Below are 229,463 nucleotides of genomic sequence, written 5' to 3' on the forward strand. Positions count from 1 at the left end.
TGTGACATGAAAAGATTTTGTGTGTAAGCAGTTGGAAAAAACTGTAATTTACTATATCCCCTGGACAGTGTTTGTCAGTCCAAATCTCTAAAATTCAGTATTTTGGATGATGCAAAGGGTTAGCACAATAGGCAGATAATGAGGTAAGTCTCACAGATACGAATTACACACATGCTGTGAACAAATAGGGTTAGGAAAATATTTTCCCAAAGGCAAATCTAAACCAGGATCTTAATTAGGAATCTTACAAATTGAAGAACAGCAATAAACAAAAACTACAATCTATTGTCAGTATCTAAATGTATGTGCAATCAATGTTTCTTCTATAAGTAGAGCCTGTATTGTGGTCAGCATTTCCCTGGCCTACACAACCTGAGGAACCCTCAAGTGAGGCCAGAGGAAGTTCATGGAGAGGCTAGTTATAATTGCACTGCAAGGGGTAATTTAAAGCTAGAATCATGAATTTAAACAATAACAAAAGGTCCTCCCCGGCTCTGTTTTTTTATTTTTTACTGAAAGGATGGGCCTGGAGAATTGTAACCACTCTCACATTCATAGACAGAGATATGGATGCAAGGACTGACCATCCATAACACCAAAAGGTATAGTTGTAATCATGTTTTGAGGTGATACAGTGTTATTTACAAACATTGGAGTAAAACAAGGTTATATTTTAGGTTCTGATGGGGTACGACAGTTGAACTAAGCTCAAGAGGCTTATATTAAGTTATATTCTTTAAGAATCAATGGGTATATATCATTAATTTATAAGTCCAAAAATGGATGTAGCAACTAAGGATTCCCGCATTAAGCCTTTTTCTAGATTAAAGAATGCATTTTCTTCGCTCATTATACTATTTTTGCTCACTTATGATTGAGTGCTAGTGGTACAAAGAATGCTCTGAATTTTAAGCAGTTCTGTAAATTAAGCATAGAGGTCATGATTATCATCCTAATTGAGGATATGGTAATACAAATTGCTGTATTGATAACGTTCTGTCCACTAAAAACGATTAGGCCTTTGCATCAACCATCATACATCAAGACTAATCAAAAGACAAATCATACACCACATCACTAAATGCCATACCACTATCTACAATAAAAAATAGACAGCTCATGCATCAGAATTAAGATAAAAATTGGGAAGTGGACAAGACCGCATATATGTAAAAAAAATTAGGGTTGGATATGCCTTCAAGCAGAGCTTTTATCTGAGTAAATATTTATTTCCAAGCTTGGCTCTGGCTGGGAGAAAGCCATGATAATGAGGCCTGGTTTAGTTGCAGTCCAGGCATTCATTACACAATGTGTGCGGGGGGATTTTATAAAGTAAACATTTGTCGAAATACTGTACTTTCAATATTATTAACTTCCATGTCGGCTCTATGCCTGGAAATGTCCTTGTCTGGAGGAAATGATCCCAATTTCAAACTTTCGAAAAAAGTTTTAAAATTCTAACATATAATAATAATAATAATAGATAACAAATATTAACTGAAAAAAACGTATATAGTTTCTTGTAACAGCCCTCTGTGACTTCAAATAATATTTCTCTCAAAACTGATTCCTAAAAGATTTGTCCAGAGATTTGGCCAACTCTCTCAGATTTGCTCACAATCCTATATTATAATCAGGAATGAGCAGGGTCAGCTATACCATCAGGACCCCTTACTCGTGTCCTCACTACATGTAGTGCAACAAGACCACTCAAGGTCTGTAAAGTTCTCTACTTTTGACAGTTTTAACCAACAATATTGAAATCACCATGGTCACAACCATACACTGTCAGCTCCATCTGCCTGATAGAATATGAACTTTGGTTCAAATATGTTGCATTTTATTAGGTTTTAGAATCATAAAGCAACTGACAAAAAAACTAAAATTGCTACTGTGTATACTTAAAAATAAACTTTAAGTATACACAATAAACTTTATCTAACATGGAAACACATTCTGATTTACAATGATGGCCTATCCCCCCGGCCAAACCCTCCCCTATCCTGGACAACGCTGCACCGCCCTATGGGACTCCCGATCACAGCCGGCTGTAACACAGCCTGGGAACGAACCAGGGTCTGTAGTGACACCTATAGCACTGACAATGCAGTGCCTTAGACTGCTGCGCCACTCAGGAGGCCTATACTACTTCATTATTTTTTTAAATGCTATTTTTGTCAACTCCGCAAAACATCAGCTTCGTCAGAGTACTGAAATATCTGATAGAATGGTTATGTTCTTATTGGGGATTTGGAAATAAATCACTTTCCATATTTTACAAATGTTTGTATTGAACTTTTATTTTTAGAGGCAAATGTCTGTTTTCAGTATCTGTCATCAACTCCGTCACTGGATTGTGCATTCCATAAGCATTATAGTGAGACGGTAAGACAAGTATTCTCTCTCTCCTCTAACCTGTGACAACGGTGCTAACATTACCCTTCCTGGTTCTCAGTGTACCTGTATACACTATGACCCCATAGTGACATAACCCCATGTCAGCCTGCCCCTAGTAAAGTAAGTTGAAACATACCTAGACAGATAAAATATACACACTTTAATCAAAGCTTGATGATGAGTTGGTTATTTGAATCAGCTGTGTAGTGCTATGGCCCCCCAAAAAACATCCACCCAGGTGGGGCCCCGGGACAGTCTGGGAAACTCTGGAATAGAGTAACACGAGATGGCAGCAGGCTGACAAATAAGGCTATCTGTTTATTGTCACGATATCATTACTTTGCCAGAGGTAGGGAGAGAGCTCCGATAAAATAAAATATCCACGTTACAAAAGCCTAAGTAAATGTTGACAATTAATGAGTGCAATAGCGTTTAATTAGCAACAGATTTTCTCAATAATAACAAATAGCCCACAATTTCATGATGCAGAATATAGCAACAGCATGAAGACACAACACTATACAAAAAATAATTTTCAAGGAAACATACGGTAAAATGTTAAAGAACATACTATTTAGACAAATATTTGTTCATTTCCCAGTGGTTTTAAGTAACATGTTCTTGCTACATTGTAACTACATTGTAACACATTGCAGACAGGTCTCATAGACTACACATAACAAATTAAATGTAAATATGGCACACTCAAATTAGTATGGTTTCATTATATAGAAGGTTAATTAAGGCCAAAATGAAAGGGGGTTGGTTGGGGTGAGTGGGTGCATAATGGTCTAGCAACCAAAAGGTTGCGTGTTCAAATCTCATCATATCTTTAGCATTTTAGCTCATTTGCAACTACGTACTACTTTTGAACTGTTTTGCAACCCTTCCCCTAACCCGTCATAACCATTTTAGCTAACCCTTTCCTTAAAATTAACCCATAAAGCTAACATTAGCCAGCTAGCTAGCGTTAGCATTAGACACCTAACCACCTAGCTAACGTTAGCCACAACAAATTGGATTTCGTAACATATCATATGTTTTGCGAATTTTGAACATATTGTACATTTAGAAAATTTGGAACATATCATACAAATTGTAATCCTAATTCATAACATAGTGTAACGACCCTGGGTTTATAAGCGCGGATATCAACTCTGCCGCTTGAGCATGCTTGACGCTGGACGGGCTAGAAGGTCGAGGGTTCGAGACCTGCTCCCTGCTGTTTCGTTACAATACCATACAAAATGGATGATGGACATCCACAATTTAACATATACCATATGAAATGTAACATATTATGTTAATTGGAGTATAACGGAGTGCCACAGCGGTCTAAGGCACTGCATCTCAGTGCAAGAGGCTTCACTATGGAACCTGGTTCGAATCCAGGCTGTATCACATCTGGCCGTGATTGGGAGTCCCATAGGGCAGTGCACAATTGGCCCAGGTCGTCGGGTTTGTTCGGAGTAGGCCGTCATTGTAAATAAGAATTTGTTCTTAACCGACTTGCTAGTTAAAATTTTTTTAACCCATTTACTTACAGAATAATACGAAATTATCCGAGACCACGTTGAAAGTTGTGAACGTCACACTGTGTCAACTACTGTATCCAATGAGGAGCATTTAGAGGCTTTACCAATTCTTCACACGACGCGGAATCATGACGCAGATGACTGGAGGAGAGAAGCAATATCAACGTCTATTTTCAGATACGAAATGTGAACAACTTTTAAGCGTTTAAAACTATAACCCATTCGTTGACTAGAATACGTTACATTTGGTAAGTATATTTACTTAATTATTGACCTGTTTTATGTCTGCGAAGATTTTTCGTCGGTGGAAAGGATATATACAGTTGTGATTGGACAGTATGCATGTCTGATATAAAATAATAACTGAGTTATGCATGTTATTCTCTTTGTTTCTACCAGATATTTCTGCTCGTGTTTCTACTTAGACACACCCGCCAATAGATAATATTTTTCCTCGTTGATGATTAACAGTCTAAATAAGAATAGACCTACTGTACCGACCGACAACAACAAAAAAGATTAATGGTATTTACGATCATGTGGACTTTTTTCATTATCATAAATTCAAACGATTACAGTGCTAATGGGCACAACTATGTTTTACAGTGGATTTGGGTTGGTGGACTAGAACGTAAACAGTATGTATGTTTGTTGAAGGTACATACAGTTAGTTGTAGATATATGTCCCTAACTATGGACGTTGTTCTTATCAATCGGTGTTATGGAAAAGTACATTCAAGTTATACGTTGGTGTGAGCAAAGACAATGTGCCCTTCTGTCAGCATACCAGGCTTTGTCCTCCACCTCCAACGGTGTTACTCTTATCTAAGTAGCCCCACATGCAGGGATCAAACTGTCCCTCTTCTCTCCAGATGGAATGTGACCAGGGGTTGACTAGCCTGCCTTTTTATGGCCAAACCAGGCTGCATGGGATCAGCTATGGAGAACCGAGAGCTTTAGCTCACTCCACTCAGTTGGTTCTCAGGGCCCCTGGTATGCAGGCCCTGTAGCAGCTGTGTTGTCATGGACATTTATTTGCCTACCAGGTGCAGTATTAGCCTGGTCCCAGATTTGTGATGTCTTGCCTAATATTTTTTATTTATTTTTTCCTTATTTAACTAGGCAAGTCAGTTAAGAACAGATTCTTATTTTCAATGACAGCCTAGGAACAGTGGGTTAACTGCCTTGGGGCAAGGGATTCTTGTCAGCTCAGGGATTTGATCTTGCAACCTTTCAGTTACAAGTCCAATGCTCTAATCACCAGGCTACCTGCCGACCATAAGAGTTGGCAAAAGAGATAGTGATGCACCGATATGACCTTTTTGGCAGATACCGATATCCAATATTTTCCTTGCAAAAAAACCTGATACTGATAACCGATATTTAACATTTTAGTGGCCTTTTAAGCATTATAGTACAGTTAAATAGTTAACACACACACATGGATGCAGCTGTCTAAGGCACTGCATCTCAGTGCAAGAGGTGTCACTAGTCCCTGGTTCGAATCCAGGCTGTATCACACCAGGCCGTGATTGGGAGTCCCATAGGGCGGCGCACAATTGGCCCAGCGTCGTTCGGGTTTGGCCGGGGTAGAACGTCATTGTAAATAAGAATTTGTTCTTAACTGACTTGCCTAGTTAAATAAAGGTTACACACACGCACCACACTGACCAGAAAGTTATTTTGTTGCCATTTACCAGAGGTGGGACCAAGTCATTGTTTTACAAGTCACAATTCTTGGCTCTCAAGTCAAGACAGGCAAGTCCGAGTCAAATCTCAAGTCAAGTCTCAAGTTCTAAACTTTGAGTTTTGAGTCCTAAACAAGTCATAATCTGCTCTTCACCAAATGTAATACCATTTCATATTTTTAACAAGAGTAATAGTTAGTATATTACATTTACGCAAATCATGAATGCTTTTAAAAATATCTATATATTTACTACTTTCCAAATAAACATATTTCCATATTCCCCCCCACCCCCCATAGTGATCAACGATCGCTATGGGGCACAATCAGGCGATGTGCCAGTTGCAATCCATTTTGTGTTGATACAGCGTCGTCTTTATATCCGAAAATAATAATTTGGGGTATTATCTTTCCATGGGCTCCATCTGAATTCACCTGCCGACGTTCCTCTGCACTGTCACTGCCAACTTTTTCTCAGCTGGCACAATTTGATTGGCTGCTGTCTGATTCAAACTGTAATCTGTTAAATGAAGAGTTGATGTGCTGCACACTTTTTTTAATAGCATCATTTTTAATATTTGGACTTGGTATCACGTCAGGTCGAGTCATTAGGCTCAAGTCCAAGTCAAGTCACGAGTCATTGGTGTTAAAGTCAAAGTCGAGTTGAAAGTCATCATAATTGTGACTCGAGTCCAAGTCATGTGACTCGAGTCCACACCTCTGGCATTTAGTATATCCCCATTACCAGTAAAACATAATAAAAACCTATTTCTTTCACTTACTTGCTGCGCTGTGCTGTTTCGTTGTTCATTTGTTCAGTCGTTTCATCGTCAACCAGGATTTCTATGGAACGCTGTTTGGGTCTTTGCGTGTCGAAAAAGATACAGTGTCAAATAACACTATTTGACGTGTCAAATAAGCTTGTTGACCAATCAGGACCTGAATATGACTGCACGTCACATAATAATTTAAGGCGTTCATACATTTTTTAATGCAGTTATTACACATTGATTACACAATCACTCGTATTTCATATGTCACAACGATTCATCGATACGTATGCTATGGTGCTGGTAAAGTTGTCTAGCGCATCTACAGTGCTGGTCATAAAAAAAGCTATAGTTAACTCATGGATGCAAACAATGTTCTTCTCCAAAAACATAGCAAAACAACATAATCTGTTTCAGTAGCTATAGTTAGCGAGCTAACTATATAGCTAGTCGTCATCATCTAAAATCAAATCAAATTTATTTATATAGCCCTTCGTACATCAGCTGATATCTCAAAGTGCTGTACAGAAACCCAGCCTAAAACACCAAACAGCAAGCGATGCAGGTGTAGAAGCACGGTAGCTAGGAAAAACTCCCTAGAAAGGCCAAAACCTAGGAAGAAACCTAGAGAGGAACCAGGGGTTCCAGGGGTATGTGGGGTGGCCAGTCCTCTTCTGGCTGTGCCGGGTGGAGATTATAACAGAACATGGCCAAGATGTTCAAATGTTCATAAATGACCAGCATGGTTGAATAATAATAAGGCAGAACAGTTGAAACTGGAGCAGCAGCACGGCCAGGTGGACTGGGGACAGCAAGGAGTCATCATGTCAGGTAGTCCTGGGGCATGGTCCTAGGGCTCAGGTCCTCCGAGAGAGAGAAAGAAAGAGAGAAGGGGAGAATTAGAGAACGCACACTTAAAATAACCTTTATTTATAAGACAGGACCCATCTATGTGAAGCTAGCCACAATAAGGATTAGCTACAATAGTGGACTTTGCGGTTAGCCTTCAAAAGAAAAGTATGTAATTGACAGTGATGCAAATTAATACAAATAGTAGAATTATACCATAATTGAATAGACCATGCTAAACAAGGTTGGAATGTTGTTATATAAAATTAACAAAAGACCATTTGTTAATTGACAAAAATCTGTTGAAATCCCACTGGATATACTTTAGAATTGCATCGGGGGCATACTTATTTCACTGTACAGCCTTACCTATGGATTGTGGATCAATGACATGGGGTATCAGTCTATTCAGTGACACCCAGAGAACATTAGCGTCGTAGCTCTTATTGCAGGAATCTGAAACAACTGTGAATTGAGACACATTTATTGTCAACCTATGTGTATTGAACACTATTCCAGAGGAAAAACAATGCTGCGTGGATGTTTTGGAGTCTTGATAGCTCTGAGGGGGACATTGGGAAAAACTATTTTGGGTATTGAGTAGACTGATACCACATTTCATTGATCCCCAATCCTTAGGTAAAGTTGTACAGTGCAATATGAATGTCAGTACACACAATAGGCTGACTGGGGAGATGATTTCACAGTCACAATCCCGCGATAAGAGCTACAGCGCTAATATTTTCATAAACTCTTCACACTTGTGTTCTGTGGGTGTCACCGAGTAGACTGATACCCCATTTCATTGCTTCACATTCCAACCTTGTCTAACATTATCTAGTCTAAATATGGCACGATTCCACCAAATGTAACCTTCTGCATCGCTTTCAAATAGGTACTTTTCTTTAGCAAATTCCACTATTGTGCCTAATCCTTATTGTGGCTAGCTTCACAGCACAAAACTCGGTCACGTCGAGCCTCACTAACCAGATGAAGCTAGCTGGCTGCTTACAACGTTAGCTTTGGGCAACAGGGTTAAGTAGTTGGCTAGCTATTTATTTTCATGAACTGAAGTTCAATTTCAATAGGCGAACAACACGTGGTTACCTAGCTAATACCTACTCACAAGGATTCCTAAATCATTGCTAAGAATAATGAAAATAACTGCAGTTTATGCTGGTCATTGTTTTCAGACTGGTTGTATTGGTGCTAGCTAGGTACCCAGAAGTTGAGGATTAACAAATAATGTTTTATTACCAACGCGGTATTGTAAACACATCGTTCCTGGCCGGTGTTTGCTTGTGTGCAGACTTTTTTGTACAACCTTGACAGTGCTACTGATAGTAGTGGTGGCGCTTGGCTTGCACGTGCAAATTCAGAACATACGACATTCTATAACAGAACTGTAATTGACGTGTGAAATGAAAAACGTATTTAACGGGTTAAATTGTGTTATTTGATGCGTTAAATTGACATGCAAAGACCCAAATGGCGTTCCATAGTATGTATGTCGTGAAGCTAATAGCAGTGACGCTATTACTGTGTTACTGTGTAACTCCAGTAAGGCAACATCTGACAAATAGTACACTTGGTAATGTATACCGTGCTCGACCAGTCGGTGAAAGCCAACATCACCCACTACAGAGAACGGTTGATTGTCAAGGGCAATGACTTCCATTATCTTGGCATTAATGTATTTCGACCTTTGAGTTGTCTCACTAAAATGTTCTTACTCTTTCAAATGACTGCTCGACTTGTTGACTGCTCGATCCACACAGCAGACATTATGGGCTAGGTTAGGAATGCTGTGTTGCACGTGTAGCGCAACATTTGACATGGCGTCATTACATCATGTACCTACGTTATATAGGTATGCACGTCAGCTTAGACATCGGTTTTGCACATCGTCATTAGACATCAGGCTTTTTAGAATGCATCCTGGGTTTTTAATCACTGTTCTTTCTTTGTAATGGGTCTTTGTGTCTGTGGAAGCTCATTTTGAGTGATGACTTGGCACTTTATGGAGCCATGGTTTTGGTTTTGAACCGAGAGTAATTAGATAAATGGTGTTGCTAAGTTGGTGTTTACCATGTCCTATCAGCAGGGGTCAACAGATGTTGTTGTTTTGGCTGAATAGTCTAGTAGAAGGACCTGCTCTAAGCAAAACGGTTCCATCTGGTTTTGATTTTCTCCATTCATGTACACAGAATAGGTTTAGCTTCCAAATAAACATTCCATAGCTGGATTTGAGAACTTTCTGAAACCACACTTAATAGCATAATTCATATTTTGGCTGTAGGCTACACGTTCATGAAGAACAATCTAGCCTTCTTCTCTGGGAGCTTTTCATATCATTTGAGGACTAAAAACGTTTTGTTTACATTTACATCTGTAGCTTCAGCCGTATTATAAAAATAACCTAAAGAAGACTTTCAGGCTGAAAGTGAGGCCTTGTTCTTTTATCCTCTTGAGAAACCAAGTGCGGATATTTTCCTCTACTGTCAACCCTACATTAATTTATGTCAAATCGTGTATTTAGAAGGAAATTATACCTAGCAACTCATATATTACCATTATTACCAAGTTTAGCTCATCATCAGCCATTCCTCATTTCCACCCAAGACTGCTGTAAATAGTCCAGAAACTTGTTAGATGATGACTGGCTGTTTATTAAGATTTATGACTGACCATGTTAGCCCTATCTTAAGGGGTTTCTCCAAGGAGGCCATACTCCCTAACTATAGGGCATGAGTCAAGTTCCTAGTTCCTGGGCCAGTCACACAGGCAACTACTGTAATGAAATGTGGTGAGGGTAGTGGCATGCATCAGTCTGCATTCTAATATACATAATATGCTTTCTGTTGGTGGGTAAGTTTTTAGGTATTTTAGGTTGGTAAACACACAACCCATAAGTTGCTCAGTACCCCTCTCGGGTCTTTGGGAATCACTTACCTACTCTTTATGTTGTGACCCACTGATCTAGTTCTAACAAATATGTTAGTTTTTTGACAGTTGTTGTCATCTACAGTTACAGAGTAGGGTATCATACTGACTTGCACACAAGACGTGGGCAAGAAGGACTAGTAGTGTGTATTGATATTATCCAATTTAATTTACAACCAGAAAGGCACTACAGTAGTTAGTTTGTATAATAATACTGTACCATATGAATTAACACATAAACTTATGTAGAATTGATCAACCAGAACATTCTGCAAGGAAATGCAATAATGGCTTTTAACCTGACAATCACTTACCCAGGAGTATAGAACAGCTGAAGTTAAACTCCAGAGCAGGTTTCAGGCCTGCTTCTGTAGAGTAACCTTTAGGGCAGGGTTTCCCAACTGGCGGCCTGCGGACAAATTTGCCCCGCAGGTAGTTTATTTGGCCCCCCAAGTTACAGTGCATTTGGAAAGTATTCAGACCCCTTGACTATTTCAACATTTTGTTACGTTACAGCCTTATTCTAAAATTGCTGAAATTGTTTTATCAATCTACACACAATACCCCATAATGACAAAGCAAAAAAACATTTTTTTAGAAATGTTTGGAAATGTATAATTGAAAAAAGAACAGCAAATATCACATTTACATAAGTATTCAGACCTTTTATTCAGTACTTTGTTGAAGTACCTTAGGAAGCAATTACAGCCTCTAATCTTCTTGGGTATGACCCCTACCTGCCCTAAGCTCTCTGAATTTGTCCTGCTAGGTGACCTAAACCGGGACATGCTCAAACCACCTGACAGGTCCTAAAGCAATGTGACTCCCTAAAGCTTTCTCAGATTATTACCAGTCCCACAAGGTATGACTCCAAACATCCAGAAAAGGCTCCTCTCCTCAATGTTATCCTCACAAATAATCCTGATAGGTATCAGTCTGGTGTTTTCTGTAATGACCTTAGTGATCACTGTTTTACAGCCTGTGTTTGTAATGGCTGCTCAGTGAAACGAACTGTCCTGATTTGTCATTAACGCTTGCTAAAAAAACTTTAATGAGCAAGCCTTCCTTCATGAACTGGCCTCTGCAAAATGGTATAGAATCAGCTTGATCCCCTCTGTCGAAGATGCTTGGACCTTCTTTTTTTATATCTTCAGTGGTATTGTTAACAAACACACCCCCGTAAAGAAATGAGAAATAAAAACAGGTTCAGCCCCTGGTTCGACCGTGATCTTGCAGAGTTACTCCAGCTCAAGAATTGCATTTGGCGAAATGCTTGGCACACGCATACTCAGGCTGACTGGCTCATGTTCAGGGAAATGAGAAAGAAGTGCACTCAGGCTATCCAGAAGGCCAAAGTTAGTTACTTTAAGGAGAAGTTCTCTGTGGGTCTAATCCCAAGAAGTTCTGGAAAACGGTTAAAGACCTGGAGAATAAACCCTCCTCTTCACAGCTGCCCATGTCCCTTAATGTTGAGGATGTGGTTGTTACTGACAAGAAGCACATGGCTGAGCTCTTTAACCTCTCTAGGGTAGGTGAGACGCGAACGTCCCACCAGGCCAACATCTGGTGAAACTGCAGAGAGCTAGTGCGGGTTTGGATGCGGGTTGGATGCGCGCTGTGTTAAGAAGCAGTGCGGCTTGGTTGGGTTGTGTATCGGAGGACGCATGACTTTCAACCTTCGTCTCTCCCGAGCCCGTACGGGAGTTGTAGCGATGAGAGAAGATAGTAGCTACTAAAAACAATTGGATACCACAAAATGGGGGAGAAAACGGGGTAAAATAAAAAATATATTAAAAATATATATATATATACAGTGCCTTGCAAAAGTATTCGGCCCCCTGGAACTTTGCGACCTTTTGCCACATTTCAGGCTTCAAACATAAAGATATAAAACTGTATTTTTTTGTGAAGAATCAACAACAAGTGGGACACAATCATGAAGTGGAACGACATTTATTGGATATTTCAAACTTTTTTAACAAATCAAAAACTGAAAAATTGGGCGTGCAAAATTATTCAGCCCCCTTAAGTTAATACTTTGTAGCGCCACCTTTTGCTGCGATTACAGCTGTAAGTCGCTTGGGGTATGTCTCTATCAGTTTTGCACATCGGGAGACTGACATTTTTTCCCATTCCTCCTTGCAAAACAGCTCGAGCTCAGTGAGGTTGGATGGAGAGCATTTGTGAACAGCAGTTTTCAGTCCTTTCCACAGATTCTCGATTGGATTCAGGTCTGGACTTTGACTTGGCCATTCTAACACCTGGATATGTTTATTATTGAACCATTCCATTGTAGATTTTGCTTTATGTTTTGGATCATTGTCTTGTTGGAAGACAAATCTCTGTCCCAGTCTCAGGTCTTTTGCAGACTCCATCAGGTTTTCTTCCAGAATGGTCCTGTATTTGGCTCCATCCATCTTCCCATCAATTTTAACCATCTTCCCTGTCCCTGCTGAAGACAAGCAGGCCCAAACCATGATGCTGCCACCACCATGTTTGACAGTGGGGATGGTGTGTTCAGCTGTGTTGCTTTTACGCCAAACATAACGTTTTGCATTGTTGCCAAAAAGTTCAATTTTGGTTTCATCTGACCAGAGCACCTTCTTCCACATGTTTGGTGTGTCTCCCAGGTGGCTTGTGGCAAACTTTAAACAACACTTTTTATGGATATCTTTAAGAAATGGCTTTCTTCTTGCCACTCTTCCATAAAGGCCAGATTTGTGCAATATACGACTGATTGTTGTCCTATGGACAGAGTCTCCCACCTCAGCTGTAGATCTCTGCAGTTCATCCAGAGTGATCATGGGCCTCTTGGCTGCATCTCTGATCAGTCTTCTCCTTGTATGAGCTGAAAGTTTAGAGGGACGGCCAGGTCTTGGTAGATTTGCAGTGGTCTGATACTCCTTCCATTTCAATATTATCACTTGCACAGTGCTCCTTGGGATGTTTAAAGCTTTGGAAATCTTTTTGTATCCAAATCCGGCTTTAAACTTCTTCACAACAGTATCTCGGACCTGCCTGGTGTGTTCCTTGTTCTTCATGATGCTCTCTGTGCTTTTAACGGACCTCTGAGACTATCACAGTGCAGGTGCATTTATACGGAGACTTGATTACACACAGGTGGATTGGATTCATCATCATTAGTCATTTAGGTCAACATTGGATCATTCAGAGATCCTCACTGAACTTCTGGAGAGAGTTTGCTGCACTGAAAGTGAAGGGGCTGAATAATTTTGCACGCCCAAATTTTCAGTTTTTGATTTGTTAAAAAAGTTTGAAATATCCAATAAATATCGTTCCACTTCATGATTGTGTCCCACTTGTTGTTGATTCTTCACAAAAAAATACAGTTTTATATCTTTATGTTTGAAGCCTGAAATGTGGCAAAAGGTCGCAAACTTCAAGGGGGCCGAATACTTTCGCAACGCACTGTATATATATATATATATATATATTTATATTTTAAAAAATTAAGAAAATTCTGGGTCAAATGGTTTAGACCCTTTTTTCTTTAAGGTTGCTGGCCCTATCATCGCCAAGCTCTCCAACCTTTTCATCCTGTCTCTCCTTTCATGTGGAGGTTCCCATTGCTTTGAAGGCAGCCACGGTTCGTCCTCTATTTAAAAGGGGGAGGTCAAGCTGATCTTAACTGTTGCCCATATGCCCATTTCTATTTTGGCCTGTGTATCAAAAATGTTGGGAAAAACTTGTCAATAATCAACTGACTGGCTTTCTTGATAGTATAGTATTCTCTCGGGTATGCAACCTGGTTTCCGCTCAGGTTATGGATGTGTCACTGCAACAAAGGTCCTCAATGATGCCACCATTGCCCTTGATACTAAGCAATATTGTGCTGTTATCTTTATTGACTTGGCCCGAAGCTTTTGATACGGTAGACCATTCCATTCTTGTGGGTCGGCTAAGTTTTGGTGTCTCTGAGGGGTATTTGGCCTGGTTTGCTAAGTACCTCTCTCAAAGAGTGCAGTGCATAAAGCCAGAAAATCTGCTGTCTCAGGCACTGCCTGCCACCAAGGGAGTACCCCAAGGCTCGATCCTAGGCCCCAAGCTCTTCTCAATTTACATCAACGACATAGCTCAGGCAGTAGGAAGCTCTCTCATCCATTTATATGCAGATGATAGTCTTATACTCAGCTGGCCCCTCCCCGGTGTAACGGTTTTCTTGATGAGAAGGAGAGTCGGACCAAAATGCAGCGTGTAGATTTCGATCCATGTTTTAATAAACAAACGTAAAACACGAATCAATACAAACACTACAAAATAAAGAACGTAACGAAAACCTAAACAGCCCTATCTGGTGAAAACACATAGACAGGAACAATCACCCACAAACACACAGTGAAACCCAGGCTACCTAAATATGGTTCCCAATCAGAGACAATGACGAACACCTGCCTCTGATTGAGAACCATATCAGGCCGAACATAGAACTAGACAAACTAGACATGTAACATAGAATGCCCACTCAGATCACACCCTGACCAACCAAAACATAGAGACATACAAAGTAAACTATGGTCAGGGTGTGACAGTCGGATTTGGTGTTAAATGCTCTATAACAAAGCTTTCTTAGTGTCCAACAAGCTTTCTCTACCCTTAACCTTGTTCTGAACATCTCCAAAACAAAGGTCATGTGGTTTGGTAAGAAGAATTCCCCTCTCCCTACAGGTGTGATTACTACTTCTGAGGGTTTAAAGCTTGAGGTAGTCACCTCATACAAGTACTTAGGAGTATGGCTAGACGGTACATTGTCCTTCTCTCAACACATATCAAAGCTGAAGGCTAAAGTTAAATCTAGACTTGGTTTCCTCTATCGTAATCACTCCTCTTTTACCCCAGCTGCCAAACTAACCCTGATTCAGATGACCATACTACCCATGCTAGATTATGGAGACGTTATTTATAGATCGGCAGGTAAGGGTACTCTCGAGCGGCTATCAGATTTGCCACCAATGCTCCTTATAGGTCACATCACTGCACTCTATACTCCTCTGTAAACTGGTCATCTCTGTATATACCCGTCGCAAGACCCACTGGTTAATGCTTATTTATAAATCCCTCTTAGGCTTCACTCCCCCCTATCTGAGATATCTACTGCAGCCCTCATCCTCCACATACAACACCCGTTCTGCCAGTCACATTCTGTTAAAGGTCCCCAAAGCACATACATCCCTGGGTCGCTCCTCTTTTCAGTGCACTGCAGCTAGCGACTGGAACGAGCTGGAACAACACACTCAAACTGGATTTTTTTTCTCAATCTCTTCATTCAAAGACTCAATCATGGACACTCTTACTGACAGTTGTGGTTGCTTTGTGTGATGTATTGTTGTCTCTACCTTCTTGCCTTTTGTGCTGTTGTCTGTGCACAATAATGTTTGTACCATGTTTTGTGTTTCTACCATGTTGTGTTGCTACCATGTTGTTTATTTTAGTTATTTTTATTTCACCTTTATTTAACCAGGTAGGCCAGTTGAGAACAAGTTCTCATTTACAATTACGACCTGGCCAAGAAAAAAAAAGCAAAGCAGTGCGACAAAAACAACAACAGAGTTACACATAAACAAACGTACAGTCAATAGCACAATTTCTTTTTTTTATCTACAGTGCATTGCGAAAGTATTCGGCCCCCTTGAACTTTGCGACCTTTTGCCACATTTCAGGCTTCAAACATAAAGATATAAAACTGTATTTTTTTGTGAAGAATCAACAACAAGTGGGACACAATCATGAAGTGGAACGATATTTATTGGATATTTCAAACTTTTTTAACAAATCAAAAACTGAAAAATTGGGCGTGCAAAATTATTCAGCCCCTTTACTTTCAGTGCAGCAAACTCTCTCCAGAAGTTCAGTGAGGATCTCTGAATGATCCAATGTTGACCTAAATGACTAATGATGATAAATACAATCCACCTGTGTGTAATCAAGTCTCCGTATAAATGCACCTGCACTGTGATAGTCTCAGAGGTCCGTTAAAAGCGCAGAGAGCATCATGAAGAACAAGGAACACACCAGGCAGGTCCGAGATACTGTTGTGAAGAAGTTTAAAGCCGGATTTGGATACAAAAAGATTTCCCAAGCTTTAAACATCCCAAGGAGCACTGTGCAAGCGATAATATTGAAATGGAAGGAGTATCAGACCACTGCAAATCTACCAAGACCTGGCCGTCCCTCTAAACTTTCAGCTCATACAAGGAGAAGACTGATCAGAGATGCAGCCAAGAGGCCCATGATCACTCTGGATGAACTGCAGAGATCTACAGCTGAGATGGGAGACTCTGTCCATAGGACAACAATCAGTCGTATATTTCACAAATCTGGCCTTTATGGAAGAGTGGCAAGAAGAAAGCCATTTCTTAAAGATATCCATAAAAAGTGTAGTTTAGGGCCTCCCGGGTGGCGCAGTGGTTAAGGGCGCTGTACTGCAGCGCCAGCTGTGCCATCAGAGTCCTGGGTTCGCGCCCAGGCTCTGTCGTAACCGGCTGCGACCGGGAGGTCCGTGGGCCGACGCACAATTGGCCTAGCGTCGCCCGGGTTAGGGAGGGCTTGGTCGGTAGGGGTGTCCTTGTCTCATCGCGCACCAGCAACTCCTGTGGCGGGCTGGGCGCAGTGTACGCTAGCCAAGGTGGCCAGGTGCACGGTGTTTCCTCCGGCGCATTGGTGCGGCTGGCTTCCGGGTTGGATGTGCGCTGTGTTAAAGAAGCAGCGGCTTGGTTGGTTGTGTATCGGAGGACGCATGACTTTCAACCTTCGTCTCTCCCGAGCCCGTACGGGAGTTGTAGCGATGAGACAAGATAGTAGCTACTACAACAATTGGATACTACGAAAATTGGGGAGAAAAAGGGGTAATAAAATTTTTTTAAAAGTGTAGTTTAAAGTTTGCCACAAGCCACCTGGGAGACACACCAAACATCTGGTCAGATGAAACCAAAATTGAACTTTTTGGCAACAATGTTATGTTTGGCGTAAAAGCAACACAGCTGAACACACCATCCCCACTGTCAAACATGGTGGTGGCAGCATCATGGTTTGGGCCTGCTTTTCTTCAGCAGGGACAGAGAAGATGGTTAAAATTGATGGGAAGATGGATGGAGCCAAATGCAGGACCATTCTGGAAGAAAACCTGATGGAGTCTGCAAAAGACCTGAGACTGGGACGGAGATTTGTCTTCCAACAGGACAATGATCCAAAACATAAAGCAAAATCTAAAATGGAATAGTTCAAAAATAAACATATCCAGGTGTTAGAATGGCCAAGTCAAAGTCCAGACCTGAATCCAATCGAGAATCTGTGGAAAGAACTGAAACTGCTGTTCACAAATGCTCTCCATCCAACTTCACTGAGCTCGAGCTGTTTTGCAAGGAGGAATGGGAAAAAATGTCAGTCTCTCGGTGTGCAAAACTGATAGAGACATACCCCAAGCGACTTACAGCTGTAATCGCAGCAAAAGGTGGCGCTACAAAGTATTAACTTAAGGGGGCTGAATAATTTTGCACGCCCAATTTTTAAGTTTTTGATTTGTTAAAAAAGTTTGAAATATCCAATAAATGTCGTTCCACTTCATGATTGTGTCCCACTTGTTGTTGATTCTTCACAAACAAATACAGTTTTATATCTTTATGTTTGAAGCCTGAAATGTGGCAAAAGGTTGCAAAGTTCAAGGGGGCCGAATACTTTCGCAAGGCACTGTATGTACAGTGTGTGCAAATGTAGAAGAGTAGGGAGGTAGGCAATACATAGGCCCTAGAAGCGAAAATAATTACAATTTAGCATTAATACTGGAGTGATAGATGTGCAGATGATGAATGTGGAAGTAGAGATACTGGGGTGCAAAAGAGCAAGAGGGTAAGTGATAATATGGGGATGAGGTCGTTGGGTGTGCTATTTACAGATTGGCTGTGTGCAGGTACAATGATCGGTAAGCTGCACTGACAGCTGACGATTAAAGTTAGGGAGGGAGATATAAGACTCCAGCTTCAGTGATTTTTGCATTTCGTTCCAGTCATTGGCAGCATGGAAGAAAAGGCGGCCAAAGGAAGTGTTGGCTTTGGGGATGACCAGTACAATATACCTGCTGGAGTGCGTGCTACGGGTGGGTGTTGCTATGGTGACCAGTGAGCTGAGTTAAGGCGGGGCTTTACCAAGCAAAGACATAGTTGACCTGGAGCCAGTGGGTTTGGTGATGGATATGTAGTGAGGGCCAGCCAATGAGAGCATACAGGTCGCAGTGGTGGGTAGTATATGGGGCTTTGGTGATAAAACGGATGGCACTGTCATAGACTACATCCAGTTTGCTGAGTAGCGTGTTGGAGGCTATTTTGTAAATGACATCGCCGAAGTCAAGGATCGGTAGGATAGTCAGTTTTACGAGGGTATGTTTGGCGGCATGAGTGAAGTAGGCTTTGTTACGAAATAGGAGGCCGATTCTAGATTTAATTTTGGATTGGAGATGCTTAATGTGAGTCTGGAAGGAGAGTTTACAGTATAACCAGACACCTAGGTATTTGTAGTTGTCCAGAACCGTCCTGAGTAGTGATGCTATTCAGGCGGGAGGGTGCGGGCAGAAATTGGTTGAAGAGCATGCACTTAGTTATACTAGCATTTAAAAGCAGTTGGAGGCCACGGAAGGAGTGTTGTATGACGTTGAGGCTCGTTTGGAGGTTTGTTAGCACAGTGTCCAAGGAAGGGCTAGGGGGGGGGGGTTGCTGCAGGGGGTGCTGAGATGTTGGCCAGGTAGGGGTAGCCAGGTGGAAAGCATGACCAGCCGTGGAAAAATCCTTTTAGAAATGATTGATTATTGTAGATTTATCAGTGGTGATAGTGTTCCCTATCCTCAGTGCAGTGGGCAGCTGGGAGGAGGTGCTCTTATTCTCCATGTACTTTACAGTGTCCCAAAGTTTTTGGGAATTAGTGCTACAGGAAGCAAATTTCTGCTTGAAAAAGCTAGCCTTAGCTTTCCTAACTGTCTGAGTGTATTGTTCCTGACTTCCTTGAAAAGTTGCACATCGCGGGAGCTATTCAGTTGTAATGTTGTGTTGCTACCATGCTGTGTTGTCATGTTTTGCTGCCTTGCTATGTTGTTGTCTTAGGTCTTTTTTTATATAGTGTTGTGTTGTCTCTGTTGCGTGATGTGTTTGTGCTATATTTATATTTTATACATTTTTTTTTAACCCCCTGTCCCCGCAGGAGGCCTTTTGCCTTTTGGTAGGCCGTCATTGTAAATAAGAATTTGTTCTTAACTGACTTGCCTAGTTAAAGGTTACATTTAAAAACATTTTTTAAATAAAAGCTTGGCCCACTTGTATTTGGGGAGTTTCTCCCATTTTTCTCTGCAGATCCTCTCAAGCTCTGTCAGGTTGGATGGGGAGCGTTGCTGCACAGCTATTTTCAGGTCTCTCTAGGGATGTTCGATCGGGCTCAAGTCCGGGCTCTGGCTGGGCCACTCAAGGACATTCAGAGGCTTGTCCCGAAGCCACTACTGCGTTGTCTTGGCTGTGTGCTTAGGGTCGTTGTCCTGTTAGAAGGTGAACCTTCACCCTAGTTTGAGGTCCTGAGCGCTCTGGATGTTTTCATCATAGATCTCTCTGTACTTTGCTGCGTTCATCTTTTCCTTGACCCCGACTAGTCTCCCAGGTTCTGCTGCTGAAAAACATCCCCACAGTATGATGCTGCCACCACTGTGCTTTTCCGTAGGGAAGGTGCCAGGTTTGCTCTGTACACAATTCCTGGAAGCTGAAAATGTCCCAGTTCTTCCATGGCCTGCATACTCACCAGACATGTCACCCATTCAGCATGTTTCAAATCAAATAAAATGTTATTAGTCTCATGCGCCAAATACAACAGGTTGACCTTACAGTGAAACGCGTACTTACGAGCCCCTAACCAACAATGCAGTTAAAAAAATATATGAGTAAGAATAAGAAATAAAGGTAACAAGTAATTAAAGAGCAGCAGTAAAATAACAATAGCGATATGATACACAGGGGGGGGATACCGGTACAGAGTCAATGTGCGGGGGCACCGGTTAGTTGAGGTAATATGTACATGCAGGTAGAGTTATTAAAGTGACTATGCGTAGATGATAACAACAGAGTAGCAGCGGTGTAAAAGGGGGGGTGGACTCCAAGGAACCTGAAGCTCTCAACCTGCTCCACTACAGCCCCGTCAATGAGAATGGGGGAGTGCTCAGTCCTCTTTTTCCTGTAGTCCACAATCATCTCCTTTGTCTTGATCATGTTCAGGGAGAGGTTGTTGTCCTGGCACCACATGACCAGGTCTTTGACCTCCTCCCTATAGGCTGTCTCGTTGTTGATCAGGCCTACCACTATTGTGTCATCGGCAAACTTAATGATGGTGTTGGAGTCGTGCCTGGCCGTGCAATCATGAGTGAACAGGAAGTACAGGAGGGGACTGAGCACACACGCCTGAGGGGCACCTGTGTTGAGGATCAGCGAGGCGGATGTGTTGTTACCTACCCTTACCACCTAGGGGTGGCCCGTTAAGAAGTCCAGGATCCAGTTGCAGAGGGAGGTGTTTAGTCCCAGGGTCCTTTACTTATTGATGAGCCTTGAGGGCACTATGGTGTTGAACGCTGAGCTGTAGTCAATGAATAGCATTCTTACATAGGTGTTCCTTTTGTCCAGGTGGGAAAGGGCAGTGTGGAGTGCAATAGAGATTGCATCATCTGTGGATGCAAATTGGAAATTGGAGTGGGTCTAGGGTTTCTGGGATAATGGCGTTGATGTGACCCATGACCAGCCTTTCAAAGCACGTCATAGCTACAGACGTGAGTGCTGTTGGGGCATGTTACCTTAGTGTTCTTGGGCACAGGGACTATGGTGGTCTGCTTAAAACATGTTGATATTACAGACTTGGACATGGAGAGGTTGAAAATGTCAGTGAAGAAACTTGCCAGTTCGTCAGCGCATCCTAGCAGTACACGTCCTGGTAATCAGTCTGGCCCTGTGGCCTTGTGAATGTTGACCTGTTTAAAGGTCTAACTCACATTGGCTGCGGAAATCGTGATCACACAGTCTTCCGGAACAGCTGGTGCTCTCATGCATGTTTCAGTGTTATTTGCCTCGAAGCGAGCATAGAAGTAGTTTAGCTGGTTTGGTAGGCTCGTGTCACTGGGCAGCTCTCGGCTGTTCTTTCCTTTATAGTCTGTTGTGGTTTGCAAGCCCTGCCACATTCGACGAGCGTCAGAGCCGGAGTAGTACGATTCAATCTTAGTCCTGTATTGACACTTTGCCTATTTGATGGTTCATCGGAGGGCATAGCGGGATTTCTTATAAGCTTCTGGGTTAGAGTCCTGCCCCTTGAAAGCGGCAGCTCTAGCCTTTAACTCAGTGCGGATGTTGCCTGTAATCCATGGCTTCTGGATTGCGTATGTACGAACGGTCACAGTGGGGACGACGTCATCAATGCACTAATTGATGAAGCCAATGACTGATGTGGTGTAATCCCGGAACATATTCCAGTCTGTGCTAGCAAAACAGTCCTGTAGCTTACCATCTGTTTAGGATGCTCTGTCTGGATCAACGTGTACGATAGCGTGTTCCAGTTCCCGCAACTTCACACAGCCATTGAAGAGGAGTGGGACAACATTCCACAGGCCACAATCAATAGCCTGATCAACTCTATGGGAAGGAGATGTGCCGTTCTGCATGAGGCAAATTGTGGTCACAGTAAATACTGACCGGTTTTCTGATTCACGCCCCTAACCTTTTTTTTTTTTTTAAAGGTATCTGTGACAAACAGAAGCATATCTGTACTCCTGCTGATGTGAAATACATAGATTTGAGCCTAATCAATTGATTTCAATTGACTGATTTCCTTATATGAACTGTAACTAGGTAAAATCTTCGAAATTGTTGCATGTTGCGTTTATATTTTTGGTCAGTGTATGTTCTGGAGTCCTGACCATCCGCTCAAAAGCAAAAAATAAATTTAAAAAAACGTCCCGCGGCTGAATCTAGCCGATCCCTGCTTTCCCTGCGCTGTCATTGGTGGGAGTTGGCTCATCGCTCACAGGGCTCTGTTGACCTACCAACGGCTGACTCCATTGTTTAATCCTGGTGTGGAATGTGAGCTATGTACTAGGCTGAGGCTCAATGCTCGTCAGCTTGTTGTTTTTTCTGCCGTAGAAGGCCAGGAGATAGATGGCTGCCTTGCCCTTCATGAAACATACCTGTGTATTTTAAGAAGACATGAGTATTCCGTAATCCCACCTGGAATCATGTTGGGCTGGAGCTCACCGGAACACATATGTTCTACTGCTTAAGCTCCTGTTCCTCTTATAGAATATTAGCTCAAACATATTGTGGAACTCCTTTACCTAAATATAAACAGTACCGGCACCCAACACGAGTACCAGCACCTATTTCAGTCAAAGTCAAGCCCTGCATGTAGCAATCCCAAAGTTTTTACTTACCCTTCAGATGACTGGTTGTTGTTGAAGCGCCCCAATGTCATAACCTGTAGAATAACACTGATCAAAATCAGCTAATTGAAGTCTATGGCAGCCTTTGAAAATAAATGGCTTTTAGTGAGAAACCCAGGAATTCTCTTTAAATTAGCCTCGCAAGAGTCATGACACACGCTGACAGTTTTTAAATCAGCTCCTAACACATTGTAACATTGAGAAACTGTGAGACTCTGCTCGTCAAGATGGGGTAATTCTCTGTGTATGGCCTTATTACAGCAGCTGGTAATAACTCTTCAATTAGACACCAGGGAGCTCTCATTATATTGTGACATGACGCAGTGATTTATAGTGTTAAACCAGTTGTCAAATAACTAAGACTTTCTCTTCGTCAAGTAGAGGTATTTCTTGTGTGGCCTGATTAAAACAGATGGTTGATTTAGTTTGTCAGTTGTTTTTAGGAAGCTGATTTGTGGGTATTATGAGTGCAGTGTTTGAGTCTGAGAGTGACTGTGAGCAGGCTAGAGGCAGGCAGGCAGGCTCTAGTTTGACGACTACCTCATGGGGGCGGATAGGAGGATGTACGGTAGGCAGACAGGTATATGAGAAGAGAGGAAATGGAAATGGACACTGCCTGTCAAAGTATATTTAGACCCACAGCACAGGCAAGCTCTCTTTCTTAAACATGGACAGGGAGCTGCTCAGTCACTGGAGCTGTGCAATGTACAGTCTTACTTTCTAGAAGGCCTGTAAACTGTTTGTTTATTGTGTTGATATACCACCTATTACGCCCAGTAGGGCTCTTCAGTTAGGGGATCCTCACCATTGGCTATACTGTAATTCAGCTGGTTGTTATTTGTATTGAAAATACCAGAGGTTTCTGTAAGTAGCTGAACTTGCTAATTCTTATGCTAACTCTGTTGAATACCTACCTACACAGTGTTACTCATTTAGTTGTTATTTTGGTTTGTAGGCTTCATATTTAGATTGTGTGGTATAGTGTTTGTGAATCAGTGAACCTGAACCAATTTAGAAGTGATTTTAACATAAATTATAATGGTGTTTCTGTTTTCAGATGAACCCTGTCTTCTAAGTACAACCTCTTCGAGAGATCCAGACAAAAGCGATGGAGGGAGGAGTGATGGAGAGAGAAGTGATGTCGGAGAAGCCAGTCATGCAGACACAGCCATCCACACTGCCCTTCTTTGACACGGCCCACGCCTTTAACCTGCTCCGGGGGATCCACGAACTCCGTGCAGAGCGCAAGTTCTTTGACGTCACGCTCTGCGCCGAGGGCCGCGAGTTCCATTGCCACCGGACTGTGTTGGCCGCAGCCAGCACCTACTTCAGGGCCATGTTCGCCGGGACGCTGAGAGAGAGCGCCATGGACCGTGTGGTCCTGCACGAGGTGTCTGCTGAACTACTGGGCCTGCTGGTGGACTTCTGTTACACAGGCCGAGTCACAGTCACCCAGGACAATGTAGACCTGCTGCTGAAGACGGCCGACCTGTTCCAGTTCCCCTCCGTTAAAGAGGCCTGCTGTGCCTTCTTGGAGCAGAGATTAGACGTCTCCAACTGCCTGGAGATCCAGGACTTTGCAGAGGCCTACGCCTGCCATGACTTGGCCGTCAGCGCCCGCCGCTTCGTCCTCAAGAACATCGTGGACCTCGCCAAAGGCAAGGACTTTAAGCGGTTACCCTGGAAACGGCTGCTGGAGTTCGTGTCGGACGATGCGCTGTGTGTGGACAAGGAGGAGACGGTCTATCAGATCGCGGTGCGCTGGGTCAAAGCAGACTTACAGAGGCGGCTCCACTACTGGCCCACGCTGCTGGAGCAGGTCAGACTACCCTTTGTACGTCGGTTCTATCTACTCGCCCACGTGGAAAGCGACCCCCTGGTTTACCTCTCCCCCTCCTGCCTGAGGATGGTGAGCGAGGCCCGGAGCTTCCAGTCGTGTGAGTATGACCGGCATGACAGACCCTGCCAACGCATGCGGCCGCGGCCCTCCACCGGCCTGGCTGAGATCCTGGTGGTGGTGGGCGGCTGTGACCAGGACTGTGACGAGCTGGTCACTGTGGACTGTTATAACCCTCAGACTGGACAGTGGCGCTACCTGGCCGAGTTCCCCGATCACCTGGGAGGGGGCTACAGTATGGCCGCCCTGGGCAATGATATGTATGTCACAGGTAGGTTGACAATGCTTGTTTCGTTATACACTCTTGTACACACTATTTATGTTGTTTGGTAACACATAACTATCAAGGCATATTTTATATTGGATTAATGAAGGGTAATTGGTAGTTTATAAATGTGAAAAGGTATAAAATGTATTGAATTTCACTGGATATAGCAGCATAAAATCTTTCTTTATACTGCAGGTTAGGCTATATGTTTAAAACACAATCTACATCAGTGTGATGTGTTTATATACAACGGACAGCAGTTTACATAAGTGGTTACAGTTGCTGTGTGATGTCTTAGTCACTGTTACCAGAATGCTCTGCAGCTTTCAAGTCAGTGAATCTTATGAAATAGCAGGCAGTCAGTAAGAGTTTAAATAAACCACAGCCAGCCACTCTGGCTATATGAGAGGGAGGAGCGTTGAGGTGAGCTAGCTAGGTGGGAGGAACATGGTGTCCTGCCAAGACTGCAGCAGTAGTTGGTGGGCTCACTGAGACACAGACCTGGGTTCAAATACTATTTGAAATATTTTATATACTTTGAGTGTGTATTTGAATCCTCCTGGAGATGGTCAGTTTTGACCGTTTTAGGACGATCCTATTGTTCATTAATTAAGCCAGGCTAGCTCAATCAAGCAATGATCACCTCTTTTAAATAGTACTTTGAAACTAGGTTTCTCAAAGAGGCCATCATCATAAGCGAACGGCTTTCCGGATCAGGAAGAGTGTCTCCATTGAGAAAACATCTCAGGCCCTCACACGCTGCCTGTAATTCTGTCAGGACAGTGATGGGGGTCATAAATCATTAGCAGTGCTCTCATACCTTACAGCAGGGGGCTGCAGCACAGAGCACATGGTTGGGAAATGGGCTAGTGTTATGAAAGGTGACAGGTTGATTCAACATCCTTATATTCATTAAACCTACAAGGTGAAGCTACAGCTGCTACACAGACATAGAATGAGTACAACACATGTCGAGGAAACTGAAAGAAGTATTGAAATTAAGATACATTATTCAGTTGCCAAGTTATTCAGCATATAAAATGTGGCAAGTATTCTTCCACATAAAGCTTATACCCAGATCTCATGTCTGACCTATTGGTGATTTCCTCTGTGCTAGAACACCCAAGGGTGATGCATGGGTTTTCAATTAGCACCACTTAGCTGTAACCTGACCACATGTGAAGAACAGCATGTCTTTTGTGGATCTCTTCCATCTCAAACACACCTCTCTCCTGTCCTTTGCCCCATAGGAGGATCTGACGGTTCGCGTCTCTATGATGGCGTGTGGCGCTACAACTCCAGCGTTAACGAGTGGACCGAGGTGTCGCCAATGCTCAAAGCCCGGGAGTACCACAGTTCCTGTGTCCTCAGAGGTCAGCTGTATGTGGTGGCGCCAGACAGCACGGAGCGCTACGACCACGCGCTGGACTGCTGGGAGGCCCTGCCCGCCATGCTGCACTCTATGGACAACTGCTCCACCACCACCTGTAAGGGGCGTCTCTACGCCATCGGCTCCATGACCACAACAGGGGAGGACAACATGGCCATACAGTGTTACGATGTGGACACCAACCGCTGGACCCTGGTCAACTGTGGCGAGCTGCCACCGTGGTCTTTCGCTCCCAAGACGGTCACCCTCAATGGGCTCATCTACTTTGTCAGGTGAGGAGAATATGGACAGGAATGTGGGACACTGAAAAAGTATTTGAAAATAATTTTAAATCTAAATGGGATCAACTTTATAAAGGTTGGATGAGATAGAAACTTGCTAAATAATGTGGAAGTACATAGAGGTCAATCTTTCTGTCCTAATGTTAAGGACAGCTGTAGCTGTTAAACAGAAGGGGAGCATGAATGGTATATGGTTTTACATTTAGTCATGTAGCAGACACTCTTATCCGGAGCGACTTACAGTATTGAGTGCAATGTTGTGTTTGAGACCACATAGCGAGACCGAATCAAGACCAAGACAAATCGAGTCAGAGTCAAGACCAAGACAAAACAGAGTCAAGACCGGGACGGGGCGAGACACAGTCAGGGACCAGAACAATGCGATTCCATTTTAAGACCACAGTAATAAGAGCTCAAAATGTACAGTATTTCTGTGTCAATATTTCAGAAGATCTTATGGATTCTTTAGCCATTCAGAATGTTGAAAATTTTATTCTAAGGGAAAATAGAGAGCTACTACAAATTTTCACTAACCATAGTCTCTAAATAAGATAAAAATTCAAAATGTTACAATTTCCCCCGGCCTACCCTAGGCGAGTGCAAAACTCTCAAATAATTTCCCCGTCTCCTCTTCTAGGGGAGAAAAGAAATTCCAAAGAGTGTGACAAGGTTTTAGGATATGTTTCAACAAAAGTAAAGGACAGTAATGTTGCGAGTAAAGTAGAAAGCCCAGGTTTTAATAGTCTATAAGATATAAAAATGTGTAATGAAAGCAGACTCATGTGCTGACTGAACAGGGGCTGAGTTTTTTCCTCCACTGGTCTTGGCCGGTCTCAGGAATAAATTACAAGTCCTCATTGTCCGAGACCGAGTAAAAATGTATCAAGACCAAGACACTTAATATGTGGTCTCGAGAGTACGACAACACTGATTGAATGCATCAAATCAAATGTTATTTGTCACATGTGCCGAATACAACCGTGAAATGCTTACTTACAAGCCCATAAACAACAATGCAATTCAAGAAAGAGTTAAGAAAATATTTACTAAATAAAGTAACAAAGAAAAAGTAACAAAATTACATAACAATAATGAGGCTATATACAGGGGGTACCGGGAATGTGCGGGAGTACAGGTTAGTACAGGTTAGTTTGTACATGTAGGTTTGGGTAAAGTGACTATGCATAGATAATAAACAGCGAGTAGCAGCAGTGTAAAAACAAGGGAGGGTGGGGGTGTCAATGTAATTAGTCCAGGTGGTCATTTGAATACTTGTTAAGTGGTACCGAAGCCTTTTGGACTTAGACTTGGCGCTCCGGTACCGCTTGCCGTGCAGTAGGAGAGAATAGTCTGACTTGGGTGGCTGGAGTCTGACAATTTTTTGGGCCTTCCTCTGACACCGCCTAGTACAGTGAGGGAAAAAACTATTTAATCCCCAGATGATTTTGTACGTTTGCCCACTGACAAAGAAATTATCAGTCTATAGTTTTAATGGTAGGTTTATTTGAACAGTGAGAGATAGAATAACAACACAAAAATCCAGAAAAACGCATCAATTGATTTGCATTTTAATGAGGGAAATAAGTATTTGACCCCTCTGCAAAACATGACTTAGTACTTGGTGGCAAAACCCTTGTTGGCAATCACAGAGGTCAGACGTTTCTTGTAGTTGGCCACCAGGTTTGCACACATCTCAGGGGGGATTTTGCCCCACTCCTCTTTGCAGATCTTCTCCAAGTCATTTAGGTTTCGAGGCTGACGTTTGGCATCTCGAACCTTCAGCTCCATCCACAGATTATCTATGGGATTAAGGTCTGGAGACTGGCTAGGCCACTCCAGGACCTTAATGTGCTTCTTCTTGAGCCACTCCTTTGTTGCCTTGGCCGTGTGTTTTGGGTCATTGCCAGGCTGGAATACCTATCCACGACCCATGTTCAATGCCCTGGCTGAGGGAAGGAGGTTCTCACCCAGGATTTGACGGTACATGGCCCCGTCCATCGTCCCTTTGATGCAGTGAAGTTGTCCTGTCCCCTCAGCAGAAAAACACCCCCAAAGAATAATGTTTCCACCTCCATGTTTGACGATGGGGATGGTGTTCTTGGGGTCATAGGCAGCATTCCTCCTCCTCCAAACACGGCGAGTTGAGTTGATGCCAAAGAGCTCCATTTTGGTCTCATCTGACCACAACACTTTCACCTAGTTGTCCTCTAAATCAGAGGTGTTCATTGGCAAACTTCAGACGAGCATGCATATGTGCTTTCTTGAGCAGGGGGACCTTGCGGGCGCTGCAGGATTTCAGTCCTTCACGGCGTAGTGTGTTACCAATTGTTTTCTTGGTGACAATGGTCCCAGCTGCCTTGAGATCATTGACAAGACCATCCGTGTAGTTCTGGGCTGATTCCTCACCATTCTCATGACCATGTAACTCCACGAGGTGAGATCTTGCATGGAGCCCCGGGCCGAGGGAGATTGACAGTTCTTTTGTGTTTCTTCCATTTGCGAATAATCGCACCGACTGTTGTCACCTTCTCACCAAGCTGCTTGGCGATGGTCTCGTAGCCCATTACAGCCTTGTGTAGGTCTACAATCTTGTCCCTGACATCCTTGGAGAGCTCTTTGGTCTTGGCCATGGTGGAGAGTTTGGAATCTGACTGATTGATTGCTTCTGTGGACAGGTGTCTTTTATACAGGTAACCAACAGATTAGGAGCACTCCCTTTTTTTTTTTTTTTTTTTTACCTTTATTTAGCCAGGCAAGTCAGTTAAGAACAAATTCTTATTTTCAATGACGGCCTGGGAACAGTGGGTTAACTGCCTTTAAGAGTGTGCTCCTAATCTCAACTCGTTACCTGTATAAAAGACACCTGGGAGCCAGAAATCTTTCTGATTGAGGGGGTCAAAAACGTATTTCCCTCATTAAAATGCAAATAAATTTATAACATTTTTGACATGCGTTTTTCTGGATTTTTGTGTTGTTATTCTGTCTCTCACTGTTCAAATAAACCTATAATTAAAATTATTGACGGATCATTTCTTTGTTAGTGGGCAAATGTACAAAATCAGCAGGGGAACAAATACTTTTTTCCCTCACTGTATATAGGTCCTGGATGGCAGGAAGCTTGGCCCCAGTGATGTATTGGGCCGTACACACTACCCTCTGTAGCGCCTTACGGTCGGATGCCGAGCAGTTGCCATACCAGGCAGTGATGCAACCAGTCAGGATGCTCTCGATGGTGCAGCAGTATAACTTTGAGGATCTGGGGACCCATGCCAAATCTTTTCAGTCTGAGGGGGAAAAGGTGTTGTCGTGCTTTCTTCACAACTGTCTTGGTGTGTTTGGACCATGATAGTTTGTTGGTGATGTGGACACGAAGGAACTTGAAACTCTCGACACACTCTACTACAGCCCCGTTGATGATAATGGGGGCCTGTTGGGCCCTCCTTTTCCAATAGTCCACGGTCAGCTCCTTTGTCTTGCTCACATTGAGGGAGAGGTTGTTATCCTGGCACCACACTGCCAGGTCTCTGACATCCTCCATATAGGCTGTCTCAGTTTGTTTCATAATTGTCCCCTGTGGGAATCGATTCTACGACCCTGGCATTGCAAGCCCCATGCTCTACAAACTGAGCCACAGGGCAGCAGTGACATTTCTCACTCTGGATTCTTGCTTTCTAGGGATGACTCGGCAGAGGTCGACATCTACAACCCTCAGAAGAATGAATGGGACAAGATCAGCCCCATGACACAGGTATGTGACACACAGGAGGTGCTAATGTTATGGCCTGCCACATTTTTCCCTCTGCCTTTACAATAGTATTTATATCAACATTTGTACTGTTTCCTTCTTCAGGTCCATGTAGGAGGCAGTGTAGCAGTCCTGGGTGGTCGTCTCTTCGTGTCTGGTGGCTATGACAACACATTTGAGCTGTCTGACATGGTGGAGGCCTACGACCCCTCCACCCATACCTGGACACCCGCAGGCCGCCTTCCCCAGCCCACCTTCTGGCATGGCAGTGTCAGCATCTTCCGCCAGCTCATGCCCGCCGTATCCAACGCTTTCGAACCCATTGACCTGCCCGAGGCTAACTCCATCCACCTGCACCGACACCACCGCAATCAGGCCATGCACAACCACAACCTCAACCAGAACCACGACGTCAACCCAGTGTAACACACTCCAAAAACTAATGGGTCAGGGAATATCATACTGACCACTGTTTCAGCCATTTTAGGTTTACTGTGAAAACATACACCTCTTTATGATGCTACAGAAAAGGTGGAAAGACAGAGTGATCAAATGATCCTGCATGGATGTGATCACTATAGGACTGTAATTACATTACATTGTGCTTATGTGACTGAACATGTGTGCAATTTTGTGATCCCCATGTAATTCACTTGCCTACCACACTGTCATTGATCATGATCAATGGGCATATTATTGACTGGACTAATAGACTGGCTGGGTATGAAGGTCTCATGTTGGGGAAAGGAAAATCTATACATACATGGATAATCTACGGCAGGCAGTAGTGTATTATCTAGATTATGGTTATACAGTTGAAGTCGGAAGTTTACATACACCTTAGCCAACTACATTTAAACTCAGTTTTTCACAATTCCTGACATTTAATCCTAAAAATTCATAAAAACATAAAAATTCCATTTTAGGTCAGTTAGGATCACCACTTTATTTTAAGAATGTGAAATGTCAGAATAATAGGGAGGGGAGAATGATTTATTTAAGCTTTTCTTTCTTTCATCACATTCCCAGTGGGTCAGAAGTTTACATACACTAAATTAGTATTTGGTAGCATTGCCTTTAAATTGTTTAACTTGGGTCAAACGTTTCGGGTAGCTTTCCACAAGCTTCTTATAAGTTGGGTGAATTTTGGCCCATTCCGTCTGACAGAGCTGGAGTAACTGAGTCAGGTTTGTAGGCCTTCTTGCTCGCACACGCTTTTTCAGTTCTGCCCTAATTTTCTATGGGATTGAGGTCAGGGATTTGTGATGGCCACTCCAATACCTTGACTTTGTTGTCTTTAAGCCATTTTGCCACAACTTTGGAAGTATGCTTTGGGTCCATGTCCATTTGGAAGACCCATTTGCGACCAAGCTTTAACTTCCTGACTGATGTCTTGAGATGTTGCTTCAATATATCCACATAAATTTCCTTTCTCATGATGCCATCTATTTTGTGAAATGCACCAGTCCCTCCTGCATCAAAGCACCCCCACAACATGATGCTACCACCCTCGTGTTTCACGGTTCTTCGGCTTGCAAGCATCCCCCTTTTTCCTCCAAACATAACGATGGTCATTATGGCCAAACAGTTCCATTTTTGTTTCATCAGACCAGAGGACATTTCTCCAAAAGTACCCCATGTACAGTTGAAAACAGTAGTCTGGCTTTTTTATGGTGGGTTTGGAGCAGTGGCTTCTTTCTTGCTGACCGGCCTTTCAGGTTATGTCGATATAGGACTTGTTTTACTGTGGATATAGATACTTTTGTACCTGTTTCCTCCAGCATCTTCACAAGGTCCTTTGCTGGTGTGCTGGGATTGATTTGCACTTTTCGCACCAAAGCATGTTCATCTCTGAGACAGAACGCGTCTCCTTCCTGAGTGGTATAACGGCCGCACGGTCCCATGGTGTTTATGCTTGCGTACTATTGTTTGTACAGATGAACGTGGTACCTTCAGGCATTTGGAAATTGCTCCCAAGAATGAACCAGACTTGTGGAGGTCTACACATTTTTTCTGAGGTCTTGGCTGATTTCTTTTGATTTTCCCATGATGTCAAGCAAAGAGGCACTGAGTTTGAAGATAGGCCTTGAAATACATCCACAGGTTCACCTCCGATTGACTCAGGCTAATTGACATAATTTATCAGAAGCTTCTAAAGCCATGGCATTTTCTGGAATTTTCCAAGCTGTTTAAAGGCAGTCAACTTAAGTGTATGTAAACTTCTGACCCACTGGAATTGTGATATAGTGAATTATAAGTGAAATAATCTGTCTGTAAACAATTGTTGGAAAAATTACTTGTGTCATGCACGAAGTAGAGGTCCTAACAGACTTTTCAAAACTATAGTTTGTTAACAAGAAATGTGTGGAGTGGTTGAAAAACAAGTTTTAATGACTCCAACCTAAGTGTATGTAAACTTCTGACTTCAACTGTATATCTTTTTTTATTTTTTATCTTACATAATCAACTAACTACGGAGTTGTTTTCCACTTTCCGGTTGTGAGAGCCAACATTATCGCTCATAATCAGTGGCATGACCCCATACATTCCAAAAGCTAATACAACCACCATAATGTTTTCTAGCACTAACCAGCTTTGATAACGATTGCGAAATTAATCTGGAGACTTGTCCAGTGCTGTACAACTATGGAACCGTAGGATGGAATCAGAGCATGTGATGCAACTGGGACTGGGTTTCTAAAACCCCATCAAAGTGATAGATTAAATAGATGTGTCCCTGTTTTATTGATATGATAGACTATCAGATGCTGATCACCGTTTTGCTCTCCCTCATCTAGACTGACTGTTTACACCTAATTGGCACGACTACCAATCTAGCCTGCATGAAGTACTGGTCATATTTTCTTTCAAGGTGCATTTATTTTATTATAGATGCTTTAATATTTTATTAGAATGGTTTAGTTTTATTTATGAAAATGTATTTGTAGTGTTAGTTCATATAACGTTAGTGTGTTTTCCTAGTGCAAAAGGAGGCAGAGGTACATATGAAGATAGATACCGGTGACAACCGCTGTTATGGTAACTGGAGGTGGTAACACATTCTCAATTTATTTGTGCAACATGTGTTTGACTAAAGTTAATTTTAGTATTGTTTACTTACTGTAATGCCATTCAGTTGTGTGTTTTCATACAAGATGTTTGTGTTGTCCAAACACAGTTTTTCATATTTGCGTTGTTTGTATACTGTAGAGAGGTCATCCTTACAGTGTGATTACAATAAAACTGCAGGCAGGACTGCCACTTTATTCTGTTTACCGTTTGACTTGATGATGCAAGACAATCCCATTGATTTACATTCACTTCTCACAACCTGACCTATTGACTTATCTCATCAAATTGTGTAAAAACACAACAAACTTCATAAAACCTAAGCCAACTTATATTACATTGTCAGACCCAATGCACAGGCAAAATGAATAAGATGCACACAGAGTAGGGGAATGTCTTGAGGGGTTCATCATCTACTGGGCTGAGTGGGAACCAGTTCTTCTGTACAGTAATTTAGACAGAAAACATGGTTACAATAATGACTGGAATTAAATGAATGCTTCGACTGCAGAGCAGAGTGAGTAGCCACAGTGTGGGAGTTCTTGAAGTCTTGCAGTACTCAAGCTGCTCTAGGCTTCTCCAATGAGAATGTCTAGCGGTGTGAGATACCAGTCTGTCCTGTCCTCAGGCCTTGCTCTTAGTCCTCAGGCCTTGCTCTTAGCAGGAGGATCTTCCTGTATGTCCTCCAGCTCCACCGTGGTCTCAGGGATGGGGTAATCTGCGACCAGTAGAGTCTGCTCCATCACATCTGTCACATTGAAGCTATGCCCCGCCACACCCAAACCCTGGCTGATGGACATCACATCCACCTGGCCATGTCCCTGTGCCACCCCAACCTGAGTAATGCCCACTTGGTCCTGGTTAAAGCCCACATCCATCTGCCCTTGGCTGGACACCACCTCCTCCATAAGGGGCTGGATCACCACCCTGAGGATGTCACTGGCTCCTAATACAGTTCCAGGTCCAGGTATAGGTCCAGAGACAGGAACAGAGACTGGGACACTTGGTCCAGAGACAGGCGCTGTCTCCTTCTCAGTGGGTGGTATCTGTGAGGGGCTAGTCTCATCCTGCAACCCCACGTCCTTTACTATCAGATTCCGTAGCTTTCTCTCCCGTGGATTGTAGTTCTCTGTACGGGTGTGGACCTGAACATGACGCCGTAAGTGAGCCTGGAGAAAAAGAGGAGACTTCAGCGTTCATATCCATTGAATACAAATTTAATGATTCCCTCAGTGGCTGGGTGAGCAGTAGGCGTGCATGAAATTTGAAGAACCAAGCTAGCACACTGGAAATGCATGGCCTACCTGTCTGGTAAACTTGTAGCCACACTTTTCGCACTCAAACTTCCTCATGCCCTGATGGCGACGCACATGGACATGGAGCTGCTCGACGGCTGGCGGATAGCGGAGTAAACAAGACAATAAGAAAACATATGGCAAACTTGTCTTGTTCAACTGAAGTCGGGATGGAATCCCTTCTGGAAGCAATCTACTCATTAGGTGTGAGATTCCCAAACATTTTGTAGCGCTAATGATAATGGCTCCCGAGTGGCGCAACGGTCTAAGGCACTGCAACGGTCTAAGGCACTTAGTGTTAGAGGCGTCACTACAGACCCTGGTTCGATTCCAGGCTGTATCACAACCGGCCTTGATTGCGAGTCCCATAGGCGGCGCACAATTGGCCCAGCGTCGTCTGGGTTAGGGTTTGGCCGGGGTAGGCCATCATTGTAAATAAGAAGTTGTTCTTAACTGACTTGCCTAGTTAAATAAAGGCTAAATAAAATATAAAATAAATAATCTTAAGCCTGTTTTAGGCAAAGAACTTAGTACTACAAAGCTTTGTGTAAACTCAAACATGACAGGAAAGAAATATATTTTAACTGTGGTGCCACAATCTCATGTGGCCATTCTCACCCTTGAAGGTCTTGCCACATATCTTGCAACAGTGAGGGCGGTCCTCCTGGTGCTTGCTGGCAACATGGCGGAGCATTGGTCCCTTCTCTGTGAAGCGCTGGTTACAGAACTCACAGCTGTAAGGTCGCTCTCCTGTGTGGGTTCGGTGGTGCTTGTCAAGACTGGCTGAAATCACACAATGAACAGACATAAGCATTGGCACAAGCACAATGTTGAGCATTGGAATAGACCATGTGAAAGCACACTGGATGTTAACGTGAGAGTTTGTGTTAGTCTGTGAGACAGAACCGGTGTATCTAAATGATTACTATGAGACTAAATCATAACATATGATCTGAGCAGCTATGTTTGTTGTTAGAAATGGGTTTGTCCTGCTCTGCCTTCTACAGGGCCTAGTGAGAGGATGGCGGGCAGGAGGAAGTTGCTACCTTGTGTCCGGAAGGTCTTCCCACAGAGGTGGCACTGATGGGGCTTCTCTCCAGTGTGAACCCGCAAGTGCATGTTAAGGTTAGCCTTCTGGGTGAACGCACGGTTGCAGTACTCACACACAAATGGACGCTCGTTTCTGAGAAATTAAGACAAACAGGGACGTCACATTATTTAACCCGTCACACGACAGTAAGGCTGAGTCAAACAGTCTAGCTCCCCCATGGTAACAAACCCCTCTTCCACTACCATGGCCAGTCTCAGCCCCACCTGTGAATGGCTTTGATATGCATCTGCAGGCCGTGTCGGCTGGAGGCTCGATGGTCACACTCCTCACACACAAAGAGCTTCTCGCCGCGATGCTTGGACGCCTCATGCAGACGCAGCTCTGTTTTAGACAGGTATGCTTTGCTGCACAGAGAGCACTGTGGGAAAAAGTATTATCACAGGTTAGAAGGTGATCAGCAAGAAAGCAGTCATAAATCTTGACAATAATGCAGAAGGAATAAAGGATTGAATACATGAAAAAACAGACCAATTAACACAAAGGAGAGAGAGAGACTTACTGCATGTGGTTTGGGTGCACCGTGGATTTTGATTTCGTGACTTCTTAAATCTTTTTTATGCATGAACTGTTCCGAGCATGACGTACACTGAAATAGATACAAGATCAAGCGATGACTCAATATGAGTTTGATACAAAACACACCAGAGAGATAAGTCTTACAATGTCAATTAATGACATGTTCACAGTACTGTGTATCGGGCGGCGGGTAGCCTAGTGGTTAGAATGTTGGGCCAGTAACTGAAAGGTTGCTGGATCGAATCCCCGAGCTGACAAGGTAAAAGTCTGTTATTCTGCCCCTAAACAAGGCAGTTAACCCACTGTTCCCCGGTAGACTGTCATTGTAAATAACAATTTGTTCTTAACTGACTTGTCTAGTTAAATAAAAGGTTCAATTTAAAAAATAATAATAATAATAATAATTTGTGGTAGGTACTGGACCTTATTGGGCATTTCCCCTGTATGGGAGACCGTGTGCAGACGTAGATCCCCCAATCTGTCAAATGACATGTGGCATTGAAGGCAGTTGTGTACCTGTAGTAAAAACAAGAATACACACATACAGTACATGAGGGAAAACCTAAAGCATTGTATCATTTATGGTATTTCTTATTGGACAAGTCAGTGGCCTTGGGGTTAGAATGTCCATCCTGAGATTGGAAGGTTGGGAGTTCAATCCCTGGCCAAGTCATACCAAAGACTGTAAAAATGGGACCTGATGAGTCTCCGCTTGGCACTTAGCATTAAGGAGATTGGGGGTAAGGCCCTGCGATAGACTAGCGTCCGGTCCAGGAGGTGTACTTGTACATCAAGCTGCCTCACGCTACACAAACAGGAGATCGGCTCCTGCCACATAAGCCTTTCCAGCGTGCATTAGCCAAGGCTTTTGCAAGGCTACTTACTTATTGGACATGTCAAGGTAGTCCCTCCCATTTATGCTCAGTTTCCTTCCTATTGATGCCTAGTAAACAAGGCCTTGGTCCTGCTGGTCACTCACCACTTTTATTTTTTCACCACAGTTGCAGTTTCTGGCCTGGTGGTCCATCAGATTCTCCTTCCTGTAGTACCTCCTTCCACACTTAGAGCATGGAAAGGGCTTCTCACCTGTATGACACCTGAGGAACACAGGAAGAACAGAAACCACACACTATTCACACTAGTCATTCAATAATACCGGTATTTTTCATTATTCAGGTCTCTCTTGCTAAATATAAGTTATTTAAATAGGACACACCTGTAAAGACAACGGTGGTTTAATATAGACATGGTGATTGGCAAAGTCAATACAATATGATAGCAGTTATGTACCTGTTGTGTACTTTGAGGTAATACTTGCTGAGGAAGGTCTTATTGCAGGTGGGGCACTGAACAGAGCCCTTTGTAGACCCCTTGGCTGCCCGTTCACCGTTCTCTTTATTGACAGCTTTGGTTGGTCCTTTACGTCTGCCTTTGGGGCTGGAGGAGGTAGGCAGCAGGGCATAGGGCACATACTCTTCATCAGTGTCCTCAGCTACCCCCTCCACCAAATCACCACCACCGCCATCATCATCATCATCATCATAGTCTTCTTCATCAAGAGGCTGCAGATGAGAATTAGCTTTGTAGCTCAAATCTGGTACAAGGTTGCCGAACACATCTGTTACCTGTCAAATAATCAAATACAATGAATCATCATCATCATCTCTACGGTCATTCATCACATCTTCTGGCCATCCACCTGCAACTGTATAATTCTAGTATAAAACCTACAAATCTGTAGGCACATTGTGTGGAGGGCCACACTCAATCTTACATTAACACTTTAGGATAAGGTAACATATTGTAGCCTACCTCTGTTGTATCTGTAGGCTGAGGGAGGCGTTGTCCCTCCTCCTCAGCCCCATCACTCCTATCCTTTAGGCTAATAACTAGTGGTGGAGTCCCCCTGCTAGTGGTCCCCACATGGGGCAGGAGACGCACAAAGGGGCCCTCTCCAAGCGGTCTTCTGGAGGCCTTCACCCTACTCCCAGAGCGAGTTGTGATGGCAGTTGTGGTGGCGGTAGCTTCCAGACAATCCTTCTTACTTGAGCCACTACTAGGGGTTTGGGATTTTTTGGGCCTCCCTCTTTTTTTAGGGGGCCTCCCTCTTTTTAGGGTGGCCTTGGTTCCTACATAAGTTACAGCTGAGATTGGCTGAAAATGATTGCTCAGAAGACATGCAGAATGCAGTCCTTCTGGAGAAACGGTCCCTTCTGTGGCAAACTGCTGACAAAGTGCGAGGGCATCTGGTACACATAGGCTGTCTGCAGCCTGTCGCACATTCTCCAGATTCAGAGAGTCAAGGTTTAACTCCCCGGTATAGAAAAAGTCTAGAAGCAGTTCCAGGCCATCAGTGGGGAACTCCTCTGGGAGGGAGACCTCCTTAACCATGGTGGTGGTTGGCTCGGACTCCTGGAACCGCCCACTGAAACAGGCCAGGATATTGCGATGGGCATTGTACACCCTCCCACCACCTCCTACAGTCAGTTTGGCATCACAGAACGAGCTGAGACTCCTCTGCTCATTCAGAAAGGACAAAACCCGTTGGGCATGGTTGCTACTCACCTTTGTATGCATTTCTCACCCTTGACAATAGATTGCTGCTTGCAAGGGACACTGGATTCAGTGTCATGCAGCTGAAAGGGTCATAACACAGATGAAAATTCACAAAAACTGATAGAAAATAGGTTTATTTTATTTTAACTTATATTAATATCATTAGGTTATTAGCATTCTTGAAAATGCAATAGCATCATCAGCAATCCATAATGTATAAATTAGTCCAGACCTCAGATGAAGTGCATTATTAGCTAGATATTCACTTTGCACAAGGGGTTGAGCAGTTTCAAATATACCAACATATGAGATAATTGAATAGTAAAATAAATAGAATTTGTTGAATATTAGACACAGACAAATGCAATACTTAGACATTATTAGCTAACGTTAGGCCTATACCCCTAGCTAGCTACGCACCTCAACGTTTCAGACATTATACAGACGCTCCCTAAACTCATCTGTCCAGCAGAAATAGAGATGCGAGTCACCCTCACCTTTGCAGGATGCTGACATTCGTATCACTGCTATCAGTTGTCGGAATGGTGCAGTGAATATAATATAATTTATAAAAAGTTATTTTGACTAACGTCTCAGGAACATGAATTGCTTTCTTTTTAGTCCAGGCCAGGCGGTTGGGACCGGATGTGACGTTTAGGCTAGCGTCGTGCTGTGAAATTGAATTGAAATAGTGTGTAACTTAGCATGTAAACATCACGTTTAAATGATACGATCGTATAGCTATAGAATTGCATTCGAGTTTATGTTCAGTTTTGTGGATGCATGGTCAGCTGTCTGTCAACTCCACAAGCAGCTAGCTACGGGTGTGTTCGTAAATTCAATATGGAGTGCGCCCAGGACGTTCGTAAATTCAGACCGTTGTCAGATTTTCCTTTCGTAAATTCAGACCGTTGTCAGATTTTCCTTTCGTAAATTCAGAGCGTTTCGCTGGACGCTCTGGCTGAGTAGTGGAGTTGATTCAAGCGTTCTGACCACACAACAGCAGTCAAGCACCAAAGCTAGCTACTTCCAGACACAAATTAGAGAACAGAGGCTAGGGCTGTTTTCATGTTATCCAGAGCGCTGGTGTCTGTAACTGCTGCTGGCAACCATTTAATTGCGTTTTTTGCCGACGTTTACTGATACCGGCCATATTCTACGGGTGTTGAGCGTTCGTAAATGTATCATTTACTCTGAAATTGGAATAAATAGCCAGAGCGAATATACGAACGCACCCTACGTGAACAGCTGAGCATGCCTGAACTCCTTGAAGGTTAATTATGTTTTAGCAATATCCCTAGTTACCACAGGAACAAAGTCAAAATGGCCGTAAAAATGTATGAAAACTAAAAATAGCTTTTTGGTCTTACGGGTACGGTTAGGCATAATATTAGCAATGTGGTTAAGGTTATGATTATATTTCAATAAGAGAAATAGGCGGGGTTTAGTCATAAATGACTTTGTGGCTGTGGTAATGAGCGGAGACTCGACATCTTTTGTTTTGACGGTGTAGTATTCTGAGCTACAGTAAATATTTTGTCTCCAGATTGCGTTGCTGGTTATTGTCACAAATAATCCCTATTTTACGTATTTTAACTAATATGAGGTAGATAGCAAGCTCGTTTTGCAGTTAAATTGGAAGCGAACGCTGTAGCCGCCGGTGTTTATGGTGGGATGTCGGTTAGCCAAATAATGTAACTTTAATCAGATGGCGACTGGCTGCTTCACATGGTGGAACAGTTACGTTAGTTAACAATAAAGCAATGTGTCAACCTGATTTGCATTTGTTAGCTATAGTGGGCCGTCTAGCATCTTTCTGAGAAACAACGGAGAGGTACTGCTTGGTATCCAACTTTTGCTGATCAGGGTGTGAACGGGTATCCTAGTACTTCTTATGTCAGAGGATTTTGGAGTGAGTTAGAAGATTTTAAAATAAACTACTATTAATTTTAATCTGAGAGACTGATATTATGTTTTATTTTGATCCAAATGATATGGACCCTGATTTAACTTTCATTGTTAATTTGTTTATCTTTCATGGAAGATTCCTTATCCATAAAATAAGTGGGCAGAGAACAAACCCCTCTTCACATTATTTAGATATTATTTAAATATTATTTTGAAATTATCAGTCAATGTAAAAACAAAAAAGCAATACTTACCATAAAAGTATTTAACAAATTAAAATAAATATACATTGGGTAGCTTAGTGTTGGGTCATCAACCAGTGACCGAAAAGTATGTCATTCTTTCCATGATCAAGGCCGTTAACCCACTGTTCCTCGGTAGGCCGTCAATTGTAAATAAGAATTTGTTCTTAATGACTAGTTAAATAAAGGTTACATTTAAAAAAAAATATCCATCACAATAACATTTGCTGGCTAGGTAGCTAAGCTAACAGCTAGCTGCCTCAGATAACTGTGTTAGTTGGCTAGCTAGCCAGAGATTAATTCAACTGCAGTATTGGGCAGCATCTGTTCATTAAATTTAGCTAAGAAACTCAATTTATGTTACTGACAGTAGCTAGTGAGCTAAGTTAACTTATCCAGCTCACGTTTTATTTACAGTAACGTTAACTAGCTAACGCCTGCTAACAACAATCAATGTTACCTTGCTAACTATGTAGCCTAGTAGTGTGTACATATGCTGGCTCATTGCATTACTTGTTGTGTTCATTTTGTACTCTTCTCTTCAGAGTTCCCCCATATTCATCATACTTGCAAAAGGAAAGCCATAAGGATCCATGAAAGTGCACAAAGCTCAATCGAGGCCAAACAGATGTCCATGAGGCAACACTGTAAGGACAAGTGGCTCAAGCCCAACAGAATCCCCAACTTCAAACCTAAGCCCAAGCACTGCCATGGCCAAGCTGCAGCACCAGGCATCTAACCTCAAAAAGGACCAGCATAACCTGGAGAGAGTAAAGAAGAAAGCCAAGGCTGTGTGCTTCACAGGTCAAGGTTCTGGCAGACATAGGGAGGACCCCCAGTCACCCCCTGACCAACAGGGGAGCAGGTGGATCAGAGCAGGGCAGTAAGTCAGATGAGTCCCAAGACTGGAGCTCCTTTGCCAAGTCTGTTCTACATCAGAATGGTGGTGGAGAGAGTATGGAGGGCCAGGAAAGTTCTGTCTCAGCCAATGCAACTCCTGGCTGGATAGAGGAGCGGCTTTCGTTCACTGTGCAGAGCAAGACCACGTCCATAATCGTACAGTGCTGGTCATGCAACAGAGTCAGGTACGTGCGCAGGCTTTTAGGCTACACTTTTGACTTTTCAGTGGCAACTAAACTCCCAGCTATAAGCTGCCTGCTCTGACCCCCCCACCCCCCAGCTATAAGCTGGCCATGCTGTGGGATTAAAGTTCTATAAATCTTCTTGATGTCTTTCTCCTGCAAACCCTGTGTTTTAGGGGGAAGTGCCTTCTATCATGTTTGTACGGTCGGCTGGAGGTGTATGGTTTCACCATTGAGGAGGGTCAGCAGTCCTACCCACGGTTCTCCCCCTCCTCACATTGCCCCCTCACCATCACAACACTGGGGGACTCCCCTAACCCCAACAAGACCAAGAAAGCAGGCCGTCTAGTGGCCAAAGTCATCGTCCGCATGTACCTCTCAGGTAAGGAGAGAATTTCAATGACACCATCCACCCTTGAAATTATTTGCATAATACTTTACTCGGCTGACTTCTTTTAGTGATTGTTTACAGTTCTAGGCCTAGTTAGATCACTTTTGAAGCAGTAAATTGTTTTGTTTGGAGTTTAAATGCTACTCTTTATTTTTTGTGTTCTGTTTAGAGACACGTAAGAGGCTGTTTAGTGACTCCAGTGTGATCCTGCTGGTGCCCTTGGATACTCCTGATGCGGTTCCTCACTAGTTTCTCAGACCTCAACAAGCTGTTTGGACTCAGTTCGGTGGGTTGACACTGACAGTCACATCTACAGTGCCTTGCGAAAGTATTCGGCCCCCTTGAACTTTGCGACCCACATTTCAGGCTTCAAACATAAAGATATAAAACTGTATTTTTTTGTGAAGAATCAACAACAAGTGGGACACAATCATGAAGTGGAACAACATTTATTGGATATTTCAAACTTTTTTAACAAATCAAAAACTGAAAAATTGGGCGTGCAAAATTATTCAGCCCCTTTACTTTCAGTGCAGCAAACTCTCTCCAGACGTTCAGTGAGGATCTCTGAATGATCCAATGTTGACCTAAATGACTAATGATGATAAATACAATCCACCTGTGTGTAATCAAGTCTCCGTATAAATGCACCTGCACTGTGATAGTCTCAGAGGTTCGTTAAAAGCGCAGAGAGCATCATGAAGAACAAGGAACACACCAGGCAGGTCCGAGATACTGTTGTGAAGAAGTTTAAAGCCGGATTTGGATACAAAAAGATTTCCCAAGCTTTAAACATCCCAAGGAGCACTGCAAGCGATAATATTGAAATGGAAGAAGTATCAGACCACTGCAAATCTACCAAGACCTGGCCGTCCCTCTAAACTTTCAGCTCATACAAGGAGAAGACTGATCAGAGATGCAGCCAAAAGGCCCATGATCACTCTGGATGAACTGCAGAGATCTACAGCTGAGGTGGGAGACTCTGTCCATAGGACAACAATCAGTCGTATATTGCACAAATCTGGCCTTTATGGAAGAGTGGCAAGAAGAAAGCCATTTCTTAAAGATATCCATAAAAAGTGTTGTTTAAAGTTTGCCACAAGCCACCTGGGAGACACACCAAACATGTGGAAGAAGGTGCTCTGGTCAGATGAAACCAAAATTGAACTTTTTGGCAACAATGCAAAACTTTATGTTTGGCGTAAAAGCAACACAGCTGAACACACCATCCCCACTGTCAAACATGGCGGTGGCAGCATCATGGTTTGGGCCTGCTTTTCTTCAGCAGGGACAGGGAAGATGGTTAAAATTGATGGGAAGATGGATGGAGCCAAATACAGGACCATTCTGGAAGAAAACCTGATGGAGTCTGCAAAAGACCTGAGACTGGGACGGAGATTTGTCTTCCAACAAGACAATGATCCAAAACATAAAGCAAAATCTACAATGGAATGGTTCAAAAATAAACATATCCAGGTGTTAGAATGGCCAAGTCAAAGTCCAGACCTGAATCCAATCGAGAATCTGTGGAAATAACTGAAAACTGCTGTTCACAAATGCTCTCCATCCAACCTCACTGAGCTCGAGCTGTTTTGCAAGGAGGAATGGGAAAAAATGTCAGTCTCTCGATGTGCAAAACTGATAGAGACATACCCCAAGCGACTTACAGCTGTAATCGCAGCAAAAGGTGGCGCTACAAAGTATTAACTTAAGGGGGCTGAATAATTTTGCACGCCCAATTTTTCCGTTTTTGATTTGTTAAAAAAGTTTGAAATATCCAATAAATGTCGTTCCACTTCATGATTGTGTCCCACTTGTTGTTGATTCTTCACAAAAAAATACAGTTTTTATGTTTGAAGCCTGAAATGTGGCAAAAGGTCGCAAAGTTCAAGGGGGCCGAATACTTTCGCAAGGCACTGTATCTCTACAGCCTTTTCATGTAGACTTTTATTGTACAGGCCTCTTCTTTGTAGAGTTACTGTGACAAATGCTGATGTCAAAATGGCTTTATAAATACATTTCATTGATAGAGAGACATCTGAGACAGCTCAGACTTGCTGGACACACCGCTCTCTGGCATCATTTACAAAATAGTCTCTAACACTCTACTCAGCAAACTGTATGTAGTCTACACAAGGCCATCCGTTTTGTCACCAAAGCCCCATATACTACCCACCACTGCGACGTGTATGCTCTCATTGGCTGGCCCTCACTACATATTCGTTGTCAAACCCACTGGCTCCAGGTCATCTGTAAGTCTTTCCTAGGTAAATTTTCGCCTTATCTGAGCTCACTGGTCACCATAGCAACACCCACCCGATTTATCTTCTATTATGTTATTGACTATACGTTTGTTTATGTGTAACTCTGTGTTGTTGTTTTTGTCACACTGATTTGCTTTATCTTGGCCAGGTCGTGGTTGTAAATGAGAACTTGTTCTCAACTGGCCTACCTGGTTAAATAAAGGTGACATTTGTTTTTGCATGACCCTATTGAGGAAAACAGCCGGAGGCATGTTGATGTCACAGACCTGCAGGGAGGCTCTCTGCAACGTTGTTAACGCTTGTGCAGGTAAACACGCACACAGCCCTGCTATCTTAGCATGACACACAGGTCCCCTTCAGTCCTTTTCTATAGACAAGCATGTTCCGTTGTAGTGGTATTGTCAGATAGGGGTAAAGATAAAGATTTTTGAGAATACTGGTTGAGGGGTGGAGATGATGTAGTTAATTATTCCTTGCCCACGAACATTCGTGGAAAATAAACATTTATAGAAAATAAAGCATGTCTAGTTGGAGGGGTGTATGCTGGGAAGAGAATATTCAGAAATCTCTTCCAATACACACAGCCTGTGAGCATCAGAGGTGAACCAGCTGCATACACAGCTCAAGCCAGACATTCATCAGCATTTCTGACTACGTTCCTCCATTGAGTAAAAAAAACAACTTCTGATTCCATGAGGACCATGAGCTGTTGCTATCGATAAGGTGTCTGATTCATCATTTTCACCTGGAATAGAAGTAGAGGGACTTTTGTCAGAGGTTGCTTGTTGTGAGCGCTGAGGGAACTTGATGCACTTGGCCAGATGATTCTGCATCTTTGTGGCATTCTTCACATATGATTTGGCATAGTATTTGCAAATGTACACAGCTTTTCCTTCTACATTAGCTGCAGTGAAATGTCTCCACACATCAGATAGTGCCCATGGGCATTTTCCTGTAAAGATTAGAAAATAAATGATTAAAAAAACAGAGAAATAGTTAAGCAGTTACATTAAACAACTCATTTGTAAGAAATTTTTAAAATGAAATATGTATGGAAATAGGTGAATTAACACTCCTCAGTTAGCAGGCTCAAACAAGCTAAAACCCAAATTGTTAACAAGTTAGAAATGATTTAGCACACTTTGCTGTAGGCTACTATGTACTCATTAACAAAACATCATGTATGTCATATAAAATATATTTACCCCACCCAGTATTGTAATCAAAACTTACCAGAAAGCATGTAGTCCTTGGCTCAAACAGGGTAGTAGTGTGGAGTCAATAGCATCTTATTAGTGTGCAAGATCTTGAGAATTAGCTGTACGTGTAATGGAAGAGTGCACTGCACATGTGACTGAAGAATGAGTTGTGCATGCAGAGGGTTGCAATTCTATTGAATTGGGGGTAGTTTAACCAAAATAATATGCCACAAGACCTAGAATTGCCTTGTGTATCCCACAAAAAAAGTTTCACTGTTATAAGCTTTGATGATGAATTTAAGCAAAATTCCAGGGCTTAGCTTCCATGGAAAATTTCCAGAAAAATTCCTGAAATTTATCAGAAAGATTCCAAATCTTTGCAACCCTAGTTGCTACTTATCCATGCGATCAATGACAGGAGCGGCCCCAAAACATTCCAAACACGATCATGAGCAGTAACACCGGCAGTAAAAACTGTCGATTGACTTCAACACTTTACAAACTAAGCACACTGAAAACAAACACGACTTTCGCAAAGAGTTGCACACACTGTCAAGACTGCGCGCCAACCGAGAGCCCCACACAGAGCCGGAAGAGCTATCTTTAGTTCCTTCCTAGTCCTGACTGCTGATGCACTCTTAAAGTGGCAGTGCACGGTGAAGGCTCCGTACAAGATTTCGCCACAACGTTTTATTCCACATGAGGGATACTGAGATGTTTTAACTAGATTACTTATTGATTGTTATTTTCCATCTACAGAGGAGCTAGATGGCTTTCCAGTTATTCTATTATGTGGTGCTAAGAATATTTGGAAGTCCACCTTCAACCGTCACTTCTTCAGTACCTCACTAAACCAGTGAGTAGTGTTTGTTACTTTGTTTGTTTGGTTGAAAGGTTCTGCAGTGATACAATGCCCATAGCAATAACCGTGTGCACTTGCGCAGGACTGCAAGTGTAGAATACCTGGAGTGTGACCTGGGCCAGACAGAGTTCACTCCCTCAGGTTGTCTCTCCCTGTCTACTGTTAGAGAGCCACTGCTGGGTATGTACTGTACTGCCTTCCATCACAATCACATGTGCAATACATTTTAGTGCAGTAAATACAATTTCCAATGCATTCATTACTCAAATGGCAAGTACACTTGAACTACCTGCATTTCGGCAATATTTTCATCAATCCTATAAATGTTTGGGGTCTTAACTAACCCTAATGAACCCTTGTCTGTCTGTCTGCCTTGTGGTTTCTAGGTCCCCCCTTCACACACCAGTGGGCCCCAGAGCACATGATCTTCTAAGATGATGGCACCGAAGAACATGGCTGATGTTTTACATTCTCCCAACTAGAGGTCGACTGATTATGATTTTTCAACGCCGATACCGATTATTGGAGGACCAAAAAAGCCGATACCGATTAAACGGCCGATGTTAAAAAAAAATATATATAAAAAAATATATATATATTTTTCATTTGTAATAATGACAATTACAACAATACTGAATGAACACTTATTTTAACTTAATATAATACATCAATAAAATCAATTTAGCCTCAAGTAAATAATGAAACATGTTCAATTTGGTTTAAATAATGCAAAAACAAAGTGTTGGAGAAGAAAGTAAAAGTGCAATATGTGCTATGTAAGAAAGCTACCGTTTCAGTTCCTTGCTCAGAACATGAAAGCTGGTGGTTCCTTTAAACATGAGTCTTCAATATAGGTTGTAGTTTTTATAGGACTATTTCCCTCTATACCATTTGTATTTCATTAACCTTTGACTATTTAATGTTGGAAACGCTATTAGCGCGTGCTAACTAGCTAGCCATTTCACTTCGGTTACACCAGCCTCATCTCGGGAGTTGATAGGCTTGAAGTCATAAATAGCGCAATGCTTGACACATAACGAAGAGCTGCTGGCAAAATGCACGAAAGGTGCTGTTTGAATGAATGTTTACGCACCTGCTTCTGCCTAACCACCGCTCAGTCAGATACTTAGATACTTGTATGCCCAGTCAGATTATATGCAACGCAGGACACGCTAGATAATATAATCAACCATGTGTAGTTAACTAGTGATTATGATTGATTGTTTTTTATAAAATAAGTTTAATGCTAGCTAGCAACTTATCTTGTCTTACTGCATTCGCGTAACAGGCAGTCGTCTCCTTGTGGAGTGCAACGAGAGAGAGTCAGGTCGTTATTGCATTGGACTAGTTAACTGTAAGGTTGCAAGATTGAATCCCCGAGCTGACAAGGTGAAAACCTGTCGTTCTGCCCCTGAAGAAGGCAGTTAACCCACCGTTCCTAGGCCGTCATTGAAAATAAGAATGTGTTCTTAACTGACTTGCCTAGTTAAATGAAGGTAAAAAAATATATACAAATCGGCGCCCAAAAATACCGATTTCCGATTGTTATGAAAACTTGAAATCGGCTCTAATTAATCAGCCATTCCGATTAATTGGTCGACCTCTACTCCCAACCAATTGTGCTATTTTTTTGTGGGTTTTTTGCATTTTGTGGAAATACTTTTAAAACTTATTTTGTAAATAATGTTTCTGCTACTGTCTCTTATAACCGAAAATAACTTCTGGACATCAGAACCACAATTACTCATGGTGGACTGGAATAAACTTTTTCTTTTAACGAGTCCAACGAGAAGGATATACTGCTTTCACTGGAACAGGCACAGATCCCCGTAATTTGCTTGAAGAAAAGACACAGGAAAAGGGGCCGCGGATCGGGGTGCCCTCTGAGAATCCGTAGGCGAGCGAGTAAACTCCCACTGCCATCCATTCTTCTTGCTAATGTGCAATCATTGGAAAATAAAATTGATGACCTACGATTAAGATTATCCTGCTGTTCTAATGTTTCAGAGTAAATATCTCAGACACTAGAGACGCTTAACCAAGTTTCATTCTTCTCAAAGGTTTGACACAGCTGTATTCAGACAAAGACATGTTTCCACCACTACAAGTATACAGTGGGGCAAAAAAGTATTTAGTCAGCCACCAATTTTGCAAGTTCTCCCACTTAAAAAGATGAGAGAGGCCTGTAATTTTCATCATAGGTACACTTCAACTATGACAGACAAAATGAGGAAAAAAATCCAGAAAATCACATTGTAGGATTTTTAATGAATTTATTTGCAAATTATGGTGGAAAATAAGTATTTGGTCACCTACAAACAAGCAAGATTTCTGGCTCTCACAGACCTGTAACTTCTTCTTTAAGAGGCTCCTCTGTCCTCCACTCGTTACCTGTATTAATGGCACCCGTTTGAACGTGTTATCAGTATAAAAGACACCTGTCCACAACCTCAAACAGTCACACTCCAAACTCCACTATGGCCAAGACTAAAGAGCTGTCAAAGGACACCAGAAACAAAATTGTAGACCTGCACCAGGCTGCGAAGACTGAATCTGCAATAGGTAAGCAGCTTGGTTTGACGAAATCAACTGTGGGAGCAATTATTAGGAAATGGAAGACATACAAGACCACTGATAATCTCCCTCGATCTGGGGCTCCACGCAAGATCTCACCCCGTGGGGTCAAAATGATCACAAGAACGGTGAGCAAAAATCCCAGAACCACACGGGGGGACCTAGTGAATGACCTACAGAGAGCTGGGACCAAAGTAACAAAGCCTACCATCAGTAACACACTACGCCGAGGGACTCAAATCCTGCAGTGCCAGACGTGTCCCCCTGCTTAAGCCAGTACATGTCCAGGCCCGTCTGAAGTTTGCTAGAGAGCATTTGGATGATCCAGAAGAAGATTGGGAGAATGTCATATGGTCAGATGAAACCAAAATATAACTTTTTGGTAAAAACTCAACTCGTCGTGTTTGGAGGACAAAGAATGCTGAGTTGCATCCAAGGAACACCATACCTACTGTGAAGCATGGGGGTGGAAACATCATGCTTTGGGGCTGTTTTTCTGCAAAGGGACCAGGACGACTGATCCGTGTAAAGGAAAGAATGAATGGGGCCATGTATCGTGATATTTTGAGTGAAAACCTCCTTCCATCAGCAAGGGCATTGAAGATGAAACGTGGCTGGGTCTTTCAGCATGACAATGATCCCAAACACACTCTGGCAACAAAGGAGTGGCTTCGTAAGAAGAATTTCAAGGTCCTGGAGTGGCCTAGCCAGTCTCCAGATCTCAGCCCCATAGAAAATCTTTGGAGGGAGTTGAAAGTCTGTGTTGCCCAGCAACAGCCCCAAAACATCACTGCTCTAGAGGAGATCTGCATGGAAGAATGGGCCAAAATACCAGCAACAGTGTGTGAAAACTTTGTGAAGACTTACAGAAAACGTTTGACCTCTGTCATTGCCAACAAAGGGTATATAACAAAGTATTGAGATAAACTTTTGTTATTGACCAAATACTTATTTTCCACCATAATTTGCAAATAAATTCATTAAAAATGCTACAATGTGATTTTCAGGATTTTTTTCCCTCATTTTGTCTCATAGTTGAAGTGTACCTATTATGTCAATTACAGGCCTCTCTCATATTTTTAAGTGTGAGAACTTGCACAATTGGTGGCTGACTAAATACTTTTTTGCCCACTGTATATACTCCACTTTAGGCACTCCTCCTTCTCTCCAATCCTTACATCTTATGGTTCGACAGGAAGACGAAGTGATAAAGTAATAAACCGTTCTGTCTCCCTTAAGGTGACTTGACCACAACCCCCTTGAGGTCTAATCGCACTCCCGTGACTCCCTCCCATCCACCCAGCATATTCCACAGCCCCTCTGTCTTTCTACAGAGAACCATTAACTTCTGACATTAAAAACCAGTCTCTTCCTCTCCTTTATGTACTATGCTTATGCATATAACAATGTTCAAAGTTTACCTCGAATCCAACACTACCAACAGGACATTAAAAACTGTATTATCTTATGTTTTACCGAGACGTGGCTGAACGATGATAATGTAGACTTGGCGGGAATTTCCATGCACCGGCAGTAGAGAGATGCTACGTCTGTTAAGACTAGGGGGGGGGGGGGGGTCTATTTTGCAATAACAGCTGGTGCTCGATGTCTAATATTAAAGTAGTCTTGCTCGCCTGAGGTAGAGTTCCTTATGATAAGCTGTAGACCACACTATCTACCAAGAGAGTTCTCTATAGTATATGTAGCCGTCGATTTACCACTACAGAACGAAGCTGGCACTAACACCGCTCTCAACCAAATCTATAAGGCCATAAGCAAAGAAGAAAATTCTCACCCAGAAGCGGCGCTCCAAGTGGGTGGGGACTTTAATGCAGGCAAACTTAAATCAGTTTTACCACATTTTTACCTGTGCAACCAAAGGGAAAGAAATCCTAGACCACCTTTATTCCACAAACAGAGATGCATGCAAAGCCCCCCCCCCGCCCCTCTATTTAGCAAATCTGACCATAATTCTATCCTCCTGATTCCTGCTTAGAAGCAAAAACTAAAGCAGGAAGTACCAGTGACTCGCCCAATATGGAAGTGGTCAGATGACATGGACTGTTTTGCTAGCACAGACTGGAATATGTTCCGGTATTTATCCAATGGCATTGAGTACACCACCTCAGTCATTGGCTTCATCAATAAGTACATCGTCGACGTTGTCCCCACAGTTACCGTACGTACATATCCCAACCAGAAGTCATGGATTACAGGCAACGTCCGCATCGAGTTAAAGGCTAGAGCTGCCGCTTTCAACCAGTGGGAGACTAATCCGTATGTTTATAAGAAATCCCGCTATGCCCTCCGACGAACCATCAAACAAGCAAAGTGTCAGTACAGGTTTAAGATTGAATCGTACTACACTGGCTCTGACGCTTGTCGGATGTTGCAGGGCTTGAAAACTATTATGGACTACAAAGGGAAACCCAGACACGAGCTGCCCAGTGAAGCGAGCCTACCAGACGAGGTAAATGCCTTTTTATACTCGCTTCGAGGCAAACAACACTGACGCATGCACGAGAGCACCAGCTGTACTGGATGGCTGTGTGATAACACTCTCGGTAGCCGATGTGAACAAAACCTTTAAACAGGTCAAGATTCACAAAGCCGCTGGGCCAGATGGATTACCAAGACGTGTACTCAAAGCATGCGCGGACCAACTGTCAAGTGTCTTCACTGACATTTTCAACCTCTCCCTGACCAAGTCTGTAATACCAACATGTTTCAAGCAGACCACCATAGTTCCTGTGCCCAAGGAAGCGAAGGTAACCTGCCTCAATGATTACCGCCCGTAGCACTCAGTTCGGTAGCCATGAAGTGCTTTGAAAGGCTGGTCATGGCTCACATCAACAGCATCCTCCCGGACACCCTAAACCCACTCCAATTCGTATACCGCCCCAACAGATCCACAGACGATGCAATCTCAATCGCACTCCACACTTCCTTTTCCCACCTGGACAAAGGGAACACCGATGTGAGATTGCTGTTCATTGACTACAGCTCAGCGTTCAACACGCATAGTGCCCTCAAAGCTCATCACTAAGCTAAGGACTCTGGGACTGAACACCTCCCTCTGCAACAGGATCCTGGACGTCCTGACGGGCCGCCCCCAGGTGGTAAGGGTAGGCAACAACACGTCTGCAACGCTGATCCTTAACACTGGGGCCCTTCAGGGATGTGTACTTAGTCCCCTCCTGTACTTCCTGTTCACCCACGACTGGGTGGCCAAACACGATTCCAACACCATCATTAAGTTTTCAGACGACAACGATGAGCCAGCCAATAGGGAAGAGGTCAGAGAACTGGCAGTGTGGTGCCAGGACAACATCCTCTCCCTCAATGTGAGCAAGACAAAGTAGCTGATCGTGGACTTCAGGAAAAGGCATGCCGAATAGGCCCCCATTAACATGGGCTGTAGTGGAGCGGGTTGAGAGTCTCAAGTTCCTTCGTGTCCACATCACCAACGAACTATCATGGTCCAAACACACCAAGACAGTTGTGTAGAAGGCACGACAAAACCTTTTCCACTTCAGGAAACTGAAAAGATTTGGCATTGGTCCCCAGATCCTCAAAAGGTTCTACAGCTGCACCATCGAGAGCATGGTGCAGCTGGTTGCATCACCACCTGGTATGGAATCTGCTCGGCATCTGACCGTTAGGCGCTACAGAGGGTAGTGCGTACGGTCCAGTACATCACTGGAGCCAAACTTCCTGCCAACCAGGACCTATATTTTATTTTATTTCACCTTTATTTAACCAGGTAAGCTAGTTGAGAACAAGTTCTCATTTGCAACTGCGACCTGGCCAAGATAAAGCATAGCAGTTCGACAAATACACATATAATAGGCGGTGTCAGAGGAAAGTACATAAAAATGTCAGAGACTCCAGTCACCCAGGTTAGACTGTTTTCTCTGCTACCGCACGGCAAACGATACCGGAGCGCCAAGTCTTGGACCAAAAGGCTCCTCAACAGCTTTTACCCCCATGCCATAAGACTGCTAAACAATTAATACCCCCCCCCCCCCCCCCCGCCGGTACTCCCTGTATATAGCCTCATTATTCTTGTGTTACTTTTTTATTTTGTATTTTTTACTTGAGTCTATTTGGTAAATATTTTCTTAACTCTTGAACTGCACTGTTGGTTAAGGGTTTGTAAGTAAGCATTTCACGGTAAGGTCAACACTTGTTGTATTCGGCGCATGTGACATATAAAGTTTGATTTGATTCTATGGCCAGTTGTCCTGTGAAACAGACCTGGACCGCTATCTGGAGTCTCAACTCCCTGTGGCGCTTGTATAACAGAGAGATGCCCATAGTCATCAACACAATGGGCTGCGTCAAAGGTCAGTAACGCCGTATTCTTGGCAACCTGGGGAAAAAACAGCTACATTTGTCCCAAGCTGCCATGTTCATGTTTCACCCAATCCTCAAAAAGGAGGGAAAGCAAGCACACATGTCAACAAATAAATTATGCATAGTAATAATGCGTAGTAATTAATACTTTTTTGTTGTTGAATTCTTCATACTGACCTGTTGACATGTGTCTGCCTCTTCAGGTTTTGGCTTTCAGTTGCTGGTGGACATCATTTGCCTCTGCTCCGTCTCTCACGTGGTGCAGCTCAGTAGTGGGGATAAAGTAATGCGCCCCCAACTCACCCCTGAGTTCCTGAAGTCATCACATGGCTGGCAGACACCCTCCTGCCCAGTCAGCCCTGGGGGAGGACAACTCTGGATCCCATCCTCTCCAGTGGAGATACTCTATTCAGTTTGAAGGAGTGGGGCGCCCGGGCGAAATGTAAGAGTCCCAACAAGACAACAGCTTTCTTGGTTGCCATGGATATGGATATAAATTTTTCTGCTGAAGGAAGATACTTGCCATTTTATTTGGAGAAAAGACAAACCCACTCTGCACTTGCCAGAGTATCATATTAAGCTGATGTATGAGCCTTTGTCAGAGATTTTCTTGCTCTACTTCTCTGAGTTCACCCCCCCCCCCCCCCTCCTCTGGTGTGTGTTTTTCTTCCACAGGAGACACCAGTGTAGCAATGAGCAGCGTGACCTGGCTCTGCTGGGTTACTTCAGCCAGCTGCAGTCCCCTGAACCAGGCTCCGTCAGACCGCTGCACGGCTTCACCCCCTACCAGGTAAGAAATAATACAAACTTTTAGAGAAGAATGTAGCTTCACTCTAGTGCTGATGTCATTGATAAGTGCCGTGTTCTGCCGGCCTGCTCGTGTCAAATCAGTTTTTATTAATGTCTGTGTAAGCATAGGATTCAAGTCTGTAATATTTTTTACCTTTTAGAATATACTAATTCCACTACGTCCCTCCCTTGTCCTCTCTGTGCTGGTTCCCCATTCAGCAGTGGCGGTGGGTGTGATGCACTGTGAGGTAGCACCAGCTCATGCGCTCTACGCTGCCAATGCCAGTCTGGTGAGGCTGTGCTTTCTGAATGAGAAGGTATCAGGCAGGGGAGGCCCAGTTCTACTCTCTCAAACCCCTGTCTGTCCCTGCGTAGGATTTGGTAAGTATATATAGGTCTATAGCCATTACCCATACACATGTTAAAAAGGAAGCTGATGGGAGGAGCCATAGGACTGGCTCATTGTAATGGCTGGAATGTAATTGTTTTATTCCATTCCAGCCATTACAATGAGCCCATCCTCCTATAACTTCTCCCACCAGCCTCCTCTGACATGTTAGTCTGTCACTGTTCTGTGTGGACAACTGTCATCTATCTAGCCGAGAACAGTAATACAGTTCGGCATCTCCCCATCATGGATGAATAACTCTTAGAATGGATGAATGGATGGTGTGATGGATGGATGGAGGGATAACAAAGCTCTACGGTGTGGGTTTCTTTCTGGGAGAATCTTAATTGCATACTCCCCGTGTCCTCGCCTCCTTCTCAATACCCATTGGATGAGAAATCCAGAGGTCCTTCTCCTCCAATGGGTTTTGAGGAGGAGGTGAGGAGTATGCTGTTCTCAGCAGGTGTCCTTTGGGGTGTGGACATGGCATGTGGCCTGTACACCTGTTTTTCCCTCAGTCCTCCGTCAGGTCAACGGTCTTCTGCTGGGTGCTGTCACACTGACCAACATCCTCCTCACAGGACAGGTAAGACAAAAGGATAAATCCCAAACACTGCGTGCAGTGTCGTACTCTCCGCTCCTCAATCATCTGTAAGATGTCTTTGTTTGACTTTGACACTCAAATATAAATTATTATTAAACATATGCATGAAAAACTGAAAAATCACAACTGCCAAACCCAACCATTAAAATATTGCAGGACTGTCCTGTTCCTCTCCATGTCAGCTTTTAGCTATCAGGTTATTTTGGTTCAGTCACTCATTCTTGCTACATATCCTTGCTTTATCTTAGTCCACATCCTCTTTCTGTTACAGACAGGAATTGTGGGAGAGCCTCCCTACGTCACAATAGACTACAACTTTGAGCTAACCGGAGCTGGGAAGATTCACATCTTCAAGGGGCTTGCAAGACCTGACCAGATGAATAACGCAAAGTGATTGTTTTTGTGAGAAGAGACTATGGTTTCACAGCAAGAAATCTGAAATCTGAATATTTTTTACCTTTTTTACTGACTTCAAACACCAAGGCCAGAGTCTCTCTTTCTCTTGCTTTCTCTTATCGCTCCTGTTTCATCAGGAGTTGTTTGGCAGAAGTTGGAAATAGGCCTAAATAAAACAATTTCAGGTCTTTTATTTCCTAGGTGTAAGATCTGTTCTTGTCCTGAAGAGGGCATTTTAAGTAACCTCATAAATTCACACCAGAGTGGTTAATACAGTAAAATGAGTATATATGAGGTTTGTTGCCTTTTGGTGCCCTGAAGAGGGCAGTGTTGTTCAGGTTTATATTTCAAGTTTATCAAGCCTAGCTCGTACAGTTAGTTGTATAGTAAATGAGATTTTATAGGCTGCTGCACAAGACTATTATGTGTGTATGGATGGACACAGTTTCGGAGCATCATGACGAACGCACACATTTTGTTGTCTGTGCGGACATGTTTCAAGTTTTATTAGTCGTATGTACAGGACACATGGTATGCACCGTCCAAACGAAATGCATACTTGCAGGTTCCTTCTTGTCAATACAACAATAAGAAATAATAAACTAAGAATACGAACATAAACTAAATGGCTCAGTAGAATAGAATAAACATCTTAGCATAACTATAATACATTAAGGCACAATTTAAAGTCCAATATTTACAAGTGTTTTGGGAAGGGGGATTGGGGGCAAGTGTTTAAATTGTGCAGTATTTAGCAATCATTAGTCTGTTAGAAACAGTTGTGATTTGTGTGTAGCATGAATGTCTGCGTTTACACAAGCAGCCAAATGTTGATTTTTTTTCCCCCACTAATTGGTCTTTTGACCAATCACATGAGATCTTTTCACATCAGATTTTTTTCAGAGCTGATCTGATTGGTCGAAAGACCAATTATTAAAAATAAAATAAAAATTGGTCTGCCTGTGTAAACGCAGTGTGTGTGTGTGTATATACAGTGGGGAGAACAAGTATTTGATACACTGCCGATTTTGCAGGTTTTCCTACTTACAAAGCATGTAGAGGTCTGTAATTTTTATCATAGGTACACTTCAACTGCCAACAACCTCCTTCCCTCAGTAAGACCATTGAAGATGGGTCGTGGCTGGGTCTTCCAGCATGACAACGACCCGAAACACACAAGCCAGGGCAACTAAGGAGTGGCTCCGTAAGAAGCATCTCAAGGTCCTGGAGTGGCCTAGCCAGTCTCCAGACCTGAACCCAATAGAAAATCTTTGGAGGGAGCTGAATGTCCGTATTGCCCAGCGGCAGCCCCGAAACCTGAAGGATCTGGAGAAGGTCTGTATGGAGGAGTGGGCCAAAATCCCTGCTGCAGTGTGTGCAAACCTGGTCAAGAACTACAGGAAACGTACGATCTCTGTAATTGCAAACAAAGGTTTCTGTACCAAATATTAAGTTCTGCTTTTCTGATGTATCAAATACTTATGTCATGCAATAAAAATGCAAATGAATTACTTAAAAATCATACAATGTGATTTTCTGGATTTTTGTTTTAGATTCCGTCTCTCACAGTTGAAGTGTACCTATGATAAAATGACAGACCTCTACATACTTTAAGTAGGAAAACCTGCAAAATCGGCAGTGTATCAAATACTTGTTCTCCCCACTGTATATATAGGTATGTTTGTTTGCGTGACTGCATGCACTGCATTCAGAAAGTATTCAGACCCCTTGACTTTTTCCATATTTTGTTACATTACAGCCGTTTCCCCTCATCAATCTACACACAATATACCCCCCCCCCCCCCCCCCATTTTTGCAAATGTATAAAAATTAGAAAGCTGATATCACATTTACATAAGTATTCAGACCCTTTAGTCAATTCTGTGTTGAAGCACCTTGGCAGCAATTACAGCCTTGAGTTTTCTTGGGTATGACGCAACAAGCTTGGCACACCTGTGTTTGGGGAGTTTCTCCCATTATTCTCTGCAGATCCTCTCAAGCTCTGTCAGGTTGGATGGGGAGCGTCGCTGCACAGCTATTTTCAGGTCTCGCTATAGATGTTTGACCGGGCTCCGGCTGGCCTACTAAAGGACATTCAGAGACTTGTCTCGAAGCCAGTCCTGTGTTGTCTTGGTTTGTGTGCTTATGATCGTTGTGCTGTGAACCTTCGCCTCAAATCAAAGTTTATTGGTCACATACTAGCAGATAGCAGATGTTATTGTGAGTGTAGCGAAATGCTTGTGCTTCTAGTTCCGACAGTGCAGCAATATCTAACATGTCATCTAACAATTCCACAATAACTACCTAATACACACAAATCTAAGTAAAGGAATGGAATAAGAATATATACATATAAGTACAGTGGGGCAAAAAAGTATTTAGTCAGCCACCAATTGTGCAAGTTCTCACACTTAAAAGATGAGAGAGGCTTGTAATTTTCATCATAGGTACACTTCAACTATGACAGACAAAATGAGGGGAAAAAATCCTGAAAATCACATTGTAGGATTTTTAATGAATTTATTTGCAAATTATGGTGGAAAATAAGTATTTGGTCAATAACAAAAGTTTATCTCAATACTTTGTTATATACCCTTTGTTGGCAAAGTCTTCACAAGGTTTTCACACACTGTTGCTGGTATTTTGGCCAATTCCTCCATGCAGATCTCCTCTAGAGCAGTGATGTTTTGGGGCTGTTGCTGGGCAACATGGACTTTCAACACCCTCCAAAGATTTGTTATGGGGTTGAGATCTGGAGACTGGCTAGGCCACTCCAGGACCTTGAAATGCTTCTTACGAAGCCACTCCTTCGTTGCCCGAGCGGTGTGTTTGGGATCATTGTCATGCTGAAAGAGCCAGCCATGTTTCATCTTCAATGCCCTTGCTGATGGAAGGAGGTTTTCATTCAAAATCTCAAGATACATGGCCCCATTCATTCTTTCCTTTGGTGTTTCCACCCCCATGCTTCACAGTAGGTATGGTGTTCTTTGGATGCAACTCAGCATTCTTTGTCCTCCAAACACGACGAGTTGAGTTACCAAAAAGTTATATTTTGGTTTCATCTGACCATATGACATTCTCCCAATCTTCTTCTGGATCATCCAAATGTTCTCTAGCGAACTTCAGACGGCCTGGACATGTACTGGCTTAAGCAGGGGGACACGTCTGGCACTGCAGGATTTGAGTCCCTGGCGGCGTAGTGTGTTACAAATGGTAGGCTTTGTTACTTTGGTCCCAGCTCTCTGCAGGTCATTCACTAGGTCCCCCCGTGTGGTTCTGGGATTTTTGCTCACCGTTCTTGTGATCATTTTGACCCCACGGGGTGAGATCTTGCGTGGAGCCCCAGATCGAGGGAGATTATCAGTGGTCTTGTATGTCTTCCATTTCCTAATAATTGCTCCCACAGTTGATTTCTTCAAACCAAGCTGCTTACCTATTGCAGATTCAGTCTTCCCAGCCTGGTGCAGGTCTACAATTTTGTTTCTGGTGTCCTTTGACAGCTCTTTGGTCTTGGCCATCGTGGAGTTTGGAGTGTGACTGTTTGAGGTTGTGGACAGGTGTCTTTTATACTGATAACACGTTCAAACGGGTGCCATTAATACAGGTAACGAGTGGAGGACAGAGGAGCCTCTTAAAGAAGAAGTTACAGGTCTGTGAGAGCCAGAAATCTTGCTTGTTTGTAGGTGACCAAATACTTATTTTCCACCATAATTTGCAAATAAATTCATTAAAAATACTACAATGTGATTTTCTGGGTATTTTTTTCTAATTTTGTCTGTCATAGTTGAAGTTTACCTATGATGAAAATTATAGGCCTCTCTCATCTTTTTAAGTGGGAGAACTTGCACAATTGGTGTCTGACTAAATACTTTTTTGCCCCACTGTATGTGGCATAAACACAAGCAGTCATAATGTTTTAATCTGATTAGGCTACTTCAAATGTTTCCTTAAGGCATGCGCATGTTCATCCAAAATATAATTCCAGCATGGTTTGACAATGACACCCTAAAGACTCTGGCAAGTGCACTAATCCAGTGTCACTTTGATTATGCCTGCACATCATGGTCCCCCAGCAGCCCCAAACATCTCAAGAATCAGCTACAGACCAGCCAAAACAAGCTTGTAGGAATTGTAATTAAACAATTGAAGTATTAATTCAACTTGGTCTTGTCCACAGAATTATCACAGGCTCAGCCTCCAGGTACCTATCCAACAACAGTATTTTTCATTTGTTAAATATGTCCACCAGCATTATACCAGAGCCAGAGTCTAATATTCCCTGTTTTAAATAGGAATCTATCTGGTAAGAACACATTTTTATATACCGGAACTGTTGAGTGGAACAAACTACAACAGCAACTCAAAGCCATAACAACCATAACCACTTTTAAAAAATTATGCCAAAAGCTGGCTAATGTTTGAACAGTAGAAAATATTTTTGTCTGTATCTCAATAATGTGTCTGTATCTATGTAATTGTATACTGTATGTATTTATGTAGAAATAGGGACCACAATGGAAATGTGCAATTTTTTTTTATTTTACCTTTATTTAACCAGGCAAGTCAGTTAAGAACACATTCTTATTTTCAATGACGGCCTGGGAACAGTGGGTTAACTGCCTGTTCAGGGGCAGAACGACGATACAAAAATATTTGTATTGTGTGTCTATATAGGTATTTTTGACAAATAAAATCATTCAATCAATCCAAACTGTGCAGCGGCCATTTGATGAATGGAAATAGACATCTGTTACAAAACACCAAAAAGTTTAATGACATTCAGAGATTGTCAAGTCGAGCCTTCAATAATAGATATGCCTACAAGGTAGGGAGGGATATATAACCCGTCTATATAAGGCAGGGGTGGGCAATTACAGACCTCGAGGGCCAGATTGGTGTCACAGTTTGGCCCTAGCTCCAGCTAACACACCTGACTCCAATAATCACATCATCATGATCTTCAATCATGATCTTCAGAATGCAATTGGATTAAATCAGCTGTGTTTGCTAGGGATGGAGAAAAAGTGTGACCCCAATTAGGCCCTCCGGGACTGGAGTTGCCCACCCCTAATATAAGGTCTGAATACTTTCTGAATGCACTGTATGTCTATCTCTGATAAGCTACCCAGGAAAGGGTATAGGCCTAAGGCCGAGACAAAGAAGACACAGTGGCAGAATAAATTCAACCACACCGGTGTTTCATCACAAAACCGGAGAGTAAAATCTGTCGGGTGAAGTCCACAAATCATATTGCATGTAACAAACAGTTACATGATCTATAGCATGCTCAAGCAAGTTCATGTTTCCACCATTTTCAGACAACTAAACAACTATTGATTTAGAACCATGGAGAGTTAGGCTACGCCGCGTCACAAAGAAAACAGGAGCTGTCTCCAAGTTTTTTTTTGTTCTAGGCTACCTGGCTAAAATGCTTGCTCGCTAGCCTAACTTCCTTTCATGGAAACAATGAGCCAGCAAGTTAACATTAGCCTACATATTGAACTTCCATCCTCTCAGGCACAATATATGAATTTATGGTTGGATCAGAATCGCTGTTATAATCATTGGCCAGTGCGGAGAATTAAGTAAAACCAAATCCCTATCTCCATCCATGACTAATTTAGGAAATGGACAATTTCAGTTAGCTAGCTAGCTACCTGAGGAACAACCCAACGAGCTGCAACAATTCCATTTTTTTCTGTCAATGAGGTTTGGTTTTTGATGTGATGTGATTGGTGTGAAGCCAAATCCAAACTGGCTTCAATTTACACTATTTTGTGGTGCACCAGGACCATTCACATCCATGCTTTTGTCACTTCTAGGTTAGACTACTGCAATGCTCTACTTTCCGGCTACCCGGATAAAACACTAAATAAACTTCAGTTAGTGCTAAATACGTCTGCTAGAATCCTGACTAGAACCCAAAAATGTGATCATATTACTCCAGTGCTAGCCTCTCTACACTGGCTTCCTGTCAAAGCAAGGGCTGATTTCAAGGTTTTACTGCTAACCTACAAAGCATTACATGGGCTTGCTCCTACCTATCTCTCTGATTTGGTCCTGCCGTACATACCTACACGTACGCTACGGTCACAAGACGCAGGCCTCCTAATTGTCCCTCGAATTTCTAAGCAAACAGCTGGAGGCAGGGCTTTCTCCTATAGAGCTCCATTTTTATGGAACGGTCTGCCTACCCATGTCAGAGACGCAAACTCGGTCTCAACCTTTAAGTCTTTACTGAAGACTCATCTCTTCAGTGGGTCATATGATTGAGTGTAGTCTGGCCCAGGAGTGGGAAGGTGAACGGAAAGGCTCTGGAGCAACGAACCGCCCTTGCTGTCTCTGCCTGGCCGGTTCCCCTCTTTCCACTGGGATTCTCTGCCTCTAGCCCTATTACAGGGGCTGAGTCACTGGCTTACTGGGGCTCTCTCATGCCGTCCCTGGAAGGGGTGCATCACCTGAGTGGGTGGATTCACTGATGTGGTCGTCCTGTCTGGGTTGGCGCCCAACCTTGTGTTGTGCCATGGCGGAGATCTTTGTGGACTATACTCAGCCTTGTCTCAGGATGGTAAGTTGGTGGTTGAAGATATCCCTCCAGTGGTGTGGGGGCTGTGCTTTGGCAAAGTGGGTGGGGTTATATCCTTCCTGTTTGGCCCTGTCCGGGGGTGTCCTCGGATGGGGCCACAGTGTCTCCTGACCCCTCCTGTCTCAGCCTCCAGTATTTATGCTGCAGTAGTTTATGTGTCGGGGGGCTAGGGTCAGTTTGTTATATCTGGAGTACTTCTCCTGTCCTATTCGGTGTCCTGTGTGAATCTAAGTGTGCATTCTCTAATTCTCTCCTTCTCTCTTTCTTTCTCTCTCTCGGAGGACCTGAGCCCTAGGACCATGCCCCAGGACTACCTGACATGATGACTCCTTGCTGTCCCCAGTCCACCTGGCCGTGCTGCTGCTCCAGTTTCAACTGTTCTGCCTTATTATTATTCGACCATGCTGGTCATTTATGAACATTTGAACATCTTGGCCATGTTCTGTTATAATCTCCACCCGGCACAGCCAGAAGAGGACTGGCCACCCCACATAGCCTGGTTCCTCTCTAGGTTTCTTCCTAGGTTTTGGCCTTTCTAGGGAGTTTTTCCTAGCTACCGTGCTTCTACACCTGCATTGCTTGCTGTTTGGGGTTTTAGGCTGGGTTTCTGTACAGCACTTTGAGATATCAGCTGATGTACGAAGGGCTATATGAATAAATTTGATTTGATTTGATTACAAAAAAATTACAGACGGAGAACATGAAAAACTACAAGTAATCTAGTAAAAACCATTAAATTCACAAGAGTATAAAACAGCAAATTAAAAACATTGACAGGTCAGGGAATCAGCCTCAAAATCCTTCATCAGTGATTTAAAAACACCAATCGGAACACGTTCTTCCAGTTTAAAAGTATTTTGTAAGGTGTTCCAAGACGATGGCGCAGAGTACATAAAAGCCCTTTTACCAAATTCAGTTCGGACATTTGGAACAGTTAGCAGGATAAAGTCCAGCGAACAAAGAGAGTACCCACCACATTTCTGAACAATAAAAATGCACAAATAAAAAGGTAGTAAACCCAAAATGGCTTTGTATACCAGTGACTGACCCTACGAGTGACTAGAGAAGGCCAGCCAACCCTGGTATACAAAGTGCAGTGGTGCGTAAGGGTTTTACAGTTTAAAATAAATCTCATAGTGCCACGGTAAAGAGTGTCAATTGATCTCAGTCACTGAGTGTAAGCATTCATATTTAAAATATCCCCATAGTCTAGTAAAGGCTTAAATGAAGCTGACCTTATTCCTAAAATAATATCCCAATTTCAGCTTCAATTGTTTTGTAAGTTGTTGAAAATGCAATTTAAAAGAGAGGCCGTCATCAATTAAAATTCCAAGATATTTATATGAGGTTACAACCTCAATCTCCTTGCCCTGACAGGTAGTAGTAATAGGTGAAAGGTTCAGAGGTCTATTTCTTGCATTAGAAAACACCATTAGTTTAGTTTTGTCAGTATTGAGGATAAGCTTAAATTGACACAAGGTATGTTGAACAGTATAAAAAGCAGTTTGCATGTTCTGGAAAGCTTTTGTAAGAGACGAGGCACAACAGTAAATAACAGTATCATCAGCATAAAAAGGAAGTTGTGCATTTTGGACAATTTTGTCTAAATCATTTATATAAATAGTGAATAAGAGAGGACCAAGTACAGAGCCTTGGGGCACACCATTCAAGACAGACAATTTAACAGACATAAGCCCATCAAATTGAGTGCACTGAGTTCTATCAGACAGATAGTTAGCAAACCATGCAACTGCATACTCCGAAAGACCTACACTCAAAAATCTCTGCCTTGGTATAGCATGATTAACTGTATCAAAAACCTGTTTTTTGTCAATGGCTTCAGTGATATCATTTAAAACCTTCATGACTGCTGTAATTGTGCTATACTTCTTCCTGAAGCCCGATTGGTACATTGATAAAATAGAGTTAGTAAATTTAAAAAACTCTTTTAGCTGTTCACTTACAAGGGTTTCAAGTATTTTCACCAGGGGTGACAGATTTGAGATTGGCCTATAATTATTTAAAAGAGTTGGATCTCCCCCTTTTAAAAGTGTTAGGACAAATGCTGATTTCCAGATCTTTGGAATTTCATTACATTCCAGGGTTAGATTGAACAGAGATGTAAGTGGTTCAGCTATGAAATCAGCTGCCAGATTTAAAAAGCAGGGATCCAAAAGATCAAGACCTGCAGGCTTTCTCTGATCTAAGGATTTCAGGGCTTTATGTACCACCTGCACTGATAATGGCAAAAAGCTAAAGGTTTGACCAGCTCTCACTGGTTCATCCACAGAGGGTTGTACAGAGACAGAGGACACTGTATCAAACAGCCTACCAGATGATACAAAGTGCTCATTGAAACAATTCAGCATTTCAGTTTTGTCATATATACAGTGCCTTGCGAAAGTATTCGGCCCCCTTGAACTTTGCGACCTTTTGCCACATTTCAGGCTTCAAACATAAATATATAAAACTGTATTTTTTTGTGAAGAATCAACAACAAGTGGGACACAATCATGAAGTGGAACGACATATATTGGATATTTCAAACTTTTTAACAAATCAAAAACTGAAAAATTGGGCGTGCAAAATTATTCAGCCCCTTTTACTTTCAGTGCAGCAAACTCTCTCCAGAAGTTCAGTGAGGATCTCTGAATGATCCAATGTTGACCTAAATGACTAATGATGATAAATACAATCCACCTGTGTGTAATCAAGTCTCCGTATAAATGCACCTGCACTGTGATAGTCTCAGAGGTCCGTTAAAAGCGCAGAGAGCATCATGAAGAACAAGGAACACACCAGGCAGGTCCGAGATACTGTTGTGAAGAAGTTTAAAGCCGGATTTGGATACAAAAAGATTTCCCAAGCTTTAAACATCCCAAGGAGCACTGTGCAAGCGATAATATGGAAATGGAAGGAGTATCAGACCACTGCAAATCTACCAAGACCTGGCCGTCCCTCTAAACTTTCAGCTCATACAAGGAGAAGACTGATCAGAGATGCAGCCAAGAGGCCCATGATCACTCTGGATGAACTGCAGAGATCTACAGCTGAGGTTGGAGACTCTGTCCATAGGACAACAATCAGTCGTATATTGCACAAATCTGGCCTTTATGGAAGAGTGGCAAGAAGAAAGCCATTTCTTAAAGATATCCATAAAAAGTGTCGTTTAAAGTTTGCCACAAGCCACCTGGGAGACACACCAAACATGTGGAAGAAGGTGCTCTGGTCAGATGAAACCAAAATTGAACTTTTTGGCAACAATGCAAAACGTTATGTTTGGCGTAAAAGCAACACAGCTGAACACACCATCCCCACTGTCAAACATGGTGGTGGCAGCATCATGGTTTGGGCCTGCTTTTCTTCAGCAGGGACAGGGAAGATGGTTAAAATTGATGGGAAGATGGATGGAGCCAAATATAGGACCATTCTGGAAGAAAACCTGATGGAGTCTGCAAAAGACCTGAGACTGGGACGGAGATTTGTTTTCCAACAAGACAATGATCCAAAACATAAAGCAAAATCTACAATGGAATGGTTCAATAATAAACATATCCAGGTGTTAGAATGGCCAAGTCAAAGTCCAGACCTGAATCCAATCGAGAATCTGTGGAAAGAACTGAAAACTGCTGTTCACAAATGCTCTCCATCCAACCTCACTGAGCTCGAGCTGTTTTGCAAGGAGGAATGGGAAAAAATTTCAGTCTCTCGATGTGCAAAACTGATAGAGACATACCCCAAGCGACTTACAGCTGTAATCGCAGCAAAAGGTGGCGCTACAAAGTATTAACTTAAGGGGGCTGAATAATTTTGCACGCCCAATTTTTCAGTTTTTGATTTGTTAAAAAAGTTTGAAATATCCAATAAATGTCGTTCCACTTCATGATTGTGTCCCACTTGTTGTTGATTCTTCACAAAAAAAATACAGTTTTATATCTTTATGTTTGAAGCCTGAAATGTGGCAAAAGGTCGCAAAGTTCAAGGGGGCCGAATACTTTCGCAAGGCACTGTAGCAACGGAGTCCTTCAAAACACATGACGGTAATTAATTAACATTACTGTTACCAGACATAGACTTAATAGCCTTCCATGTGGTAGTAGAGAGAACAGTCTATGACTAAGGTGGGTGGGGTCTTTGACAATTTTTAGGGCCTTCCTCTGACATCGCCTGGTGTAGAGGTCCTGGATGGATGGCAGGCAGCTTAGTCCCAGTGATGTACCTGGGCCGCACGCAGTACCCTCTGTAGTGCCTTGTGGTAGGAAGCTGAGCAGTTGCCGTACCAGGCAGTGATGCAACCAGCTCTCGATGTTGCAGCTGTAGAACCTTTTGAGGATCTGAGGACCCATGCTAAATATTTATAGTTTCCTGAGGGGGAATAGGCTTTGTCATGCCCTCTTTATGACTGTCTTGGTGTGTTTGGACCATTCTAGTTTGTTGGTGATGTGGACACCAAGGAACTTGAAGCTCTCAACCTGCTCCACTATAACCCTGTTGATGAGAATGGGGGTGTGCTCGGTCCTCCTTTTCCTGTAATCCACAATCATCTCCTTAGTCTTGGTTACGTTGAGGGAGAGGTGGTTGTTCTGGCACCACCCAGCCAGGTTTCTGACCTCCTACCTATAGGCTGTCTCGTCATTGTCGGTGATCAGGCCTACCACTGTTGTGTAGTCTGAAAACTTAATGATGGTGTTGGAGTCGTTTCCTGTTTGCTTATTTCCTTATACAGTGGACTGAGTGAGGTCTTAGTGCCAGCGTCCATCTGTGGTGGTAAATAAACAGCCACGAAAAGTATAGATGAAAACTCTCTTGACAAATAGTGTGGTCTAAAGTTTATCAAAAGATACTCAAAATCTTCAGGTGAGCAAAATCTAGAGACTTCCTTAGATTTCGTGCACCAGCTGTTGTTTACAAATATGCACAGACCGCCCCCACTCGTCTTAATAGTGTGCTGTTCTATCTAGCCAGTGCATTTTATATCCTGCTAGCTGAATATCCATGTCATCATTCAGCCATGATTCCGTGAAACATAAGATGTTACAGTTTTTGATGTCCCGTTGGTAGGATATTCGTGATCTAATTTATTGTCCAATTATTATACGTTGGCGAGTAATATTGACGGTAAAGGCACCTTTCCCACTCTCCTTCTCCGGATCCTTAATATGGATCCCTTAAGCGCGAATCCCGCTCGAATCCCGTTAGCGGGATTGATTTGACAACATCCAGTGAAATTGTAGCGCGCCAAATTCAAACTACAAAAATATAAGTGTAATACATCAAAATAAAGCTTAACTTCTTGTTAATCCAGCCACTGTGTCAGATTTCCAAAAGGCAAACCATGTGATTATCTGAGGACAGTGTCCCACATACAAACACATGAAAAACATATTTCAACAAGGCAGGTGCGACACAAAAGTCTGAAATAGCCATACAATAAATGCCTTACCTTTGAAGATCTTCTTTTTGCAATCTCAAATGTCTCAGTGACACAATGAATGGTCGTTTTGTTTGATAAATTCCTTCTTTATATCCCCAAAATGTCCAATTATTTGGAGCGTTTGATTCAGAAATACACCGGTTCCAACATGACTAAAAAGTATCTAATAAATTACCTGTAAACTTGATCCAAACATTTCAAACAACGTTCCTAATCTGACCTCAGGTATCCTAAAATGTAAATGAATGATCAAATTTAAGACGGAATAAACTATTTCTAATTCAGGATAAAAACAACGTGAAGCGCGCTCCAGTTCACGCTCAACAAAAGTCTAAAGCCCTTCAGAGTGACACCTACAAAGAACAGCCCTACTTCTTAATTTCTCAAAAGAAAAACACCGAACAATTTCTAAAGACTGTTGACATCTAGTGGAAGCAACAGGAACTGCAATCTGGGCCCTATTAAATCAGGTCTCCCATAGAAAAACATTGGAAAACCCAGTGACCTAAAAAATGTTTTTCCCTGGATGGATTGTGCTCGGGGTTATGCCTGCCAAATCAGTTCTGTTGTACTCACAGGCATTATGCTAACAGTTTTCGAAACTTCAGAGTGTTTTCCATCCAAATCTACAAATGATATGCATATCCTAGCTTCCGGGCCTGAGTAGCAGGCAGTTTACTTTGTGCACACTTTTCATCCGGACGTACTGCCCCCTATCCCAGAGAGGATTTAATAGGCACCCTGCTCTGTGTCCTCTGTGCCTGTGTCTCTTTCTCTTGCCATTAACGGGAATATCAGCCTTGTCGGGTGTTCGCAGTATATTCTGTGCTTCCTGCTTGTTGAAGAAAAAAATAATTGTCTAATCCGAGGTGAGTGATCTCTGTCCTGATATCCAGAAGTTATTTTTTGCTGTAAGATATGGTGGCAGAAACATTATAGACAAAATCATTTACAAATAACATGAAAAAAAACACATAAAAGCACAATTGGTTCGACGTCCGTAAAACTGCTGTCATTTCTTTCGCCGCCATTTTATTGGTGCATATTTTGGGTTTTGCCCTAGTGTAACGGATGTGAAACGGCTAGCTTAGTTAGCGGTGCGCGCTAAATAGTGTTTCAATCGGTGACGTCACTTGCTCTGAGACCTTGAAGTAGTGGTTCCCCTTGCTCTGCAAGGGCCGTGGCTTTTGTGGAGCGATGGGTAACAATGCTTCGTGGGTGACTGTTGTTGATGCGTGCAGAGGGTCCCTGGTTTGCGCCCGGGTATGGGCGAGGGGACGGTCTAAAATTATACTGTTACACTAGCACTACACAGCTGATTCAAATAATCAAAGCTTGATGAGCTATAGGGCAAAAACCGAAACGTGCACCCATGGGTGGCCCCAGGACCGAGTTTGGGGAACCCTGTGACTAGACTAATCAAGTAAGGGCCAATCAATCAAGGCATAATTGCAGACATCAAAATGTATCCCTTGCTATAGAGACCATTAAAGCTAAAGGAATGTTTGATTCAATTTAACAATATCTGATTATTGAAACATGATTTATTGTTTAAAGGGAAACATTGTATGTTTTTCTCTACTGTCTTTGTTAACAATGCTACAATCAAATGACGTATGCTCTCTTTGGCGCCCCTAGCTGCAACATTCTACCAACTTTTAAAGGGAAAGAAGAGAAGGTGGCCTGAATGAATGGAATACTTTATTTTTTATGGTTGAAAATCGGAGGGACAGAGTGTGAGACTAGGCGTGGAATTACGTCGCCGACTTCAAGTTGCTTCACTTGCGCGAATGCAATGTAGAAGAAGTCAATGGACGAAAGTTGCAACAGAGTAGTCTGTGCTTCTTTCACCTATGGTATAATGGACGATTAAAATAAATAGTAGTATTATCGTGAGCTGGTGAGAGGGAGGGGTGAACGCTACGGTGGTTGCACAGTTCAAGCCTATTTCTGACGTGGATGTCGAAAATAATGATTTTCGTGCAGCAACAGGTTACTGCTGCATAGTGGAGTAAACCATAACAGCGTGTCCTTTTGTCATATTGCAGAATTTACCTTTAGGCGGTGTTTATTACTTGTGTGAGACCTATTCTGCACCAGTCAGCCATTAGCCTATTCCATTTTGGTGGAGACTGAGTCAGCCGTGTGACAGGTTAGTTTATTCACGAAAGGTTGGATTTATTTCAATGCATTGTTTTTTAACAGGTTGACTGCAGTGCTCTCAAACTAACTTATTTACAGAGAACGAATACACGAGCACGCACGGCGTTCCAAAAAAAGAAGACAGTGGTTTTAGGCGAAATGGAGAGTGATAAAATGGCACATTAATGTTAAATGCAAACTTCAAGACCAGAGCATCGGAAATCTACCATTCATTGAGAACAGACATGAAGACGACCAATCATAGGTGATCTTCTCCCCTGGGATGTGTTGTTGGTGAGTTTTCAGGCGAAGAACCAAAAACAGGACTTAAATGGTTCCAAACAAGTGGACCATGAATTCAGTTCTACAGCACAAGTCACCGCCAAAGAGTTGGCTTCGTCTCCGACTACGACTCCGTAAGTATCCTACACCAGCCACTGTTATATTTTCTCTCCTCTCTTCATCATTCATTATCATATACACAACGTGACCAAAAGTATGTGGACACATGCTTGTCGAACAATTCATTCCAAAAGCATGCACATTAATATGGAGTTGGTCCTCCCGTTTTGCTGCTATAACAGCCTCCACTGTTCTGGGAAGGCTTTCCACTAGATGTTGGAACATTGCTGCTGGGGCATTCTTCCATTCAGCCACAAGAGCATTAGTGATGTCAGGGTATTAGGCCCACAGTTGACGTTCCAATCTCAAATGTGTTCGATGGGGTTGAGGTCAGGGCTCTGTGCAGGTCAGTTCTTTCACACTGATCTCGACAAACCATTTCTGTATGGACCTCGCTTCGAGTACGGGGGGCATTGTCATGCTGAAACGGTGAAGGGACTTCCCCAACCTGTTGCCACAAAGTTAGAATCACAGAATTGTCTAGAATGGTCATTGTGTGCTGTAGCGTTTAGATTTCCCTTCACTGGAACTAAGGGGCCTAGCCCTAACCATGAAAAACAGCCCCAGACCATTATTCCTCCTCCACCAAACTTTACATTTGGCACTATGCATTGGGGCAGGTAGCATTTTCCTGGCATCCGCCAAACCCAGAATCATCCGTCGGACTTCCAGATGATGAAGCGTGATTCATCACACCAGACAAGGTGTTTCCACTGCTCCAGAGTCCAATGGCGTCAACCTTTCATCACCCCAGTCAACGCTTGGCATTGCGCATGGTGATCTTAGGCTTGTGTGTGCGGCTGCTCAGACATGGAAACCCATTTCATGAAGCTTCCGACGAACAGTTGTGCTCACCTTGCTCCCAGCGGCCGTTTGGAACTCGGTAGTGAGTATTGCAACTGAGGACAGAGGATTTTTACGCACTATGCGCTTCAACACTTGGCAGTCCTGGTGCCACATTGAAAGTCACCGAGGTCTTCAGTACGAGCCATTCAGCTGCCAATGTTTGTCTCTGGAGATTACATGGCTGTATGCTCGATTTATTATACCTGTCAGCAACTTGTGTGGCTGAAATAGCAGAATCCACAAATTTGAAGGGGTGTCAACATACTTTTTGTGTATTATATAGTGTATTATCCATCCTTTGGTCTCACACAGTGTCCTTGAACTCATATGGTATTTATGACAATCTTGGCCTCTATTCCCTTGTGGAATAATTTCCTTGGACTGATCTGGAGTCTTCCATTAGCCAATTTCATGTAAAGGATGATGTATTTAAGAGACTTGCACGTGAAGATAATTTTTTTCCAGGACTAGGCCTTACCTTTGTCTTGAAAACTGGCCCATAATGTCTGACTGTGTGTAGTGCTTACAGAGATTGCAATAAGTTGCTCGGAGAAGACATTATGTGGGCCGGACTCTGATGCAGAGCTTTGGCCAAGAGTTAAGGCAGGTAAACAAGAACATTGTCACCTTGACCTACAGCACCAAGTGTTTGCTTGACACAGTTCAGTCTGTGAGCTGACTAGATTACCAAGGCTGGCAAGCCAACACCTCCCCAAGTTGAAGACTGTCGTTGGCAAATGACCAGAGAACAAAATCATCACAGTTGGAGTCCTATGGGCAAATTATTTTGGTCTTGGACTTGAAAGCACCCAGATGATAAATCTGCTGAGAAACCACACTGTTGAAAGAGGAATCTGCATCTGGTTGTAGTAACCAGATTCAACAATGTTATTGATAGCATTTTTCAAACATTTTGCCTTGGCTTGCCAGCACACCTTCTCTCCAGCACACGTCAGAGGGAAGGGTAAACGTTGCACTGGACAGCATTCTTGACTTGAAATGTTTTTTTTTAGCTTTACTTAACTAGGCAAGTCAGTTAAGAACAAATTGTTATTTTCAATGACGGCTTAGGAACAGACAGTCTTGTCTACTAGATATTCTTTAATTAATTACAATTACAATTCTGCAACAAGCATTTTCACACAATACTGCAACGAGCAGTCCGCTAGTTATTCTGCAACAATGCCCTCTTTTACCCTTCATCTTATAGGATGTACAGCCAGTATATTATAGTCTCAGTAAGTGACTGGGTTTGAAGTTTTGTAGCCTAATTGGTTGAGTCTGGAAACCTTCAATGTTCCACGCCACCAGGTCTTAAGCCTCTGCTCTTAAACACACTGGTCTAATCTGGGAACAGATGTCTTGTCTGGGCTCTCTGTGCACAAGCACAACAAGAAGCCGCCTTCCTTATGGATAGAATTATGTACACATAGGCTACAGGATATTATGGACATAATTACAGCCATCATAATTCATGATACCTATGTGTGTAATTTACTGTAGTTTGTTTGACAAGTGAAGTCACCAGCAGTAGCTGGGTGTGGTTTTAGTGTATGATGTAGAGCCTGGAAGGTATGTTGGGAGGTTGTCAGAGTTCCATGCCATGGGTCTTTTCTTAGGTTATTTAAACTAGCGTGTCCCAAACTCAGTCCTGCTAACTCCAAGGGGTGCACATTTTGGTTTTTGCCCTAACACCAAATAGCTGATTCAATTAATCAAAACTTGAGGATGAGTTGATTATTTGAATCGGCTGTTAAGTGCTAGGGCAAAAACCTAAAAGTGCACCTGTTTGGGAAAGGCTGCTTTAAACACACAGCCTGGTTTAATCTTCTTTAGCCTGTTTTAATCTGGGTGCAGATTTCTGTCTGGTGTGTTTAGGGGTTCCTGGCTCCTGGCTCGTTTTGGTTTCAATATCCTCCTTTGGAGACATTCTACTTTTTCTTCTGTGATTTCCTTTTACTTTTCCTCCTTTTACTTTCCTGACACTTCCTGCCGCTGTGGTCTGCATCATCTTGTGGTGTTTGTTCAGTTTTTTTCTTTATCTCCTCTTCCATAGCAGGAAAGGATTGCCCCATGGGTAGGTGAGTGTGACTGTTTGAACTCATTGCTTTATCTTTGCATGATACCCATCTTTTCCAGAACGTGAAAAGTCTGTGACTACCATTGTGTCCATTTGTACTACTCAAGATCGGTCTGTGAAACTGCATGGAGAATGTTTTGACAGTTTAAAAAATATGTTTAGTTTGCCATCTAAGTACATGGACAGTTGCCCACTGTGGGAAAAACAATTTACAATTCGGTGTTGACTATTTCAGAACACAGATAAGATTGATACGACTGATGTAGCTTACCTACTATTGTGGCAAATGTGGCATGGTTTTACACTAGGGACCAACCAGCCCCTTACCTTGAGTCATGTGAACGTGTTCACATTCACAGCTGAATCGACAGATGAAGTCATGGCCATAAACCTGCTCTCACAGCTGGACGCTAACCCCCCCCCCCTCGATCGTTGCATATATTTTCCTATCATCCCTCATTCTTTTACAAAGTACTCTTTAAAACACATGGGAGGGAATGGCAACCAAAGCTGTTGTCCTGTCAGTGTTGTCAGGTCTCACCCTCACCCTGTCTTGCAGGTCTTATTAGCCTCGTTTTAGCTGGGCTGTTCTTCAGAGACCCAGACCTGTTGCTGGGGGATCTTGAGTTTGAGTTACAGGTGGCACAGAGACACTGCTTTTTACCCTCAGGGAGCTGGAGACACTCAACCTCTTTCAGTCAGCTGGGACATGTCATTTGCTAGCATCGACAAGACTATTGGGTTTTACGATGCAGTTATCAGACATTGCTCTAATCAGAGTGGACGGTATAGGCACATTTGAGGTCTATGAATTCAGTAATGGAATGATCTATCTCAATATAGAACAATATTGGAACGATTCAACTGAATGTGTGGATTGGATTCATGTAGGGCTTGTGCTGTCGTTCCAGCTAAACATTCTGTCTTCGTTTTGGTATTTTTTTTATTTCACCTTTTATTTAGTTGAGAACAAGTTATCATTTGCAACTGCGACCTGGTCAAGATGAAGCAAAGCAGTTTGACACATACAACAACAGTTACACATGGAATAAACAAACATACAATCAATAATACAGTAGCAAATCTATATACAACATGGGCAAATGAGGTAGGATAAGAGGGGTAGGCAATAAATAGGCCATGGTGGCAAAGTAATTACAATATAGCAATTAAACACTGGAATGGTAGAATGTGCAGAAGATGAATGTGCAAGTAGAGATTAGAGGTCGACCGATTATGATTTTTCAACGCCGATATCGATTATCGGAGGACCAAAAAAGCCGATATCGATTAATCGGCCAATTTTTTATTTATTTATTTGTAATAATGACAATTACAACAATACTGAATGAAGACTTATTTTAACTTAATATAATACATCAATAAAATAAATTTAGCTTTTCATTTAAATAATGAAACATGTTCAATTTGGTTTAAATAATGCAAAAACAAAGTGTTGGAGAAGAAAGTAAAAGTGCAATATGTGCCATGTAAGAAAGCTAACGTTTAAGTTCCTTGCTCAGAACATGAGGACATATGAAAGCTGGTGGTTCCTTTTAACATAAGTCTTCAATATTCCCAGGTAAGTTTTAGGTTGTAGTTATTATAGGACTATTTCCCTCTATACCATTTGTATTTCATTAACCTTTAACTATTGGATGTTCTTATAGGCACTTTAGTATTGCCAGGGGTCCAAAATGTTTATTATTATTTTTAATCTGAAAATCGGCGTCCAAAAATACAGATTTCCGATTGTTATGAAAACTTGAAATGTGCCTTAATTAATCGGCCATTCCGATTAGTCAGTCGACCTCTAGTAGAGATACTGGGGTGCAAAGGAGCAAGATAAATAAATACAGTATGGGGATGAGGTAGATTGGATGGGCTCTTTACAGATGAGCTATTTACAGGTGGAGTGATCTGTGAGCTGCTCTGACAGCTGGTGCTTAAAGCTAGTGTGGGAGGTAAGAGTCTCCAGCTTTAGTGATTTTGTAAAAATAAATTGCAGTTCGTTCTAATTCCAGGCAGCAGAGAACTGGAAGGCGAGGCGGCCAAAGGAAGAATTGGCTTTGGGGGTGACCAGTGAGATATACCTGCTGGAGTGCGTGCTACGGGTGGGTGCTGCTGTGGTGACCAGTGAGCTGAGGCGGGGCTGGGGCTTTACCTAGCAGAGACTTGTAGATGACATGGAGCCAGTGGGTTTGGCGACGAGTATGAAGTGAAGGCCAGCCAATGAGAGAGTACAGGTCGCAGTGGTGGGTTGTATATGGGGCTTTGGTGACAAAATGGATGGCACTGTGATAGACTGCATCCAATTTGTTGAGTATTGGAGTGTTGGAGGCTATTTTGTAAATGACATCGCCGAAGTCGAGGATCAGTTGGATAGTCAGTTTTACGAGGGTATGTTTGGCAGCATGAGTGAAGGATGCTTTGTTGTGAAATAGGAATGCCGATTCTAGATTTCATTTTGGATTGGAGATGTTTAATGTCAGTCTGGAAGGAGAGTTTACAGTCTAACCAGACACCTAGGTATTTGTAGTTGTCCACATATTCTAAGTCAGAACCGTCCAGAGTAGTGATGCTGGAAAGGCGGGCAGGTGCGGGCAGCGATCGGTTGAAGAGCATGCATTTAGTTTTACTTGCATTTCAGAGCAGTTGGAGGCCACGGAAGGGGAGTTGTATGGCATTGAAGCTCATCTGGAGGTTAGTTAACACGGTGTCCAAAGTAGGGCCAGAGGAATACAGAATGGTGTTGTCTGCGTAGAGGTGGATCAAAGAATCACCAGCAGCAAGAGCGACATCATTGATGTATACAGAGAAGCGAGTCGGCACGATAATTAAACCCTGTGGCACCCCCATAGAGACTGCCAGAGGTCCGGACAACAGGCCCTCAGATTTGCCATACTAAACTCTATCAGAGAAGTAGTTGGTGAACCAGGCGAGGTAGTCATTTGAGAAACCAAGGCAGTTGAGTCTGCTAATAAGAATGTTGTGATTGACTGTGTTGAAAGCCTTAGAAAGGCAGGGTAGAATTGATATATAGGTCTGTAGCAGTTTGGGCCTAGTGTCTCCCCCTTTGAAGAGGGGGATGACCACAGCAGCTTTCTAATCTATGGGAATCTCAGATGATACGAAAGAAAGGTTGAACAGGCTAGTAATAGGGATTGCAATCAATTCACATATGGTGTCCAGGAGAGGAACAGAGGATGAGGGTACGGCTAAAGGCTATCAGGACTGGTCGTTTAGTGCGTTCAGCAGGTTTCTGGGCGTGAGAGAATAGATTCAAGGTGTAATGTACAGACAGAGAAGTGGTAGGATGTGAGTACATTAGCGGTAAAACTAGGCATTGAGTAATGATAGAGATATTTAAACCAGGTGATCTCACCACATATGTGTGAGGTGAAACTAAATGTTAGGTTAAGGCATATTGAGCAGGGCTAGAGACTCTATAGTGAAATAAGACGATAATCACTAACCAGGACAGTAATGGACAGGGCATATTGATATTAGGGAGAGGCATGAGTAGCCGGGTGATCTGGCTGGAGATGCAGCGATTCAGACAGCTAGCAGGCCGGGGATAGCAAACTAGCAGAAGGGCCTTTGAGGGACGTCTCGACGCGTGCGGTGACGTCGACAGACAAGTCGTGATGGATAAGTTGGGTTCCGAGTAGAAGAGGGGTCCAAGTCCAATTGGCAAAATAGGTATAGTGGCCCAAGAAATTGGCGGAAGGATCTATACAGCTAACAGTCCAATATGCTCTAGACTAGAGGTCGACCGATTAATCGGAATGGCCGATTTAATTAGGGCCGATTTCAAGTTTTCATAATAATCGGAAATTGGTATGTTTGGGCGCCGATTTGCAGATAAAAAAATATAATAAATATATATATATATATATATATTTATAAATATACATACACACACACACCTTTTTATTTAACTAGGCAAGTCAGTTAAGAACACATTCTTATTTTCAATGATGGCCGTGGAACGGTGGGTTAACTGCCTTGTTCAGGGGCAGAACGACAGATTTTCACCTTGTCAGCTCGGGGGACCCGATCTTGCAACCTTACAGTTAACTAGTCCAATGCAATAACGACCTGCATCTCTCTCGTTGCACTCCACAAGGAGACTGCCTGTTACACGAATGCAGTAAGCCAAGGTAAGTTGCTAGCTAGCATTAAACTTATCTTATAAAAAACAATCAATCATAATCACTAGTTAACTACACATGGTTGATGATATTATCTAGCGTGTCCTGCGTTGCATATATTCTGACTGAGCATACAAGTATCTAAGTATCTGACTGAGCGGTGGTTGGGCAGAAGCAGGCGCGTTAACAGTCATTCAAACAGCACCTTCGTGCGTTTTGCCAGCAGCTCTTCGTTGTGCGTCAAGCATTGCGCTGTTTATGACTTCAAGCCTATCAACTCCCGAGATGAGGCTGGTGTAACCGAAGTGAAATGGCTAGCTAGTTAGCACGCGCTAATTGTTGTTGTGTTGCTGGTTCAAGCCCAGGGAGGAGCGAGGAGAGGGACGGAAGCTATACTGTTACACTGGCAATACTAAAGTGCCTATAAGAATATCCAATAGTCAAAGGTTAATGAAATACAAATGGTATAGAGGGAAATAGTCCTATAATAACTACAACCTAAAACTTCTTACCTGGGAATATTGAAGACTCATGTTAAAAGGAACCACCAGCTTTCATATTGTCTCATGTTCTGAGCAAGGAACTGAAACGTTAGCTTTCTTACATAGCACATATTGCACTTTTACTTTCTTCTCAATTACTTTGTTTTTGCATTATTTAAACCAAATTAAACATGTTTCATTATTTACTTGATGCTAAATTGATGTTATTGATGTATTATATTAAGTTAAAATAAGTCTTCATTCAGTATTGTTGTAATTGTCATTGTTACAAATAAATAAATAAAAATCGACCGATTAATCGATATCGGCTTTTTTGGTCCTCCAATAATCGGTATCGGTGTTGAAAAAAATCATAATCGGTGGACTTCTACTCTAGACAGCTAGCGAGCCTCGGCTATCAGATGGGCGTTCAGGGTGGGTCGCGATGTAGAGGCCAGTTGAGTACCCCCTCTTAGTCCAGTCGTGAAGGATCGGCGGGGTTCCGTGCCCCGTACCGGCAGTAGAAGGGGTCCGGGTATTGTAGCCCAGGAGTGGCTGATGGGCCTCTTTTAGCTAGCTGGGAGAAAGGGCCTAGCATGTGCTAGCTCCAGGCTAATTGTTGCTTGCTCCGGGACCGACGTTAGCCAGTACTTGGATAGCAGCTAGCTAGCTGCGAAGATCCAGGTAAAATTGTCCAGAGCTTGCAGTAGGAATCCGGGGATATGGAGAGAAAATAGGTCCGTTATGCTCTGGTTTGAGTCACGTTGTACAAACTGGCAAGAGCTTTCCGAGCTAAAGGTTAGCTGATGACTGCTAGCAGTGGTTAGCTGACTATTAGCTAGTGAGCTTGCTAGCTTCTGTTGGGGGATTCCAAATTCGAGGTGAATAATACTTTAGAAATAAACAGATCCGCATCACATTGGGGGAGGCGGGTTTCAGGAGAGTGTTTTAAAGTTGAGTTTTAGAGGAACAAAGACGTCTGACTGCTACGCCATCTTGGATTAATGGTGTATAGATTAGATGGTTTGATTTGGATTAAAGTTGTTTTAATTATGCAAAGTGGGTAATGGATTTCAAACTCGTCCAAGGTCATCGTGGTGACCTATTAATTGTAAACCACCGTTCTCCATGGTCTTGGAGGGAACCACACCCTGTTAAATTGGCCTTGTGGCTTCCCTGCTCTTCAGAACATAGTGGATAATTACAAGGGGATAACCTGAGCTCTGACACATGGTGCATCTTTAGGTTAGTAGACATTGGATGTAATGTTTATCTCAGTGTCCCTATATAAATAAAAACACACATACCACCCCATTCAAATGGCTGTTTATGAACATTAGAGCCCTAAGGCTGACAATAACCATATTTTGAGTAAGCGAATAAGTGTTTTGATTTCTGTGAGGATTTCAGAGAGTAGTCCCGCTGCACTTTCCGCTATGCCATTTAAATTAAAGGATTCTTTATATCAACAAGCTGAAGAAGGCAATACCAGTTGTTTGTCCCTCTTAACTGGTGGTTTAAGTATGGACTTTTAAATTGCATGTCTGATAGCAATTTTCTCCTCTGCGGGAAAGAACACACACAGTCAACCCCTTTTTTGCAGCACATGAGTAGCGGGTAGTTGATGTACTGTTGTTGGATTGGGATGAATGTGTCTTCAATAGATCTGTTTACAAATGGCTTGTCCTATAAATGTTTGAGAAGATGTAATAATTTTTGCCGATTTTGTTTGTGTAAGGGACATAGCCAACCCTTGCTCTCTATATTGTCTCTTGTGGAAAGGGCTTCCTTGCCAGCCTGTGCCAAGGCCTGTTGCATTGTTTCTGAACGGCACATGCTCATTTGACGTGAAAGCAGCACTAAGACCAGGGTGCAAAGTTTTCATCTGCATCACTATATCTGTGTTTGTAGTCAGTGGATGGGCTGCTGCGCTCTAAGCAGAGTCACTTGGCATGTTTGTGTTTGTATTTATTAGGGATCCCGGTTAGCTGCTGCCAAGGCAGTAGCTACTTTTCCTGGGGTCCAAACACATTAAGGCACTTACATTACATATAAAACGGTGCATCATATAACATTATTACACCACTACATATCTACAATGCAAAATGTGTAATACCACCTGACAGCGTCACAAAAACGATGCACACGCTTCAATGGGGAAGAAGTCTGTGTGTTGTGATTCTGACAGGTCAAATGGCTAGCACCAATGACAAGAAGCTGCCATGTGGGGAGTCGTAGGTGGCTAGTTTCAGCTAGTTTTATCTTATTCTTGATGCCATGTCTTGTTTTGACTAAAGTCAACGCTATGCTAAGATTCACTGAGAACTAGTGCTCATTGTAAAAATGTTGCATGAAATATAGTTTACGACATGTTGTCAACAAATATAGTTTACTACATGGTGTCAACAAATTTTGTTTACTACATGTTGTCAACAATCTAAGCCAACCCTGTCTATTTTGCCATATACAGTAGTTGCAAAAGTTTTGGTTTTGTTGCTAAACAACCAACCTGTCTATAGAAGGCAACACAGTCCTGTCTGCAAGTAGCAGTCTGAATACTTCCTCCTGAACGGACAGGATTCCCGTTTCTTACTGTGTGGTGGTTCAGCACCCTTTTTTTCTCTCTCAATCTGTCGGGAGTTTGGCTCATTTTTTGTCAGAACGTTAACTTAGGAGCGCATACAATTTTGTGTCAAACGAAAGCTGTCATATATTTTTTATTAGGGCATATACATTTTTCAACAATTGTGCATCTTAAAAGGTAGGAATAAGCTAAGGCTTTGATTTCTGATCAAATGGATAGAAAGGGGGTCTTAGAAAACATATAGCAGAACATGGCGTGGTAGAGGACCATGAGATAACATGTTAAACATGGTGTGGTAGAGGACCATGAGATAACATGTTAAACATGGTGTGGTAGAGGACCATGAGATAACATGTTAAACATGGTGTGGTAGAGGACCATGAGATAACATGTTAAACATGGTGTGGTAGAGGACCATGAGATAACATGTTAAACATGGCGTGGTAGAGGACCATGAGATAACATGTTAAACATGACGTGGTAGAGGACCATGAGATAACATGTTAAACATGACGTGGTAGAGGACCATGAGATAACATGTTAAACATGACGTGGTAGAGGACCATGAGAACATGTTAAACACACAGTTAATTAGAAATACATCAAAATTAGGGCTCGGTGATATGTCAAATTAATTAGATGAATTCAAATTTGTTTTTGTGCTATTCCAAATGCCTGTATTGTAAGAATCAAGTTAACAAAAATATATTCTCTCTCTCTCTCTCTCTCTCTCACTCTCTCTCACTCTCACTCTCACACTCACACTCACACTCACTCTCACTCTCACTCTCACACTCACTCTCACTCTCACTCTCACACTCACACTCACACTCACACTCACACTCACACTCACACTCACACTCACACTCACACTCACACTCACACTCACACTCACACTCACACTCACACTCACACTCACTCTCACTCTCACTCTCACTCTCACACTCTCACTCTCTCACTCTCTCACTCTCTCACTCACTCTCTCACTCACTCTCTCACTCTCTCACTCTCTCACTCTCTCACTCTCTCACTCACTCACTCACTCACTCACTCACTCACTCACTCACTCACTCACTCACTCACTCACTCACTCACTCACTCACTCACTCACTCACTCACTCACTCACTCACTCACTCACTCACTCACTCACACACACACACACACACACACAAAAAGCCCCTCACCCTGCCACTCACAACAACGAAGAGATCACTTCTTCCTCTCTGACAAGCGGTTTCAACTCGCTTTTTGCATTTGCCGTTTGGTCCAACAGAATCGGTCATATGGACACCGATACACATTGAGGCATTATTTTACTTTTAATAGAGAAGTTATCCGTAGAGCTCCGAGACAGAATTGTGTCGAGTCCTCGATCTGGGGAAGGGTACCAAAAAAATTCTGAAGCATTGAATGTCCCCAACAACACAGTGGCCTCGATCATTCTTAAATGGAAGAAGTTTGGAACCACAAGGACTCTTCCTAAAGCTGGCCGCCTGGCCAAACTGAACAATTGAGGGAGAAAGGCCTTAGTCAGGGAGGTGACCAAGAACCCAATGGTCACTCTGACAGAGTTCCTCTGTTGAGATGGGAGAACCTTCCAGAAGGACAACCATCTCTGCAGCACTCCACCAATCAGGCCTTTCTGGCAGAGTGGCCAGACGGAAGCCACTCCTCAGTAAAAAGGCACATGACAGCCCGCTTGGAGTTTGCCAAAAGGCACCTAAAGACTCTCAGACCATAAGAAACAAGATTCTCTGGTCTGATCAAAACAAGATTCAACTCTTTGGCCTGAATGCCAAGGGTCACATGTGGAGGAAACCTGGCACCATCCCTACGGTGAAGCATGGTGGTGGCAGCATCATGCTGTGGGGATGTTTTTCAGCAGCAGGGATTGTGAGACTAGTCAGGATCGAGGGAATGATGAACGGAGCAAAGTACAGAGGTCCTTAAACCTGCTCCAGAGCATTCAGGACTTCAGACTGGGACGAAGGTTCACCTTCCAACAGGACAACGACCCTAAGCACACAGCCAAGACAACGCAGGACTGGCTTTGAGATAAGTCTCTGAATGTCCTTGTAGTCCAGCCAGAGCCCAGTCGAACATCTCTGGAGAGATCTGAAAATATCTGTGCAGCAACGCTACCCATCCAACCTGAGAGCGTGAGAGGATCTGCAGAGAAGAATGGGAGAAACTCCCCAAATACAGTTGTCAAGATTGTAGAGTCATACCCAAGATGACTCGAGGCTGTAATTGCTGCCAATGGTGCTTCAACAAAGTACTGAGTAAAGGGTCTGAATACTTATTTAAATGTGATATTTCTGTTTTTATATTTATAAATTAGCGTGTGAACTTGTTTTTGCTTGGTCATTGTTTTTTTCTCCCCCCCTCATCGATCTACACACAATGTAATACGTTTCAGAATAAGGTTGTAATGTAACAAAATTTGGAAATAGTCAAGGGGTCTGAATACTTTCTGAAGCTAATGTGTAAGGAATTGTCAACTGGTTCCATTTCCGAGAAATAAGGTAGTCCTCATGATTTCAACATCTGAACAAAGTGGACGGGCTAGCATGCTGTTCAAACAGTTGGAGACAGACAAGTGTGTGTTCATAACAATTCATCTGTTCTACCTTGTTATCTAGCAAATGGATCCCAGTTGGCTAAACTTGAAATATAAAGATTAGCTGGCTCCTCACTAGAATGTGGGCTTGTGCTTGAGAGATTTGAGTTAATTTGTGTACATTTTCTTATAATGCCTGCTACAAAAAGTGAGTTATTATTAGTGAATGTGTATTATGCGTGGTTCAGGTTAAATACAAAAATAAAAATGCTTTTTCTTAGACTTAGATAACATTATTAAATTATTGGTGGGTCTTATGGTTGTGGAAGGGTATTTTTTATTTGTTTAAACTTGTATTATGACTGGGAAGTCATTCTGAGACCAGGGTCTTTTTTTACAGATGAGCCCTGCAGGAATACATTTAAATGCATACAATAAACAAAATGACAAACATTAAGAAAAAATTGACCCATTTATCAACAGAGGTTTCCGATCAGTACTCTGTACTGGTCCCCCTTGGTCAGTTCATATCCCCATAATCTAAAATGGCCTGGACAATTTCCTTCCTATTAACAAAAGTCAGACATCCTTTTATTTCTGTAAAATAAACCAACATTGAACTTCGACTTCATGAAATGACAGTTTATCATCAAGATATTTGTAGGAACTCGATCAATTTGTGTACCGTTCAAACTAGTCATTACAATTAATTGAAATCAGATTTATGGGGCCTTGGAAAAATGCATGCGTTTTGTTTGGATTTAACACTAACTTTAGATCCAATGGTGATCTCTAAAGTGCTTGAAAACCAGACTTCAAATGTGAAAAGGCTTTTCACAATTCCTGACATTTTATCTTAAAAATGACCTGTCCTAGGTCAGTTAGGATCACCACTTTATTTTAAGAATGTGATGTCAGAATAATAGTAGTGATTGATTTCAGCTTTTATTTCTTTCATCACATTCCCAGTGGGTCAGAAGTTTACATACACTCAATTAGTATTTGGTAGCATTGCCTTTAAATTGTTTAACTTGGGTTAAATGTTTCTGGGTAGCCTTCCACAAGCTTCCCACAATAAGTTCGGGGAATTTTAACTGAGACAGGTTTGTAAGGCCTCCTTGCTCACACACGCTTTTTCAGTTCTGCCCACAAATTTTCTATAGGATTGAGGTCAGGCCTTTGTGATGGCCACTCCAATACCTTGACTTTTCTGTCCTTAAGCCATTTTGCCACAACTTTGGAAGTATGCTTGGGGTCATTGTCCATTTGAAAGAACCATTTGCGACCAAGCTTTAACGTCCTGACTGGTCTTGAGATTTTGCTTCAATATATCCACATGAAGTAGGAAAATTATGATGCCATCTATTTTGTGAAGTGCACCAGTCCCTCCTGCAGCAAAGCACCCCCACAACATGATGCTGCCACCCCCGTGCTTCAAGGTTGGGATGGTGTTCTTTGGCTAGCAAGCCTCACCCTTTTTCTTCCAAACATAACAATGGTTATTATGGCCAAACAGTTCTATTTTTGTTTCATCAGACCAGAGAACATTTCTCCAAAAAGTACGATCTTTGTCCCCATGTGCAGTGGCAGACCGTAGTCTGGCTTTTTTATGGTGGTTTTGGAGCAGTGACTTCTTCCTTGCTGAGCGGCCTTTCAAATTATTTTACCGTTTTACTGTGGATATAGACACTTTTGTACCTGTTTCCTCCAGCATCTTCACAAGGTCTATTGCTGTTGTTCTGGGATTGATTTGCACTTTTTACACCAAAGTACGTTCATCTCTAGGAGACAGAACGGGTCTCCTTCCTGAGTGGTATGACGGCTGTGTGGTCCCATGGTGTTTATACTTGCGTACTATTGTTTGTACAGATGAACGTGGTACCTTCAGCCGTTTGGAAATTGCTCCCAAGGATGAACCCGACTTGTGAAGGTCTACAATTTTTTTTTCTGTGGTCTTGGCTGATTTCTTTTGATTTTCCCATGATGTCAAGCACATTTGCACATGCTGTATATATATTTTCCTACTGTATTATTGATTGTATGTTTGTTTATTCCATGTGTAACTCTGTGTTGTTGTATGTGTCAAACTGCTTTGCTTTATCTTGGCCAGGTCGCAGTTGCAAATGAGAACTTGTTCTCAACTAGCCTACCTGGTTAAATATAGGTGAAATAATTAAGAGGCACTGAGTTTGAAAGTAGGCCTTGAAATACATCCACAGGTACATCTCCAATTGACTCAAATGATGTCAATTAGCCTATCAGAAGCTTCTAAAGCCATGACATCATTTTCTGGAATTTTCCAAGCTATTTAAAGGCAAAGTCAGCTTAGTGTATGTAAACTGCTGACCCACTGGAATTGTGATGCAGTGAATTATAAGTGAAATAATCTGTCTAACAATTGTTGGAAAATTACTTGTCATGCACAAAGTAGATGTCTAGATGTCTAGTTTTTGTGGAGTTGTTGAAAAACGAGTTTTAATGACTCCAACCTAAGTCTATGTAAACTTCCGACTTCAACTGTAACAACATTCAACAACATACATAAACTGAACAAGTTCCACAGACATGTGACTAGCAGAAATAGAATAATGTGTCCCTAAACAAAGGGGGGTCCAAATCAAAAGTAACAGTCAGTATCTGGTGTGGCCACCAGCTGCATTAATTACTGCAGTGCATCTCCTCATGTACTGCACCAGATTTGCCAGTTATTGCTGTGAGATGCTACCCCACCCTTCCACCAAGGAACCTGCAAGTTCCTGGACATTTCTGGGGGGATTGGCCCTAGCCCTTACCCTTCGATCCAACAGGTCCCAGACGTGCTCAATGGGATTGAAATCCGGGCTCTTCACTGGCCATGGCAGAACGCTGACATTCCTGTCTTGCAGGAAATCGCACACAAGAACGAGCAGTATGGCTGGTGGCTTGTCATGCTGGAGGGTCATGTCAGGATGAGCCTGCAGGAAGGGTACCACATGAGGGAGGAGGATGTCTTTCCTATAACGCACAGCGTTGAGATGGCCTGCAATGACGACAAGCTCAGTCCGATGATGCTGTGACACACTGCACCAGACCATGACGGACCCTCCACCTGCAAATCGATCCTGCTCCAGAGTACAGGCTTCGGTGTAACGCTCATTCCTTTAACGATAAATGCGAATCCAACCATCACCCCTGGTGATACAAACGGCGACTCGTCAGTGAAGAGCACTTTTTGCCAGTCCTGTCTGGTCCAGCGACGGTGGGATTGTGCCCATAGGCAACGTTGTTACCGGTGAGGACCTGCCTTACAATAGGCCTACAAGCCTTCAGTCCAGCATCTCTCAGCCTATTGTGAACAGTCTGAGCACTGATGGAGTGATTGCTGTCCCCAGTCCACCTGGTCATGCTGCATCTCCAGTTTCAACTGTTCTGCCTGCGGCTATGGATCCATTTCCTGTTTACTGGACGTGCTACTTTGTCTCATAACTGTTTTTTTAAAACTCTCTAGATAGAGCAGGTGCAGTAGAGATTGTCTGAATGATCGGCTGTGAAAAGCCAACTGACATTTACTCCTGAGGTGCTGACCTGTTGCACCCACTACAACCACTGTGATTATTATTATCTGACCCTGCTGGTCATCTTGAGCATTTGAAAATCTAGGCCATGTTCTGTTATAATCTCCACCCGGCACAGCCAGAAGAGGACTGGCCACTGCTCATAGCCTGGTTCCCCTCTAGGTTTCTTCCTGGGTTCCGACCTTTCTAGGGAGTTTTTCCTAGCCACCATGTTTCTACACCTGCATTGCTTGCTGTTTGGGGTTTTAGGTTGGGTTTCTGTACAGCACTTTTTGAAATCAGCTGATTTATGAAGGGCATTATAAATTAATTTGATTGTGCGTTCCTGGTGTAACTCGGACAGTTGTTGTTGCCATCCTCTACCTGTACCGCAGGTGTGATGTTGGGAGCCAGGCCCAGCCAATCAGAATGAGTTTTTCCCCACTAAAGGGCTTTATTACAGACCAATACTCCTCATTTCCATCAGCTGTTCGGTTGGCTGGTCTGACGATCCTGCTGGTGAAGAAGCCGGCTGTGGAGGTCCTTGGCTGGCGTGTGGACACATGATCTGCAGTTGTGAGGCCGGTTGGAGGTACTGCCAAATTCTCTAAAACAACAAATTATAAATGCAGCATTTAAAGTGTTGGTTTCATGAGCTAAAATAAGATCCAAGAAATTTTCCATATGCACAAAAATAGTTTTTAGCTCAAATTTTGTGGACATTTGTTGGTTCGCAATTGGAAAAAATTGGTAGAAGTAGTATTCCTCCAGTAATGTGAAATCCATAGATTAGGGCCTAATTAATTCATTTCAATTGACTGATCTCCTTTATATGAACTAAATCAGTGAAATTGTTGCATGTTCTGTTACCAAATCGGTAACAGAGAATGGCAAAAAAATCAAACAATGATTGCAACTGAATTGGCTGCAATGGGAATTCATAGTAATCACAAACTAATCATTCTGAACCAAGCATGGACAGCACACTAAAGTAGAGTACAGTATGATTTGGGGTACTGAACAATACTTTACACAGGTGCTCCCTGTACTGAACTCTGCTGTGGTGTACTGTGATGTCCAAACTTGTGAAACAGACTTGTATGATTTGGTCTAGTCCGGACCAATCAAATCTGGTCTTGTTTGGGGCTGGAGCTCTTTAGAATAATAGCCAGTGTTGAGAATAATATCCTAACATATTACATTTTTCCCCCTGATGTATACCTGTTAACCTCTCTGGGATATGTGGGAAGCTAGCGTCCAACCTGGCCAAAAGCCAGTGAAAATGCAGAGCGCCAAATTCAAATGAATTACTATAAAAATCAAACTTTCATGAAACCACACATGTAAGATACCAAATTAAAGCAACACGTGTTGTGAATCCATCCAACATGTCAGATTTCAAAAAGGCTTTTCGGCGAAAGCAAACGATGCTATTATCTGTAAACAAAGAGAGGGAACATATTTCAACCCTACAGGTGCGACAACGCAGGAATAAAAATATAAATCATGCCTTACCTTTGACGAGATTCTTTTGTTGGCACTCCAATAAGTCCCATAAACATCACAAATGGTCCTTTTGTTCGATTAATTCCATCGATATATATCCAAAATGTCCATTTATTTGGTGCATCTGATCCAGAAAAACCCCCGGTTCCAACTTGCGCAATGTGACTACAAAACATTTCAAACTACTTTTGTAATACAACTTTAGGTATTTTTTTTAAAGTAAATAATCGATAAACTTGAAGACGGGATCTGTGTTCAATACAGGAAGAAAACAAACTGACGCTACCTTTCTGGTCACGCGCCTCTATCTAACAGTACACTTAAAGTGATCCTCGTTTTGAACAGGGCTACTTATCTTATCTTCTGGGGATGAGTAGCAGGCAGTTGAATTTGGGCATGCATTTCATCCGGACGTGAAAATACTGCCCTCTGTCACCAAGGAGTTAAGGATACATCACCATAAAGAGTGACATTCATTATGTATTTCTGTATAGTACAGATCAAGAACCCATGAGCGGCAAAGCGGCAGGTAGCCTAGCAGTTAGCGCATTGGGCCAGTGTCCAAAAGTTTGCTGGTTCGAATAGCAGATTTTCACAGTTGGCTCGGTCTGTGCCCTGGAGCAAGGCACTTAATCCTCATTTGCTCCAGGGGTGCCGTACTACTATGGCTGACCTTGTAAAACAACACATTTCACTGAACCTATCCAGTGTATGTAACAATAAAACATTGTCATTGTTACCGAGCGTTAATCCTCTTCACTTAACTGTAGTTCAATAACCAAAAGAGGATTTTTTAATATTTTTTTTAACAAGGTCTATTTTCTGACATCATTCTTTCTGCAGACATCTTTGAATCTTAATTCGGAGTATACAGTTGAAGTCAGAAGTTTACAAACACTTAGGTTGAAGTCGTTAAATCTCGTTTTTCAACCACTCCACAAATTTCTTGTTAACAAACTGGGTTGGGTAGGACATGACACAAGTGCATGACACAAGTAATTTTTCCAACAATTGTTTACAGATGGAATATTTCACAATTTACTGTATCACAATTCCAGTGGGTCAGAAGTTTACATACACTAAGTTGACTGTGCCTTTTTAAACAGCTTGGAAAGTTCCAGAAAATGATGTCATGGCTTTCTGTTAGGCTAATTGACATCATTTGAGTCAATTGGAGGTGTACCTGTGGATGTATTTCAAGGCCTACCTTCAAACTCAGTGCCTCTTTGCTTGGGAAAATCAAAAGAAATAAGCCCAAAAGATTATAGACCTCCACAAGTCTGGTTCATCCTTGGGAGCAATTTCCAAACGCCTGAAGGTACCACGTTCATCTGTACAAACAATAGTATGCAAGTATGAACACCATGGGTCCACGCAGGCATCATACCGCTCAGGACGGAGACGTGTTCTGTCTCCTAGAGATGAACGTACTTTGGTGCGAAATGTGCAAATCAATCCCAAAACAACAGCAAAGGACCTTGTGAAGATGCTGGAGGAAACCGGTACAAAAGTAACTATATCCACAGTGAAACAAATCCTATATCGACATAACCTGAAAGGCCACTCAGCAAGGAAGAGGCCACTGCTCCAAAACTGGCATAAAAAAGCCAGACTACAGTTTGCAACTGCCCATGAGGACAAAGATAGTACTTTTTTGGAGAAATGTCTTCTGGTCTGATGAAACAAAAATAGAACGGTTTGGCCATATCGACGATTGTTTTGTTTGGAGTAAAAAGGGGGAGGCTTGCAAGCTATAGAACAACATCCCAACCGTGAAGCACGGGGGTGGCAGCATGTTGTGGGGGTGCTTTGCTGCACTTCACAAAATAGATGGCATTATGCGGTAGGAAAATGATGGGGATATATTGAAGCAACATCTCAAGACATCAGTCAGGAAGTTAAAGCTTGGTCGCAAATGGGTCTTCCAAATGGACAATGACCCCAGGCATACTTCCAAAGTTGTGACCGAAAGGCTTACGGACAACAAAGTCAAGGTATTTGTGGCCATCAATCCTATAGAAAATGTGTGGGCAGAACTGAAAAAGCGTGTGCGAGCAAGGCGGCATCATAACCTGACTCAATTACACCAGCTCTGTCAGGAGGAATGAGCCAAAATTCACCCAACTTATTGTGGAAGGCTACCCAAAACGTTTGACCCAAGTTAAACAATTTAAAGGCCATGCTAACAAATACTAATTGAGTGTATGTAAACTTCTGACCCACTGGGAATGTGATGGATGAAATAAAAGCTGAAATAATTCATTCTCTCTATTATTCTGACATTTCACATTCTTAGTGGTGCTCCTAACTGACCTAAGACAGGGAATTTTTTTACTAGGATAAATGTCAGCAAATTGTGAAAAACTGAGTGTATTTGACTAAGGTGTATGTAAACTTCTGACTTCAACTGTATATTTAAACGTTTTTGGAAAATGTGGTCACAAACAGATTTGACTATCATTCTGTTACCAAACTTTAAATCTGCACTGTTTAAAAAAAAAGCTATGTACAGTGGAAATTAAGTAGTCCTTGTGCTTAGATTTCTATGTTTTACCTTGGGAATCAAGGATTTTTGTTTAAAAGTATGCCAAAGTAAAACACATTGGCGTCTCAGCTTCATTCTGTTACCATGGAATTGTCCGGAGGCTTTCCTGGCACTGCTCTTTGCAGCTGGGTAGTGTCGGGTTAATCCCTGTTTGATGGGCCACCTTTCTAAATATAACCCCAAACCACCTCCACGTGGGCACGCATAAGACCTTCGACTCGACTGCACTCCCTCTGTCAACACTCTTACTCACACACTTCGTCTCCGGTACACACACAGACACTCTCCCAGTTACCGTTTTGTACCCTCACTCAATCAAACACTCACTCCTCCTCAAACGCTCCATTTAATACTTCAAAGTATACTGAGGAAATAATTCATATAGACTATATAGCCTTCTGGTAGTTGGTAGGAGTGATTCCCCTGGATGAGCTACTTTACTGTAATGAAGGACATCCGGTGCAGTTGGCAGACCATCTTAGGTCATTCAATATTGTTTGTCAGCTACAAGACAACTGGACGGGCAGCATGATGACATGTCCTCTTTAAAAGACTGAAACATACACTACTTGACCCAAAAGTATGTGGACACTTGTCGAATGTCTCATTCCAAAATCATGGGCATGAATATGGAGTTGGTCCCCCCTTTGCTGCTGTAACAGCCTCCACTCTTTTGGGAAGGCTTTCCACTAGATGATGGAACATTGCTGAGAGAACTTGCTTCCATTCAGCCACGAGCAGTAGAGAGGACGGGCACAGATGTCGGGAGATTAGGCCTGGCTCGCAGTCGGCATTACAATTCATCCCAAAGGTGTTCGATGGGGTTGAGGTCAAGGCTATGTGCAGGCCAGTAAATTTCTTCCACACCGATTTCGACAAACCATTTCTGTATGGACCTCGCTTTGTGCACGGGGGTATTGTCATGCTGAAACAGGGAAGGGCCTTCCCCAAACTGTTGCCACAAAGTTGGAAGCACAGAATCGTCTAGAATGTCATTGTCTGCTGAAGCGTTAAGAATTCCCTTCACTGGAACTAAGGGGCAGCCCCACCTGATTTATTCCTTCTCCACCAAACTTTACAGTTTGCACTATGAATTGGGGCAAGTAGCGTTCTCCTAGCATCCGCCAAACCCAGATTAGTCTATCGGACTGCGAGATGAAGTGTGATTCATCACTCCATAAAATGTGTTTCCACTGCTTCCACTGAGTCCACTGGCGGCCAACATTACACCACTGCAGCTGACGCTTGGCATTGCGCATGGTGATTTTAGACTTATGTGCTGCACCCGGCGAACAGTTCTTGTGCCGACATTGCTTCTTGAGGCAGTTTGGAACTCGGTAGTGAGTGTTGCAACAAAGGACAGCCTATTTTTACGCGCTGCACACTTCAGCACGGGGCAGTCCTCTTCTGTGAGCTTGTGTGGTCTACCACTTCGCGGCTGAGCTTTTGTTGCTCCCAGAATTTTCCACTTCACAATAACACTTACAGTTGACCGGGGCAGCGCTAGCAGGGCGTGATTCATCACTCCATAAAATGTGTTTTACGAACTGACTTGTTGGAAAGGTGGCATCCTATGATGATTCCACATTGAAACGAAGAGCTCTGTGATTTAACGCAATTCTACTGCCAATGTTTGTCTATGGAGATTGCATGACTGTGTGTTTGATTTGTCTACACCTGTCAACAACGGGTGTGGCTGAAATAGCCAGATCAACTATATTGAAGTGTTGTCCTCATACTTGTGTGTGTATATGTAATGTATTTTAAGAGGTTAATGACTTGATTTGGGACATGATGATAGGGATGGGAGACTAATGCCTCTTGAGTTTTGTTCCCTTTTTCTGCATGAAGCGGATGGAAATAGACCTTTGTGCCGCAGCAGCCCCTAGTCCTCATGCTGTAGCCAATGACTGGTCTCTTCATTAAAAATCAAGCAGCAGTGCGCTCAAAGCTTTTCAAGATTATTACCATATGTCTGCCCAAAGCAGAGCGACAGAGCAGACGGGCTCCCATCTTACCCTCTAATTTCTCATTCCAAATTTGGATATTTTGGTTTTTGTGTGACATTGTCCCTCCCTTCCATGGCTAGCACAGTGTGTTCTCGCAGTATTTCTTTCTATTATAGATGTATAATAACAGTGAATCAACTGTTCATCAATGGTATGCCAATAGACTGATAACTTACTGGTCTGGTTTTAACCCATCCTCTGTTTGCAGAGCGGAAATGTTCTATTGCGTGTCTGTGGCCTCTTTACAAAAGAGCTTGGTTCTCCTACATCTGTCTTCTCTCTGGGAAACTGTTTCTCAATGTTTGTAATTTAATACTGTACCTCTGCAAAAATAGATGAACCCAGACATTAGACGTGTTGCATTCATAAAAACAATGAATCTTTCTGGAGACAAAGAGCAAGGCTCTAGCAAGCCCAGTTAATGCAGAAAAATGTCAGGCTTTTACAGTTTGCGCAAAACAAAGTTCTGCTCTCCATGTAGGAGTGAGTTTTTAAAAGAGATCTTTGTGTCAGTTAGAAAGCCATTGGCCCAGACTGCCAGTCCCAGCATGCATTGCAACTCACCTCTGTATGAATACATCACTTGTTTGATTGAGTGGGTTGAATGCCCCTCAATCGTCCACACATCCTACACGGGCTATGACACTCAACAGCTTGTCGCACAGAAGATGTTAGAAAGTTGAGAACTTTATCATTGATACATTTTAAATCTATGAGAGGATGCTGACAACATAGTTAGTTATTACTAGGTAGCAGTAACAAAGTACCTTGGGAAGACAACTGTGTGAGCGGTAATCAGGGTGTGTTTTGAACTCCTCAGGAGTAACTCAAATGAATGGCTTGGAAGAGGATGATGGAAGGGGACTTGACTTTGTTTGTATGCTTAACACTTTAACCCCGGGATGACCTAAGGAGCAACAGGAAGAGACGTTATCAAGACCATGGAAATTGTCTTTAGTTGATGGTTGTGGATTATGAACATCTGATGTCAGATTCTTCAAGGATTTTGAACTGGAGCACAGTTTACATTGAGAGTTTAGACCAGTCTTCTCCTGCTGGGTTGGATCTTCAATACAGATCCAGGAGGGCTCTGATAAATCAGGTGTCAGCCGTCTGTTTATTATTAGTGATATGAGTAACAGACTGTTCCAAACCAAGACGGTGGTTTGGTTTCCTCAGAGAGCTAATTGAAACCCAGTTAGAAGGACATATTGACTAATGTATGCCCAGTTGGACCTGAAGTGAGTAGCTCTGGCACATGGCTTGGAGAGAAGGTTCAAAGCAAGTGTTTAGTGGTTGAGCTGGATGAGGTAATATTGCCTAGTTTTGCAGGTGCAGTTTTTGAATGAAGTTGAATAAGCTATTGGCAGAGTGCAAGGGTTGGACTGCGTTGAGTTGGACTCTGGGTTTGATGTAGGTAAGATATATGTAGTTGTTGGTAGACTAATGCTTAATGTTGGTGTGTGGCATGAGGGTCAGTCTACTGCAGTGATCTGGGACAGAATTTGAAGGTTATTTACATAAGGTTGAGGTTGTTAAGATCCATGGTTAGGGTTGAGAGTGAGGGAGACACGGGTTGGTCACCATGTTCCTGTATTGGAAGAAGAGGGGGGCATATGAGCTCGAGACCCTCCCATCCTACATCATTGAGCAGGGGGAAGAACGCTACTCCTGGTCCTCATTTGACGTCATCCATGATCTTTGCGGTAAGCTTTAGGATCTATGAAACAGGTTAAGTAGTACACCAGATCTATTCAGGTGGCATGCTTAATTCCATTCAGACTGATATCCTAATATGTCACTGGCAGAGGGAATTTGATTCCATTGGAAGATGATCATAGTAACCGACTCGACGACGCCTAGCATTTGACATTTACAATTAGGCCTATGATGTTGTGTAATTTATCTGAATCAGCCACAATGTCATATGACACTAGCTAGGTTTCCATCCAATTGGTGACAGATTTTCATGCAAATATTTAAAAATATGCATAAAACAATATGCACATTTTCCCAACGGAATTGTTGCAGATAAAAGGCTGTGTGTGATGTAATGCACGTAAAAATAACTTTTGCAGTTCAACTAAATCGGTTTGAATCGCATTTAACTCTACATATGGTTTTGTTACAAAAACTGTTGCCGTTATATACAGTTGAAGTCGGAAGTTTACACACACCTTAGCCAGATACATTTAAACTCAATTTTTCACAATTCCTGACATTTAATCCTAGTAAAAATTCAGTTAGGATCACCACTTTATTTTAATAATGTGAAATGTCAGAATAATAGTAGAGATTTCTTTATTTCCGCTTATATTTCATTCATCACATTTCCAGTGGGTCAGAGGTTTACATGCACTCAATTAGTATTTGGTAGCATCGCCTTTCAATTGTTTAACTTGGGTCAAATGTTTCAGTAGCCAAAACGTCCCACAATAAGTTGGGTGAATTTTGGCCCAATCATCCTGACAGAGCTGGTGTAACTGTGTCAGGTTTGTAGGCCTCCTTGCTCGCACACGCCTTTTCAGTTCTGTCCATACACTTTCAATAGGATTGAGGTCAGGGCTTTGTGATGGCCACTCCAATACCTTGACTTTGTCCTTAAGCTATTTTGCCACATCTTAGGATGTATGCTTGGTGTCATTGTCCATTTGGAAGACCCATTTGTGACCAAGCTTTAACTTCATGATTGATGTCTTGAGATGTTGCTTTAGTATATCCACACAACTTTCCTGCCTCATGATGCCATCTATTTTGTGAAGTGCACCAGTCCCTCCTGCAGCAAATCACCCCCACAACATGATGCTGCCAACCCCGTGCTTCACGGGTGGGATGGTGTTCTTCGGCTTGTAAGCTGCCCCCTTTTTCCCCCAAACACAACGATGGTCATTATGGCCACAGTTCTATTTTTGTTTCATCAGACCAGAGGACATTTCTCCAAAAAGATCTTTGTCCCCATATGCAGTTGCAAACTGTAGACTGGCTTTTTTTTATGATGGTTTTTGGAGCAGTGGCTTCTTCCTTGCTGAGCGGCCTTTCAGGTTATGTCGATATAGGACTCATTTTTACTGTGGATATAGATTTTTTTTACCTTTTTCCTCCAGCATCTTCGCAAGGTCCATTGCTGTTGTTCTGGGATTGATTTGCACTTTTCGCACCAAAGTACGTTCATATCTTGGAAACAGAACGCGTCTCCGTCCTGAGCGGTATGACTGCTGCGTGGTCCCATGGTGTTTATACTTGTGTACTATCGTTTGTACAGATGAATGTGGTACCTTCAGGCATTTGGAAATTGCTCCCAAGGATGAACCAGACTTGTGGAGGTCTACAATTTTTTTTCTGAGGTCTTGGCTGATTTCTTTTGATTTTCCCATGATGTCTAGTGTAGAGGCACTGAGTTTGAAGGTAGGCCTTGAAATACAACCACAGGTACACAAATGTCAATTAGCCTATCAGAAGCTTCTAAAGCCATGAAAAATGACTTGTCATGCACAAAGTAGATACCTGAGTGACTTGCCAAAACTATAGTTTGTTAACAAAATATTTGTGGAGTGGTTGAAAAATGAGTTTTAATGACTCCAACCAAAGTGTATGTAAACTTCCGACTTCAACTGTTGCAACGGTACCCACTCTGTTCTTGGCACGCGCACTCTAGCAAACATCTCGCAGATACAGTGAGAGAAGGAGCCTACATGATGAGATTATTATGGATAAAGCAAGATTATTTTGACTTATCCAACGGCAGCTCAGGATCGCTCATTTTGTCACCAGAATAAGATCCTAGATATTTATTGGAAAGCAAGATTATTTTGACTTATCCAACGGCAGCTCAGGATCGCTCATTTTGTCACCAGAATAAGATCCTAGATATTTATTGGAAAGCAAGATTATTTTGACTTATCCAACGGCAGCTCAGGATCGCTCATTTTGTCACCAGAATAAGATCCTAGATATTTATTGGAAAGCATCAAGCTCATCACTGTGAAGTTCATCATAAATGATTTATTCTGTAGCCTAATGAACTGAATTCTTTCCTGAGTCGTAGTGGGAGGACCACACAACATATCGCGTGACTCCAAGTTTACTAAGATACAGTATAATGGTGGTTATATCAATTGTTGAGCATAAAGGCGTTTACAGCATAATTTATTTTAGACACAAAGATCCCACCATGTCGAATGTACAAATTGTCTATTGACAATTAAGAAATTGTACTGACATTTCCTGTTTCCATCAGCCCTGTCTTGACTTTTTTTCCCATGTGGGCTAATTCATCTGCATGAAATGGTTGGATGGGAACCTGGTTACAGATAGACTTGAATAATGAAATGTAGCCAGTTTCTCTGCGAGCAGATGGCAATGCGCTGCCGCATGGTTCACATACATCTGTGATCTTGGTCTCAGCATTTCAGCACCATCATGGAATCTTTTTTTCCCATTCACACTTCTTCTGTTCAGTCCGTGAAAAGCACTCGACATGACATAGAGAGCACCTCAAATGAGAGGAGCCGAGACCGGGATGGGAACAGCTGCTGCTGTGAAGAGAAAATATTTACCACTGAAGGAGGGAGTGCATAATATAGGCCTAGAAGTGCTTCTACTTTTTGAAGCTTGAAGCAGCACAGGCTTTCTGCTTTCCACCATCCGGTGCCCTCTATGCCATTAGTGAACGGGAAGTAATAACATTGGGCTGGAATGCTCTTATACAATCCTGCCAGGCCAGCAGTGTCTTGGAGGTCTGCCTGAGTCGCTGGGCAGCTTCAGGTGTCTGCAGGTCAGAGTAGACCTCCGTGTTCTAGAATGAGAAATGGAATGTCTGACTGCTACAGAGGGAACAGAAGGACAAGTCTTTCATCCCCACCCAGTCCCTGTAATTCAGCCTCAACTGAACTGCTCCTGAAAAAAAATATCCACTCTGCTGGGGGATAGGGTTGCTTGGGGCTAGTGGACTATTCTACCTGGATCCAAAAAGGGTTCTACAGACTATTTATGGTTTAGGTAGCTCTCTTTTTCTAAGAGTGGGGCAGGAGGTATAGGGCTGGGGGACTTGGAACATGCCTTTCCACCCACTCTCTCTGTGCTATTTTATCCCATAGCTCTTAAAGAAAATGCCCTGACACATGATCAGATCACATTATATAATCAACTGAAATTACCTATTGCTTTATGATGTTGCTCAGTCAGACATTAAGGCCCTCAAACCTTCTGCTTACGTAATGAATGATCCCCACATATCATCTTCAATATGGTTATAAGTGTAATACGGGGTGCACTTATACTCCTATGTAATGAATCCTCTTCAATATGGTTATAAGCGGGTGCACAAATACTCCCACCGTGGACACAATTATGCTTTCAGTTTTGTTACGTTTGGCACTTTGATGACATGTTTTAGACTTCTTGACTATGGCTTTTGCAACATTCGATTGAACTGTGAAACAATTGTCCTTTTTAGCTATGTAACTATGTTGTACACTGTTGTCCAGGCACAGCCTGAAACTCGCATAAAATTACTCATTGAAATAAAATCAGCTTTATTGTATTTCTACATCCGAATGGAGTGATCCACCATCCAGCCCTCTACTGTTCTGAATACATTCCACTTGTGCGCTGCTGGCCATGTTTTGATTGGTGTAATGGTGTGTGTGTGCGCGCCAAACAACATCAACAGGATGGCTTTGTTCAATACCCACTGACTGCCACTTTATATGCTGTTATGTTAATAACCGCTGGTCTGTCATTTTTTTTGTACTGGAACAACGAGGCCAAGCCAGGCTGCCCAGCCCACTCAGTTCATGCCACCATTTCAGCTGTGTGCTGAAGTGTACTAGCCCGGTCCCAGATCTGTTTGTGCTGTCTTGCCAACTCCTATTGTTTGGCATAACAATGAGCTCAGGAATTGGAAAGCACAAACTGATCTGGGACCAGGCTATGAGAGTACCAGGGTTTCATTTACAGTGGTGGTCTAATTAACTAATTCACTGTAGTCACATTTCCCTCCCTCATCTTAGAAGCCTTGTGTTTTAACAAGACTATCTGTAACAATGGAGGTGGCTAGACTGCACAAACAGATCTGGAACCAGGCTAGGGAGGCAGTGCTGCAGGTCCTGCCAGCGCTGAATGTCAGCTTCTGAAACATGCAGCAGAACTCCACCAACCCCAGGCCTTGGAAACACCTTGTTCGCTGGCCAACTCCTCCATCTGCCATCCATCTTTTGTCTTCCAGGAGACAAAAAAAGATATAGTACCTAACATTGTACAAATACAAACTTTTTTCTCTAACAGTGAGTAAGACTTGAGGCATCCAACATCATGGTCAAAAGCAACCCACGGACACCCCAACAGCGAGTATACAGTATCAGTTCTCTGTCTGGCAGGTACTATGGAGCTGTGGCTCGGAGTATTGTTTCTTCATGCCATGTCATGTATTCTCAGTGAATGTGGTGATTTCCCCCTGTTCAGAAACATTTGTCATTGAAGTTTGTATCCCATCCTGATATTACCATGTTCCGACCACCCTCTCAATATTAAAGGGAAAGTTCACCCAAATGACATATTGGTTTACATATCGAAAAGGTATAATGGCAGCCCATGTATTTGTTTTTGTTTTTCTGGCCACTGATTCATGTGCTAGCTTTTTAGCATTTATGGCACAAATCTAATGCAAGTAGCTATATTAGCATTTTCACGCTTCATATCCAAATAATCTGTATAAATCAATGTATGTTACTTAATCAAGTTTTAGATACTTAAGGATGATTTGGACATGACCGCTTACAGGGTAAGTAAACCAGTCATTTTTTAATTTGGGTTAACTATCCCTTTAACATTGGGGGGGGGGGAGAGAACTCATAGCAGGAACACCACCATCTAGTTGTCAGAACCTGGTAAGATGGGACATAAACCTAACAACTTCAATGACAAATTCCTCTGAGCAAGGGAGGCCGTGGGTGGCTTTAGACAGTTGTTGTTGGGATTCCTCATGTCAAACTCATGGTCCGAATTGGATGTTAGGTTACATATAAATGCAACATGTAAAGTGTTGGTCCCATGTTTCATGAGCTGAAATAAAAGATACCAGACATGATCCATATTAGAGGTCGACCGAATATGATTTTTCAATGCCGATACCGATTATTGGAGGAACAAAAAAAGCCGATACCGATTATTGGAGGAACAAAAAAAGCCGATACCGATTAAACGGCAGATGTTAAAAATATATATATATAAAAAAAATATTTATCATTTGTAATAATGACAATTACAACAATACTTAATGAACAGTTATTTTAACTTAATATAATACATCAATAAAATCAATTTAGCCTCAAATAAATAATGAAACATGTTCAATTTGGTTTAAATAATGCAAAAACTAAGTTTTGGAGAAGAAAGTAAAAGTGCAATATGTGCCATGTAAGAAAGCTAACATTTAAGTTCCTTGCTCAGAACATGAGAACATATGAAAGCTGGTGATTTCTTTTAACATGAGTTTTCAATATTCCCAGGTAAGAAGTTTTAGGTTGTTGTTATTATAGGAATTATAGCACTTTCTCTCTATACCATTTGTATTTCATTAACCTTTGACTATTGGATGTTCTTATAGGCACTTTAGTATTAACAGTATAGTTTCCGTCCTTCTCCTCGCCCCTACCTGGGCTCGAACCAGGAACACATCGACAACAGCCACCCTCGAAGCATCGTCACCCATCGCTCCACAAAAGCCACATCCCTTGCAGAGCAAGGGGAACAACTACTCCAAGTCTCAGAGCGAGTGACGTCACCGATTGAAACGCTATTAGCGCGCACCCCGCTAACTGGCTAGCCATTTCACATCGGTTACACCAGCCTAATCTCGGGAGTTGATAGGCTTGAAGTCATAAACAGCTCAATGCTTGAAGCATTGCGAAGAGCTGCTGGCAAAACGCACGAAAGTGCTGTTTGAATGAATGCGTACGAGCCTGCTGCTGCCTACCATCGCTCAGTCAGACTGCTCTATCAAATATCAAATCATAGACTTAGTTATAACATCATAACACACAGAAATACGAGCCTTTGGTCATTAATATGGTCAAATCCGGAAACGATCATTTCGAAAACAAAACGTTTATTCTTTCAGTGAAATATGGAACCGTTCCGTATTTTATCTAATGGGTGGCATCCCTAAGTCTAAATATTGCTGTTACATTGTACAACCTTCAATGTTATGTCATAATTACGTAAAATTCTGGCAAATTAGTTTGCAACGAGCCAGGCGGCCCAAACTGTTGCATTTACCCAGACTCTGCGTGCAATGAACGCAAGAGAAGTGACACAATTTCACCTGGTTAATATTCCCTGCTAACCTAGTTAAACTAGTAATATCGTCGCTAGTTAAACTAGTAATATCATCAACCATGTGTAGTTAACTAGTGATTATGATTCTTTTTTATAAGATAAGTTTAATGCTAGCTTGCAACTTACCTTGGCTTCTTACTGCATTAGCATAACAGGCAGGCTCCTCGTGGAGTGCAATGAGAGGCAGGTGGTTAGAGCGTTGGACTTGTAACTGGAAGGTTGCAAAAACGAATCCCCGAGCTGACAAGGTAAAAATCTGTCGTTCTGCCCCTGAACAACGCAGTTCCTAGGCCATCATTGAAAATAAGAATGTGATCTTAACTGACTTGCCTAGTTAAATAAAGATTAAATAAAGGTGTACATTTTTTTTTAAAGCTGCCATTAGTGTCCTAAAATACAGATTTTCGATTGTTATGAAAACTTGAAATCAGCCCTAATTAATTGGCCAACCTCTAATTAGAAGGCATAATATTAATGTTATTACTTAGCTTCGACTGGTGGAGGTCCTGATGAACCTTGTCCAGATAAAGCATCGGAGGTGAAAACGTTGAATGAAAGAAGTTGAGCTAGGGGAAAAAATATAAAACGGTAATTCAAAAGTAAAAACCAAGTTTTGAGGGAGTGTGCAATTGGCATGCTGACTGCGGGAATGTCCACCATAGCTGTTGCCAGAGAATGTGATGTTAATTTCTCTACCATAAGCCGCTTCCACCGTTGTTTTACAGAATTTGGCATTACGTCCAACACGCCTCACCAACCGCAGACCACATGTATGGCATCGTGTGGGCGAGTGGTTTGCTGATGTCAACGTTGTGAACAGAGTGCCCCATGTTGGCGGTGGGGTTATGATATTGGCAGGCATAAGCTATGGACAATGAACACAACGGCATTTTGTCGATGGCAATTTGAATGCACAAAAATACCTTGACGAGATCCTGAAGCCCTTTCGTTCGATCGGTTCGGTTGTGTGACGACCCTACCACTCTGTCTGCCGAATTCTTTCAGTTTGCTCTTGTTTTCCTTAGTAGGATGTCTGTGGGCGGGGCTGGGAGGGTCGTCAGCGAAATGGGACACACCTGGGCTCAGGTTTTTGCCTGCCATACAAGTTCTGTTATACTCACAGACACAACAGTTTTAGAAACTTCAGTGTTTTCTACCCAAATCTACTACTAATAATATGCATATCTTAGCTTCTGGGCCTGAGTAGCAGGCAGTTAACTCTGGGCACCTTATTCATCCAAGCTACTCAATACTGCCCCCCAGCCATAAGAAGTTAAGCTGTTTTCTAGTGGCTATTTGTATACAACCATAACAGTGAGCTAATGTGGCACGATTTCGCCTGAAATAGAACATTTGCTCAATCGTCAGGACACTGTTGTTCAGAGGTGCTAGCCAACAACACAGCTAACACAATCACTTCAAACTGAAGCTGGAAAGACTGCAAACTCTATTGGCATGGGTGCCTTACACCCATGCCAATATATCCTCCAAACATCGGCATCTCTGGCATTATCACTTAAATGTCTAATTATACTGTAGGCTCTGGCTGCACCTCCCTGTAGAGAGAGCAAAGAAAAAGGCTGTGCAAACTGAACCTGTTGTTTTTCTTAGTGTTCATCAACTCATTGTCTGCTATCACGTGAGTATGCATGCATGTGTGTGTGTGCATGTTTGTAAATGTTTTGGCTTAATCAGCAGTGCTGAGTTCTGGAATTCCTGTTCATCGCAGAGAGAGAAAGGGAAAAGGAGAAATATAGTGAGGGGGTCAGAGCAGACAGTGTGAGCTTGAGAGATTAAGGGGAAGACAGAGGATATAAGACCGTCCCATAGAAAGGGTATGTTATACAGATAAATGGGTATCTAGCTATATGAAGGACAGACATGAACATCATAGGTGAGCGAGGGTGCTGAGTCAGAGATCCAGAAGCTGACGTTTCTGCAGTGCACTCTGAAATTTCCAAAGAATTGTTGCTGTAGGACTAGACAGGTGTAGTTTTAAGCAAAGTGCCCCTGAAGAGCGCCATAGTTCTGAAATGTTTTCTGTAGTTAGAAACGGAAAAGAAAAGCATTCCAGCAACATTATTTTAATCAAAGACAATTTGAACTCTTAGAAATGTAGCTAATTGATTCCACCCATATTGGCCATTTCAATTTATAGTATAATATCTAATAAATATAGTACCCAACATCCAATTTGGACATTTTTTGGGGTGTTCAAATCAAACTGGTAATAATAATCAAAATGATATACACTACCATTCAAAAGTTTGGGATCACTTACACATTTCCTTGTTTTTGAAAGAAAAGCAAGAAGGCCAGCATCCCGGAGTTGCCTCTTCACTGTTGACGTTGAGACTGGTGTTTTGCGGGTACTATTTAATGAAGCTGCCAGTTGAGGACTTGTGAGGCGTCTGTTTTTCAAACTAGACACTTTAATGTACTTGTCCTCTTGCTCAGTTGTGCACCGGCCTCCCTCTGCTCTTTCTATTCTGGTTAGAAGCAGTTGGCACTGTTCTGTGAAGGGAGTACTACACAGCATTGTACGAGATCTTCCGTTTCTTGGCCATTTTTCGCATGTAATAGGCTTCATTTCTCAGGACAAGAACAGACTGACGAGTTTCAGAATTTTTTTTTTTTTTTCTGGCCATTTTGAGCCTGTAATTGAACCCACAAATGCTGATGCTCCAGATACTCAAGTAGTCTAAAGAAGGCCAGATTTATTGCTTCTTTAATCAGGACAACAGTTTTCAATTGTGCTAACATAATTTCAAAAGGGTTTTCAATTAGCCTTTTAAAATGATAAACTTGAATTAGCTAACACAACGTGCCATGGGAACACAGGAGCGAGTGATGGTTGCTGATAATGGGCCTCTGTACGCCTATGTAGATAACCATTTAAAAAGCATCCATTTCGAGCTACAATAGTCATTTACAAAATGTTTTATTTTATTTTTTAAATGTTTACATTTTTTATTTAACTAGGCAAGTCCGTTAAGAACAAATTCTTATTTTCATTGACGGCCTAGGAACAGTGGCTTAACTGCCTTGTTCAGGGGAAGAATGACAGATTTATACCTTGTCCGCTCGGGGATTTGATATTGCAACCTTTCGGTTTTATGTCCAACACTCTACCCACTAGGCCACCTTCCTAGTGGGTAGAAACATTAGCAATTTCTACACTGCATTTCTGATCAATTTAATGTTATATTAATGGACAAAAAATGTGCTTTACTTTAAAAAACAAGGACATTTCTAAGTGACCCCAAACTTTTGAAGCACCTCCCCCTTCATGGGAGAACCCCCCCCCCATGTTGTCCCTTCCCTGTGGGTCTGAAAGCAAATAAAGAAAATAAGATGTTTTATATATATATTGTTTGCATGTTTTGGGCTTTAGCTGAGATTATTTTCTAGAGTCAAGTATATTTGTCTAAGCCTCAATTGTTCCTTGACTAGCAGTATTCATTCTCACTGTCAAATTCTGTTAGAACTTCTAATAGTAAGTGTAGCTGCTGGTGAGATGATTGCCATCTAAGAGCCAACATCTTTTTATGCGGCAGTGCTGTCTGCCATTGGTAAGTCTCTGAGATATTCAAGGAGCTATCATCGTTAAGTGACATAGTAGATGCTGTCGTGTCTTTACTATCATTAACTGAAGACTTAATTTTTATCAAAGATTATTATTATTACGCTGATAAACGGATTAATCAAATAACTGTAATTAACTAGGAAGTCATGGCACCAAGGAAAATATTCAGATTACAAAGTTTACATTTTCCTAATTACTTTTGAGATATTTTCATACCTGATCAATAGTCTTCTGATTAATGAATTCTTCTTTACTTAACGTTAGTCTCATTCCAAACGTCGTAAATTGTTGGTTATCTGCACGAACCCAGTCTTCACTATGAGTCATCCATACATCAATTGTCTTAAATAATTTATTTATTAACTAACTAAACAATCACAGAAGTGCACACACAAACAAACAAAGTAAATATGGTTACAAGAAATGATAGGGGAATGTGCCCTAGTGGGCTAAACCGGCATCGCGGCTTGGTGTACAAAAGGGAAGTGGGGGTTGACTGAGAAGACAACACACAGTTGATAATTATAACAATTGAAATGCTAATCCCTTGCACATGAACGCTCACTCATTAAGGAAAATTTGCAATCAATATATATATTTACTCCGTGTGTCGTCGGGGTCTCTGTTGAAAAGTTTGTTTCTGTTGGAGAGTTTGTCCGCCCTCTCTGTCGTGGTTAGAATGGATAGTTCAGAGTAACATTCATTAATGTCGTTATGGATAGATGTTTCGGCGGTTGTCGGTCTTCACGTTCAATGATACCAAATTCCTAGCTGCAGACTAGTAATTAATATCAAAGACTTGTTCTTATTCTGTCGGTATCGATAGTCTAAGAGTTTAACCACGTGGGATGGTTAAATGATTCAGCAGTCTGGTCTCAAACCTTGGCCCTCTCGTTATCGAGGTAAGCTGGTCTGCAACCTTTGTCCTCTCGTAATTGAGAGCAACATGGTCAGTTGAGAAATTCTCAAAGTGGGGGTTTTATTCGGGAGAGCAGAAAAGGGCCTCTCCCAGGATGCCCGACCATAACTGTGCTCATGGGCGGTCCTCTGATTTAGTTAAACTCCTAAGGGAATTGGAGTTTCCTTCATTAAACAGTCAAAAATCACGACACAATTTCACGAACAGTGTCATCCTCACTCATTCATCTTATACAACAATTAGATGTAAGCCTCATATCTGAGGCTATTATATAAACAGCGTTATGGTAATGTGGCCGTATTGTCTCCCATGAGTTTCACAAAATTGTACCAAACGGACCAGTTCATAGCTGGATTCTTCAGATCTTTTCTACTTTCTCCAGAACATAAATGTTGTTCGGACCTCAAGTTCTGTGAGGTGTAAGAAATTCATTTGTTCTCTATGAAAATTCACTCTGCCTCTATACTTTGGCCATGAGGAGATTAGCTCCTCCAGGAATTGACCTCTCTCTGACCACAGCAGCCTGGGTGTAGGAGACAGGGAGAGGGGGATGGGGCTTGCTGTACCCAAAGAGGGCAACATCATGACAATGCAAATAACTGAATATTTAAATTCATGCACTTCAAAATTAATTGTGTGACTTTGTCCCAGAAGCATTTAACTGCAGGGCACTCCCACATCATATGAAGGAATGTGATATAGAAACCAGTCCTTTTGGGATAATTGATCAATTCCATCATTGGAGAAGTTGCCTGATAATGTGTCTTTTCAAATCTTGGAATGTTCTCACCATTACTGTCCATGATATTGGCAAGGGTACAGATTCCACATTTGGGGGGACAGGGGAAAGAGACGCAAAAGGATGCCTTCCAGATTGCAAGGAATTGTGAAATAGTGGAGAATGGGTATGCCATTTTAATTCCCAGTTGTATTGTTTTAAAATATTGCGCCAAATTAGAAATTGTGAGAAATAATAGGACCGACGCGTAGTTTACGTTGTTTAAGTGATATCATTGAAGACCACCTCTTCCAGGGCAATAGGAGGCACCATATTTCTCTCTATACTCAGCCAGAGGTCAGAAGAATCATGTCTAAACCAATTTAGGATGGGGCGAAATGCTAGTGCCTGGAAATACAATTTAAAGTTTGGTATGGGTAGTCCTCCTACGTCTTTCCCGCTTTGCAAGTTTCATTTTATCTGGGCTCATTTACCTTGCCATATACATTTTGAGACCGCACTATGGATTTTATCCCAATAGCCAAAGGTGGATACAAGGGAAGCATTGAACTACCGAAATTCAGCCAATCTCTTCTTAACAATGATTTAAGGAATCCAAATAAATTGTCAAAAGCCACCCATTGTGTTAATCCTCAAGTCAAACCAGTCCTCCATGAAAGCAATTGTTTCTTTCTCTTAGCAACCTAATGCTTCAACCCAACTCTCCTTGAACAAATGGCAAGGCTCTGAGATGGCTATCCCTATGGTGACATTATCATTTATCATATGTGACAACCCTAATAAAATATTACAAGTATAAGCCATTGTATGGTAGGCATGTTTTTCAATAAAAGTATTCAAATATATCTCTGTGTTGTGTGATTGGTGACATTTACCATCAACCCAACCCAATACCTTTGTAAAAAACTATACAGTGTGTGTGTTTGGGACTTGTACCATTGAAGACCATTAGACCATAACATTGAAACGATTAGAACTTCTGTAGCCTAATGGTTTGCTTGTTCACCAGGAATGGTCTAACTAATCCAAACATTTTATTGAAGGGAATAGACCACACACACAGGCCGTTTCCTGGACACAGATGAAGTTTATGAGAAGGACAAAGTGAATTGCTTTCATGGAGGACTGGCTTGACATGTGAGGATGACCACCCAATTTATTTTCATCATTAGCAAAAGCTATTGGTGTTCTACCCAAGGTTGCAAAGAAAATGTTGTGACCCATTTTTAACAAACATTTTGAGACCAGCAAAATGGATGTGAAAGGGTGTTGTGGGATCTAGTGGGCAACTTCAATAGCAAAAAAAATAAATAACCTTCCCCCATATTCAGTGAATACATTACATAGTATGAAACAAGCATTTCCCTACACCCGCTTAACACGTGTATGTGACCAATGAAATTTGATTTGATACACCAAGCCGCAGCTTCATATTACTTGTCAAACAGGACACTGATGCTGTATACTGGCTGTTTGGGTGGGCTTGGTGTAGGGGGTCCGTGGGCAGCTATTGGGTGGGCTTGGTGTAGGGGGTCCGTGGGCAGCTATTGGGTGGGCTTGGTGTAGGGGGTCCGTGGGCAGCTATTAACAACTTTTTTTGAATTCCTCGTGTCTTACTCATTGTTGAAGAAGTGTTGTCCAAATTGGATGATGGGTATTATTATATTAATCACAATCAAATTAAAATGGCCAGTTTGGGTGCAATCAATTACCTTATTTTCTCAGAGATCAAATGAAATTGAAAAAAATAACATTACAGGAATGCTTATCTTATGTTTCTAACTACAGAAATTATTTCAGAAAAATCTGAGATGGTAGGTGCCGAAATCTTTTCTTTTGCCTTTTGAGGCTGAACATATAATGTATGCTGGAACTACCCGTATGCTAGATAGGCTATGTGTAATTGATCCTGATTGTATCCATAAGATGGAGAGTAAAAGAGCGCAGGAGAAACAGGCATCCTTGTGGACAGGTCTGCTAATCTATGGTTCCTGGAAAGTTATTACAGTACAGCCTCTCATTTAAACTCTTACACTCTTGTCAATCCGTCTCCGTCTTATGCCTGATGGGTTAACAATATGTTTTGACACATTTACTTAGTTTGCGTGTCTGTGTTTGACCTACAGTTGAAGTCGGAAGTTTACATACACCATAGCCAAGTACATTTAAACTCAGTTTTTCACAATTCCTGACATTTAATCCTGGTAAAATAAAATTGTCTTAGGTCCGTTAGGATCACCACTTTATTTTAAGAATGTGAAATGTCAGAATAATAGTAGAGTGATTTATTTCCCCTTTTATTTCTTTCATCACCATTCCCAGTGGGTCAGAAGTTTACATACACTCAATTAGTATTTGGTAGTCTAGTCTAGTATCTGTTCTTTTAAATTTAACTTGGGTCAAACGTTTTGGGTAGCCTTCCACAAGCTTCCCACAATAAGTTGGGTGAATTTTGGCCCATTCCTCCTGACAGAGCTGGTGTAACTGAGTCAGGTTTTGTAGGCCTCCTTGCTCGCACATGCTTTTTCAGTTCTGCCCGTTCCGCCCGTCAGGGCTTTGTGATGGTCACTCCAATGCCACAACATTGGAAGTATGCTTGGGGTCATTGTCCATTTGGAAGACCCATTTGCGACCAAGCTTTAACTTTCTGACGGATGTCTTGATGTTGCTTCAATATATCCACATCATTTGTCCTCATGATGCCATCTATTTTGTGAAGTGCACCAGTCCCTCCTGCAGCAAATCACCCACACAACATGATGCTGCCACCCCGTGCTTCATGGTTGGGATGGTGTTCCTTGGCTTGCAAGCCTCCCCCTTTTTTCTCCAAACATAACGATGGTCATTATGGACAAACAGTTCTATTTTTGTTTCATCAGACCAGAGGACATTTTGTCCAAAAAGTACCATCTTTGTCCCCATTTGCAGTTGCAAACTGTAGTCTGGCTTTTTTTATGGCGGTTTTTGAGCAGTGGCTTCTTCCTTGCTGAGTGGCCTTTCAGGTTATGTCGATATAGGACTCGTTTTACTGTGGATATAGATACTTTTTACCTGTTTCCTCCATCTTCACAAAGTCCTTTGCTGTTGTTCTGGGAATGATTTCGAGGCAAGCAACACTGAGGCATGCATGAGAGCATCAGCTGTTCCGGACGACTGTGATCACGCTCTCTGTAGCCAAAGTGAGTAAGATCTTTAAACAGGTCAACATACACAAGGCTGCGGGGCCAGACGGATTACCAGGACGTGTGCTCTGGGCATGTGCTGACCAACTGGCAGGTGTCTCACTGACATTTTCAACATGTCCCTGATTTGAGTCACCATAGTCCCTGTGCCCAAGAACACGAAGGAAACCTGCCTAAATGACTACAGACCCGTAGCACTCACGTCCGTAGCCATGAAGTGCTTTGAAAGGCTGGTAATGGCTCACATCAACACCATTATCCCAGAAACCCTAGACCCACTCCAATTTGCATACTGCCCAAACAGATCCACAGATGATGCCATCTCTATTGCACTCCACACTGCCCTTTCCCACCTGGACAAAAGGAACACCTATGTGAGAAGGCTGTTCATTGACTACAGCTCAGCGTTCAACACCATAGTACCCTCAAAGCTCATCACCAAGCTAAGGATCCTGGGACTAAACACCTCCCTCTGCATCTGGATCCTGGACTTCCTGACAGGCCGCCCCCAGGTGGTGAGGGTAGGTAGCACCACATCTGCCACGCTGATCCTCAACACTGGAGCTCTCCAGGGGTGCGTGCTCAGTCCCCTCCTGTACTCCCTGTTCATCCACGACTGCATGGCCAGGCACAACTCCAACACCACCATTAAGTTTGCTGACGACACAACAGTGGTATGCCTGATCGCCGACAACAACGAGACAGCCTATAGGGAGGTGGTCAGAGACCTGGCCGGGTGGTGCCAGAATAATAACGTAACCAAGACTAAGGAGTTAAATGTGGACTACAGGAAAAGGAGCAACTAGCACGTTCCCATTCTCATCGACGGGGCTGTAGTGGAGCAGGTTGAGAGCTTCAAATTCCTTGGTGTCCACATCAACAACAAACTAGATTGGTCCAAACACACCAAGACAGTCGTGAAGAGGGCACGACAAAGCCTATTCCCCCTCAGGGTACTAAAAAGATTTGCCATGGGTCCTGAGATCCTCAAAAGGTTCTACAGCTGCAACATCGAGAGCATCCTGACCGGTTGCATCACTGCCTGGAACTGCAATTGCTCGGCCTCCGACCGCAAGGCACTACAGAGGGTAGTGCGTACGGCACAGTACATCACTGGGGCAAAGCTGCCTGCCATCTGGGACCTCTACACCAGGCGGTGTCAGAGGAAGGCCCTAAAAATTGTCAAAGACCCCAGCCACCCCAGTCATAGACGGTTCTCTCTACTACCGCATGGCAAGCGGTACCGGAGTGCCAAGTCTAGGATAAAAAGGCTTCTCAACAGTTTTTACCCCCAAGCCATAAGTCTCCTGAACATCTAACCAAATGGTTACCTGGACTATTTGCATTGTGCCCCCCCGCCCCCAACCCCAACCCCTCTTTTACGCTGCTGCTACTCTGTTCATCATGTATGCATAGTCACTTTAATGATACCTACATGTACATACTACCTCAATAAGCCTGACTAACAGGTGTGCATATTGCTTTGTTACTGTTATTTTCACATGTCTTTTTACTGTTTTATTTCTTTACTTACCTACACAAACACACCTTTTTTGCACCATTGGTTAGAGCCTGTAAGTAAGCATTTCACTGTAAGGTCTACTACACCTGTTGTATTCGGCGCACGTGACATATAAACTTTGGTTTGATTTGCACTTTTCACACCAAAGTGCGTTCATCTCTAGGAGACGGAACACGTCTTCTTCCTGAGCGGTATGACGGCTGCGTGGTCCCATGGTGTTTATACTTTCATACTATTGTTTGTACAGATGAAAGTGGTACCTTCAGGTGTTTGGAAATTGCTCCCAAGGATGAATCAGACTTGTGGAGATCTACAATTTTTTTCTGAGGTCTTGGCTGATTTCTTTTGATTTTCCCATGATGTCAAGCATAGAGGCACTGAGTTTGAAGGTAGGCCTTGAAATACATCCACAGGTACACCTCCAATTGACTCAAATTATGTCAATTAGCCTATCAGAAGCTTCTAAAGCCATGACGTCATTTTCTGGAATTTTCCAAGCTGTTTAAATGCACAGTCAACTTAGTGTATGTAAACTTCTGACCCACTGGAATTGTGATAGTGAATTATAAGTGAAATAATCTGTCTATAAACAATTGTTGGAAAAATTACCTTTGTCATGCATAGTGTAGATGTCCTAACCGACTTGTCACAACTATAATTTGTTAACAAGATATTTGTGGCTTGGTTGAAAAACGAGTTTTAATGACTCCAACCTAAGTGTATGTAAACTTCCGACTTCAACTGTATGTGGAGGTGTGTTTTTCTTATGGTCTTTCCTCTGCTGTGTTCCAGATGAGAAGCCCGTTCAGGAGGAGGACTGGGTGGTGTGCCAGCACGCTGAATGCCCCGACCGTCGACGAGCCTCGAAGGTAATACACATCCTGGGATGGGCTGGTCTGTTTGAAGGCACTATAGCCCAAACCATGGTCAAATAAATGCATGGCAAGGAGAGCTCGGTGTGTAACTTTATTTAATTTGGCTTGTCCCTTTGGACAGAACTCTTAAGGCTACATGAGGTGCAGCTTGAGTCCATAAGACCCCCCCCAAGTCCTTTATCCCCCCCCCACCCCCTCGACGTGGGGCCCCTGTTACATACAACATGATCAGAGAGGAGCAGGGAGACCCCTTTTCTTCTGTTAGGTGTTAAAAGGGTGCGAGATGTGAGGCTGTGTCTTGGCCACTAGACTGTGAAATGAATTTGAATTTTTCCTTTGAAGCCTTTCTGAAAATTGGACTATAGCCAGGCGGCCAGATGAACCAAAGCAGTGTTTGTCTCCAAACCTGGTTGCTCCCCCCCCCCCCCCCCCCCCAAAAAAAAAAAGTCCACGTCACTGCAGCCCTTTCTGTCTGTATTAGCTGTATTTTTCCCTCTATCTGTGACTGAGAGCAAGCAGCCCCTCCCTTTCACAAAAAATGTAAATGATGGACTGGAGTGAAAGAGGAGAAAATAACAGAAGGGATGGAAAAGAGCACAAAGATAGAGGATGACGACGTCACAGCACACACAAATAATAGTTATAGATAAGGCCAGTTATAGAAGCATATTATACAGAAAGTAGAATAAAGTGAAGTCACAAGTAGAGCTTAACCTGCAGTAGCCTCCCGGTTGCTCAGCCTCTTCAGCTTCACATGTTATTGAGCAGATCCTCCTCCCCCTCCTTTCCCTGATAGATCAAAGCACCACTCTTCTCTTCCCACACTCATGTTATAACAGGCGACAAGGCTCTTCTTCTGAAGGCCTTTTAGGATTTGTTTTGTAAAAGTTGAGCAAGAGAAAAGCCATGTACACAGTGGTTAAAGTGTCTACATTTATGTGTGTGTTGACCTGTGGGGAAGGGGAGGCTGGGTGAAGTGTCTACATCGTGTGTGTGTTGACCTGTGGGGAAGGGAAGGCTGGGTGAAGTGTCTACATCGTGTGTGTGTGTTGACCTGTGGGGAAGGGGAGGCTGGGTGAAGTGTCTGCATCGTGTGTGTGTGTTGACCTGTGGGGAGGGGGAGGCTGGGTGAAGTGTCTACATCGTGTGTGTGTGTTGACCTGTGCACCGGGGGAGGCTGGGTGAAGTGTCTACATTTATGTGTGTGTTGACCTGTGGGGAAGGGGAGGCTGGGTGAAGTGTCTACATCGTGTGTGTGTGTTGACCTGTGCGGAGGGAGAGGCTGGGTGAAGTGTCTACATCGTGTGTGTGTGTTGACCTGTGGGGAGGGGGAGGCTGGGTGAAGTGTCTACATCGTGTGTGTGTGTTGACCTGTGCGGAGGGAGAGGCTGGGTGAAGTGTCTACATCGTGTGTGTGTGTTGACCTGTGGGGAGGGGGAGGCTGGGTGAAGTGTCTACATCTGGGTGAAGTGTGTACATCGTGTGTGTGTGTGTTGGCCTGTGCACCGGGGGAGGCTGGGTGAAGTGTGTGTGTGTGTGTGTTGACCTGTGCACCGGGGGAGGCTGGGTGAAGTGTCTACATTTATGTGTGTGTTGACCTGTGGGGAACCGGGGGAGGCTGGGTGAAGTGTCTACATCGTGTGTGTGTGTTGACCTGTGCGGAGGGAGAGGCTGGGTGAAGTGTCTACATCGTGTGTGTGTGTGTTGACCTGTGGGGAGGGAGAGGCTGGGTGAAGTGTCTACATCGTGTGTGTGTTGACCTGTGCACCGGGGGAGGCTGGGTGAAGTGTCTACATCTTGTGTGTGTTGACCTGTGCACCGGGGGAGGCTGGGTGACGTGTCTACATTGTGTGTGTGTGTTGGCCTGTGCACCGGGGGAGGCTGGGTGACGTGTCTACATCGTGTGTGTGTGTTGACCTGTGGACCGGGGGAGGCTGGGTGAAGTGTCTACATCGTGTGTGTGTGTTGGCCTGTGCACCGGGGGAGGCTGGGTGAAGTGTCTACATCTTGTGTGTGTTGACCTGTGCACCGGGGGAGGCTGGGTGACGTGTCTACATTGTGTGTGTGTTGACCTGTGCACCGGGGGAGGCTGGGTGACGTGTCTACATTGTGTGTGTGTTGGCCTGTGTACCGGGGGAGGCTGGGTGACATGTCTACATCGTGTGTGTGTGTGTGTTGGCCTGTCCACCGGGGGAGGCTGAGTGACGTGTCTACATCATGTGTGTGTTGACCTGTGGGGAGGGGAGGCCGGTCGGACTGACACTACCTGTCTCCTTGGCTGACGTTATGTAAAGAGATTAGGATAAGGCCTGTTAGTTATGGGGAGGGGATTGGACTGGAATAGGAGGGGGAGGGTTGAGAAGATGGCTGGGGACTGGGGGGGGGGGGGGCTTGTTTTCAACTGCAAGCAACAGCTCAGCCTTGATCTCTTCTTTTTCTGGCAGATTTCCATAGAATACCCTTAATTTGTCCAGTCAGCTGACAAAACTGTACCTGTCAGAGGATGGCACGGCAAAGCCTTGTTCCTTCACTTGTAAGCATTTCACTTTTCCCCCCCTCACAAGTATCTATTAGGTATATAACAATCAGTTTATAAATATCTCTTTTGGGGTAAATAAATATATCCATACACGCATGCATACATATACACATATACACATACCTATATTGACATACATACTTTTTTAAGAATATACCTTTATTATTATTCCCAGCAAACCCTTCCACCGATCCCCCAATTGAAGTAAACTAATAAACACTTTGGCTTTTACCTTCAATTTATACACATTTTACAGACGGTCTATTTTACAATAGATAGTTTTGTTTGTTTTTAGTCCTTCCATCCAGTTTGATTTCTATTTGTAACTGTGCTATTTCACAACAGTTCTGAACCTATATACATTTTACAGACCCCATATGTATTACATGTTGTATCTTGCTGTTAGTCCCACCCTTCAGCTCCATTCAACCTCTCCCATCCATCTCTCAACATTATCCATTTTGCATTTCTATTTGCCATATATTTTTCAACTGTGCTGTGATGCTTCACAAACAAATTGAACCTTTTATATTCTCATAGCTTCTACAGATTGTAAATTAAAAATAAACATTTTTGCTAAAATAATGATTATATTATTGATTGATTGACTATGGCTTTTCAAATCACCCAGTATTGCTATCTGCAGTGTTAGTTTTAGGCAAATGTTGCAATTCTTCAGCCATTCCTGGACCTGTGACCAAAAACGAGCTACATATGGACAAAATATACCAAAATAAATTATCTAATGACTCTGCCTCCTCACAGCAGAATCTGCAGAGCTGGGAAGATTGTAATCCCTCATATATATATATATATATACTGCTCAAAAAAATAAAGGGAACACTTAATACACACAATGTAACTCCAAGTCAATCACACTTCTGTGAAATCAAACTGTCCACTTAGGAAGCAACACTGACAATAAATTTCACATGCTGTTGTGCAAATGGAATAGACAACAGGTGGAAATTATAGGCATTTAGCCAGACACCCCCAATAAAGGAGTGGTTCTGCAGGTGGGGACTACAGACCACTTCTCAGTTCCTATGCTTCCTGGCTGATGTTTCGGTCACTTTTGAATGCTGGCGGTGCTTTCACTCTAGTGGTAGCATGAGACGGAGTCTACAACCCACACAAGTGGCTCAGGTAGTGCAGCTCATCCAGGATGGCACATCAATGCGAGATGTGGCAAGAAGGTTTGCTGTGTCCAGAGCATGGAGGTGCTACCAGGAGACAGGCCAGTACATCAGGAAATGTGGAGGAGGCCGTAGGAGGGCAACAACCCAGCAGCAGGACCGCTACCTCCGCCTTTGTGCAAGGAGGAGCACTGCCAGAGCCCTGCAAAATGACCTCCAGCAGGCCACAAATGTGCATGTGTCTGCTCAAACGGTCAGAAACAGACTCCATGAGGGTGGTATGATGGCCCGACATCCACAGGTGGGGGTTGTGCTTACAGCCCAACACCGTGCAGGACGTTTGGCATTTGCCAGAGAACACCAAGATTGGCAAATTCGCCACTGGCGCCCTGTGCTCTTCACAGATGAAAGCAGGTTCACACTGAGCATATGTGAAAGACGTGACAGTCTGGAGACGCCGTGGAGAACGTTCTGCTGCCTGCAACATCCTCCAGCATGACCTGTTTGGCGGTGGGTCAGTCATGGTGTGGGGTGGCATTTCTTTGGAGGGCTGTACAGCCCAGACCTGAATCCAATTGAGCACATCTGGGACATCATGTCTCGCTCCATCCACCAACGCCACGTTGCACCACAGACTGTCCAGGAGTTGGCGGGAGGTCATACAGGCACGTGGAGGCCACACACTACTGAGCCTCATTTTGACTTGTTTTAAGGACATTACATCAAAGTTGGATCAGCCTGTAGTGTGGTTTTCCACTTTAATTTTGAGTGTGACTCCAAATCCAGACCTCCATGGGTTGATAAATTTGATTTCCATTGATAATTGTTGTGTGATTTATTTCTTATTAAAAGTATTTAATATGAATATTTCATTCATTCAGATCTAGGATGTGTTATTTTAGTGTTCCCTTTATTTTTTGAGCAGTGTATAACATTCTATTAGTTGCAAGAATTCTGTATAGTAAATTTGAAGTTTTGCATCCGGCGTTGTTTTGCGTATCAATTCATAAACCATGTGCCATGGAATGGGTACATCGCAAATCTCTTCCCAACTATTTTGCCATTTATATGGCACAGCTGTCGGTTTTTGGTCCTTAAATGAAATTGGTTTGTTTTTTATTTATGACACTTTTCTTTAACCATTTATGTTCTTTAATACAGGGCCGACATAAAAGTTCCTTACTTTTCCCACTTTTTACTTGCCTCTTCCCTTTTTGTGGTAATGCTGCAATTAATTGGTTGTAATTTTGGGTGGAGCAGACATTTCCATATGTCTGTGTTAGCTGCATGTGTGACAACTCCACCAGTCCTATTTATGATATCATTCACAAAAATTATACCTTTATTTAAACATTTCTTTGAAAAATAGTTTTTTTTTATCAATTAGTATATTTGAATTTAACCACTATCTGTTGTATTATTTGTTCTGTCTTTTCAGGTGGATTAAACTGAAATTGCAACCAACTTTCTAAGGCTTGTTTAAAAAATAAAGATATTTTGGAGATTATTTCCTTTTCAAACAATCGAAAGTGGGCCGGTGTAATCTGAATAAAGGGGAAAAGGCCCTTCTTGAACATAGGATGAGACATTCGTACCAATTTACTAGAGAACCAGTTTGGATTTAAGTATAACTTTTGTATGACTGATGCCTTTAGTGAGAGGTCTAATGCTTTAGTATTTAATCATTTCTGCCCTCCGAATTCATATTCGTTATATAAATAGGCCCTTTTAATTTTATCTGGCTTGCCGTTCCAAATAAAATGGAATATTTTATGTTCATATAATTTAAAAAGCAGGTCACTAGGTGTAGGCAAAACCATAAGCAAATAGGTAAACTGTGATATGACTAAAGAGTTAATTAGGGTGATTTTTCCACAAATAGACAGTTGTTTTCCTTTCCATGGTAGCAAGATCTTATCTATTTTTGCTAACTTTCTATAAAAACGTATTGGAGTGAGAATTTCTTTCTTTTGGGATTTGTATACCGAGTATGTCCACATCTCTCAGACCATTTTACTGGTAAACTACATGGTAATGTAAAATTAGCTTTTTTTTTTTTAGTGGTCCAAAATGTAAAATATTTACTTATCATAATTTGGTTTTAATCCAGAGAGAATAGCAAAAGTATCTAGATCCTCTATGAGGATTTCACTGTTAGTCTACACCTGTTGTTTACCAAGCATGTGACAAATACAATTTGATTTGATTGTGCTTATGTTGTCTTCAGTTGGCAGACAGAGCAGCAGAGAAAGGACCAGGAATCCAGTCTCTCTCCAGGCTGTGACAGGTCTGGTTTTAGACACCAGGGGTCACTAAGTGAAGCAGCCTCATCTCTTGCTATTCTCTCTTGTTTCCTCTTTAATGGCCTGTATTGCACAAGCATTCGAGACAGGATTTAGAGCATTTTAAATATACACGTTGTATTATATCCAATGTGGTTTTAAATAAACTCGTCAAAGAAGCCATTTGACTTGCAACAGAAACATTAAACTTTTTGAGTATTTTAAGGAGTTTGAACTGAGCTGCTTCTAGCAACAGTTCTATACACTGAAGTCTCTTTCCTCATGTTATGTCTCCATTCTGTTTGAGCATTCTTGGTCTTTTTAGCTCTGGCTTTTGGTCTCACTGCATACTGTAGTATTTGATTAGTTCCCTTCTGCAGTAACTCCGATCCTCAGGCATTGTGTCTGTTCCAGTTGCAGCATGAGCCCTGGCTGGCGTGGCGGGAAGTTGAGGTCACCTGTCCTGTTCACTGAATCAATCCAGGCTGTTCTGAGGTACTGGCAGTGCCTACTATAGCTGTCTACAAGTCGAGTCATCATCACATTATTCAACACTACCTGTACTGAGGTGAGCCTTAGATAACGCTTTAATGTGTTTCCATAGGGTTTGAACATAATTTGAACCTTGTTGTAGGTCTGTGACACCTCCCCTCGTTATTGTTACTACTTTTACTTTAGTTTATTTAGTAAATATTTTTTAAACTCTTATTTTCTTAACAGCATTTTTGGTTAAGGGCTTGTAAGCATTTCACGTTAAGGTCTGCTACACCTGTTGTATTCGGCACATGACAAAATAACATTTAATTTTATTTGTGAATGTTTTTCAGGCCGATAGCTAGGCCTTAGCCCTAAATTAATACTGAACCGACTGACTGCTGTTAAGCAGCCCCAGTAGCAGTCTTGTTACATACAGTAAGGAGATGAGGAGACCAGTCTGAGCTCGCTCTGGGACACAGGTCTCTCACATATACACCCCTCCCCCTCTCAGTCACTACGGGACAGGATCAGACAGGGCCCCTAAAGGTGTGGGTTCCCATGGCAACGTGCCCCACCTAGGACAAACAGCTGGAGGGAGGGAGAATGGATGGATGGAAGGAAGGGGAAGAGAGGTGGGGCAGACGGGAAGAGGAGGAGAGAAGTTTCAATCAGCTGATTTACTTTTTTATTTTCTTGCTCTTATTTTTTTTCCCTAATTTCTTCTTTATGTTTTGTTTCCTTGGTATTGGTTTCACTTGGTGGGTTTCCATATTTCTTCCTGTCCCTTGTGTATCTATTTGATGACTACTTCTCTGAGGTTGTTTTCTATGGATGTAATATTATCCACGCGTTAAAGCTACTTACTAATGAAACAACCCCTGCAGCTTCCAGCAGAATTTATGATTTAAATAATTATTGTCAAAAGCCACTGTCAGCAATTCAACACTTCGATCTACACTGAGTATACCAAACTGGCACCTATGATCATATCCTATTCAAAGGCACTTATATCTTTTGTCTTGCCCATTCACACTCTGAATGGCACACATACTGTACGCAATCCATGTCTCGAGGCTTAAAAGGTCTCCTCCCCTTCATCTACACTGATTGAAGTGGATTTAACAGGTGACATCAATTAGGGAGCAGAGCTTTTACCTGGATCAGTCTGTCAACTGGTCAGTCTGTCATGGAAAGGGCAGGTGTTCTTAATGTTTTATATATAGCGAGACTGAAACCCAGGAATTGAACCTCTATTTCCAGGTACAGCTTTCACTCTAAGTTTGGGTTAGTTCTCTAGGTTTGGTAAGTTAGTCACGTACAGAGGTGTTAAGCTGTCCGTACTGGGGTACATAATGATGCTTCCCTGGCCTGCTTGGCTCTCTTCAGGCAAGAGTCTGGCTGTAGCCTCATGGACGGATTAGAGGACTATTTAAAGCAGCTGTGCTCATCCCTTTAATGTTCATCCTGTCCTTTCTCCTTCTTTCGTTGTCTTTTTTTGATCTGGGATAATGAGGAACACAGTCTGTTTGAAAAGGTCTTGGACCCGTGGGTATCAGCCAACACTGGAGCATGATTTATAGATGTACTCTGAATAATGGGAAGTGGAATTATCTAGCACTGTGTGTGAGGGCATAAGCACGTGTGTGTATGTGCGTTTGCATGTATGTTGGCACATTGTGTGTGTGTGTATAGGCATACCCATGTGCAAACCCTTTCATATCCATTTGAAAGTAGCCCAATATTCTACATGCTTAGAGTACTGTGTCCTGGCTGTCTTGGCCTGTTGATTTGTGAATACACACATACTTCTACCATCCCGTTGGTCACTCCGCTATGGTGATTCATATCACTTGGAGCATTAAAATGTCTGAGTAACTCACTCTTGATTGTCATCCGTATATTCCTCACAGCTTGTATTGCCGTTATATAACAAGCCCCAAAATCGATATAGCTTAAGTAGACAAGTTAATGAGTCGAAATGAGAGAGCACAGTCTCCTAGGGGTTCCTGAGAAGGAAGGATGACCTCAGTTTCTGTGTAAGAGCCCAGAGGAAAGTTTTCCCTGTATGAGAAGTCAGATACTTTGTGCACTACTTTTGACTACGGCCCATATGGGTCCGTTCAAAAGTAGTGCACTACATAGGGAATAGGGTGCCAATTGGGACTCTGCCAGAATAACTGCTGCTGGCATGGGTGGGCTCTGCTGTGGTGGGACTGTGATGTTAGACTCCCAAGCAGGATTTGGCCTTTGGGATTGCTAGGCTAATGGTTTTTCAATGTGAAGTACATAGAGAAAGTTAAGTGCGGGGTCTTTGATATGCCTGTTAGACTGGCACTTCAATCGTCTTTACAGGGAAACCAATAACGCTAACGATAGCTTTTACATTCATTTCATCCCATTTTCTTTTTTTTACCGGATGTGATTTATGGAAATGTTTGGGGTAACAGAATTTAAGTATTTAAACGTCATAGGCTACATCTCACTTATGTGACACTGTAGTATGGTTGAATTGGCTGAGGACAGGAAAGCATTTGCTATCTATGAAGTGATTTCATCTCATAAAGTGCAGGCTATAAGCTCCTCAATGACAAGAATAATAGTTAAGGTATTTAAAATGTGCTGTCTCGTATTTTGCACGCCAGTGGATATACTACTTCAGGTAGCATTACTGTATGATAATCCACTTATCTTAATCGTAGTTGTGTACATTATGAACACAGGCATGTACACAGAGGGTGATTTGGGTAAAGACTGGTGGAGGCTATAGCCAATCATGAAGCAGTGGCTGAAGTGCGACCTTGTACATCCGTACAGGATCATCCAGGATGAGTATAATAATAATTTATAGGCATACCTGTGTAGACTGAGGTTGTAAGGAGAGGCCTTTGCGGTCTGTTTTGGTAAAGGACAGTGTAGAGAAGGGTTGGGCAATCTCATTTTACCCTGCAGGGCAAAGCAGTTACACAGCTGATTCAACTAATAAAGTATTCATTGAAGACTGAGTAGTTGTATAGGTGTGTGTGATAAAGTTGAGCCCTATAGATAAGCCCTAATGGGATAAATGGTGGGTCCCCATGCTTGAGGTAAAGTCCCAGTGTTAGTCTGCAGCAGACCTAGAATCACAGTCAGCCTCAGAAACAAGCTACAACAAGCTTTTCACTCCACAGAACTCCATTGCACAGTCATCATCACCTATGAGCCAATCACAGAGCTTGTTATACTGTACTTTTCCATGACTCTTTTGAAGTGGTCATAGTGAATGAAGGGGGTGTTTTCAAAGTAGTCCCAGGGACCATCAGAATACTGCTGAAAATATTTGTATCTCGTTCTGTGACAGTGTCAGGTTTCTATTGAAGTGTGTTTTTCTTGAAATTCTTTAGAAAGTGACTAGAACTCTGACATCAGAAGTCAGGGATGGGCAACTTTGATTTTAAATTAAAAAAATATATATGAATTAACTTTTAGTCAGTTAAGAACACATTCTTATTTACAATGATGGCCTACCCTGGAACAGTGGGTTAACTGACTTGTTCAGGGGCAGAATAACAGATTTTTATCTTGTCAGCTCGGGGATTCGATCCAGCAACCTTTCGGTTACTGGCCCAATGCGCTAACCACTAGGCTACCTGCCGCCTCTTTGATGGGGGTGGGGGCCACAAAAAATCTGAACCCACATCCATCCTATGTGATGTAGAGAAAATATTGCATTTTTAAAGCAAGTTTGCTGGCAATTCTACACATTTTGCCATGTGGTGAAAAAGATTTAGCCATTTTAGAACTCATTTCATGCAATTCTACTCAGTTCAACATGGGGCAGAGAGGAAAATTAGCTGTTGTTTTAATGTGATATGAGTGAGACCGACTAACAAAATCAATTGAGGCCCCATGGCCAATAATTCGACCATGATAACAAGTTTATATAGCTGGCCCCTAAACCAATTTAGTAATGTAAATGTTAGCTGACATGGATAATTGAGTGACTATCTGTGACTGACATAACGAGGAAAAACTGCTGATGCACAACCAAATTTTGAAAATGCACTTTGTGAGTTCTACTATTCTAACCCCTTAAGAATTCAAATAACAGCTAATCAAGCTATGAAGACAGTTATCAGATTGAAATTAGTCTGCTGCTCTTCCTGGAGAGATTTACCTTGATTAGTAGTAGACTTGTGTACCAACGTCACATACAATTTCATTGCAATGCAGAAAAGAGATGGCCCTGTATGTCGGCATATAGAAACTAAGCCTAAGGCATTTGTTTTGCATCCAACGATAACAAACATGTAGTGTGATGCGTGCCGATCGGTAAATGTCTTGTCAGGAAGGTATTCAGAGCCAGAAGGAGGTCCCCGTGACGATGGTGACGTCAACCCTAGGCCCCATGGGTCTCTTTGACAGGAAGCAGACGGCACAATAACAGGAAGAGGGCACCTGACCGACCGACACTCCAATGGAAATGGCCTTGGGCTGAAAGGGAGTCCGGGAGAACCAATATAACTGCATACTTCAAAGACTTTTAAAACGAGGCCCCCAGTGGCGAGATGATGGGTTGAAACAACATAAATACAAATCCCTCCTCACATGCAAGGCTCTGCTCTTCTTCATGGTAAACCAAACTAAAGCCTGCATAATTGTTGGTTTGGACTGATTTCTGAGGGAGGGAGTCTACAGGGTGGCTGAAGCTAATGATCTCTTTAAGAATGACTGTCTGTCTGTGTGACGGCCTGTCTGCTTTCAATTAGGAGGAACAGTTCGCTAGATTGTCTACCAAATCCAAAACATGTTATTATCGCGGATAAGATGAGTAATAGTAGGCAAATCTTTAATTTGAATTAACTCACAAACGAAACTAACAACCCCTGGAACTTCCAACATAATTCATGATGAAATAATTAGGCAATATTTCTCCTTTTGTCACCCTTCTCGCTCTCTCTGTACTTTCTACGTACCTTTTTTGCTCTGTTTTATCTCTTTTTGTTTTGATATGTGTCTGTCTCTTGAACTCACCTTATGAGAATTTCTGGGCTTCTAGGTCAGGGAGGCTTTAATGCCAAGGTCAGGCATCAAGGGAAGGTCTCCTCTATACACAGTACACACTCCCCCTCTCCTCCCCAACAATGGCATTGCCACTAGAGACTAATCCTTCAGGGTAATTGCCTGACTGCCACTCCCTCTTTTTAAATATAGACTGCTGTAATTGAGGTTGGCAACAGGGGGTGGTGGGGCGGGCAGAGGGGTGGGAGGGGCACCAGTACTTCGACTTGTTTTGAACAGGTGAGATTAGAGGGGACAGAGGAGAGATGAGTTTGGCTTTCCAACCGAACAGAACAGACCCCTCCCCAAACTGTGCCTCCAACCATGGAGTCCTGAATAGTTTTTCTGAGCTGGTTAATTGAGGACTTAAATGAGGCTCATATAGTAGGTTTAATGACAAAACAGAGAGCAGTGTACTGGCCCATGTTTGTGGACAGGACAGCGCTGTAGACCCAGCGAAGACATGGGGATGAAGAAGGCAGTAGTGTCTGATATTACAGCCACCAGCAGTTTTAACAGTATTGAGGTTAATGTCCTTGTATGGGAAGCTCCTAGGTTAAGATTATTCCAAAATCATGTCTTCAAGATTGAAATCATATAAGAAACTGTTTATAAAAAAAAAATGATCTGAAAAGTAAACAAGTTCAGTTCTCCAACACTCCTCACACATTTCCTCCCATTGATAAGAACTAATTTTACTACATAGGCACAAACCACTAAACACCTCCCCCACTTATTTTCCTGTCAGCGCTTTTTAAAGCACATCTAATCCGTCCTCTGACCTTGTGACACAGAGGTCAGGAGTCAAACACAGGGAAAAATTGGAGCTGAATACGGAGAAAGATAGACCAGGGTAGAGAGAACCATATAAATAGTGGGAATGCAGTTCTGGTAATTCCTTTTTCTGTGACGAGAAGCAGTGACAAAGCTGACTAACTTATATTACAGGCTCCTGGGGGGGGGGTTGATGGGTCAGCCCAGCGTGTGTGTGCTTGTAGGTCTGTGACTGGCTAGGCTGAGGCTCAGAGGCTGACGGTGGTGTAATGTGCGTCGGGGGCAGGTATCGTAAATACAGCAGAGGCAGCAGCAGCAGCTCACATGCTCATTCTGGGTGATTCTTCACGAAACTAGAACAAAACACGACCATTTTGCCGATTTTCATGAAATTGAATCCATAGAAGGGACCTTTGGAAGGATTGTTGACATATATTTGACATGTTGACATTTTGTATCTTAAAGTATCATTGAGAAACACTTTGGGAGAGGGGTCTGGTGGTCCTTCCCCAGAATATTTTGGGGCATGTAATGCATTTTTACACAATCCAATATGTTGTCTCTATTTAGAAGAAAAGTAAGCAAAAATGCCCACAGTCATCAAGCTAGGTAAGAGATGATTATTAAATAAGTAATTAACAAGACTGAACTAGATCAAAAGTAATTAAATAATACATATTGTGTTGTACCTTTAACCAAAAGCCTAACAAATTAACAACTCTGTATTTTCTCAAAATACTTTTCATTGTTTTTATTAAGAAATCCTCTCAAATTTGACAGCCCGAGCCGCCTACACGCCGGACCCCGACCAGTCTAGTCAATAACTCAACTCTCTCCCAACACATTTGCCTTTTTTTCATTCCCTAAAGGAAAGATAAAAAACACAAGCACATACGGTGCCTTCGGAAAGTATTCAGACCCCTTGACTTTTTCCAGATTTTGTTATGTTACAGACTTATTCTAAAATGGACTAAATACAAAGACATCCTCAGCAATATACACACAATATCCCATAATGACAAAGGCAAAACAGGTTTTTAGAAATAGTTTAAAATGTATCAAAAATAAACAAACGCCTTATTTACATATGTTTTCAGACCCTTTGCTATGAGACTAGAAATTGAGCACCGGTGCATCCTGTTTACATTGATCATGCTTGATGTTTATACAACCTGATTGGAGTCCACCTGTGGTCAATTCAATTGGTTGGACATTATTTGGAAAGGCACACACCTGTCTATATAAGGCCCCACAGTTGACAGTGTATGTCAGAGCAAAAACCAAGCCATGAGGTCGAAGGAATTGTCAGTAAAACTCTGAGACAGGATTGTCTCGAGGCACAGATCTGGGGAAGGGTAACAACATTTCTTCAGCGTTGAAGCTCCCCAAGAACACAGTGGCCTCATTTAAGAAAGAAGACTCTCAGACCATAAGTAACAAGGTTCTCTGGTCTGATGAAACCAAGATTGAAGTCTTTGGCCTGAATGGAAACCTGGCACCATCCCTACGGTGAAGCACGGTGGTTGCAGCAGCATGCTGTGGAGACTGGAAGACTAGTTATGATTGAGGCAAATATGAACGAAGCAAAGTACAGAGAACCTTGATGAGAACCTGCTCTAGAGCACTCAGGACCTCAGACTGGAGCGAATGTTCACCTTCCAACAACTCTAAGCACACACCCAAAACAACACAGGTGTGGCTTCGGGACAAGTCTTCAGTGGCCCAGCCAGAGCCCGGACTTGAACCTGATTGAATATCTCTGGAGACACCGAAAATAGCTGTGCAGCAACGCTCTCCAGCCAACCATCCTGAGAGGATATGCAGAGAAGAATGGGAGAAACTCCACAAATACAGGTGTGCCAAGCTTGTAGTATCATACCCAAGAAAACTTGCGGCTGTAATCGCTGCCAAATGTGCTTTAACAAAATACTGAGTAAATGGTCTGAATACGTACAGTACCAGTCAAAAGTTTGGACACACCTACTCATTTATTTTTCTATCAAAACTATGAAATAACACATATGGAATCATGTAGTAACCAAAAAAGTGTGTGTTTATATTTGAGATTCTTCAAAGTAGCCACCCTTTGCCTTGATGACAGTTTTGCACACTCTATGATTCGACAATGTAGAAAATAGTAAAAAATTAAGAAACCCTTGAATGAGTAGGTGTCTAAACCTTTGACTGGTACTGTACATTGACACACAAACAGCAAATCCTCCATATAAATGTAATCTTATAGGACTAATTGTAGAGCTCTTTTTACTTGCAGACAATATACAGTAGCTGGGTCCCCCCATCCTGTCCTTAATGGTCCACCACCCTGCAGCGACCCAACCCAACACACCCCACTCAACTTTAGGATCTTAGTGAAGCATTACTTATTGGTTTCGGGTGTGTTAGGCCAAGGCCAGGGTGACCTACAGGAAGGCAGACCTAAATAGGTATCTCCCCTGACGTGGGCATGTTTTCAATAGACTATAGTCGTACTGTAATCCATATAAGTCATCCAGACCTAATGAAAGTTGCCCAGTATACCCTTAGTCTTGTAATAAATCAAATCTAGTGATACATAACTGGGAGGATAACCAACCTTCCAATTAATGACAATGCACTTCTTAGCTGCTATAAATGCTTAGTTACAGTTTATTCAGATAAGTCTCCAGTATCAACATTTCCAAGCAAACAAAAACAGAGAAGGGAGAGTCTGTAGACATGCTGAGATAAAATAACAACTCTGCCAGAATTCAGCCAGCCTTCACAAGAACCAAAACATATGCAAATATGACCCCTTTTGTGTGTTACACCTCCAAATTAAAATAAAATGTTATTGGTCACATACACATGGTTAGCAGATGTTATTGCGAGTGTAGAGAAATGCTTGTGCTTCTAGTTCCGACAGTGCAGCATTATCTAACAAGTAATCTAAAAATTCCACAAAAACGACCTAATACACACAAATCTAAGTAAAGGGATGAAATAAGAATGTATCAATCTATGGATGGGCAATGACAGAGCTTGCATAAGCAAGATGCAGTAGATGGTATAATGTATGAGTAATGCAAGATATGTAAACATTAGTGTGTTCTGTGTTGTCTGTTCACACTGCTATGCCTTATCTTGGCTAGGTCGCAGTTGCAAATGAGAACTTGTTCTCAACTAGCCTACCTGGTTAAATAAAGGTGAAATAAAAAAATAAAAAAAGTGAAGTGGCATTGTTTAAAGTGACTAGTCATCAATTTATTGAAGTGGCCAGTGATTTAAAGTCTATGTATATAGGGCACAGCCTCTGTGCTAGGGGTGGCTATTTAACAGTCTGATGGCCTTGAGATTTATAAAACGCTTCAGTCTCCCGGTCCCAGGTTGATGCACCTGTACTGACCTCGCCTTCTGGATGGTAGTGGGTTGAACAGGCAGTGGCTCGGGTGGTTGTTGTCCTTGATGATCTTTTTGGCCTTCCTGTGACATCAGGTGCTGTAGGTGTCCTGGAGGGCAAGTAGTTTGCCCCTGGTGATGCGTTGTGCAGACTGCCCCACCCTCTGGAGAGCCTTTCAGTTGTGGCCAGTAAAGTTGACGTACCAGGCGGTGATACAGCCCGACAGGATGCTCTCAATTGTGCATCCAAAAGTTTGTGGGGTTTTAGGTGACAAGCCAAATTTCTTCAGCCTCCTCAGGTAGAAGAGGTGCTATTGCGCCTTCACCACACAGTCTGTGTGAGTGGACCATTTAAGTTTGTCCATGATGTGTACACCGAGGAACTTGAAGCTTTCCACCTTCTCCACTGCTGTCCCGTATATGTGGATAAGGGGGTGCTCTGCTGTTTCCTGAAGTCCACGATCATCTCCTTTGTTTTGTTGATGAGTGAGGGGTTGTTTTCCTGACACCACATTCCGAGAGCCCTCACCACCTCCCTGTAGGCTCTCGTCGTTGGTAATCAAGCCTACTACTCTTGTGGTCGTGCATGGCCAGGCGGTCATGGGTGAACAGAGAGTACAGGAGGGGGCTGAGCGCGCACTCTCGTGGGGCCCCAGTGTTGAGGATCAGTGAAGCGGAGATGTTGTTTCCTACCTTCACCACCTGGGGGCGGCCCGTCAAAGTCCAGGACCCAATTGCACAGGGCGGGGTTGAGACCCAGGTCCTCAAGTTTAATGATGAGCTTGGAAGGTACTATGGTGTTGAATGCTGCGCTGTAGTCAATGAACCACATTCTTACATAGGTATTTTACTTGTCCAGATGGGATACGGCAGTGTGCAATGTGATGGCGATTGCATCGTCTGTGGACCTATTGGGGCGTTATGCAAATTGAAGTGGGTCTAGGGTGACAGGTAAGGTGGAGGTGATATGATCCTTGACATTTTTGTTTTACTTGTTTTGTGTCATTGGGAAAAGCCTCTATCAACCCTTGATACAGTTTGGAAATGAACTTTGGAGGTTTGTCAGACGGCCTGAAAATAGCACCTGGCTTGTCCAGCGTTTGCTGCACAGAGAGCGTAGTGTTGTATCTGCAAAAATTCACCTCACCTCCGTAAGACTGGTCTTCCCTGGCTGCCTGACCCTGCTGAGACCCCTGTCACCATCTGATCCTCCTAAAATAAGGCATGACAAATAATTACCTTGGTGTACATTTATACATTATATTATCCAAGAATATAATCAATGGTTCAATAATTGAAATTACCATTATTCCCAGATCCCAGACTGTAGCTTTGCTTAAGCTGCTGTACTGTAGGTCTACCCATCAATTCAAGATGGAACTTTGTATCATTCACTGATATTGTTAATATACAGCAAAATTCACCTGAGCTCCGTAGACTGGTCTTCCCTGGCTGTCTGACCCTGCTGGTACCCCTGTCACCAACTGATCCTGCTAAGACATGATGAGCATAGGGTTGTGTACTGACTGTGCTAGAGGGCTGCATTCCCGTGGGATGCCTCCAGGACATGCAGGTCCAGACAGATCATTGTGGCGTGGTCTGCGTTTCTCATGCTGCCAGCAGGAGCACAGATCATTGTGGCATGGTCTCCATTTCTCATGCTGCCAGCAGGAGCACAGATCATTGTGGCGTAGTCTCCGTTTCTCATGCTGCCAGCAGGAGCACAGATAATTTGTAAACAGTCCTCATTTCTGCTTTGTGTGCATTAGCCTACCTATTGTATTAGAAACACATCTTTTTCACATTCACAGTCAGAATTCGGTACTTCAACTTCAGTAGCCTACCTCTCCAATCAAAAAATGCAATCATTGAAAAGGAAAAGCGCACATAGGTTAGGCTGCTAAGGTGAGCGAGCGTTGCACCTTTTTCATTTTCATTGATTACCCATTTATTTGTCTCTGCCTGCAAATCGTCCTGCTAAAAGGTAGGCTATATCCAATAGGTCTATGCAAAACGTTGCAAGAGTTGCTGTCATCATTCTTGCTCCTTCAGTTCAGTAGCTATACCTGCGAGATCAGGTGTAGCGCGTTTGGTCTCAAATACAGTGCCTTGCGAAAGTATTCGGCCCCCTTGAACTTTGCAACCTTTTGCCACATTTCAGGCTTCAAACATAAAGATATAAAACTGTATTTTTTTTGTGAAGAATCAACAACAAGTGGGACACAATCATGAAGTGGAACGACATTTATTGGATATTTCAAACTTTTTTAACAAATCAAAAACAGAAATTGGGCGTGCAAAATTATTGTCTGTCAGATTATCCAGATTATCAAACACTTTCTCACTCACTCACTGATGGACAAACTTTACTGAATATAAATGCAACATGCTTACATTTCTATGATTTTACTGAGTTACCGTTCATATAAGGAAATCGGTCAATTGAAATGAATTCATTAGACCCTAATCTATGGGTTTCACATGACTGGACAGGAGCCCACCCACAGAAGCCAGGCCCAGCCAATCAAAATGAGTTTTTTTCCCACTAAAGGGCTTTGTTACAGACAGAATTACTCATAAATTTTATCAGCTGTCTGGGTGGCTGGTTTCAGAAGAAGCCGGATGTGGAGGTCCTGGGCTGGCATGGTTACACGTGGTCTGCAGTTATGAGGCTGGTTGGATGTACTGCCAATTCTCTAAAATTACGTTGGAGGCGGTTTATGGTAGAGAAATGAACATGACATTTTCTGGCAACAGCTCTGGTGGACATTCCTGCAGTCAGCATGCCAATTGCACGCTCCCTCAATTAGAGACAACTCTGGCATTGTGACAAAACTGCACATTTTAGAATGGCCTTTTATTGTCCCCAGCACAAGGTGCAGCTTTGCAATGATAGGCTAATGCGATTAGCATGAGGTTGTAAGAAACAAGAACATTCCCCAGGACATAGACACATCTGATATTGGCAGAACACTTAAATTCTTGTTAATCTAACTGCACTGTCCAATTTACAGTAGCTATTACAGTGAAATAATACCATGCTATTGTTTGAGAGTGCACAATTTTGAACATGAAAAGTTATAAATTAACAAATGAGACACATCAAATCAAAATCAAATATATTTATATAGCCCTTCGTACATCAGCTGATATATCAAAGTGCTGTACAGAAACCCAGCCTAAAACCCCAAACAGCAAGCAATGCAGGTGTAGAAGCACGGTGGCTAGGAAAAACTCCCTAGAAAGGCCAAAACCTAGGAAGAAACCTAGAGAGGAACCAGGCTATGTGGGGTGGCCAGTCCTCTTCTGGCTGTGCCGGGTGGAGATTATAACAGAATATGGCCAAGATGTTCAAATGTTCATAAATGACCAGCATGGTCGAATAATAATAAGGCAGAACAGTTGAATCTGGAGCAGCAGCACGGCCAGGTGGACTGGGGACAGCAAGGAGTCATCATGTCAGGTAGTCCTGGGGCATGGTCCTAGGGCTCAGGTCCTCCGAGAGAGAGAAAGAAAGAGAGAAGGAGAGAATTAGAGAACGTACACTTAGATTCACACAGGACACCGAATAGGACAGGAGAAGTACTCCAGATATAACAAACTGACCCTAGCCCCCCGACACAAACTACTGCAGCATAAATACTGGAGGCTGAGACAGGAGGGGTCAGGAGACACTGTGGCCCCATCCGAGGACACCCCCGGACAGGGCCAAACAGGAAGGATATAACCCCACCCACTTTGCCAAAGCACAGCCCCCACACCACTGGAGGGATATCTTCAACCACCAACTTACCATCCTGAGACAAGGCTGAGTATAGTCCACAAAGATCTCCGCCATGGCACAACCCAAGTGGGGGCGCCAACCCAGACAGGACGACCACATCAGTGAATCCACCCACTCAGGTGATGCACCCCTTCCAGGGACGGCATGAGAGAGCCCCAGTAAGCCAGTGACTCAGCCCCTGTAAAAGGCTAGAGGCAGAGAATCCCAGTGGAAAGAGGGGAACCGGCCAGGCAGAGACAGCAAGGGCGGTTCGTTGCTCCAGAGCCTTTCCGTTCACCTTCCCACTCCTGGGCCAGACCACTCAATCATATGACCCACTGAAGAGATGAGTCTTCAGTAAAGACTTAAAGGTTGAGACCGAGTTTGCGTCTCTGACATGGGTAGGCAGACCGTTCCATAAAAATGGAGCTCTATAGGAGAAAGCCCTGCCTCCAGCTGTTTGCTTAGAAATTCTAGGGACAATTAGGAGGCCTGCGTCTTGTGACCGTAGCGTACGTGTAGGTATGTACGGCAGGACCAAATCAGAGAGATAGGTAGGAGCAATCCCATGTAATGCTTTGTAGGTTAGCAGTAAAACCTTGAAATCAGCCCTTGCTTTGACAGGAAGCCAGTGTAGAGAGGCTAGCACTGGAGTAATATGATCACATTTTTGGGTTCTAGTCAGGATTCTAGCAGCCGTATTTAGCACTAACTGAAGTTTATTTGGTGCTTTATCCGGGTAGCCGGAAAGTAGAGCATTGCAGTAGTCTAACCTAGAAGTGACAAAAGCATGGATACATTTTTCTGCATCATTTTTGGACAGAAAGTTTCTGATTTTTGCAATGTTACGTAGATGGAAAAAAGCTGTCCTTGAAACAGTCTTGATGTTCTTCAAAAGAGAGATCAGGGTCCAGAGTAACGCCGAGGTCCTTCACAGTTTTATTTGAGACGACTGTACAACCATTAAGATTAATTGTCAGATTCAACAGAAGATCTCTTTGTTTCTTGGGACCTAGAACAAGCATCTCTGTTTTGTCCGAGTTTAAAAGTAGAAAGTTTGCAGCCATCCACTTCCTTATGTCTGAAACACATGCTTCTAGCAAGGGCAACTTTGGGGCTTCACCATGTTTCATTGAAATGTACAGCTGTGTGTCATCCGCATAGCAGTGAAAGTTAACATTATGTTTTCGAATGACATCCCGAAGAGGTAAAATATATAGTGAAAACAATAGTGGTCCCAAAACGGAACCTTGAGGAACACTGAAATGTACAGTTGATTTGTCAGAGGACAAACCATTCACAGAGCCAAACTGATATCTTTCCGACAGATAAGATCTAAACCAGGCCAGAACTTGTCCGTGTAGACCAATTTGGGTTTCCAATCTCTCCAAAAGAATGTGGTGATCGATGGTATCAAAAGCAGCACTAAGGTCTAGGAGCACGAGGACAGATGCAGAGGCTCGGTCCGATGACATTAAAATGTCATTTACCACCTTCACAAGTGCCATCTCAGTGCTATGATGGGGTCTAAAACCAGACTGAAGCATTTCATATACATTGTTTGTCTTCAGGAAGGCAGTAAGTTGCTGCGCATCAGCCTTTTCTAAATTTTTTGAGAGGAATGGAAGATTCGATATAGGCTGATAGTTTTTTATATTTTCTGGGTCAAGGTTTGGCTTTTTCAAGAGAGGCTTTATTACTGCCACTTTTAGTGAGTTTGGTACACATCCGGTGGATAGAGAGCCGTTTATTATGTTCAACATAGGAGGGCCAAGCACAGGAAGCAGCTCTTTCAGTAGTTTAGTTGGAATAGGGTCCAGTATGCAGCTTGAAGGTTTAGAGGCCATGATTATTTTCATCATTGTGTCAAGAGATATAGTACTAAAACACTTGAGCGTCTCTCTTGATCCTAGGTCCTGGCAGAGTTGTGCAGACTCAGGACAACTGAGCTTTGAAGGAATACGCAGATTTAAAGAGGAGTCCGTAATTTGCTTTCTAATAATCATAATCTTTTCCTCAAAGAAGTTCATGAATTCATTACTGCTAAAGTGAAAGTCATCCTCTCTTGGGGAATGCTTGAAACAAAATTTTGAACAGAGATGCAATGGTTCATTGGATCAGTCTAAAACTTGAGACATACACTGATGCCATCTAGTGGCCAAAATCTAAATTCCACCTGAGCTAGAATAATACATTATGGCCTTTCTCTTGCATTTCAAAGATGGTACAAAACAAATACAAAAGACCGGTTGTTTTTTTGTATGTATTATTTTTTAACAGATTTAACAGTATTGTGTGTTCTACTACATTCCATTCACATTTCCACAAACCTGTTTCCTTTCAAATATTTTGGCCAGGACGCTCGTGAAAAAGAGATTTTAAAATCTCAATGGCCCTTCCTGGTTAAATAAAGGTTAAATAAAAAATAATAAAAAAAAAAAAATGTTTCCAAGAATATGCATATCCTTACTTCAGGACCTGAGCTACAGGCAGTTAGATTTGGGTATATCATTTTAGGTGAAAATGGGAAAAAAAGGGGCTAATTCTTAAAAGGATTAAGATTTTCAGCTTTTTGATATGCCACACCTGTAAGGTTGGATGGGCTATCTTGGCAAAGGAGAAATTTTGCTAAAAGGGATGTCAACAAATTTGTGCACAATTTGAGAGAAATAAGCTTTTCTTGCATATGGAAAATTTCTCGGATCATTTATTTCAGTTCATGAAATGTGGGACCAACACATGTTGTGTTTTTATATTTTTGTTCAGTATAGATTAAGAGAGGAGCTTCTATCCAGGGTGGGACTTTTAATTCTGGTCTGCCTGCCACCAACCTTTAAAAAGCTGGAACTATTTGCCACTTTCCCATTGAAACTTGAATAAACATTTCCCATCACACTTTTTCTCATTGCATTTTTTTTTAATACTTGGGGTGTGTGCTTGAGAACATCCTCCCTCTCTCACAACGTCTCCCACTGTCTGCATTAGTACGGAGGTTCAGTGAAAGCAGGGCTGTTCAATTCTGGTCCTGGAGGGCTGTCCTGGTGTCCCAGATCGGAACTTGTTCCTTATTAGACGGAGAGGATGAAAACCAGAATTATTACGGCTCTCCAGGACCAACATTGAACAGCCCTGAGTGTAAGGATCCCAGCATGTGTCGTTATCATCTACCTAGGATTGTGTAGTTTAGGGTTGATCTTACATTTGGTTCACATCTAGGTGTAATGTATAGGGACAGATGGGATATCATACCTGGCTGAGTATAGCCAGAGTGAAGGTGATAAGGGTATTTTGTTCTTCAATGAGAGTGCTAGTGCAATACACCCGCTAGTTCTGTCTTGACTCTTCAGGTAGCATAGGTTGACAAACTTCCTCCAGCTGTTCTATAGTTTTTCTCAGTGTTTTGCCGGGTTTGTTTACGTGTTGTGTGTCTCTGACAATGTTAGCTGCCTGCTGGGGATGATGGCACACATATGCACACGCATACACGCACACAAATCCAGAGTTTAGTGGCCTTTAAGTCTGGTTTTCCTTAGACGTCGGCATATTCCACATCTGGTTCTTACATCAACAAGCCAAGGTCTTCAGCAGCACCAGCCAGTGTCTCCCCTCTCCATTTTCATTATATCAAATCCGAAGTGGCTTCCAAATGATCAATTTCCAAGTTGAAAGTGGAACAGCCTGTGTCCAGATCAGCAGTTATCCTAGAGAAAGACCTAATTTGTCTCTAGGAGTTTCCAGCAGCTCCCAAAAATCGTTTAGTTTTTTTCTTTCTCACTTCCTCCTTTTTTGGTCATGCACACCGCCTTCCTGCCTGTCTCCTTTCCTTCCCTAAAACTATGGATAGGAAGCCTGTTGCATCATAGTTCAGCGGTGCAGCCAACACGAGACAACACGAACTCCCGTCTCAGTGCCCTTGACTGCATTAGAGTGGAGACCGATCAGCTGCTGGTGAGTGGTTATTTTGTTTTCTCATGTTGTCACTTCGATAACACTATGTTTACGTGTAAAATGTCAAATAAACACATTTTGATAGTTCAGTCTGAGGTGAAGCCAACAGAAAATCTGCAGTTTTAGGATTGTGTATTTAAAAATGCCTCAGAGTAGATACAGTACATCATGGTTATAGGGCAAAAGGCTTGACATTACCTTTTAGGGAGAAAAGACTTGACTTCAGGGTGATCTGCGTCTTTTGATATTAAGTACTAGCCTATTTCTCAAGGTGTGGGTGCGCAATCTGTGCATGCATGTGCAGTGTATATGCAAGGCTCTTCATGTTGCATGTTGAAACACTTTTAGTGGAATGTTTACTTTGTAAAAATAGCTATTTCCTGTGAGGTTCTGTTAGGTGGATGGCCTTGAGGTTATCTCTGTCATAGAACAGACAACTCACAAACTCTTCTGTACAATAACGGGCCAAACACAGCTAATCCAATGGACCGTTGCCCATTGGAAAAATAACATGTTTTTTTGGGGAGATGGTCAATTCAGAGATTTTGACACTGCTTACTTGTGCGATTTGGGATATATGTTGGAGAAGCAGTTTCTGGACCTCTTTTTATTAAACATATTTATTTGTTACTTTTTCCAAATTACACACAGCATCAACAAAACTGTTGCCATAAGGTACAGTACAATATATTAAAGCAATTATATTGCATTTTTACCAAAGTAAACTTCTTTCAGGCCAGTCAGTCTTAAAGGCCCAGTGCAGTCAATTCATTTTTACCCTTTGTTTTATTTATATTTCCACATTGAGGTTGAAATAATACTGTGGAATTGTGAACATGATGATAATGCCCTTTTAGTGTAAGAGCGGTTTGAAAAGACCACCAGAAATGTCAGCCTGTTTTGGTGGGATGGAATTGTGGCCTTCCATGGTGACATCACCATGCGATAAATTGGTAAATAGACCAATAAGAAAGAATTCTAAACCCCTCTGCCAATAAAAGCACATTTTCAGTTTCCCCTTCCAAATTAGACCACTCCCAGACAGTCCTAGCAAAATTCTTGCTTGAGAAATTGCTCTTTGCTAAGGATCTATTTTTGTTTCTTTTTGACCATTTTAATTGTAAACAGTCACAGTAAGGTACTTCATTGTTACCCAGAAATGATTTGATATTGAGATAAAAAAGGCTGCTTTGGACCTATTTTTTTTAAGGCATAAGTCAATCTTTCCACAACAATTATTTATTGAATTATACTTTACAATTCTTCAGACTTTGGAGCTTCCACTTTATACCAATTCCTGTTAATAGCTTTTTTTACTTGCAGAAAATCAAACTTTAATCAACGATATGTCACTGTCAATTACAACCTCCAGAACATTACCAAGGTACATAACAGGGCAGGATCTAGGGACTTCCTATCCCAGAATATATTTTATTACAGAACATACAGTACATTGTCCCAGAACAGTGTTATCTTCAGACATTCCCCGAAAACATGAATGCTTGGGATCTAACCTACATGGCCACACAGCTGCAAGCATGCTTGTGTACCTAGCTATTGGCTTTTGATTCTAGGTGTGATTCAAAAGTCATGTTTTTCCAACAAAACTCCCGCCGTGTTTTCAGTTTGGAACAATATATTCAAAATACTTCAAAATACTTGTAGGTTTGTCATCATTATGAAACTCCATATGGTTTTCCCCCAGTCTGCCTGACAACTCCTCAAATATACATATACACAGATGACAAGTCACAGAGTTTAGTTTGACCAAGGACTTTCCCACTGGTTTGGTACGTGATGTACTGAGCTTTTAGGCCTGTGGCCGTTTTGGTTAAGAGTGTTCAACCCAGCCTGGGAGAAATGCGTCCGGTTGTACGTCAACATTATTTGACTGGATTGGAACTAAAAAGCATAAAGCAGCAGGGATCTTAGTACAACGCTAGACACATTCTAATACCTGTGGCATAGGTCTTAGTGACATAAACCAGACACTGAGCAGTCGCTCAGCCTCAGGTGTGGGCTTGGACGGTCAATCTCCTCATTACAAATGAGAAAATAAGCCTGTTCAAGTTTTATGGCTGTATCATCCCATGTGTCACAGAAAAACATGCACACACTGCCTTAGCCTTAATCTCTGACACGTGTTGTGTTAGAGGTTACAAGGCTAAGGCAGAGTGAGTGCATGTTTTTCTGTAGACATCCATATGTGTTTGAAGGGGACCAAACCAATCCCAAATAAGGGATGGTGAGGGAGGGTGGTTAATAGGAGACAAACATGATAGGGTGGCGTTGGCCTCCAGCATTGGAAAAGCTCTGGCCGGCTTCTGGCACTCTGAGCCCAGCTAGAGGAATGGTCGGATGGCGGGAGAAGAAAGAGAGCGGCGGTACGGTTTTATCCTGCTTCTTCTCAGACGCGTCAAAGTTAATACATAGAATAATACTTTATTCGACCAGGTCCAGTCATGATCTGGGGCTCTGATTTGTCCCTTTGATCTCATCTGCCCCCCCCCTCCCCCCCTCACTCAGGTTTCCACCTACAATATCTACCAACAATAACCAAATGGTGAGACCTACGCTATGTAATCTGTAGGATGTAGGCTATCCCCCAGTCGCGTGCTCAACTCCCAAGAGGGACATCAAAATGAGTTACCAGAAAACTGTACAAAAAAATAGATATAGAGAGATCCTAGATGGCAGACCCAAGAAGTAGTACTTGAAGTCATGTCTTTTTGATGTGAAGCATACTCCCTGGGTATTTATTGCTTAGTATTTGTGTGCCAATCCATCATTCTTAATTCAGAGAAATCATGATTGATACGATAGAGTATTTTCTTTTAGCTCTCCATTATTCCACCATGTCTCAGTAGTAATTAGCAGTACGGTAAGTGCTGCTCTCTCAGGCTGAAGCTATATTATTTGTTTAGTGGTGTGGAGAGAAGTCACCCAGGCAGCTTGCCGATGGAGGCAGAGGCTGTTTGAGTGAAGTCTGAACACCAGACCATGACAGACCAGAATAGGAGGGCCTGGGAAGGATTAGAGAGCAGAGAAGACTTCCATGTCTAGGACATCAGCTGTGGAAACAATACATTTCTTCATTCATAATGAATACGTTATGAGTGCTGGGCCTAGTAATGTGTGTGTTTGTCATTTGTTTGACTGTCTGGATATCTCAGTTTGTGTATATTTGTATCGGTCTGTGTATACGAGGCGGAGAGAGGAGTTGCCCAAAGAGGCTCGCTTTGCGTGTTTGAGAGAAAGAGCGTAGCTCATGAATGAGTTGAAATTGGTGCTTTTCAGTGAAAGAGTATGAGCCATTATTGTTGTGTACTTTTGTCTGTGTTTGGGATCTGTTTGATTAGTTAGATGGGAGTGAGTCTGAACTTGTGTCTGTCTGAAGTCTGGACCAATGAGTGTCAGTTGAGGGTGTGTGAGTGCACAATTATCTTATTATTTGCACAAGACTACACAAATGAGTCGAACCAATCGTGTTAGTGATTGTGACACCAGACAAACTTCATATATGGTTCAAGCCAGGGGTTTGATTCAGTACGTCTACTTTTAGCCACACAGTTAGCCCCTTACATGTTCAAATGACTGATGATAAGAAGGCCTAGCTGCTAAGATGGTCTTTAGTCTGGCTCACACAACTCAGTCTTCTTGGCTTTAGAGTCTGGATAGGCTCCTTGATGGTGTAGGCACGATGCTTCAATAATAAAGGGGGCTGTACTTGTTAATTTTTTTTATTGATTTTGGTTCTCCTTTTGTCTTTCTTACTCAAACAGCCACACACAGCCCCTGAGCGTCAGCCCCCCTCCAATACAGCTGTTGGATTTTCAAATCCAAATAATGAGAGATCTCAACCCCCCAAGAGAGAGAAATAAATAAACAGTTTGAGAGAAATAATCAAAGCTCAAGACGATGTTTGTGCGAACATTGCACCAACAAACCGACTCCTGTCCAGACCAGTGTGTCACAGCTCTCCCTCACTGTGTACCACGTTAATCGTGTCAACCAGGCTCTGGAATCTCCTCTTAAAGTTTCCAAATCAAAGATGACTAACATGTTAGGGCCTGGTCCTGAAGGAACCCGTATGTGGGGTGATGTTAGGGTTTGGAATATTTCACTGAAACACTGTGCACCACACTGTCATCTGACTGCAGCGTTAACAAAGCACACAGTAAATAACTGAAATGAAGGCTTTATTAGAGCACAAGTAGCCATATCCAAATGTCATCATGACTGTTTGGTCTGTGCTTGATGTAGCTAAAACATAATCGTCTATTGTCTTGACTGAATGTCATAGCTGTTCACTGATGTGTTGATTCATGCTGCCTGTGATCGTGTGTGTTGTGAGAGCGTGGGAGCTGGCTGCTGGAGACAGACTGTATGTGGATGACAATGGGAAGCAAGGAATTGAATTAGCTCTGGGTGTGGGCACCAACAACGTGTGTGTTGTGGTGTGTGTGTAGAGCAGTAGACCAAACACAACGGGTCCTATTAAAAACCTGGGGCGGTGCCTTTTCTCTTTCACAATGTCTCTCCCAATAACAAGTCTCCTACTAATATCACTGTCTGCCAACTCTTTTCCAATGAGCACCACTCCATCTTTCACTCACACACTATGGCATTGCACAGGGGCTCATTGCAACATGTGTGCTGCAAACATGTCCGTTCACTGAAACGATTAACAACAGTGTTGTGCGCACACACACGTCCATTCACTGAAACGATTAACAACAGTGTTGTGCGCACACACACGTCCATTCACTGAAACGATTAACAACAGTGTTGTGCGCACACACACGTCCATTCACTGAAACGATTAACAACAGTGTTGTGCGCACACACACACACGTGACTTTGCTCATGTGTGATCAGACATGCACTACCTTTCAAAGGTTTGGGGTCACTTAGAAATGTTCTTGTTTTTTGAAAAAGCTTTTTTTTTGCTCATTTAAATAACATCAAATTGATCAGAAATACAGTGTAGACATTGTTAATGTTGTAAATAACTATTGTAGCTGGAAACGGCAGATTTTTTTTGTTTTTTATCTACATAGGCGTAGAAAGTTCCCATTATCAGCAACCATCAATCCTGTGTTCCAATGGCACGTTGTGTTAGCTATTCCAAGTTTATCATTTTAAAAGGCTAATTGATCATTAGAAAACCCTTTTGCAATTATGTTAGCACAGCTGAAAACTGCTGTTCTGATTAAAGAAGCAATAAAACTGGCCTCTTTTGGACTAGGTGAGTATCTGGAGCATCAGAATTTGTGGGTTCAATTTACAGGCTCAGAATGGCCAGAAACAAAGACCTTTCTTTTGAAACTCTGTATATTCTTGTTCTGAGACATTAAGGCTATTCCATGTGAGAAAGGAACTAAAGACCTCGTACAACGCTGTGTGCTACTCCCTTCACAGAACAGCACAAACTGGCTCTAATCAGAATAGAAAGAGTAGGAGGCCCCGGTGCACAACTGAGCAAGAGGACAAGTACATTAGAGTGTCTAGTTTGAGAAACAGACGCCTCAAGTTCTCAACTGGCAGCTTCATTAAATAGTACCTGCAAAACACCAGTCTCAACGTCAACAGTGAAGAGGTGACTCCGGGATGCTGGCTTTCCAGGCAGAGTTTCTCTGTCCATTCTCAACGTCAACAGTGAAGAGGCGACTCCGGGATGCTGGCCTTCCAGGCAGAGTTTCTCTGTCCAGTGTCTGTTGTTTTGCTCATCTTAATCTTTTTTGGGAAGTCGGTTAGGACATGTACTTTGTATTTTCCCACAATTGCTTACAGAAAGATAATTTCACTTAAAATTGACTGGATCACAATTTCAGTCGGTCAGAAGTTTCAAAAGAATAGAGGCAAGACCTCAGAACAAAAATTGTAGATCTCCACAAGTCTGGTTCATCCTTGGGAGCCATTTCCAAATGCCTGAAGGTACCACGTTCATCTGTACAAACAATAGTAATTCCAGAACAACAGCAAAGAACCTTGTGAAGATGCTGGAGGAAACGGGTACAGAAGAATCAATATCCACAGTAAAACGAGTCCTATATCTACATAACCTAAAAGGCTGCTCAGAAAGGAAGAAGCCACTGCTCAAAAACTGCCATAAATAAGCCAGACAACGGTTTGCAACTGCACATATGGACAAAGATCGTACTTTTTTGGAGAAATGTCCTCTGGTCTGATGAAACAAAAATAGAACTGTTTGTCCATAATGACCATCGTTATGTTAGGAGGAAAAAGGGGGCTTGCAAGCCGAAGAATACATCCAAACCGTGAAGCACGGGGTGGCAGCATCATGTTGTGGGGGTGCTTTGCTGCAGGAGGAACTGGTGCACTTCACAAAATAGATGGCATTATGAGGTAGGAAAATTATGTTGATATATTGAAGCTACATTTCAAGACATCAGTCAGGAAGTCAAAGCTTGGTCGCAAATGGGTCTTCCAAATGGACATTGACCCCAAGCATACTTCCAAAGTTGTGGCAAAATGGCTTAAGGACAACAAAGTCAAGGTATTGGAGTGGTCATCACAAAGCCCTGACCTCAATCCCATAGAAAATGGACAGAACTGAAAAAGCGTGCGAGCAAGGAGGCCTACAAACCTGACTCAGTTACACCAGCTCTGTCAGGGGGATGCACCTTAATTCACCCAACTTATTGTGGGAAGCTTGTGGAAAGCTACCCGAAACGTTTGACCCAAGTTAAACAATTTAAAGGCAATGCTACCGAATACTAATTTCACAAATAATTTTTAGGATTAAATGTCAGTAATTGTGAAACTGAGTTTAAGTGTATTTGGCTAAGGTGTATGTAAACTTCCGACTTCAACTGAACGTGTGTGTATATGTACTGTATGTAATGTGTGTGTGTGTGTGTGTGTAGTTGTTGCCAGTTTTGAGAATGACATAAATATTAATTTTCACAGTCTGCTGCCTCAGTTTGTATGATGGTAATTTGCATATACTCCAGAATGTTATGAATGTGATCAGATGAATTGCAATTAATTGCAAAGTCCCCTTTCACAATGCAAAAGGGGAATCCCCCAAAAAAACATTTCCACTGCTATTCAGCCCTGCCACAAAAGGACCAGCTGACATGTCAGTGATTCTCTCGTTAACACAGGTGTGAGTGTTGACGAGGACAAGGCTGGAAATCACTCTGATTGACTTCGGATTACACACTGGAAGCTTCAAAAGGAGGGTGGTGCTTGGAATCCATTGTTCTTCCTCTGTCAGACATGGTTACCTGCAAGGAAACACATGCTGTCATCATTGCTTTACACAAAAAGGGCTTCACAGGCAAGGAGATTGCTGCCAGTAAGATTGCACCTGAATCTTCCATTTATCGGATCATCAAGACCTTCAAGGAGAGCGGTTCAATTGTTGTGAAAAAGGCTTCAGGGCGCCCAAGAAAGTCCAGCAAGCGACAGGACCGTCGTCTCCTCTAGTTGATTCAGTTGCAGGATCGGGGTACCACCAGTACAGAGCTTGCTCAGGAATGGCAGCAGGCAGGTGTGAGTGCATTTGCACGCACAGTGAGGGGAAGACCTTTGGAGGATGGCCTGGTGTCAAAAGGCTTCCGCATACATACACACAGAACACAATACCCCATAAAGGCTTCCGCATACATAGATTTGGTTTGCTCCTAGCAGAACTTGGCTATGCGACGTGAACATCTGTGTTCGCATACTCCCTTAAAATACATTTGCTTGTCCCTCTTGAGACGCCATAGCCTGTACACACATCTGTAATAAATGTTGACTTTTTGCAGAGGTCCTAGTCAATTAATTGTACATCTAATAAAGATGTTTGGTGCAGTATTTCTTGCAATGTGCATGAAAACAACCAGTTGTCTGTCGTTGTATGACAAACACTTAATTGAAGGATCCCTACTGTTGACCAACCACTGACGAAGGGGGCATAGACTTCGGCTTGCCTCGAGAATGTTGTGTGCTCGAACTGCTTGGGAAAACAATGGCCAAACACCAAAATGAACAAAAACGTAAACATTTTGTTATACTATACAATGCATTCGGAAAGTATTCAGACCCCTTGACTTTTTCCACATTTTGTTATGTTACAGCCTTATTCTAAAATTTATAAAATGTTAATACTTCAATCTACACACAATACCCCATAAAAAAGCGAAAACAGGTTTTTAGACATTTTTGCAAATGTAATACAAATAAAAAAACACCTTTTATTTTCTATGAGACTCAAAATATTGATCTCGGGTGCATCCTGTTTCCATTGATCATCCATGAGATGCTTCTACAACTTGATTGGAGTCCACCTGTGGTAAATTCAATTGATTGGACAGGATTTGGAAAGGCACACACCTGTCAATATATACGGTCCCACAGTTGACAGTGCATGTCAGAGCAAAAACCAAGCCATGAGGTCGATGGAATTGTCCATAGAACTCCGAGACAGGGTTGTCGGTACACAGATCTAGGGAAGAGTACCAAAAATGTATGCAGCATTGAAGGGCCTCAAGAACACAGTGGCCTCCATCATTCTTAAATGGAAGAAGTTTGGAACCACCAAGACTCTTCCTAGAGCTAGCTGGCTGCCTGGCCAAACCTGAGCAATCGGTGACCAAGAACCCGATGGTCACTCTGACAGAGCTCCCGAGTTCCTCTGTGGAGATGGGAAAACTTTCCAGAAGGACAACAATCTCTTTTGCATTCTACCAATCATGCCTTTCTGGTAGAGTGTCCAGACGGAAGCCACTCCTTAGCAAAAAGCACATGACAGCCTCCTTGAAGTTTGCAAAAGATACCTAAAATACCCTTTAGTCAAAGATTATCTAGTCTAATGAAACAAAGATTGAACTCTTTGGCCTGAATTCCAAGCTTCATGTCTGGAGGAAGAATGGTAGTGGCCACAACTTTTACTTCATTCCTAAAGAAAATAATGTACTTTTTACTCCATACGTTTTCCCTGACACCCAAAAATACTTGTTAATTTGACAGGAAAATGGTCCAATTCACGCACTTATCAAGTGAACATCCCTACTGCCTCTGATCTGGCGTACTCACTAAATACACGTTTCATTTGGTAAATGATGTCTGAGTGTTGGAGTGTGCCCCTGTCTATCTGTAAAAAAAGATTTGTACTTTTACTGTTGATGCTTAAGTATATTTTAGCAATTACGTGTAATTTTGATACAGAAGTATATTTAAAACCAAATACTTTTAGACTTTTCCTCAATTAGTATTTTACTAGGTGATTTTCACTTGAGCCATTTTCTATTAATTAAGATATCTTTACTTTTACTCTGACAATTGGGTACCTTTTCCACCACTGAAGAGTGGCTTCGGGACAAGTCTCTGAATGTCCTTGAGTGGCCCAGCCAGAGCTTGGACTTGAACCTGAGCGAATATCTCTGGAGAGACCTGAAAATAGTGCAGTGACGCTCCCCATCCAACCTGACAGATCTTGAGAGGCTCTGCAGAGAAGAATGGGAGAAACTCCCCAAATATAGGTGTTCCAAGCTTGTAGTGTCATAGGTGCTTCAACAAAGTAATGAGTAAAGGGTCTGAATACTTATGTAAATGTTTTTCTGTTTTAAATTTTTTATTAATTTACTGAAATGTATAACCTTTTTTTGCTTTGCCATTATGGGTTATTGTGTGTTGACTGAGGAAAAACAATAATTGAATCAATTTTAGAGTAAGGCTGTAACGTAACAAAATGTGGAGAAAGTCAAGTGGACTGAATACTGGGAACCATACAGTAATCTTACACACACACACACACACACACACACACACACACACACAGAGAGGTTGAGATGGAGGTTATATAAGAGTTAGGTGTGCTCTAGCAGGACAGACTGTTCAGATTAAAGCCAGTCAGGGAGGGGGTTTGTGTCTGATCCAGTGCTGTTGGCAGCATGGTCTTGCATTTTTATCAGTATTTTCTTAATGGGGATGGAGGGGCATCAAACCTTATTATGCTGATCATACTGCCTAACAAACTGTTGTGTGTCACCTCAAGAGGCTCCAGTCCAGTTATCTCGATGTGAGACAGCTGTAGTCAGTGAGAGGAAATCTAACTCCTTTCATTCAATATAGGTCTAGCTCTCCCGCTGAAGGGTCACAAGTTGGAACGTGGGATGTTTGTGTTCACGTGATTGTGTGTCTAGGCTACTGCGGGTGTGGTAGTGTGTGATGGCGCCTTGGTCGTGTGTGTGATGGCGCCTTGGTCATGTGTGGTATGCGTTGAAACAAGTGTGCGTAAGCAGGTGCCACGTGGTAGTGAATGTATTAAGCTTGAGTGAGGGGCGCAGAGGGGCCGTGTGTGTTCACAGCTGCCCGGGGGGCTCCGGATGTGAGTGGTGTGTGTCGCTCAGGCCACGGTAGCTGTTCTTTCTCTAAACACACCACTAATTCTCTTGACGTGAGAGTGCACGTCTGGACACACACACAGAACACACATACTCAAACACGACATACACAAACCAGTGGAGGCTTCTCAGAGGAGGAAGGGGAAGACAATCCTCAGTGAATTTCAGAAAAATTATAATAAAAAAAAAACATTTCAGGGCCTCCCGGGTGGCGCAGTGGTTAAGAGCGCTGTACTGCAGTGCCAGCTGTGCCATCAGAGACTCTGGGTTCGCGGTGTTTCCTCCGACACATTGGTGCGGCTGGCTTCCGGGTTGGATGCGCGCTGTGTAAAGAAGCAGTGCGGCTTGGTTGGGTTGTGTATCGGAGGACGCATGACTTTCAACCTTCGTCTCTCCCGAGCCCGTACGGGAGTTGTAGCGATGAGACACGATAGTAGCTACTAAAACAATTGGATACCACAAAATTGGGGAGAAAAAGGGGTAAAAATTCAACAAACCAAAAATATATATATATATATTTCAAACATTATCCTTTTACATAAAACTGTACTAAATATACTCACGTCACCAAATAATTGATTAAAACACACTGTTTTGCAATGAAGGTCTACAGTAGCCTCAACAGCACTCAGTAGGGAGGCACCATGGTGTAGCCGGAGGACCGCTAGCTTCCGTCCTCTGGGTACATTTGATTTATTTACAAAACCTAGGAGACACATGGTTCTCACCCCTTTCCATAGACTTACTCAGTAATTATGACAACTTTTGGAAGACATCCTACAACCTATCAGAGCTCCTGCATCATGAACTGACATTTTTTCCACCCAGTCAAAGGATCAGATAATGAATCTAGTACTGAAAACATAAGCTACAGCTAGCTAGCACTGTAGTACATTAAATGTGATGAGTAGTTGTCTCAAAGAGAGCGAAAGGCAATAGTTGAACAGTTTTGAACAAATTAATTTCTTCAAAAGTTAAGGAGAAGCAAAAGATTTCTCAACCAAAAAAAGTTTAACATACTTAGTTAGCAGATGCAGCTAGCTAGTTTAACTTACTCAGAGGGATGCTATGACTATCCAACACAACACTGGAACTCTTCCAAGTCAAAGTAATCTACCAGAAGATGGTTAGGCCTATCATTAGCATCAATATTTTTTTTTCCTATTCCTTAATTGTTTGAAACCTGGACTTCATATTGTGAGGCATGTCTTAGGCCTTACTTAAAAGTAGCATAAAGCCAAAATCCCACCACAGAAACGTGGAGGGAATTATTTGTATAAAATCTTACTCGTATGCTTTCTCCTGTTCTATTGATTAACTTTCAATTGTCTAGCAGTCAAAGGCATTATCGTAGTCATAATAGCAACCCATGATAGTTGTTGCATATTTAAAACCTCCTATTTCTAACGAATATTTCTGTCCACTGTTGCCAACTAATTTTCAGGGGAAGTTACTAGAGGCAGGTCGATTTGTTAATAAATGACGTGATGTCATTGCGTGATGACGTCATTACATAATGTAAAACTGCGTCACTACGTAGAAAACACAATAACGTTACTTAAATTGACTGGTCATCTCAGTGTAAAAAATATAATTTTACATTTGTTAGTTTAGATTTGTTTATCACATTTTTATTTGTAAAAGTAATTTCAACACTTTTTATGATCAGATATTTTTTTAAACAACACATTGAATTATTGAACAATTACACATTATTGAACAATTACATTTGATTTTCTTTTTAACTAGTAAACCTACACATTCTGATCAATTATAGTTTTAAGCATTGGTAGTTAACATGCTACCTAACTGATCAATAATTATAAGTACACGCTAATAACAAGGTATATATGCTATCTTATTGAACAAGCAACTTAACTCAAATAATGTGCTGCTTGGCTGGCTAGCTGATCAATGGTTTCCTCCAGATACTGCCACTGTATGGCGAAGAGGATGGAGTGGCCTTTAACCTGTATGCTGCTGTGGTGCCAAACTGCTATCGAACTTCACTTGGTAGTTTATGCTGGTAACAGGTATCACCAGCCAGCTTTAGTCCATACTGCACCAGGAGTATGGAGTTGAGTGTGCAGTGACTTTGTATTTCTTAACTTTGACTTACCACACTTATTTGGCTGAACAGCAATTCAACCTCCGCATTTGAGTGTGGCAAGGAGAGGGCATTGAGTGCAGCTTTGCACAGTTCTTCAGGTGGATTTAACCCGGAAGAGTGTTTGTAGTTAGTCAATTCACTCCAAAACTCAACTCTATTTCTAGTTGAGTCCCACCTAAACAGATGGATGTTTCTCTATTGGGAAACAATTTAATAATTTGTTTGGGGCTGGTACCCCAGTAGCTCAGCTACTTTGATAATTTCAGTGGTGCCTTTATTGTGCTTTAGCGTTTCCTTAACACTGAACATGGCTATGTTTCACAAGGCTTCTAGGTTGTCTGGGGGCCTTTGTTGCAGCTCCTTGCTTAAAGCAACAATGTAGTTGATGATGCACTGTCTCCGAATGACCTTTTTCGTCCTCTGGTGCAAGACTGAGTTGGTACACCATGCTCTCGAAAAAGCACTCAAGATAAGGTGATGGACTGAGATGTCCATCAATGGTATCCTTCAGGACATTCATTTTTGCCGTAGGATTGACTACTCTGCTGCAAATTGATGTTGAGGTGTACCAGATTGTCCAAAAGCTTGACAGGATCTGTCTGTTCTCCCTCAAATGACTGCAAGTTGTATGTCGGACAGGGTTGATTTCCAGAATGTCAGGTAGACATAGTTGGTCTTATACATGGCATGGAGCACATCCGCCATGTAGCAATGCTCACTGGCCTTGGTCAATTCAAAGTGGAGTTTCAGTTCTTCCCACTGGCTCAATTTACAAGTTACAGCGGGCTCATCGATAGTCAACCTGTGGCATACACTTTGGTGATCTGCAGGGTTTTCTGGCCACAATTAATGATGGCATAAACTGCTTTGTATGCCTTGTGCCGTTTTGGGGAAATTGAAAACCAGTTGTAGGTTTCTCTGATTAAGTACTCAACACTCCTAGGGATGGTTTATTTGAATGCTGCACTGACAGCCAATTGTAAAGACTGGCACACATAGCGGATGAGTGTCAAATTGGGCAATGCACATTCTTCCTTTAAAATCTTGTGCACCCCAGTCATCACGGACGCATTATCAGTGCCAATACCCCGAAGATTATCTTTAAGGTTACACTTCTCAAGAAACTCAACTACCGCCTTTGCTATTGATCTGGCATCGCCCCCCTTCAATTCAACCAGCCCGAGAAATGTGGACACCACTTTTTTTTTTACCACTGAAATACCGAATCACCACACCCAGGTATTTCGAGACACTGACATCAGTGAACTCATCCAAAAGGAGACTGAACTTCTCATCCCCCACATCTGATGTTACCCTTTTGTGAAAATAAGGAGCCAGTACTCCCCTAATCATTTCTGTGCACTTGGTGCGGTGCATTTGGAAGTTTGTTGCTGCCACAGAATCTGAAAAGGCAGCTTTGCAAGCCATACCTAAATGGTCCCATGCTAGCAGCGAACAATGCTCCACAATGACAATTGCCATAGTAGCTTCTGCGATTTTGCAGTTATCCACTTTCTTAACCAACTGTGGTAATGTAGACTGCGTTGTGGGGTTGTACGGTTTTGATTTATTTGTATGCTTTGCTATAGCACAATGTTTTTTGATGTCATACATTGTTGCAAGCATATCTGATTTGCAGTAAGCACAGTATGCCCAACAATCATCCCCAATTACTGGCTTCAGCCAACATTTAAATTCAGGTACAGACTCCCACTCTTTTCTGTACTTCTGGCTGTACAGTTTTGATTGAGACATGTTGATTGATGTTGTAAGTTCTGTTCAAGATCAAACATTCGTGACCAACTATATTCATTGGGTTTGTCTCGCTGAACGCATACTACTGCTGCTGCAGTCACCCAACAATGATTTGCAATTTGCTGATATTGTTGGTGCCTGTGCACGAGCTGAGCGCCTGCTGTTGACGTCACTCACAATGCAATTTTGGAGCCAGGCACATGTGTTGTGACTGAGTGTGACAAATCGTTTTTGTGTAATTTAGAGAGAAAATGCGTGCATTTTAGCATTTGAGTCACTTTTCAAAAGTTGCTCAAAGTTCCAAATACATTTTAAAAGTAGCTAAAATTGTTGCTAGGTGCTGTTTGAAAAAAAAGTTGCCAGGGTAATCTGAAAAGTTGCAAAATCTAGCAACAAAATTGCTAAATTGGCATCACTGTTTCCGTCTCTGTCCATTTTAAACCGCTCACATGTGAGGAACATTCACGCGAAGGCCGACCGCCGTCGGTACATTGCTGCGCCTGTGAAGAATAATAGTTTATAAAAATGATAAGTTAACATTCTGATCTGTTTCATCAGCCGTATTAATTGAAACGCCATATACCTCCACTACGCTACTTTATTGCGCATCGTACAGTAGGTATTAAGAATTGAGTATACGCAATGCCCACGGAAAAATCCGTGGGTATATGGTGCATATACCACCCTCTAAACCACGGTGCACATCAGTCATCGATAATTGAGCGTTGGCGATTGAGTTTGTACACTGCCATGGAACGCAACGCGAGCAGTATTGCAGCTTTCATTTATTTCAAAGAAAGCGTCCCATCAATGGCTGATGTCAATGCTGGATGGCTGTTGTGTAGTAAATAAAATGGTAATAGAACATTCATGATTTCTTTGACAAAGCCTCTGAGTATGTTCATATTTAGTCAGTTTTGTCTTTAAAAGGAAACTCTCAGACAGGTTTTGGGAATAGTATCACAGTTCTCCTCATCCCAGATCCAACAGGCTCATTTTTGTTGGCTCGGCCAAGCAACAGATATTTTCAGCAGCTTTAGTCCTGAAAGGAATGCAGCCAGCTGCCTGGACACCCAGCCCATGGTTGTCTTTTTGGCTACCTTTCTGAGCCTGTAGTTGTCTAAATATGCCATCTTATTTTACCTGTCTAAACCCACACAAACGCAGACATACAGTATCTTCTGAGCGGAGGTTCATTGTTATTTTGAGGAGACACATTTGAAAGCAGTACTCTTTTGATTTCTGACATGCTTGTGTTGTTACTTAGCACAATGCTATCTATGTACACTGAACAAAAATATAAACCCATCATGTAAAGTGTTGGTCCCATGTTTCATGAGCTGAAATAAAAAATCCCTGAAATGTTCCATATGCACAAAAAGCTTATTTATCTCTGTTGTGCAATAATGTATTTACATCCCCGCTCGTGAGCATTTCTCCTTTGCCAAGATAATCCATCCACCTGTCAGGTGTGGCATAGCTGATTAAACAGCATGGTCATTACACAGCTGCACCTTGTGCTGGGGACAATAAAGGGCCACTTTAAAATGTGCAGATTTGTCCCACAACACAATGCCACAGATGTCTCAAGTTTTGCGGGAGCATTCAATTGTCATGCTGACTGCCTGAATGTCTACCAGAGTTGTTGCCAGAGAATGGAATGTTCATTTCTCTACCATATGCTGCATCCAACATGGTTTTAGAGAATTTGGCAGTATGTCCAACTGGCCTCAAAACAGCAGGCCACCTGTAATCAGCCAGCCCAGAACCTCCACATCCGGCTTCTTCACATGTGGGATCATCGGGGAGGGGGTGGGTCATCTCGGGAGTGGGATCATCTGGGGAGTGGAGGCCATAGATTAGGGCCTAATGAATTTATTTAAATTGACTGATTTCCTTATATGAACGTCTATGAACTATAACTCAATTGTTGCATGTTGTATTTATATTTTTGTTCAGTATGTTTTATTTACAGAGAGAAAGAGAGAGCAGAAGAAATATTCCGACCAAACTTGATTAATATAATTATCAATATACCACCATAACAATGTTTATGATGAATGGAACAAGGCCTTTTAAGTTGCATTTGAATCTCCCATCCAACAGCCAGAGACATGCTCCGTCTAAAAATATGAAAGCACACTTAACTTAATTGTGCCTATTACAGTTAACAAGGGCAATTCTCTGGGTGTTGACTAGAGGTCCTAAAGAAGGGAAGGGAAGGAAGGAGCATCGGAGAGGCGAGGACTCTGTCTGACTGGCAGACTGAGAGCTGAAAGAGGCCCCTGGTTTAATCTCCACCCTGCCTGTCTGCCTGCCGAGGGAGCGTCAGATGGCTCTGACAGAGAGACCAGCCCAGCTCACTGAGCCCAGGCAACAATTAGAGCTCCAGATTAAGGGGGCTTTGGACTACTGAAAGCTGTTCATATTCTCTTCCTTCTTCTTATGGGTCCTCTCTATACTGGGATTCCTTCCTCCCCCCCAGCTTAATGGCACTGGCAAGAACATATCTACGTTTTGTGGATAGCTTGAGTAGACATCCTGCATGTTTGTTATGTATTTGATATCTGTGTCTGGAACACAGCCTACAGGTGTATTTATTGACTTGTTAACATAGTAAGAACATGGTTCAACCTGAGTGACTGGGAACTTGTGGGAAAAGACTTGTGCTTTTTTTCTTGTGTGTACTGTATTTGTGCCTGCTTACTTGCAGCCCCCACTACACGCGCGTGCGCACACCTCCACTCCCAAGCAGAGCACACGGAGACAATGACAGGAAATACATTAGCAGGACTTCCATTGTATCTCCCCATACGTCCTCATTTCCTGTATAGGAGTCATAGCGGGTAGTGGTGGTGCTGGAGAGGGGTAACTCCTGCGGCTCTCCTCATCTCCCTGGGCCAAGGAGGCCACCCCTTGGAGGTGCTAGAGGAGGGGGAGATCTGTCTGTCTGTTTGGCTCCAGGCAGAGGGGGCCTAATCCAGCTCATTTCTGGTGCATGTCTGGCTGCTTGTATGGCTGGCTGTGTGGTTGACTGGCTGGCTTGCTGGCTTACTGACTGGCTGTCTCTCAAGCTCTAGTCACAAGACCTCTGTGTACTTCGACATTGAACTTTGTCTGCTGCTTCTATCCCCTGTAATGGTGTAAACAATGGCTTGGGGACTACGTGGCTGTCTGTCCTGCCATCAGGTAGATGTGTGTAGCATTATACTGTGACCTTATACTGTGACCTGTCTCTTATCTCAGCCAGACCACTGCCCTGGCTGTGTGTTGATGGACTGCTATGCCTTATCTTGGCCAGGTCGCAGTTGCAAATGAGAACTTGTTCTCAACTAGCCTACCTGGTTAAATAAAGGTGAAATAAAAAAATAAAAAATTGTTGGTAATCAGGCTTACCACTTTTGTTGTCTGCGAACTTGATTATTGAGTTTGAGGCATGCGTGGCCATGCAGTCATGGGTGAACAGGGCTGTAGAGAGGGATTAGCACATACCCTTGTGGGGCCCCTGTGTTGAGGATCAGCGTAGTGGTGCTGCCTACCTTCACCACCTGGGGGCGACATGTCAGGAAGTCCAGGACCCAATTGCACAGGGTGGTGTTCAGACCAAGGGCCCGAGCTTAATGATGAGCTTAGAGGGAACTATGGTGTTGAATGCTGCGCTGTAGTCAATGAACAGCAGTGTGATGGCGATTGCGTCATCTGTGGATCTGTTGGGGCGGTTTGCAACTTACAGTGGGTTGTGTCTGGTTCGCGAGACTACTCTGTACCTGAGCCCGACTACTGACCAGGTAGATTGGTACATCCGCTGTACTGACCCTCACACCCATCTCTCCCCAGGTGTGCCACCACTCGGACTGCCAGGACCTGAACAACAAGAGCCCACTTAATTTATGTGAGTCATGTGACTCCCGCTGCCACCTGGAAGACACAGACAACATGCACTTTGACCGACACCCCCGCTTTGACCTGCAACCCCAAGGTACACCACATTTCCAATTCACACATGCGTATTAATACACACTTGTACATGTGTGAAATGGAACAAATAATGTGTAAGCACCCACCAAATTATTATTATTATTATTATATGCATGAAAAGTAACACTAGCACATCTTCCTGTTCCACCACTGACTTCCCTCCACCTGTGATTTTTATCTTAAACTGGTGTTCATAACCTTAAGATATGAGACTGTCTGTCATGCAATTATAGATTCTAGGCTCATTGAACTGTTAGTCATGACAGCTAGACTGACTCATTCTTTCTGCGTCATCCATCGTGACCATCTTACACATTTAGAAGAGTTGATAAACTTTTGTCATGCTACATTAAACTGGAAGTACCTGTGTTATTAAGGAAAGTGTTTTATAAAATAATATTATTAATGATCTAATATTCTGTGTAACCCCCGTGTAAGGTTCCATCCTGGCCCGGAATGTGTCGACGCGCTCCTGTCCCCCCCCCACCAGCCCCCCCTCTGACCTGGAGGAGGAGGATGAAGGGGCCAACAACCAAGGGTATGTCAATCCTCGTTATGCGAAAATGTATTACATCTGTCTGTCTGCATGGCGCTTGTCACTTCGATTTAAAATACAAAATGTAAACTAGATCAGCGAGGAGTGTCCTCTTTGACTGCACTGCTCTATTTATATACAATAGTTGTAGTTATGCTTCAGTTAGTGTTGACCTGTTGTTCCATAGGTCAGGGATCATCAGCTAGATTCAGCCACGGGATGATATTTTCTTGAGCGGATGGTCAGGGGGCCGGAACATATTTACAAAACATTTGTAGACTATAATTTACTTCAGGAAGCCCAAACAGATATAATGTTTGACTAAAGCATAATCATTTCAAACCTTGCTTACATTTGTATACGTTCACATATATCTATATTTTATACCTGGGAATACTTTAGAACTTGATTTCCAAAATGAAAATCCCTTGGAGCTGATTTGCTGAGAGGAACTAGTGGGACAAATTTGGCCCGAGGGCCACCAGTTGGTGAGCCCTGCCATAGATGTTCAATTACACTATGTGCATAGGATATTATTTTTATTTCAGGGAGCGTAAAACTGGGGGTCTGAAGTTGGTGAAGAAGAAACCACGGCGACGGCACACAGATGTGAGTATTGATACAGCCAGGTAGGGGTGTGACACACACGCCCCTTAAGAAACCACATCTCTTCACCTTAGTTCCTAATAGTATTGGGACAAGTCTATGTTGGTTAGGACATACCTGTCTTATTGTATGTGGTGGAAAGTTAGATTGTATGATGATCACAGTGCCAACATGGCTACAGGCTTCAAGCTGTTAAGTTATACCACTGAAAATGGCAGCCATTATCAGCAGAGGCCAGGGACCCAGGTTAGGGAGTGATATATAATGGTGTCCAATGGTCCATCCCTGAGTGTTCCTGGCCAGTCAGTCTGCCTGGTAAAGTGCCTCCCTGTGGATCTAATGAGAGAGAAATCACTATAGGAGCTCTGGCCTTCTCAGTTTTACAGCCATTATCTTCTATTGTCTGTCGCCCCCTGCAGGACCCCAGAAAGGAGTGCTTCAGCCTCAAGTTTGATCTGAACGTGGACATTGACACAGAGATCGTCCCCGCTGTGAAAAAGAAGACCCTGAGGTGAGTTAGGAGAATTGGTAGTGGGCTGAATAAATAGGGATGGTTGTGACCGATTTCTGTCTTTTTCTATTTAAGGTCTGGTCTGAGTTTGTCCAAGGCATGGGACAAAGTCATAGTATATAATAATGTTCCATTTGATTATTTGGATAGGACCCACTGCATTAGTGTTGCATAAACATATGGTGTGAATGGTCTCTGTTGACTCTGTCCTGTGCTTACATAACTGTATTGGGTGTTCTGTGTTAATTCTGTTCTCTCTGTCCTGTGTGTTCCACTATTCCAGGGAGGTGCTGGGCCCTGTGTTTGAACGAAAAGGTATTGAGTTATCCCGGGTAGATCTGTTCCTAGACCAGTCCAACACTCCGCTGTCCCTCAACTTTGAGGCCTACCGCTTCGGGGGCCACTATCTCAAGGTCAAAGGTAAGAGTCAACTGCATCAGAGGACCAGTCAGAACATTTTCCTCAAGCTTCACAATTAATATAATAAAATAACTCTGTGGAAGTATGGGTGTTTTTGATCCTAAGCAAACCAAGGTACAATGTGTTTCAACTTTTGATTACTGCCCTGCACTGAAAACTACATTTTAAGGGTTGACAAAATATGAAACAAACACCAATCTAATGACTTTGCATTTATTATAGAGTATGTGGCTCCTCTTTGTACCCCCTAGCATAAACAATGCCTGGGTGAGACCGATGGCAGAGCCTCAGTTTCCTGTCTCTCCCTTGATTCAGAGGAAACTGGACAGAGTCCTTCATCTTGGATCCCTGGAGGAGACTATGACCTTTTCTCATTTAGGAAAAAGTCTGACCTCCAGCCTCTCTCCTCTGTCCTCTCCTCAAACCCACGAGAGGTTTAGTGGTCGAGGAGAAGTCAATTTGTTAACAGGGGAACGGAAGAGTGTTCTCCCCTTCTCGACAGCCTACTTTCATTGAGGATAGTCATGTGTATCTTATGAGTCCCTCGCGGAAGAGTATTGAAATCTGCCACACCCCCTTTGAATCAGCTTTTGCTTTGTCAGAGTAGAAAAGCATGCACACTTTACACATTTGTTTTGGGATCTACCCCTGTAAATGTAATTTACCTGGTAAGGCACGAGTAGAAAAGGAGTCTGATTTCATACAATTACCATATTATTATAGTAAAGTTGTTTTGAAATCTGACACAGCGGTTGCATTAAGGAGAGATATATCTATAATTCCATGTGTATAACTTGTATTATCATCTACATTTATGATGAGTATTTCTGTTGAATGGTGTGGCTATGCAAAATCACCAGATGTTTTTGGAACTAGTGAATGTAATGCGCCAATGTAAACTCATATTTTTATAAATATTAACTTTATCAAACAAACATACATGTATTGTGTAACATGAAGTCCTATGAGTGTCATCTGATGAAGATGATCAAAGTTTAGTGATTACTTTTATTTCTATTTGTGGTTTTTGTGACTGGCTGGAAAAATGGCTGTGTTTTTCTGTGGCTATGTGGTGACCTAACATAATCGTTTGTTGTGCTTTTGCTGTAAAGCATATTTGAAATTGGACACTGTGGTGGGATTAACAACAAGATTAGCTTTAAAATGGTATGAGATACTAGTATGTTTGAGGAATTTTAATTATGAGATTTGTGATGTTTTGAAATTGGCGCCCGGCACTTTCACTGGCTGTTGTCATATCGCTCCCGTTAACGGGATTGCAGCCATGATGTCACATCTAACCAACTGTTACAATGTATTTGAAAGACAACAATTGCTCATTGTGCGACTTTATTTATGTTTTCAATAAACTTTGGAGACAAAATATATTTTACATGTTAACAATCTAAGCCACCGAGTCTGTTCGTCCCATAGTTGCGCACGCATCGGTTTTGTTGCTAAACAACCAACCCTTTCTATAGATGGCAGCCCATTGGCAGCCCATTCATTTAGATGTCCTGTGCTAGGATAAATAAGGTTTGCATCATAATGTTAGGTGGGGGGGGGGCGGCGTCTTAATCGACGTCATTGGCACCTGGGGAACAGTGGGATAACTGCCTTGCTCGGGCAGAACAACAGATTTTTACCTTGTTAGCTAGTGGATTTTATCCAGCAACCTTTCGGTTACTGGCCCAATGTTCCTACCCGGCATGCTCTCAACTTATCCAATGCAATCTGCAGCTATTAAGCAAATTTTAAAAGCTAGCCTTGTTGTATAATATTTTCACAATCTAATGTTTAAAAGGGATTTAAGACTGTCCACTAGAGATCCTGTTTTGGTGCCTGAGGAAAGAGAACTTAAACAGGAAGCTAGTCCTGAAATAAATAAATGTTGATGCACTTCTCTATTACACCTACCTATCTTCAATAAGAGAATTATAACACACTAAGCTAACCCTCCATGTTGGTTCCTCCTCAGCACGGCCAGGTGATGAGCTGAAGGTGGAGCAGGGAGTGAAGGACCTGCGCTCGCTCAGTCTGCCCAACATGAAACCCTCCTCTGGGGTTCAGAGCCCCTACATCCTCACTGCGGGCAGCGAGAGGGTGGAGCACGGCTCTCTGGGACGCATGAAGAGCAACGTTGACCTACTGGTCAGCGCAGCCTCTACTACAGTATGTATTCACTCACACACTGCAACCAATGTACATCAAATCTCTCTCGCGCGCACACCATGGGTCCATATACAGTATCATACATACAGTATACACACAGAGTTCAGGTGGGCCTTGAACAAATGAAGGAAAGGAGGGGTTTTCAACATCAATGACAAAAATCATGAGAAGGGCTTACCAAGAAAAACTTCCAAAATGACTAATTCAAGGAGTTGGAGCACTCAACAAGCATGTGTCACCTGTCCAGGATGTGAACAGGTGACAGATGTTACCACTACATGAGCTCAGTATAAGCACACTTAAACTATACATCCTATCTGACTTATACACACCTACTACTGGTTGTGACTAGATGGAGTACAGCTACTACCGGTTGTGACTTTTTGTTGCAGGTTAGGTGAGCATTTTTGTTAACCCTTTTCAGAACCTTAACCTAATTATCCTAACCTGTTACATTAATTCTCCTAACTACCCCCCCATCTCTTAAACATCTTGAAACTTTAGATGCCACTTTCTACCTCTTTCCATAATCTAACCCTTTATCCCATGATGCCTTTATGAAGTGGATGATAATCCAGTCATTATCATAACCCTATTTTTCATTACCTTGCTATCTTTCATCCCATCGGAACACTTAAACTCTGCTTTCCTCATATGCCTTGGGCTGTGCCAGCCACCTCTATGGCCTTCAAGCCTTGCTGGGTAGGCTGGTGACCTAGAAGAAGAGGCATTGACATTATCTGCTTATTCTGGCTGACAGGAAGAACCCGGTAGTGTTCACTTTGGCCTGGAGGAGAGGTGCTGAGAGAAGGAGTCTGCTGGACCAGGGGGAACTGGCACCCTGCTTCATCCTGTGTTAATAGACCGTGGGAGAGGCTAGAATCATAAGGTTTAGTGTCCTGTCTGTCTCATTCTGTACTGCAGTTATTCTCCGACTGACTAAAACCTACATTCTGAGATGTCATTTAGTCAATTTTGCTGGAAGAAAATAAGATTGAGATTGTCCATTGCCTTCTCAGTATAATCTCGGAACCCAGAAAAAAGTTTGGCGTGCCAGCAAGTCAATTTGTGTTAAGTCTGTCATGAGCGACTACTTTCAGTATGAAAACAGCATGCTCTTTTTGTGCCATACTCTTTTGCTGCCTCTGCACATTGCTTTGAAAGATTGGTAACTGTCTTGTGGGGACTAGCCCTCTCTGCTTACAGATTGAAAAACAAGTCAATGGGTGTGAACTGTGGAGATCCCTGCAGGCAAGTCTAGACCCACTCAGTACTCACACACTCAGGTGAGACAGTGTAGCATTGCATGCACTGAAAACGTGTGATGTCATTGCGGCCGTGCTGCTGTGCTAGGCAACGGGGTAGAGCCTGGGAGGATACCTGAGGTTTCTGTAATTTAGGGATTTTAGTGTCTGTCTGCGGGTCGGTAAGTCATCAGCCTTGGATGAGCCTTCAGCCTCAGTTCTTACGGCTGAATTCCCGTTAACGGGATCGATTTGACAGTGAAAGTGCAGGGCGCCAAATTCAAACAGAAATCTCATAATTAAAATTCCTCAAACATACAAGTATTATACACATTTTAAAGATAAACTTGTTGTTAATCCCACCACAGTGTCCGATTTCAAAAAGGCTTTACGACGTAAGCATACCATGCGATTATGTTAGGTCAGCACCTAGTCACAGAAAAACACAGCCATTTTCCAGCCAAAGAGAGTCACAAAAAGCAGAAATATAGATCAAATGAATCACTAACCTTTGATCTTCATCAGATGATACTCATAGGACTTCATGTTACACAATACATGTATGTTTTGTTCGATAAAGTTCATATTTATATCCAAAAATTTCAGTTTACATTGGCGCTATATGTTCAGTAATGTTTTGCTTCCAAAACATCCGGTGATTTTGCAGAGAGCCACATCAATTTACAGAAATACTCATCATAAATGTTGATGAAAATACACGTGTTATACATGGAATTAAAGATATACTTCTCCTTAATGACAGATTTTAAAAAATCTTTACAGAAAAAGCACACCATGCAATAATCTGAGTACAGCGCTCATGCCCAAACAAGCCATACAGATACCCGCCATGTTGTGGAGTCAACAGAAGTCAGAAATAGCATTATAAATATTAACTTATTTTTGATGATCTTCATCGGAATGCACTCCCAGGAATCCCAGTTCCACAACAAATGTTTGTTTTGTTCGATAAAGTCCATAATTTATGTCCAAATACCTCCTTTTTGTTTGCGCGTTTTGTTCACAAATCCAAATTCACAAGGCGCAGGCACTTAGTTCAGATGACAGTTCCATTACAGTTCGTAGAAACATGTCAAACGATGTATAGAATCAATCTTTAGGATGTTTTTATCATAAATTTTCAATAATATTCCAACTGGACAATTCCTTTGTCTTTAGAATTGAATAGGAACGCAGCTAACTCTCACGGTCACGCGCCTGACTGAGCTCCTGACATTCTGCCAGACACCTGAATCAAACCGCTCTTATTCTCTCCCCCTTCACAGTAGAAGCCTGAAACAAGGTTCTAAAGACTGCTTTCTAGTGGAAGCCTTAGGAAGTGCAATCGGACCAAATTTACACTATCTTGGATAGGCAAAGACTTGAAAACCAACAAATCTCAGAGTTTTCTATCCAAATCTACATATCTTAGCTTCTGGGCCTGAGTAGCAGGCAGTTTACTCTGGGCACCTTATTCATCCAAGCTACTCAATACTGCCCCCAGACATAAGAAGTTAAACATGTCTGTCTGATTTAGTCAGGAGTTTGGTCATACTGTTCTCTCCAATCCTGTCTTTGTCAGTCAAAGACAAGCAGTAAATGCATGATATACAAAACCCCTTCAGAAAAAAAGAAAGTCAAAAAGCCTGTATCAGCTCATTCAAACTTGGACACTGTTTATATTCATACACAGAGAGCAGCCATTCTCATTATGCCCTCAAGGAGGCGATAAAGAGCAAAGTAAAGGTACACACTTTAAAGAACTGCCCCTATAAATTACACAATGTGCATGGGACAATGTTAAAATTCCAATAGCTCTACATTTCAATTACTTATCCTCAAACCAACTATACATTTTAGAAATTCCTTTAAAAATATTGAAAGCATTTAATGAGAACTTAAAGGTGTGCAACATTGAAAATATTGTCTCATTTACATTGTGTAATTTATTGACGGTCCCTAACTAGCCCTGGAGATAGGTTATCCAAAGTCAAACCAACTTTCCCACAGTTGCACACCAGACAGCTGAAGCTAATTGGCTAAGTAATTTGGCTCTCTTCACTCCTGCAAACACACACACTTAGTAATGTAGTCTGATTTCTTGTTCTGGAGGCAGCTCTGCTGAGTGGTCACTAGCTGGCACAGCCACAGTCAACCTTAATGCCTAAACCTAACCTTAAATTAATGCAAATTTACATTTTTACAATGTTGCCAGTTTTGACTTTGCATCTGGCCCATCTAGCAGAAATTCTCAGTTCTGCCTCAAAGACAAGACTCATCCATATAAACGTCAACCTGCTCAAGAGGCATTAGAAGACAACAATTAATATTACCAATTGAAGACATCTATCGCAGGATAAATCAATGTTAGTTTACATAGCTGGCCATGAATGGTGCATTTTTCTTCATGGGTTGTTTATGGAAACGTATACTACATATAATATAATTATGATATCTTTACATAAAACCAAAACAGAGTCTGTCTAGTCATTCCAAATATTTTAATACCCCTTGGTCTTCAATAATAGAACTTTGAAATATAGTAATGTGGAGTAGCTTCAATGTTATTTCTCCTATCACAGCCATTAAACTCTGTAACTGTTTTAAAGTCATCATTGGCCTCATGGTGAAATCCCTGAGCGGTTTCCTTCCTCTCCGGCAACTGAGTTCGGAAGGACACCTATATCTTTGTGGCGACTGGGTGTATTGATACACTATCCAAAGTGTAATTAATAACTTCAGGGATGTTTCTGCTACATTCCAGGAGGTTAAGTTAAGGTGTTAGGCTCAGATACAAATGCTGGGAAGAGTTTGACCAAAGGCTAAATTACTACATGAGTAATTAAGCGTGTCCAATAGTTGGGCTTTCATGTACTGGCTTTGTGGATTGGCTAGTCACTGTGTAGGCCTACAGTGTGTAACTTTTGAATAATCCCATTTGTCGAGAATCTAAACAGTTGGCTTGAGTCACATGGTTTACAATGGGTACTTCAAACAGAATGCTCTAGACAGATGGGGATCATGTGATTTACAATAGCTAGATCACATCTATAAAAGTGATCTTTGAACCTTTTAGAAGGCCTTTGTGTGATATGCGCCATTTGGTTGCCATGGAAAACAACACACTACAAAGATAGCCAAAGATTCACCTGGTCAGAATGAAACAGCATTTGACAGCTAGACAGAATCATTTCAACGCCTTGTCACTGTGAACTGATTGGACCTCAGTTTATAAAGATTATTATTCAAAAGTTCTCCCCAAAATAATATCTGTATCCCATAAGTATTGTATTGGGTGAATAAAAATGTGATATAACAAACCCCTCTACCAATGACTGTTGTGAAATAAAATGGTGCACACATTTCTTTAAAGAGAAGAGCAGTACAGTAGAGCACAGATGGAAATGTATTTTAGGGAAGGAGAAGACTCAAGGAAACCCTCCACATCCTCCCACATGTTCGTTCTTGTCTGTCTTATTCCGTGAGAGGACTCACTTATCTAACAGTCTCAGATTACCCCCATTCCCGTCAGTCGGTCACTCTGTAGACTACGTGCTGACATGGGCTCACCATGATCTAACCAGTAGAAACTCTATCCACGCACCAAGTCAACCAGGGCTTGTGTTTCACCCAGGTTTATAGTAGATGGTCTTATGATGGTCTAGCCTAGAGTTATCTGCTGGCATCTGTGGAACTTGAGTGTTGGGAGGGAGGGGGAAGACTGTGGTGTAAGGACAGGTAGGTCAACAAGAAGACTGATGGGGAGATTATTGGAGCTGTTGAATAGCCTGGATGGTTGAAGGAACCATACCCTCTTCTTTTAGAGGATTTGACATAGATGTGACACATGAGCACTCCATTTACATTTTTACATTTGAGTCATTTAGCAGACTCATTTTACATTTGAGTTGTTTAGCAGACGCTTGTTTAGCAGACTAGGTGAAAAATATGTTGATGTGCCCATGAGCAAGGCACATTCCTAATTGCTTTTAAGTAGCTCTGGATAAGAGAGTCTGCTAATGACTCAAATGCATGCATTATGCCTATGTAGTTATAATGTGCGTTTGGTTATATAAACTGGTAGCTTAAGTTAGTGTCTGGTTTATTAATTCTTTGGTAATGGTAGCAGGAAGTAGGTTATGTAAAAAACTGTTTTTCGTCATTTATTTTTCCTTGTTTAAATGCTGTATTTCCCCCCGCTAAGCACAGTGTTCACATTCAGGTCTTTCCCCTAGACTACAGTTGTAATTGTTTTGCTTAGCCAGGCTAACAAAACTAACAGCTCATTCATTTAAGGACATCAAATCTCTGAGTGAAATACACAATCAGGACAATCAGCAATTTGTGCAATAGTCATTTGAATGACGATGGAGAATGGGGAGTAGTCACATGCATTTTACTTGTATGTTTATGTTTGATGATCTGCACTCACGTGCCTATTTATTGAAACGACTAGCCATTCACACATCTCAGGTTAGTTGAGATGAAATACAGACTGCCTCGCAACAATAGAAGTACAAGTTGAAATTGTTATACTTTGATAGACAACTCCACTATGAAAATGCTACATTTTGTTAGATTTATATTTCATTGGTCTTGGATCCCAAGTGGCACAGTGGTCTAAGACACTGCATCTCAGTGCTAGAGGTGTCACTACAGACAACCTGGTTAGAATCCAGACTGTATCACGACCGGCCGCGATTGGGAGTCCCACAGGACGGTGCACAATTGTGTTGAACCGCATGCTGTTTATCCATCTATCCCTAACTGACATTTATTTATTATTGAACCTTTATTTTAATCAAGTGTGTTTCTCGAAAACGGTTTGTTTATCCAGCATGAAAGGGGATTTTTGTGTATACTTGGTGGTGTTTATGTTTAAAATAGGCCTACTGTTGTGTGGTTGAGTATGCAGGCCCTGGTGGGCACGGATGTCTGCTGTTTACGGCCTATCAGGGTTGGGAGCTCAGGTGTGACTAGGCGTGGCTGGGAGCCAGTTGAACTGCTGCAGGAGAGGTAGTTGTGTATTTCAATGTGTTAGACTGAGACAGTAAAGTGTGTTTAGGTGTGGAGGCTTGAGGAGAGAAGGGAGGATACAGCATTTTTATGATCCCAGTGATTGTCAGGCATTACTGCTCTGGTGACAGACAGAAGAAGCAGCTACAACTCTCCTCCACCTCAGTACTTCACTGTGCGTTGCACTCCCCGTCTCTGTGGACTTTGGTTGGGTTCTTCCTCTTTTTTTCTAGCTGTAATGTTTTTCGGATCTCATAGACTTTTGGATTTAGGATCTTCCTAATTTAAATTAGTCATATTTACTTTTGGATGACTGGTTTTGCATCTATTCTTAAGTGAGGCTTGAGAATGGTGCGGTTTAATCGCCTCTCGTCCTGGCGTAGCTGGGACCTGCTGCATGTGGAGTGTATTCCTGAATCAGCCCCCCTCCAGAGCCCAACAACAACACAATGTCAGGTGAGACAGACAGAACCACTGGGTCTCTGTTCCTCTGTGGCTGCAGTATTTAAGTTGATATTAGATAAGGAAATGCCATTGTAATGTATGCCATCTTGAATGTAATGCTTAGGCAATGATTGCAGGATTCTCAATCTGTAACCTTAGCCATGGTGGAGATTGTATCTGATTTATTTATCTCTTGGTCCCGTGAATGGTGGAAAACACCAGCCAGGTAGTGTGTGTGTAGTGGAAACAGTGGAGACACCAGTCATGCTGGTGGGCATCTTGTGATGGCACGTTTGGGATCCAGTGCCAGGTAGGCGGCAGGTTGCCTAGCAGTTAAGAGCGTTGGGCCAGTAACCGAAAGGTCTCTGGCTCGAATCCCTGAGCCGACTAGGTGAAAACTCTGTCTGTGCCCTTGAACAAGGCACTTAACCCTAATTGCACCTGTAAGTTGCTCTGGATAAGAGCGTCTGCTAAATTACTAAAATGTAAATGGTTCCCATGCTGACCATTAACCAGTGATATCTGGGTTAGCAGGCGATAAGGACAATCCTATTGTTGTAATGGACGATTCATCTTCTTCCCTCTAACTCAGTGGTTCTTTGTTTCACCATGGCGCTAACTGGCTGTAGAATTAGGAGCAGGTTTTTGGAGCAAGGCCACTGGCCCTGTGATATGTTGACCATGATGGGGGTTTGCACTGCATTCCCAGCCAATGGAACTTGACATGGTCTTGTGTGTCGGTGCACATGCGTGTGTTTGCGTGTGTGTCCATGTGGGCAGGAAGGTTAACGTCACACTTTTTGCATCGTTAATCAGACAGCCCGATCAAGGGTCCTCTTATCGGTGAATAACAACATAACTGATAGGCCAGTAGCGCGGTGGGGGGCGGGTTGCTACTGCATTACCGCTTAGCTACTTTCAATTAGAGGTCGACCGATTATCGGAATGGCCGATTTAAAGTTTTCATAACAATCGGAAATCTGTATTTTTGGGCGCCCATTTGCCAATTTTTATTATTTTTTTTGTATTTTTTAATTTTTTTACATATTTTTTTATTTATATATATATATTTTATTTTTAATTATACCTTTATTTAACTAGGCAAGTCAGTTAAGAACACTCTTCTGTAATGTTCATTCTTATTTTCAATGACGACCTAGGAACGGTGGGTTAACTGCCTCGTTCAGGGGCAGAACGACAGATTTTCACATTGTTAGCTCAGGGGATCCAATCTTGCAACCTTACAGTTAACTCGTCCAACGCAATAACGACCTGCCTCTCTCTCTCGTTGCACTCCACAAGGAGACTGCTTGTTACCCGAATGCAGTAAGCCAAGGTAAGTTGCTAGCTAGCATTAAACTTATCTTATAAAAAACAATCAATCATAATCACTAGTTAACTACACATGGTTGATGATATTACTAGATATTATCTAGCGTGTCCTGCGTTGCATATAATCTGACTGAGCATACAAGTATCTGACTGAGCGGTGGTAGGCAGAGACAGGCGCGTAACATTCATTCAAACAGCACTTTCTTTGCGTTTTGCCAGCAGCTCTTCGTCAAGTATTGCGCTGTTTATGACTTCAAGCCTATCAACTCCCGAGATGAGGCTGGTGTAACCGAAGTGAGATGGCTAGCTAGTTAGCGCGCGCTAATAGAGTTTCAAACGTCACTCGCTCTGAGCCTTCTAGTAGTTGTTCCCCTTGTTCTGCATGGGTAACGCTGCTTTGATGGTGGCTGTTGTTGTTGTGTTGCTGGTTCGAGCCCAGGGAGGAGCGAGGAGAGGGACGGAAGCTATACTGTTACACTGGCAATACTAAAGTGCCTATAAGAATATCCAATAGTCAAAGGTTAATGAAACACAAATGGTATAGAGGGAAATAGTCCTATAATAACTACAACCTAAAACTTCTTATCTGGGAATATTGAAGACTCATGTTAAAAGGAACCACCAGCTTTCATATGTTCTGAGCAAGGAACTGAAACATTAGCTTTCTTACATAGCACATATTGCACTTTTACTTTCTTCTCCAACACTTTGTTTTTGCATTATTTAAACCAAGTTGAACATGTTTCATTATTTACTTGAGGCTAAATTGATTTTATTTATGTATTATATTAAGTTAAAATAAGTGTTCATTCAGTATTGTTGTAATTGTCATTATTACAAATAAATAAATAAAAAATCGGCCGAATAATCGGTATCGGTATCGGCGTTGAAAAATCATAATCGGTCGACCTCTACTTTCAATACTTTCCTCCATTCGGGTCTCTCTGGTTTTTTTTTTTCAAACCAAGGTTGTGATAAGGTGGGCTGTGATAAGATGAGGAAGGAACCAACTGGACACGAGACTTTGTCATTAACCTGCTTGGAGCTGAACGTGACTGCCAACTACTCCGGGCCAGCAATTTCCCTAGTTCCCAGACCTGTCAATGGTGTTGTAGGTCAGGGTCCTCTCTGTTATTAATGGACGATGACAGATAGGTCTGCACAGAGGCCAGGTGAAACTCAATAAAGTTTAGAGAGGGCTGGTCAGATATACAGGGCTGCACAGAAAAGTAGGTAAAATGGTTTTTAGTTAGGTGTTGAATGCTGCTCTTTTGAACAGACTTCTGCAATATCTGCTGTTTTTGTAAGTAGAGAATCAGTACAAATAGGTCATTAAAATAGCCCATTGAGAAATATATAGGATCAATGCTAAAATAAGTACATTAACTCCAGTTGATTAGATATAACCTGAATTTGATGGTGTGTAGTTGTGCTGCCACGTATTGTGGAAAGGGGTGTTTGCTTAGTCATATCTGTGAGGAATATCTAAGCATACTAAAGAAATGTGTTAAAACAGGTCATTACTGGTCATTTCTTACCTTGTTACAGTCAACCAGGAAAGCTTTGTGGAAAGTTGTGTCCACGGGCAAACAAAAACATAATTGATTGAGAAAACATAGGCCTAATGGGTTGGGTAACTTGGGTTCAAACCACAATAGAGCAAGACTTTGTGGTTGTCACTGCGGTAAAGGCCTAACTGATGTTCTCACCAGTTCAGTAATACTTGCTTTTGTTAGCTCACTCATTGCCTATTTTTCTCCTCCTGGAGACATTCCAAAATCAATTTGTCTATACGTGACAATTAGCTTTGCTCCCAAGAGGCACAACTGTCCTTGTAAGTATGTTTCTATATGCCTGGTATAGGTGTCACATTAGTGACTGAATACATGTCTGTTCTGTGTTAGAGTATCAGTTTCATTTACAATCAGGGAGCGGAATTGGAGGCATGCCAGATTTTAAATGACGTAAAGCTGTCAGTCAGTTTGGAAAGAGAATCAGTGGTTTAAAAGAAAAGGGAAAAGAAGTGAAGGGAGAGGGGGTGTGGGTGTGTGGGGGATTCAGAACAGTCAGAACAAGGAAAGTGGACGTCAGAGGCAGCGACTAAACAAAGGGTGAGTTACTATGAACAGTTGGCATGTCCTCTGCAGCACCAGGATGCCTGTTCTTTTCTGTTGGAGCCCTGCAAGCTGTTGCTCTGGCCACACCCCTTTCTATGCAGATCACACACAGACACTCACTCACTTTTCCTGTAGCCATGCCTCCTCTTCCTTTCCTCCTCAACACAATGGGGCAGACAGGATCCTCCTGGTTGCTATGACTCCAGGACAGTGGCTGTGTGAAATTCTAGGCAGGCAGCAGACTCAATCAGCACAGCAGGCTTCACCTCTGAGTTAGAACAGCGGGACAGGCAGGACTACCACGGAGTACACAGAGACACAGAGTTCAAAGACGAGACCTGGGGTGGTGTTCATGGTGTATTCATGGAGATAAGAAGGATACAAGAACTTCTCTATCAGACATACAAACCTGGACTCTTTCAACTTGAGCAAGACCTCTTATCTTAGTTCATAACTGGACTTCAGAAGCACTTTTCTTTGAGGAACGACCTTTCATTGTTCCAGCTGTCGCTCTTCGGGGCTTCCCTCTCTTAGTCTGAGGGCTCTGGCATGAGTGTATCGTGAATGTATGCGTAAGAGAAGGAGAGGTTGAACTTGAGAGAACACAGCAGCTGGGTCCAGTATGGGCTGCAAAATCTAACTAACAGAAGGATTAGGATGGTTTTTCAGATCTTTGACATGCCGCTGGCTTTAATGGTGAGTACTCTACTGCTTCCATTGTGTGTGAAGCTTTGGGGAGCCTTTCCCCTACTATATCTGGGTGATCAATCTGCAGTGTAAGAGAGAGTTATACATCCCAGTTTAGACAGTAAGTCTTGAAGTCAGTAGAGGCTTTAGGCTACTTGTATTTGGGTTGGTTGGGATAGTGCCAGGACTTTGATTTGTACTGTAATGTTCTGCAAATTACTGATTTGGTTAGATTTTAGTTTTTCTGATTAGGTTTTAGTTTTGGTTAAATGTTCATTGTCATACTACTCTAAAAACCCATGTCACTAAATCAAAGAGTCACATTTTTCGCCCCTACCATGCTCTGTGTATCTGTTGCCAGAGCATTCCTGAGCCAAGGTAATCGGAATTCAGCCCCTCTAGTCCAGCCCAATGAGCTGCTGTCACTGGCAGAGAGTCCAGTGTGTGTCTCTTGCTGTCTCCCTCTCGTTCTCTCGCTCTCTCTCGGTCCACTTCCTGCACCTGTGTCCTTGTCCTCTTGGCCGAGATCCCCCAGAAATCCCCCTGGTCAGAGCTGGATGAGGGGCCTCGCTGTTTGCCCCACTGAAGCGATTATATCTAAATATAGTGGATGGGAAATTTTGCTTGAAATATTTGGTCCTTTCCCCTTCGATTTTCGTCCCACTTGAATACTAAAACAGAGGAGGAAAACTATCCACCATATGGAGTTGAAGTAATATTTCTTTGGACAGAAGGAAAAGATTGTACTCTAGTACAGCGATTGGTCTAAATGTTTGCATCTGCATGAACGCTTTTAAAGAATCCCAAAAGGTAATACATTTGGAACAGTATTGTTTATAGATGGGCATGTTTGTGTCTGCGGAGAGAGAGAGAGAGAGAGAGAGAGAGAGAGAGATTTATTGATTGTTGCTCCTCTCTGTCTGACAGTTTGTTTAGAGACCATTGCTCAATTCTTACCTAACTCTTGTGTGGACATTCTCACTGTTGGTCTTATCCTGTAGGCCCGTGAGGGAACTCAGCCGGGGTCTCAACTTACTAATGAGAGTTAGAATAGTAGTTGGGTTGTGCATCAGCAGTCACTTAATTAGCCGATGTCAGCTAAATTATTTTAGATTAAGTTAGTCTAGCAGCCGGCTATTTAAACTTGTAGTAAGCATGGTTGAATTACCGACTATGCTTTACTACATGCTTACTGATGATCAATGGGGTGGGGCCCATTGATCATCGGTTGTAAAACTGATAATTTTTCTCTCCGCCCCATGGCAAAATGTGTAGAATTGCAGGAAATTAACTCTAAAACACATTTTTTTCTCTTTTCTCTTTGCTGTCACAAGGGGGCCGCTAAAATGGTTTGCACGCAAGGTTGAGGGAGGGAGGGTCCAAAAGGCTGCACATTTGGGGTTCTGCCATAGCACTACACAGCTGATTCAAATTGAATCAGCTGTGTAGTGCTAGGGGAAAAATACGAAATTGCACCCCCTTGGGGTCCCGAGGATAGAGTTTGGGAAACGCTGCTCTTCTGTGTAATGACCTAAACAGGGGTCAATGGACCAGCGACTCCCTAAGCCCCACTAGCACATTACTTTGCACTGACATACTGTCTCTCTCTGATGGCAAAAACAACTGCTTCCTCAGATACTGAGGCCTGAGAAGGCCCATGTTTGTTTGGTTTGCACGGCGGCCGGTGCTTGTAAAGTGGATTGAGATTGCTTGTCTTTAAGACTCACAGGTCGGCAGCAGGGCTTGCTTGATGACAGGGTAACGATAGTAATGAAACAATGGAGTGGAGTGACTCGCCGACCTGTCTGTCCGTCCTGCCATGTTCCCTTTGATTTAAGGAGTGTTCCGTCTCAGGAAGTGGCATTCATTTCCTCTCAATCCTGTATGTGTCTGAACGGCGGTTAGGATGGCTTTAACAACTCTCCTGATGACGATGTCATTCCTCACATAAAAAATCCCCTTTGATTGCCTGTTTATTCTCCTCGTGTATTTCTCATCTTTTTTAACTTCTGTCGCGTCTCTTTCCATATCTCTGCCTGACGACTCACTATTATCTCCAAGTGATGTCCTCACCTAAACGCTTTCAATCTTATTTACTTTTTATTAACTCGGTCTGTTTCTCTCTCCCTCTCTGCCTTTGGTGGGGATTCCATATGAACACTGGTCTCTCCTGGTTCTTGCAGGGTCAGGCGCGTCGCAGGAAAAACATGACAGAGTTCCTTGGGGACGCCAGCATCCCGTCTCCGGACTCCTTGGCCGGGCTGAGCGGCTCTCTGCCAGGCGTAGGACCTGGAACGGACAGCTGGAAGAACCGTGCAGCCAGCCGCTTCTCTGGCTTCTTCAGCTCCAACGCTGTAGCAGGGGCTTTCGGAAAGGTGATGGGAAAGGCCTGGTCTGGGCCATCAGGGGGGGACCCAGCCACTAGTAGAGGGAGGGGCTTGGTGGTGGGGGGGTTAGTGTGTGCGCAATCGTGTGTGTGGTGCAGGGGTCGAAGGCCATTTCCACTCAGCTCCCAGTGAGATCACTTCCCTTCTCTCCAAAGCCTCCGAGTTGGCTCTCACAGCAGCTTTCCACTAAACAAATATGCTTAGTAGCTGTGGTGGAAGTGGCCTGGAAGAATGAAGGTTTAACAAAGGTGTTCCGTTTTAGACAAACTTCTATTCAGGTCCCTACCATGATGATGATGATGATGATGATGATGATGATGATAATAATACAATAAGACACAAGGATCTGAAATGGCAATAATCATTAGCCTTTATCGCCTAACAAAGCACACTGTCATACACACGCTGACGCACACAGACACCCTCCTCTCCCCCCCACACACACGTACATTGTCTCCACTCCCCTGAGGTCATATCCTGCACTGTAGCAGATGTCAGAGGGAGACGGCGTCTGTCACTCACCTGTCAGCTACCAGATCATCTCTATTCATCTTGTCAGGGCAGTGTAGGGTAGGGGCGGATCAGAGACCTGGCCCCTCTCCTCCACAAAGCAGGGGTGAATCAGGGCATCCTGTACCCCCTTCAGGGAACAGGTCCCTTAAGCACAGTTGGCACACCCCCTCCTTCCCACTCCACTAGCCTCCTTCCCCCTCCACCCACCACCTCTATTGTCCAACTGATCTCAATGCACAGAGCTCATTTTCATAAGTACATGAGGCTGGTCTGTGTCCTGGCAGGACAATAGGCTGGATAGCTGTTGACAGATTTAAGAATTCAGTGGACTCGAGGGAGGGTTATGCTAATGCAGGATTTCAAGCCTGTTTACATTTTGCTTTAGGAGTGTAATAAGCTCTATTTTAATATTGTAATGGACATGAAAATGCACTGTTCCTGCCTCTCCCCTTCCTATAGTAATACTGATTTAATCTAAATGTGCTCTACATGTGAATGACTTTGTAGTGAAGCAGGAAGAAGAATATTGCCCAGGGTCTGTTTGTTTACATGTGTTGGCGTCCATTCTAACAGGAGATGGACCGCATGGAGCAGCTCCAGAATAAGCTGCAGTCGTACACTCTTTTTGGCCTTCCCAAGGTTCCTCCTCAGCTGTCCTTCCACCAGGACTCCTGGGAAGAGGAAGAAGAGGAGACAAGCTTTGCCCTGGAGGACAGCTGGACGCAGCTACTGGACCATCCTGAGGTATGGTAACAAGAACACGCACACACATGAATACAGGCACTCACCAAAACACACTCCACTGACACAACCACACATGCTTGTACCAGTCAAAAGTTTGGACACACCTACTCATTCAAGGGGTTTTCTTTATTTTATTTTTGATGTCTTCACTCTTATTCTACAATGTCGAAAATAGTAAAATATTAGAATAAGAGTGAAGACATTAAAAATAAAATTGGGGGATTATTTGTCAGTCACACCAATTTAATCAGTGTTTAAGCGCTAGAATGGTATCATTTTGACATACTCTTGTAACCGTAAAGCTGTTATGTCATGAGCTGGATGATATAGAAAAAAATGCATATCGTGCTAAATTGACTGAATTATTGCCCTAACGATGAATTTAATGATAAGTTTATAACATTGATGTGCACTACAGTTCTTTTTTTTATCTACCTTTTAAATTACTACTACTACTTTGATTGTTGTAGTCATCAATTTTCCCATTAACAATAACCCATGTTAACAAACCTATTTCATTTCAAATTTGACACTTTTTATTGTTTTTCAATAATAATAAACAGTGACCGTTTACATACAGACATACCAATAGACAGCCACAACACAGGGCAACAGTGACCGTATACATACAGACATACCAATAGACAGCCACAACACAGGGCAACAGTGACCGTATACATACAGACATACCAATAGACAGCCACAACACAGGGCAACAGTGACCGTATACATACAGACATACCAATAGACAGCCACAACACAGGGCAACAGTGACCGTATACATACAGACATACCAATAGACAGCCACAACACAGGGCAACAGTGACCGTATACATACAGACATACCAATAGACAGCCACAACACAGGGCAACAGTGACCGTATACATACAGACATACCAATAGACAGCCACAACACAGGGCAACAGTGACCGTATACATACAGACATACCAATAGACAGCTACAACACAGGGCTACAGTGCTGAGCGATTCGTCAGAATGGAGCTTTTTTCCAGGTGATTAAACAACTAATTGACAGATGTCTTGTACTAGAATTCCATTTTGTTCGTTTTTTTTTGAGAGCCCAACGCGCCGTTTCTTTAGAGAAATCAAGTCAAGAACTTTGTGTGAAGCTTGGCTGAAGGGAGTTGTAGTTTTCATTAAGCAAAGTGAATGCGTTGTGTTCACAACAGGGTTGGTGTCACTTCCATTTCAATTCCAGTCAATTCGAGAAGTGCACAAATTCTAATGCTTTTCAATTTGGAAAATGTTGAATTGGGTTTATTTTCTGAATTAAATGGAATTTAAATTGAATTGACCCCACCCCTGGTTCACAAACATGAGGCCATTATCTAATGTGTGTGTTTCTAGACTTTGACCAGACGCCAGTTCCATCAGCAGGAGGCTATCTGGGAGCTTCTGCACACTGAGGCCACCTACATCAAGAAACTACGAGTCATCACTGATGTAAGTACACTTTAGATAAGAATGTCCATATTCCCACACTGTAACCCTGTATCAGGTCCTAAGTAATCACTTGAATTATCTCAATTAGATGTCCTATTTGTTAGGCATATGAGTGCTTTACCTAGATGTCCCATTCTGACAACTTTTCTCCTCCCTTCCTGTAGTTGTTCCTGTGTGGGCTGTTGAACCTGCAGGAGAGTGGTCTGCTGACAGAGGTGGAGCCAATGCGTCTCTTCAGTAACATCCAGGACATCGTGCGTCTACACACTGCCCTTTGGAGCCAGGTGATGCTGCCCGCCCTGGAAATTGCTCGGCAGGCCAGGACCCTTCTCAACCCTGTTGACCTCCACCATGGCTTCAGGACCTTTGGCTCCCGTTTCAAGCCCTACATCCGTTACTGCATGGAGGAAGAGGCCAGCCTGGAGTACATGAGATCACTACACAGGGACAACGAGCTCTTCAGGATCTACGTCACGGTGAGTTGCAGTCTGTCGGTCTTCCCTATCTCTGTTTATAGTGACAGTGTAAAGTTAAACAACTGCCTACCAAAGACTATTTGCTCCTCTCAACATGTATCTCACTAACACAGCACAGTCAACCAATTTCAAACATCAGTAGTACATTCTACCTGACACTTTTCAGTACTGTTCATTATGTTCCTAGCCACAATTTCTTTAAGCTTCAACTCTTGATTTTTTATTTTATTTTATTTATTTCACCTTTATTTAACCAGGTAGGCAAGTTGAGAACAAGTTCTCATTTACAATTGCGACCTGACTAAGATAAAGCAAAGCAGTTCGACACATACAACAACACAGAGTTACACATGGAGTAAAACAAACATACAGTCAATAATACAGTAGAAAAATAAGTCTATATACGATGTGAGCAAATGAGGTGAGATAAGGGAGGTAAAGGCCATGGTGGCGAAGTAAATACAATATAGCAATTAAAACACTGGATTGGTAGATTTGCAGTGGAAGAATGTGCGAAGTAGAAATAAAAATAATGGGGTGCAAAGGAGCAAAATAAATAAATACAGTAGGGGGAGAGGTAGTTGTTTGGGCTAAATTATAGATGGGCTATGTACAGGTGCAGTAATTGATCTAACGCCTGGTGTGTCTCTCTCTCTCTCTATTTCTCACACACACACACACACACACACACACACACACACACACACACAGTGGGCTGAGACTCATAAGCAGTGTAATCGTCTTAAGCTGGCTGACATGCTGGCCAAGCCCCACCAGAGACTCACCAAGTACCCCCTACTGCTGAAGGCTGTTCTCAAGAAGACTGACGACTCATCATCCCGCGACGCCGTCAGCAGCATGGTGGCGTGTGTGGAGGGCTTTATCAACAGTGTGGACTCTCAGATGCGTCAGCGGGAGGAGCGGCAAAAGCTAGCCACCATCTCTGGACGCATTGACTCCTACGAAGCAGTGGAGGGGAGCAGCGAGGAGGTGGAGAAGGTGAGCACACACCGTACTCAGGGCTGGTTTCCTGAGTATAATGCTGCAAGTCTACTGCTAGACTAAAAGCACGTTCAATTGAGAATCTCTATTGACTGTGAATTTTAGTCCAGGTTGAAGTTGTGCTGCATTTTGCTACAAGAGGCTTGTATTTCTGCTTGGTGTTTAACCCTTCTCTCGCTCCTCAGATACTGCGTGAGTTTAACTGCTTTGACCTGATGGCTCCTATGAGAGGCACATCACCAGAGGAGACTAGACAACTCCATCTAGAGGGGGCACTGCGCATGAAGGAGGGAAAAGACAGCAGGGTAAGAGACTGGCTGGGCTGCTTATAATTGATTTTAACACATTAGAATTGCTTTTAACTCATTCTAACTGGTTATAACTGCTTAACTGCTTTTAACTCATAACTGTTGCAGGCTGAGAACTACCCAACACTGTATTTTAAGTTGTGGTAGAATATTTCAATGACCAGGGTGATTGGGGAGCAAATTATTTGATTTAGCCTAGTTATTGTATGATGGGTGAATGAATGAGGATGATTGACCTGAAATGAAGCTGGAAGTATTTCCCCATCCGTCCCTCCTTAGATGGACGTCTACTGCTTCCTCTTCACGGACCTGCTGCTCATCACCAAGCCAGTGAAGAAGGTTGAGAAAGTCAAGGTGGTCAGACAGCCACTCCTCATCCACAATGTTGTCTGCAAGGAACTCAAGGACCCTGGTGAGTGCCGGCAATCAACTACATTTGAACCAGACCTGTATTCAAAGTATTTGTTTTCTTTCAAATTCTTTAGCTGTGCTTGATTAAGCATGTCTGGGGCAATGGAACCAATGGAAAAGTCATAAAAGTTCAAGCACAGATCCCTACCAATTTAATTTTTTGGGGCTGTTCAAGTAAGCTCATGATTGTTTTTAGAGAACTCCATAATGACTGCACTGGAAAAACATATGTGCGCATTTATCTATAGGCCTATGCCATTAGTGTGCAACAATGTCTAATTTATCATAACCGTTACAGATAACAAATCCTAATTGCTAAGTTGCCCAATATACTGTATATTCATTCAATAAAAATAAGCAAGTGCCATTTAAGATAAATGTATTGAAACCATAATATCATGGAGCACAATCTTCAAAAAGCCAGTAACCTCAGCAGTGGTGCTTGTAGAAGCCTAGGACTGCAATGGCATGGCCTTGTTATGTTCGTTTAGCAGATAAGACATTCTTATTTCCCCAGCCTATTTTATAGTAAAAGAAAGATGTAATATAACAGAATGAAATGAAGAAAGTTTCCAGTCTGATGATCATCTCGAGTCTGGAACATTTATTCTCAGTGATAATTTGAAACGGGCTCTAATTGGCGAGTTGAAAGGAAAACATTTAAGGGTTACAAAATAAAATCTGTTGTCTTTTAGATATAAAGACGTTCGATTTAGTTGGAATTTGGAATTTTCCAAATGTATTAACAATTCCACATTGAACATAGATGAATTACGGCCATGACATCTGTTGGTGAGTAGGCATATGCTTAATGATTCTGCTGCAAATATGTTCTTTGTCATTATCAAACTAATGTTTTTGCATATTTTCAGTGTTTTTAATTTTTACATTTTATTTCACCTTTATTTAGCCAGGTAGGCTAGTTGAGAACAAGTTCTCATTTGCAACTGTGACCTGGCCAAGATAAAGCATAGCAATACAACACAGAGTTACACATGGAAAAAACAAAACATACAGTCAACAATACAGTAGAACAAAAGAAAACAAAAAAGTCTATATACAGTGAGTGCAAATGAGGTGAGATAAGGGAGTTGAGGCAATGGCCATGGTGGCGAAGTAATTACAATATAGCAATTAAACACTGGAATGGTAGATGTGCAGAAGATGAATGTGCAAGTAGAGATACTAGAGTGCAAAGGAGCAAGATAAATAAATGAATAAACACAGTATGAGGTAGGTAGATAGATGGACTGTTTACAGATGGGCTATGTACAGCTGCAGTGATCTGTGAGCTGCTCTGACAGCTGGTGCTTAACGCTGGTGAGGGAGATATGAGTCTCCAGCTTCAGTGATTTTTGCAGTTCGTTCCAGTCATTGACAGCAGAGAACTGGAAGGAAAGGATGCCCAAAGGAGGAATTGGCTTTGGGGGTGACCAGTGAGATATACCTGCTGGAGCGAGTGCTACGCGTGGGTGCTGCTATGGTGACCAGTGAGCTGAGATAAGGCAGGGGTTTACCTAGCAGAGACTTGTAGATAACCTGTAGCCAGTGGGTTTGGCGACGAGTATGAAGCGAGGGCCAACCAACGAGAACGTACAGGTCGCAATGGTGGGTAGTGTATGGCGCTTTGGTGACAAAACGGATGGCACTGTGATAGACTGCATTCAGTTTGTTGAGTAGAGGGTTGGAGGCTATTTTATAGATGACATCACCGAAGTTGAGGATCGGTAGGATGGTCAGTTTTACGAGGGTATGTTTGGCAGCATGAGTGAAGGATGCTTTGTTGCGGCATAGGAAGCCGATTCTAGATTTAATTTTGGATTGGAGATGCTTAATGTGAGTCTGGAAGGAGAGTTTACAGTCTAACCAGACACCTAGATATGTGTAGTTGTCCACGTAAGTCAGAGCCGTCCAGAGTAGTGATGCTGGATGGGCGAGCAGGGGCGGGCAGTGATCGCTTAAATAGCATGCATTTAGTTTTACTTGCGTTTAAGAGCAGTTGGAGTCCACGGAAGGAGAGTTGTATGGCATTGAAGCTCGTCTGGAGGTTAGTTAACACAGTGTCCAAAGAGGGGCCAGAAGTATACAGAATGGTGTCGTCTGCGTAGAGGTGTATCAGAGAATCACCAGCAGCAAGAGCAACATCATTGATGTATACAGGCAAAAGAGTCGCCCCGAGGATTGAACCCTGTGGCACCCCCATAGAGACTGCCAGAGGTCCGAACAACAGGCCCATATGATTTGACACACTGAACTCTGTCAGAGAAGTAGTTGGTAAACCAGCCGAGGCAATCATTTGAGAAACCAAGGCTGTCGAGTCTGCCAATAAGAATGTGGTGATTGACAGAGTCGAAAGCCTTGGCCAGGTCGATGAATATGGCTGCACAGTGTGGAACCTGTCTGTTTCAGGGTGGTTTTCGCCTAGGCTAACCAAATCTAAATTGCTCTAGCAATTTGCAAATTAGGCTAAGCGGAAAACAGACGAAGCAATTATTCCAGAACGGCAGCTCGTTGTTGGACACATTGTCCTACTTAAATCAACCAGTCCATTTACAATTTGTGATAAAACTGTCGTCATTTGGCAAGGAATGTACAGTGCCAATTTTAGCATGTAAATCTAGGTTGGGCAAACTCCATTTTTTTTTTTTTTTGGCATGCCAGCAAAGCCACAACAAGACATGTTTTGCACTATAAACGTGACAAACGTTGCCTCACTTTAGATTTTGCAGTGACGTAGTGGCCCCATGAGTGACAGAACACTGAGCCAATCACGGCACAACTAGAGAACATTACTAACCCCTACTCTGTATTTTCCATTGGCTGCCCCACCACCACAGAAAGCACTGAGCTAGGCTGAACACCTGCATTTTGGAGCTGCCTTACTCAAGAAATCAAAAAAGAAACCATGCTTGTATGCGGCTTTGTTTTTGATTACATTGTTTGAAAACGGTTATATGACACGTATCAATGCCAAACTAACATGCAAAACAGGCCACTAATTGTAGCTTGTGTATCCCATTAGTTAGATATGTTTTTATAGGAATTTATTTCTGTAGGCCTAACGGAAGCACTCACCACGTGTGTGTGAAGGGAGCGGTTGAAAGGTAAATTGAGTGAATGAGACAAGGAGGGAAAAGGGCATTTGTGGGAAGGACTGTGTGATGCTTGTACATTTGCAGGACACACAAAAAAAAGTATAAACCCATGTACAAATGGAACACTACAGTCAAAGCAAATTAACGTGGTCTTCAAGACAGCATTTCACTTGCCTGTTCGGGCAGCCACATCACTTTCCACCAAGTAGTTTTCTCTTGTTAAAAATTGAGCTTTGACGTCTGTTCAAGTACTGGATCACTCATGTCCATCCCTACCTTCTGGCACTCATGGCACGCTCAAGCAAACGCTCAAATCTGAAAGATTTGAACACCTGCAATTCAACCCAAACTAGCTCTATTTACTCAATAAACATCATGATGATTCTCTGTTCTCTCTTCCTGTAGGGTCCTTAATTATCATCTACCTCAATGAGTTCAAGAGTGCCGTGGCAGCCTACACATTCCAGGCCAACAGCGCCACCCAGGCGCGAAGCTGGGTAGATGCCATCTGCAACGTCCAGAACCAGCTCGAGAGACTGCGGACTGAAGAGGTTCTCAGGCAGCAGACCACCTTACAGCACCGGCTACATGGAGAGGAAGAAGAGGAGGAGGTGGTAGACGAGAGTAGCAACTCTACCACCAGCTCTCCCGGCACAAGACACAAAGACGAGCAGGGACCAAGGTACAAACCCAAACCACTACTTAGCTACAGAAGAGTGAAGTACTACTAGAAGGACACTGTAGATGGTCATCAGTTCTGTGCAGAGATGATTTAATGTCAACATTATACATTATTGTTAATGTTATAATTATTCTCATCATTCTAACCTTTTAGTTCTCTTTCTCTTCCAGTCATTCGGACGGCTCCACAGAGACCCTGTCAGTCATGGACATAGGAAAAGACTTAGGAGGGCACCCAGACCCCTCTGCCCCACACACAGACCCAGGCGGACCCTTAGAGAAAAGCCTAGTTACCCAACCTACTGGCCCTGAGCCCCTGCACTGCCACCCTGCTAGCCCCCTGGACCCAGACCGGGACCCTGAGCAAGAGCAGGAGGGGGGTCTGGAGGGAGGGGAGGGTCAGCTGGAACCTCAGTGTCGCTCTCTGTCCATGGATAGTGCCTACGGTACCCTCTCCCCAGAGTCCCTCTTGAGAGAGCTGGACCTGCAGACACGGCCAGGCCAGAGCGATGGAGAGGAGACCGAAGAGGAGGGAGAGGTGGAGAGCCACGATGTGGGTGTGAAGTTGGACAAGAAGGTGGAAATGGAACTGGTAGAGGAAGGAGGAGAGGAAGAGGATTCAACCTCTGTTTGTTCCCAGCTGTCAGTGGTTCAGTCTCTGAAGCCTCGGCGACGCCCCCCGGTGACTCCCCGCCTCCACTGCTTCCAGAGCCGAAACATCAAGTCCCGTTCAGAGGACAACCTCCTACAGCTTTTCCACGACAACGTCTCTGTCTCCTGGATACACACCCGCAGCCCTACAGTCCAGGAACAATCAGAACACAGGAGAGAACAGGCGGATTGCCTGGCCCATAGTAAAAGCCTATCAGAACTTGGCCGAGCCCGTGACCTCACTGGGCTGTTTCAGATTGACCTCGACTCAGAACAGACTGATGATGACTTCCTCACCCTGAGCATGCCCTCTAGTAAGCTATGTGACACCCTGAGGAGGGCAGAGGCCCGCAAGAGGGCTCTGGGTGCAGCTGAGGCCTGCGAAGGCAGCAGGAGCCTGGCCAACAGTAGCGGCTCGGCGGTGGCGCCATCTGGAGGACAGGAAGGGAAGTGCAGTAAGTCGTTGACAGCCGGTGGCCCAGAGGAGCAGTCATTGGCCAAAAGCAGAAAGTCCCCGGCCCAGCAGCACAAGAAGCTGACCCTTGCCCAGCTCTATAGGATACGCACCACCCTAGTGCTCAACTCTACGCTCACCGCATCGTAAGTCACAGCTCACTTTATACTGGGTATCATCTCTGTACGTGGAAGTGCTCTTTTCTATTTAACCTTTTTATTAACAGGGAGTCATGCTGAGACCAAAGTCTCTTTCACAGATGAGCCCTGTATTGCAAAATAATATACAGATCAATACAATATGAAACTCAAGAGGTCCAAAACACAACGATAGACAACAAACACATTCGTCATTAAAAAGGTCCTCAATCAGCCATCTGAAATGACTTAGTGGCACCAAATCATCATATTTTAAAGCTGATTTACCTGACTCTGTAGAGACCGAAGGAATTTTCAGAGTTAGTAGCTCGTACGTCTAAAGGTTAGTTATGTTAGGTAGAGAGGGAGTTTTTGTAAAATAGCTTTATAAACAATGAGAGCAACGCATCAATCTACAAGACTTCAAAGAGGGCCATCCTACTTTCTGATACAGAATGCAGTGATGTGTACTGAACCTCCCGTCTGTTGTAAAGTGTAGTGCTCTGTGATAAACTCCAGTCTTTGGGCTTCCATGTGTCATTCTAAATGTAGGCCTATAGTATTTGATTATATGAAGTCTCTGCCAAGATAACACAATTCAAGCTATGATTATTTGCGCTAAAATCACTACCGAATTACAAGCATCAGAGGAACTCTTTTAGCCAAAGTTAAAATAAAAAGTTGTGTTTTAGGATACTATCTGTATTGTTAGGAGCTAGTAACATAAGCATTTCGCTGCACCCGCTATAACACTTGCTAAACTATTTACGCGGCTAATAAACTTTATTTTGATCTGTTTTACTGTGTTCAATATCAAAGTCCTTGTGGTAATCAACCTCTGTTGTGTGGTTTTGTTTTTCTAGGGAGGTGTAACCACTGACAGACAACCAACCAACTAGTGACACCTGAGCATGAAGAGGAACTACACTTGGTGGTGTCTGCGTGGAGGGGACTGAATTCCTTGACACAAATGCACTCTCTCAGATGCCTTTTCCCTTTATATTGCCTGTTGGACAGTGTCTGCTGCACAGTTTTGCTATCTGACAATAAGAATATTATTTGCTGTTGCATTTGGTTTCAGTTTATTGCGAGGGGAAAGGCAGAGAGACATTTAAATGCTTGCACTTTGAAACGGACGGACATAGCGTTGAGGGGAGCCGAGGCTGGGACCTTTGGGTGGGTGGGACCTTTGGGTGGACTGGACAGTTACTGGTGTGGGGTAACACTACCGGCCACCCAATTAAAGGAGACTGTAAGAGGGGTCGTCCAGGCATAGATCTACCTGCTTCACTCTGCTATGGACCGGACTGGATCAGAGAAGATGTAAGAAAGGCTTGGATGGCCCAAAAACTCTTAACTCTTAAGTTATGAAAAAAAAAGTGCACAGTTCCCGAAATATACCTGCTCTGTAGAATGTGGTTGAAAATACCGGCTCTCTAGAATGTGGTTGAAAATAACAGCTCTCTAGAATGTGGTTAAAAATAACTTTTCTCATGAATGTGGTTGAAAATAACGGCTCTCTAGAATGTGGTTAAAAATACCAGCTCTCTAGAATGTGGTGGTTGATTTGCAGCATTTAGGATGTCATGGTATTTGTACTCCTCCTGGTCCGCTTTTGACAAAACAATACATGTTGCACAATGGTATCTTTGTGTTAAATAGAAGAATCACAAAGGGAATTACTTTACATTCACAGTGCACACTTTGAATTTGCTATGTGTGTGTGTGTGTGTGTGGGGGGGGGGGGGGGTTTATGTCTGTGTTTGAATGAAACATTGTTCTAAACTCCTGACTGAACCAAAAATACTTCCTTCATGATTTCCATCCTCTGTGAGTAATGCCAACATACCCAAAGATGTAAAGACCTGACTAGCCAGTAGATGTCAAACTAAAGGTTAACTTACAAGTGTTCAAACAACCATAACAAACAGAACATAATGTATTACTGTATGTTATCAACTGTTGTGTGTTTTCAAATGTACACAGGCAACTATTACATTTTCAAAGTGGCTGCGTTTAAGACATGGAGTATTCTCTGGGCTTTGTATTTTCTACTGGGCTGCTGCAGCCATTTTTTCAATGAATAGTGGTTGTATGATTTAACTATGAGATGATGATGATCTGGTTTTCCATTCTCAGATGAACCCTTGGTTATTGGGTGGAATGGAGTTGTTTTGAGGAAACATTACTGCACCAATGTAGAACGATGTGAGCATGCACTCACAACCTGCAGCCTACATTAGAACAAACAGCAGCAGGTAGAATGTGGTGATTGTAAAAAAGCAGTCTACACTAAAAAGTATTCCATGTCATGATGAGCTTGGAGCACTTTTTGAGACATTGGATATTTTGTGTTTATTTAATGTACAGTAACTTAGAAACTGAAAACAATGGTTTGGTGTTGCATATTATTCATGAATGAGTTTTCTTTGAATGGTTTTCTGTCCACACTAATAGGAGAAGTGATTTGGCGGGAGCATTGACCACCATAGTAGACTAACATGGTCTAACTGACATGCAGCTTGTTCTTATTGATGATTTAATGAGTTGTCGAAAAACCCTCCTTGTCAAGTGTTTCCCAAACTAAATAGTTTAACATTTGTTTACTTCTAGTTTTTGTTTATTTGTAATATTTATTAAGCTTGCTATGTTTATATATATATATATATATATATATATATATATATATATATATATAAATATATATAAATATAAATTCTTTGATTTTATGACTTGTACATTTTGTCTTAATATTTTCTTTCTTGTTTTTCATATCAGGAATGATGAATCTACTATGAACCAAAACCATTTGTTTTCCCTTTCAGGAATGTCTCTAAAGTGTCTTACCAAATAAAAAATGATCATCAAATGTTATTGGTCAAGTACACATATTTTGCAGATGTTGTTGCAGGTGCAGGTAAATACTTATCTTTCTGGCTCCAACAGTGCAGTAATACAAAACAATACACACACATCCCAACAATACAGGAATTAAGAAATATCAGAACGAGCAATGTCAGAGTCCAGAATGAATATATACACTGTGCATTCTGAAAGTTTTCAGACCCCTTGACTTTATCCACATTTTGTTAAGTGACAGCCTTATTCTAAAATTGTTTGTTTTTTATTCCCTCATCAATCTACACACAGTAGTACCCCATGATGACAAGCAAAAACAGGTTTCTAGAAATTATTGCTAATTTATTAAAAAATGTAAAGTATTCAGACCCTTTACTCAGTACTTTGTTGAAGCACTTTGACAGCGATTACAGCCTCAAGTCTTCTTGGGTATTACGCTACAAGCTTGGCACAACTGTATTTGGGGAGTTTCTTGAATTCTTCTCAGCAGAACCTCTCAAGCTCTGTCAGGTTGGATGGGAAGCGTTGCTGCACAGCTATTTTCAGGTCTCTCCAGAAATGTTTGATCGAGTTCAAGTCCGGGCTCTGGCTGGGCAACTCAAGGACATTGATACTTGTCCCGAAGCCACTCATGCAATGTTTTGGCTGTGTGCTTAGGGTCGGTGTCCTGTTGAAAGATGAACCTTCACCTAGTCTAAGGACCCGAGGTCTCTGGAGCAGGTTTTCATCAAGGATCTCTCTGTACTTTGCTGCGTTCATCTTTCCCATGTTCCTGCCGCTGAAAAACATCCCCACAGCATGATGCTTCCACGACCCTGCTTCACCATAGGGATGGGGCCAGGTTTCCTCCAGACATGAAGCTTGGCATTCAGGTCAGAGTTCAATCTTGGTTTTATCAGACCAAATAATCTTGTTTCTTTGGTGTGTAGTGGAGTACACAATGTATATCACATTCTACATTTACATTTTTAAAGAGTAGTGACCTGACTATTGGGTACCCAATTTACAAAATTATATTGATTTCCTCACACTGTAAGCAGTCTATGGACAAGGTATGACAGCAATCCATGGTTTGGTTTAGTTTCCCTGGCACAGTTTCCAAATGCTAACGTTTTAGCATGGGACCGATATTAGCCTTTTTCGCGCATGTCCAAATCATCCGAAAGTATTATTGTGAAGCTCAACAAATTCACTTAGATGTTTTGAACGTAATGGCTAAAATGCTAATATCGGTCCCATGACTTGAATGGAATTTGGTAATTTGGGTGAATCACTTTAACAGCAAAGTTGCATGGTTTGAGGATTCACTGACTGGCTTTGAGAAGGGATTTTTTTTATGTTCTTATTTAACAGCACTGAGTGGTCTGTGTCTTTAAAAGTCTGAAATGGAGTCCAATCATAGCCTAGTAAGATTACTGGACGAGCCATTAACATCACATTAGTGTTCTTATGAACTGCCAGCAGATGGCGTTACAAATCTTTGGTGTTTCATCATTGTATTTCACCAATATTAGTACTAGCGAGAAGCAAGATATTTATGCTATCTAGCAACGACTAAAATGGGTGGATCCTTATGTTTACATCTCTACATACATGTTTCAATTGAGTTCATTCACTTATGTTTACATCTCTACATACATGTTTCAATTGAGTTCATTGTGTATAGCACAATACCTCTTCGTTTGAGGTAGGTGTACCATTTACTACAAAGTCTGGATCCTCTTATTAGGTGGCGTACAATTGGCCCAGCGTCGTCAGGGTTTGGCCGGGGGAGGCCGTCATTGTAAATAATAATTTGTTCTTAACTGATTTGCCTAGTTAAATGTTAAAGAAGAAATAAGAATTATTATGTGTAAGATGACAATCAGAAAGCTTCCGAATGTATTTTCAGAGTTTGGCTGATGTTGCTGGTTTTTTTTACATTTGGACAGTGTGACGGGTTGAAGAAAGTGTTGGATTTGTGGTTTTAGCCTGGGTGCCGGTCTGTTTCTGCTGTCTTGCCAACCACTTACTGTATGTGGAATTGTCATGCTTGACAATGACAATGGTGTAGGCAAAAGCACAAACAGATCGGGGACAAAGCTAGTGTTGGATTATTTATGAATCAAGATCATCTTTTATATTCCTTTACAGAGACAGTTCCTGCTGAATCAGTACAGATGTAGGTTTTTAATTTGAGCCAGTTTGCTACAGCAGGAAAATTAACCTGCAGCAACAGTCGATGTGAATTATTATGTGGATTTTTCGTAAGGGAAAATCAAGTCTCTGAAATTTGTGGAAATTACAAACATCTAATACATTGCAGGGAAGTTCACCTGCAACAGGATGATCCAATTTAAGATCCTACATCTGTATGAACTCATGATGCATGATGAGATCATACCATATATTTCTGGCTGACTAACCTCTCCTTCCTTTTCCTCAGTACTACTCCTCAGCATATGAAACATGTCCTTTCACTGCTGCATCCACATATTCCCATAACAAGACACATTGTTTTCATGCGGAGGCTTTGAATAGTGGGATGTTCACGGTCCACAAGTGTGTGGCAGATCTTCCAGAGGCATGGCAGGAACATGCATGCATGTAAGCGCGCACGCACACACACACACAAACATATCCACTTACAGGGATTGCTGGTCCTGTGCTATCCTGCCTTGCCCTGGCTGTAGTGAGCGCTGGACAAGGTGTATTTACAGGTGATTATATCAGCTAATCGGTGCATTACAGCATGTTGATTCCACACAAGCCCCTAATCCACATGGAAAAGGCAGCATGGCCCACTGGGATAGTCTCTAGTCTTAATCTGATCCAGAATCCGGTCGGTCGGTGGGCGGTGTCTCCTCCCTTGCTCACATCTGGCCCTGTGGGATTTAATGTTGTAATCCTTGATTTTAAAACAATTTTATTGTGCTTTAGCGCTGATACCCTGGACTTTAATTATTGAAATGCAGCTTTCGTTTTGAACCACAAAGTAATTACACAACCTCCGCTATATTAGCTTCTCCTAATATGGAACGTGTGTGGTACACAGAATGTACTCTCACTGGACACTGCAGTTCGGTGTGCACGTCCTCACAATTATAGTTGGAAAGGTGAAAGACATTGCTTAGAAAGTGTTTAAAGAAACAGTTTTTGAACCAGGTTATAAAATCAGATTATGTGATGTTACTGTTGGAGCAAAATTGGTTTGTCCAGAAATTAGTGTATGTAAAAGAAGTATGACAAATGAGGCATTGTTATGCTCTCCCACTTTTGCTTTGTTTTTTCAACATTGGGATACTCCCTTGAACTCTTATGGTGGCAGTAATTACGTGCTGTATATGGGATTGTGGATGTATTGTCTATGATGAGATCCATTTTAAATATATAGTATTATCATCCTGGTTGTTCTGTTTCGTTCCAAGCAGCTGGGGAATGTGAGGGTTAACACTCCTCCCTGTGACAGATGTCAAAAAGCATGCTGTAAAAAATGTCAGATTAACACAAAGGGGCACTTTGTGCAAATCCCGATTATGGAGTGCACTTTCATTTATTAAAGTTTGCCAATCCCTGTGCTCTTTTGGAGCCGAGATTAAAATCAGGTAGACACCATTGTTTGTCTAAACAATCCCCTCTCTAATCTTAGCTCTCCCTCCTTCCCGCTCTCCCTCAACTTGTTTCCTCTGTAGCTTGGAGCCTAAATGGGCCCAGGGCTGGCCGGCCGGCTGGCTGGCTGGATGTACTGACAGCAGGGGCTTATGTTATGGGTCGTCCGCTTGCTACTGCCACCACAGATTCCCATTAAATCAACATCATCCCCTTTAGAAAGGCTAGGTGATTGGATTTAGGACGTGTTTTTACAGAGGGGTAAAAAAGAGAACTGATGACTAAAGCGGGTTCAAAAGGTCTGTGCTGTGAAAAGGCCCACGGACAAGTGGCAACCATATGGAGTGGATCACCGTGCTAGTCATAGTGAACATCTGCCCTATATCAGAACCAGGACACCACCAGTCCATGTCACGCGCTGCCATTAGTTAAAGACTAATTGACCTTCATATTGTTGGAGACTGAGAGGGCCACAGCTCTCAGAACATCTGGCCCCTCAAGGCCCCAAGGCAGACTTTGGGCCCCTAAAGGTTTAAGCAGACAGGTGCCCAATAATCCGGTCATGGGTCACCCTGTGTTGTTTATGGTGGAATCTTTGTTGTTACACATCTCAATCACATCCAGGAGGTTAGACCAAGGAGGTTAGACCAAGGAGGTTAGACCAAGGAGGTTAGACCAAGGAGGTTAGACCAAGGAGGTTAGACCAAGGAGGTTAGACCAAGGAGGTTAGACCAAGGAAGTTAGACCAAGGAAGTTAGACCAAGAGCAGTTGTTTTCAAAAGTAACATCTTGGAAATGTTATTATTTGCCGTGTTTTCTATAAAATAGTTGTATTCAAATTGTTTCCCCATGGACATATGTCAACTTCACGCCTGTACAGACACATCCTACCTGCTTTATATATTAGGATTTGTGTCTTCATTACTGTGATAGATGTACTTTCAAAATCATTTTCCAAATTGCTCCATACTGTATTGTGAGCAAAGTTATTACATGATTGATACATATTATTTACCCTCCACTTTGTGTCTTTTCAGTAATGGCAAAGTGATTATTGAATATGTTCTCAGCTTCTGTCTGGAATTTTACAACACACAGACATGGCATATGTCAGCGGATCATCATTCTTTATCCTCATAGTAAAAGTTAGGGTGTTTTTAAAAAATGGCAACGCATAAGGTCTCATTTTGTTGTATGAACTGCAAGATTACTAGGGCCTACTCCACACTGTAATTGTATCAGCTCATAAGAAGCTTATTGTCATCTCAACATTTTATTTTTTAGGATGATAAAACATATGAAATTTAAATCACAAGCATATTTCTTAATTAAATGGAAACTCATCTAAAGAGTATCTAGCTACAAGTGGAAAACGAGAGAGAGCAAGTGAGATTACCGAGGTAAATCGAACACATTTAATTTTCAGAACGCATTGACACAATTAATCTGACATTGTGGTGTAGGATAATACCTTAACTGACACTAGGCATCAACTATAATGGGGCTCAGTCTGAGCACCATGGTCCCTCTTGCTGTGGCATATGGTTACACACCGGATAGATGCTTTCACCTATGTGAACCCAACTAGTCCTACTGCATGAGTTGTATGATTCTAATGGTGACTTTTGTCATGAAATTCTAAGGAAAATGTTTTAATCTAAACCTAATAAAAAAGTTTTAAAAAATCATAAATATTTGAAGGGAAATGTTTTATTCTAAATCAAGTCATACCATAGATGAAGCATCTCTCTAAAAGGCAGTAGAATTACATAGGCCCCTAGGTCCTAAACTTTGTGGAAGATGCTGACTCAAAGGCTATAAAATAACTATATGATAGACTAGGCTAATAATGCATTGAGAAAGGATGGGTTGCTCAGTGCTATGCCAAAGACTTTGACACTGTAAGAGAAGCCTAGGCCTTGTTTGAACAAATCTATATGCCACTGTAATAAAGTTGCAACATGCTGTCAAAAACCCTTGCTGTCTCCCTCTCAGCTTTGTTTCAGTCCTGAAAGAGTTAACCGGAGGAGGCGCAGTGAGTGGTTGGGTTTGGGTGGAGTAAAGTTGGATGTACTATACCATTTTTTTCTCTCAAATTAGCCAGGATACGCTACAATGTCATAGCAGCAAGATCATAATAATTCTAAAAGAAACCTGATTTTATCATAGAACACGAGCATTGATATATCGATAATGGGCGATGTAAGTGAAGAATCGTTGTTGGATTATTTCTACTCAGCCGGAGGGAAAGTAAAAAATTCAGATTTAATGAAAACATACAAGCCTTTTATTGGTCACAAGGACATGGAGCTGCGTGGTAAGTAGCGGTACATTGAATCTGAAATGTAGAATTGAGAAAGGATTTAACCTCAACAGCAACAGTTTCATGTGTTCAGTGATGGATGGCTTTTAGCGATGTCACTGACCGTACCATGTCTCGCCTCGCCTCGCCTCATGCGACATCTGTCATGTAGCTTTCATGATATGATCATATTCAACGGTTTCCAATTTCATATATAGTTTTCCCGTAAACCCATTTGTTTCTCATTGTTCCCAATCCTCAGTCGGTTAGCTTAAACGTAACATCTGCTTTACATTAAAGGTCCTTTAAAAATATACAATTACACCAGGAATTCTGTCATTTCCTTTGAGACCAGTTATAGCTGCATGAATTCTCCAGTGCCCGCTACCCAAGCCTCAGATCCAGACCACTCCAACGAATCATTTTCACCATTGGACTGTGGTATTCTGTTGTGACATTACAACAAAGCTTCACCCTGATAAACAGTGTGATTATGGTGCTGCATTTCTGTAATTGATACCAGCCCCTGAATCATGAACCCAAGTCAGCATTATCCTTAAACCTGCGACTGTGATATAAAAAATGTTCTTATGCTTTACCCATGCACTACACCACAGCATCATCCCTGCTTGGTACTGGATAAAATAACTAGGCCTTAACATGTTTGACCGGCTCTAGATAAATGATTATCCAATGTGACCTTGTATTACAGTTGTACCGCTTGTACTGTCCAGATGCTATCTCAGTGGTACAGTTGTTGACAGAGGTTTCCAATGAAAGCTGCTTTACTGTGCCATCTGACATGGCTGGAGTGTCCAATTATGGAAATGATTTTCAGTACATACAGTATTTAAAGTCTGTTATAACAACATGTGTTCCCTTCTTTAATGGCCACTATTGCACCATAATAGTGTTTTAATCATAATGCAATAAATTAGGCAACATGTACCAGCACAGCTAGATCTCTAATGGAGTGCTCTTTTATTATGATGGAACAAAATGGGGACATTGTGGGAAAGTGATAGCTAACTTGGCTGTGTCTGTCCAGTTGCTATGGTTATCTGTCTACCTCAAGATAATGAATAACTGCACGTGTAAACTGTGTCACCCCTATATTACTAAGTCAGGAATTATTTTGTTGATGTGATGTAAGTGGCCACTTCCTCTGGATTTCCTGTTTTTGTGGATGTGAAGTTGTGAACTACTGTCTCATTCTGAAATGTTATTTCCTTACCCTGTTGTCAGGAAAAAGGAAAGAGGTCAATTGTCCAGCTCGATATATTCTTTCATAACTAAGCATTCTTTCAAACACAGGGATTCTGCCATTAGTATTTTGTATGTTGAACTAGGATGGTCTATGTTAATTAGGTGGTCTGGCCGCTGGAGTAATGGATCAATTCTCAGAAACAGTACCCTATATAAACCAACGTCTGTCAGCATCAAGTCTGAATATAATTTCACATACTCATTTGTATTTGTGAGAGGAGTTAAATAGTTAACTATTGTAATAGCCATCCATCTGCAGTTGGTTTGGGTTCCCATAGGAAAGATTTAATACTGCGGAAATAGACATTGGTTGGGGTTGGGATTTTTGGAGATGATGCGTGAGTAGAGTTTTTTAAAATTATTTTTATCTGCCCGCCTCTCATGTTGGCAGCGAGAGGTCTGGTTTCCTCTCTGTCCCTTTACCCAGTCCGTGACTTTGTTCTGAGATGATTGTTTTGCAACTGGAGCAGTGCTTGGCCTGCAGAGGAATGAAGAATGAAAGCCGCTCACTCCTGGAACCCCTGGGGTTCACCCCAAATTGCACTATTCCTTATATAGTGCACTACTTTTGCCCAGAGCTCTATGGGCCCTGGTCATAAGTAGTGCACTAAATTGGCAATAGGGTGTCATTTGGAACAGAAGCCTGGTCTCTGCAGGCAGGGGGAATATGGTGAAATAACAGGGAGGGGAGATCAACCACCAGCCTTCACAGGCCACACAATAATCTCAAATAGCCATCACGCATTCTTCTGGTTCAAAAGGTCTACATCTTGGAATGCCAGAGTGATGCAACAGCCTTATTTAGAGTAAATAGAACATTCCGTTTCAGATAAATCTAATCAATCATAAGATAACACTTGATCCGATTAGTGGTTATTATTCCATAAGAAATCTATTACTACACTTGTTATAAAGTATTTGTTAGACCAAATTATATTTGTTTTCCTCGTCATCCTTTGACATGTTTTCTCCAAATCCCTCAGAGAATGAAAGTCTTAGGTTTTGGGAGAGAACTAAAAGCGATATCATGTTTTTGAAAGTGGATATGCCAACATTGTTTCTTTTCCCCAGCCAAATACAGAGAGGAGTTCAAACAGATCATCGACAGGATTGCTGTTGTGAAATCAGAGAATGTAAGTGAAATAGAGCTTTTGACCATTTGTGGATTGTGTGCCGTGAAAAGCTGTGATAAAATCAGTGTGCATAATTCTTTAATGCTCCACACTCAAATCAAGTTCCCTTTCCACAATATTGAGTCAGCCATGGTAGTCAAATTGTATGAAACTAAAAAAGGATATGGTATTTCTTTGCTGGGTCTGTTTACTATGTAGTTTGTTGTGTTATTGGTTATATACAGTGTTGTTATTACCATTCAGTTACATAGTAATTAGAAAGGGCAACTTACAATAATTACTTTTAGATCAAAGTTGACCTCTAATATACAGTAGGCCTTTACCCTCCTCATCACCTGCCGGCCTGCTGTCTGTCCCTATCAGGGTGAGAAGTACCTAGTTCTGAAGAAGAGATACCGGCAGCAGAAGCAGGACAGCGAGACAGATCCTGGGACAGACAGACAGGCCAGCCCTGCCAGGCCATCGGCCTCAGCCCAGTGGGATGGGTCAGGGGTCTCGTCTCTCTCCAGTGCCCAGATGGAACCAGACCTCCAGCCTGAACTGGCCAAGCGGGCAGAGGAGAGGAAGGCTTCCCGGGTGACGTGGTGTGGAAGAGGCCCCAGCATTACTGTCACAGAGGCACCCGAGCAGGAGCACATGCAAGAGGTCAGTCTCTATGTTGGCTCACTTAGACTCTGTCCTTGATACTTGTGTGTGCCCTTTAGTCTGCTCAAGTCTGCACATTTGATAAAATATAAATGCCATGACAGCATTAGAGAGGAATAAATCTGTATGAAAACAAGACTTGCCACTATCATTCTCATCCATTTCCTATGGAATTGAGTTAAGTATGACTGCTCTCTCATTCTGGCATCAGACCTCATTCTGGGCATAAGACGAGTTTAATGATGAGAAAGTCAAACAACTTGTTCCAGTGGCTGTATCTTTTACTCAAAGGGCATAGCTGTTCAGAAACAAATTTTCGTTGTCATTCCCATTATGTTTGAGCTGCAAAATTGTAATTATATTTCCTGATAAATCAGGGTTGGACTGGGACCAGAAATGGCATTTCTAACACACCAGCCCATTCTTTCCCTTGAGGCCCCCACACATTTTCTTCCCTCATGCCCCCCCCCCCCCCCCCCCCCCTTGAGGCCCCTCTTATTAGTCAGATAATGATCATTTAATGCTAAAAACCCAAGTTAGATAGGCCCACTGGGCTAAAAATGGACCAGCCCAGTCCGCCCCTGTGATAAATGTAAGGGTAATTTGTACATTGATATTTGACCTCAATAAAACCCATATTCAGCTCTTAAATTTACACGATAATGTGGCTGAAGTGATTTTACCTATTGTTCATGGAAAACAATCTTAGTAGTAGTGCGTCTACAATCCTAGCATTTAAAGAGATTATTCAGTACCAGTAAAAAGGTTTGGACACACAGAGTTTTTCTTTATTTTGACTGTTTTCTATGTTGTATAATAATAGTGAAGACATCAAAACTATGAAATAACACATGTGGAATCATGTAGTAACCAAAAAAGTGTTAAACATATCAAAATATATTTCATATTTTAAATTCTTCAAAGTAGCCACCATTTGCCTTGATGACAGCTTTGCACACTCATGGCATTCTCTCATCCAGCTTCATGAAGTAGTCACTTGGAATGCATTTCAATTAACAGGTGTGCCTTGTTAAAAGTTCATTTGTGGAATTTCTTTCCTCTTTACTGTGTTTGAGCAAATCAGTTGTGTTGTGACAAGGTAGGGTTGGTATACAGAAGATAGCCATATTTGGTAAAAGACCAAGTCCATATTTTGGCAAGAACCGCTCAAATAAGCAAAGAGAAACGACAGTCCGTCATTACTTTAAGGCATGAAAGTGCAGTCGCAAAAACCATAAATCGCTATGATGAAATTGGCGCTCATGAGGACCGCCACAAGAAAGGAAGACCCAGAGTTACCTCTGCCGCAGAGGATAAGTTCAGTGGAGTTACAGTGGCTTGCGGAAGTATTCACCCCACTTAGCATTTTTCCTATTTTGTTGCCTTACAACCTGGAATTAAAACGTAAAATGATTCCATGTGTTATTTCATAGTTTTGATGTATTCACTATTATTCTACAATATAGAAAATAGTCAAAATAAGAAAAACCCTTGAATGAGTAGGTGTGTCCCAACTTGGCTGGTACTGTATGTTAAGCCGATAGTGTCAATGTCCACAGTAGTATGTCTAAAGCGTTCAAGCTCAAACGGTATCTACTCACATTGTTGTTGAAGGCAGGAAAAGGTCAACAGCACAACACAAGTAGTTTCTGCATAAAGTGTGAATTGTAGCTGATCACCTCAACAAGCCGTTAACAGAACACATTTTACACCCTGTGCACTGCACATGCAGTCTAATGTGGCTAGAATTTTGGCAGAGCTACAGTAACCAGGGGTAAATTGAGAATGTTCGTATTAAATGGAGAAGGGAGAAATGGCATCATTCTGTATGTTATGTCGCTGTGCCTCCAGGATCAGCACACTGAGAGAAAACCCTCACCGTCTGTTTCGGAGGAACCCCTTGTGCACAGCAAAGGGGAGAATGAGCTAGACAGAGACTCAGGGTCAAAGGTGAGAGGCTAGTGACACCAGGAGTCAATCTCAAAAGTATTTTCCTCAATTCCTTGCATCCCATCTTGCCTCGTCTCCTCATAAATTGGAGAGAAGCGGAGAGAGCGTTCTGAGGAGAAGATGTCTTCCAATGCTCTCCTCACATCCCTCTCAAAATGTCAGTGGGAGGTGAGGAGAGCAGCTCCAGGAATTAGGAAAATACTTTTGAGATTGAATTTTCCCCTGATGTTACTTCATCATATTTCACTGTGTTGGATTTTAACACGTCTGTGGAAAGAACCAGTTGTCAGCAAATATTCCCCTGTGTAAAAATGCTGTTAAACTGTGGCAGGTTGAACTTCCTCTTTGCACTCTGTTTATACTACTCTCCTTTGCTCTTGAAGGGCTTGGTGTTCTAATCTCTGGCTCTGAACGTTGTTCTAATCCTTGGTTCTAAACGGTGTTCCAATCCCTGGTTCTAAACTGTGTTCTAATCCCTTGTTCTTAACTTTATTCTAATCCCTGGTTCTGAACAGTGTTCTAATCCCTCGTTCTGAACCTAGACAAAGAGAATGGAATTACATGACAGAGAGAAGAAAAGTGCTCAGAGCTCTTATTATTGTAATTATTCAGAACTCAACGATAAAAAAAACTGTCCAACAAATAGACTACATGACCAAATGTATGTGGACACCTGTCCGTCGAACATCTTATTCCAAAATCATGGGCATTAATATGGAGTTGGTCCCCCCTTTTGCTGCTATAACAGTCTCCACTCTTCCTAGAAGGCTTTCCAATAGATGTTGAAACATTGTTGCGGGGACTTGCTCCATTCAGCCACAAGCGCTTTAGTGAGGTTGGGCACTGATGTTGGGCTATTAGGCCTGGCTCGCAGTAGGAATTCCAATTCACCCCAAAGGTGTTTGATGGGGTTGAGGTCAGGGCTCTCTGCAGGCCAGTCAAGTTCTTCCACACCGATCTCGTCTAACAATTTCTGTATGCACCTCGCTTTGTATACGGGGGTATTGTCATGCTGAAACAGGAAAGGGCCTTCCCCAAACTGTTGCCACAAAGTTGGAAGCACAGAGTGGTCTAGAATGTATAGAACTAAGGGGCCTATCCAAACCATAAAAAAGAGCCCCAGACCATTATTTCTCCTCCACCAAACTTTACAGTTGGCACTATGCATCGGGGCAGGCAGCGTCGGAATGACAAATGGTGAAGCGTGATTCATCACTCCAGAAAACGCGTTTCCAATGAGTCCAATGGCGGTGAGCTTTTTATTTTTTAATTTTAATTTTAATTTTATTTAACTAGGCAAGTCAGTTAAGAAGTTAAGAACAAATTCTTATTTTCAATGACGACCTAGGAACAGTGGTTTAACTGCCTTGTTCATGGGCAGAACGACTGATTTTTACCTTGTCAGCTCGGGGATTTGATCTTGCAACCTTTCAGCTTGGAAAGGTGGCGTCCCATGACTGTGCCACATTGAAAGTCACTGAGCTTTTCAGTAAGGCCATTCTACTGCCAATGTATGTCTATGGAGATTGCATGGCTGTGTGCTCGATTTTATACACCTGCCACCAACGGGTGTTGCTGAAATAGCCGAATCCACTAATTTGAAGAGGTGTCCACATACTTTGGTATATATAGTGTATTTTTTTCCCTCATAATTTTTCTTTCCAGCAGAGAAAAAAGTGGACATGTGCCATTGTGGAATTGGTTGAATAAATAGGCCTCCACTTTTCTTGTTACACAAGGCATGTATGACAGCGACATGAAAGAGTTGTGTGTTTTACACCATCACTCTGTATGATCTGAGAACAATTAGCAATCAAGAGCTTGACAAAACAAAACATAAAGAACATTTTCTCCCCACATTAATCAGCCAGAATGACTCTTTTGTGCATTCCTAGAATTCTGTGCTTTATTTTCTGAGCATTTTTGACCCTCTGTAAAACGGTGGGTGTTCACAGTTATTATTACATTGTACCCTTGGTGTGAAAAACTGTGTTTGCTCTGTGGCTCCATTTGCCATCCTGTCTGTTTGTATGTCTGTCTCACTCTTTTTGCATCACTTCATCCCTTTTGATCTCTGAAGTTTAAGGTGATAAATACAAACAGTGTGATTGTAATAATTATGTGTGTGTGTGTGTGCGCACGCGTGAGTGTGAGTTAGCCTCTTAGCACATACTCATCATATTCCATGATAATTTACTTGAAGTAAGCGCTACCAAAATAGCGCAGTACCCTTCATAATAAGTCTGCTCAACCATTGATCTATGGACTGCCACTTTTGTCTAAATGTGACCTAAATGTATGAACCTTTACCAGGCACTGATGTTTTTTCAGAAAATATGTATTTTAAAGTCGTGGATTTTATTGTATTGATTGTTTTATTGTGTATTTATGACTATTGTGAATTGTGTCCTAAAAAAAAATCAGCATTAGCTGCCATTGATACTTTCTTTATTAAATTGAAATAAACCATTCTCTGATTCGTGTATGTCTCTCAGTCAGAGTCCGAAGAGCAGGAAGAGGAGTGTACGGGCAGTATGGGCTCCACCCCAGTGGCTGTGAGTTTCCTCATTCATTTACAGGTAGCATTAATATACAGAGGCGGCAGGTAGCCCAGCGGTTAAGAGCATCACTGCTTCGAATTCCCAAGCCAACTAGTTGAAAAATCTGCCGATGTGTCCTTAAGCAAGGCATTAACCCTAATTGCTCCTGTAAATCGCTTTGGATATGTCCGTCTGCTAAATTACTCAAATGTAAATGTATACAATCATATATTCATACTACACGTTAATGTATACAGTACTGTGATGTCTGTGCTGGCCATTTACTTAGCTCATCCATTCCCTGTCCTACAGCTGGACCCTGTGGAGAAGGAATGGATCTACTCTGCTGCATGTGGTTGTCTCTCTGACCTCGCCCAGCTGCTACAACAGGAGCCCTCCCTGGCCAACAAGAAGGTAACCCCCCCCACATGGCTCACCCCAACGTTGGCTTTAAAAATGTGTTATAAGTCACCCTCATTATTCTGTATACCATTGCAATATAAATGTTGTGGATGAATAAGTAGCCATGTTTTAATGGGAGTCATGTAAAAGTATTCTATGATGTTTAACTCAGAGCACCACACTGATATTGAGTTTTTTCCTTCTTTCCTTCATTTGGCTTTTAAAGGACTTCACCTCAGTGAGTATACTTTCTCCAAGCTTTTGAATATAATAAATATGTATACTTCATGTGCATGAGCGGTCTACATAGAAGAGTGTATGTTATGACCTGCATGAACTATGTAGTTAGTTTGACTAATATTGTTTCTTTTCTGGTTGGAATCTGCTATGTTGTGCCTGCCTGTGACCATGACTGTCTCTCTCAGGGGGTAAGTAGTCTGACTGTTGATATCCCACTGTATGGGCAGTCTTTATATGTTCTGTCTCTAAATTCTTGACCACTTAAACTTCTTATGGCTGCAGGGGCAGTATTGAGTAGCTTGGATGAAAGGTGCTCAGAGTAAAGTCCCAGTCCCAGTTGCTAATACAGTGGGGCAAAAAAGTATTTAGTCTGCCACCAATTGTGCAAATTCTCCCACTTAAAAACGATACATGGCCCCACTCATTCTTTCCTTTACACGGATCAGTCGTCCTGATCCCTTTGCAGAAAAACAGCCCCAAAGCATGATGTTTCCACCCCCATGCTTCACAGTAGGTATGGTGTTCTTTGGATGCAACTCAGCATTCTTTGTCCTCCAAACACGACGAGTTGAGTTTTTACCAAAAAGTTATATTTTGGTTTCATCTGACCATATGACATTCTCCCAATCTTCTTCTGGATCATCCAAATGCTCTCTAGCAAACTTCAGACGGGCCTGGACATGTACCTGCTTAAGCAGGGGGACACGTCTGGCACTGCAGGATTTGAGTCCCTGGCGGCGTAGTGTGTTACTGATGGTAGACTTTGTTAATTTGGTCCCAGCTCTCTGCAGGTCATTCACTAGGTCTCCCCGTGTGGTTCTGGGATTTTTGCTCACCGTACTTGTGATCATTTTGACCCCACGGGGTGAGATCTTGCGTGGAGCCCCAGATCGAGGGAGATTATCAGTGGTCTTGTATGTCTTCCATTTCCTAATAATTGCTCCCACAGTTGATTTCTTCAAACCAAGCTGCTTACCAATTGCAGATTCAGTCTTCCCAGCCTGGTGCAGGTCTACAATTTTGTTTCTGGTGTCCTTTGACAGCTCTTTGGTCTTGGCCATAGTGGAGTTTGGAGTGTGACTGTTTGAGGTTGTGGACAGGTGTCTTTTATACTGATAACACGTTCAAACAGGTGCCATTAATACAGGTAACGAGTGGAGGACAGAGGAGCCTCTTAAAGAAGAAGTTACAGGTCTGTGAGAGCCAGAAATCTTGCTTGTTTGTAGGTGACCAAATACTTATTTTCCACCATAGTTTGCAAATAAATTCATTAAAAATCCTACAATGTGATTTTCTGGATTTTTTTCTTCTCATGTTGTCTGTCATAGTTGAAGTGTACCTATGATGAAAATTACAGGCCTCTCTCATCTTTTTAATTTGGAGAACTTGCACAATTGGTGGCTGACTAAATACTTTTTTGCCCCACTGTATATGCATTTTATTAGTATTGGATAGAAAACACTCTGAAGTTTCTAAAACTGTTTGAATGATGTCTGTGAGTATAACAGAACTAATTTGGCAGGCAAAAACCTGAGAAGAAATCCAAAAAGGAAGTGAGAAATCTGAGGTTGGTCGATTTTCAACCCAGCCCCTATTGAACACACAGTTGGATATGGATAAAGTTGCACTTCCTAGGGCTTCCACTAGATGTCAACCATCTTTAGAAACTTGAAAGAGGCTTCTACTGTGTTGTGGAGCCGGATGGGAGCTCTTTGAGTCAGTGGTCTGGCAGAGAGCCAGGTCCTGGTCACGCGCATTTCACATGATAGCGACCTGCGTTCCATGGCTTCTCTACAGACATAGGAATTCTCCAGTTGGAACTTTATTGAAGATTTATGATAACAACATCCTAAAGATTGATTCTATACTTAGTTTGACAAGTTTCTTCGACCTGTAATAACTTTCTGAAGTTTTCGTCCGACTTTCGAATGGACCTGGATGAGCGTTTGGATTTGTGTACTGAACGAGCTAACAAAAGTAGCTACTTGGACATAAATAATGGACATTATCGAACAAATAAAGCATTTATTGTGGAACTAGGATTCCTTGGAGTGCATTCTGATGAAGATCGTCAAAGGTAAGGGAATATTTCTGTTGACTCCAACATGGCGGATAATTTTATTTATTTTTTGAGTTTTGTCTCAGATTATTGCATGGTTTGCTTTTTCCGTAAAGTTTTTTTTTAAATCTGACACAGCGGTTGCATTAAGGAGAGGTATATCTATATTTCCATGTCTAGCAATTGTATTTATCGACATTTATAATTAGTATTTCTGATGATGTGGTTCTCTGGGGGGGCAGGGTAGCCTAGTGGTTAGAGAGTTGGAGTTCTTAACTGACTTGCCTAGTTAAATAAAGGTAAAAAAATAAATACAAAATATCACCGGATGTTTTTGGAACTAGTGAACATAACGCGCCAATGTATACTGAGATTTTTTTATATAAATATGAACTTTATCAAACAAAACATACATGTATTATGTAACATGAAGTGCTATGAGTGTCATCTGATGAAGATCATAATTTTCTCTATTTGTGCTTTTTGTGACTCCTCTCTTTGGCTGGAAAAATGGCTGTATTTTTCTGTGATTTGGTGGTCACCTAACATAATCGTTTGTGGAGCTTTTGTTGTAAAGCATTTTGGAAATCAGACACTATGGTGGGATTAACAACAAGATTACCTTTAAAACGGTATAAAATACATGTATGTTTGAGGAATTTTAATTATGAGATTTCTGTTGTTTTGAATTTGGCGCCCTGCATTTTGTCATATCGATCCCGTTAAAACCTCTTGTGACTAGGGGGCAGTATTTTCATTTTTGGAAAATAACGTTCCCAAAGTAAACAGGATATTTTGTCAGGACAAAATGCGAGAATATGCATATAATTGACAGCTTAGGATAGAAAACACTCTAAAGTTTCCCAAACTGTAAAATTATTGTCTGTGAGTGTAACAGAACTGATATTGCAGGCAAAAACCTGAGAAAAATCCAATCCGGAAGTGCCTCATGTTTTGAAAGCTCTGCGTTCCAATGCGTCCCTATTGAGCATTGCATGGGCTATCACCCAGATTACTTTTTCTACGTATTCCCCAAGGTGTCTACAGCATTGTGACGTAGTTTTACGCCTTTATGTTGAAGAATACCCGTAAGCGGCTACATTGTGTAAGTGGTCACCTGATGGCTCTCAGAGTGATTCTCGCGTAAAATACAGAGGTAGCCATTTTTCCAATCGGTCCTACTGAAAAAACAATGTCCCGGTGGATATATTATTGAATAGATATTTGAAAAACACCTTGAGGATTGATTATAAACAACGTTTGCCATGTTTCTGTCGATATTATGGAGCTAATTTTGAATATTTTTCGGCGTTGTCGTGACCGAAATTTCCGGTCGATTTCTCAGCCAAACGTGAAGAACAAACGGAGCTATTATATTGGAGCTATTAAAGGAACATTGGCTATCTAACTGGGAGTCTCGTGAGTGAAAACATCCGAAGCTCATCAAAGGTAAACAATTTAATTTGATTGCTTTTCTGAATTTTGTGACCAAGTTACCTGCTGCTAGCTGGACATAATGCTATGCTAGGCAATCGATACATTTACACAAATGCTTGTCTTGCTTTGGCTGTAAAGCATATTTTGAAAATCTGAGATGACAGGGTGATTAACAAAAGGCTAAGCTGTGTCTCAATATATTTCACTTGTGATTTTCATGAATAGGAATATTTTCTAGTAGTATTTATGTCTGTTGCGTTATGCTAATTAGTGTCAGTCGATGATTACGCTCCTGGATCTGGGATGGGTTGTCACTAGAGGTTAACAGGATTGCAGCCCTAAGAAGTTTTAAAAGTGCCTAACAACAATAGCCTATATTACGTGTATTTTCGTTGCTCATCATTATCAACAGGTAAAAAGCAGTGTCAAACCTGCTCCTAACTCCCAATTCCATATGTACTAATTGCAAATAGTCAACATTCCATAGTTTTCGTTTTACTTAATTGTATTTTAAAAACCCTGTGATGTAAAAACATCAGATCATGCATTTCCTGCGGTGCCACTATCAAAAGGATTATGAAAGATAGCTTTTTAACTCCTGAACCCCCCGCCCGACAACCCAAATCCCTTTATTGGTGTCCCTGTGCGCTCAAGAGATTTGGGTTTATGTTTGTTGTCCCTCCCCTCTGTTGGGGTTCTCACACTGTCCTGTTTCAGACCACCTTCTAAGACCTAACCTTAAGCCCCTGCCATCACCACACCCACCCGGAAAATATTCAAGGGTCGCCATTGAAGTGCAGGGAGATGGGAGGGGGGGATTAGAGAGAGACTCTTAATGCTCCACAAAGACTTCAACCACTTAAAGATAATCTAAAAGTTATAGAGCAGGCTGGGATTAATTGAAGAACAATTTTGGTTGTGTCCTCGGGAAGATGCCTAATCTCCCTCGGACGACTTTGATGCCCACCGAACCACCACCCTTTGGCGGTGAAGTCACCCGTACCTAGGGCCTGAGTTTGAGGAGGTCTGGGTGCCATTTGTTCCTTGGTCTGAGGTTGTAACTGACTCTGTGACCTACAAAGATAAGACCATTCATAAACTTTGACTTTCACAATAGCAGATTCATTGTGTAGCCTTACTCTCCCCCTCAACCGTCATTAACTAAGACTTGCTTATTCAAAGACCAACAAATTTTAACCACATTTAACATATAGATGTAGGATCTTCATTTGATCACTCTTTTGTTGGTGAGAATGTTCTAGCACCACAGGAAATGCAGATGAGATTTGTGATTTCCATAAATTCACTGAAAACCCACACTAACACATGGTAATATTAACAGAAACATAAGCGTTTTGCTGCAGCTGCAATAACATCAGAAAAATATGTGTACAAATATGGACCAATAAAATTTGATTTTGATTTGACCGTATTGCACTTTTCATGTTACCTACTTTTAGCTAGCTAATAGCCTCCGAAGTATTGGGACACTGGCAATGACAAAATACATTATTTACCATTCATTTCTATTGGGCACAACATAATCTGAAACACAACCAAGACAAACAGCAAATGCATCCAACATTCAACTTGATGTAATCATTGTGTGTTCTGAATATAGGACCAAATATTTAACTTTTTAAGTGCATTTTGTCCAATACCTTTGGTACCCTAAAATGGGGGGACTATGTACAAAAAGTAATTTCTAAACGGTTAACCCACAAATGATGAAAATACCATCAAATTAAATCTGACAGTCTGCACTTTAACCTAATAATCATTGTATCATTTCAAACCAATGTGCTGGAGTACAGAGCCAAAACAAAAATTGTCACTGTCCCAATTATTTTGGGGCTCACTGTATGTCAAATTAAGATCCTACACCTGTATCATATTCCTTCGTCATCTCCATCTCTCTCTTTTTCTTCATCAACATGTGACATGGGCTCCCCCCTCCTGCCATGTTGGACTGGGATGTACTTCCTTTTACCCTGTCCTGTAGTTTGTAAGTATATCATTCTCCAATCCCTCCTCAGTGGTCTTACTATGAACAGCAAGGTGTCTCCAGTTGACCAACCCTCTTTGGCCACTACTTACTTACCTCCACAATGGGTGTATGACACACACACACACACACACACACACACACACACACACACACACACAAAAAAAGTTGGTCATCAGTCAAGCAGGCAGGCATGCGGGGGGTGGCCCCACCGAGCTAGGACAGGAACGAGAGGCACGTGGAGGGGTTGAGGCCACATCCTGTCTGACCTCATCCGTCACTCCTGCCCACTAGGGGACCCGCCGAGCAGCCACTCAAACGACCCATCCGACCAATCCGTCTTCAGCGTGTGACAGGACAGACAACAGAGATAGAGATACTCAGAGCCAGACTTCATCTATCACAATCTGTCTCCCAGACTGGTTTTTGACATCTAGAGGTATATCTTCCCCCATGCTTCTATGATATCTGATATTGAGGTTTTGGTATAGTTCACTGAGGTTGTGGTATATAGTGCACAATGCAGGAGACAAAGAATAACCATTATGGGCATAAACAAGCATGAATAATAATCACAGATTGTAAGCTCATACTTTCTAACAAACTAAAGGAGATGATTGATTGACATATTTTGATTGACATAGGAACCCTGTTCCATGTCTGGAGTCAGACTCAGACACACAGGTTGTAGTTAACAGGCTGACATCTGTAGCAGCCCATGTTTTCACCTGCCGAATAGCTTGTTATTGCACAGCCTGAAGTGCTCAGTGCTCAGAGACCCATTGACAAGAGTAACACAGTTGATCACAACAGCAGCACTGTCAGACAGGTGGATGTGGTGTGCATGGGAGTTTTCATGTGTGTGCATGTGTTGTTTTGTGTGTGTGTGCATGTCTGTCTGTGTATGTTGTATGTGAGAGTTTGTGTGTGTGTCTTTGAGTATGTATGTGTGTGCGTGTTGTCTCTGAGCGTGTGTGGTAGGCCCACAGCACGGAGGGGCCCCAGTGCTGTTCTTCTGACTGCGTGCTGACAGTGGTGCGTTGCTTGGGTGGGTCTCCCCTCTCTCCCCTCTGTGGGTCACACCAACACCATCAATCTCCCCCCCCCCCCCGTGACAGGCGGCTGGGCACCCCTGTTGTGCGCACAGTGCAGTGTTGTTTTGTAATTAGGCTCAGTCAGATGGCAGGAAACCATCCCACCACCTCCCTCCATCTCTCTACTCCTCCTGTGCACAGCTGGGCCAATGCCTCAGCCAGCCTATCAGAGCTCTCAACCTGATCTGATTCACTCTGTTTAAACTCCTTGTTAGAGGAGTAATGACACTATGCTAATTACTATCTACTAAATAACCACCACTGGGAATGTACATGTATCTACAAGTATTTGTGTATATACCAATACAAGTATCTGTGTGTACTTAGAAATAAAATGGCAACTCCTGTGTCAGTGTTGTAGTAAAGTGCTTTTGTTATGTACAGTATAGGGAATTCGTCTGTATTTTGTAAATGGCTTTCATTTCCCTCCTTGTTTTGGCCACAGACAGCTCTACACTGGGCAGCCAAACATGGCAAAGAGGACATGGCTGCCATGATGGCCAATGCAGGGGCTGACGTCAACACTAAATCTGTGAGTATTAGCCTAGTGTTTAGAGCATTGGACTAGTAACCGAAAGGTTACAAGATCGAATCCTGAGCTGACAAGGTAAAAATCTGTCGTTCTGCCCCTGAACAAGGCAGTTAACCCGTTGTTCCTAGGCCGTCATTGCAAATAAGAATTTGTTCTTAACTGACTTGCCTAGTTAAATAAAGATTTTAAAAAGGTACACCGTCGGTCGTTCCACGAAGTGAGTTCCTTTTGCGTCCCTTTGATATTTTAAGTAGACATTGTGCACAAATATTTATTATTAAAAGCCTGTTATATTAAATGAAGTGTCCATTAATACAGACCACATGGAGAATTCAATAAATCTGATTTTCTATATGAATAAAGGCTTGCTAAAGTGCCAAAATGTGCATTTTGAAATGTCCTTCTGTGCCCCTCTGTGACTTCTAGGAAGATTTTAACCCACTTGATCCCAACATTTCTGAAAGTTTTCAATATAATTGTAAAGCCCTAGTTATTTTGTTGCTGTGACAGTCATTTCTGAAGATTGTTATTTAGTTCATGTTAATATTAATAAAAAATAAATAAATAATAATGATGGCCCTCATTTTAAGGTCAACCCTGTTATGTGAACCAAACTCTATTTTTAAGAGAGATTTTATTTTCAAAAGAAACATTGAACATCTAATAGTCAAATAACAGTGTAAAATCAGGTGAGCTGATTCTATTCTTTTGTGTTTTGTGGTGGAAAACTGAGTGGGTCGAGCATAACATGTCAACCATGTTACCCATATAAAGACAGGCTAGAAATCAACAATTTCAATATTTTTTGTGAAGCATGCATTTAATTCCTGTTGTGTTGCACACAACAAGCTTCCATTCCGCCTGTCACAAGACATGGCTGATTTAAGATGAACTTGTCAACCCTGTTATTTTATTCAGTAATTAATAGGTATGGGAAAATATGTTTTTTATTACGTTGAACATGTGTTCTTCATGACAAAATCTTAAAACTAAGTTAAACTAAGTTAAATAAAAAGTTGTTGCACTACTCAAAAGGGACTTTGAGTTTGAGTTCATTTTTATTTTTACGACAGTGCACATTAATCAACATTTCAGTAAAATAGCAAGCCGGCTCATTTTCAATTGCAGCCCCGGGACAGGTTATTGTTTTGTGGATTGACTCCTGTTTGGCACACCTGCATTTGGGGAGTTTCTCCCATTCTTCTGTATCAGAAATTAGAATGGTCTTTTACAAAATATTGTCTTACTGTACAGGTAATAACATTACTCCTGCTTTTATTTTCTTTCAGCATGTGAGTATCTCCTCTTTCATCTAAGTGTATCATGCACAGGAAGTGATCTGGTAAAATAGGTACTGTATGTTGTTGTCTGTATGCACTATTTGGAGGCTGGCCAGGCAGCCTCTGGGTTGCAGCCGGGTTAGATGTAATGTTGCATCATAATGGTTCCTGTGAAGATACCGCTTTGCGAATGCATTACAGTAGACACACACACACACACACACACACACACACACACACACACACACACACACACACACACAGTGTCTACTAATAAATCAAGCCACATAATGTTCTTTCCCCTAAACACTGTCGGAATGTATTACCGTGCCAAACTCACAACTATGGCAATTTTCGTGGAATTACTCGCTAATTATGTATTTGGTCATTAGGTTTTGTTGCCATAACCTCTGGTAATTTGTATATTCTCTCCTTTCATGTATTCATTGGCTGTGTTGGGGCCATGGGAAACTGTAGGGGGTAGGTATTAAAACGCCTTGTACATTTTGCCATGGTTGAACCTTGAACCCTGCACACAGTAGACATCAGAGGTTATGTTCAAATAGCTATGTTATCCCATTTGCATTTTCCCCCAATGTTTTTGGTGGGGAACATACAGTATAGACACATTTGCATGATTTTGCCCTTTTTGTTTTGCAGGGCTATACACCCCTGCATATTGCAGCATTGCATGGCCATCGAAACATTTTGGAGCTGCTCATTGGAACATATGGTAAATGACAGGGAAAGTTAACTCACTTGCTTTTTGTCTTTGGGGTGTGGAATGAAAGGTATCAATCATTGTCTCACGTCAGATACCGCGATAGCTGTCTGCACTGTTCTGTCTGATAACTCGCAAACACTCATGGAATAGCTAAAAAGAAATGTGGCTACAATATGCTGTCCTCACATTCAAAAAATGTACCAAGGTGACTTCGTCCACTGAGCCCCCTTTCATCCTCAAAAGAGTCAGTTAATCTGACCCAAAATTATACACCTGTAGCTAATATTGATGGGGCCGACAGAGATGACCGGCTTGCTTCGCGTTCCTAGGAAACTATGCAGTTTTTTGTTTTTTGACGCGTTATTTCTTACATTGGTACCCCAGGTAATCTTAGGTTTCATTACATACAGTCGAGAAGAACTACTGAATATAAGAGCAACGTCAACTCACCATCATTACGACCAGGAATATGACTTTCCCGAAGCGGATCCTGTGTTCTGCCTTCCACCCAGGACAACGGAATGGATCCCAGCCTGCGACCCAAAACAAAGACGTCGTAAAAGAGGGAAACGAAGCGGTCTTCTGGTCAGACTCCGGAGACGGGCACAACGCACACCACTCCCTAGCATACTTCTCGCCAATGTCCAGTCTCTTGACAACAAGGTTGATGAAATCCGAGCAAGGGTAGCATTCCAGAGGGACATCAGAGACTGTAACGTTCTTTGCTTCACAGAAACATGGCTCACTCGAGAGACGCTAACGGAATAGGTGCAGCCAGCTGGTTTCTTCACGCATCGCGCCGACAGAAACAAACATCTTTCTGGTAAGAAGAGGGGCGGGGGCATATGCCTTATGGTTAACGAGACGTGGTGTGGTCACAACAACATACAGGAACTCCCCTGATTTAGAATTCCTCACAATAAAATGTCGACCACATTATCTACCAAGGGAATTCTCTTTGATTATAATCACAGCCGTATATATTCCCCCCCAAGCAGACACATCGATGGCTCTGAACAAACTTTATTTGACTCTTTGCAAACTGGAAACCACATATCCTGAGGCTGCATTCATTGTAGCTGGGGATTTTAACTAGGCTAATCTGAAAACAAGACTCCCTAAATTGTATCAGCATATCGATTGCGCAACCAGGGCTGGTAAAACCTTGGATCATTGCTATTCTAACTTCCGCGATGCATATAAGGCCCTCCCCCGCCCTCCTTTCGGAAAAGCTGACCACGTCTCCATTTTGTTGCTTCCTGCCTACAGACAGAAGCTAAAACAAGAAGCTCATGCACTCAGGTCTGTTACACGCTGGTCCGACCAATCTGATTCCACGCTCCAAGACTGCTTCCATCACGTGGACTGGGATATGTTCTGCACTGCGTCCAACAACAACATTGACGAATACGCTGATTCGGTGAGCGAGTTCATTAGAACGTGCATTGAAGATGACGTTCCCATAGCAACGATTAAAACATTCCCAAACCAGAAACCGTGGATTGATGGCAGCATTCGCGTGAAACTGAAAGCGCGAACCACTGCTTTTAACCAGAGCAAGGTGACCGGAAACATGACCGAATACAAACAGTATAGCTATTCCCTCCGCAAGGCAATCAAACAACCTAAGCAACAGTATAGAGACGAAGTAGAGTCGCAATTCAATGGCTCAGACACAAGAGGTATGTGGCAGGGTCTAAAGTCAATCACGGATTACAAAAAGAATACCAGCCCCGTCACTGACCAGGGTGTCTTGCTCCCAGGCAGACTAAATAACTTTTTTGCCCGCTTTGAGGACAATACAGTGCCACTGACACGGCCCGCAACCAAAACTTTTGGACTCTCCTTCACTGCAGGCGATGTGAGTAAAACATTTAAACGTGTTAACCCTCGCAAGGCTGCAGGCCCAGACGGCATCCCCAGCCGCACCCTCAGAGCATGCGCAGACCAGCTGGCTGGTGTGTTTACGGACATATTCAATCAATCCTTATACCAGTCTGCTGTTCCCACATGCTTCAAGAGGGCCACAATTGTTCCTGTTCCCAAGAAAGCTAAGGTAACTGAGCTAAACGACTACTGCCCCCCGTAGCACTCACTTCCGTCATCATGAAGTGCTTTGAGAGACTAGTCAAGGACCATATCACCTCCACCCTACCTGACACCCTAGACCCACTCCAATTTGTTTACCGCCCAAATAGGTCCACAGACGATGCAATCTCAACCACACTGCACACTGCCCTAACCCATATGGACAAGAGGAATACCTATGAGAGAATGCTGTTCATCGACTACAGCTCAGCATTTAACACCAAAGTACCCTCCAAACTCGTCATCAAGCTCGAGACCCTGGGTCTCGACCCCGCCCTGTGCAACTGGGTACTGGACTTCCTGACGGGCCGCCCCCAGGTGGTGAGGGTAGGTAACAACATCTCCACCCCGCTGATCCTCAACACTGGGGCCCCACAAGGGTGTGTTCTGAGCCCTCTCCCGTACTCCCTGTTCACCCACGACTGCATGGCCATGTACGCCTCCAACTCAATCATTAAGTTTGCTGATGACACTACAGTGGTAGGCTTGATTACCAACAACGACGAGACGGCCTGTCGGCTTGTCACCAAAAGCACTCACAATCTTCTACAGATGCACAATCGAGAGCATCCTGTCGGGCTGTATCACCGCCTGGTACGGCAACTGCTCCACCCACAACCGTAAGGCTCTCCAGAGGGTAGTGAGGTCTGCACAACGCATCACCGGGGGCAAACTTCCTGCCCTCCAGGACACCTACACCACCCGATGTCACAGGAAGGCCATAAAGATCATCAAGGACAACAACCACCCGAGCCACTGCCTGTTCACCCCGCTATAATCCAGAAGGCGAGGTCAGTACAGGTGCATCAAATCAGGGACCGAGAGACTGAAAAACAGCTTCTATCTCAAGGCCATCAGACTGTTAAACAGCCACCACTAACATTGAGTGGCTGCTGCCAACACACTGACTCAACTCCAGCCACTTTAATAATGGGAATTGATGGAAATGTATGTAAAATATATCACTAGCCACTTTAAACAATGCTACTTAATATAATGTTTACATACCCTACATTATTCATCTCATATGTATATGTATATACTGTACTCTATATCATCTACTGCATCTTTATGTAATACATGTATCACTAGCCACTAACTATGCCACTTTGTTTATATACCCTACATTACTCATCTCATATGTATATACTGTACTCGATACCATCTACTGCATCTTGACTATGCCGTTCTGTACCAAATCAAATCAAATTTATTTATATAGCCCTTCGTACATCAGCTGATATCTCAAAGTGCTGTACAGAAACCCAGCCTAAAACCCCAAACAGCAAGCAATGCAGGTGTAGAAGCACGGTGGCTAGGAAAAACTCCCTAGAAAGGCCAAAACCTAAGAAGAAACCTAGAGAGGAACCAGGCTATGTGGGGTGGCCAGTCCTCTTCTGGCTGTGCCGGGTGGAGATTGTAACAGAACATGGCCAAGATGTTCAAATGTTCATAAATGACCAGCATGGTCAAATAATAATAATCACAGGCAGAACAGTTGAAACTGGAGCAGCAGCACGGCCAGGTGGACTGGGGACAGCAAGGAGTCATCATGTCAGGTAGTCCTGAGGCATGGTCCTAGGGCTCAGGTCCTCCGAGAGAGAGAAAGAAAGAGAGAATTAGAGAGAGCATACTTCAATTCACACAGGACACCGGATAGGACATGAGAAGTACTCCAGATATAACAAACTGACCCTAGCCCCCCGACACATAAACTACTGCAGCATAAATACTGGAGGCTGAGACAGCAGGGGTCAGGAGACACTGTGGCTCCATCCGAGGACACCCCCGGACAGGGCCAAACAGGAAGGATATAACCCCACTCACTTTGCCAAAGCACAGCCCCCACACCACTAGAGGGATATCTTCAACCACCATCCTGAGACAAGGCCGAGTATAGCCCACAAAGTTCTCCGCCACAGCACAACCCGAGGTATTCTTTATCCCTTTACACGTGTGTGTGTATAAGGTAGTAGTTTTGGAATTGTTAGGTTAGATTACTACTGCATTGTCAGAACTAGAAGCACAAGCATTTCGCTACACTCGCATTAACATCTGCTAACCATGTGTATGTGACAAATACATTTTATTTGATTTGATTTTTTCATGAGCAAGTCTTCACTACCTAATTCTACATCTAGTTAAGATGTTTTGTGGTTGTAGAGTCCGTTTTTATGAAATTTGAAATGTGCATGAAAATGTTACTAGTTAGCTCTCAAGTATCAATTCAAATTGTATTAGTCACATCCACCGAATAAAACAGCTGTAGACTTTACAGTGAAATGCTTACTTACAAGCCCCTAAACAACAATGCAGTTTAAAAAAAATATGAATAAGAATAAGAAATAAAAGGAACAAGTAATTAAGGAGCAGCAGTAAAATAACAATAGCGAGACTATATACAGGGGGTACCAGTACAGAGTCAATGTGCGGGTGCACCAGTTAGTCGAGGTAATTGAGGTAATATATACATGTAGGTAGAGTTATTAAAGTGACTATGCATAGATAATAACAGAGTACCAGCGGCATAAGATGGGGGGCGGGGGTGGGGGTGGGCAATGCAAATTGTCTGGGTAGCCATTTGATTAGATGTTCAGGAGACTTATGGCTTGGGGGTAGAAACTAGAACCCTTAAAAGCTTCGGTACCGCTTGCTGTGCAGTAGCAGAGAGAACGGTCTATGACTAGGGTGGCTGGAGTCTTTGACAATATTTAGGACCTTACCCTGACACCGCCTGTCAGAGGACGGCCCTAACAATTGTCAAAGACTCCAGCCATCCTAGTCATAGATGGTTCTCTCTGCTGCCACACGGCGAGCGGTACCGGAGCGCCAAGTTTAGGTCCAAGAGGCTTCTGAGCAGCTTCTGCCCCCAGGCCATAAGACTCCTGAACGGCTAGTCAAATGGCTACCCAAATTATTTGCATTGCTGCTGCTACTCCCTGTTGTTGTCTGTGCATGGCCACTTTAGTTACTCTTTCTACATGTACATAATTGCCTTGGTTGCCTCGATGCCAGTGCCCCCCGCACATTGACACAGTGCCGGTGCCCCTTGTGGTTAGCCCCGCTATTGTTATTTACTGCTGCTCTTTAATTATTTGTTATTCTTTTCTCTTACTTTTTGGGGGGATTTTCTTCAAACTGCATTGTTGGTTAAGGGCTTGTAAGTAAGCATTTCACTGTAAGGTTTACACCTGTTGTATTCGGCGCATGTGACAAATAAAAATGTGATTTGATTTTAAAGGTGGTATTTTTTCCCTCTGGTTACACGCTGATATAAATTTGGTAAAACCGATTTAAGTTTCCCTGCGTTAAAGTCCCCGGCCACTAGGAGCGCTGCCTCTGGATGAGCGTTTTCCTGTTTGCTTATGGCAGAATACAGCTCATTGAGTGCAATCTTAGTGCCAGCATCGGTCTGTGGTGGTATGTAGACAGCTACGAAAAATATGAGATGAAAACTCTCTAGGTAGATAGTGTGGTCTACAGCTTATCATGAGATACTCTGCCTCAGGTGAGAAAAACCTTGATGCTTCCTTCGATGTCGTGCACCAGCTATTGTTTACAAATATACAGTTGAAGTCAGAAGTTTACATACACTTAGGTTGGAGTCATTAAAACTCGTTTTTCAACCACTCTACACATTTCTTGTTAACAAACTATAGTTTTGGCAAGTCGGATAGGACATTACTTTGTGCATGACACAAGTAATTTTTCTAACAACTGTTTATTTCACTGTATCACAATTCCAGTGGGTCAGAAGTTTACATACACTAAGTTGACTGTGCCTTTAAACAGCTTGGAAAATTCCAGAAAATGGTGTCATGGCTTTAGAAGCTTCTGATAGGCATATTGACATACAGTAATTTGAGTCAATTGGGGGTGTGGATGTATTTCAAGGCCTACCTTCTACTCGGTGCCTCTTTGCTTGACATCATGGGAAAATCAAAAGAAATCAGCCAAGACTTCAGAAAAAAATTGTAGACCTCCATAAGTCTTGGTCATCCTTGGGAGCAATTTCCACTCGCCTCAAGGTACCACGTTCATCTGTACAAACAATAGTACGCTTGTATAAACACCATGGGACCACGTAGCCTTCATACCGTTCAGGAAGGAGATGTGTTCTGTCTCCTAGAGATGAACGTACTTTGGTGCGAAAAGTGCAAATCAATCCCAGAACAACAGCAAAGGACCTTGTGAAGATGCGGGAGGAAACGGGTACAAAAGTATCTATATCCACAGTAAATGCAATGCTACCATTTAACATTCTTAAAATAAAGTGGTGATCCTATCTGACCAGAGACAGGGATTTTTTACTAGTATTAAATGTCTGGAATTGTGAAAAACTGAGTATAAATGTATTTGGCTAAGGTGTATGTAAACTTCCGACTTCAACTGTACATAGCCTGTCCCACCTTGTCTTACGAGACGCCGCTGTTCTATCCTGCCGATACAGCGTATAACCAGTATGTTGATAATGTCGTCGTTCAGCCACGACTCTGTGAAGCATAAGATATTACAGTTTTTAATGTCCCGTTGGAAGTTTAATATTCCTCGTAGGTCATCGATTTATTTTCCAATTATTGCATGTTAGCTAGTAGAACGGAAGGCAGCGGGGGTTTATGCAATCGCCAACAAATTCTCAGAAGGCAGCCCGACCTCCGTCCTCTTTTTCTTCGTCTTCTCTTCGCGCAAATGATGGGTATTTGGGCCTGTTCCCGGGAAAGCAGTATATCCTTCATGTCGGGCTCAACGGACTCGTTAAAGGAAGAAAAAGCTTCTGCCAGTTAGTGGTGAGTAATCGCTGTTCTGATGACCAGAAGTTATTTTTGGTCATAAGAGATGGTTGCAGCAACATTATGTACAGAATACGTTTTTAAAAAACTTGTTACAAACAACGCAAAACAACGAACAAAAGAACACAGTTGGTTAGGAGCACGTAAAACATCAGCCATCTTCTCCTGCTCCATGATACCAATTATTCCGTATAAAATGGATGGCAGGGATGCTAACCGTTAACACACTAAACATGGAGTACTTCCGCTAGCTAGCTAGTTTAGTGAAGTTCTAGCTAATGGATAAATTTGTTTTTATGATAACCCAGTTTTCCCTTGATTAGTGTGCCGAGTTTTACAGGACAGCTGACTGCTCTCTGCGATTTATTGCGTTGGACAAATGTTATAAAGTTTGCGAGACACAGTCCTAGCTGTCAGAGTGAGATACATGGTGATTTCTGAGAACAGCTCCATAACTTTGGTGCCATACAACTTCATCAACAAGCTGACAAACTAGCTACCATATGGCCATTCAAACAAGCTTGTACTAGGCTGCTAGCTGGAGCAAGTTTGCTCAGCTGATCGAGCATGGTTTGCCATAGTAGCCAGAGCATCATAGCTACTGAGAGGGGAGTGATTTTCAGAATTAGTAACTAGTGTTAGGCGGATGAGGATAATCGTGATTTTTAGAGATGAGTTCCACGTCCTACAATATAGATTGGTTGAGGGACGAACGTTGTATAAGAGTGACACCATCTGACCTGAGACATTGGGGTGTCAATGCAACAGGTCAGCTATTATCGATTGCCCCCCCCCCCCCCCAAGAAATTTCTGAGTCAATGTTTGACATGTCTTTCCTCTTCTCTCAGATGCGAAGGAGAACCTCCGGGACTACAGTGGCCATCTTGCATGCCAGTACCTGAACATCAGGGAGCCTACAGAGGATGACAGAGCAGCTCCAGAGGAGATACGTGAGTGTCTCTTACTCTCTTCTTTTTGACTCCAATGTCTCTGAAATGTTGTCTAAATGTGTATGTGGCTTTGTTAAGATCTGAACAGAGCACGAAAAGGTCACTCTTAGTTAGGTTTCAGCCTTTACATACACTCTTAGAAAAAAAAGTTGCTTTCTAGAACCTAAAAGGGTTATTCGTCTGTCCCCATAGGAGAACCCTTTAGAGAACCCGTTTGGGTTCCATGTAAAACCCTTTTCACTAAGGGTTCTACATGGAACTGAAAAGAGTTCTACCTGGAAGCAAAATGATTCTCCAAAGGTTCTCCTATGGAGACAGCTGAAAAACCCATTTAGGTTATAGATAGCACTTTTTGTATTATACAGCTATGGTGGTCCGTATTTTGTTACATCAGAATTCCCTGAGTTCCATATGGCCCAGGCCAGAGACCGCAGCAGGAACAGGAAGTTGACCTCATTGTTCCAGTCCAAGAAGAAGTGGGGCTCAGCGGAGGAGCTAGCCCCTGTAGAGGAGGAAAAGATGGCACTTGCACCGCATCAACTCATCGTCCCCGCATTCAGACCCAGGAAATTCTCACGCTGAGAAAGTAGGTAACCAAATGCCCCAACATGCATTGATGACATAAGTACATGTTCAGTCAGTGTATGTTTATTGGAATTTGAATGTATGCTTTTATGGTATGTATGCTTGTGTGTCTCGTGCCTTCAGAAAGTATTCAGACCCCTTGACTTTTTCCACATTTTGTTACATTACAGCCTTATTCTAAAAATTATTAAATACATTTTTCCCCTAATCATCTACACACAATACACCATAATGACAAAGCAAAAACAGGTTTTTAGAAATGTTGCTAATTTAAAAAATAAAATAAACGGAAACATCACATTTACATAAGTATTGAGAACCTTTACTCAGTACTTTGTTGAAGCACCTCTAGCATCGATTATTCTTGGGGATGACGCTACAAGTTTGGCACACCTGTATTTGGGGTGTTTCTCCCATTCTTCTCTGCAGATCCTCTCAAGCTCTGTCAGGTTGGACGGGGAGCGTTGCTGCACAGCAATTTTCAGGTCTCTCCAGAGATGTGTGATCGGGTTCAAGTCTGAGCTCTGGCTGGGCCACTCAAGTACATTCAGAGGCTTGTCCTGAAGCCACTCCTGCATTGACTTAGCTGTGTGCTTGGGATCATTGTCCTGTTGGAAGGTGAACCTTCGCCCCAGTCTGAGGTCCTGAGCGCTTTGTAGCAGGTTTTCATCAAGGATCTCTCTGTACTTTGCTCCGTTTATCTTTACCTTGATCCTGACTTGTCTCCTAGTCCCTAATGCTGAAAAATATCCCCACAGCAGAATGCTGCCACCACCATGCTTCACCGTAGGGATGGTGCCAGGTTTCATCCAGATGTGACGCTTGGCATTCAGGTTAAAGAGTTCAATCTTGGTTTCATCAGACCAGAGAATCTTGTTTCTCATGGTCTGAGAGTATTTAGATGCCTTTTGGCAAACTCAGAGTGGGCTGTCATGTGCTTTTTACTGAGGAGTGTCTTCCATCTGGCAACTCTACTCTCTGGAGCTCTGTCAGATTGACCATCAGGTTCTTGGTCACCTCCCTGACCAAGGCCCTTCTTCCCCGATCGCTCAGTTTGGCTGGGCGGCCAGCTCTAGGAAGAGTCTTGTGGTTCCAAACATCTTCCATTTAAGAATGTTCGAAGCCACTGTTCTTGGGGACCTTCAATGCTGCAGACCTTTTTTGGTTCTCTTCCCCAGATCTGTGCCTCGACACAATCCTGTCTCTGAGCTCTACAGACAATTCCTTTGACCTCATGGCTTGGTTCTTGCGCCGACATGCACTGTCAACTGTGGGACCTTATATAGACAAGTGTGTGCCTTTCCAAATCATGTCCAATCAATTGCATTTACCACAGGTGGACTACAATCAAGTTGTAGAAACATCTCAAGGATGATCAATGGAACAGGATGCACCTGAACTAAATTTCGAGTCTCATAGCAAAGGGGCTGAATACTTATGTACAGATGAAGTCGGAAGTTTACATACACCTTAGCCAAATACATTTAATCTCAGTTTTTCACAATTCCTGACATTTAATCCTAGTAAATATTCACTGTTTTAGGTCAGTTAGGATCACCACTTTATTTTAAGAATGTGAAATGTCAGAATAATTGTAGAGAGAAGGATTTATTTCAGCTTTTATTTCTTTCATCGAATTCTCAGTGGGTCAGAAGTTTACATACACTCAATTAGTATTTGGTAGCATTACCTTTAAATTGTTTAACTTGGGTCAAATGTTTCGGGTAGCCTTCCACAAGCTTCCCACAATAAGCTGGGTGAATTTTGTCCCATTCCTCCTGACAGAGCTGGTGTAACTGAGTCAGGTTTGTAGGCATCCTTGCTCGCACACGCTTTTTCAGTTCTGCCCACAAATTGTCTATAGTATTGAGGTCAGGGCTTTGTGATGGCCACTCCAATACCTTGACTTTGTTTTCCTTAAGCCATTTTGCCACCACAACTTCGGAAGTATGCTTGGGGTCATTGTCCATTGGAAGACCCATTTGCGATCAAGCTCTAACTTCATGACTGATGTCTTGAGATTTTGCTTCAATATATCCACATAATTTTCCTGCATCATGCTGCCATCTATTTTGTGAAGTGCACCAGTCCCTCTTGCAGCAAAGCACCCCCACAACATGATGCTGCCACCCTCGTGTTTCACGGTTGGGATGGTGTTCTTCGGTTTGCAAGCCTCCCCCTTTTTCCACCAAACATAACAATGGTCATTATGGTCAAACAGTTCTATTTTTGTTTCATCAGACTAGAGGACATTTCTCCAAAAATTATGATCTTTGTCCCAATGTGCAGTTGCAAACCGTAGTCTGGCTTTTTTATGGCGGTTTTGGAGCAGTGCCTTCTTCCTTACTGAGCGGCCTCTTAGGTTATGTCGATATAGGACTCGGTTTACTGTGGATAAATGTACTTTTATACCCGTTTCCTCCAGCATCTTCACAAGGTCCTTTGCTGTTGTTCTGGGATTGATTTGCACTTTTCGCACCAAAGTACGTTCATCTCTAGGAGACAGAACACATCTCCTTCCTGAACGGTATGAAGGCTATGTGGTCCTATGGTGTTTATACTTGCGTACTATTGTTTGTACAGATGAACGTGGTACCTTGAGGCATTTGGAAATTGCTCCCAAGGATGAGCCAGACTTGTGGAGGTCTACAATTTTTTTCTGAGGTCTTGGCTGATTTCTTTTGATTTCCCCATGATGTCAAGCAAAGAGGCACTGAGTTTGAAGGTAGGCCTTGACATACATCCACATGTACACCTTCAATTGACTCAAATTATGTCAGTTAGCCTATCAGAAGCTTCTAACGCTATGACATAATTTTCTGGAATTTTTCAAGCTGTTTGAAGGCACAGTCAACTTAGTGTATGTAAACTTCTGACCCCATGGAATTGTGATACAGTGAATTATAAGTGAAATAATCTGTCTAAACAAATTGTTGGAAAAATTATTGTCATGCACAAAGTAGATGTCCTAACCGACTTGCCAAAAGCATTGTTTGTTAACATGAAATTTGTGGAGTGGTTGAAAAACAAGTTTTAATGACTCCAACCTAAGTGTATGTAAACTTCCGACTTCAACTGTAAATACCTATTTACGTAATTATTTTTTTTTTAATTTTTCAAACATTCTAAAAACCTGTTTTCCGCTTTGTCATTTTGGGATATTGTGTGTAGATTGCTGAGGATTTTTATTTATTTAATCCATTTTAGAATAAGGCTGTAATGTAACAAAATGTGAAAAAGTCAAGTGGTCTGAATACTTTCTGAAGGCACTGTATGTATGCTTTTATGGTGTAGAGAGCTCTAACTATTGACCTGTTTTTTTGTTTGTTTATCGCTTTGATTGTATTGTAGCAATCTTCAAACATTATTTCATTGTAATTTTATCCAATTTAAAAAGTCTCATTTTATTCTAGAGAGAAAAATGTTACAAAAACTTTACATATGGAGCCATTTTGCATTCTGCATTGATTTTTGTCTTGTTCTTTCAATTTAGTCTGTATTTGAATTTTACTTGCCTTTTTCTCACACCGTGTTTAATTATGAAAGCGAGCAAGCAGGTAGAATGCAAACATTATTTCTCGTTGCGAGGGCTGATGTGATATTCCAGATTTGAAGTGCCATGTTTATATGTTGATTGCATTCTGTTGTCAGTTGGTTAATAAGGGATGTTGTTTTGTATAAGTTCACCCTCAGTATTTACATTGTATTTCTATTGAAGGTCAAAACAATAACAGATTATTGGCATAGAATAGTCAGTTCACAATGAAGTGGCTGTCTTATAAGATTTTGAAACAAGAGTTAATTGATGTGCCATGACTTTTCATCGTGTGTTTTTTCTCAAGTTGTCAGTATTGCATCAGTCTGAACATGCTTCTGATCAAGCTTGTTTTGTTTTGCACATTATTTATATTTTAGTAAATATTTTGATAATAAACTGCTATTTTGTGCTACAAATGTTGTATCTTCACTTTTTAATCTTTTTGACAGCAACAGTAGGGTGAATTTTACAAAGTAAACTTAGTTCTTAAATGGGTACTTATATCAGCTGTGGGGATGGTCTTAAGATTACTCAATGCATAATAAAATATTTTCCTTATACATAGGGGTAATATAACAAGATTACACTTAATTAAATCTTCAGCTTTAACCCCATAGTTCCTCTCACATTATGACTCCTCCTCCCCAACAACAAGAAATGAAACTTGTGAGAACGCATTTAAAAAAAAAAAATGGTAATACACTCACTTGTTTTCTAAGCCTCCTTTGATCTACATCAACCTCCTCACTCCTCACTTTGCACTTTAAATATCGGTCCTGGTTACTCTCCATAAGGCTTTAGTCCTTAATTCCAGATTAGTCGAAAAGGGCAGCACCACTTGCTTTTGGGGTTTGGGGTATCAGAAGACATGGAGGCACAGAGGCAAGTGTTTTGTGCTTCAATTCTGAAGAGGGGGAGGTTGTTGGGGGATGGGATAAGAGGGGAGTTTCTGTAATAGATACTTATCTTACTGCCCTCAAGCCCTCAAACAAAGTCCCCCTATGAAGAGATTATAACCCAGGGAGGGCACATTAGCTCTAATTCCATGCTTTGAGGCCTAGGCACCCCATACAAACCCCCTGCTCACATACCCCACCCCCCTGATACCACCCCCTGCCCCACTGCCTAGCCCCCCATACCATCACCTAGCCTGGCTATAACTACCCCTTACCCCACTTACATCTACCCTTCTGTTGTAGGGGCTATCTTGTATCTGGCCCATGTATGAGGAGACCTTGTGGCTACACACTAGGGGTATGTGTGTGTGCGTGCATCCGTGTGTGCTCGTAAGCGTGTGGGTGGGGGGGGTAGCGGGGAGGGGCTTAGGGTTAGTGTTTCAATAGCATGCTGTTTCTAATGAAAAGCTTTCAGGGGTGCATACTGCTGTGTAACCGATTCCCCTCTCTGAAGAGATTAGGAGCTACATTGTTGGTTTGGTTGCTCATTTCCATGAGAGCACTGCCTCCCACCAGCGCCTGCTTGCTATTGTTATCAAGGGGTTGAAACACAGAGAACCAGTGCGTGCCCCTGGCTTCCTTGTAGCCTTTGTTTTACAAATCGGCCAAAATGTAGATGTCACGTCACAGATGCTTTACAAGCTCATTATGCTTGCTGTGAAGGTATAGTAAAAAAAAAATCTGTAGCTGCATGAACTTCAGTTTGTTACATTTTGAAGAGTTGCTTTCTTCTGCTTCCTCCATTTCCTAGCGCTTTAACAAAACAATCTTACATTATTTTGAGCAACATTATAGATATTACAATGAATGAAACATATTCTACTATGGTTTAAATGTAGCGTTTCATGCCCATGCACATCGAGTAGCAGTGAAATGATTTGCCACAAATATTAGTGTTTGTTAGCAATGAATTATTTCTCATATTGTGGATGGTTATTTGCTAATGATGATAATAAGTGGAATCTTGTAGCATGTAGAAGAAGTACTCCCATGTCACGTTATATGTTCTACTGTAGCTACTGTCATATAGTATAATATGTGCTCCCAGGTGGCGCAGCGGTCTAAGGCACTGCATCTCAGTGCAAGAGGTGTTACTACAGTCCCTGGTTTAAATCCAGGGTGTATCACATCCGACTGTGATTGGCAGTCCCAAAAGGCGGCTCACAATTGGCCCAGCGTCATCCTTAACTGACTTGCCTAATTAAATAAAGGTTCGATAAAAGAATACAAATAAATGTGTGTCTGTGGGTGTTCACTTTAACATTTTCTATAATATGTCATTCTGTGTCTACATTGCTATTCCTGACTTTAATGAATAAACCATGTACACTCATGGGCAGCGGGGCATGTTGACTTGCATATGCGTGATGGGGGCCACCTTACCAAATCAAAGTTTATTGGTTGCGTACACAATTTTGCAGGTGTAGCAAAATGCTTATGTATCTAGCTTCAGCAACGCAGCAATATCTAAAAATATATTAACAATGTACACATAAATCCCAAATTAATAAATAAATAGCAAGAAATTATTATATCAAATCAAAAATCTAATTTTATTTGTCACATACACCTGTTTAGCAGATGTTATTGCAGGTGTTACGAGCAATGTCAGAGTCCGGAATACAAATAAAATTGTATTTGTCACATCCTTAGTAAACAACAGGTGTAGACTAACAGTGAAATGCTTACTTACGGGCCCTTCCCAACAATGCAGAGAGAAAAATGAAAAACAACCTAAAATGACACGAGCAATGAATATACAATGAGTAACGATAACTTGGCTATAGACATTGCCTTCAGCATGTATTCATACCCCTTAACTTATTCCACATTTTGTTGTTACAGCCTGAACCCAAAATGGATTAAATAAATGTTTTTTATACCCATCTACACACAATATGCCATAATGACAAAGTGAAAAAACATGTTTTTAGAAATGTTAGCAAATGTATTGAAAATTAAATCCAGACATATTTAATTTACATAATTCACACCCGAGTCAGCACTTTGTAGGAGCACCTTTGTTGATGATTACAGCTTTGAATCGTCTTGGGTATGTCTCTATCAGCTTTGCTCATCTGGATTTGGGTATTTTCTCCCATTCTTCTTTGCAGATTTTCTCAAGTTCTGTTAAGTTAGATGGGGAGCGGCTGTGAACAGCAATCTTCAAGTCTTTCCACAGATTTTCAATGGGATACAAGTCTGGGCTTTGACTGGGTCACTCAAGGACTTTCACATTCTTGTTCTGAAGCCATTCCAGCATTGCCTTGGATGTATGCCCCAGTCTAAGGTTGTTTGCACTCTATAGGAGGTTCTCATCAAAAATGTGCCTGTATTTGACTCCATTCATTGTACCCTCTATCCTTACCAGTCTCCTAGTCTCTGCCACTGAAAAGCATCCACATAGCATGATGATACCACCTCCATGCTTCACCGTAGGGATGGTGTTTTCTCCAGACATAGCGCTTTGCATTCAGGCCAAAGAGTAACATTTTTGTCTCATCAGACCACGGAATCTCATAGTCTTTCACATGCCTTTTTGCAAACTCCAGGCGTGCTGTCATGAGATTTTTTCTCGATTGGCTTCCATCTGGCCACTCTCCCATAAAGCCCAGATTGGTGAAGTGCTGTAGAGACTTGTCCTTCTGGCAGGTTCTCCCAAATCAGCCAAGGAACTCTGTAGTTCTGTCAGAGTGGTCACTAGGTTCTTGGTCACCTTCCCATCCAAGGTCCTTCTTGCCCGGTGGCTCAGTTTGGTTGGACAGCCAGCTCAAGGCAGTGTCTGGGTAGTTCCATATTTTTTCAATTTCCCAACGATTGAGACCACTTTGCTCTTGGAAAAAGTTTATTGGACTTCATGGTATAGTTTCTGCTCTGACATGCACTGTCAACTGTGGGACCTTATATAGACATGTGTGTTTCTTTCTGAGTCATGTCCAAACAATTGAATTGGCCACAGAATGACTGCAAGTTGTAGTGACGTCTCAAGAATTATCAAAGGAAATTGGATGAACCTGAGCTCAATTTGGAGTGCCATAGCAAAGGGGTGTGAATACCTATGTAAATGAGATTTCTATATTTCATTTTCATTCACTTTGTTAAAATTTCTAAAACTTGTTTTCACTTTGTCATTATGGGGTATTGTGTGTAGATGGGTCAAATAAAAAAATCAATATTGAATTCAGGCTGTAACACAACTGTGGAACAAATGTGGAACTATTTAGCAGTCTTATGGCTTGGGGCTAGAAGCTATTCAGGGTCCTCAGGGTCCTGTTGGTTCCAGACTTGGTTAGCGTGGCAGATGTGTGAACACTGAGCTGTAGTCGATGAACAGCATTCTCACATAGGTGTTCCTCTTGTCCAGGTGGGACAGGGTAGTGTGGAGTGCAATAGAGATTGTATCATCTTTTGATGCGTTGGGGCGGTATGCAAATGTGGGTCCAGGGTGTCTGGACTGATGGAGCTGATATGAGCCATGACCAGCCTTTCAAAGCATTTCATGGCTACAGATGTGAGTGCTACAGGGAGATAGTTATTTAGACAGGTTACCTAGGCACAGGGCCAATGTGGTTTGCTTGAAACATGTAGGTATTACAGACTGGGTCAGGGAGCGGTTGAAAATGTCAGTGAAGACACTTGCCAGCTGGTCAGCGCATTCTCTGTGTACGCATCCTGGTAATCCATCTGGCCATGTGGCCTTGTGAACTTGTTTAATGGTCTTACTCACATCGGCTATGGAGCGCAAGATCACACAGTCATCCAGAATAGCTGGTGCTCTCATGCATGGTTCAATGTTGCTTGCCTCGAAGCGAGCATAGAAGAATTTTAGCTTGTCTGATAGGCTTGCGTCACTGGGCAGTTCGTGGCAGGGTTTCCCTTTGTAATCCGTGATCGTTTGCAAGCCCTGCCACATCTGAAGAGCATCAGAGCCGGCATAGCAGGATTCAATCTTAGTCCTGTATTGACTCTTTGGCTGTTTGATGGCTCGTTGGAAGTCGTAGTGGGATTTCTTATAAGCATCCTGATTCGACACCCACTCCTTGGAAGTGGAAGCTCTAGCCTTTAGCTCAGTGTGGCTGTTTCCTGTAATCCATGGCTTCTGGCTGGGATATGTACATATAGTCACTGTGGGGACGACGTCATTGATGCACTAATTAATGAAGCTGGTGACTGATGTGGTAAACGCCTCAATGTTATCGGATGAATCCCGGAACATATTTCAGTCTGTGCTAGCAAAATAGTCCTGTAGCTTAACATCCACTTCACTTCTGTATTGAGTACTTCCTGTTTTAGTTTTTGCTTGTCAGCAGGAATCAGGAGTATAGAGTTATGGTAAGATTTGCCAAAGGGGGGGGTGAGGGAGAGCCATATATGCATTTCTGTGTATGGAGTGAAGGTGATCTATAATTTTGTCGCCTCTAGTTGCTCAGGTGACATGCTGGTAAAAATGTGGTAAAACTGATTTCCGTTTCCTTGCATTAAAACCACCGTCCACGGAAGCGCCGCCTCTGGCTGTGCATTTGCTTGTTTGCTTATGGCCCTATACAGCTCATTAAGTGCCAGCATTGGTTTGGAGTGGTAAATAGACTTCTTCAAAAAATATAGATGAAAACTCTCTTGGTAAATAGTATGGTCTGCAGTTTATAATGAGGTTTTCTAGCTCAGGCGAGATACAACTCCAGACTTCCTTAACATTAGAGATCACACACCATCTGTTGATAACAAAGAGAACCCGCCCCCAATGTTTACATGACGCTGCCGACCGGTCTTGACAATGTATGGCAACGTTTTCTGTCACTGGAAATGATGGCAGAGACATTATGTATTTGTGTTTTATCATCGTAAAAAAACACAAATTTGCAGAATTGTTCAGCATCCCGTAAAATGGCTGCTATCCAATGCAGTGCCATCATTCAGTATGGACAGTATATGAATAGAAAAGGTGTGCACAGCAGTAGTGATATATGGTGAGCCATGATTAGAAAACAGTATACAGTGGGGAGAACAAGTATTTGATACACTGCCGATTTTGCAGGTTTTCCTACTTACAAAGCATGTCTGTCATTTTTATCATAGGTACTATTCAACTGTGAGAGACGGAATCTAAAACAGAAATCCAGAAAATCACATTGTATGATTTTTAAGTAATTAATTTGCATTTCATTTCATGACATAAGTATTTGATCACCTACCAACCAGTAAGAATTCCGGCTCTCACAGACCTGTTAGTTTTTCTTTAAGAAGCCCTCCTGTTCTCCACTCATTACCTGTATTAACTGCACCTGTTTGAACTTGTTACCTGTATAAAAGACACCTGTCCACACACTCAATCAAACAGACTCCAACCTCTGCACAATGGCCAAGACCAGAGAGCTGTGTAAGGACATCATGGATAAAATTGTAGACCTGCACAAGGCTGGGATGGGCTACAGGACAATAGGCAAGCAGCTTGGTGAGAAGGCAACAACTGTTGGCGCGATTATTAGAAAATGGAAGAAGTTCATGGAGGTGGAAACATCATTCTTTGGGGATGCTTTTCTGCAAAGGGGACAGGACGACTGCACCGTATTGAGGGGAGGATGGATGGGGCCATGTATTGCGAGATCTTGGCCAACAACCTCCTTGGATGGATGGGGCCTCCCGGGTAGCGCCAGCTGTGCCATCAGAGACTCTGGGTTCGCGCCCAGGCTCTGTCATAACCGGCCGCTACCGGTAGGTCCATGGGGCGACGCACAATTGGCCTAGCGTCGTCCGGGTCTCATCGCGACTCCTGTGGCGGACCGGGCGCAGTGCGCGCTAGCCAAGGTTGCCAGGTGCACGGTGTTTCCTCCGGCACATTGGTGCGGCTGGCTTCCGGGTTGGATGCGCGCTGTGTTAAGAAGAAGTGCGGGTTGTGTATCGGAGGACGCATGACTTTCAACCGTCTCTCCCGAGCCCGTACGGGAGTTGTAGCGATGAGACAAGATAGTAGCTACTACAACAATTGGACACCATGAAATTGGGGAGAAAAAGGGGTAAAAATAAACACAAAAAAAACCATCCTCCTTCCCTCAGTAAGAGCATTGAAGCTGGGTTGTGGCTGGGTCTTCCAGCATGACAGCGACCCGAAACCCACAGCCAGGAGTGGCTCCGTAAGAAGCATCTCGAGGTCCTTGTTTTGATTCTAGTCAAGATTCATGGATGTGTAAGGACCTCTCTGAGGAGAGGCTTACAGCTAACGAGCTGCTCTGGTACAGCAAGCCCGCTGGAGAACTACCCTTGCTGGACAGACAGGCTGGGCAAGCTGGGGGTCCTGGGGGCCAACTAAGGCCCCCAAGGGGTGGTGGTGGTGGAGCAGGCCAGAGGGCCCCAACATCCAATGCAGCAGAGGGCCCAACAAGCACCACCAGCAGTCATTCAGTCCCCCAGCTGTCGGCCTGTCCGTCACAGCCTAACGAATGTGGCCTGTCACTCACCCAGCAGAGGGCCGTCAATCAGTGCACACCCAGGAGGGAACAGAGGGGCGGGACACCGGCCAACCACCAAGATACTAACAAAGACATACTTAGAGTTGCAAGCGGTTTCAGCGCCACTTCTCTATTAAAATAATCATTGAGTGGAGCTGATAAGAGTAATGACAAAGGACGGGAGGGATGAGGATCAGGGGGGGTTGATAGCTGGGAGTGGGTGGGAGAGCATGATAACTTTCACGCTTGGCTTAGAATAGAATCTCATGGGGGGGGTTATGTGTTTGTTGTCAATTTGTACTAGTGCTCTTTGATTTTTCACACCAAAATAACAACTAGTTTCAACATTTCGATTTAAGATTTCTGGTAACAATTGTTGTGATTCTTTATCAACTTGAAGAGAATGTATTGTTATATTAGTTTTTTTCATGTCATGGGTTGACATTCACTTAATTTCCTGGAAATGGAATGGACCTGGAATGAGTCATTGAGCCAGATTTGAAGAGGAAGTGTCTGTTGCCTCCTATGATTAGATTATATCATTAGTGATTAATTCTGTATTTGGGTGAATTATTTTCAAATAGCAAGCATTTTATAATTGTACTCCATTCCCTCTTAATGCCAAATATCCAGATTTACCTTCTACTTAGCACTTTCCCTCTACATTATAAGAAGTACAGGTATCTGGATGTTTTTTTTTTTTAAGTAACAAGGACTAGGTGTTGAATACTCTGTGGATTCCCTTCAAGCTTTTGTTGTGTTGACATACTTACAGAGATATAGGATCTTAATTTGATCACCCTGTTGCAGGAAATGCTAACTTGCAGTATATTCAAGGTTTAAACAGGGTACATTTTGTAATTTCCACTTTAATATTTCAGACTTGATTTGCCCTAACTAAAAATGTATCAACCCTTACAAAAATGTCCATTAATTATAATCCACATTTCCAGTTGCCGGAGGATTATTTTCCTGCTGTGAGAAACTGGTCAAATTAAGATCCTACATCTGTAGGCCTTTTGTTGGGTCAACTCAGCAGGAGGTGATAGCCAGAAATTGAACTCACACCTAAGAGGTGGCCTGCCCTAGAGGAGGACATTTACATTTCAGTTATTTAGCAGAAGCTCTTATCCAGAGCAACTGTCAGGTGCAATTAGGGTTAAGTGCCTTGCTCACGGACACATCGACCAATTTTTCACATTGTCGGCTAGGGGATTCGAACCAGCGATCTTTCAGTTACTGGCCCAACGCCCAGCTAGGATACCTGCCACCCTGCCACCCTGAACACAGATATAGGATACTTTACTTTATGTATGAGAATGGGATATTAAAGGCATCATTGAGAGTTCCAATAGAGAAAGAGGACTCGTACTGTTGTCCTGCATGGCTCTTCTACTGGTTTCAATCAGAGGCCCACTGTTTAGACCCACTGTAGTGACATAGTTATATATATGTATGAGAATAAGAAATTAAAGGCATCATTGAGGCTTCCAGTCGACTAGAGGGGAACCCTCAATCCATCTCTGATGGACTACGGTACTTGTCTTGTCTTAAAGGGGGTTGAAACAAAGGACAGAGGTTGAAACATTTCCATTCACCTGATCTTGTAACCAACCAAAAGTTGCATGTGCTGGCCATTTAACACTCACAGTAGACTATCATTAATCTTATCTTGTATACTGTATCTCACAGGGAAATGAGGACAATCCTCCTCCATTTGGACACTTTTCTGCACAATCTAGGGACATCCTGAGAGCAAACAATACCTATCCAACCTGTCAGAAGGAGACCAAAACCTGCATTGTAGCTGCAAAAGGAAAATATTAGAAAGGAGAGTCTACAAGTCAGACAAAAGCCACTGCCCTGAGCTGTTTGTCTCCTGAGATGTACGGATGACATTAGCTAAGCCTCCGAATCTTTGCTCTCCAGTCAACCCATTGTACCAGTTATACATATCCCCCCCACCACACACACACACAAATAAAAAAACATTTGTATAACAAAATCTGTGAAATATTGGATTTCCAAAACGTTCAGCATAATGTGAAAATGTAAATCAACATGATGAGTGAAGTGCATTCTGCTAATAGCAGATTCCGGTCAACAGTCTTGTTTCAAATTGATCTTACCGTTAATTAAATGATTTCCATAAATAAAGAAATCATAGGATATGTAGTTAGTCTATGGATTGTTATTTTATTTGAGACTTTTATGCATGGCTACACTTTTCCTCAGATTTTTTTTTATACTTGAACAATTCACCCTTTTAGAATTTACCTAGAGAGACCTACTTAGCAGTAGTTACGCACAAAAGGTTGAAACCAAACCACCACATAATACGAGCATCATAAAGTAAAAACGTCTTCTTCAACCAATGTCCCTTTGGAGAAGATGAAAGGGCAGTGGAATAAGATTTGTAATATTTGTATCGTATCTTTAACAATCCTTCAAGCTCCCTACATTACCATTTGTTATCTCATAATTATCATATACATTAGTAACACCTGTTTTACTTAACAGCTTTTAATTAGCCCCATTGAAACGATATGCTGAAGCCACAACAAAACCATCCGACATGTAAAGGGAAGTCTGTTATTGTTCAATCACAATAAATTAACAAAATAGTTCTAGGGTATCGCCAGCCGAAGGCAGGTAACCCAATGACACCCAAAATATAACCACCTCACAGTTGTTAAATAGGAATAGTAAATTGGTATCTTACAAAACATGTTAGATTTTTTTTCGTTAAATTAATAAATATCACCATAATGCCTACATGTTTTTGTTTCCGTTGAGGGAAATGTAGGATACAGAAACCAATAGCCTAATTCAATCGAGAAATATTAGATGAAACCTCGGACAAATCTAAATAAAACTATATTGAAGCTATCACAGTTTCAGTCAATGGTCATGGAAAGAAGCCTGGAAATGTGTTAATGTCATTAGGCTAATTCAGTTGGCTAATTCAATTCACAGCTACATGTTCAGACTTCAATTTCAAACAGAAGTCTGATCGTATGACAAGAGACATAGGGTCTGGTGTTAATCCTATTCAAGTCATTTTATTATCCTACAGTGAGTGTTGCACAAACAATGTCAAATTCGATGGGAAACTATCGATATTAACATGTAATATGCTATTAGGCTATATTTACCATGAATGGTACGTTTACAACAGTTTCTCTTTCCATTATTATTTTTTATTTTGGAAATGCAGTTTATTTTTTGCCTGAAATGCACTTAATTCCGTTAGATTTTTTAAAAA

At 42.4% G+C, this 229,463-nt stretch overlaps 4 protein-coding genes, 1 long non-coding RNA gene and 1 pseudogene across 11 annotated transcripts; 5 read left to right on the plus strand and 1 right to left on the minus strand.

Moving 5' to 3' along the window:
- Nucleotides 1–4,054: 4,054 nt before the first annotated feature.
- On the plus strand, nt 4,055–33,488 carry LOC139416744 (kelch-like protein 21). Of its 2 annotated transcripts, none has more exons than XR_011635121.1 (5): nt 4,055–4,180; nt 23,699–24,809; nt 26,057–26,468; nt 29,577–30,225; nt 30,328–30,498. XR_011635121.1 is itself a non-coding variant. In XM_071165783.1 (5 exons), the coding sequence occupies exons 2-5, from the start codon at nt 23,750–23,752 to the stop codon at nt 30,646–30,648; spliced, it is 1,866 nt and encodes a 621-aa protein (XP_071021884.1). In that variant the 5' UTR covers nt 4,055–4,180; nt 23,699–23,749; the 3' UTR covers nt 30,649–33,488. The 2 variants fall into 2 exon arrangements, 1 of the variants encoding a protein (XP_071021884.1); XM_071165783.1 differs by having other exon boundaries at nt 30,153–30,225; nt 30,328–33,488.
- On the minus strand, nt 33,461–46,434 carry LOC139416743 (telomere zinc finger-associated protein-like). Of its 4 annotated transcripts, none has more exons than XM_071165780.1 (12): nt 45,890–46,434; nt 45,402–45,608; nt 38,026–38,849; nt 37,504–37,838; nt 37,193–37,310; nt 36,637–36,729; nt 36,197–36,283; nt 35,901–36,055; nt 35,633–35,769; nt 35,205–35,369; nt 34,596–34,684; nt 33,461–34,460 (listed from the first exon to the last, which is right to left on the minus strand). In XM_071165780.1, the coding sequence occupies exons 3-12, from the start codon at nt 38,788–38,790 to the stop codon at nt 33,936–33,938; spliced, it is 2,469 nt and encodes an 822-aa protein (XP_071021881.1). In that variant the 5' UTR covers nt 38,791–38,849; nt 45,402–45,608; nt 45,890–46,434; the 3' UTR covers nt 33,461–33,935. The 4 variants fall into 4 exon arrangements, with proteins under 4 accessions (XP_071021881.1, XP_071021883.1, XP_071021882.1 ...); XM_071165782.1 differs by lacking the exons at nt 45,402–45,608; nt 45,890–46,434 and adding an exon at nt 39,267–39,676 and having other exon boundaries at nt 38,026–38,638; nt 38,779–38,849; XM_071165781.1 differs by lacking the exons at nt 45,402–45,608; nt 45,890–46,434 and adding an exon at nt 39,267–39,676 and having other exon boundaries at nt 37,504–37,775.
- Nucleotides 39,824–48,847, plus strand: LOC139416745 (polynucleotide 5'-hydroxyl-kinase NOL9-like; annotated as a pseudogene).
- A 5,448-nt stretch (nt 48,848–54,295) lies between these two features.
- LOC139416746 (uncharacterized) lies at nt 54,296–57,153 on the plus strand. The gene is made up of 4 exons (XR_011635122.1): nt 54,296–54,437; nt 54,656–54,817; nt 55,285–55,410; nt 55,700–57,153. It is a non-coding gene; the product is annotated as an uncharacterized lncRNA (long non-coding RNA).
- Nucleotides 57,154–70,162: 13,009 nt separating this feature from the next.
- On the plus strand, nt 70,163–183,429 carry LOC139416747 (pleckstrin homology domain-containing family G member 5-like). Of its 3 annotated transcripts, none has more exons than XM_071165785.1 (18): nt 70,163–70,402; nt 111,766–111,842; nt 153,240–153,381; nt 153,819–153,918; nt 154,464–154,524; nt 154,941–155,032; nt 155,316–155,452; nt 157,431–157,624; nt 170,648–170,839; nt 171,938–172,108; nt 173,479–173,574; nt 173,739–174,050; nt 174,762–175,049; nt 175,238–175,357; nt 175,640–175,772; nt 179,272–179,548; nt 179,719–180,798; nt 181,653–183,429. In XM_071165785.1, exons 1-18 carry the CDS (start codon nt 70,318–70,320, stop codon nt 181,660–181,662), a joined length of 3,567 nt encoding a protein of 1,188 aa, XP_071021886.1. In that variant the 5' UTR covers nt 70,163–70,317; the 3' UTR covers nt 181,663–183,429. The 3 variants fall into 3 exon arrangements, with proteins under 3 accessions (XP_071021886.1, XP_071021885.1, XP_071021887.1); XM_071165784.1 differs by lacking the exon at nt 70,163–70,402 and adding an exon at nt 93,592–94,394 and having other exon boundaries at nt 157,431–157,603; XM_071165786.1 differs by lacking the exons at nt 70,163–70,402; nt 111,766–111,842 and adding an exon at nt 135,121–135,179.
- A 5,920-nt stretch (nt 183,430–189,349) lies between these two features.
- On the plus strand, nt 189,350–215,433 carry LOC139417362 (ankyrin repeat domain-containing protein SOWAHC). The gene is made up of 11 exons (XM_071166631.1): nt 189,350–189,553; nt 191,876–191,937; nt 192,301–192,582; nt 194,434–194,532; nt 197,028–197,087; nt 197,385–197,486; nt 202,235–202,249; nt 204,755–204,841; nt 206,782–206,854; nt 214,572–214,673; nt 215,068–215,433. Exons 1-11 carry the CDS (start codon nt 189,430–189,432, stop codon nt 215,253–215,255), a joined length of 1,194 nt encoding a protein of 397 aa, XP_071022732.1. The 5' UTR covers nt 189,350–189,429; the 3' UTR covers nt 215,256–215,433.
- The last annotated feature ends 14,030 nt before the right edge of the window (nt 215,434–229,463 follow it).

This window comes from Oncorhynchus clarkii, chromosome 9 (assembly GCF_045791955.1).
Source record: "Oncorhynchus clarkii lewisi isolate Uvic-CL-2024 chromosome 9, UVic_Ocla_1.0, whole genome shotgun sequence".
NCBI classification, from domain to species: Eukaryota; Metazoa; Chordata; class Actinopteri; order Salmoniformes; family Salmonidae; genus Oncorhynchus; species Oncorhynchus clarkii.

What these genes read in the sequence shown, in the direction of transcription:
- LOC139416744 (XM_071165783.1), top strand. Translation starts at nt 23,750, where the DNA reads ATGGAGGGAGGAGTGATGGAGAGAGAAGTGATGTCGGAGAAGCCAGTC. An exon ending in CAATGATATGTATGTCACAG is followed by an intron (nt 24,810 to 26,056) that starts GTAGGTTGACAA and finishes TTTGCCCCATAG; the next exon opens with GAGGATCTGACGGTTCGCGT. An exon ending in GGGCTCATCTACTTTGTCAG is followed by an intron (nt 26,469 to 30,152) that starts GTGAGGAGAATA and finishes CTTGCTTTCTAG; the next exon opens with GGATGACTCGGCAGAGGTCG.
- LOC139416743 (XM_071165780.1), bottom strand. Translation starts at nt 38,790, where the DNA reads ATGCATACAAAGGTGAGTAGCAACCATGCCCAACGGGTTTTGTCCTTT. An exon ending in GAAGACCTTCCGGACACAAG is followed by an intron (nt 35,370 to 35,632) that starts GTAGCAACTTCC and finishes GTGTGATTTCAG; the next exon opens with CCAGTCTTGACAAGCACCAC. An exon ending in ATGTGGCAAGACCTTCAAGG is followed by an intron (nt 34,685 to 35,204) that starts GTGAGAATGGCC and finishes GCTATCCGCCAG; the next exon opens with CCGTCGAGCAGCTCCATGTC.
- LOC139416747 (XM_071165784.1), top strand. Translation starts at nt 94,274, where the DNA reads ATGTTCCTGTATTGGAAGAAGAGGGGGGCATATGAGCTCGAGACCCTC. An exon ending in ACCGTCGACGAGCCTCGAAG is followed by an intron (nt 111,843 to 153,239) that starts GTAATACACATC and finishes ATCTCTCCCCAG; the next exon opens with GTGTGCCACCACTCGGACTG. An exon ending in TAGCAGGGGCTTTCGGAAAG is followed by an intron (nt 170,840 to 171,937) that starts GTGATGGGAAAG and finishes CCATTCTAACAG; the next exon opens with GAGATGGACCGCATGGAGCA.
- LOC139417362 (XM_071166631.1), top strand. Translation starts at nt 189,430, where the DNA reads ATGGGCGATGTAAGTGAAGAATCGTTGTTGGATTATTTCTACTCAGCC. An exon ending in AGCAGGAGCACATGCAAGAG is followed by an intron (nt 192,583 to 194,433) that starts GTCAGTCTCTAT and finishes CTGTGCCTCCAG; the next exon opens with GATCAGCACACTGAGAGAAA. An exon ending in CTGACGTCAACACTAAATCT is followed by an intron (nt 204,842 to 206,781) that starts GTGAGTATTAGC and finishes TTTGTTTTGCAG; the next exon opens with GGCTATACACCCCTGCATAT.